The following is a 243,793-nucleotide window of genomic DNA, read 5'->3' on the forward strand; positions in this document are numbered from 1 at the left end:
CCTTCAGTGCCTGCTATCTCCTTCAAGACCTAGTTCTCCCCAGAGTGGCCTTTTGACTCTGATGACTTTCCAGCAACCTCAGCTAACCAAGAGTTTCTTTTTTTTTTTTTAATTTTTTTTTCAACGTTTTTTATTTATTTTTGGGACAGAGAGAGACAGAGCATGAACGGGGGAGGGGCAGAGAGAGAGGGAGACACAGAATCGGAAACAGGCTCCAGGCTCCGAGCCATCAGCCCAGAGCCTGACGCGGGGCTCGAACTCACGGACCGCGAGATCGTGACCTGGCTGAAGTCGGACGCTTAACCGACTGCGCCACCCAGGCGCCCCTAACCAAGAGTTTCTATTAGACAGGGGGACAGAAGCTTTCTGCATCTGCTTTCCTTCTATTGAATTTCTGATGTGTGCCAGGCACTGTGAACAAAACAGACAACAACCCCTGTCCTCAAGGAATTTATATTCTGTTGGGGAAGGCAAATGTAAAAAAGAGAAATACATAAAATTATAGGAGCTTAGTGACAAATGCCAAGAAGAAATAAGGAAAGCAGGAGGTGGATGGGAGTTATTGGGGACTGTATCAGTTCGTTATGGCTGCTGTGATAACTTACTACAAATGTGACAGCTTAAAAGAACCCTTATGTTTTGTTTATTTATTTATTATTTTTAATGCTTATTTATTCTGAGAGAGAGAGAGAGAGGGAGAGAGAGAATCCCAAGCAGGCTCTAAGCTGTCAGCACAGAGCCCCATGCAGGGCTTGATCCCACAAACCCTTGAGATCATGAGCAAAACCCAAGAGTCAGAGGCTTAACTGACTGAACCACCCAGGAGCCCAACAACCCATATCTATTATCTCACAGTTTTGGAGGTCTGAAGTCTGCAGTGGGTCTGCAGGACTGAGTTCCTCCTGGAGGCTCCAGGGGAGAATCCATTTCCTTCCTTGCCCAGCTTCTAAAGGATACTCGCATGCCTTGGTTCTTGGCCGTGCATCACTTCAACCCCTGCTTCCTTGTCATATATCCTTCTCTGACGTTGGCTCTTCTTTTTTTTTTTTTTTTTTTTTTTTTAAATTTTTTTTTTTCAACATTTTTTTTAATTTACTTTTGGGACAGAGAGAGACAGAGCATGAACGGGGGAGGGGCAGAGAGAGAGGGAGACACAGAATCGGAAACAGGCTCCAGGCTCCGAGCCATCAGCCCAGAGCCTGACGCGGGGCTCGAACTCACGGACCGCGAGATCGTGACCTGGCTGAAGTCAGACGCTTAACCGACTGCGCCACCCAGGTGCCCCTGACGTTGGCTCTTCTGCCTGCCTCTTATAAGTACGCTTGTGTTTCTATTTGGCTCACCCAGGCCATCTCCTTATCTCAGAATCCTTATTTAATCACATCTGCAACATTTGCAATCTCTCCTTTTGCTATGGAAGGAAGGTAACATATTCACAGGTTCCTGGGAACAGGATGTGGACATCTTCTAAGGAAGGCATTATTCTGTCTACTACAGGGACTGAAATTTGAGATAAGGTGATCAGGAAAGGACTAATTGAGATGACAGTGGAGTAAAGACCTGAGGGAGTTAGGGAGTACGCAGATACCTGGTGAAAGAGTTTTCTGGGCAGAAGAAAGAGCATGTGCAAAGGTCCTGAGGTGGGAGTATGGCTGGTATGTTTGAAGTTGTCTGGAGCGGAGAGATCTAGGGGCAGAATGGTAGGAACTCAGGTCAGAGAAGTGATAGCAGGGAGGGCAAGGGAAAGGGAGAGGCAGGTCATGAAGGGCCTTGTAGATGATTTTAAGAAATGTATCTTATTCTCTGAGTGAGATGGGAAGACTTAAGAGACTTCCCCTAAGTAGATATTCAATAGTTAACTATGAAAAATGCCTAAAACCAAGTGAAATGAGAAATGCAAACTGAGGTATGAACAGGTAAAAGGAGAGTAAAGAAATGTGAAGGGATATGACAGAGCACAGGGATCAGCAAATGCAAAGAAGTAAGCCTTCAATGTATGAGGGGAAAGGGCTAATATCTTTATTTTTCAGAGAACTCAGGTCCGTGAGACAAGTCCTGAAACCGGGTAGAAAGACAAGCAAAGGGGTGTGGACAGATAACTGGAAAAAGATGAAATGAACTTACCTGAGCACATGGGGGAAGGATCAGCCTAACTAGCAAACAAAGAAATGCAAACCACAAACAGCTATATTTGCCACATAACGGTTTTAGCAATGATAATGCTGGCTTTGGCCAGCATGGAGCAAGGTAGACTCAGGAACACTGGATGCAGGGGGTCTGACCCTTTTAGAAAACAGTTTGGCACTGGCTTTCAAAACCTTAAACATGGGCATTCTCATTGGCCCAATAAAACCATGGCTGGTAATCTAGCCCAAGGGCATAATTCTAAATCTGAAGAAAGCCTCGTTCATTGCAGCCAAACAGTAGAGACAGCTGAACTGTAAGCAATAGGTTAAATAGGCCAGGACGGTCATTCCTCCGATGTTTTTGTCAAGTAGTATTAATTAAATGCCAGTTGTGTGCCAGGCAATGTTCTAGGTGCCAGGAATACAGCCGTGAACAAATATCCCAAGCTCCCTGACCTCGTGGGCCTTATAGTCTAGTGAAGGAGAAAGACATGGACAGACTATATGATGAAGAACAAAGTGTGGTTAAGCAGCAGGGAGTGATGGATATTTGTAGGGTGAATAACTGTCCCAATTTGCTGGGGATGGAGGGAGGTTCCCAGCACATAGGATTTTCAGTTTTAATATTTTTTTTAATGTTTATTTTATTTGAGAGAGAGAGAGAGAGAGTAGGGGAGGGACAGAGAGAGAGGGAGACACAGAATCTGAAGCAGGCTCCAGGCTCTGAGCTGTCAGCACAGAGCCCAACGTGGGGTTCAAATTCATGAAGTTGGGTGCTTAACCAACTGAGCCACCCAGGTGCCCCATATTTTCAGTTTTAAAACTGGGACAGTCCTGGGCCAACTGGGATAAGTTGGTCACCAGATAAATTATCCCAGTTGGTCACCCTAAGACGGGCAGCCTTTTGATGGGCTGGTCTGGGGCTTCCTGAGGAGGTAGCATTTGATTAAGGACTGAATGAAGCAAGGGAGTGAACCATGGGAATGCTAGCAAAGTGGCTTTCTAGGCAGAGAGAATAGTATGTGCAAAGGTCCTGAGCCAGGAGTGTTCTTAGGGACATTTGAAGGACTTAAAGAAGGTCAGGGTGTCTGAAGTATAGCTCCAGGAAAGAGAGTAGTAAGAGATAGGTTTTAGAGAGGGAAGTAGGGGTTAGCCTCTGACCCTTGCAGGAAAAGGAAGAACTTTGGATTTTATTTTAAGCCCAGTGGAAATCTTTGGAGAGTTTAAGCAGGGAAATGAGATGGTATAATTTATGATTTTAGAAAGATCACTTTGGTGGTTGTGCGGAGAAGGGAATGTTGGTGGGTGTGGGGTGGGGGACAGAGTGGACTCAGGTAGACCCAATGGGAGGTGGTTGTAATCTAGGGCAGTGGTCTCGAACTCAAGCCTGCGTTGGAATCACCTACCTGCAGGGCTTGTTAAACATGGCCTCTGGGCCTTGACCCTGGAGCCTGCATTTCTCCCATCCAAGTACTAACCAGGCCTGACCCTACTCAGCTTCCAAGATCAGAAGAGACGGAACGCGTTCAAGGTGGTATGGCCGTAGAGTGGAGCCTGCGTTTCTAACAAGCTCCCAGGTGGTGCCAAGGCTGCTGGTCCTGGATCACTTTGAGTTAGGGGGCAATGGTGGCTTGCACTAAGGCCGTACCAGTGCTCAAGTCAAGTCTCGTCTGGGACGCATCAGCCCCGTTTTGGTTCTCTTGTAACTTGGTTGCACCAAGGAGAATATCTCAATTTGATAGCAGTGTGGCTGTAACACTGTTCTGTCCTTCTCCCTTTTATTTTAGTAAAGAGACAGCAGGCCTCTCAGAGCTCTCAGCAGAGAACTCTGCTTAAAATTTCAGTTTTTGGGGAGGTCTTCACTGTATTTATTTTTTATGGTTGCTTACAACTTATGACAAATGATACTGGTTTTCCTTTTACAAGAGTGTTACAAAGCTTCCATTTTTCAATAAACGTATTTAGTTTTTTAGAAGTGAGAGTTGTTTTTTTATAAATCTGTGAAGCAAATAATGGTGTGGGTAAAACTCAGATATGACACATCTATAGATGGCGGTTCTTGAGTGACCACAGTTGGGGAGATGGGACCCTGAGCCTTAGTTTGCTTGGGTCCTGCAAACCCAACACTTGACGTCATTGGGTACTTCATAAAGGCAGCAATTCCTCACCGTCTCTAGGCCACAGTCTTGTAGCCCACTGTACCCCACTATCTCCCATTTTCTGCTGTTCATGCCTTTATTTATTCAACCGACATTTACTGAGCACCTACTAGCTTCTGGGTCCAAGTCTTAAAGTCAGTTTGCAGCATCCCCTTGGGAAGCATTTTATGGGTGATAATGGTTCTTGGAAAGAACCTTCTCAACAATTTACTAAGTGGAAACATAAAATGAATGTGGACATATGTCCCTGATAATGTTTCTCTCCTGTCCTTCTGTGAAGAGAGAGAAAGAAAGAGATGGGGTTGGTAGGTATGCTGGGAATTACAATCCCACCTCCTCCATTGTACACCCAAAGAGTGTACTGCTCACATGAATGTCACCTGTCATGTGTGTCCTACTGGGGAAAACAAAGGACTGGAACAGGCATAGGTTATGGGGCATCATTGTCAGATTTTAAACAGAAGATTGTAAGCTCAGATTCGGGCGTTAGAATGTTTGTCTTGGCAGTTGAGAGAATGGAGGGAAGACTGTGGATGGCAGATTAAGAGATCTCTTTGGGCAAGTTATATCAACTTTCTGGGCCTAAATATCTGTAGGTTCAAGAAGGTAGATCATGTTTTCTCTTGTAATATGCAAGAGTTCACAAAATAAAGTGACACCAAATCATGGGACCACTGAAGGATGGATTCTTACCAAATGGGAAGCGTGTGTCTGAGAACAGTCTGAGCTAGGACCCAGACCCTGAGGCAGGTGTGGAGGACTGCGAGGGACACTCAAGGCTGGAGGCAGTCGCTCTCCCAAGCTGCTGGTCTGGAGGAGCAAGGAGAGGATGTGTGATTGCTGGGGAAGATTTACTCTGGGCAGAGCAGTCCAAGGATGGTGTTGAAGAGGACCGCACAAGTAAAGCTGTTAAGGACACTCCCACCAGGTGGGTGTAACACCAAGCCGTGTGGGGTGGAGTAGCTGCAGGGGTTTATTTAGTGATGATTAATAACGTGAATTTCACCTCGGTTCGCAAGGGTGCAATTAAACATGCAAATGATTTAACAAAGTGAAAAGATTTTACACATATAATGATGACACCTAAGGATCAAATGTCATAATGGTAGACACGAACATGCTCCATGGGCTCCAGAGCCCTGCGTCACAACTCCCGCCTGCTGCTGACGCATCTCTGTAGGGTAGGCTGGGTGCACTCCCAGAGTCTCAGTCCAGTGCTTCCTCTTGTATTGCGGGACCATGTCTCCCACAGGGCCGTGGGAAAAGAGCAGCGTAGAACTATGTCCCTTTTCCAGTCGCCTGTGCCTCCTTCCTTAAGCTCTGAGTAGCCGACGCTCTTTCCTAGTACTCGACGGCAACCCTGGGGTCTGAAACTCTCCCTCTTGCCCCTGGCCACTTTGGGGTCCGGATTGTGATTTCTGGTTACTTTGAACCAAGAAGTTTGAGAAAATAGGAGCCATGGCCAAGTTGGGTCTGAGATGATGGTTCAGAACTCTGGCTCGTGGCGTTGGGTAGACCTGGTTGAAATCCTGGCTCTGTCGCTTGCTAGTTGTGTGATCTTGGGAGAGCCCCAGTGTCACTCTGGGTCCTCTAAGAGGCTCTGGGAAGCAACGTGCAAGGACTTCATTAGGTGGAACATGTATGTGACAGAAGTCAGACTGCGATGAAAGTCTGACCCTGAGGGAAGGAGAGAGGGTTGGGTGGAAACGTCTGAACGGCATAGTATGACAAAGGTCGAGGTGTCCCAAGTTGGCTGTCAGAGGAGTCCTGTGTTTTCTAGGACTGGGCCTGCCTTAGTTTCCCTGCTATGCTCTATCACTGATGAGGTGGGTAGATTTCAGGTCCAGCGGGTGCCCTCTCATGGTTACCACACCCATAACCTCTCACAAGACTGGTTATGATCAAATGAAGCAAGGCACTTCATATGAGATCTGGCATAGAGTAAGGACTCCACACATTTTAGCTATTATTATTATTACCCAAATACTCTTTTGAAGTCAACAAAAGAGTTTTCTTTTTGTTACCAAGCATTCCCTAGACCAGACGCTGCTAATTCAGATTCCCTCCCTGTAAGCGAGTGGACCAAGTCTAATACCTTAGGCAGTGGTGGGGACTGTGATAAACTCAAGAGTACGTGCTCTATTTAAAACATTTTGAAAAATGGCTGGAGCCAGTGAAAGCAAACACATCTGTGGGCTGAATTTGGTTTACTGCCCTCTAGTTTGAAATCTCTGCCTTATACGCACAAGGTTGTCTGTAACAGTTCCTGATATTCTGGGTTTGCAACAGCCAGGGAGTCAATTTAATTAAAAGAAAACAAAAATAGTTTGGGTGGGTTTTCCCCCTCTTCTTGCTGACAAATTTATGGTGTGTTTGACCAAACTGAGAGATCTGACTGGTTGATTTTGGTTTTGTACAGAGCTTCAATGTTGACTTATCTGAGAGGTTTAGAAGGTGGATGTGGGGTATGAACGGCATGGGTTGGAGTCTTGGCTCCCCCATTTTCCAGCTACGGGATCTTGGGAAAGTTGGGACATCTCTGTAGCTCAGTCTGCCTGTCTGTAAAATGGGGACAGTTCCCCTCATGGGGTTGCTATGAGGATTTAGTATACGGAAGGTGCTTAGAACACTGCCCAGACCAAGTAAGGCTGAATAAGTGTTGGTGTTATTCTGGGGTTGGGCAAAGGAGAGAGAACATGGTTTTTCTTCATCATTTTATTTCACATAAGCCTAAAACTTAATGGTGGGTATAACACCCAAATATGAATGAGTTTCTCCTACCCTGGTGATATAATCACATATAATAATGTCACTTACATAAGCTTTCCTACCTCCCTGTTAAAGCCACCCACACTCTGCTCCACTTCATGCCGTGATAGAATTTTTCTCCCACAGGGAAAGAGACACCCAACTTTATACTGATTATCACTGTAAAGCAGGGACCAACGGGGAATGCTGGAAAAGGTGGATTTTTCAGTAATTTGTTGGTTAGGGAGAAAGTGTTTAGAAGCAGTGAATCAGCCTGGAAACCTTAGAAGAGCCAGTGGGGGTCATGGGCCAGAAGCAAGCCATGGCCTCCTCCAAATTAGGTGGGCTTGGCCTACACCTTAGAGGAAAAGGGTCTGTGAGCGAGCCCTCTGCAGATAAACACTGATGTGCTGTTTCTTTCCTTCCTTCCTTCCTTCCTTCCCTCCTCCTCCTCCTCCTCCTCCTCCTCCTCCTCCTCCTCCTCCTCCTCCCTCCTTCTCCTCCTCCTCCTCTTCTTCTTCTTCTTCTTCAATTCTGAAACATGTTCTACATGTGATGCATGCTCATTGTGGAAATTGTAGAAAATAGAGGGGAACAAAATAGAAGTGTAAAAGTCAGAACATGTTCAGCTTCAAGTGTCAGAAATCAATCCCAACCTGGTGTAGGTGATGCAAGAGAATGTATCAATACAAGGATGTTGTTCCAGGGATGAGTCAGGCAGGGCTACATCCAGGGCTCAATCCTGGCAAGGTGCTGTCTTGCTCACTCTATTCATTTCTCCATTTCTTCTGCCTATTCCAGGCAGAAGAGGTCTAAAAGTAAACACGACTAACTCTAGACTAATTCCCATCATTTGAAGAACCCTACTGGAAAGAAGAGTCTCAGGGAGGGATATGATTGGCTGGGCATGTATCACATGTGCATCCTTGAGCCAATCAGCCAATCCCTGTGGCTACAAATGAAATGTTCTGATTAGACATGTTAGTGAGCCAGAGGCCGGGAAGGTGGAAACAAGTCCCCCTTGAAATACAAGGAATAGGCTTCCCATAAGAAGGAGGGTTTTTGTTCCAGACGAAAGAAGAGAAAGGGATGAGTTGATGAAAACATGAAGAGTCACTTTAAGATGCAAATACAAATTTCTAATACTCCCACCAGAAATAAGGGCTGCTGACTTCTTGATGTAGATCCTCCCAGAATTCCCTACTCACCATCTAATGTGTCTATACTTACAAGTATGTGTTAGACATATAGAACATTGAAATGCCCAAGAAACTTTTGTAAATGATTTTGACTGCCCCCATCAAAAATATCAATTACATATCTCAAAATCCAAATGGTTTATTTCCTTGGTCAGAAAATCAAAGAATATAGACAAGCAAAAACGAAATCTAATTTATGACTGGTTGCAGCTGACAGTAAGACTTTCAAGAAGGCAAGTAAAAATCAAGGTTGAAATAAAGGGATTTGTTATGTCTCCTCTTATGACAGCCTGTTGTCTCTTCATGGTGCTTTCCACATTTATAATTATTTACTAACTACTTGCCGTGGCTTATGTAAAATTATTCCATTATGAGCTATTCCAGGTACACACAAAAAAACTGTGGGCTGATTTAGTGAACAACCATTTATGCTTCACTCAGCTTAAGAAATGTAGCATAACAAATACAATCTCATCCTGCTGGACCCCATCTCAGTCCTGTGACTTTTCTTCTGTCTCTCTCTCCCTTCCCAGTGATGATCTTTATCCTCAGAATGCATTTTTTATTCCATGTACATTAAATTTTTTTTTAAGTTTATTTCTTATTTTTAGTAATCTCCACACCCAACCTAGGGCTCGAACTCATGACCCTAGGATCAAGAGTTATAGGCTCCATTGACTGAACGAACCAGGTGCCCCTCCATGCATATTTTTATACTTTTCATTGTGTATGAATGATCTGTTATCAACATGTAGTATTGTGTTGCATGTTTTAAAACTTTGAGTAGAATCCTGCTGTACATATCATTTCATGATTTAGCTTTTTTCCCAATATTATGATTTTTTCAATTTATCAAAATTATGTTTCACTTATTCCATTTATTCACTTATTTCACTACTGCTGTTACTACTACTGGTTACGATGGCATTCTACTGGACAACCGTATCACGATTTACTTACCCATTCTCCTGTAAGTGGGCATTCAGCTTTCTTCTGTCATAAACAGTGCTGCTATACACACTCCTGGACATCTCTCCTCGTGAGAAGTGATGGAGCTTCTCCCGTCCTACGGTATATACTCAGGAACGGAACTGGTAGGCTGTAGAGTTGGCACATCTCCAGCTCAACTAGGTGTCACCAAACTGCTCTGCAGAGTGGATGTGCCAATGTACACTCTTACCATCCACCCACGAGGCTTCCTGTTTCTCCAGAATTTGGTTTTGTCAGATTTTCCATCTTTGCCGGTGTGATGCGTGTGAGCTTCTGGTCCTTCGCACCCATTGTTTGATCCTGGATAGCTGGAATCATACATCTTGTTCACCATGGTTTTCCTGGCACTTAGCACAGCTCCTGGGGCATAGTAGATGTTCAGGATTGGGGGTTGACTGAGCAAGAGTTTTCTGGTTCTTCCCCTTTGCTACAGAAGACACCTGTTCTCCAGCAAACCTGCTTCTGCCTACTCCTCTCCTTTGAAGATCAGAGACCTCCCACACACTAAATGGAGAGGACAGTTTGGGGCTCCCCTAATTGCCTTTCATTTGGGCAGCAGTTCTGAAAACCTATGCACGGACATCAGGATCACCTGGATGGCTTGTGGAAACACGGATGGCTGGGCGTCACCCTCAGAGCTTCCCATTCAGGATGTCCAGGGTGCTCTAAGAATTCACATTTCTGATGAGTTCCTACCTGGTGTTGATGCTGCTGGTTTGCAAAGCATACGTTGAGAACCAGTATATCAGAGAAACATCCAATCCAAACATTTTGGATATGTTCTGTGTGGCATGCCTGTAAAGAGCCTCACACCGGTCAGAGTGGCTAAAATGAACAAATCAAGAAACTACAGATGCTGGTGAGATGTGGAGAAACGGGAACCCTCTTGCACTGTTGGTGGGAATACAAATGGGTGCAGCTGCTCTGGAAAACAGTGTGGAGGTTCCTCAAAAAATTAAAAATAGACCTACCCTATGACCCAGCAATAGCACTGCTAGGAATTGACCCAAGGGATACAGGAGTACGGATGCATAGGGGCACTTGTGCCCCAATGTTTATAGCAGCACTTTCAACGATAGCCAAATTATGGAAAGAGCCTAAATGTCCATCAACTGACGAATGGATACAGAAGATGTGGTTTATATATACAATGGAATACTGCCTGAATGAGAAAGAATGAAATCCTGCTATTTGCAGCAACATGGATGGAACTGAAGGGTATTATGCTAAGTGAAGTAAGTCAGTCAGAGAAAGACAGAGATCATGTTTTCACTCATATGTGGATCTTGAGAACCCTAACAGAAGACCAAGGGGGAAGGGAAAAACAGTTACAAACCGAGAGGGAAGGAGGCAAACCATAAGAGCCTCTTAAGTACAGAGAACAAACTGAGGATTGATGGGTGGGGGTGGGGAAGAGGGGAAAGTGGGTGATGGGCATTGAGGAGGGCATTTGGTGGGATGAGCACTGGGTGTTGTATGTAAGCCATTTGACAATAAATTACATTAAAAAATAAAATACAAAAAAAAAAAAAGAGAGAGAGAGAGAGAGACCAAATGCAAACTTTCAAAAGTCATTCCCAACGTGGATAGAGGAAGGAATAAATGTTTCATCCAACTCCACTTGGCTGGAATAGGGAAAGGAGGAGCCAGAATTCTGAATTCTGGGTCCCTCGAAAGTTCAAGACAGGTGGCAGCCCTTACAGAGACTGATCTAATTCAAAAAGAATATATTGGGCGGCCGCTGGCAAGTTTTCACATCTTCTACAAGATTTCAAGGCAGGATCTTTTTTTCCACTGATACTTCTGAGACCATCCCTATCTTCTCTTCTTTCCCCTCTCCTCCTCCTCCTCCTCTTTCTTCTTCATCATCATCAAACATTAATTTAATTCAAGTGTAGATTTGATTGTCATGATACCACAATAAAGACAGCTACCATTTATAGAGGGCTTGATTACAAGTACTTTATAACCTCATCTAATCAGCATTATTGCATCTAATCCTGCCTTAGGCCTCTCCAACTCCAATGTTGTGTTCTTTATTTTTCCTATACACTATATTTCCGTAAGTGTTGGTCTATTCATTCATTCGTTTATCCATTCATTCATTCCTTCACCAAATATTTACTGAGCACCTGCTATGCAATGGGCATCCTGCTGCTGATGTGGGCACAAAAGACAGACAAAATCCCTGCTGTTATAGTGCTTACAAACACTTATATTTCCAATCCCCAAAAAGGGGTGATACTATCCCTCACTTAGGGTTGCTATAGGGATTAGGGAAATGTGCCCTGGTACACAGTAAGGGCTCAATAAATGTTAGCTCCTGGCCTCCTTTACCCCCCAGAGCTGGTAGCTTTCTATTCACATATGTCAGGGAGAACTGTTGGAACCATTTCTGAGACTATGTTCTTCTGGAAAGCGACATTTCCCTGTTCTTAAAATTCATGCAACCCACATGTTATTAACCTATCTGAGCAAAAGCCCATTTTCCTGGGCTCTCTGGGCTAGACTCAGGCTCTTGCTCCCCGCTGCCTCCTCTCCTTCTCATCTTCCTCTCAATTCTAGCTAGGATCTCAGACTATACATGAGTTTCGACAGACCAATGCTTTGGGAAAGCTTTGTGCAATTTTGAGTGATGAAAAAAATGGAGAAATAAGGGCTCCAGGCAACTGGTGTGATAGAGAAGAGAGGAAAAAGATAAGAGAAATGTGCAGCTTAGGAGGATGTTTGCACAGGCAACGAGAGAAAAATAAGTAACAAATGTCTACTTAGAGGTATTTTCCTTCAAGCGTCTGGAGCTTTTGAAGAACTGGGATAGGAGAAATCTACATTTTAGGAATCTAGGCTGCTGTTTATGTAATTTCCACCTTTGAGGGCTTCAGCTCCATCCTCGCTGACTGTGTGCTAGTCATTTCTTTGTCAGGCTCAGTTTTAGTGATTTTCATCCTCCCCCCCCCCCCACCCCCAACAAGGGGGTTTAGCTGTGGAACATAGTCAATGCACTGAAGCCCAAATTGGAGATCTCTCTCACTACAGATGATATAGTTCAGAAGGGAAAAGTCACATGAAAACTGTACATTTCTTTCCACAGGCTTAGCAGAAGCTACACCCGGATTCCTGCAGCTGAACGGATGTAACCGGCATTTGGGCTTTTCTATTCAGTTACCTCCTTGTGGTGAGTGAAGAGCTCGGGTGTGTGTGTGGGGGTTTATTCCTCATCAACCTTGTGACCTTGGGCAAGGTCCCTGATCTATTAGAATCTCAGTTTTCTCATCTGTGGAAAGATAACCATGACAAAATATATCCTCAGAGGTAGTTTCAGTGGGAGGGTTAAATGAGATACAATTTAGGAGTTCTTGGCATAGTATCTGGAGCATATTTACATTCTATAAATAAGGGCAGAAATTTCTTACCATCAAGACTTTTCTCGTGAAAAGGTCTGAAGCTTATACAGCAATCAATGTAGGCAAAGTGGAATTCTATGGGCCCTAGCTTCTCGTCCTGCCACCTCTGAGACTTTGGGAAAGTCATTTCCTCCTCTGAGACTGTTTTCTCCCAGTTTGGTGGGGGAGAGAAATTAGGGGGAAGGTTGGAGGCTTTAAAGGCCTAAAGAGATAATAAATAATAACCTATACATAATGTACTATATGTATAATATACTCTGTAATAGCTAGCATATTATATATATATAAAATATACCATAGCATACTGCATATTATATATTACAGTTTATATAATATACACTATAGCATATAAGCACTAGTTTATATGATACGTGCTCTCTTTATCATATATACTATGTAACATGAATAGCACATATATCATACATGCTATATATTATTTATATGCTATAATATATACTATATATGCTATAATATATACTGTATATAATGTAATATATAATATATATGATATATTACACCATACAACACACACTATAATAGAGATACTACATGCTACATTGAGCATAATATATTATTAGTATAATAAATAATACACCATGTGTTACATAGATTTGTATAATATAGATACTATACTATTATAATATTATATACTATGTAATATATGCACTTTATTTAATAAGGTATGGTATGTAATGTATGCTGTATTTAAGCAACTTTTATCTGTATAATATACCATACCCACTATATATGCTATTTACTATGTAATATGTCATGTACAATATAGTAAAAATGAAAGTTTCTTGTGAACTGAAAAGCCCCAATTAATAGGAGATGTTATTAATTAGTTCCCTCGAGGTGTAAATGACTGATATGGGTTATTTTATTTTTTTATTTATAATTTTTTAATGACTGACATGGCTTAAAGTGTGACCCAGACTCAGAACATTTCCCATTTCACCACTGGCCCCCCACCCCCTCCAGCCCAAATATTTCTCTTGTGTCTTTACTGTTCAGTGAATGGCTCTATCCTCCTCCCAGGGTGCTCACCAAAGAGCCAGGAGTCACCTTTGCTCCCTTTCCCTTCCTCCCACTTGCACACCCTGCCACCCAGTCCTCCGACTGCCTCTGCTCGTTCTGTCTGCTCTACCTCCAAAGTGGGGCCCAGATCCACCCACCACTGCCCCAGTTCAGGGCCGCATTGTCACCAGCCTAGACAACTCCAGTAGCCTCTTAGCCATTCTTTCCTGCTCCCTCCCTTGCCTCTTCATGATCTACCCTTCACATGGTAGCCTCACTGGTCCTTCGAGGGAGTAAATCCAATCACGATACTCCTCAGGTGAAAATGCTTGATTGCCTTTTCCATCACGTTTAGGGTAAAACCCAAACTCTTTGCCCTGTAGGCCCTAGCTCCTGACATTTGGCTTTGTCTGGTATTACTCCCTTGACCTACTTTGCTCACTCTACTCCTGCACATCGATGACTGTTCAACTCTCAAATATATTGTGATAGATCCCACCCCAGGGCCTTTGCACTTGCTGCTCCCATTACCTAGAATGCCCTTTGCCCAGATATCCACATGGCCCACTCCGTCACTTCACTCAGGACTCTACTCAAATGTCACTTTAACAGGGAGGACTTTCCTGACCACCCTCTAGCATATCATGCCTGTCCCCTCACTGTATACTATCTGGCTCTCTCTATATAGAATCTGCATCTATATAATCTACATCTATATAGCAGCCACATCTACAAAGTGGATATAAAGTATCCCAAAGTGTGTGTGTGTGTGTGTGTGTGTGTGTGTGTGTGTGTGTCTAGTACATCTTACATCCTCCACATGAGAGAAAGGCTCCATAACACTGCTGTGTGAGTTTTAAATCTTTTCATGGAAAAGTGTTTGGATAGTGAGAAATTCCACAAGCGCACGTTCTGGAGGATTGCTATGTGCCAGGCATGTGCTGAGAAGCTTATTTCTTTATTTATTTTTCATTCTATCTCATGTGGCCCTCACCATCACAACAATGACTTGATGTCCGTATTATTTCAGGAGGGGAAGTCAGCTCAGAATCAATTTTATTGACATCAGCAATAATAGTAATAAGGGTTATTATATGAGTGAATGAAAGTACAACAGGTGGCCTGTTCTGAAGCTATTCTGTGTTGTATGTGAACACAAAGCATTTGGTTTTCAAGAGCGGATTGAATGGACAGTCAGGCAGTCTGGGGAGGTGAGACATCCAGTTGTTCATTCCTAGAAGAATCCTTAAAGAGGGTCAAGCTTGGAGGCACCAGGGTTTATTTTATTAGGGAAGGCGGCCTTTCCTCACCTCCCTATCCACAGATCCACGGCCCGAGGAATCTGAGAAATGGCTCCCCTAGTCCTTAGGCACAATCTGTTTCCATCGGGCGACAAGCATGGCTGGCATACGGGGTCTGTACCTTTCATTGCGTCGGTGATAAACCTTGAGCCAAATCAGAGTTACTGGCCTTGTGTTCTGTCGTCTGGGACCTCCCGACTTCGTGTGGTGCACTCACATCCACATGCCCTTTTATTTATGACTTTTATTGAGTCTTCTGTGAAGTCATAAATTGACCAACCCTCCAGCTGGTTCGAGCCCTCATCAGGAAGCTGTCATCAAAGTGAATCACATTCTCAGTGGCTGTTCCTTCCCCAAAGGTTCATTGCAAAGGCTGGGATGTTTCCTGCAACTTGCTTAGAATATCTGTCAGCTCCTGGCAGCCCAGACTTGCTAAGCCAAGGTTCTTCTTTTTTTTTTTTTTTTCCATTAAACAAAAAAAAAAGTGAAATAAAAGGTAAAGAAGAGGTGTCTATATTTGGTCAGGGGTTCTCTCATGTCAGTATAACATTCTGGAAAAGCTTCAATTTCTGGAGCAGTGTAGTAGGTGAAGTTGACATACTTTTATTTCTGGCCCAGAAATATTCTGAGTAATTCTTGTACCAGGGACTTGGGACAAGGCAGAGATCGACATATTCCTGGGGGGATCTGGGAACCAGCAACTTAAACAGAAAGTGAGATTGGGCCTTGGACTTGGGATGGATCTGAGTGGAAGTGATTTCCCTAAAAGCAAAAGGTGCTAGAAACTCCATGACAGCTCCTCAGACACCTGTCAGGCCCTGTGTTGAGGGTACCACATGCATTATCTCATCGATCTCTCAACAATCCTCGGTTAAGTCCCTATTTTACAGAAATGGAGACTCACAGAGGTTATAGGACTATTCAACTCACTCTCGGTCACATGGATAGTAAGTGGTAGGGCCAGCATTTGAACCCAGGTCTTATTTTAACTTTGTCAAAATTCATCCATTTTAATGTACAGCTCAGTAATTTTTAGTAAATTTTACAATGTGTGCAACCATCACTACAATCCAGTTTTAGAAATTTCCATTTGCCCTCCACAAGATCCCTTTGTGCTCATTTGAATGCAATCTGCATTTTCATCTGTAGCTCCAGGCAACCCACTAATCTTCAGTATGTCTCTGTGAATTGACTTTTTTCTGGACGTCTTATATAAATGGAATCATATAATATGTGGTCTTTTCATCTGGCTTCTTTTATTTATCCAGCGGTACGTCCATGTGGTTGCAAGTATTAGTAGCTCATTCATTTTTAATACCGAATAGTATTCTACTGGATGGATATACTGCATTTGTTTATCTACTTACCAACTGATAGACATTTGGATTATTCCCATTTCCTAGCTGTTATGAATGATTCTGCTATGACCATTCACATGCATGTTTTTGTGTGGCTGTATGCCTTCATTTTAAAAAAAAACATTTTTTTTGATGGTTATTTGTGAGAAAGAGAGACAGAGCACGAGTGGGGGAGGGGCAGAGAGAGAGGGAGACACAGATCTGAAGCAGGCTCCAGGCTCCGAGCTGTCAGCACAAAGGCCAATATGGGGCTGGAACCCATGAACTGCCAGATGGTGACCTGAGCTGAAGTCAGATGCTTAACCGACGGTGCCACCCAGGTGCCCCTGCCTTCATTTTTTTAAAGGTAGATTCCTAAGAGTAGTGTTGCTGGGTTTAATGGTTTATGTTTAACTTTACAGAAAAACTACCAAGTTGGTTGTTTTTTAATGTTTATTTATTTTTGAGACAGAGAGAGAGAGAGAGAGAACTCACACACAAGCAGGGGAGGGGCAGAGAGAGGGAGACACAGAATCCGAAGCAGGCTCCAGGCTCCCAGCTGTCAGCACAGAGCCCGATGTGAGACTCAAACCCACAAACCGTGACATCATGACCTGAGCTGAACTCAAACGCCCAACTGACTGAGCCACCCAGGCACCCCCAAGCTATTTTTATTTAAAGTTATTTTTTTTTAAAAGTTTGGTGTGCCTAGGTGACTCTTGGTTTTGGTTTCGGTTATGATCTTATGGTTTGTGGGATTAAGCCCCACATTGGGCTCTGTGCTGACAGCGTGGAGCCTGCTTTGGATTCTCTCCTCTCTCTTCCTTCTCCCCATTCATGCTCTCTCTCTCTCTCTTAAATAAATAAGCATTAAAAAAAAAAAGGTCCAATAATTTTTTTTTTTTTAAACGTAGGCTCCATGCCCAATGTGGGACTTGAACACACACTGGGTCAAGGGTCACACCCTTGTTCCTGGGTGGCTCAGACATTTAAGGGTCCGACTTCAGCTCAGGTCATGATTTCACGGGTTCGTGAGTTCAAGCCCAGCAGGGGGTTTGCAGCTGTCACTTCAAATCCTCTGTCCACCCACCCCTCAGTCCCTCCCTCCCTCTCAAAAATAAATAAAAGTATTTAAAAAAAAAAAGAGAAAAGAATCACATGCTCCACAGACTGAGCCAGCCAGGTACCCCAAAACTGTTTTTGAAATCACTGTGTGATTTTACACTGAAATCAGGTCCTGTGATGTTGAAGTTCATGTTCCTAATCACTGTGTTATATACACGCCTCACATTACTCCATGCCATTTATAATCTATTAATTTCAACAACCATTGCTTGATGTCTGTTCTATGCTGGACCTTGTACTAGAAGGTAGGAATAGAGGGGTCAAAGACAGGATTTTTTCCTGCCTTCTGTGGTATATTGGATTATTAATCACAATTCTTTTACCATATGACCTTGCGGTACACTAGGTGAGTGGAGTGGATTTCCCTACTCAAGGAATTGAGCTGTTGGGAAAGGCAGTCTCCTGTGTGTGGGCATTTGGTCCCAGCTTGGCCTTATGAGTGGGTTTGAGCCCGGAACATTTCCTTACTGCGAGAGTCAGAGTTCTCACAGTCTATGCTGGGCTTAGGGCCTTGTGAAGAAAGATCTTCCTCTGTTCCCAGATTGATATGTAGTCTTGTTCTCCTTAAGCACATGAGCCAGTGGCTCTCATGCACGCACATGGCTTTCTGTATTTCAGACCCCAGTGGGAAGGTTTGGGTTCCTTCCGCTGCAGCATGAAATGGGGGTAAGTGCTGTGTTGGTGTGGAACGGATCCACTGGCCATGGCGGACTGACACATTGCACAGGCCTGGCGCTTGTGCACTAGATCTCCATTCTTGCTGCAAGTAAATGTTGGACCATGCTGAGCCTTGTATGCATGCAGTCTGTTTTCAGCAAACCATGCACCGGTCTCTCCCTTGGGTGCACTTCTCTGCCTTTGAACTTTAGTTGCACTCATGTTTATATTCTATCCTGCAGCACAGTCTGACTACCCAGTGAAATGGTGAAATACTGGTTTTGGCTATGTGACCTGCTGTGGCCAATGGCACTTTGGCAGATATGATGCAAACAGACACCTCGAATATGCCTGTGTGTTTTGCTCACCTTCTTGCACTCTTATGACCCACCATAGAAAAGCATACCCTGGGTAGCTGCTGTTCCTTCGGCCTGAGGCTCTGAACAAACATATGTGGAGCTGACCTGATTCAGCTCACAGTTTAAAGTTACGTGCAGGTCACCTGTCTCTCCTTTTCCTTGAGAAGGAAAAAGGTATTGGGTCATGTCGATTCCAGGGCTGGCCATTGGGTGGCGCTGTCAACCTAGGACAGCTTGGTTGCTGTGCTGGTTATAAATACTAGCCCTTCCATAATCTACACATAATCTGTACTTCTGGGGCTGGAAATTTGCATGCTATATGTCCTATGCTTCTCTGACAGCTGGCTTCCTTTTGGGGTGCACTGGCTGGAAATCAGAGGGTGGAAAAGGAGGGAAATTTCTGTAGTTGTAGCCACAGGAGAGGTAGATTACTTCCAGACTCCAACATCCAAGGCAGAGACAGCACTTTTTGTGCAGTGTTAGCCCTGGAGGAGGTGCCCCCCCCCTTTGAAAACTCAAAGTATCTCCAATACTACACTGGGTACAGGCTCACAGATCCAACCTGTTTTTATTTTTTCTTCCAAAAAAATTATTTTCTTTTACAGTAGGCTCCACACTCAGCATGGAGACCAATGTGGGGCTTGAATGCATGAACCTGAGATCAAGACCTGAGCTGAGATCAAGGGTCAGACACTTAACCAACTGAGCCACCCGGGCACCCAGCATTAACAGCTTCTGATGTCTGATTATCATCCTTCTTCTTTCTGCTTATCAGACCCTCCCTTTCTAAATGTTTTCCCATCCACCCCCAAACCTTGGTAATCAATTCTTTTGTTTGGAACACCTAGAGTGGTTTCTGCTTTACTGATATTGCTTTCTGAAGCACAAGCATAGGAAACCATTGATCTTGAGTTGGGTGGAAGAAGGGGAATGATGAGAAACTGTCCACTTCTGTGTATGAGAAAAACATTGGCCAACCTTAATTTTACAGGCCAAGGAGGGCTTCCAAATTATATTCGTGAATTCTTTTTCTTCTTACTGTTTTATATCATGATGCATTGAACAAAGATAGTCCATGATTGGATACTGCTAATCGATACTATGCCCTCTCTTGTGACTTTTCTTTCTCGTTTGTCCTGAAGATAGGCTGAAATGAGCCAGTGATACCCTGAGTTAGTTTAATTGAACATCATTCCTGGAACTCTGCTTCTTTCTCTTCTGCCTTGACCTCCCACAGGAATTTAGTGACTCCAAGAGGCAGGCCAGCTAAGTGCGAAGGTACTCTGCTCACAAAATGGTGATCTTTCTACCTTTAGTTCTCCAGCCTGCCCCAGCTTACCTCTTTCTCAGAATCCATGTGGTCCCTTTTGTTGAAGCCCATCAGGGTCCAGTTTTACAGACAATGTCAGGAGGAGTGATTGGGACTGGAGGAAAAGGTACCCAGGCACAGTTGCTAAAACGTCTCCTGAGGTCTGCAACAGCCCCCAAGGTCTCTGTTGATTACTTTAAGCAAAGCTCTTCAGTTTCTCTGTGGGGAACTTCTCTCTAAGTGACTACAATCAGGTTAGGCAGGTGACTGAGGAAACAAGGCTGAACAATGGGTTTTCCGTTCAAGTTACTTCATATCAGCAAGAAGCTCTAAATCTGGGTTTTTTTCAGCCTCACTTGGAGATGAAGGAAAGAGTTTAGTCACCCTGCTGTGGAAAAAATAGGCCATTATTGTCAAAAGAAGGGACCTGTCCTAGATTTGAGAGATGCATGTTGTCCTGGATGGTTTCTAGGTCTCAGTGGGATGGCCTGTTGATATCAGCTCCCCCCTGTACCTAAGAAGGATATGAACGTGAAGGTGAATTCTTTGTGGAGCCAGACACCCGGGATCTGATATCTGAAGCTGTCAGCATCATGTCAGCTTATCTACTTTTCCCAACTCCCCACTAGAGAAATCCTGTTTCCTTTCAAGCATACGTCACGCTGATTTCATTTCAGTCACACAACCAGCCTGGTCCTTATCACACTGGCTCAGAAGCATCTGTAGAAGGACTCCTTCCTGGAACCAGGCAATCAGCGTTCAAGTGCCAGCTGGACCTCACCAGAGTCATGTGCCTTTGGGAAAGTTGTCCTACCTCTGAGAACCTCAGTTACTCCACCTGCAAGATGGGGGTGGTGCGAGAGTCTGTACTACTTACATCGCAGAGTTGTGGTGACTGTCAGAGTGGATGATGTAATGTCAGTGTAGGGAAAAATGTAGTCCTCAGCTGTCTGGGTTTGTGCCTGTTCTCTCACACATCAGAAATTGCGTCAGCACTCAAGATACAGGTGACATTTTATGTACCACTATTCATTTGTAGCTCCTGACCATTTGGTTGATGCTCGGATATCAGCTGGCCTGTTAATGCCCTGACCGAAGTCTCATCCGTTGGTATGACAAAGATCTTCCATGTTCTAAGCTACTGCTTCTCAAACTTTTCATGTACATGAGTCACCAGAGATATTGTTAAAATGCAGATTCTGATTCAGTGGGTCTGAGGGGGAGGGGCAGAGATATTGCATTTCCCACAGACTGCTGGGTGATACCCACACTGCTGGTGTAAAGATCACATTTGGAGTAGCAAGAGTCTGAGAAATGTCTCTCCTTTGCACTTGCTTGATGTGATGCCACACCTGTATTTACCTGGTTCAAGTTCAAATCCACCTTCTACAGTCTTGGATAAGCTAACACCTCAACAGAAATCATACAGAAATTACGGTAACCACAAGTACCCCAGCTGTAGGGAAGAAACAATAATGTCTGCCTAAGGACCGAAACTTGGTAGTGAAGGGTTTGTGGCGCACCATTGGCTGTAAGCTGCCCGGCACTAAGGGAAGCTCTTGTGTTGGTCAGAGCAGAGTTGGCCATTTCCCTTGTCCCTTTATGAGCAAAAGCTTGAGTGCCTGCACATTTTTGCCTTCCTGGATGTTGCCAACCCCCAATACATGTCTGATGAGCTAAAAGGGTTTTGAGTGAGTAGGAAATTAAGCAGTCTTCCCCCTCCGCCAGTTGGAGGTCTGTCTATTGCTCCAAACCTCAGAAAAACCAGTGATACCTTCATCAGAACCTCTTCTCCCCCACACTGTTTCATTTCTTTCCACATATAGCCAAACTGGCCATCCAACAGTGAACATCCACCCCTCTTGTCCTGTAAGTTCAGATTTATAAGGGCAGGGCAGAGAGATGCCTCAGGCTCTGGCAGTTGGTATTTCCTGTAGCCCTGAAATAACCACTTTTATTCTCATGGCCCATATTGAAATACAAATCTCCCGCTATTCATTTAGAGGAAACAAGTGGCACCCATCAATTTTGCACACTTGCACCTGTGCTTCCCCCATCCCCCAGAGCAATGGTCTTCCACAATGACCGAGTCCTTTTGACATGAATAAGTCTAGTGTCAAAGCATGGTGTGGCTCAAAAAACCCATGCACCAAAAGATATAAAATATTTTATTGTGTTTTTACATTATGAAGCACTGGGGAGTGTAAGAATCTTTCTTCCTTTGATCTTTTTTTCGCTTTCCTCTCCTCTTTTCTCCCTCCCTCCTTTCCTTCTTTTCACCTATATCTACCATTCTGTGTAACATCTATGTGTTGGAGATTAGAAGAATAACCAGAAAGAGAGAGGGGGGAAAAAGGATTCAAATAAGGGAAAATGGAAGGTAAATAGATTTCATAATTTTTGAAGGTTATGAGTGTCAAGATTTTAGGCTTTTCTTTTGCTCCCCACAAAACAAGCAAGCAGGCAAATAAAGAAACCCTGCAGGGACTGACACAAGATGAACAAAGTTTTAGAAGCTTTTCCTCAGAAAAAAAAGCTATGCTGATTTACAAGCAGAGTATCTGTTGCGAGGATTTGGAAGGAGATGAAAATGTATCACTAGCCATCTAGACGTTTGTCAAAACAACTGAATTCTATGAAGTGGAAAGGATGCACGAAAGAACCAATATTAGGGAAGGAAGTTTGAAATGGGCTCTGTTGTGTCAGAATTTTTCTACAAAGACAGGGAAGCTTTCAACTGTGTGGGACAAAGGCTCTCACTAAATGAGAAACCAACAGACCTTGTAGAGGGGTATTTAATTTCACCTTGAAGGTCACTTGGCTTTGTCAACTCCGGACGTGTGGTCAAACCTGCTTCTGCTCAAACATGTCAGTATTTTTCTTCAGCATCCTCCCTGGGTCCCAGGGCATATGTCTACCCTAGGGATTTAGTGCCCACCTCTTGGATATGGGGAGAGGTGCACGGCACCTTGATCTACAGTCCTGCCATGACTGTTTACAGATGGGAGAGGTAATTCCCCAAAAAGAGAAAGGGGTACTGTTATCGGAAGAATGAGGAATGGATGCTGCTCATCTGAAAACAACAAATACTTCCTGTACTTGGGAGGTGATACTTGATTCCAATTTTGCATTCAGCCTCTGTTGATGGCACAGGTTCCCAGATGACTCTGGGCCTGACTTCCCATGCTGTGCCTTTGTCCTACTGAAGCATTACATCCCAGTAGCAATGAGCGCTTCTAATGCTCAGATCTTGGTTCCTAAAAAGCATTGTCCACAAAAAGTTACCAGAGCTCCTTGGAGAAATGGATGATCATAGGGTCATGGCAGGAAAGGTGCGAGGTATACCTGAAACATCTTTTGTTCATCAGAAAAGATGGAGTGCTAAAAAAAATGATGGAGGCATGTCACAATAATCCAGGAGCCAGCCCAAAGCCAGATCCCACTGGCCAAATCTGGGATAATCTGAGCATCAAAATCACTAATGGTAGTCATGGAGTGTATATAACACATGGGATTAAAGAAGAATCCATGAGTTCATGTTGATATTAAGAAAGAAAAAGATGAGGGAGGGAGAGGGGAAAGTGCTGAAGGACATCAGGTAATTAATGTAGAAGAAATGACGAGTTTACCAACTCACATTTTGCAACCACCCTGGAAATACTCGATTCAGGCAGGAATCAGCAACCTAGGCAGAAACCATTAGGTGAATTATTCTGGAGAAGAGTGTAATACCAGTCTCAAGATATCTCCCTACGGATTACTGATTAATTCACAGTAAAGGCACCCTGGGAATGGAGAACTGTGCGGGCACCACCTTAGCTGAGTCATCAAACTTATCATCATGTGCCTCCTGATATGAGCACTGAGCATGTCACAGAAATACCTATGCGGTATTCTTGCCCAAATTATCACCATGAGGAGACAATCCAATAAATCCAAGTTGAGGGGCATTGTGCAAAACAACTGGCCTGGACTTCTCAAAAATATTAACGTCCTAAAAATAAGCAAGCAAACAAACAAACACATTTGAGAGCTGTTCTAGATGAAAGGAGAATAAAAGGGAAAGCACAATGAAATGTGATATGTGAACTTTGATTGGGTCCTGGCCTGCCCCCCCACCCCCCAAAAAATCCCACTCTAAAGGACATTACAGGGACAATTGGGAAAATTTGAATATGGACGGATTATTAGATAATAGTATTACATTGATAGTAGATCTCCAGAGTGTGGTAATTAAGCTATAATTTTATAGCTCAACGTCCTTACTCTTAGGAAATACATGACAAGCTCTGTAGGATTGAACTACCTACAGTTTACTCTCAAACGGTTCAGCACTATATATATATATATATATATATATATATATATATATATATATATATGGCAAAATGTTAACAACTCATCACATCTAAATTTTGGGTGCATGTTTTCTTCTTGTTGGACCTTTCTTACAACTCTATCATAGATATGAAGCTTTTTTTTTTAAAAAGGTATTTTTTAAAATATTTATTTTGAGAGAGAGGGAGAGACAGAGCGTGAGCAGGGGAGGGGCAGAGAAAGAGGGAGACAGAGAATCCAAAGAAGGCTCCATGCTCTGAGCTGTTAGCAGAGCCCAAAATGGGGCTCGGACCCACAAACGGTGAGATCATAACCTGAGTCCAAGTCAGACGCTTAAGTGACTGAGCCACCCAGGTGCCCTCATAAATGTGAAGTTTTTAAATGTTAAAAGTTGGGTAAGAGTGCATCTGTGGGGTCCCAGTCTTGGCAAGGATTTTGGGTTCACTCTCAGCCTTCTGGGCCCTCCTCTTTGTCTGCACAGCACAGCACTGGTGACAGTTGCTTTTTCAGATTCACGGTAAAAGGTGTTGGCATCCTCAGCCATTGACCAAACTGTGTTCCAAGGATGTATTTCCAAGTCCAGCTGGAGAGAGAAATGGACATATCGGGAAGATGGGTCTTGAAATGGCTGGCAGTAAATTTATGGGCTTGTGCCCTAAGGGCTGTCTTCAGGGCTTGCCAAGTGAGCTCTCTGAATAGTGAAGATTAGTCCCAGAATTGCAAGTCAATTTATGTCAGTTAAGTGGGGACCCCAGAAACCTCAAAAGAAAAAACTGACAGATTTGACCATATACCAATTAAAATTTCTGAGGCATTAGGCAGGGTGAACTCTAAATAATGAGAACTCATGGCAGAGTTACTATCCCTAATACTCATAGTTACTGCCAGCTGATTTAAAACAAAAACACCCCAATAGGAAATTAGGCAAGAGGAGGTAAACAGGCAAGTCACAATGCAGGATGTGCAAATGACCAATAAAAATCTGAAGCTATATGCAACTTTCCTGTGTTTAAAGATTTTTCATTTGACTTTTAAATGAAATACAATTATATATTCATCAGATTGGAAAAAGTTATTAAAACAGTTGATGTTATCTACAGTGGGAAAGGAAATAATGTTTTATATACTGCTGGTGTGACAGTAAATCACAACATTTTTAGGAAAGGCATTTTCTGTTAAAATTTTAATTTTTTTTAATGTTTATTTATTTTGGAGACAGAGAGAGACAGAGCATGAACAGGGGAGGGTCAGAGAGAGGGACACACAGAATCTGAAACAGGCTCCAGGCTCTGAGCTGTCAGCACAGAGCCCAATGCGGGGCTCGAACTCCTGGACTGCGAGATCATGACCCGAGCCGAAGTCAGATGCTTAACCGACTGAACCACCCAGGCACCCCTCTGTTAAAATTTTAAAAAGAGCACATGCTTTGATACAGAAGTTACACTTTGAGGAATCCATACTATAAGGAACAAAGGCATCGGTAGCTAAGGATATGTGTTAGTAGCTAAGGATATGTTGTATATGAGTTCTCCTAATAGCTCTAGAAGGCAACAATAGGACCAACCTGAATTGGAGACCACCTGAATGTCTATTAACAGAGGAATGGTTGATGAATGAATGGCTCATTCATTTACTTGCTGTATATATTTTAAGCATCTACTATATGCTAGGCATAATTCTAGATACTGGGGATAGGGCAGTGCATAATACAGATTTTGTCCCTTTATCATGAAGCTTAGTGTGTGTGTGTGTGTGTGTGTGTGTGTGTGCATGTGTGTGTGTAGCAAGGGAAAGACAATAAATGAGAGAAAAAATAAGGAAGATAATCTCAAATAGTGATACATGTTACAAACAAAATAAAAGGAGGATAATGAGTTAGAGAGTGGCTGGATGGGGGTCACATTTGAATAAGGTAGTCATGGATGCCTCTCTGAGGAGGTGATATCTGAACAGAGACCTGAATGATGGCAGGGAGCCAGGTCTGGGAACATCTTGATGAAAAGTGTGCCAGGCAGAGGGAATAGTAAATGTAGATGGGCAGGAATAAGTGATCAAGGAGTAAAAAAGACCAGTGTGGCTGGAGCCTCGTGGGAGAGGAGGAGAGTGATATGATGTGAGATAAGAGAAGGTGGGGCGCGATCACATAGGGCTTTGAGGCCATGAAAGGAGTTTCATTTTCGTTTTAGTACATGTAATAGGAGTTCAGATTTTAACACACCACACTCAAAATTATGTACCTGTATCTGTATGACTATTTTACCTTTATCTACCCATCTATATCTCTATGTATCTGTATCCGTCTATACCTGTAGCCATGGCTATAGCTATATCCACTTTACTGTCTAATGCTATTTAAATTCACTTATTGGAAAACTTGTGTTTTTGCAACAACTTGGCTATGTTTACTTATTTTATTTTATTTTTATTTTCTTAAAGTTTATTTATTTGTTTTGAGAGAGAGACAGAGAGAGTGAGTGGGGGAGGCGCAGAGAGAGAGAGGGAGAGAGAAAATTCCAAGCAGGCTCCGCACTCTCAGTGCAGAGCCTGATGCGGGGCTCAAAGTCACAAACTGTGAGATCATGACCTGAGCTGAAACCAAGAGTTGAACGCTTAACCACCTGAGCCACCTAGGTGCCCCTACATTTAATTTTTAACTTGCAAGTTTTATGAAACCTAAAAATGCATCAAGTATTTCCAATGAAAATTTAACATCTGAATTGAGATGTGTTGCCTATGTAAAGTACACACTGGGTTAAGAAAAAAATGAATATAAAATATCTCAATAATAATTATAAAATATTGATTACATGTTAAGATGATAATTAAAATAATTAATAATAATAATTAAAAATATACTTCTTATCTTATGTATCTTTTTAGAATAACAGCTTGATTGATATATAATTCATACATAATTCACCATTTGGAGTGTACAATCTGATTTTTAGTATATTCACAGTTGTGTAACCATCACTACAATCAATTCTAGAACAGTTCCATCCCTAAAATGAAACCCCCAAGCCCATTAATAATCGCTCATCGTTGTCCCCAACCCTCCTGGCCCTAGGAGACCACTAACTCACTTTCTATCTTTATGGATTGGTCTTTTCTGGATATGTCATATAAATGGCATCATATAATATGTAGTCTTTATGTGTGGTTTCTTTCACTTAACATAGTGTTTTCAAGGTTCATCTGCATTGTAGCATGGATCAGTACTCCATTCCTTTTTGTTGTGGAATAATATTCTATTATGTACTACAGTTTGTTGATGGACATTTGGTTTGTTTTCACTTTTTGGCTCTAGTGAATGATGCTGATAGAACATTTGTATACGTGTTTTGTGTGGACCATGATTTGATTTCTCCTGGGTATATATGAAGGAGCGGAATTGCTGAGTTGCTTTTTTTTTTTTTTTTTACTACTGTATTGGTTCCAAGACAATTTAAAATTACAATTGTGGCTTGCATTATTTCTTTTGCACAGTGCTGGTCTAACCACATCAAATTTCCTCAGGAGACCCCATTCTGCTGAGTAAAGGGAAAATATTTAAATTTGCCAATTAGAACTATCTGTCTCTTCCAGTTTCAAAAGGTTTTTTTTTTTTTTTTCCTATGTAAAACAATCTTTTTCAGGTAAATATCCAGCTGGTTTAAAAATCCATTTCCCTTTTGGGACCATTTCTCTTTCTTGTCCTACCTGCTTCCAGAGAGAGCTTGGGGAGAGGCCAGTGTTCCCACTTTCTCCTTGGGGTCTTCATTAGTGCTGGGAAGTATGGTTAATTTGGTCTTGGCCCTGGGGATCTGGCAGGCTTGTCCATGAGGAGTAGTGGAAGAAGCCTCCAGGAGGAGAAGTGTCCGGCCTCTGCTTAACTCAGTGTGTCTCTCGCCATTTACCCTTAGCTCTGGTGCCTCCATGTTGACTCAGGGACAAGTCACAAGGTTTCTGCAGCCAACTCCCTGCCTACATGCCTCCCTTAGACCTTTCCAAACTCATGCAACTCTAGCACCATGCTAAAATGGAAAACTGTTCTAGGGGATGAGAATGTTCTCAAAATAATGTACCTGAGAGGTCAGAAGCAAGTCTTCCAGTGCTGGTGATTCCCCAGAATTATCTGGACATTTCCATCTCTTCTTCCTTTCCATTCCAAGGAAGAAGCCAGGTGATTTCACTGGATTTGGCAAGATTCTTGGAGACCTGGATTTTAAAAATTATAAATAATGTGTTTTTAGTTATCCAGGTATATACATTGTTGCATATGTAATAAGCATAATCAGCAAACTGTACACTTAATATGGGTGCATTTTATTCTATACAAATTGTGTCTCACTAAAATTGAGTTAAGGAGAGAACAAGTCAGATTTATATACGTTACACTAGGAAGATATTTATGATACAGCCTTGAGAGATATTTTATCTATTTATTTTTAATGTTTATTTTTGAGTGAGAAAGAGACAGAGAGTGAGTGGGGGAGGGGCAGAGAGAGAAACACAGAATCCAAAGCAGGCTCCAGGCTCTAAGCCGTCAGCACAGAGCCTGATGCGGGACTCGAACCCATAAACCGTCAGATCATGAACTGAGCTGAAGTCTGATGCTTAACTGACTGAGCCACACAGGCACCCTGATTTTTGCATGAAAAGAGCCAGTTGCAGAGCAGTGAGTAAAGATAACATTTTTGTGAGGTTCCTGGGTGGCTCAGTTGGTTCAGTTGGATCATGGCTCAGGTCATGATCTCATGGTTCGTGGCTTCAAGCCCCGCATCAGGCTCTATGCTGACAGCTCAGAGCCTGGAGCCTGCTTAGGATTGTGTCTCCTTCTCTCTCTGCCCTTCCCCCACTCATGCTCTGTATGTCTCTCTCTCAAAAACAATAAACATTAAAAAATATTTAAAGTAAAAAAAGATAACACTTCTGTAGTTAAAAAAAGGGGGAAAGCCACATATACTTTTTGTATTTCTAATATAAACACAGAAAGATTGTGGAAAATAACACAATCTGCTTCCTCAGGAAGGGATTGGCTGGAGGGCGGAGGTGGGAGAAGGGTATTATGTTTTTCTTTGTGCTTTTCTCTACTGTTTGACTAGTCCTAAGGAGCATACTGGATAAATGTTATTTTTTGATTAAAAAACACAATGGAGAGAAAATAATAACCATGATGATAGCAACAACAAGAAAAGACTCCAGTTAACCTTGATAATTGTTGCTTGGTTCTAGACAAAGTAACCACAGGGTGTTTCATTGAAAAAAATCCTGTCCAGATTTTTATTCTGCTTTGAAATCTTTGTGTTTTGACTAGTTACTTCTGGTGTGTCCTCTCACTGCACCTTGAACACTCATTTTTTAATAGCCTTTATCCAGCTGTCTGTTTTTAAAGGAAACTTCAGACTTTATCTGGATTTCCCGAGTTTTTCCACTAATGTCCAGGATCCCATGCAGGATGCCACATTGCATTTCTTTTATTTTTTTCCCAGATTTATTGAGATAACATTGGTATATAATATTATAAAAGTTTAAGGTGTACAACGAATGACTTGAAATGCATATATATTGTGAAATGTTTACCACAATAATGTTAGTTAATAGCTCCCTCACCTCACGTAATTACCAGGCAAGAACATTAAAACCCTATTCTGAAATTTCAATTACACAATACCACAATACAGTATTGTCAACTGTAGTAAGTTAGATCCCTAGAACTCATGCCTCTTATAACAGAAAGTTTAGGTCCATAGGGGCGCCTGGGTGGCTCAGTTGGTTAAGCGTCCAACTTCAGCCCAGGTCATGATCTCACGGTTTGTGGGATTGAGTCCCACGTTGGGCTCTGTGCTGACAGCTCAGAGCCTGGAGCCTGCTTTGGATTCTGTGTCTCCCTCTCTCTCTGCCCCTCCCTTGCTTGCACTCTGTCTCTCTCTCTCTCAAAAATAAAACATTAAAAAAAATTTTATTTTATTTATTTATTTATTTATTTATTTATTTATTTATTTATTTATTTTTAAATGTTTATCTTTATTTTTGAGACAGAGAGAAATAGAGCATGAGCAGGGGAGGGGCAGAGAGAGAGGGAGACACACTCCAAAGCAGGCTCCAGGCTCTGAGCTGTCAGCACAGAGCCCGATGTGGGGCTCAAACTTGTCAACTTTGAGATCATGACCTGAGCTAAAGTTGGATGCTCAACCGACTGAGCCACCCAGGCGCCCCCAATTTTTTTTTAAAAGAAAGTTTATGTCCTTTGACCAACATCTCCCCCTCTCCCTCCTTCCCCAGCTCCTGGCAACCACCATTCTACTCTCTGTTTTTATTAGTTCAATGTTTTTATATCCCATGTGTGAGATCATACAGTATTTGTCTTTGTCTGACTTATTTTACCTAGCCGCTCATGCTCAAGTTCCATCCATGCTGTCACAAATGGTAGGATTTCCTCCTTTTTAGTGGCTGAATAATATTCCACACTATGTCGGTACCATATTTTCTATGTCCATTCATCCACTGATGGACACTGAGGTTATTCCCACCACATTGCATTTAGTCCTCATACATCCTTAGTTTCCTCCAGATTGTGATGGTTTCTCATTCTTTCCTTGGTTTTTAATGAACTTGATGGTTTTGAGGAGGACTGATTAGGTATTTTGTCAATGTGTCTCACTTTGGGTTTATCTGAACCTTACCTCACACATTTTAGACTAAGTAATGGATTTATGGGAAGAACAGCCGGAGGTAGATGTCACCAATATGATTTATCAAGAGCGATGCTTCTCTTGATCATGTAGTTAAGGTGGAGCCTCCCAGGTTCTGCACTGCATGGTTACCATGCTCTCTGTTCATACTCAAGCTGTTCTCCATGATTGTTAGAAGCCAGTTACTAAGTCCAGCCACACTCCAGGGAGTGAAATTGGAGGTTGGGAGGGTGGGGATCTATAGATATTAGTTGGAATTCTTCTGTACAGAAGATTTGAACCTTTTTCCTCCATGTGTTAATTTATTCAGCCATTTGTTTACACAAGCATGGACTCCTATATATTTATTTGGTACTTTGGGTTATAATCCAATCCTGCATTATTTATTTTGTCGCTCACATTGTTCCAGCTTTGGCCACCGGGGGGCTCTTAAGGATGGGCTTCCCTTGAGCTGCCCCCTCCTTTTTGTGAGTACTTCCTTACTTTTTGTCGCTATTAAGACTCTCCAGGCTCATCTTGTATTTTCCCCCACCCAGCCTCAGAATCAGCCATTTCTCTGAGGAGCCCTGGTTCCTTGTATAGGAAAATAGTATTAAGAAACAAAGACCTGCTGGGCGCCTGGGTGGCTCAGTCAGTTGAGCATCCATCTTTGGCTCAGTTCATGGTCTCATGGTTTGTGGGTTTGAGCCCCTTGTTGGGCTCTGTGCTGACAGCTCAGAGCCTGGAGCTTGCTTCAGATTCTGTCTCTCTCTCTCTCTTTCTCTCTCTCTCTCTCAAAAATAAATAAACATTAAAAAAATTAACAAAGAAAAAAACAGAATAAAGAAAATAATAAGACCAGTAGCTAGATGACAGACTTTATTTTTAGTGCTTTACTTGCCCATCCATTCTCCCCATTAGGCTCTAAGCCTCCCATTGGGTGGCAGTTTTGCTGACTTTCTCACCATATTATCTCCTATATCTAAAGTCTGTTATTTGTTGAATGAATGAAGTTTATCAGAATACATCTTCACTTTCTCTTTCATTCTTTCTCTATTGTCACTAAACTTACTTCCCTGTAATGCTGTCATACAGCTAGATCAAGAAAACATGTAATGTCTTAACTTTCTGTCACCAATTGACTGATATCCCATAGAATAAAGACATGTGTATGTAGTGCATTCATTGAGTATGGACCACCACGCCTGCATTTTGCCAGCAGTCACCCAAAGTCGATGCATATTTGCAATTCAAGGTCACTTCTTTTTATTTCTGGCCAGGGATTTGAAGAGGAAAGATACATTGTTTCTCTCTTTTGCAGCTCTTTTCTTTCCACTCATTTCCATATGTCAAAATTGGACTGGTGCCTCACATTGCCTTTCTGTCTTACTGTCTAAACCAAACTGTCTCTGAGTCCCCAGAGTGCCGCATTTATACTCACGCCGTGCTATTTGCATTTTATTAGTTGTACTTACTCATATATGTCATGATGCTCCTAGAAGACTTTAAGTTGATTGCAGGCAGGGTCCATATCAGATTCAACTTCTTGCCTACAAACAACAACAAGAAATCAGCTATTCAGAGGGTATTGGAAATTTTAAAAATCAATGCAATTTTTAACCTGTGTTATCTATCATACTGTCTAATTGCTAAACTCCAGGAGGAAAAACAAAAGCAAATAAATTAGTTGATTAAAAGGAATGGGAAACTATAAAAATTAAATTCTAGCTATAAAATTACAAGTGATCTCTATGCGGAAGGTAGCTAAAAACAAATCTAACATTACAATGAAATTCCTTTCTCATTCTTAACCCCTCAGATTTTGTCAATAATAGTCAATAGCGTCTGGCACTGAAGAGGGTATGGTAAAAATTTATATATATATATATATATATATATATATATATATGTATATGTGTGTGTGTGTGTGTATACGTACACACACACACACACACACACACACACACACATACAGTCTGACCTAGAGTTAGAAAAGATAGACATGTAAGAAAATTTATGACACTGTTGTTTGTAACAAGGAAAAATAAAAAAAATTGGAAGTAACCTGAATGTCCATCAACAGCAAATGACCGGATAAAGTTTGGTATATCTATACTACGGAATGTTGTACAGCTGTTAAAAACAGATGAGATCTTAGCTGTTTTCCTGGAGAGATGTCCATGGTGTGCTGTAAAGTGAGAAAAGGAAGGCATAGAGTGATGAGGAGCAGAGCTCTTCCATGAACAGCACCCACTGTGGGCCAGGATGGACAAGGAGACAAGTGCAGGAAGGGACCAGCCAGCTGGCTGGGGGCAGAGGTCCAATTGCCCCACGGGGAGGCCAGGTAGCCTCTCATGCAGGAAAGGACACACTCACCTTGTATCTCAGCTTATTCGAGCTGCTAAAAGAGAATGCCATAAACTGGGTAGCTTGTAAACAATAGAAATTTATTTCTCAAAGTTCTGGAGTCTGGGATGTGTAAGATCAAAGTGCCGGCAGATTTGGGGTCTGGTGAGCCTTCTTCCTGATTCATAGGTTGTAGTCCTCTTGTGTGTCCTCCCATGGTAGAATAGGGAAGGGAGCTCTCTGGGGTCTCTTTTATAAGGGCGCTAATCCTGTTTATGAGGGCTCCACCTTCATTTCATCATCACTTTCCAAAGGCCCCACTTCCAAATACCATCACCCTTGGAGGTTATGATTTCAACATATGAATTTGGGTGGGGACGTAATCATTCAGCCTAGTGCACCTTGCAGTGGCCATGATCCGTTAGTCTCATCAGTTCCCATATGAAGGTAACATTTATATCTGGTGTTTCAGAGGTCTTGGGTGTCATTTGGGGATTTCCCGGTGGGTTGCTGATGTCATCACGACATCTGGAATTTAGATGAGGGAGAACCAATTTATGTTGATTAACTTTTTGTTTGTGGTATTTGAAGATTCTGAGTTTTGTCTTTTAGAGAGGGGGGATTAATAGGATGAGCATCAGCCTTCCCCTTTTTACTTAATGAGAAAGTGTTTTTAGAGCATTTAAATGCCATTTATATCCATTCAAATGGACAAGACTTGTCAGAAAAGGTGCTCACACCCACCAGTGTCATTATGTAAATGTAAATGTAAATGTACATTAAAGTAACAATTAAAGTTACTTTAATGTAAATTAAAGTAACAATAAGATGAATCTCTGGGGGGGAGAGGGGGGAGAACCTGGATAAGATTTCTTTTATCTGGGGCGCCTGGGTGGCGCAGTCGGTTAAGCGTCCGACTTCAGCCAGGTCACGATCTCGCGGTCCGTGAGTTCGAGCCCCGCATCAGGCTCTGGGCTGATGGCTCGGAGCCTGGAGCCTGCTTCCGATTCTGTGTCTCCCTCTCTCTCTGCCCCTCCCCCGTTCATGCTCTGTCTCTCTCTGTCCCAAAAATAAATTAAAAACGTTGGAAAAAAAAATTAAAAAAAAAAAAGATTTCTTTTATCTACTACCGATGGGGAAGCAGGGAAAGGATTCCTGTCTTATATCTTTGGCAAAGACAAGAATTCCTTCAGCTGTCTTGGCCACGTTTGTTCCAATTAAAATATGCGATTATTTAAAATCATTATATAACATTTGATACACACAAAATAATATAGGTAATAACGCATGCAAATTATTTAAACAAAAAAGATAAAATAAGCATTTGTGAGCCCAAGAATTGGATCAGTCAGATCATCACCAATACCACCAAAGCTCCCTGCAAGTCCTCCCTCCCCCACATAACCACAATCTTATCCTCTTGCTTTGTTCTATTAAAAGCAGTTAAAAAGAAATATAGATATTCTTTGATCCAGCAGTCTCTCTCTTGGGACTTCATCTCATAGAAATAAAAAGCCCTAGTCCATGAGGACATTTGTAGAGAGGATATTTATTGCAGCATTGTTTGTAGTTGGAAAAGAGGGGACACATGCGAATGCTCATTAATGATTGAATAAATTACAGGACATCCACACCATAGAATTTTGTGCAGCCATTAAAAAACGATGAATTAGAGTAATACCAGATGCCTTGGAGGGATTTCCATGGCACATTGTACAAAGAGAAAACAGGAACCAGGAAAGTGTGTATGAAATAACAAATGCCTGTGGATTATACAGAGTGTGTAAATACACATATTTGTGTGCGACTCTGAATATAGAGACAAATTTGGAAGAATGTGCCAGGTTGTCAAAAGGGATTACCAGAGAGAGGGAGAGTGGACTGGGGAGGTGAACCAAAGGGAAAGAAAAAAGAAAAACTTCTATGGGCCTCAGTTGCTTCATCAGAGAAAAGGGATAAAAATTCTCATCTTCTTTTTGTTCCATGGTTTATGTGAGGGCTTTGTGGGGTGACACAAATATGAGATGAACATTGGAAAATGCTTAAGGCTCTACCTAAATGTGTGATGGTGGGATTTATTATAAGGTGCAGATGAGGCGCGCCTGGGTGGCTCAGTCGGTCGAGCATCTGACTCTTGATTTTGGCTCAGGTCATGATCTCACAGTTTGTGAGATTGAGCCCTTCTTGGGGGTTCTGTGCTGAAAGCATGAAGCCTGCTCAGGAGTCTCTCTCTACCTCTCTCTCTCTGCCCCTTTCCTGTTTCTCTCTTTCTCCAAATAAATAAATAAATAAATAAATAGAAACTTTAAAAAATGCAGATGATATTTACAATGGTGATGTGATTTTGAGCAAATAATTTTCTTGTTTGAGGCCTGATATGGTTTCATCTATCAGTCAGGGGTAATAACAACTAACCTAATTAATTGCTGGTGTCCTTCCAGGTGAACTATTAACATCATGCTGCCTGGATGCCTCTACCTGTGTATATTCGTGAATTCACAGTCATCAACCATGATCAAGTTCAGAGAATGTTTGCTAAATCATTCCCCTCTTTTGCATTTCACTCACACCACCTTTAATTTTTTTTTTTTTACATTTATTTATTTTTGAGAGACAGAGAGACAGAGCACAAGTCGGTGTGTGTGTGGGGGGGGGGGTGGGTGGGCAGAGAGAGAATGAGACACAGAATCCAAAGCAGGCTCCAGGCTCTGAGCTGTCAGTACAGAGCCTGATGTGGGGCTTGAATTCACAAACCGTGAGATCATGACCCAAGCCAAAGTCGGTTGCCCAACCAACTGAGCCATTTAGGCGCCCCACTCACACCATCTTTAAAACAATGCACTGGGGTCTACCAACATTGGAGATGTATACTCTCTCAGGGCCACACCACCTTGGATTCTTTTATTTTTTATGTTTTTATTTATTTTTGAGACACAGAGAGACAGAGCATGAGCAAGGGAGGAGCAGAGAGAGAGAGGGAGACACAGAATCTGAAACAGGCTCCAGGCTCCGAGCTGTCAGCACAGAGCCTGACGCAGGGCTCAAACTTACGGTCTGTGAGATCATGACCTGAGCTGAAGTCGGATGCTTAACCTACTGAGCCACCCAGGTGCCCCGGCTTTTTTTGATCATAATGAAATGGAGGTCCCCAGGCTGCATGGACTATATGCACTGTATTTGTTTTCTGGGGCTGCTATAACAAACTACTACAAACTGGTGGCCTAAAAACAATAGAAACTCATTCTCTCCTAGCTCTGGAGGTCAGAAGTCCAAAGTCAAGGTGTTGGCAGGGCCATGCTCCCTCTGAAGGCTTTAGGTGAGGATCCTTTCTCTTCTGAGCTTGAGGTGGTTGCTGGCAGCCCTTGACTTGGATGCATCACTTCAGTCTCTACCTCCACTGTCACATGGCTTTGTTTTCCCTCTGTGCCTCTGTGTCCAAATCTCCTACAAGGACACCAGCCATTGGATTTAGGTCCCACCATCCTCCATAATGACTTCATCTTAATTTAACCAATTACACGTGCAAAGACCCTAGTTCCAAACAGGGTCATGTTGTCCATTTCTGGGAGGAGATGAATTTGGGGGGACACTATTCAACCCAGTACAGACACAAGATGGGGTTTCACTCTCTCTTTATCCCCTGCTTCCTGTCTTCTGCCTGAAGGTGAGGTTCTCATGGAGTCCTAGAGATGGCATTGCCCCCTCTGAGATAAATCTCAGTGGGTTTTACCGGAGATCTGTAGCTAGGCCCTTGAGCATGACCAATTGTGTGGGGTGGGGTGGAATGTTCTGGAAACTTTTACTCTTGCCTTTGGTCAGAAATTATGGACCTTTGGCAATCTCCAGTCACCCTTTATGTTGACCTTATTTGGTACTCTGATGAGCAAGATTTTCCTTAATGTTTACAGAAATGTGAAAGACAAACAGGCATGAATTCCAAAACTATAAGAGACTTTGGGCGCAAAGAACCTTTAGGCACAGCACAGTTATTAAGCAAATTCAAATTTTCAGCCAGTGACCTGCAGACAGTGCACATTCTTTGCTCACCATTTGTTTCATGGAAGTGGCTTAAATACCACAATGGTCTGGCCCAGAACCAGTGTCTGTTGGTCTTGTTTCCTTCCCACCAGATGGAGGACAGTTACCTGTTAAGACCTTTGGAGATACGCTCAAGGCTCTTCTCTAAGAAAGTGAGGCTTCACAATGAAAAACTCAAGGAAAGTCCTTTAAAATTGTGCCAAACATATCAATTATTATGACAGAACTATTTAAAAAAATTTTTGTGGTAGAATGTACATAACATAAAATTTACCACTTGAACCATTCCAAAGTATATAATCCTATGACATTTAGTACATTCACGATGTCATGCAACAATCACCTCTATCTTGTTCCAGAATGTTCTCATCACCCCAAAGAAAACCTAGTGCCTATTAAGCAGTCCTTCCCTATTTTCCTCTTCCCCAACTCTTGGCAACTACTAATATTCTCTGTGTATCTATGGATTTGTTTATTCTGGACATTTTGTATAAATGGAATTGAACATGTGACGTTTTGTGTCTGGCTTCTTTCTCCTTAGCACGTTTTCAAGGTTCATCCACATTGTAGTATGTAACAGCATATCATTCCTTTTTATGGCTGAAAAACATTCCATTGTATGAGTATACTACATTTTATTTATCCATTTGTCAGTTGGACAAGCCTGTTTTTAAGCTTCTCTTATCCAATGGGTAAGCAGTATTTAACACATTTTTATTTTGGAATAATTTTTGATTTACAGAAATTTATAAAGTTAGTATAGTGAGTTCCCATATACTGTCCACCTCCCTACACTGACATCACCAAAATACATTTGTTAAAACTCAGCAACAGACACTGGCACATTGCTGTTAACTAAATTCCAAATTTGATTTGGATTTTACTAATTTTTTCGTTAAAGCTCTCTTTCTGTCCAGGATCTGATCCAGGGTACCACATTGCATTTAACTGTCATGAATCCTGTCACCTATGGTCTGTGACAGTTTTTCACTCTTTCTTTTTTATGACAGTGACAGTCTTGAGTCTATAGGCCAGGTATCCTGTAGAAAGTTCCCCAGCCTGACTTTACCAGATGATTTTTTTCATGATTACATTGGGGGGTTTGTTTTTTGTGCACATTATGCAGATATCTCCCCTGGGAATAATTTTGCCTATAAAGATGTCATCCCATAGGACTTGAAAGAGGGCATTCACTTGTCTTTTTCTTCTTTATATAAATAATTGCAAGCGCTGTACAATCTACTCCCCATAGGCTCTGCAGGGAATTAGGTCCCCATTTTATAGGTGAGGCAGCAGGAGTCTTGTGAGTGGCAGAGAGGAGATTCCAATCCAGATGTCAATGCCATGCTCTGTCCAGAACTCCATGTTGCACGTTGCTGACGGGCTGCTAACTAATTGGTTTGTCCAAGGGCATGTTCAACTGTGCCCTCAGTTCCCCTTTGGAGGAATTTCAATATCACCTAATTAGGTAACATGGTAACTGGGCAACCATTACTTATAATAGACGTGGGGTTGTAAATTATTCTATTTAATTAAGAACTGCACGTTTCCTATTAAAGAAAAGCTTATCATAGGTTAGTAAATTTATTGGAAACACTTAACTTTAGCTAATTAAGCTGTTTGAACTCAAGGCAAGGGCATTCATTAATAATCAAGCCCAAGCAGTTAAGGGCAATTAGTGAAACAGCTGGTCTTTATCTCACTGATAAAGGACGGTTAATAGAGATCTTTACAGCTGTTATAAACTCCCCCAAAGCAATATCCTCTTCAAAAGTTTGCATTAGTAGAGAATACAGAAGAGGAAACTCAATTTAAAAGAACCGAATTGGTGGCAATCTTAATCTCTAGCCCCAAATTGAGGGCCAAAGGAAAGTGGAAGCCACCAACCTTGGCCTCATTCCCAACCTCTCCATTTTCTGGGCAGAGTCTGACCCTTCAGTCAGCATCATTGTTCTAGTTCCCACTGAAAAATCGTGGCTGCTGAGGAGCAAATAACAAGGATTGGTCATCTAGAGATGCAGGGATTATATTTTCTGACAGAAAATGGAGGAATGTGGTCTGAAGAAGTGTTTTTTTCTGATCTGTGGATGTCTTCATGTGGAAGGTCTCACAGAGTTCTCTCTTTAAAATGATATTGGCTTTTAGAGGCTATATTGTCTGGGTGGCCCAGTTGGTTGAGTGTCCAACTCTTAATTTTGGCTCAAGTCATGATCTCAAGGTTTGTGAGATTGAGCCCCACGTTGGGCTCAGCAGTGCTGGTAGTGCAGAGTTGGCTTGGGATTCTCTCTCTCTTCTCTCTGCCCCTCCCTCAAGTGTGCATTCATGTGGTCGTTCTCTCTCTCTCTCTCTCTCTCAAAATATTTTTAAAAAATGATATTGGCTTAAAATTCTTTTATTTTTATTGTTTTTTAATGTTTATTTTTTTTTTTAATTTTTTTTTTCAACGGTTTTTATTTATTTTTGGGACAGAGAGAGACAGAGCATGAACGGGGAAGGGGCAGAGAGAGAGGGAGACACACAGAATTGGAAACAGGCTCCAGGCTCCGAGCCATCAGCCCAGAGCCTGACGCGGGGCTCGAACTCACAGACCACGAGATCGTGACCTGGCTGAAGTCGGACGCTTAACCGACTGCGCCACCCAGGCGCCCCTAATGTTTATTTTTGAGAGAGAGAGAGAGAGAGAGAGAGAGAGACAGAGCACGAGTAAGGGAGGGACAGAGAAAGAGGGAGACATGGAATCCAAAGCAGGTTCCAGGTGCTGAGCTGTCAGCACAGAGTCCAATGCAAGGCTCGAACCCATGAACTGTGAGATCATGACCTGAGCTGAAGTCAGACACTTAACTGAGCCACCCAGGTGCTTGGCTTAAAATTCTTTTAAAATTGAAGTATAAAGCTTTGACTTTTTGAAAAATCTTGGCCAGGTGTCTTATAGAATGTTCCACATCAGGATTTCTCTGACATTTCTTCTTGGTGTTGTTTGACTTGTTCCTCTGTCCCTTGTATCTCCCTGTACACTGGAAGTTCACTTCAGAGCCTTGATTAGATTGAGGTGAAACATTTTGGCAAGAATCCTTCCAGGTGATGCCATGTGTTTCACATTGCGTTGTGCTAGGAGGTACATAAACATCTTTGTCTCCCTCCTCGTGATGCCAAGCTTGAGCCCTGGGTTAAAGAGTTAACACCAGTTCTTCCATAGTAAAGGCACATTTCCTGCTCTAGAATCGGTACATAATGTGTGGGCTGCTCCATTTATCTGCAGTGCAGCCTTCCTGTGCTTGGCTCTTCCCATCATTCTGGCCCATACTTAAGTGTCATCTTATTTCACTGGACATTAGGCACCTGCTCTAAGGTGGCCTGGAAGGTCCTGTGTGCTCTGGCCTTGACTGACTCCTGAAATCACCTTGAACAATGCCCCCTTCCCCATTGCAGCTCCACCATGCTAGCCATTTCAGTGCCTGAAGTGTACCATGCTCCCTTCTGTCACTACCATGCCTGGAACGCATCACTCTCCTCCTCACCCAGCTACTCCTTCTCAGGCTTCTGGGGTGAACCAGGGTCAGTTCCTGAGGGACATCTTCCTGGATGAAACACCCTACCGCAGTCTGGGTAAAATTTCACTGTTGAATATTCTCAAAGCACCATGGAATTCTCCATTGTAGTGCCCATCCCACTTGGGATTTTCCATTTTATTTATGTAATTATTGTGCTAATTTCTATCTTCTCCCCAGCAGCTAAGCTCCAAAGGGGCAGGGAACCTGCCTAGTTTCATTTATCCTTGTAAACTCAAAACACCTAGCAAAGAGCCTGGCTCACAGTAGGTGCTCAATAAATATTTGTTGAATGAATGAATTAATGGTCACTGGTAGTTGAATGGCTCTAGGGGGACCCTATGTTAATACATCCTGAAGGATCCTGGTTCTGTTTGGTCCTGGGAAATTTCTAGCCTAAGGGTTAGCAAATTCTTTTCTGGAAAGGACAAGATAGTAAATATTTTCAGCTTTGTGGGCCAGTTAACTGGGTTGGAGGCTCGGGGTTTAATTTCCTCATCTGTAAAAAGGAATAATAATAGTTCCTAACTCCTACGATTATCATGAAGGTTCAATAAGCTAATATATGTGAAGTGCTTAACATGGCTGCTACATAATTCTCGCTTGGGTTTTAGGTATTATTGTTGGGCTTGTATATGGTGGGGACACAGGCAACACACGTGTACTTCAGTAAAGAAACACACATTAGCATCAGCTAGAAGGAAGCGTGGCCAATAAAAACCCTACTGGATTTACACGTGCGTGTCAGTGACAGGCAGCCTGGATTAAAGAGCCGAGATATCACAGCAGGGAGAGCTGCCTTGTTCCCAGAGGGAAACAACAACCTGCAGAAAGAAGTAGCACAAAGCTTAGGGAGGGGGAGACAGTGGCTCGAGGAAAGAGAGGAGCAGCAAAGGAGGCTGCGAATCACTGTAATATTTTCCCTTGGAAAGTCTCAGGGGTTCTGGCGGAGGCCTTAATCGCCTATTCTAGGCGTCTGGAAGCCTCGTTCCTTGCTCTTTGAGAGCTGTGCTCCCTCTTGCCTCTCTCTGTCTCCGTTAGAGCCTAATCATATTTGAAAGTAGTTTTTATCTGTGATTATTCATCCGTATGCAAGGAGCTTAAGGGTCTAAGCGCCACTACCACCAGATCCAGGCACGTGGCCCCGTTAATACAGCCCTAGAGCTGGCTAGAAAAGCGAGCCCCACCCCCATCCATCCACGCACGGAGATTTTAGGGAATTAGAAGGGAACTGCTTTGAGGGTGGGGAGGGGGAGAGCAAAACAAACCTGCGACCTAATAGCAGGAAGTCCAGCCGGGCCCGTAAATCGATAAGGTGGGCTCGTCCTAAAGGCACAGCTCCTCAAACTGTATTAAGATGGTGTCTATGAGGATTACTCATTAGCCTAGAGAACAATACTTCATCTTCGCTGGCTCTTTCTAATCTGCAGGAAATGATGTGCGGGGCTAGAGTTAATGCCTACACACTTGGTTCAGGTTAATCCTCTGTTAAACAGTGGTGAGGGTCAGAGGGGGATTTCAACCACTCTTTCTAGGGTGGCGGGGTGCGGACATGAAGGAAGGGAGCCAGCCAGGCCAAGGGCAAAGTCGGAGGGCAGCAGGCAGGCTATAACAAAGACAAAGCCATTGAATTGTCCTTGTTTCTTGTACTGATGTTTCTCTTTTTGTGTCGTTTTATAGTGTTGTGATAGAATTCACATACCACGCGGCTTACCCACTTACAGTGTACAATCCAGGGGTTTAGTCTATTCACAGCATTGTGCAACCCTCACCACAATCAATTTTAGAACCATTTCTTCCCCCAAGAGAAACCCATACCTACTTACTCCCAGTTACTCCCCATTTCTCTAGGACCTCCCAGCCCTAGGCAACCAGTAATCTAATTCCCGTCCCTGTAGATTCAACGGCTCTGCACATTACGTGTAATTGAAATCCTACAATATATGGTCTTTTGTTTCTTTCACTTAGCATAATATTTTCAAGATTCGTACAAGTTGGAGCATGCATCAACACTTGATTCCTTTTTATTGCCAGATGGTATTCCATTGGATGGACATACCACATTTTATTCATCTATTCATCTGTTGATGGACATTTGAATTGTTTCCACCTTTTGGCTATTGTGAACCTTCATGTACACATGTGTAGACATATGTTTTCATTTGTGTGGATGTATGTTTTCATTTCTCTTGGGTATGTGCCTAGGAGTGGAATTGCTGGGTCATATGGTATTCCTCTGTTTAAACTTTTGAAGAACTGACAGACTGTTTTTCAAGGTGAAACTGTATCGCTCTACATTCTTAGCAACATTAGTTATTATCTCTTTTTTTGATTATGACTGTCCTAGTAGGTGCAAAGTGGTATCTCACTGTGGTTTTGACTTGTATTCCCCTAATGGCTAATGATGTTGAGCATCTTTCCATGTGCTTATTGGCCATTTTATATCATCTACAGAGAAATGTTGATTCATATTCTTAGCTCATTTTGTTGTTGGGTTGTCTTTTTTTTTTAATTGAGTTATAAGAATTCTTTACATGTTCTGGACGTACGTCTCTTATAAGGTATATGGTTTGCAAAGATTTTTTCCCATTCTGTGTGTTGTCTTCACTTTCTTCATGGTATCATTTGCAGCACAGAAGTTTTAAATTTTGTTGAAGTCCAATACATCTGTTTTTGTTTTTGTTTTATTGTCACTTGTGTTTTGGGGGTCATATCTAGTAAGACTTTGCCTAATAACAATGTACTTCTATACTTGTTTCTAAGAGTTTTAATAGTTTAGCCCATTTAGATCGATGGTACTTTTGAGTTGATTTTTATGGATAATGTGAGAAAGGGGTCAAAGTTTATTCTGCTGCCTGTAGGGTTTGACTTGTTACCACACCATTTTTCCAAAATGGTGTGTCAGTCTTTTGTGACCATCTCAGTTAACGGTCAGTCCCTTGTCTACTTGTTTAAGACAAATCCATTCTTGATTCTTTCCTCTCCCACTCCAAGATGTTGTTAGAATCTATTTTCAAAAGACATGTCAAATCTGATTGGCTTTCTACCACCTCCACTGCTCTCACCCTGGTTTCAGTAACCATCAACTTTGTCTGGATAATTGCAGAGATTTCCTAACTGGTCTGTCTGCTTCTGCCCTGATATCTCTGCAATCTGTTCTCTACACACATCAGCTATAGAGAGATGTGCTTACATTTTATTTTATTTTGGTTTAGTTTATTTATTTTTAGAGAGTGAAAGAGCAAGAGCACACACACAAGCAGGGATGGGACAGAAACAGGAGAGAGAGAGAGAGAGAGAGAGAGAGAGAGAGAGAGAGAGAGAGAGAGAGATATGCCAAACAGGATCTACTGTCAGTGTGGAGCCTGATGAGGGGCTTGAACTCACGAACCATGAGATCATGACCTGAGCAGAAATCAAGAGTCGGACACTTAACTGACTGAGCCACCCATGCTCCCCAGATATGCCTACATTCTAAGCAGATCATGCCATTACTGTACTCAAACCCTTTGGTGGCTTCCTCCCTCACTCAGAGCAAGTCCAAAGTCCTTTTTATGACCTGTAGACCTTGTGGAATACACCCTGTATCCCTGCCAATTTCCCTCTTTGTTCTCATCACCTACCATTCTTCCCTCATGCACACTGCCACACTGGACTCGTTGGTGGTCCTCAAACATATCAAGCAAGCACACTCATGCCTGAGGGACTTTGCACTTGTTTTTCCCTTTGCCCTGGAATCTCATTCTCCCACGGATATCCTCATGACTCCCTTCCTCATTTCCTTCTAGTCTTTACTCCAAAGTCATCTTATCCATGTGGAAATCTTTGCACATCTTATCTACAATTTCACCTCACCAACTCTTCCTCTACCCTTTCCCTGCTTTATTTTTCTCCTAAGCCTTTTTCATTATCCAACGTAATATGTATTTTCCTTATTTATCTTTGTTTTTCACCTTCTCAACTCAAATGCCTTCCATGAGGGCATTTACGTCGCTGATGTATCCCCAGAATCAAAATCAGTGCCTAGCACATAGTAAATGGTCAATAAATAGATGTCAAACAAAATAAGCAGGTTGGTTCTTGCCTTCCCACTGCTTCCCATAATAGCTTTTTATCATAGTCTTAATAACCATTCCATCAACACTTTACCTAAAAGGAGCACTTTTGGCAAATGTGCCCAGGGATACAACTGGTGCTCTGTCTTTCCCAGATGTAGTACAGATCCAGATAAGTGGGTCCTTACCTCCTATTTTCAGGGACTAGGTTAAGAGTACAAATAGAGGCTCTACATAATGTATGTCTACATATTTAAATATAAATTAATATATGTTCTTTTTTCCTAGCTTGATAAATAAACCTTGATGATGACAAAATTTAAAAATTCAAATAAGACTAAGGTTTTTATATGAGCCAAAGTTGGCAAAATATCAAACTATCAAATGTTGGCAAAATATCAAAACATAATCAAATTCTTGGGTACTTTCTAGATATTCTGTTGGTGCCCTTGCTGGCAATGTTTAGATGGTAAAAAAAAAAGATATATATAATTCATAAAATATGCAATCCATCAATTTTCTTTTTCTTGCCTTAATTTTAGCAAAATCACTTGTTTTTATAAACATGTTTGGATGATAAAAAACATATATACTATTCATAAAATACATAATCCATCACTTTTTTTTTCTTGCCTTAACTTTAGCAAAATCACTTGTTTTTATAACCAAGATTATCACTAATTTATATCTGTTGACAGTCATGATTTAATATTAAAATTAAATATAATTGGACTCAAGATACTCAACATTTGGATACAATTTCAACCACAAAGTATATTATAGTAAAGGTAAAAATTAAAAAATTAAAGTTAATTTTTATATGTTTTCAAAAAAAGTTATTTTTTCCTAAGGTATTCATAATTACTTACTAAAATTAAAAGGTAAAATACAAACTATGAGTAAATGTGAACACTTGAAATATTTAAATATTTAAAAAATTTAGGTAAAGTTGTAATCTAATTTTTGAAAATTTAATTACATTAAAAAATAATTTTTAAATTCATTTTTACAGGTTAGTTTATATCCAGTGCAATATTGGTTTCAGAAATAGAATTCAGTGATTCATCACATCCGTACAACACCCAGTGCTTGTTACAACAAGTGCTCTCCTTAGTATCTATCCCCCATCTAGCCCATCCTTCACCCACCTCTCTCCATCAACCTTCAGTTTGTTCTCTATTGTTAAGAGTGTCTTGTGGTCTGTTTCCCTTTCTTCTCTCCCCCTGCTCCCGTATGTTCATCTGTTTTGTTTCTTAAATTCTACATATGAGTGAAATCATATATTTATCTTTCTCTGATTGACTTATTTTGCTTAGCATATTACATTCTAGCTCCATCCATGTCATTGCAAATGGTAAGATTTCATTTTTGGTGGCTGAATAATATTCCATTGTATTTATATACCACATCTTCTTTATCCATTCATCAGTTGATGGACATTTGGATTTCATTACGTATTTTTATTTAAAAACTATTCATAATTCTGGGGTGCCTGGATGGTTCAGCTGGTTGAGCGTCAGGCTCTTGGTTTTGGCTCAGGTCATGATCTCACAGTTCATGAGTTTGAGTCCTGCATCAGGCTCTGTGCTGACAGTGTGGAGCCTGCTTGGGATTCTCTGTCACCCTCTCTCTGCCTCTCTCCCATTCATGTTCTATCTCTCTCTCAAAATAAATAAACATTTAAAAAATTAAAAAAACACTGTTTATAATTCTAATTTTCTATGCCCAGTCAGTTGTCAATGAAAAGAGTCAGTATTATGGGTCCTGTGTTATGCACAGACTTCTGCGTATACAAAACTGAGAATAATACGAATTGTTTGATACCACATTTTCCTCAGCCACCATATGCTAGTATTGCAAATTCCCTCCTGATTCTCGCAAAGGTCCAGAGCCACAAATTGGAACACAAAGAGAAGCAAAACTGGGCAGTTAGCACTACGGGGAAATGGTACTATGCTATTCAAGAATCTTTTGCATTCACTCCACCTGAGAGGGTGTCTTTGGCAAGTTAATTTGTCCTTTCTCTTACTTAAGTGCTCCTGCCACTCAGATCTTTTGGGCACTCTGCAACTGTGCCCATCCCTGTCTTTGGCCTCCATACCACACACAAGCCTTTAAACCCTTTGGATACAGTTGCCTTCTGTTTTGGGGATAGAGGTCAAGATCTGGGAGAAGTGTCTCTCTGGGGCCTGAATGGTGTTACTCATGAGAGTGGATGTTTTGGGTGATGGGTCATGCTTTGGCAGTGCTAATGCAGAGCCCAAGTGACACGGGTGCCCAGCACAGGGCCCCTTGTTGCTCAGGTCTGAGGGTGGTCCTGCAGATGTGTGTGGGTGAAGGGCTTTGAGGCTTTGAGGAAGGGCTTCAGGGCCTAACCACCAGGATGGCATCTTAGAGTGCAGAAACTGTCTTTTGGTGCTTTTGGAAACTTCCCTCCATATTCCTTATCTGGGAGGTATTTTCTCACTTCTGATGTGACTGTTGTGTGAATAATCCTAAGAGCTGAGACTCTTATGGGTCAAGGAGTCTTAGGCTTTTCTGTTTTACTTAAGGATCCAAGTGTTATTTTCCTAGTAATGGTGGCTTTTGCTTTTGTAGACCAAAAGCATTGCCACAGATACATATTCTCAGATATTCTTAACTACAGATAAAGAACTAGGCAAATGCTGTAGTGTTTGGATAAAAAAAAGTCAACAACCACCCAACCTCACTTGATCAATTTTATTTGAGCTATTAACTTAGAATATTTTGCACTAGAGACTGCTTACATCAAGTAATAACTGAACGTTAAGCAAACAGATCATCAATTATTAACACGTAGCTGCTATTAATGTAATCCTTTACATATCAGTAACACTAACATTTGGAAGAGGATATAAGCTAGTTAAAAGCATCTGGTGTACAAAATAGGACTATAACCACATTCCCTTTGCTAAACATTTTAAATGATCAATCTCTAAATTTTCCACTTGGGAATGGGTGTCGTAATTGGGACAGAGAGATGTACAATCCAGTCTGATGTTGAAATACCTGATCAAGATGCCAGCAAAAGCAGTGTTTGGAAGGCTCAGACCTCTTGCAAATCCAAAATGTACCTTTAATATTGGATCCAGATACTTTATTAGCCAAACTCAGGACATCTTTTTGGGAATACATTTTCTTTTGCATATTTTTTTTGGAATATAGATCATACATTTGCATGGTTAAAAAACAGTAAAATTCTTCTTCCTACATTGCCCTCTACACCAACGAGAAATCAGCTTCTTTCGTATTTATGTATCTGTCATTTGCATATATCCGTAAAAACTAATTTTGAGTCTTACTTTACACAGCTCTGCATCTTGAGTTTTTTTGTTTTTGTTGTTCCTTGTTCACTTAAATATCCTGAAGATCCTTCCATATCAACACATGGAGAGCTTTCTTCTTTTGATTTCCAACCACATAGTACCCTGGTAGAGGTTGCCTATACTTTATATAACCAGTCTATTCCAGATAGACACTGGGTTGTCCCAAACTATTACTTAGGCTAAACACACTGCAGTGGATGACCTTGTACGTGCATGATTTCACATGTATTTGGGATAAATTTCCAGAAGTGGAAATCTGCTGGGTCAGATTGTGCGTGCATTTGTGATTCTGCATAGATATGGCCACCTTGTCTTTCCATGAGGACACTAGCAATGAAGATGAGTGTCTGCCTCCCCAGGGCTCATTCGTGTTTTGAAGAACTGCTTGAGGGGAGACTATCCTGCTCAGCACAAACATCGTAGGAGAGAATAGCACCATTTTACTTATTTCCCTATCATTCTGCAACCTTTCCCTCTTTGCCACTTGCTTGCTGTGGGACCGTAGCCGGGTTATTTAAGTGCTTGTGCCTTAGTTTCTTCATCTGTAAAATGGGACTGTAAGAGTCCCCACAGCCTATGGTAGTTGGGAGAGTTCCATGAGCTAATGCACACAAAGAACTAAGCACAGTGCAGACATGATAAGTGCTTTAAAAAATGCCATCTAGGTCAAATAAATAACGCCACTTGGGGATTGTCCCATCTCTGCCTCTATTTAGCCACAGTGTGTTCACATCTGTGTCATAAAACTAGAAACACACTGACCGTTTTCTTGGAGGAAAAGGAATCTTGGTTCTAGGTAGACAAACGTGAACTCCCTCTTTGAGTGTAAATGGAGAAGAGGACCCTGGAAGTTGCTAGTGGAGAAGGAGGTAATGAGGATTAGAGCAGGAGCAGAAATTCTGCAGTGAGCCTCAGAGAAGGAATGCCAACCGGTCCTTAAGAGTGCTTTGGTACCAAAACCCCTGTCTCCAGGAGGAGGTTCTGAACCATGTGTAGCAGGTACCGATTGGCCCAGGGCTGTCTGGCCTGGGGTTCTGCCAGCACAGGCAAGGTTCTAGAATCCTGAGTACTGGGAAGGGGTTGGAGAAGGAGCTACTCCCTTGAGCCAAGCAGAGTTGGAAGCTCTTGCTTTGGACTCAGACAGCCCTGGGTTCAAATCCTGACTCTGCTACTTGCTAGCAGCATTCCTATTTCTGATTCTCTCTTTCCTCATCTGTCATTTGAGGATAAATGCCACAGGAGAGGTATTCTCAGACTGCTTGTATATCCACAGGGAGGCTGTGAGGATTGCACGATATAATAGTTCTTAGGCATGGAGCACCTTGCGTGGCACATATTAAGCACTTGATAAATGTCAGCAACTATTAGGACATCAGATGAATAGGTCTTTACAAACTCCATGTCTCCGAAACACAAGAGGGACCTTCAGGGTGGGGCGGGGCAAGGTTTACGTTAACAAATTCAAGTCATAAAATCAGAAAAGACCCGTTTGGATGGATGCACAGTTATAGAGGAAATGTGCCTGTTAGCATACATGTTATTTGCAACAAAACAAAACGAATTTGTAAGCATCTTATTGCAGATGCAGGGGAGGGAGATCCTGAAAATTTTCCTGCGGTCTTGAGGCAGCACATGGAAAATGAGTTGTATAGTACTGATTGCTGCTAATTTAAGACATATAAAAACCACTGATAAATCTCTTTGGTGTTCTCGGCTTTTTTTTTTTTTTTTGATGTTATTTACTAAAGGTAAAATAGTCCTACTTTTCAATAGGTTATCTTTATCCCTTTATGTCATTTCAACGTTAAGGACATATGTTCCTAAACACTTCTACTTATTATCTTTTTTCAACCCATCACTCTCTGTAAGATCTGAATCCTTGTGCCTGGGAATCATCAACGGCGCTGCTCTCCTTGCCTGGAATGCCCTGTGACCTGTCCGCTGTGCTTGGCAAGCTCCTGCTCCTGCACCAGCCATCACACTTTTTGTGAAGTATTTCCCAATACCACCATCAGCCATCAATGGCTCTTTCTTCTTTGGTTCCATGGGACTCTGTTTAATGTTTCTTTTCTAACATTTTACATATTGGGCTCTCATTCTTTGTGTACACGTCTATCTCTTCCTTTACACTGGGAAATCTTTGAGTCAAGGATTGCCTCCCTCTCCCTTTCTTTCTTCCAGGTTCATCAAACATGTATTAAGTGTCAGGTCCTGTGATAGGGCTTGTGAATACAGGAATGAATTAGACACACTTCCTGATCTGGAGGGGAGATTTCAACATAATTTGGGAACAATTAAAGAATGAGGCCCTGAACTCATTGTCTTTTTTCATCCTCTCGGTAACCCTGCATGTGGCCATTATTATTCCCATTTTATTGTTGAAAAGCCTGAGCCAGAGAGGAAATAAAACTTGCCAAAGAACATAGATAGGGCTTGCAAGAGGCTGCAAACTGGTGTCAGGGTAGGGTCAGGAGGCCCCCTGGAGGAGGCTATGCCCAGCACCATGGTGACTATGAGAAGGATTTGGCCAGGTGACTAAGTGCAGGAAAGGTGGAGGAGGAAGGATCAGGCTGTGCGAAGGCCTGGAGGTAAGGGAGCATTGCTCTTTGGGAGGTGCAAGAGTCTTAGCCATCTCCATTTGGCCAGTATTTGCACAGAGTGCAGCACCTAGTAGGTGCTTGCTAAATATTTGCTGTAAGAATGAATTCCTACTGCTGAAATCCCCATGATTGGCAGTTTAATTCTGGGTTTGAGTTCATGGCATTCCTAAGGATCTTTTCAGTAATTTTTTTTCCTGAGGTCCTGGGGATCCAACAACCACTGTCCCATCTTGGATGAGTGTGTCGCCAAATTGTTTCCATTCAGCTCCCCAGAAATCTCCGCAGAGGCCTCCCCACTACCTCAACTCTTCGTATGTCCAGGGAGTGTTTCCACATTTAGGTTAGTCAGCTTAAGCAAAGCTTTGGGCGGAGATGGGCAATTGCTGGGTGGACAGCTGGTGCGGTCCCTTGCCTGAGACTGTCTATAGGCCACACAGCTCTGGAGTACTCAAAAACTGCCTCTTACAGGTGGGAGACCACACTCAGGAAACAAGGATCTCCGGGAGGCTGCTTATGTCCTGGCCACTCTGCCTAAGTCTCCGGTCTCTTTCCCATCGTCTCTCCTCCCCATATCTTCTAGTCTGAATGGGGGTGAGATGGATGGGGAATTTCTTCTCTTCCGGTTGCCTTCACTCAAGCCGCTCTATCAAGGAGAGGAGTGTTCTTTCATTTGTTCCTTGGCAATTAATAAGAAAAGGTCTGGAGCCAGACTGCTTGGGGCTTGCATCCTGGGTGTGCTACTTACCAGCTTTGTGACTTTGGGCAAGATGTTAGTGTCTGTACCTCATTTTCCCTACCTGTAAAATGCGCTTAATAATGATACCGATTTCGTAGGATGTTTGGAAGAACTTAAAGGAATTAAAACATTTAAAGCACTTAGGACAGTACTTGGCACATTGTAGGTGCAAGGTATATGCTGCTGCTGCTGCTGCCACTAACAGTGGTGATTAAAATTACTCCACACAAGGGGCGCCTGGGTGGCTCCATCAGTTAAGCATCCAGCTTCGGCTCAGGTAATGATCTCATGGTTTGTGGGTTCGAGGCCCGCATTGGGCTCTGTGCTGTGAGCCTGCAGCCTGCTTTAAATCCTCTGTCCCCCCTCTCTTGCCCCTCTCCCACTCATGCACACATGCTCTCTCTCTCTTTCTCAAAAGTAAATAAACATTAAAAAAATTACTCTACAAAACCTCCTCCTCTATTCTGATTCTTTTGTACTAAATGTTAGTGGCCTAAAGCCATAACCAAATGGAAAATAGTTCTTCTTTTCCTCAGAGACAAGGCAAGCTTAGACTTAAGTTTATTATTTGTTTTGTAATGCAATAAACAAAGGCAAGAACAACAAAACCATTACATTTTACGTTAAAATAGTAGGACTCTTCACATGCATGTTATACCCAAAGTTGTTTGAGTTGATATATTGCTCAAAACTGGAATAAATCTAACCCAGTCTAGTAACTGAAGTTATGCTGGGTAAACTGAGGCTCAGAGAAAGGAGCTGACAAAGGCCTGGTCACACGAATACGAGGCTGGAACCAGAGCACATGTCTCCTGCTTCCTGTTAATGTTTCTTGTGATGCCCTACAGCCAAGTGAAGAAATATAGCCATTCTCTATTCTATGACAGTGGTCAAACATATTGTGTATGTGTGTGTGTGTGTGTGTGTGTGTGTGTGTGTGTGTGTGTAGAGCCTGATAGTAAGTATTTTAGGCTTTTGGGGCCATATGTCTCTGTCACAACAATTTAGCTCTGATATTGTGGTGCAGAAGCCGCTGTAGACAGTATGCAAATGGATGGATGTGGTTGTCTTTCAATAGAACTTTGTTTATAAAAAAGGTGGTGGGCCAGATTTGACCCATGGGCCATGGTTGCAGATCCTTGCTCTGTGGCATCCCCAGCTGAGTGTTAGAGGTGAATACCCGAGCAATAAATGCTTTTCTAACATGAAACAGAAGCTGGCAGTCAAATGCTAAGCATGAAGAAATGGGAAGAGTGTGTGAATAAGGATAATTAGGCAAAAACCAATTTTACTTTTCCAACCCAGCGACCCCTGTTTCTTTCAATTTCTATTTTCTTTTTTCAGAGAGAGAAAAAGGAGATGGCAATTTTTCTACATTAACAAATGAGATTAAGGGAGAGATTTAGCAAAATGGTGTCAGTTACCATGGCATTCCTGGTACAACTTGCCAGAAACTCCAGCTAAAAGGGCAAATTTTATCTTTGTGACTCAGGTAATTTTAATCTATAGCATGAGAATTATCCACTTAGCTCCTAGAGCTTAGCTTGCTTTATTAGGATATCAAAAAAATAAGTAGAAAGAAGAGAGAACGTGTTTAGAGATGATTTGCTTTCGTTTGCGAAATCAGTCCACAGTTAATTAGGGCGAACCTCAGAGGCCACAGGCAGGTTAGCAGAATGAGGTTGAATCAGTATCAGATAAGGGTACAATTAATAAAATACCACGGAGCATTCTTCCTGTGAGGTGCATAGTTATGTGTATCTTTTGAAATTGTTCATAATGGGGGAGTATATTAATTATCTATTGCTACATGGCAATTACACCCAGATTTAGCAGCTTAAAACAACATACTCTTGTCATCTCACCGTTTCCATCATCAGGATCCTGGGGGCCGCTTGGCCGCCTCCCCTGCTTCCCCCCCGGCATGCCACATCCAAAGTGTCAGCCAGGCTGGGGTTTCATCTCAAGGTTCAAGTATGGGAAGGATCCACAGCTCTTGTAGTTGTTGGCAGGATTCAATTCCTCAAGGGTCATTGGACTGAGGGCTTCAGTTCTTTGCTGGCTTTTGACTAGAGGCCCACTTGCCATGTGGGCATCTCCACTGTGGCAACTCACTTCTTCAAAGCACAAAGACCAAGAAGGCAATAGAGTCTGCTAGCAACGTGGCCGACACAGTCTCCTGTAACGAATTACGGAAGTGACATCCCATCACTGTTTTGCCATATTCTGTTGCTTAGAAATAAGTCACAGGTCTTGCCCATACCAAAAGAGAGGGGATTCCACAAGGACATGAAAACCAAGAGGTGGGGATGATTGGGGGACATTTCAGAGTCTGCCTGCTAGAAGGAGGGAGCAATAGTGATGTCAGCCTGCAGCAAGAGCAAGACCTTTCATGTCAGGAAGTTCTCTGAAGCTGTATTTACTGTAACGGATGAGTGATGGTGAGAGTATAGCAACTGGGAATCAGTAAATCTAGCTGGGTGTTCTGGGTGGACTTTGCAGATTGGGTCTCTGAAAGGGGTTTTATTTTATTTATTTATTTATTTATTTATTTATTTATTTATTTATTTTAATATACGAAGTTTATTGTCAAATTGGTTTCCATACAACACCCAGTGCTCATCCCAAAAGGTGCCCTCCTCAATACCCATCACCCACCCTGCCCTCCCTCCCACCCCCCGTCAACCCTCAGTTTGTTCTCAGTTTTTAACAGTCTCTTATGCTTTGGCTCTCTTCCACTCTAACCTCTTTTTTTTTTTCCTTCCCCTCCCCCATGGGTTTCTGTTAAGTTTCTCAGGATCCACATAAGAGTGAAACCATATGGTATCTGTCTTTCTCTGTATGGCTTATTTCACTTAGCATCACACTCTCCAGTTCCATCCATGTTGCTACAAAGGGCCATATTTCGTTCTTTCTCATTGCTATGTAGTACCCCATTGTGTATATAAACCACAATTTCTTTATCCATTCATCACTTGATGGACATTTAGGCTCTGAAAGGGGTTTTAAAAATGGATAAGGAAGATGTGAGGTATATATATATATATATATATATATGATGGAATATTACTCAGCCATAAAAAAGAATGATATCTGGCCATTTGTAATGACATGGATGGAGCTAGAGAATATTATGCTAAGTGGAATAGGTCAGAGAAAGACAAATACCCTATGATTTCACTCGTATGTGGAATATAAAAAACAAAACAAACAAGGAAAGAGGGAAAAAGAGAACGGCAAACCAAGAAACAGACTCTTTCTTAGAAATTTTTAATGTTTATTTATTTTTGAGAGCGAGAGAAAGAGAGATAGAGATAGAGAGAGAGAGAGAAAGAGAGAGAGAGAGAAAGACAGCATGAGCAGGAGAGGGGCAGAGACACACACACACACACACACACAGAATCCAAAGCAGGCTCGAGGCTCTGAGCTGTCAGCACAGAGCCTGACGTGGGGCTTGAACTCACAAGCTGTGAGATTATGACCTGAGAGGGCATCAGATGCTTAACTGACTGAGCCACCCAGGTGTCCTAAGAAATAGACTCTTACCTATAGAGACCAAACTGATAGTTATGAGAGGGGAGGTGGTTGGGGGGATGGGTGAAGTAGGTAATGGGGATTAAAAGTACACTTACCATGATTAATCGCTGAGCAATGTTTGGAAGTGTTGAATCACTGCACTGCACCCCTGAAACTAATATTCCACAGTCTGTTAACTAACTAGAATTTAAATAAACACTTAAAAAAGAAAATCACTAGTCTCCATAAGCAAGTGCAAATAAAATGTTTTTTTATTTAACTTTATTTTTTATTTTTAAAAATTTACATCCAAATAGTTAGTATATAGTGAAGCAATGATTTCAGGAGATTCCTTAGTGCCCCTTACCCATTTAGCCCATCCCCCCTCCCACAACCCCTCCAGCAACCCTCAGTTTGTTCTCCATATTTATGAGTCTCTTTTGTTTTGTCCCCCTCCCTGTTTTTATATTATTTTTATTGCCCTTCCCTTAGGTTCATCTGTTTTGTCTCTTAAAGTCCTCATATGAAATATAACATATTGAAAGAAAAATACACGACCCATAAGTGTTTAGCTCAATATATTTTTACAGTGTGAACACACTTGAATAGCCAACACCCCCAAAGCACTGTTGTGTCCCCTTCTCTCCAAAAGTAATTTCCATATTGAGTTTTAATACCACAGATGAGTTTTTGCCACTTAAAAAAATATAAATGGAATCAAGCAATGTGAGATTCATTTAAGTAATTGCATGGAGCTATAGTTGGTTGATTTTTATTGCTGAATACTATTCCATCATGAGAATATACCACCATTTTATTTATTCATTTTATTATTGTTGGGCATTTGTGGTTATTTCCGGGTTTTGACATTAAAAACAGTGTTGCCATGAACATCTTTGAGCTTGATTTTTGGTTTACATATGTAGCCAGTTCTGTCAGGTATCATAGCTAGCAGGAAAATTGCTGGGTCATAAAATAAACATTGTTCAAATTTAGTAGATTCTGCTAAACAGTTTTCTGAAGTGCTTCTATGAATGTAAACTTCCACTAGCAGTGGATGGGAATTCTAGTTGCTCTGAATTGTCAACAACACTTGATACTGTTTGTCTCTTTTCATGCCCTCATTACTGTCTTATTTTCTACCATTACAATAAGTCTTAATACCTAGTATAGTATGCCCTTTTACCTCATTGCTCTTTAAGATTGTCTTGGCTAGTCTTTTACATATACATTTCAAAATTAGCTGCTCAATTTCCATAAAAACTTCAACTGGAGATTTGATGGAGATTGTGTTAAAGAACTATAGATCAGTTTGCAGAGAATTGACTTTATTACAGTATAGAGCCCTCCAATCCGTGACCATTGTTTATCCCTCCATGTAGCTGTTTTAGGTATTTTAAAATTATTATCAGTGATATTTTAGAGACTTCCATTATCAGTTTTACACATCTTTTGCTAGGTTTATTCCTAGGTTTTTGATATTTTAAAATTTTATTGTAAATAGACTGTTTTATTGTCTAAATGTTTGCTGGTATATAAAAACATATTAGATGATTTTCTATTTATCTTGATGGGCCAGGTTTTTAGAAAACTACTTTCTAAAATGTTTATTTATTTAGGGGCGCCTGGATGGCTTAGTCTGTTAAACATCCGACTTTGGCTCAGATCATGATCTTGCAGTTCGTGAGTTCGAGCCCCGCATCAGGCTCTGTGTTGACAGCTTGGAGCCTGGATCCTGCTTCAGATTCTGTATGTCTCTCTCTCTGCCCCTCCCCAACTCGTGCTCTGTTTCTCTTTCTGTCTCAAAAATAAATAAACATTAAAAAAATTGTAAATGTTTATTTATTTATTTTGAAAGAGAGAGCGAGAGAGCGAGAGAGAGAGATAGAGAGAGAGAGAGGGAGAGAGGAGGGGCAGAGACAGAGGAGAGAGGGAATCCTAAGTAGGCTCCACATATTAGTGCAGAGCCCAGTGTGGGACTCAAACCCACAAACCATGAGATCATGACCTGAGCTGAAGTCAAGAGTCAGATGCTTAACTGACTGAGCTGCCCAGACATCCCTTGATGGACGAGGTTTTGAAAGCTTACTTTTCTCTCGGGAGGCAGGTCAAAGTATGTATGCCAGTGTGCTCCCTGAGCCTCCCAGATGCACTGCACATGGGATGCAGGGTTGCTATATTGTACAACTCCAGGGGGCAGTATCCACACTGCAGTCCAGGGAGGCAACAATTATATAAAGCATAAATAAATACATAAAGAAATCAGTGTGTGATTTCTGCCCTATGCATTGTAGAACCTTGACTACCCTGTCTGAAGTATCTGAAAGGTGGCAGACATTGATAGAATTACCCTTCTCTGGACTGGAAAATGCCTGCCTTTAATGACTAGTCTATTTCTCACTAAAAGGAAAGACTTTCCCTCCTTTGAGAAATGAAACAGCATCACCATATGAGTGAGATCCCCCCTCCCCTTCTCCATAGTCTAACTCTTCACATTAAGTTTTATAGCCAATTACACTTCTCTCACCTCTGGGATCCAAAGCTAACAAGTTGATTCTTGACTTAGCGGGGAAGAATGGGAAACCAATATTATGAAGGATGAGGAAGTGGGACGTGATCTGGATAGGGCTGCTACATGCAGCTGTACAGTTTGTGCACTGCACAAAGGCCACTGGCTATAGGGATGAGTTTGGAGGAAGAGGGCTGAAATGCAGTTCTTCTCTGGTCATCAAGCTGTGTGCCCTGGTGTGGGGCTGAATCCATTCTCAGGGGATATTTTCTCCTGATTTACCTGCCCTCTTGAGGCATCTTTTTCTGTTTGTACAAAACCATCTTCTAGGCTAATGGATACCCTAGTCTAGGCCTTGAAGGTTGGCCCATCTCTAAGTTGACCATCAGTGGCTACATTTATCAGCTTCTCTTGGCACAGATTAGCGGTGTTGGCCAGCATGCTGACAAAATGTTTCTGGAGAACTCCATGCCCTCTTCTACCCTTTCTGTTTGCCTTTTATTGATTCTTCTCTCCTGCCTTTCTAAGTCTGAGCCAGAAACCCTCCTGTTATTAAAAGCAGTCCCAGTTGCCCATACCTTTCATTTCCTTTGAATTACATTAATTGCCTGACAGCTAAAAAGTGAGCTGGTATTTTCAGATTTCAGCTGCTGGTCGGCAAGAAATATTTACCAGCTCCTGCAGATTTATAAAGATGCCACAGAGATGCCTGGAGACTAACAATCAGAAAATACAGCAGCAAAACAACACTATTTTTCAAGGTTAAATGCTCAGAATGCTAAAAAGAAATTGTCCATAAAGCAAAATAGGGATTCAGAAGCAGGCAGCCTGTACCCTGGACAAAAGAAAGGAGCCGGAGGTTTAAAATAAGATTTCACAGCTTCACAATAATTATGAATTTAATAAGGGGAGCTTTATTTTTAATTTAGTTCCAGTCTGGCAGCCCATCTCCTCCCTCCCTCCCCCTCTCCATGGCATTAATGCTCTTTAATGTGGCCCTAAGGCTGAGGTCACAGTGAGAGTGAGGAAAGGCCTCCAGCTGTAAGACTTTCTGACGAAGAAGTATTTAGACAGATGATGTTCCTGCCCCTCTGTAGGCAGATGGGACTAACTCCCACTGGCTTTATTCCCTCCTGGCAGTCAGAAATGTTTCTAGCTATGTAGGAACAGGAGGTTCTGAAAATTCCAACACAGGAAGATTTTTTTCCCCTGATAGGACCCCAGGCTTTGTCTCCTGTTCTCCATGAGCAGAGTAATAAAACTCAGCTCAGGCCACCAAAAATGGTCATGGACCCCCAGGGCAATACTGCTTCAATGCTTACTTACACCCCAAATGGGGTGATTTACATGTGGCTGGTGAAAGGGCCACAGACTTCCAAAAAATGCTTTTTGATAGACTACCTTTTAGTGTTATCTGTTTTCAGGGCCAGACATACTGATTTGTTTCCTGTTCATTCATTCATTCATTCATTCATTCAGCAAATATTTATTGAGGTCCTTTTTTTTGAGCTGCTGTTTTTTATACAGGTTAAATTGAATGAATTTAACACACAATGAATCAATCTAAAGTGAACATATCAGTGGCATTTGGTGCATTCACAGTGTTGTGCAACCATCCCTTCTGTCTATTTCCAAGACATTTCATTATCCCCAATAAAAATCCATATCCATTAAATAATTACTACCTCCAGCCTCTGGTAACTACCAATTTGCTTCCTGTCTCTATGGATATATCTATTCTGGATATTTCATATAAATGAGATCATACGATATGAGACTTTTGTGTCTGGTTTCTCACAGTTAGCATAAAATTTTTGAGGTTCATCTACTGTGTAACATGCATCAATTCTCCATTCTTTTTCATGGCCCAGTAGTATTCCATTTAATGTATTTCCGCAATTTGTTTATTCACTCATCTGTTGATGGACATTTGAGTTGTTTCCACCTTTGGGGCTATTTTGAATAGTGCTGCTATGAACATTCATGTACCATTTGTTCGAGTGTCCATTTTCAGTTCTTTGGGGAATGGAATTGCTGGGTCATTGGGTCATTTTATGTTTAGTTTGTTAAGAAACTGCTAAAGAGCTTTCCACAAGGTCACACCATTTTACATTCTCATTTCAAATGCTCTTTTACATGCTTGGATACATCAATGGATAGAATTGGCCCTTACATTCTAGTGAGGGGAGGTAGACAATAAAGCATAAACATAATAAATAAATATGTACAATGTAGAAGGTAATCTGTTCCAGGCATAAAAGAAAAAGTAAAGCAGGGTAAGGGGGACTGGAAGTGTCATGGAGCAGTGGACAGTGGGTTATAATTTTATTTATTTATTTATTTATTTATTTATTTATTTAATGTTTTGGATAGTGTTTATTTCTTCAAATTTATTTATTAGGAGTGAGTGAAATAAAAAATATAATTGAGTCCCATCATCGTGGAAATAGCTTTAAGAGAAAACTGGTCAGATGAACATTATTGCTTCCCATTTTCAACCAGTCAATAGTTGCCGTTGATAAATAGACAGCCAAGAGTCTGTCAAGAATGCTCAAGATGTGTTATATAATAATACAACATGCCTGTTCACAGGGGAAGAAACTAGGAAATAACTTATGTGAACTTGTTGACTTCATCATACAAGACAAGCACGAAGGCACCACCCATGCCTCTGAGAACATTGGACCACGCCCCCTTGAAAAAAGCTTTGGCCCCTTCGTTACAAGCAATCTTCCTCCTGCAGTCAAGCGTGCGTGTGTACATGATGCCGGTTCCTTTGCGCCCCGACTGCGTCATCATTCGTCGACGAACAGTGTCAAAGGGATAGGAAGTCAACCCGGCAACCGCTGTGACGGACTGTGCGATCATCCAGCTGATGAAGATGTGAGTGTTCTTGGGATCCGGAAGCATGCCCTTTGCAGTATCATAGATACCGAAGTAGGCAACTTGGTAGATGATAATGCCCTGCACAGACACATTAAAGCCTTGGTACAGGCCCTTAATCCCATCAGATTTGTAGATCTTAACCAGGCAGTCACCAAGGCCTCGGAATTCCCTTTCCGCTCCAGCTTTGCCCACATCGGCCGCTAGACGGGTACGGGCAAAATCCAGAGGAAACACAAAACACAAGGATGCGGCCCCAGCGGCGCCACCCGATGGCAGATTCCCTGCAAAGTAGCGCCAAAACTGGGTTCTCTTGTCCACGCCACCCAGGAAGATCTTGTATTTATCTTTGAAGGCGAAGTTGAGGGCTTGGGTGGGGAAGTATCTGATGACATTGGCCAGGTTACCGCGCCAGAAGGACAGGACTCCCTGCTCCCTGGGGATACGAACCACACAGTCTATATGCCCTTGTATTGCTTATCTGCGGTGATTTGCTTGCTGCCATGCTGCACCTGCAGCAGCAGCTTGACCCGCTCGATGGGCGCTACCGCGGTCTTGGAGATGGCTGCCACCACTCCACCCGCCGGGGAGTCCTTGGCGAAGGACACAGCGGCATCTGTCATTTTGAAAGGAAAGAGGAGCCGGGCGACTGCGGGACTGCGGTAGGAACCGGCTGGGACTCAGGGACTGCCTATTTTATTTATTTTTTAAGTAGGCTTCACGCCCAGCATGGAGACCAATGTAGGGTTTGAACTCACAACCTTGAGATCAAGACCTGAGCTGAGATCAAGAGTTGGACACTGAACAGACTGAGACAACCAGGCACCCCATAGGTTATCATTTTAAATAGGATGCTCATGACAGCCTTCCCTGAGAAGGGGAGAATGGAACAAAGACTTGAAGGAAGTGAAAGACCGAGTCAAGTGGATATGTGAGGGAAGAATATCACAGGCAGAGGGAACAGTTAATACAGAGACCCTGGAGTACCTGGCTTGTTTGAGGAGGAACAAGGATGCCAGTGTGGCTGGAACAGAGTAGGCAGGGCCTGAGAAGAGGGGTAAGAGAAGAGGTCAGAAAAGTAATGGGTGACGAGATCGTGTGGAAGCTCACAGGCCATTTTAAGGACTTTGATTTTGAACTGAATGCAATAAGAAGCCATGGGAGGGTTTTAACCAGAGCACTAATGTTTGAAGACGAGGCATTGAAATAGTCCAGGTGAGAGATGTTGGTGGATCATATACCAGAATGAGAACAGTGGGGGTGGAAAGAAGTGGTCCAGTTTGGGATATGGTTTTAAGATGGAGCCAATGACATTTCTTTATGAATTGGATGAAGGTTGTGTGTGGGAGTGACAAGAGTCATGGATAACTGAAATGTTTGGCATCAGCAACTGAAGGAAGGGATTGTTGTCATCTGGAATGGGACAGGCTATGGATGGAATAGGGTTAGGGGGGAGAAGATCAGTTTTGGACATACTGTGTTTGAGATGCTTCATCAACACTAGATGTCTGCTAAATTTTAGGATTTGGAGTTTGTATTGGAAGACAGAGCTGAAAGAGAAGGGTTGGAATGGCCAAAATTTAGCATGGAAGCACCTCTAGATAGAGTAGTAGCTTGCTCCACTGTGATTTCAGGGAGAGCCCTTTATAAGGGGTCCAGAGAAATTTCTGCAACAGCTAGTTATGCCTGATGAAAATAATGAGTGGTAGAGATGGTGACAAAATGAACATAGGTCATATCTAAAGGGGATTCAGTTTCAGCTAATTTTTTCCATGTGAGAATCCAGGCTTAGTGTTTTTAGGGCTTATTTTTCAAGGAAAACTGAAAAGTTTGGATTCTTTTTTTTTTAATTTAAAAAAATTTTTTTTTTCAACGTTTTTTATTTATTTTTGGGACAGAGAGAGACAGAGCATGAACGGGGGAGGGGCAGAGAGAGAGGGAGACACAGAATCGGAAACAGGCTCCAGGCTCCGAGCCATCAGCCCAGAGCCTGACGCGGGGCTCGAACTCACGGACCGCGAGATCGTGACCTGGCTGAAGTCGGACGCTTAACCGACTGCGCCACCCAGGCGCCCCATCTTTTTTTTTTAATTTTTAAAAATATTTATTTATTTTTGAGACAGAGAAAGACAGAGCATGAACAGGGGAGGGTCAGAGAAAAGGCGACGCAGAATCTGAAGCAGGCTCCAGGTTCAGAGCTGTCAGCACAGAGCCCGATGCAGGGCTCAAACTCACGGACTGTGAGGTCATGACCTGAGCCGAAGTCAGATGCTCAACCGACTGAGCCACCCAGGCACCCCTGAAAGTTTGGATTCTTATGTTAAATCGCCAAATTAAAACAACAACAACAACAACAACAACAACAACTAGGCAACAGCTACATAAGACATTGTTTTTGTCTGTTAAAGATACTTGAATATGAACTACATGTTATATGATATTATGGAATTATTATTTATTTTCTTGAGTGTGATAATGGTATCATGGATAAATTGGAGAATGTCCTTATTATTAAGAAATTCATACTGAAGTATTCCTGAATGAAGTATTCTGTTGTCTGCAATTTATTTCCAAGTAGTTCAGAAAAAAAATGTGTATGTATGTGTTAGGTATATCTGAATAGTAATTATACTATTATTTGAACTTTTCTTTAGACTTGAGAATTTTCAAAATAAGAAGTTAGGTGAGGTGGAATGGGGGAAAACATAGCCAAATAAGAATGTCTATAGGCAGGAACTGACCTATAGGTGTTGCCAGTTTTCAACCTATGTCCTAATAAAATATAGTTTTATTGTATTATTTCTGTTATGGAAATAACCTTATTATATATCTGCATTTTATACATCCACAGGACTGTTAGTGTCCCCAAGGTAGGGAAAGTATCTTCTTCCTTGAATAACCTTGGCCTCACTTAGGTAGGAGGTGTTCAAAAGCAAAATGGTTGTTCCTTGCAATATATGTACAAATTATACCCAACCAGAAGAAGAGGAGCTTAGTCACTGTGGATTCCTACAAAATGGTCGGAAAGAGATTCATAATACTGGCTCACAGGAAAGACAGCATCTTGAAAGTTTGCTGGGAAGAATTTGTTAGATGACACAAAACAAATATAAGACACATGCCTTCCTCTGTCTCCTTTACCATCCTCTGTCTGCATAAATGACTCCTGAAGTCACTTGTAGATCTATGATTTAATTATTCTGAGTTTGGGATCCACCTAATGGGTAAATCCTCCTTGAGGTATTTCTTTTCAGGACCTGGGACAGCACTCAGCATATGGCTGTCGCTCTGGAAATAACTTGAAAGAATGGACAACTTCATCTACTTATGTCCATTGCTAGACAAAGGAGTCTGCATTTTACATCCCATCTATTATTTATTGGGGAGGGGCTTGTGTGAGATTTCCTGTATGAGTTTGGGAAATGCTGAGAGATTTTATTTTTGGTGTTCAATCTTAGGCGCTTATTCCCCCATGGCCACAGGACTGGTCCATCGTAAGGAATATAAAAAAGCAGTGTTCAGATTTCAAGTTGCTCATAAATCTGCTTCCTGAATTATCATTTTTTATCTGCCTACTTTTGTTTCCCCTGAGTTCAAAGGAAGTGCTTTACCTTAGAAATGATTCACTACTTCTGGGCCACCGAGGGCTTTGAAAGCCACACAATAGAAGTTCCATTTCAAATCCCCCCATTTATAATCATGGGGGAAAGCTGGGTGTTGTCTTGGGGGTTATCAATGATTTCACAAAACTCAACCTTTGTTCCTCATGTGTCCATTTTTCAAAAACTTACTACTCAAATCTCTGAGAGTTGTTGCCCCTGAGGAAACATTTATCTTTGCTTTGACATCTTTTGCACTGTATCCCTTTTCAGTTCTCCTTTCTAACATGGGATAAATGGCTCTGTGGGTTTTGGAACCCACAAGAGTTACATCTTGCAGTATGTTTGGGAGTGTGTAGAAATCCTGTTTCCCTCCCCCATGCCCTGGATCAGAAGATGGAGGAATAACCAGTTAAGACAGATGGGATTGAATAATATTACAGGTTGAATCGTGTCCCTCTCATTTATATGAACCCCTAACCCCCAGCACTTCAGAAGGTGGTCTTATTTGGAGGTAGGGTCTTTGTATGTGTAGTTAGTTAAGATGAGGTCATACTGGAGTAGAGTGGAATAATCCAGTGTAACTGATGTCCTTATAAAGAGGGGACATTTGGAGACAGATATGCACACAGGGAGAATGCTGTGTAAAGGTGAAGGTGGAGATCCACTATCAAGGAATGCCAAAGATTGCCAGCAAACTATCAGAAGCTAGGAGAGAGTCATAGAACAGATTTCAGTGTCAAAGGGAATCTGGCTTGCCTTGCCGACACCTGGATCTCAGGCTTCCAGCCTCCAGAACTGTGAGACAACATATTTCTGTTGCTTAGGTCACCCAATTTGTGGTTTTGTGTCTCAGCAACCACACAAAACTAAAGTGGGTGATATGCTTATGACATTCGTCTAAGGGTCTGTATTTGCTTGGAAGGTATAGCATAGCAGCTAAATACTTGGGTTTTTAGGACGAAACACCTTATGAATTCTTAGTCGGGTAACGTGGGAGAATTACTTAACATTTCTGCACTTCCACTTTCCCAAAAATAAAATGCCAAATAATTTTAGATTTAGACCTGATAGAACTGTCATGTGGATTAAATGAGATCATGTATTTAGAGCTGTAGGCTAAATATCTGTCACTTAGTAAGCATTTTTATTTTTATGGTTATATTAGTAATAATTGGCAACATACACTCAGTCCAAAAGAGACCTGTACTACCTGGATTTTAAAAAGTCTTCCTTGGACCACACTTCGCCAATGGCTGCACCTTCCCCTCTTTGACCCCTGCCGTAAAGGCTAATGGTCTGGGGCCCTATGCTATCTCCATCCCCTTTCAGGGATGTAATCTCACTCTGTCAAAGAGGGCTTGTTATAACTGACACACAAGACACACCTGCCATTTAAGCAAGTGAAAGTAAGATGGTTCTAGAAACTGGGTGAAAATTTGGAGTGGCTGGTTACCAGCATCATGTATTTATTCACATTCAGGCAAGACATATATATTGAAAGTCAGTGGCCTTGGTGCAGAATCAGACTCACAATGGGTTGTTTTGTTGGTCTCCTGTGAACGGGGGAAGGGATGCAGCATAATAATCATTCCAGAACAACTGCCACTTATTGAAACATATGCCAGGTGCTAGACGTTGCCCTAGAACAATTACCCTTTAAACTTCCTTAAGGTTAGATAAAATTATTATCCCCATTTTACAGATAAGGATACTGAGGCAGAGAGATTAAGTAACTTGCTCAAGGCCACATGTAGTTCATGACAGAATCAGGATATGAACCCATATCTCTCACACTACAAAGCCTGTGTTCTTATCAGCTGCTGCCTCACCAGTACCAGGAATCCAGTGCCCTCAGGTGTATATTTGAAATAGATTGTGAACGAGACATAAAAGAAACTCAATTTTTGAATCAAATGCTGGCACATTAAAAAAGAAAAAAAAGACAAACCAAAACCAAAAACCTGCCATGAATTGATGGCTGGAACAAAATGAGTATTTTCCCAATGTCTAAATTCAGTGACTGAACCTGAGACTTGTTTTAATTTTACAATTGTCTTGAAGCCATTAATCTTACCAGGCATTATGGTGCAAGTGCATTTTGCCAAGTGGTTCTTCAGGAGCATTTTATTATGATAAAAATCGCAAGTGTGACCCTAGTCTTTTTATTTTGTGTACTCTCCATCATTTCCTATGATAAGCGATATTTCTGTAGTTCACCAACCTCCTCAATCTTTGTTTGTTTAGGGAGAGAATATTAATTATTGGTGCTAAGGAGACCATGAGCCACAAGTGAAATTTTGATAATGGAATTCCTTAGACTGTCTTTGCTCCCCAAGGCATCCTCTGCTTAAGTAATCCAATTGAATGTAATTATTAACATAAGAATAATGATATTAGTGTTGTTTCCTACTTCAGTTGTTACTCATGGAAAACTGCAAGTTCCCATAAATTTATTGGCCTCTGTTCAAAGTGGAAAATAGTCTCATTTTATGTTTTATTTCTCTATCATTTTTGCTTTGCTCAACTCATTCTAAACCTGGCAGCTGGGTCCTTATGATGGTCCTTATTGGACTTGGGGGGAAAATTAAGAAGTTTCTTGTTCTTGTTTGAAAGAGAAGCCTGTCCCAAGTGGAAATCCTCAAATAGGCTGTCTTCCATTTTCCACAAGAAGTTGTCTTGAAGTTCTATCTGGGCGCTGTAAACCATTCAAGCCTTTTGCAAAACCTCTCCTGGTTTCCAGTATCTCTCTCCCAGTCCATCATCTGGACACACTGAGCATCATGTTTTCCAAAAAACATATCTGGTTTTTCAACTTCTTTGCTGAAAACCCCTGATAGGCTTCCCCCTGCTCTTAGGATAAAATTCAGATTTCTTCTCATTCCGTAATGTTGTGACTCTTGTCTGCCTGCCCGGCCGTCTCCATCTTCACTCTGTCTCCCTCTTTCATCCAGTCGTGTTAAGTGTCTTTGGTTTACAGAGAGACTAAACCATCTTTGGCCTTAGCATGTGCTGTGAACAGAGCACTCTTTCCTCCCTAATTCAGGACTTGATTTAGGCACGAGGTCCTCCTAGAAGGTTTCTTGTCTTCACAGGTCAAGTGTGGTGCCTGGTGTTAATTTTAAGGAAGTATAAGACTGAACACTTGCAGATAGACCTTGATGGGACATTGTCTAAGCCTCATGGAACCCCATGAGTTTTGTTTTTTTTTTAATTAAAAAAATTTTTTTAATGTTTACTTATTTTTGAGAGAGAGAGAGAGAGAGAGAGAGAGACAGAGCATGACCGGGGAAGGGGCAGAGAGAGAGGGAGACATAGAATCGGAAACAGGCTCCAGGCTCCGAGCTGTCAGCACAGAGCCTGACGTGGGTCTCGAACTCACAAACTGTGAGATCATGACCTGAGCCAAAGTTGGTCACTTAACCGACTGAGCCACCCAAGCACCCCGAACCCCATGAATTTTGTAACATTGCCTAAGATTCTCCACACCAACCATCCTTTTTAGTTTCCATTATCCTAGAATCATACTGTCCACTAATATAAGGGGTGCTGTACCCTTTATAGAGGGCCCAACCCCTCCTGATGCACCCATTATAATGTTTCATGTTGTACTATCATGATTTCACATATGTGGCCCCTTGACTACACACAGCAAGACCAGGGTATGCTTTCTGCAGTGTTACATTCTCAGCCCTAAGCCCAGTGTTTGATGCACTACAGGCACTTAAGATTTGTTTACTTGAGAGGCTCCTGGGTGGCTCAGTCGGTTGGGCATCCAACTTCAGCTCAGGTCATGATCTCGCGGTTCGTGAGTTCAAGCCCCGCGTCGGGCTCTGTGCCGACACTTCAGAGCCTGGAGCCTGCTTCAGATTCTGTGTCTCCTTCTCTCTGCTCCTCCCCCCCCCCTCTCTCTCTCTCTCAAAAATAAATAAACCTTAAAAAATTTTTTTAAAAAGATGTGTTTACTTGAATGAGCCTATTTGTTACAAAATTGGATAGAATGCAGTTTTATTTAATATTTATATAACACACAGTGGATGTCATAGCATATGGGGAAAAAAAATCATGTCAAGTAACTGTGTGGATAGTATACTTGAATTCAGAATCTTGATCTAGAGCTAAGGATTACAAACTACACTCCATGGGCCAAATCCAGGCCGCTGCCTGATTTTATAAATGAAGTGTTATTGGAATAATGCCACGCCCACTTAATTACATATTGTCATTGACTCTTTTGTGCTGCAATGGCAGAATTGAATAGTTGTGACCAAGACCATATGGCCCACTAAGCCTCAAATATTTACTATCTGGATCTTTACAGAAAAAGTTTGCTGACTTTTTGTTGGTGTTGGATGCCACTCTCAACACGTTCATGCCTTTAAAAATACTTACTGAGCACCTACTATGTGTCAGGGACTATTCTAGGGATACACAGTGCAGGCAGAGTTCTTTCCTGCAGGGACTTATGGCCCAGGGGAGGGCAGGGAGAGGAGGAAGTATGCACAGAAACAAGCCAACATAAGTGCAGATTGCCCGGGTGCCCAAGTACTACAGTGGTATTGAAACAGACTGAGGTGATGGGGGGGGGGGGTGTGGGCATTGGGGCTGCTTTAAAAGAGCACACCAGGGACAAGGATCTAGATAAGGAGGAACACGTGCAGGCAGGAGAAGCAAAAGTACTAAGACCCTGGGGGACGACGCATTCCTCCTGTTGTAGGAACACAGACAGGCTGTGTGTGGCTGGAGTGGAGTGACTGAGGAGGAGGATGGCCCAGGACGTGCTGGGGAGAGGATGGATGGGCTTGGACCATGCTGGACCTGGTGCAGCCCTGGGAGAGGAGTTTGGACTTCATTCCTAGCGTGATGGGAACCCAGGGGAGGGTTTTCAGTAGAGGAGTGACAAGATCAGCCGTTGGAAAGACAGTTCTGCTGTATGGCCACTGGCTTTGTAAAGTGGCATTCAAGACCCAGCCACTGCTTGTATTGTTACATTAAAGAAGATTTGATAGCGGCCAACCTGGTAACAGATGTTCTATTTCAGGTGCCATAAACGGCACCATACATCAAACCTGTTGACTTTCCACTTCTGAGACCCCAAACGCAGCACAGCCCTAACCCTCAATGGCCCCACATTAGGTTGTCCAGACACTGTTTATTGGGGTTACAAGCAATGGAGCAGCTGTTGAAATTCTGCTTGAATTCTTGTCTACAAGCAGCAAGCTGCAGGCACTCCTCGCTTCTGTTAGGGTTTCAGAACCAGGAGGGACTTCCTGGGGATGAGGGATGCACAGACTTCTTGGCACCTGCAGTCTGGTTTTTGTTTTGATGGTTAGAATGATGGCTGGTGGAGAAGGGGGAGGAGGCAGGTCTGTTGGCATTCCCCTCTCAGTTCCTCCCCCAGTGCCCCGAGAGGATTTCTGGAGCTCTTCATTTTTCTGGCCTTGGAAGGAAGGAAGGAAACTAATATCCATTGAGCAGCAACTCAGGGCTGGGTAGTTATTGTTGGTAGTGACCATATTCCTTTCTTCCTCCCTTCCTCCCTCCCTCCCTCCTTCCCTCCATCCTTCCCTCCCTCCTTACCTTTCTCCTTCTCTTCTCTTCTCTTCTCTTCTCTTCTCTTCTCTTCTCTTCTCTTCTCTTCTCTTCTCTTCTCTTCTCTTCCTTCCTTCTTTCTTTTCTTTTCTTTTCTTTTCTTTTCTTTTCTTTTCTTTTCTTTTCTTTTCTTTTCTTTTCTTTCTTTCTTTCTTTCTTTCTTTCTTTCTTTCTTTCTTTCTTTCTTTCTTTCTTTCTTTCTTTCTTTCTTTCTTTCTTTTTCACTTATTCATTCTTCCATCCATCCATCCATCCATCCATCTTACAAGAAATGTATTGAGCATTTTGACATACCAGACACTGTTCTTGGCCCAGGGGAGAGGCAGTCAACACAATAGACAAAGTCCCTAACTCCCTTGGTACTGATCTCTTGTAGAGAAGACAGACACTAAACAAATGACTATAAATTGGGTGGATAGCTCCTAGGATGAAAAATAAAACATAATGGGATGGAGAGAGAGTGTGGGCTGTTTTATATAGGAAGAGGACTGGCCGGGGAAGGCTTTTTTGAAAAGGGGATATTTGAACAGGAAATGAAAGGAAATAAAAGAGGGAGGCATCAAACTTTCTGTCGGTTATTGTTACTCCTTCTTAGAGAAGAGGCTCCTGAGGGTCAGAAGAATTCATTGGCCAGAAGACAGTGGCCACTGTAGCAGCAGCAGTAACAGAGAAAATTTCCTAGGTGTTTGTTTCCTGTCAGGCACTGGATTAAACATTTTATTTCTATTATCTTATTTAATCCTCACAACAAAACTGCGAGGAGGTTATAATTATTTTTAATCCCATTTCAGAGATGATACTGAGGGTCAGAGAGGTTATGTAACTCAGCCAAGGCCACAAAATAAATAAGTGAGAAGCTGAGATTCAAATCTAGGTTCACTGGTCTCCAGGATCCTAAATCGCTTCCCAAACCACAGCTGATGAAGCCGGAATTTGGAGTAAAGTCTCCGAAAACCACTCTTTTCCAATAGGTCAGTGCTACTGCAGACTTTCAGTGGAAAGCTCAGTCCTTTGATTAGCCTCTTGGAATGGGGCTGATTGGATGGGTATTGAAATATTCCTAGGTGATGGGGGATCTGTGACCATAGGCATCACATGTCGTATCATCTCTGATTTGCACAGAGACCGCCCTGTGACCAAGTGTTATGAGCCAAGAGCTTGGGTGTCCAATGAAAGTTGACTGGGACCTAAATTTCTCTTTGAAAGGAATGGGCTATGCAGCTCCATTAGTTTGAAAAAAACATTTACTCAGTGCTTCAGTCAATCCTCTGATTTGGTGAGAAAGACTACAGACATGTGATACAGTTGTATGAATGTGTATAACCCCTACACCACAAATGTTTTAAATGCAACCTGTTCAAAACTAAAATATTTGGGGCACCTGGGTGGCTCAGTCTGTTAAGCGTCTGACTTCGGCTCAGGTCATGATCTTGCAGTCTGTGGGTTCGAGCCCTGCATCAGGCTCTGTGCTGACCAGGCAGAGCCTGGAGCCTGCTTCAGATTCTGTGTCTCCCTCTCTCTCTCTGTCCCTCCCCCGCTCATGCTCTGTCTCTCTCTCTCAAATAAATAAACATTAAAATTTTTTTTTATTATAAAAAAATTAAAAAACTAAAATAATTAACTTCATCAAATTATTTCCTCTGCTGCAGTTCTGATCTTTGATAATGACTCCATCTCTCTACCAGTTCACCCAAATGTAAAACTATGTAATGGTTGGTGTATCTTTTAATCTGTAGGTTTCCCCTTCAATTCTTTTATTACTAGAAAAAATGGATTATATATCTTGCAGAGCCTGGAAACTCAAAATATGGTCCATGGGTTGCGAGCATCAGCATCACGTGACAGCTTGTTAGAAATGTAATGTCAGGCCCTACCCTATACCTACTGGCTTAGAATCTGCATTTTACCAAGATCCGCAGGTGTTTCACATGCACTTTAAAGTTTGAGAAGCATTGCTGTAGACTTTCCCAGAGTCTAGATATTGCTGATTATGTCTCTGTGGTGTCATTTGACATGTTCTTCTATCTTCTGTGTTTCCTGTACATTGGTAGTTGAATCCATAAGTTTCATCAGGTTTCTGTCTGATTTCCCCCCCCCCCCCCCATTTTTGGCAAGACTGTTTCATTTGTGGCCATGTGTTTGTCCATCAGGAGGCACCTAATGTCTGTTTATGTCTTGTTTTGTGATGTTAGCTGCTGTATGATTAATGCCTGGATCCATGAGTTCATTATTAGTCCATGATTAAAAATTTTTTTTAATATTTTATTTTAATTGTTGAGAGAGAGAACAAACAGAGGAGAGGCAGAGAGAGAGGGAGACACAGAATCCAAAGCAGACTCCAGGCTCTGAGCTGTCAGCACAGAGCCCAGTGTGGGGCTCAAACTCATGAATCGCGAGATCATGACCTGAGCCAAAGTTGGACTCTCGCCTGACTGAGCCACCCAGGTGCCCATATTAGTTCATGATTTTAAAACAGAGCAAGGGGTTGATTTGAACAGACCTGGTTTGTTTTGGAAGTGATTAATTTCTTTCACTTTTAGTTGTCATTTCGATAACACTAATAATATATAACACCAATTGTGCTTTAGGGACTGTTCTAAGGGCTTTATATAAATTAACTCATTTGTTAATCCTCACAAACCCCTTTGCATAGTATGTTAGTTTCCTATTGATGCTGTAACAATTTGCCACAAGCCTCAAGGCTTAAAACAACACAAATTTATTATCTTACAGTTCTGTAGGCCAGATGTCCAAACTGGGTCTCACTTGGCTAACATCAAGGTGTTGGCAGGGCTGCACTTTTTCTGGAGCCTCTAAAAGAGAATCTTGCCTTTTCCAAATTTTAGAGACCATTTGCCATTCCTCAGCTTGTGGCCCCTTCTTCTATCTTCACATCTGGCAGTGTCACATCTTCAAATCTCTGATTCTCTTCTTCCTCCTGCTTCCACATTTAAGGTTATATTGTGGTTATATTGGGTCCACCTGGATAATCCAGAATAATCTTTCCATTTTAAGGTTAGCTGACCTGAACTCCATCTGTGGCCTTAGTTCCTCTTTGCCATAGAAACTTACAGATTCACAGGGTCCAGGAATTAGAACCTGGACATCTTCAAAGGACCATTTCCTGCCGACCACAATCAGGCTCTGTGGTTCCTTCTTTACAAATGAGCAAAGTGAGATCCATCCAGGTGAAATAACTTACCCAAGCTCACACAGATCCTAACTGTTGGGACTGGGATACAAACATGGGGAGTCTAGCTCCAGAGTCCGTGTTTTGAATCCTACAGGTGTGAGGTCAGTTTGTTTTTGCTCAACACCAAATTTTTCTGAGTCCTTGACCTTGGCAGCCAGGGACATTGAACCTGATGGTTATCAGGGGGTTCCTCTATACAACTGTTAACTGGTGAATTCACTGCCCTCTGGAATGGTGAGTTGGTGTTTGCCTCCCCAAAGGTGGCAGAAATGGGCTGCTTCCGTGTTCAGTTTGTTTCAGCTACTCTGCAACCCAGTGCGTTGTCAGCTACACTGGGAAGATTGAGTCAATCCAACAGCAGGTCTTAATCTTCTGTGTGTGTGTGTGTGTGTGTGTGTGTGTGCACGCGTGCTGCGGACACCTCTGGCATCTAGTGAGGTCTATAGAGTCCTTGAGAGAACAACACAGAAAGTAAACGCAGAAATAAAGGTGTGTAAAATTACAAAAGATTTCTTTTGTAATTATCCTAAAATATGGTTATCAAAATTTCTAAAGAAACCACCAAATTTTTGTGATAGTAATATATGCCTCTTTACTAATGCATTAAATAACAAGATGTAGTGGTGGGTCTAATAACTATTTAATTTCAATTAGTGATGCATGTAGACAATATATTGAGATGTCTACAACAACTGTAATGAGATATGAAAATATCCGTGATTTATATTGGTGACAGATACTATGAATATTACTGTGATTTGTTGCCTACACATATAATGGAAGCAAATACTGACAATCAGTTAGAGGTTACACAAAATGGGGGATTTTCCCATTCAAGTTCATGGACCCTCTGAAGTCCGTCTACAAACCCCAGGTTAGCAACCCTGTCTAGTACCTCACTGATTTCTGCTACTTAGTCGCTGTTTATTGTAATTTAATAGAACCCAACAAGTATTAGTTGAGACTCCACTATGGGCAAGACACGTGCCAGCTACTTGGTATAGAACATTGAACAAAACAGATCTGGTCTTGCACTGAATTTTTTTTTTTTTGCACTGAATCTTTGTTTTTTTTATGTTTATTTATTTTGAGAGAGAGAGAGAGAGCATGAGTGGGGAAGCGGCGTATAGAGAGGGAGAGGGAGAATCCTGAGCTGACAGCACAGAGCCTGATGCAAGGCTCAATCTCACGAACTGTGAGATCATGACCTGAGCCGAAATCAAGAGTTGGACACTCAACCGACTGATCCACACAGGTGCCCTTTGAAATGAATCCTTAGATGGCTTTGGGCAATATGGTCTTGGGCATTCTTTTAAGATTTCTTTTAAGCTCCACTGCCCTCCTTGGGTTATTTTAGCTGTTCAATCTGACCACAAGCTCTTGGAAAGCAGAAGTGGTCCTGAACCTTTCCTCTTGCTCAGCCTCAGATGGTAGGCATTAAAGCAATAGGAGGTTCAAAGATCAGTGTTTCCCAAAGTGTGGTATGTGCTCCATAGGTGGTATGCAAAATGATTTTCATTGGTACATGGAAAACACATTTTTACATTCTGTCAATAATGAATTTATTTTTAAAATACTGTATATAAAAAAAAACATGTAAAACTAGCTACCATGGGGTGCTTGAGTGGCTCAGTCGGTTAAGCATTGGCCTCTTGATTTCGGCTCAGGTTGTGACCTTACGGTTCATGGGATGGAGCCCTGTGGCAGGCTCCGTGGAGCTTGCTTGGGATTCTGTGTCTCCCTCTCTCTCTGCCCCTCCCCTGCCCATGCTTTCTCTCTGTCTCAAAATAAATAAAATTTAAATTTTTTTTAAACGTTTATTTATTTTTGAGACAGAGAGAGACAGAGCATGAACAGGGGAGGGGCAGAGAGAGAGGGAGACACAGAATCTGAAGCAGGCTCCAGGCTCTGAGCTGTCAGCACAGAGCCCGACGCGGGGCTCAAACTCACAAGCTGTGAGATCATGACCTGAGCCGAAGTCGGACGCTTAACCGACCAAGCCACCTAGGCGCCCCAAAATAAATAAACTTTAAAAACAAAACAAAACAAAACAAAAAAACAAGCCATCCCAACACATCATAGGGGTTGCTATTGCTTGGGATGAAGAACTTTTTTTCTTTGCTTTAAAATTGTGGTGAAAAAGCACATAATGTTAAATTTACCATCTTCAATATTTTCAAATGCACAGTTTAGTACTGTTAATTATAGTCACATTGCTGTGCAACAGGTTTCTAGAACTTTTTAATCTTGTAAAGTTGAAACTCTGAAACACCAAACATTAATTTCTCCTTCCCCCAGCCCTTGGAAACCACCTTTATTCTTTTCTATGATTTTCACTACTTTAGGGACTTCAAGTGAGTGGAATTATACAGTATTTGTCCTTTTGTGACTAGCTTATTTCATTTGGCATAAGGTTCTTAAGGCTCATCTACACTGTATCATGTGACAAGATTTCTTTCTTTTTTTAAGGCTGCATAACATTTGATTGCATGTATGTACCAAACTTTATCCATTCATCTGTTGATGGACATTAGGGTTGCTTCTACTTGGCTATTGTGAATAATGCTGCAGTGGACCTGAGGGTGCAAATAGCTTTTTGACATCCTGCTTTGTGTTCTTTGAGTAAATACCTAGAAGGGCGATTGCTGGATTGTATGATAACTCTATTAACTTCTCAAGATAACATTTACACTAAGCAGCTGCAGCATTTTATTTTCCTATGAACAGTGCACCTGGTTTCCAATTTTTGGAAACACTTTTGCCAACACTGTTTTGCTCTTTTGATAGTGGCTGTTCTAATAGGTGGGAGGTAATAAAGGAGAAGGGTATTTAACATGAAGTAAATAATACCGGAGGATTCTATCCAATCATGGCAAAACTGAAGGTGCACGAATGCATGTAGTTTGAGAAAACTTCCATCAAGACAACCTCTACAAAGGTGCTCAAAGCAGGCTCCGTAGACATGTACTGCTATGAGACCCATTTTATTTGTCTTTGGCCAGACAATACATAAATTGAGAGTACATGGTTAGAAACTCTTCTAGCAACTTGACTGTGATGCAACATTTAAATACGTGATCATTATTCTAACAATTCATTTATATTGTATGTTACGAAAATCTCGGCTCACAGTGGATTGGAAAACACGCAAACCAAAACCGAAACCAAACTGGCTCGAAACTACTGACAGTTTGAGAAGCTCTGCTCTAAAGTTTTTTCAACCGTTACATTTTAACTACCTGACTTATTTTGGCCTCAGTTTTTCCATCTGTCAAATGGGGATGAGAAAGGAAGTCACGCTGTGATCGGCTGGTGGCTGGCCCGGTACCAGCAGCCAGGCTGTGGTGTTCCCCACTTGAGGGGTTTCACAGGACCACGTATGGGAAGACTTCGTGCTCAGGGTTATGACACGAGACAAAAATAAAAGTGCTCTGTCATCGCATCTGAGCACGAAAGTGAGGGTGCCGTGCAAACCACGGAAACAGCAAACATTCTGTCCTGAGCAACGGGAGCGGTGCTGCTTCTTTCCCAGCGACAGCTGTAGCCCCAGTCTGTATCTCCTGACTCCAGGCGTGGATCGACTGCTGCTTTCTGATGGCACGCGGCACAGAGCAAACCCGCATCCGGTAACACTCTGAGATGCACCACAGTTCCCCATGGTGTGTGATCTTATTTGTTGCAACCCACGTTTCCAGACGTGTTCCTGATAGCTGGAGTGCATGGACAGGGATAATAATAATAACAATAGTAGGTAGCTGAAGGATTACATGAGTTAATGCATGCAAAGTGCTCAGAAAGGTGCCTGGCTCCAAGTAGGGCTTATGTAAATGTTAGCTGCCATTATTATTATTATTGTTATTATTGTTACCATTACTACCTCTTGTAGTGATTGGTACTGCCTCTTGCCATAGAAGAACCCACACTGTATTAATGGTTTGGTCTGGTTTGAATGGTGTGTGAGCTATCTATTGCTGTGTAACAAATCAACCCCAGTGGAAAAGCTTAAAACAACAAACGTTGATGATCTCACAGCTTCTGGTGTCAGGAATCCAGGAGCAGGTTAGCTGGGTGCTTCTGGCTTATATGGTTGCAGCCAAGCTGCTGTCCCGAGCTGCAACCCAATCAAGGCTCCACTAGGGTAGAATCTGCCTCTAAGCTCATTCACATGGCCGCTGGCAGGCCTTAGTCCCTGTTCATGCGGATCTCCCCATCGGCTACCTTATTGTCCTCAAAACGTTGCGAGTGAGTGATGGCACTGAGGGAGTGACTAAGGAGCGAGAGCAGGTGCCCATATTGTACTTACCCTGTAGACCAACTCTGGTGCCATGGAGAGGGGTGAGACTATCAGGAGGTGGGGCTAACTGGGGGCCATCTTCAAGGCTGACCACCACAGATGGCCTCTCATTATCCCTCCAAATGCCCCCAACTTTCCCCTCTTGGTCTCACATGTAATTCATTACTAGAAGGCATCCGCCTTCCCTCTGAATGGTGCTTGGGAGACAAACAAGAAATGGGCGTAAGTAAGGCTGTGGTGGGGAGGGGCCTACAGGTGTTTGAGAAACAGAGGGTTTCATCCTGTCGGTTGACATTTGTCACAGCCTCTCCAGGGACAGGATTCTGGGAGAGTCAGCAATCAGCCCTACTTCCAGAGAGGGAGGAGGCTCTCTCCTCCAGTCTCCCCTCCCTGCAGTCAGAGCCCTGCATCTCTGACTGACAATGACAGATTATCTTATCAAAACATGGGCCCAGGACCACACTGTGATTGGCTGGGCAGAACCATCTCGGGTTGGAGAATTCTCTGAGAGAACCGATTAGAAGGCATTTTAAGAACAGCGAGCTGATGCTACTCACAGCTGGCAGTTCTTGTTTATGACAAGTAATAATTGCCTCAGGTGCAGAGGAAAGGCGGGGAGGGCTCAGTGAGCTGATTCCGAGAGGACGCTCTGTGCACAGAGTTGGGCTCTGGGCGGAAACGGGTGAGTGTAAGCAACTGGGCTAGGAGGTCTCAGACTGCATTTGGTGCTGGGGGAGCATCATGGGGTGGCCCCGAGCCACAGTCTGTTTACTTCTCTGCCCCGAGAATGCCTTCTGCCACCCATTGGGCAGAAGTGGGGTGACTTGAAATTGTGGGAAGGCCCAGGTGTTCTGAGCAGATTAACCCAAAGCAGCAGGTGTCCTGCATTCGGGCCGGCCCCTGTGAGGGACAAGGGGGCCGCAATACGAGGTGTTCGTGCGACGGCCGGCAACACCCACAGCCTTCACTTCGACTCTTGCTACCCAATGTGTAGTCCTTGAGCTGCAGCATCAGCATGACCTGGTAGCGTGTGAGAAATGCAGAGTCCCAGGCCCTGCCCAGGACCTACTGAACTAGAATCTGCATTTTGACAAGATGACTCATGTGCTCATTAAAGTCCAAGAGCCCTTCTCTGAAGAGGTGAATACCAGCGGGGTGGCCCTCTGGCTCCCTCCTCTCAGATGGAGGTTTTCAACCCTGGCAGCACCTTTGCATCTCCTGGGGAGCTTTTAAAAATCCCTCTTCCGTGGACATCCTCCCAGACTAATGAAGTCAGAATCTCCGAGGCCGGATGCAGGTACCAGAATACCTTAGAGCTGCTTGGATGATTCCAGTGGGTCCCTGGGCTGGACGCACTGCCCAAGACTCAGCATATTCTTCAGGAGCCCAGGCATATGACTGAACCAGTGTGCCTTCTGGTCCAGCAGAGGCTGGAGAGTGTCTCTCCTGTCCTTGTGGGAACCACAGTGTGTCTGGATCTCCCTCCTTTCCTCCTTCTTACTCCTAACATCTGTGGAATCTTGTCTGTCTGGAGAAACCCACCTCCCCCCAGGATCTCATTCTTGCTTAGCTAATCACATTCTCTCTGCTCAAAGGAAAGAGGCAGGGCTATCAATCGGGTGTTTCTGCTTCAGGTAGAAGAAACCTACTCTGGTAAATTTCAAGAGGGAATGAATTGGAAGAAACAAGAGGAATAACACTGACAACCACCCACTTTTATTGAGGGCTTACTATGCCCCTGGCAGTATCCTGAACCCTGTAGGTCTACTAACCTCTTCAAGTCTCAAACAGCTGTATGGAGTCCATATTATTATTATTATTATTATTCCCAGTTTATCAGGGAATAAACTGAGCCCTGGTGAGGTTGTATGATTTGCCCATAGTTACATAAGTAGAGACAAACCCAGGATTGAAACTGTTCCTCTGGTTGCCCAGTGTTTACAGTGCCCTACCTCTGCTTTTATGCTTCTCTCAACAGTACGAAACATGCCTCTTCCAGATTAGGCACATGTGAGATGTCTTTGCAACCCTAAGCCAATAGTCATTCCAACACCAGTTTGATTGTCTGACTCCAGCTGGCATCCAGTAATGCAATTCAATTATCATACTATCTACCCGTAGTTACCAAAGACCCTACAGGTTAATGCCCCCACTTCAATCACAAATGGGAGTCCCCAGGCTACCTTCACTTTTGCCTGGCCAGTTTTAAAATTTTTTTTTTCAACGTTTTTTATTTATTTTTTTTGGGACAGAGAGAGACAGAGCATGAACGGGGGAGGGTCAGAGAGAGAGGGAGACACAGAATCGGAAACAGGCTCCAGGCTCCGAGCCATCAGCCCAGAGCCTGACGCGGGGCTCGAACTCACGGACCGCGAGATCGTGACCTGGCTGAAGTCGGACGCTTAACCGACTGCGCCACCCAGGCGCCCCGCCTGGCCAGTTTTAAATTCAGGAGTTCCCAGGGCACCCATGTGACTCAGTTGGTTAAGCATCTGACTCTTGGTCTTGGCTCAGAGCATGATCTCACTGTTCATGAGTTCAAGCCCCACATCAGACTCTATGCTGAGAGCACAGAACCTGCTTGGGATTCTCTCTCTCTCTGCCCCTCCCCTGGTGTTTGCACTTGCTCTCTCTCTCTCAAAATAAATTTAAAAACTTAGAAAAAATGCAGGGGTTCCCTCCCCCACTTTCAGTTCCAATAATGTGCTAGAAGGACTCAAAGAACTCAGCAAAGTGCTATCCTTACTCTTACAGTTTATCATAAAGGCAGATGAACAGCCAGATGAAGAGAGATAGGGCAAGGTCTGGGGGTCCTGAGTGCAGGGGCCTCTGTTCCCGTGAAAATGGAGTCTGCCACGCTTCTGGCATGTGAATGTGTTCCTCAACTGGGAAGCCCTCCAAACCCTCTTGTTTAGGGTTTTTCCAAATCAAGGTTCCAATACATAGGCATGATTGGCCATTTGTGATTGAACTCCATCTCCAGCCCCCTCCCCTCTCTGAAGGTCAGGGGTGGGGCTGAAAGTTCCAGCTCTCTAATCAGGTGCTATGGTGCTGTACACCCACAGAACGGTATACCACCAAGAATTTTACTGTATGCAAAGTAAAAAAAAAAAATGTTGAAAGCCTCAAAATCGTAAATGAGCATCACTGTAAAAAGAGGATGTTGGAATGGATGCTCAGCAGTCAAAAAGCCAGTGAACATTGGTTACAGAGGGAGCTCCTTTATTTTACATGGGTTTGTGTGTCTTTGATGATTTTCAACAAAGGGTATTAGATTTTGCCTTGCACCCCTTCAATTTTTACTAGGTTGATGCTTGCTCTACTAGAGTATTTTGGCTCGTGAGGGCAGACACATATCCTGGGAAGACTGTTGTCAGTGTGTGTGTGTGTGGGGGGGGGGAGGGCTTCTAGAACATTCTTGTGGCTCATTGGATCAAGGGCTCTGTGCCAGTCCTGGACTGGGCACATCAGAGTGTCATGATGTGATGGAGACTCCATGGACTTTTGAGGCAGACGTAGCTGGGCATAAAACCAGGCTGTCATACTCACCAGCTGTGCAACGCTGGGCAAGACACTCTTCCCCCTGAAAACAGCAGCATCCGCTCAGCCTGCCCTATAGAGCTGTGGCTGTGGGGCAAGAGATTAAGACAGGTTATATGCTCAGCATGATACTTGCCACATTACAGTAAGTGCTGAACAAAGGCTAGCTATATTGTCATTATGTTGACCAATTATTTTATTTTATATGATTTTTAAAGATATGCTATGTAATGTCAGGAGGGAGTGAGAATGGGAAATCCGATGACTTCAGGAGTTCAAGGAAGAAATTCATGGAAGAGATTGGTGATGATGTCAGCAAGATCTGCAGACCCATACAAGGTTTCCATGTGTTTCTTCACTCAGTTTCACTCTTCCCTGGTGGGCAATAAATATGGAAGACAGTAATTCCCAGAGTTAAGATGAGGGTAACACAGGATGTTTGCAGAAGGGTTGAATATTTCAAAGGATAACTGCCAATACTTCCTTAAAAAACCAACCGACCGACCAACCGACCGACCAACCACATGAACTCAGGTAAATATTGTTTCTTCCATGGCTTCAGTTTACCCATGTCTAAAGTGAGGGCATGGGCTCTTTTCCCACACTGAGCCAAGAACTGATTGAAAAATAAGTATAGGCATTTGATAGTCATCAAAATAAGAGCTTTCTTCTGGCACATCTGCTTTAGAGAACACATTAAAAAAAAACTGTAGTAACAAATTATAATGTGCTATGAATAAAAAGTATGGGGACAACCCAGAACAAATCTGGATTAGACATAGGAGCCAGGGAAATACCATTTAAGGTCTGATCTGAAAGAGTACCTCGAGGTGAGACCATTCCAGCTGAGGGATCAGCATATGCAAAGGTCCTGTGGCAAGATGGATAACAGCATGTTTGAGAAGCTGAAAGAATGTCAGTGTGGCTGGAGGGTAGTGAGTGAGGGAAAGCAGGTAAGGCCCACCTTACATCAGGCCTATGGAATCCAGTAAAGATTGCTCATTCTTAAAACCCAAGATCAAAGGGTTTTCAGCAGGAGAGTGACATCAGCAGTTTTGCAGATGCTTGGTCTGGCTGCAGTGTGGAGAGTGAATCAGATCTCTCCTTTTTGGAAAGGACTGCATCATAACCCTCCCTCTGCAAGTCTACTTCCCACTTACAGCCACTTTTTGGGACAAAGAGGAACAGCCTAATGGCAGGAGGAGGCTGGGTAGAAGCTCCAACAAGGAAGACAGGGCATTTGTGAGCTGAGTGGAGAATGGGTGTAATTAAAAGGAAAAGGTACAAAGACCTGGCTCGGCTCCTTCTGCCAGTAATGATTATACCACACATTCTTGCTTTAATATCGACTTCGTATGAAATTATATTGGTCCCCAGCTTGAGTTCTCAGCCCAGGGGCAGTACAAGAATGTGAGAAGCAAATACCGTCTCTGGGAGATAAAAATCCAAGGGAATTTTTATGTTATGTCTCTGGTCCCTTGACATGAATTGGCTTTATCTAGTTGTCAGATAAAACCCCAGTGCAACCATTAATTTGTAGTGGCCTTGGCTGATGGGTGAAGGTATTATTTTGCAGCTTAAAACGTCAACAGCTATGTCCTTCCTCTTCCAAAGTGGTAATTAGACCCAGTTAGATGTGACCCTTGCCAGCTGAGTTGTGCTCAATACTGTTGAATTGTGCTGGGGAAGGCTCCTGAATTAGAGACAATGATTATGAAATTTTTGCAGGATGAAAGTCCTGTCTTGTATAGAAAGGGTATGTATAGGGAAAGCATATGGAGAGACTAGAATTCTGTTCTAGTTATGAGTCATTCATCCAACAAGTATTTACTGAGCACTGTTCTGGACGTTATTGTTTTCCCACCCAGATCCCACTGGAGAGGTCAAGGCACCCACCCCCCAGCTGCTGTGGGTGTAGGGAATTGTGAGTGTAGGAATTCTCTTACAGGGAATTGAGCTCTGCCAATGGTGTTTGGAAATGCCTGGGAGGTTATGCTTGCACCACCCCCCCACCCCCACCCCTCCCACCCCCCCGCCCCGCTCAGGGCAGCCCACTGCCAGTAGAGAGTGTATCCAAAAGGCTGGCCCCATGACTCAAGTTGGATAACTCTGTGATGTCACTTATGTGCCCTGTGGGATCAGAGTGAACCTAGGCTTCTGATGAATCCATATCCACCCACCCTCTTCTGCTCATCTGTCCTGTTTCCGTCACTCCCTTCCTCCATTATTCATGGCATAAGAATCCCCGTTTCAGGCTTTGCTTCTTGGGAGCCTGATCTAGGACGAGTACCCATTGTGTGCCATGCCCTGAGGTAGATATTAAACAAGATGGGCAGAGCCTGTACCCTACTGCAGCTCAGTGTCTTCTAGGGAGTCTGATTTCCCGTCCCTTAATCTTGTAATTTTGAGAAGTCTCTTAAGCTCTGCCAGTTCCAAAGTTCCCGTCTGTTGAATAATGGTAACAGCACTTGCCTTGCCTAAAAGGACCAAGTAACGGCAGTGCAAGGATGGTTTTAGTTCCCTCTGCAGTCCATCAGCTTCCCTTACTCATAACTGCTTCTGGACAAGAGTCCTGTCTTCTACTTCCAGCTAGGCTCCTATATATAGATATTCTGGATTCTCCACTGGGTCTTTAGAGTCCCAGGTAGATGGAATACTGAATTTCATTTTGCTCTATTCCACCTTGGTGCCCGTTGAATGAATGAATGATTGTATGATTAACAGCACTATCATTAAAGCCCCACATATCTAGCCCTTAACTATGGACCAGATATTGAGATAAGCACTTCATTGCCTCCTTTTATAGAGAAGGAAAGAGAGGCAATGAAATGACAGAAATACTGAATATGAGGGCATTTTGAAAACCATGTAAAACACATATACAGAGGTAAAATGTTAAATGAGTAGGCTTTGGGTCACAGTATTGACTTTCCCCAAGAAAATTGCTGGAAGGAATTTTTGTTTAAATATTTTTCAATAACGTGTTCCTTTGTTCATTTCATCTGTAGACAACTCCTTTAACCCATTGTTCAAAGTTGTGGATGTTGTTTTTGAACCTTTAAACCAAACACTTGCAGATGATTCCCCTCAGGATAGAAAAAAGGAAGCAAGAAAGAAAAAAGAAAATCATGACCACCTGCTGTTATAAAAGGAGACTTTTTTTTTTTTTTGAGAGAGAGAACCAGCAGGGGAGGGGCAGAGGATCCAAAGTGGGCTCTGTGCTGACAGCACAGAGCCCCACACGGGGCTCAAATTCATGAACGGTGAGATCACAGCCTGAGCCGAAGTTGGATGCTTAACCGACTGAGCCACCCAGGTGCCCCATAAAAAGAGACTTAATCAGAGTTTTATTGTGGATCTGTCCTACTGCTTGGGTTTGAGTGAAGGGACAATACTGCCAATAGTTGATAATTTGTTTGGTTGTGAAACTTTTATAGAACTTTAGTATAAGGCATTGTATACATATAGATAGATCAGAGTCCCTGATTTTATGATCTACGGTTTTATTTATCATTATTACAAGACAGGAGAATGTTAGTTTGGTTTAGTGATTTTTCTTGCCGGTTCTGGAATCAGACCCTTCGTGGGATTCTTGGCTCTACCATTTACTGTGTGAATTTGGACAAGTTATGAATCTTTTTGAGATCAGCACCCTCGTCTCTAAAATGGAGACGATAACTACCTCTCACAATAGCTGTGAAGATTGAGGTAACACATTTAAAGCACTTATCATGGGGCGCCTGGGTGGCTCAGTCGGTTGAGCATCCGACTTCAGCTCAGGTCATGATCTCGTGGTCCGTGAGTTCAAGCCCCGCATCGGGCTCTGTGCTGACAGCTCAGAGCCTGGAGCCTACTTCAGATTCTGTGTCTCCCTCTCTCTCCCCTCTCTCTCTACCCCTCCCCTGCTCACGCTCTGCTTCTCTCTCACTCTCTCTCTCAAAAATAAATAAACATTAAAAAAAGTAAAAAAAGACTTGTTAAAGCACTTATCACAATAGATCCAATATAGTAAATGCTCAGTAAAATGTAGCTTCTAATATTCATATCATCTTCTTCTGAAAAGGATTTGATGCTTGTCAAAACTGAATAGTTTTGGATGAAACGGGGCGCTACCATGACTCCAACACCTCTTTGTGGCTGGCTTATCAGTTTCTTAAGTAGTCATTTCCATCGCCCTGTCTTTGTTGCATGGTGACAGAGTTCCTCACTGTGAGCGCTTTGAATGGATGTGGAGGAAGGCTCACTTTTGGTGAAAAGATGAGTCTGATTTCTGAAAGAAGTGTAGTCCGGCTGTACTCCCAATCTCAGATGCCACCTGGCGGAGCTGGTAAATCTCATGTAGCTGGAAACCTAGAATAAGATGACATTTGTTTAAGTTAGAATGAGGTCAAAACAAAAGACATGCTTTCACACCTGGGGTAGGACCTGCGTGGGATTTTTACTCACACCAATGGTACAGGTTGTAAAGGTACATATAAGTAAAGCCATCGAGGTAAGCTCAAAAATGATAGATTTTAAAAAAGATTTATTTACAAATTTGGATTTGAGTGGGAACACAATCCCGGTTGATTTGCTTTCCCCAATAAAACCATCCATTCTGTGATGATGGGAGTTTTTTATATATTCAATGTCCAGTTGGTGGCCACATGGCCACGTGTGACTACTGAGCACTTTCGAATGTGGCTCGTGCAACTGGGAATTTTGAGTTTTCTCTCATTTAAACTTCAGAGCTGCATGTGGCCCGTGGCTCTTGTGTTAGCACAGTTCTAGATCTCTGGTCTACTCTTCTATGGCTTTTCCAGCATTTGAAGTTTGGACATTACAAGTACTCAGTGAATCTTGAGATATTTTTAAAAGAGTAGGATTAAGCATAACTAAAGTAATGACAGTAGCTGGGGTTTTGTCGTTTGTTTGTTTGTTTGTTTGTTTGTTTGGATAGTGCTTTACAGTTTATAGGACACTTCCAAATACATGTTCGTATTTGGTCATCATCATGGCAATCCTGATGGGCAGGTGCAAATACATAACTATTCATACCGCTCTTGTGGTTGCAAGGAACCCATCAAAGTAGCTTAAGAACAAAGGTGGATTTGTTGTAAGGAAGTGTGGATGTCTAATGGGACTCCCAGGCAGAAAGTGCCACTGGAGCTCAGATGGGTCGGCAGGGACCAAGGCAGTCTCTCCCCTGCCTTTCTCTTGCTTGGGGTGGCGGGGGGGGGGCACATGTTTACCGCCTGGGTTTCTCTTTTGGCACTTCCACTTGATTCTCTCTCAGCAGTGTTGTGTCTGTGGCTAAAGACGCTCACCTGAGTGGAGGTTCCAGATTGCTCTGATTTAAGGGCCAACAGAGATGCCTAGCATTTCTGAGTTTCAGTTCCCAAATGGGGTGAACTGGCGCAGTTTAGATCAGGTATCTATCTATATGTGGTCTGCCTGGTGGGGTGGCCTCACTTCAGTTCTAGAAAGCTTTCCTGAGAGCAGCGGCAGAGGGAACTGAGGCAGGGTGGCATCCCTTCTCCTCTGGGCTCCAGGCGGGCGCAGCTCACCACGCCTGCTCGGCACCCGCCTGGATGTCTTCAGGCACCTCCCACTAAGGTGTTGGAAGAGAGCTCTTTTCTCTCCTTCAAACGCATTCATCTCTTGTTCCTTTCCGTCTCAGCAAGGGGCAGCCACACTTTCTGGAGGCAGAATTCTGGTGTTCATTACCAGTTCCTCACCATTCAGCTCATCTCTAAGACCTATCATCTTTGGCCTCCAAAATATACTTGAAATTTGCCCATTTCTCTTCATCCTTACCATCCCCATCCTGGTCTAAGTCACTGTATTCGTTTTCTATTACTGTCTAACTACCCCCAGACTTAGCAGCTTCAAACGGCACAGAGTGCCCGTGGGTCGAGAGTCTGGGTGTAGGTCAGCTGGGGCCTCTGGCTCAGGGTCTCTCACGGGCTGCAGTAGAGGTATCTCCTGGGGGTCCAGTCATCTCAGGGAAGGATGTGGGGAGGAACCCCATCCAAGCTCACGTGATTGTTGACAAGATTCAATTCCTTCAGAGTTGTTGGGCCGACAGCCCCTCGGTTCCTACCTGGCTGTTGGCCAGAGGCTGCCCTCAGCTCCTTGCTTTTATGGTCTCTCCACAGGACAGCTTGCTTCATCAGAGCAAGCATGTGAGGGGAGAGAGAGAGAATGAATAATGTTGAACCATATCAGCCCCGTCCACAGATTTAGAAGAGCCAATACTTTCTCAGTCTTGCTTGGGTTGATTTGAGTTGGGTTTATGTGGCTTACAGCCGAGTGCCCCCTGCACCCCCCCCAATGGCTCCCTATTTTTTTAGAGTAAAATCTAGAGTAAAATCACGTTGGCATAGAAAACCTACATGAGCTGGCCTCTTTATTCAGTGACTGCATCGCCTGTCCTTCTCATCATGACTCACTCTGCTCCTCCCATGATGGTCTCCTTGCTGTCTCTCATACACATCAGTCCTTATTCCATACTGATCTTTCAGACTTTTTGCGTGCAGTCCTGGTATTTTTTTTGAAATAGCCATTGATTCTAATGTGCATCCAGGGCTGAGAATCATCCCTTCAGAGTAATAAAGAAGACCAATGAATATTATTAAGACAGGCACTATAAAGAATTTAGTCAAGTTTATATATAATTTTGTCTCCTGTCAGCAAAGAATTCACTTGCTTTCCAATTTTATTTTATTATTATTTTTTTATTTTTGAGAGAGAGAGAGAGAGAGAGAGAGAGAGAGAGAGAGAGAGAGAGAGAGAATCCCAAGCAGGTTCCATGCTCAGCATGGAGCCTGACACAGGGCCCATTCTCACAAAACATGAGATCATGACCTGAGCTGAAAGCAAGAGTTGGACGCTTAACCGAATGAGCCACCCAGGTGCCCCTCTTTCCAGTTTTATCTATAACATAGGAAATCACTTGCCTATACAATTTAAAATTTGTTTTAAGACTCCCTAGGACTCGGTTATTTATTATAATCCTGAGGTTCAAAAAATGTGTTCTAGGAAACTATATTTGTTCAAATGTTTGTTGTAGAAAAGACTATTTGTCCTCCTAAGGTCATAAACTGAATTTGTTACAGGAGGTTGATTTTGTGCTTTACCTTGTGATCATTAAACTACTTTTCAACTCTACCAGCTAGGGTACTATTTGATATTCAAATTAATTCTCCTTTACAAAAATGTCATTTTGCAAATAACGAAGTGACTCTAATGGATTACCTTTAAAATATGATGCAAAATCTTGATTTTCTATGCATCAATAATTTTAAAGAATCCCCCCACCTTGCCGTTCATTACACGTATGCCAGGAAGAATCTGTCTTGATTTTTTTTTTAAAGATTTTATTTTAGAGGTGCCTGGGTGGCTCAACAGTTAAGTGTCTGACTCTTGATCTCAGCTCAGGTCTTGATCTCAGGGTCATGAGTTCAAGTCCTGTGTTGGGCTCCACATTGGATGTGAAGCCCAGTTAAAAAAAAAAAGACTTTCTTTCTTCCTTTGTTTTTTCTTTTCTTTTCTTTTCTGCTCTTTTCTCTTCTTCCTTTCCTTTCCTTTCCTTTTTTTTCTTTCTCCCTTCCTTCCTTTCTTTCTTTTTCTTTCTTTTTCAAATCTTAAGCAGGCTCCATGCTCAGTGTGAAGCCTGATGTGGGGCTTGGTCTCACAACACTGATATCATAACCTGAGCCGAAATCAGGAGTCAGATGCTTAATGGACTGAGCCACCCGGGTGCTCCTAAAGGTTTGCTTTTAAGTAAGGCTTGAAGTCACAACCCCAAGATCAAGAATCACGTGCTCTACCAACCAAGCCAGCCAGGTGCCTTCAATCTTGATTTTTGATGGCTTCCTGGTTCAAGTTTCTTAGGAGACCAAGTTCTTCTTAGTGACCTGTGAGGTTTCCCCAATTCCTTTTATAAAATCCTTAGTTTGGTTTATGCCACTTGAGTGCATTTTGCACGAAGGCAATTATTAATTCTGACAGCAGCCTCCATTGTGAGTATTCCTATTCCCATTTTATAGATGTGTAATCTGAGCCCCAAATCCTCACAATTAGGAGTTGGTAATCTCTGGGTGACCCCCCAGATCTTATGAATTTAAACTCTCACAGAAACAGCTAATATGGCACACTCCTCTTAAAAAAGATATTCACAAGACTTTTCAACTCTTACCACCAATTCCAGTGTATTTTCATCACTCCAAAAAGAAACCCTCTATCAATTAAGCAGTCATTCCTCATTTGCCTCTGCCCCCACCCTCCATCAACCATTAATCTACTTCCTATCTCTTTGGATTTTCCCACTCTGGATGTTTCATATAATTGGAATCATACAATGTGTGGCCTTTTGTGCCCATCTTCTTTCATTCGACGTAATATTTTCCAGGTTCATCTATGTTGTAACATGGGTCTGTCCTTTGTTCCGTTTTATGGCTGAATAATATTCTACTGTATGACTACACCACATTTTGGTTTTCCATTCATCAGTTGATAGACATTTGGATTATTTCCACCTTTTGGCTATTGTGAAGCATGTCCTTTGATTAAAATCCTGTCACAGGAGTCTTGTTCTTCAAATTAGACAGAGGACACATCCTGTTTCACACACTTAAAAAATTACTCTGTGGGGTCTGTTCCAGGTACTATTTCTATGTAACAAATCACACCAATATTTACTGGCATAAACAACAACTTTACTACTCTTATGGCTCTTATGGGTTAAGAATTCAGACTAGGTGCTGAGGCAATGGCTTAGTTCTGTTCCATGATGTCTGGGGACTCAGCTGGAAAAACTCAGGAATTAAGGGTGACTTGATGGCTAGTGGTTGGAGGCATTGGGAGGCACCTTTTGTCACATGTCTATTTCATGTTGACTGTTAGCTGGGACCTCAGCTATCCAGCTGTCTAAAACATCCTCATGTGACCTCTCCCCCTGGTCTCTCCACATGGGCAGGTTGGACTTCTTCACAACATGGTGGCTGGGGTCCAAGAGTGAGCATCCCAAGAAAGCAAGGAGGAAGTGCATATAGTTTTTATGCTCTATCCCTGGAAGTCAAATAGCATTTTTTCTGCTATAGTCTATTGATTGAGCCACTTGCTAAGATCCGAGGGAGTGGGATCATAGACTCCATCACTGAACATGGAGAATATCAAGATCATGTTATAAGAACATGTGGCACGGGAGCTATTGTCATGGCCATCTTTGGAAAAAACAGTCTACAACAGGGACCTTGCACTGGGTTGGGCCCATGCCAGGTGTTGAGTAGATTCTTATTGAATTAAGTAGAATTTATGCTCATCAACAATTATACTTAGGTCTACTCTCTGATCTGTTCTTTAGTCTACTTTCTCCCTCAGAAGTGACTCTTTTCTGGGCACAGTTCTTAAGCTTTGTTTTTTCCTTTTAATTTTTTTTTAAACATTTATTCATTTTTTGGGAGACAGAGAGACAGAGCACGAGCAGGGAAGAGGCAGAGAGAGAGAGACACACACACAGAATCCAAAGCAGGCTCCAGACTCTGAGCTATCAGCACAGAGCCTGATGTGGGGCTCGAACCCACGAACCATGAGATCATGACCTGAGCCAAAGTCTGATGCTCAACCAACTGAGCCACCCAGGTTCCCCTAAAGATTTTTTTTTTAACCCTAGCTTAGAACTGCTTTCTGCAGTTTCCTAGCTGTGTGGTCTTAGACAAGTCACTTTGCTTCTCTGAGCCTCAGTTGTCTTACTTATAAAACAGGGGAATGTGTTTATTCCCACTCCATAAAACTATTTTGGGAATTCAATGGGCTAAGGCATAAAGAGTACTTATCACAGAGACTGGCTGGAGGTAAGGGTTCCATAAATGATAGATATTTTTATTGCTCTTGTGATTATCCAAATATAATCCCCATTTTCTTATGCTTTCCAGGATCCAGTCCGAACCTGAAAGATTAGGGCCAAATCCTGTTTGAGAAGAGATGGCAGAAATCACAACTCCTCTGCTTTTCTTATTTCCCGTTACTTTCTGTTTCTTTTATTAAGATTGTCTGTCCTGCACATAACTTCCTGTTTACCAGCAGAGAGCTCAGGTCGTGGTGGATGCTACCAACCTAAAACGCTGAAAAATAATAAAGCTCCAATCCCAGGGAAGTTTCCATGGTCCTAAAGTCAAAACTTGCAATCTTTCCTGGCACTGGAATTATCCTCAGTTAGAATCCCCAGCCTCCCTGCTGCTGTTGCTTGTTGCTGTAATTATTCTGTCGTCATTAATTCAATGAAGCCTATTAACCCACATCAGATAGTGTATTTATCTACAATGCATGTTACCTGCTCCTCTAGACAAGGCAGCTGTCGTGCTTCAAGCCTGCTGTCTCTTTGTCCTCCAGTTGAGGTCCCACACTGTCAGCCTACAAGTATTCCACACATATTATAGAATCCTCATGAATGTTCTTGTAACTTCCCAAAGACTGGCGGCTTATTGGCCTGGCGGGGCCCCACCCTTAAGGGTAAAGTGCTCCATCCTGCAGTTCTGGGGAAAATTGTCTGCCCCCCCCCCCGCTTTCCCTCTTTTTTCCCCTCTTTTTTCCCATCCTTCCTTCCTTCTAGAGGCTGAGAGCATGGGTTCTGGAAGCCGACCACCTGTGTTGGAATCCTGGCTCTGCCTGCTGACTGTGTGGAGATGGCTTAGTCTCCCTGAGCCTGTGTTTCCTCATCTGTGAAATGCTGGTAATAACGGTAGGACTTTAAATGTGTCAACATGCACGAAGTACATTACGCCACTGCCTGGCTCACAGTCAGTGCGCAGTAACATTGTTGTTGTTGTTATTATTCCTTCCTTTTTTTCTTCCTTCCTGTCTTAACTCAGGCTACTATTAAAAAATACCACAGACTGGGGGACTTAAAAAACAGATCTTTATTTCTCACAGCTCTGGAGGCTGGATGTCCAAGATCAGGGTGCCCACACAGTCATTTTCTTGTGAGAGCCCTCTTTTAGGTTGCAGACTGCTGTTTTCTCCTTGTGTCCTCGCATGGTGGGAAAAGAGCTAGCTAGCTCTCCGGGGTCTCTTGTGTAAGGGCACGGCTCCCACTCCTGAGGGCTCCACCCTCATGACCCAATCACCCCAAAGACTCCCCAGCTCCTAAAACCATCACTTGGGGGTTAGGATTTCAACATAGGAATTAAAAAAAAAATTTAATGTTTATTTATTTTTGAGAGAGACAGAGAGACAGAGAGGCAGAGACAGAGTGTGCGCTGGGGAAGAGGCAGAGAGAGGGAGAACACAGAATCCAAAACAGGCTCCAGGCTCTGAGCTGCCAGCACAGAGGCTGATGCTGGGTTTGAACCCACAAGCCGCAAGATCATGACCTGAGCTGAAGTCAGACGCTTAACCGACTGAGCCACCCAGGTGCCCCTTAATTTTTTAATGTTTATTTATTTTTGAGAGAGAGAGAGAGAGACAGAGCACAAGTAGGGGAGGGGCAGAGAGAGAGGGAGGAGCAGAGAGAGAGGGAGACACAGAATCTGAAGCAGGCTCCAGGCTCTGAGCTGTCAGCCCAGAGCCTGATGCGGGGCTCGAGCCCACTAACCGTGAGATCATGACTTGAGCCGAAGTCAGACACTTAACCGACTGAGCCACCCAGGCGCCCCTCAACATAGGAATTTTGAGGGGGATACAAACATTCAGTTCATAACACCTTCCTTCCAAAGGAAGAAAGCCTTTTGTAAGCATGTCTTATGTGGCAGGTGCTCAGCTCGATTCTGGGCTGAACTAGTCCCTTGTGGCATCTGCATTGAGGGAGACAGGCATTAAATAATTACTAACAGGCACAGCTTGTGATAAATGCCACAGGGTACTAGGAATGGGTATAACAGGCATAGCTCGCTTTCTATGGAGGAGGTGGGGCTGGCCAGGGAAGACTTCCTGGAGGAAGTGACATCTGAACACAGGTCTTAAAGAAAAATAAAATATTTCCAGGAGGAGGATTGTGTGTGTGTGTGTGTGTGTGTGTGTGTGTGTGTGTAAGTTAAAAACAGAGCACCTCTGACTATGGGAACCCCATACAGAAAGCTCTGAAGGAGCCTTCATTAATTTTTTGAATAGGTAATACTTTCACATCGTTTGAACTCCAAAACATGCAAAAGGATCAACACTGAAAGACCTCTAGCTTTTCCATGGACTGTTCCCTGCCCTCAAGGCAACAAATGAACCATTCTAGACAATATGTATACATAAGCGAAATGTGCTTATTCTGTCCTCCTTTTTTCTTTTTGAAACATAAAAGATGCCCACTTTTTCTATTTGCTTTTTCCCCCTTTCTCTGTAATATGTATCTTAGAGATTCTTCCACAGGAGCGCACGGAGAACGTTCTTATTCTTTTTTTCAGAAGCCCGCAGAGCATACTATATAGTAGACTATATATAGTTCATCCCTGCAGTCTCCTATTGGTGGATGTTTTGGGTGCTTCCCACCTTTTATTATTATTATAAACAAGCCATGGCTGATAATCTGACACCTGTGTGCTATGCTCATGTGCAAATAAATCTGTGGGGTAAATCCCTAAAAGTGGAATAGTTAGGCCAAGTGATACATTTTTTAAAAATTGTTTTTCTTTAATGTTTATTTATTTTTAAAAGAGAGACACAGAATCCGCAGCAGGCTCCGGGTTCTGAGCTGTCAGCACAGAGCCTGATGTGGGGCTCAAACTCACAAGCAGTAGGATCATGACCTGAGCCCAAGTCAGACGCTCAACCGACTGACCCACGCAGGTGCCCCACAAATGATACATTTTTAAAATAGATGTTGTTAAAATGTTCTCCATGGAGGCTGTGCCAATTTACACCCCATCTCCAGCAATGTCTCAGAGTGTCTATTTTGCTACATTTCATCGATAGCAGTGGCTTGTCAGGTTCTTTTTAATTTTACCCATCTGATAGGTGAAAATTACTACATCAGTAGAGTTTTAATTTTCATCTGTCATGAATAACGTAGACCACTTTTGCATTTGTTTGAGAATCACTTGTATTTATTTTCTTACAAATTGTCTTTATCTTTTGCCCACTTTTCTATTGGTCTGCTCTCTTTCTTATTGATTTTACATGTTAGAGAAATTAACCCTCTTCTCTGCTAAGCTTCACCAACATCATTTCCTGGTTTGTCATTTATATTTTGAATTTGCTTATGGTGGTTTTGAGTCTGCAGACTTTTTTTTTTTTAAGTTTTATGTAATCAAATGTATACATATTTTTTACGGCTCCTGGATTTGTGACACACTTAAGGATAATCTTCCTCATTCCAGGATCATAAGATGACTCCCTTCTTTAAAAAATATCTTCAGGAAAGATGATTCTAGATGGTATTTTAATTATGTTTCCGAGTTTACCACCCACCATGGTGGAAATGCTTCCCTTATATCTAAATGAAACCCCTGATGCTCTAGCTTGCACACACTGGTAATATTTTTTTCACCTCATCAGCAAATATTTCCTGAGCACTTACTATGTGTCACTATGGATTGATAAAGAAGCCAATAAAAATAGCTGAAATCCTACCACCTGGAAATAATCACTGCAAACGTTTGGTATTTATCATTAAAGATTTTTTTTTTTTTAAGTCTACTGTGTTAGTCAGGGGTCTCCAGAGAAGCGGAACCAATAGGATTATATAAGAAGAGATTTATTATTGCAGTTGGCCCACGCATTTATGGAGGTTAAGGAGTCCTGGGATCTGCTGTCTGTAAGCTGGAGGATGAAGAAAGCCAGGGCTGTGATTCAGTTTGAATCTGAAGGCTTGATGATCAGGGGGCCTGTGGTAGAAATTCTGGTCTGAGTCTGAATGAAGCACTGATGTTCAAAGGCAGGAGAAGATAGGTGTCCCAGATCAAGCAGAGAGAGTGAATTTGTGTCTCCTCCATATTTTCTTTTTTTAAATTCGGATATTCAGGCCTTCAAAAAATGGTGTGATGCCCACCTGTACCAGTGAGGGCATCTTCTCCTCAGTCTGCTGATTCAAATACTAATCTTTCCTGGAAACACCTTCACAGACATGCCCAGAAATGATGTTTTAACAGCTCTCTGGGCAACGCTTAGCCTGGTCAAGCTGATGCCTACAATTAACCATCACATCTAGATACACATATTTTTAAATAAAAATAAGATTATTTTACATATATAAGATTATTACATATATAAGATAATGATATCATATATAATATATATAATATTATAGATTATAATATTATTGTATATATTATGTATATATTGATATTTTATGACCTGATTTTCAAATACATCTTGGATTTCTTTCTTTGTCACTAACTGTAAATCTACATTGTAATGTTTAATGGCCATGGCTATGATTTGCCTGTAGCAGGGTTTGTTGACTTGCTCCTTACTGATGGACAGTTAGACTATCTTCCTTATTTCACCATTATAAACAATGCTGCAGAGAACAACCTGGTATCTACATCTTTGCCCTCTTGTCGTGGACATAGAATTGCTGGGTCGTTATTGCCGAACTGCTTTACGGAAGGATTGTACTGATTTACACCCTCACCAGTGCTGTAAGGGTGTCGGGGCAGGGACGCATAATATGGCTCCAGGTCCAAGTGTGGTCATTGCCCGTCTCTGTAAAGAATATCTTACAGGGGGGCACCTGGGTGGCTCAGTCGGTCAGGCGTCTGACTTCGGCTCAGGTCATGATCTCGTGGTCCGTGGGTTTGAGCCCCGCGTCAGGCTCTGTGCTGATTGCTTAGAGCCTGGAGCCTGTTTCAGATTCTGTGTCTCCCTTTCTCCCTGACCCTCCCCCATTCATGCTCTGTCTCAAAAATAAATAAACGTTAAAAAAATTTTTTTTAAATAAAAAAAAGAATATCTTACTGGAGCACGGCTGCTCCTATTCACTTATGTATCGTTGTGGCTGCTTTTGCCCTCTGAGGGCAGAGTTGAGCAGTTGCAACAGAGACCACGTGGCCCACGGACCCTAAATTATTTACTGATTGACCCTTTGCAGACAAAGTTTGCCGACTCCTGTCTTATTTCAGCAGAGAAGTTATGTTACCTTTTGGGTGTTCTTGTTCACTTTACTAAGGTTTTACAAGCTGATTTTGATGTGGAATGTGGAAGCAACATCAAGCATCTTGTCCCAAAACCTATAGGCTTTAAGCAGTGCAGATCCACATTTCATTCCATCATTTAATGGCTTTGTAACTCCAGTCAAATTTTTAAAAATTGTTTTAATGTTTATTTATTTTTGAGAGAGACAGAGAGAGAGAGAGCAAACGGAGGAGGGGCAGAGACAGAGGGAGACACAGAATCTGAAGGAGGCTCCAGGCTCTGAGATGTCAGCACAGAGCCCAACATGGGGCTTGAACCCACAAACTCTGAGATCATAATCTGAGCCAAAATCAGAGGTTCAACCGACTGAGTCACCCAGGTGCCCCAACTCCAGTCAAATTTTTAGTTTCTCAGAGACTCAGTTTGTTCGTGTTAAAATGGGAACAATGACAGCAACCCAGGAAGGTTATAGTTGTAAGACGCCTGGCCCAGTGCTTGGCTTCTGGTGCATGTAGAACCAACATTAGTTTACTTCCCCTTCCCAAAGACGTCTGCTTCTAGCGAGTAGGAAAAAGAAATTAGCAGGGAAGAGGGTTGGTAATAGCTGCTTTCCGCTGTTGCTTCTCATTTTGGTCCCAAAGTTTGGAGAATTCTTTTTTTTTTTTCCCCAAGTAACTTCCAAACATTTAAAGCCAAAACATATCTAAGTCATAGGAATAGCAAGCATCAAGAGTAAGAAATGACTGGCTTTTTCTGTTGTTTTTAAACTTTTTGGAGAAACAGAACTTCTGCTACATACTTGGGCTGAACAACCTTCGCAACTATTTTAAAATTTAGGGAGTGTCTTAGATTGATGGGATCAAGGAATAGTGTGTCTGCAGCTGTCATTCACATTAAAAAGTGGTTTTAGGTGAAATCATGTGGGGGACCCCACCCACGCTGGTATCAGAGCATGCAGGTTTTATAACTTCCACACATTTAAACCAGATGATTCTTTGCTGTAGGATGTCTGGCAGCATCCCTGGTGTGGGACACAGGCTAATGCTAGACCTATAAAGATGTCCGTGTCCTAATTCCTACCATCTGTGAATATATTACCTTACATGGAAAAAAAAAAAAAAGAACACATAAAACCCTTCATTTAAATGAAAGATCTTGAGATTATCCCAGATGATCGAGGTGGGCCCGATATTATCACAGGGGTCCTGATAAGAGAGAAGGTGATATGATGATAGAAACAGAGAAGGAAGAGAGAAGGTGCTATGGCTGCTGACTTTGAAGAAGGAGGAAGGGGCCATGAGCCAAGGAATGTAGGCGGCCTGTAGAATCTGGAAAACACAAGGAAACCAATTCTTCCCTGGAGGCCTCCAGAAGGAAAGCAGCCTTGCAAAGTCATGTTAGTTTTGTGACCCCTGGGGTTGTCAGAAATTTATTTCTGTTATTTGAAACCACTAAGGTTGTGATCATTTGTTACAGCAGGAACAAGAAACAAATACTTCCGGTATCCACCCACCAGATACCAGTAAAACCCCACCCCAGTTGTGATAGCCAAAAATGTCCACAGACATGACTTCCCCATGTCCCATGGGGAGCACAACTGTTCCCAGTTGAGAACTACTGTGTTGGGGAGATTCTAAAAGCAGCTGAAAGAATTCAGAGGCAAGAAGTCAATGCTGTGGGTATGGCTGGCACATGGTCAGCCAGGTGTGGCTTCAGGTGGGCACACAGATAGGTATGGGAAGCTAGGAGATGTAGACTACTCATAATGTCCATTGTCACTCCTTTCTGTTCCCTCACCCTGGGAGGTTTATGCCTGGATACTCAGAGAGCATGGCTGGACTGGCTGAGAATCCTTATTGAATGTGACAGCTTGCCCTGCTGGGTCCCTACTTCTTAGCACAAAGATGACAGCTGCTCTCTGTGGCAGCCTTTCCCTGTGGATCAGACTCCTTTGCTTGACTGACCAATTCCCTTCATGCTGGGCAGGAAGGACTTCCTTCTGTTGGAGCCACAGTAGCAAAGTCTGGGCTGGTTCTAAGTAACAAGAGGGACTCTGATTAATATAAGGAAAATCAATCATTGGTTTTTCAGGATAGTAGAGTATCATGGAATGAAGGAAGTTTGCTTAGGAAGGAGAATACCAGCGTAGCTCTGGGAAGCTCAGAAACAGATGGAATTCATGGTCTCCCTTTCAAGTTCTGCTGTTAATCTTGTCTCATTTCCCAGTCTTGGTTTCCAAGTTGCAAATTCCTGGAAGAGAGAATCTTATTGTGTGGGTCCAATAGATCAACCAGCTGAGACCACAGGGAAGGACTTGCCCAAGGTCACTGATAGCAGAGCTGGGCCACCTCTCTTGACTTTCAGAACTGTTTCTTTTGCATAACCAAGTACTAGTCTTTGCGGGAGGTCAGATTGTCCAATTAGAGAGCTAACCAAGAGCTGATATACTAAGGAAAGTTCTTTGGAAGCCTGCTGAGATGACACCTGAACTGGAAAATATTGGCCAACACTGGCTGTTTTGTCTACTGCGTATCAGGTGTCTAGGTGTTTGTAGGTATCTACAAGTGACATGTGTTCTATGGACATATTTAAAATTAGTTATAACAGAGTTTTGGGGGAATTATTGTGAATCACAATAGAGTGAAGTTTTTAAAAACCACTCCACCATTTTCTTTTTTTTCTTTTAAAATTTTTATTTAAATTCTACTTAGTTAACATAGACTACAATATTGGTTTCAGGAGTAGCATTCAGTGATTCATCACTTACATACAACACCTAGTGCTCATTATAACAAATGGCCTCCTTAATACCCATCACTTTTCTAGCCCATCCCCCACCCACCTCCCTCCATCAACCTTATTTATTCTCTATCTTTAAGACTGTCTTATGGGGGCGCCTGGGTGGCTTCGTCAGTTAAGTGTCCAACTTCAGCTCAGGTCATGATCTCATGGTTCGTGAGTTCGAGCCCTGTATCGGACCGTCTGCTGTCACACAAAGCCCCCTTCAGATCCTCTGTCTCTCCCCCTCCCCTGCACTCTCTCTCTCTCTCTCTCTCTCTGTCTCTCAAAAATAAATAAACATTTCAAAAAGTCCCATGGCTTGTTTCCTTCTCTATCTTCCCCCCCTTGCCTTATGTTCATCTGTTTTGTTTCTTGTATTCCACATATGAGTGAAATCCTATGGTATTTGTCTTTCTTTGACTGACTTACTTCGCTTAGCATAACACACCCTAGTTCCATTGCAAATGGCAAGATTTCACTCTTTTTGATGGTCAAGTAGTATTCCACTATATATGTATGTATATATATATATATGTATATATATATATGTATATATATATGTATATACATATATATATATATATATATATATATATATATATACACACACATACACACACACACACACACACACACACACCCCACATCTTCTTTATCCATCCATCAGTTGATGGGTATTTGAGTTCTCTCCATAGTTTGGCTACTGTTTTTAATGCTGCTGTAAACATCAGTGTGTGTGTATGTCTTCAAATCTGTATTTGTTTAATCTTTGGGTAAATACCTAGTAGTGCAATTGCTGGATCATAGGGTAGTCCTATTTTTAACTTTTTGAGGAACTTCTATATTGTTCTCCAGAGTGGCTGCACCAGTTTGCATTCCCACCAACAGTGTTAACAGGGTTCCCCTTTCTCTGCATCCTCGCCAACACCTGTAGTTTCTTGTGTTCTTTTTTTTTTTTTAATTTTTTAATGTTTATTTATTTTTGAGAGAGAGACAGAGTGTAAGTGGGTAAGGGGCAGAGAGAGGGAGACACAGAATCCAAAGCAGGCTCCAGGCTCTGAGCTGTCAGCACAGAGCCTGATGCAGGGCTCGAACTCACAAACCGTGAGACCATGACTTGAACTGAAGTTGGACACTTAACCGACTGAGCCACCCGGGTGCCCCTCTTGTGTTCTTAATTTTAGCTATTCTGACAGGTGTGAGGTGGTATCTCATTGTGGTTTTGATTTGCATTTCCCTGATGATGAGCGATGTTGAGCATCTTTTCAGGTGTCTGTTAGCCATCTGGTTGTCTTCTTTGGAAAAGTCTCTATTTACATTTTCTGTCCATTTCTTAACTGGATTATTTGTGTTTGGGGTGTTGAGTTTGATAAGTTCTTTATAGATTTTGGATACTAACCCTTTATCAGATAACGTCATTTGCAAATATCTTCTCCCATTCTGTCAGTTGCCTTTTAGTTTTGCTGATTGTTTCCTTCGCTGTGCAGAAGCTTTTTATCTTGATGAAGTCCCAGTTGTTCATGTTTGCCTTTGTCTCTCTTGCTTCTGGTGATGTGTCTAATAAGAAGTTGCTCCGGCTGAGGTCAAAGAGGTTGCTGCCTGTGTTCTCCTCTGGGATTTTGATGCTTTCCTTTCTCACATTTAGGTCTTTCATCCACTTTGAATTTATTTTTGTGTCTGGTGTAAGAAAGTGGTCCAGGTTCTTTCTTCTGCATGTTGCCATCCAGTATTTCCAACACCATTTGCTGAAGAGACTGTCTTTATTCCATTGGATATTCTTTCCTGCTTTGTCAAAGATAGTTGGCCATACATTTGTGGGTCCATTTCTGGGTTCTCTATTCTGGGTTCCATTGATCTGAGTGTCTGGTTTTGTGTCAGTACCATACTGTCTTGATGATCACAACTTTGTAATACAGCTTGAAGTCTGGAATCATGAGGTCTCCAGCTTGGTTTTCTTTTTCAGGATTGTTTTGGGGTCCTTTGTGGTTCCACACAAATTTTAGGATTGTTTCTTCTGGTTCTATGAAAAATGCTGGTGGTATTTTGATGGGGATTGCATTAAATGCATAGATTACTCTGGGTAGTGTAGACATTTTAACAATGATTGTTCTTCCTATTGTGAGCGTGGAATGCATTTCCATTTCTTTGTGCCCTCTTCAACTTCTTTCATAAGTGTTCTATAGTTTTCAGAGTACAGATCTTTTACCTCCTTGGTTAGGTTTATTCATAGATATCTCATTGTTTTAGGTTCCTCCAGCATTTTCAGCAATTTCTGGTCCCCAGTGAAGTTCTCTCAGATCCTTTGGCAATTCCACAGCCTAATTGAATATTCCGTTTCAGATGCCCTTTCTTGGTCTGCTTTGGGCTATGACTGAATTCTTCTCTCTAGGTCTCTATTTAAATAAACACCAGCACCGCAACAGGTTTAATTTTTTTAAGCCTTTATTTAAATTCCAGTTAGTTAATATACAGTGTAATATTAGTTTCAGGTTTACGAAATAGTGATTCAACACTTCCATACAACACTCTGGGGGTCATCACCACAAATGCCATCTTTAATCCCCATCACCTGTTTCACCCTTCTCCCACCTGCCTCCCCTCTGGTAACCATCATTTCGTTCTCTAAAGTTAAGAGTCTGTTTCTTGGTTTGCCTCTCTCTCTCTCTCTCTCTTTCAAGCAGGCTTCACTCCCGGCACGGAGCCTGACATGGGACTCGAACTCACAAGCCTGAGATCAAGACCTGAGGTGAGAATGAGACAGATGCTCAACCAACTGAGCCACCCAGGTGCCCCTTGGTCTCTTTTTTCCCCCTTTGCTCCTTTGTTTTGTTCTTAAATTCCACATATGAGTGAAATCATGTGGTATTTGTCTTTCTCTGACTGACTTATTTTGCTTAGCATGATACTCTCTAGCTCCATCCGTGTTGTTGCCAATGGCAAGATTTCATTCTTTTTTTATGGCTGAGTAATATTCCATTGTATATATACCACATGTTCTTTATACATTCATCTATCCATGGACACTTGGGCTGCTTCCATATAATTTGGCTTTAATTCAACAACCAGTACATACTTATTAGAGAAAAAAATTAAAAAACACAGATATGTGAGGTAAAACTTATAAAATTACCCATAAGCTTATTGTGCATAAAAACCTCTTCATAATCTGCTCTATTTGGTGTCCTTCCAGGCTTTTTTTTTTTTTATTTGATATTTTGTGAAAAAAATGGGGTTATACTGCATTCACGTGACAAATTTTATTGAGTACCTACTGTGTGGTAAACAGTATGCTTGATCATCGGAACATACACATAGTCTTAGGGCATCTCAGTAGTGAAGTCTTTATATATCATTTTGTCCTCCTGGTGGTCAGGTCAATTGCATCTTACTCTAAGGCTGGGGCTTTGGAGCAGACGGTCCCTTGCACACCCATGCTACCTTCATGACATTGGGCACCTACTTTACGTTCTTTGTGCCTGCTTCCATATTATATTAATACAATTCAATGGAATCATCTGTGTAAAATATACAACGTAGAGTAAATGGTTGAATATGAGATGACCATTATTATTAGCATCATATTCTACAGAAAAGCTTACAATCAAGTAGAAGAAGATGTATTGTCTGGTCATTTATTTATCCTTAGCAGCTGATGAAGAAAGAACTAATTAGTCTAAACATTGAGCAAGATGAAAGGAGCAGGCCACTGGCTGCCTCTGTGGGGTTAATTTAGCCATCACTTCTGCATGGAGCTGGTACATTTAGAGTGTGAAAGGAACCTGCTGCTTGTTGATAATTAGTCTGGTTTCGATGAGTATCATCAGGTGTTAATAACAGCTCAAATGCACTGTATCTTTTCACAACTTTTAGAAGATGTTTAGGTTGTTTGCTGGGTTCTCACTTCTTGGGCTTCTGTGTGGATGTTGGGGGTTGATCTGGGGAGGGCCAGATAGGATGCTTCTACCTCCATGGATCCTGGCCATCTCCATGATGGCTACAATATGGCCCTGCCCAGAATGGGTAATATCCTGGATATTACATGAATTGGGTCAGATGCTGGCCTTTCCTGATGGTAAGTGGCATTTCTTTGCCAGTGGGGGACATTTCTTCTTGTCCCAAATAATCCTGACAATACAATAGTTTAAAAGAAAAAAAAAACCCAACTGGAAGGAATGTAAATTTTTACCAATAGAGTACTAGCTAAATGCATATTAGGATATCATACAACAGAACACAATGTAGCCATTAAAAAGAATAAGGTGTACCTGTATAGGTGTCCAAGAGGCACAAATTGGGAGAAAAGCTGCAGAACAGTAACTAGGGTCTGATTTGATGTAAGAGAAGAGGGGGGGGATAAATAAAGGGAGAAAAACTGACAGAGAAAGAAAAAAAAGGAAGAGAAAAAGAAAAGGAAAGAAGAAAAGTATTTCTTTATAAAACCAGGCTTTCCTTTGCACATCATAGATTACTCCAGAATTTAAGGACTGGGGTAGATTTCTACTGCAGGTAAAAGGGGTGTGTGTGTATAGGGGTTTTACACAGTACCACATTGAAAGACTACTCCAAATTTTCTTCATACTTTATTTGGAGAGTGAGTGCCCACAACTAGATTAATTCTATTCTGTGGATTGACACACACTATCCTCACTGATCTATCCCAAGGCCTTTTATTTATTTATAATAGCATAGACACATATCCTTGTTGTGATCAGAGCAGTTCTCCTGAGATGTAATTTATGATCATTAAAATGCACCCATTTTAAGTGTATAGTTCATTGAGATTCAACAATCAGGATATAGAACATTTCTGTCACCCCAAAGATTCTCTTGCTTCTCTTCCCAGTTAATCATTAATTCCCAGCCCTGGTCCCAGGCAAATGCTGATCTACTTCTATTACAATATATTTTCTTTCCTAGAGTTTCCTATAAATGCAGTCATACAGGATGTACTTCTGTGGTAGGATTCTTCTCAGAATAACAAACTGAGGGTTGAAGGGGGGTGGGAGGGAGGGGAGGGTGGGAGATGGGTATTGAGGAGGGCACCTTTTGGGATGAGCACTGAGTGTTGTATGGAAACCAATTTGACAATAAATTTCATATATTGAAAAAAAAAAGGATTCTTCTCAGAATAATGGTTTGGCCATTCATGTGTGTTGTGTGTATCAGTAGTTCTTTTCTGTTTTAAAATTTGGACTGAGTAGTATTCCGTTTTATATAAACAGCATGTTATAATATACCATATACATTATAATATTAGACAGTATGTTTATCCATCCACATATTGAGAAAGATTTTATTTGGGGAAAGGTTTATGTCACCAAAAAGGTTGAAAACCACTTTTCCACCTTAATTGCATATTCTTGGGAACGATGGAGAACTCAATCTACACCATGATTTTCAGTGAGAAAGCAGGTCTCATGTTGGGAGATTAGGTGATAGGATGACTGAAGGTTTCTGTGGTCTTATTGAATACACATGTGGCAGGCATCCCAGGCAGTGGCCCCCAGTTATCCTCACCTCCTGGTATTCATGTTTTTGTATAATATCCTCTCTTTTGGGGTGGGCTAGACTTCTAATGAATTGAATATGGCAGAAGTAATGGGCTATCACTTCTGCGATTAGGTTATAAAAAAAACCTACTTCTGTCTTAGGTGTTAGTTCTAGGATGGCTTTCTAGGGAAGCCAGCTATCATATCATGAATCAGTCCTGTGGTGAGGTCCATGTGGTAAGGGGTCAAGGCCTGCCAGTAACCACAGAAATAAGCTTGGGAAGGAGATTGCCCCAGTTGAATCCTCAAATGAGACTGTGATGTTTGATGGCTTAATTGCAATCTCAGGAGAAATCTTGAGTCAGAGACACCCAGATAAGCTAAACTGAGCAATATAAACTGTGAGATAATTACTAAGTTACTAAGTTTGGGGTCATTTGTTACACAGCGGAGATAACTAATACTGACAAAATTAAGTTACTGTTGTTAATTATTCCTATTGCTACCATAGACTTCACCCTTCCTGGTTTCAATCACAGGTTTAGCAGAGCCCTGGAGATACGTTACAGTAGTAATCACCAGGTAGTAGATATGGGGTCAGGTACTTGTCAGGCACTTACTTACTTACTTTAGGGGAGAAAGGACTGTAAGATAACTAGAGCTAGTACAGAAAGGAGCTGGGTTTGAATCCAGGCAGTGACTCTAGTGACACTGACTGTGACCATGACACATCCTGCTGCCTTGGAGACCAGCATCTCCCAGCCATCCACAAACGATCCTTACCTTACCTTACCCCAACCTTCTCCTTACTCCATTCTTGCCCCTTCTTCCCTGGATTCTCCCCGACCAACCCTGTCCCAGCTCCCACCTCAACCACTGCCGGGTCAGCCATCCTCCAGCTGCTTTTCCTGATCAAGGATGTCAGGGCGGACTACGTATGTTGGGATCTCAGGAACTTTTCATCTTCCCCCTCCAGAGAACTGTCTGCCTTCCTTACTCCTTCTTCATCTCAGCGATTGTTCTTTTTTAGTCAGATGGAAACAGGAAGGTTTTCTTTCTAGGCTCCTTTCCCATATCAGGAATTAAAACAGTGTCTAAATGCAGGGAATATTAATGTATATTTGAAGGATAAAATGAAGCAGCAAATGACTGAATCGCCCACTTGCTTGGGGAGACACCTTGGGGCTGGAAATGAGCTTGCTCTTTGGCCTCAGACTTGCCTTTGAATTCTAGCTCTGCTGGTCCTTGGGTGTGAGATCCTGGCCATGTGACTTCTCTGTGCCTCTGTTTTCTCATCCCTAAAATGGGAGCATCAATTTTTTTATGGCTAAAGATGAAGTGATACTGTCCATAAAATAGCACAGTGCCTGGTACAATATAATTAGTCCATTTATTACCACTGTTGTTGTTGCCTAATTCTTATTTGTGCATTTTCAGATGTCTTTTCTCAAAGTTGAGGACTTCTTCAATGAAAAAGACTGTCTCTACCAGCATTTTCCTCCCCTGGGTCATCTTGGAGGTAGATAATTCTCTGTTAGTATCTGGCACATCCTCTTTCACTCCGTCACGGTATAAAAGGGCAGGATGGTGCAGAGGTCCAAGAGTACGGCCTGTGCAGTCAGAGAAACTGGTATCGAACCGTGGCTCTTCCACTCCTTAAACAAATGACCTTGGGCAAATTATGAGCGTCACCAGGCCTGTGGATAAAACGGCAAGAATAGGAGCTCCAGCATGGTGGCATTGTGGCGAAGGTTGGTGGAGATAATTAATGCACGTAAGATACTCATTGCGGTGCCGGCACGCAATGATAACCCAACAAATGCAGGTTCTTATTATCATTATTGTAGGAGTTGCTGGAGGATGCTGAGGCATGAGGCCACCCCTCCTCCAGCTTCTAAAGCCTAAGTATTTTACTCTAAGACATTCTGCAGGCACCTGCAGGGATTTCTGCTGTGCTTTGGACAGTGGTGGCCCATTTGGATCGGTAGAAGGCTCTTTTCCTCTTGTCTGTCTTGCCTGGTGGGGGGGGGGGGATGGTGGTTCTCTTTGTGTGTTAGACTTCTATTCATGGATCATCTGCCAGAGACTTGGACCAAGATTTCTTACTCTGCTTTTCAGACTTTCTTCCCCTAATGGTCCTGTTCTGTGCTGTCACCCTGGTGCCCTCCCCTCCTCTCCAGCCCTCAGCAGCTGGCAGGAAATGTTTATAGAAGAAGCTTTTCTTTCTCTTTTTAATAGCCTCCTAGGCTGCAACCTCCCAAATGAGAACCTTGTTAACCAGAAGGACTCTAGGCTACTGATTTATATTCCAGTCATCAAGAGAGGAAAAAGAATTAGAGAGGGAGAAAGAAAATGCTAACGTATCCATGGACTAGTTCCAACACCCTTTCTGATGAGGAGTGTGTATATCTATTTATGTTCTGGGTGCTAAGGGATTCCTTCTAGATTTTAGTATTTGACCTGTTATCGTTGGGTCATGTGGATTCTTTGTTCCTCTTGTGGGTGTGCTGAAAACAAGAGTAACAAATTTATTCTCCTGCCATTTAAACAAAAGATTTGTTACTTTCAAATAATAAAGGTACTTGTTTCAACAGAAATGTTAGGATCTCAGCAAAGATGGTGTCCAAGCTCATGGTGGCTTCAGAGGACAGGTAAGGGCTTACCTCCTATCACTCTCCACAGATACTCACGGGCCAACATCTCTCCATGAGTAGTTATGAGAGAGTCATAAAACTTACAGGTGATAGTCTTTTGTGGCCAGAATTCTAGCTCAGTGGTTCAAGGAAGGCTTCCAGGAGGAGGAAGTGCATTTAGAACTGGGCTTTGAAAGTTGGTGTCATAGAGAATGCAGGCTGTTCCCCAATATCCATTCCTCTCTACTTCCGTAACAGAATACCTAATTTTTAGCCGGCTCATCCCCCTCACCCCCAAGAAAGATAATACTTCTTTGGAATCTTGCTTGCAACACTTGCCACGATTATTTCCCTTCCTGTACGCACATCCTTTCGCAGGGTGACTTGGTAGCACCTCCTGTTTAGTGATGGAGTCTTTCCCCATTCTTGAATCCAAGCCAGACTTGTGATTTGCTTTGTTCAGTACAATGCAATGGAAGTGACATTGGGCTAATCCCAAGCCTAGGCCTCCAGAGGCCTTGCATACCTCCACTCACCCTTGTGGAATCCTGCCTGACCATCATGTGACCAAGCCAGAGTTAGCCTTCTGGACGATAGGAGCCTGTTTGGAGCAGGGACAAACTTTCCTAGCTGAGGTCATTCATCCTAGACCAGCCAACCAGACAGCTAACTACAGGCACATGAGTACTCACCCAAGGCCACAAAAACCGCCTAGCTGAACTGAGCCCAAATTACCAACGCATAGAATCATGTGGTGGGTAAATGCTTATTGTTTTAAGCTACTGTGTTAGGACTTGGTGGTTTGTGATGTATCAAACTAGTTAATACAATTTCCCATGCAGCTAGGTGTGTCTGCATAACTAGGTTTTGTTGGGCGACATGTAAGTGACTGTGTTGTGTATGATTCCTGGGCTGGGGAGCAGATTTCTTTATAGGGAGGAAGCATGCTTTTCTTCCATATTTCTTGCTCCCTAATGATGAGAATGAGAATGTAATAGCTGGAGCTCCAGCAGCCATTCTGGGTCAGGAAGGGAGTTTAGGAATGGAAGGAACCCAGTGCAGAACAATAACTTAGGAGGATCCTGTTCCTCTGAAGCCATAGATTGCCTTTCTAATCCTATTCTGACTACTTCTAAATTTATTAAGCAAAAGGGATAAACTTTTGCCTTTTTTAGGCCACTGGTGTTTTGAGTTTTACGGTGAAATCATAGCTGAACCTAATCCCAAATAATACCAATGGTCGGGATTTAGATAAGCAGGAATGGTAGGAAAGCATACTCATACCAGAGGGAATTTGTAGAGGGAATATCTTGGATAATGTTTCAGAAGAAGAAAAAGTGTGGGTGGTGAAAAGGCTGCATGGTATTTCTTTTTTTTTTTTTTTTAATTTTTTTTTTCAACGTTTTTAATTTATTTTTGGGACAGAGAGAGACAGAGCATGAACGGGGGAGGGGCAGACAGAGAGGGAGACACAGAATCGGAAACAGCCTCCAGGCTCCGAGCTATCAGCCCAGAGCCTGACGCGGGGCTCGAACTCACGGACCGCGAGATCGTGACCTGGCTGAAGTCGGACGCTTAACCGACTGCGCCACCCAGGTGCCCCGGTATTTCTTAAGGGAAACACTGGGTGATAGGGCTGGGAACAGTTTGGGGCCAGCTTTTGCAAGGCCTTGAAGGGTAGGCTAAGAAATTTGGAGAATGTGGCACAACAGATGTCTGAAGCCTTATAAAAATCACAGTAAGGAATTCACTGATTCATTTCCTCCGGGGAGTTAATGTTCCAGTGAGAGAGACAAGATAACAAAATAATAGGATGATTACAGATTGTGATTAATGGTCTGTGTGATATGATGCTGACTAACTGTTGGATGCAGGCAAGTACTTTAGAGAGGTTGGTCAGAGAAAGATTTTTTTTTTTTTTTAAGTTTTAGAATCCTGTGCCAGGCATTGTGCAGACATCTAGGGACACAGGGAGTGATAACACACAGTTTCTGTCGTGAAGGATCTGTCTGTGGCTGTGAAGAGATCACAGTCTTGTGTGGTGGTAGGGTTAATCGGGAACAATTTCCTAGAGGAGGTGGGAGAGCGCCAAAGCAAGTAATTTAGTCTTCCCATCTGTATCAGTCAGATGTGGCTGTGATAAAACTGTGTAACATACACCCCCCCCCCCCCCCACACACACACATCTTTGCTTACCACGAAAATGATTTTTCTCACAGGTCTGCATCTAGGCTGTGATTCTGCGGGGCTCTGCTGGATCAGCTGGCTTGATTCCAGGCCCAGGTCTGTTGTATGTATCTCCTCATCCTGGGACCATTGGCTACGCAAGGTTTGATCTTCTCACGGTCGATGGCAGAAGTTCAAGAGATCAAGCAGAGTCACAGAGGCACATTTAAAGCCTCTGCTTCCATTGCATCTACTCACACTACTGGCCATAGCAGGTCACATGACCAAGACTGACAACCACGGGTCAGAAAGAATACTCTACCCACAGTGAGAAAATGTCAAAGGTACAAGGATGTTTAATTCTGTAATGCAAGGAGTAAAAGGTTGGAAACAGTAAGTCAGTCTTTCATAGTATTCAAGGAAGTGAGGTACTTCTCCATTTTTTCAGAAATCTCATGTATGTCTGAGTATTTTGCTAATTTTTTTCAAGAAATCTTTTCTATTTCCTGTTAGATTTATTGCAAAGCACCATTATCCTTTTTGTCTAAATTTAAAAATAATTTTTTTAAAGTTTATTTATATTTGAGAGAGAAAGAGAGACAGACAGACAGACCTTGAGCAGGGGAGGGCAGAGAGACAGAGACAGAATCTGAAGCAGACTCCAGGCTCGAGCTGCAAGCTGTCAGCAAGAACCCGATGCGGGCCTTGAACCCACGAGCAATGAGATCATGACCTGAGTCAAAGTCAGATGCTTAACCAACTGAACGCCCCTTGTCTAAATTCTTACTTAAAAAATTACATATGCATACATGGTAAAAACTTCAAAAAGGAGTACTGAAAGATATAACAGTGAACATAAGGGTGGCCCTTCTCAAGAGGCAAATCCTAGGTTTCTTTTCAGAGATATTCTGTGTGTGCACAAACAAATATTTTGGTTTTTTTAGTGTTAAGTTTTTATTTTAATTCTGGTTGAGTTAACATACAGAACCAAATATTTTCTTACATTAAAAAAAAATACAAAATGTGGGCGCCTGGGTGGCTCAGTTGGTTAAACGTCCAACTTCGGCCCAAGTCATGATATCACCGTTCATGGGTTCGAGCCCCGCGTCGGGCTCTGTGCTGACAGCTCAGAGCCTGGAGCCTGCTTCCGATTCTGTGTCTGCCTGTCTCTCTCTGCCTGTCTCTCGTGCATGCTCTGTCTCTCTCCATCTCTCAAAAATGAATAAACGTTAAAAAAAATGTTTTTAATACAAAATGGCATTCCACTACACTTGTTCCTCTGTATCTCCCTTCTTCTCTTCTGTTTAACAATGTATCTTAGAGGTGGTGCCATTTCAGTTCAGCGAGGCCCATTTCATTGTGTTTAATGGCTACATTGTTTTCCGCTGTGAGGCTGTGCTGTAATTTATTTAATCAGAGCCATATTGAAAGACATTTGGATTATGTCCAATCTTTTGCTACCATAACCAAAGCTGCATTAAGTACCCTGGAACATCTATCTTTATGCACATGTGTGAGTACATCAGTAGGTTAAATCTCTAAGCAGAAATTGCTAGATCAAGGGATATGCAACTTAACATTTGATGGATATTGACTCTCTATTTCTAAAAAGAAAGAATGATTTCTTCCAGCATGTCTACAGATCTCTGTCTGTCCCCCCTGTCTTCCTCTGATTCTTGTCCCGTGGTATTGTTCAGTGCTGAGCCAATGGAATAAAGTAGTTCAAAACTTATTCCTCTAGGATCTCTGGGGAGAGTTTGAGTAGTATCCTTTGAATCTTGACAAAAAAAAAAAAAAAAATGAAGATGGGGAAGAACCTGGTACTGCTGTTGTTACCCAGATCATCCATTTATTTATTTATTTATTTAAAAAAATCTTTTTAATGTTTTATTTTTGAGACAGAGAAAGACAGAGCGGGAGCAGGGGAAGGGCAGAGAGAGAGGGAGACCCAGAAACCGAAGCAGGCTCCAGGCTCTGAGCTGTCAGCCCAGAGCCCTATGCGGGGCTCGAACTCACGGACCGTGAGATCATGACCTGAGCCAAAGGTGACGCTTAACCGACTGAGCCACCCAGATGCCCCATTTATTTTTTATTTTTTATTGTTTTAATGTCCAGATCATCCTTTTATTTTTATTTAAAAAAAATTTTTTTTTTCAACGTTTTCTATTTATTTTTGGGACAGAGAGAGACAGAGCATGAACGGGGGAGGGGCAGAGAGAGAGGGAGACACAGAATCGGAAACAGGCTCCAGGCTCTGAGCCATCAGCCCAGAGCCTGACGCGGGGCTCGAACTCACGGACCGCGAGATCGTGACCTGGCTGAAGTCGGACGCTTAACCGACTGCGCCACCCAGGCGCCCCTAGATCATCCTTTTAATGAGAGCACTGGAGGAGCATCGAATGTTGTTCTCACCAACATGTTTACCCAGGAACTCCAGACTGCAAGTGGAATGATTTATATTCCTGGGAGATCCCAGTAAAAAATGTGCACAATACCCTTTAATTTGATCTGCTTTCCCTGTTGCACCTAAATATTTAGGGCAAATAGAAAATAGTTCTGATTTACAGTCTCTATAAAAATTTTAAACAACCTAATAGGACATTTGATCATGAAATTGCCTGAAATAATGTTGGTGGTAGTCAGCCGTATTTCTTTGAAATGGCCTGTAACTTCAGTGCAAACCCCCAAACATGGATTTTTTTCCCTTGCTAATAACAGCCTTATTAATAAAAGAATGATTTTCTTTACAGATCTTCACCAGCTGGGTTCCGATGCCTTTGTTCAATAAAGGTAGAGATAATAACTGTCTCTAAAAAGAAAATGTGCTGAGGTTCCCAGGAGAAGTGGTGGAAACAAATCTTTTATTAAATCATATCAAATTGTGTTTCTTGTTTACTTTTCTCATTTTGTAAGTCACAGTCATATCTGCTAGTTTTGGTAAACCTTGCCTCACAGTCGTAAAAACAAAACAAAACAAAAAAAAAAACCCCAGCAATTTGGAGGCTTGGTGTTCTTAAAGCTAAATGCTGTGTGATCAATCGGGGTGATAAATTTCACACAATTAACTGCCGTGATGACATTTCTGAGTCTGTTCCTCTATTTTCCCCCGCTGACATCTTAGGAGATTGGTTAACTTCTGCCTATATTTGCAGATGTTCTATGGATGCCTAGAAAAAGAACAGCAGGAAAATGTAGTCAATATCTGGAGTTTTTACCTGTTCACAAATTTGTGACCCTTAGAGTAATAACATCTCAATTTTCCTTTGAGGGCAGGTGGTTCACATAGGCTAGCTCTATTCCTACTGCGAGGAGAGGCGTATGACCCAGACCTGGCCAATCAAAACATCCTTGCTCAAGGTGGACCAATCAGAGCCAGTGAGAATCCTGGGACTTGTACTACGACTACCGGAAATGAGAACTTTCTTGATTGGAATTCGTTAAAGAACGAGATATAAACCTGCTTATGGTTATCTTCCCTCTCCATGGGAAGAGTACTCTCGAAGGAAGACAGGACAGAGAAAGACAGCCAAGAAGTGGAGGAAGACAGATTCCTGATGAGATCACTTGAATTCTTGAGTCTAATTATGCCTGAAGTTTTACTCATCAATTAGGCAAGCTAATCAATTTTAATTTTTTGCTTAAGTCCGTTTTGTTGGCCACTTGCCTCCAAAAGAGTCTTAAACCCTTGTGTTTTATAACTTTCAGTAAAGTCTCATCTGTAGGAGAGCATGTGCAACAGCAGCATTACCCGTGTCTACAATAATAGATCAGCCCTATTTTCTCTCGTGTTCTCAGTGGTCACCATTGTATAATGGACTGTCTTCAGGTAGGTACACCTGCTCCAGGCCACAGCTCATCAGATATCTCCTTGGCCCAGCATATCTCCTGTCTTTCCAAGAATTGTCATTGCTAGAATTACTCATAGTTGTCCCATATTCATACTCTGTGGATATGGGATTTGTGCTATGCCCTGTCCTCCCCCTGCTCTACCCCAGGGGCTCAGTAGTTCCTTGTGAATGCAGTTGTGCTTATCTGTGCCCTAGAGAATTCAGAATGAGATTTCCTGGCAGCTGGCCACTTGTATCTTCTCCCAGCCTTGCATCTCTAAGATCTTGGGTCCATTTCTAGTTCTTTCTTTGTCTTGCTCAAATTAAGCAATCACCTTATTTGAATGGGGGAGTTGATGTAGACAGCGATACAGGCTAACGTTTGTAATGTGCTTTTTGCATATCAGACACCGTGCTTGGCACATTCATGTGTGCTCAGTCCATCTTGTGAGTTTCCCATAACACTTAATGTATTCTTCTATTTAATACTTTTTATGGTCTTGACACTATGCTAGGTGTTTTACCAGTATAGCTAATTTAATCCTTACAGAATCAGGACAGAGGTATCATTATCTCCATTGATAAGATGAGGTTGGGAAAGTTTAAGTAGTTTCCCAGTGTCATGCAATGAGGAAGTGGTGGAAACAGGATTTCAACCCAGGACAGAATGACTCCAAATCCAGTTTTCTTACTTCCTACACTAGCACTTACTACGTTGTAGTTATTGGCTTGTGTCTCTCTCTCACCTGTGAACTCCCTGACCTCTCAACACTCATGTGTTATCTTTGGACCCCAGTACTCCCTCACTCTAGAGTCTTGCTTAGAGGAGTAGGTTCTCAAAAACTATAGACTGGCTGAAGAAATCTTCACAACAACTCTGGAAGGCGAGTATTTTTCTTTCCATTTTACACATGAGCAAATTTAGGCTTCGGATGGTTAAGGGACTTACCCAACGCCAGGAACTAGCATTCACAAAATATAATCCTATAATCCTGAAATGTCCTGCTTCAACTGAGAATTGAGAAAGATATTCTATAAGCTGAAGAGAGGGGTCTTTGGGATGTTCATTCATCCAATATAGATAGGTTAATGAAGGCTCCATTGGGGTGGATTACCATGCAGAAAGCGGTGCAGACATTTTATGAAAGGGAGCTGCATGCATATTACTGAATCTGCTCTTGAGCTCCTTATAACTTGTGAGCAGGCAGAACACTGCTTAATGGTGCTGGACAAAGCTCAAGTGAAAATGGCTCCAGTGGGGAAATCTTTTATGGAAACTGAAATGATTGTTTTAGGAATCCGAATTGTAATTTTTCACTTCTTTGTCTCTGGTCTCTTGAGTCCCGGTCTATATCATGGGTGTATTTCATAATGGAATTCTGGTGACTTTGCCCAGTGTAAGGGGCACTGCAGTGGCAGGCAGGCAAGCTCAATGTGTGGAGGGAGGCAGCAAGTTAGATATTTAGAGGCAGAGACTAGGACTTTGTTAGATGGAACCGACAGCTCTAAAGGGCACCTCAAGGAAACACATTTCTCAGGGCATCTAAGAACATGAGAGCTGAGCCCAGGGTCTGATGTAGCTCTCTCTGTTTGAAAGCACTGACATTCTGTTAAGCTAATGATGAGTTTTCTTCTCTTTTCTCCCAACACCAAGACTAGGCAAAAAAAAAAAAAAAAAAAAATGCAGGGGAAGAAAGAACAAGGAACAATTTCCAAAGTCTTCAGGGTCCGTAGGCTGGCTTTTGAACTAAGTCACACTGCTGTCATCCTCCAGGCTGCTTGTACTTTTGCAGTAGTCATTGGCAGATTAATGAGTTTCATGAAAGTTAAGAGAAAATAGCAGCTGGAAATAGCACTAAAAGTTTCAAGGACATTTTGGGGGAGGGGGTGAAATATGTCGTCACCCTCATGTACTCATGGAAACATGTAGGTTATGTCATTAGCTAAAAATCCCAGCCATGAAGTCAAGAATGCATATAATTTACCTACTCACTTACCCACCAGCCATCCATCCATCCACCCACCCATCCATCCATCTATCCACTGATCCATCCATCCACCCACCAACCACCCATCCATCTAGCCATTCATCCATCCATCCATCCACCCACCCACACATCCATCCATCCATCCATCCACCCACCCACCCACACATCCATCTATCCATTCATCCTCCACCCACCCAGCCACCCACACATCCATCCATCCACCCACCGACCACCCATCCATCTAGCCATTCATCCATCTACCCATCCATCCATCCATCCATCCACCCACCACCCCCCCCCCCCCACACACACATCCATCTACCCATTCATCCTCCACCCACCTTTACCCATCCACTTAACATTTAACAAACACAGACAATGTGCCAGGCATTATCTAAGGCTACCAGTATTTGGTTCTCTGGAACTTTCAAGACTGCGTTTTTTTTGCTATAATATAATTTCAGAAAGCAAATTTGCTGTTGGGAGCTTTTGTTACGGCGAAGCAAAATGGCATATTGAGTTTCTATAGATTTTGACTCTTATATAACTGTACACTTGGCACTGAAAATCTTATGCAACTTATTTGGGAAAAGATGGTCTACAGTACAAGTTGCTGCATCATGCAGAAAGACGGGCCGCAAGAAACAGTTTTTGTTTAGGGTTTGTTTTTCAGGAGAAGCTGTGAAATTGTTGAGCTGAAGTTGTTTTGCTTGGTCAGGTGTTACTAGTCCACTAAAAATAAGCCTGTATTAGTGGACATCTTAGAAACTAAGAAAGCTCAGCTGCAAGGGAATTAATAGACTCGTACTTTGTTACGCACTACTACATGGAACTTCACTGAAGTTCTCTGAACACGAGTGGTAGACAGTGATGCTAAGTGTGAGGAACTGGAGGCACGCGGCCTGTTTCAGATCTCTGACCTTCCACTGATTTGCTCCACGGCCTGGGAAAAGCTGCCTACCTTCTCTGTTTTTAAAACAAAAATAGGACCTTGGGGCGCCTGGGTGGCGCAGTCGGTTAAGTGTCCGACTTCAGCCAGGTCACGATCTCGCGGTCCATGAGTTCGAGCCCCGCGTCAGGCTCTGGGCTGATGGCTCGGAGCCTGGAGCCTGTTTCCGATTCTGTGTCTCCCTCTCTCTCTGCCCCTCCCCCGTTCATGCTCTGTCTCTCTCTGTCCCAAAAATAAATAAAAAAGCGTTGAAAAAAAAATTAAAAAAAACAAAAACAAAAACAAAACAAAAATAGGACCGACATCAATTCTGAGCATTAAATGTGACAGTGCTCATTTTTGGTGAGCAAGGTAGGTACTTCAGGGACACAGAGTAGATATATTCAGATTTGCTGGTCAGAGTGAGTTCGCCACGATTTTCTTTCCTTTTGTTATGTTCTCCTCCTTCTCCCATTCTTTCTTTTGCTCCTCCCACACCACAAGTGTTTCTTCTAGCATATGGAATGGAGATTTCTCTAGTTCTCCTTTCATATGTTAATTTACAATTATGTATATAATTGATAAAATATATAGAGTTGGCTTTGACTAATTTACATAAATGGTAAAACCCACTTATGGGTTTAAAGGTTACCTCAAACCTCACTTTTTCCCACTCAACACTGTATTTTTGACATCTCCTCATGTTGTATGTAAATCTAATTCAGTACCTTCTGACTGTGGCCTGGGGGGCCAACATATGCATAGACTATGATTTGCTTATCCATTCCCTTAGTGATGAAAGAACACCTTCAAAGTCTTTACTGTCACAAGGAAAACTATGGTGAACAGTCTCACGCATGCATCCTTGTGGTTTTGTGTAAGAGTTTCTCTGAGGCACATACCCACCCATGGGGATTGTTGGATAGATGAACAGTTAATTAACCTGAGTACTGAGAGATTGCTGCTTGGAATGGCTGCTTAGTTTACACTTCTCCCTAGCCCTTGATGTTCTCTGACTTTGTAATTTTTGCCAATACGATGGATGTAAAGTGGTATCATTGTTGGTTTAATTTGCTTTTCTCTGATTACTAATGAAGTTGAGTATCTCTTCATATACTTGTTAGCCATTAGTGTTTCCTCTTCTATTAATTTTCTTTTCATAGACTTTACCCTTTTTTCTATTGGGTTTCCTGATTTTTTCCTGCTGTGTTGTAGAGGTTTCTGTAGATTTCAACACCAGCCAAGTTTTAGACATTGCACACATCTCATGGTCCACAGAAGTGTTCAGTGTGTAGATTATGTCCTTTTCTGGGCAGAAATCGCAGTGTTAATGCAGTTGAACACTTCACGTTTTCCCCTTATAGCTGGCTCTTTTTAGATCTTGCTTTAAAATCTGTACAATTGTAAAGTCACAAAGGTATTTCCTCCATTTTCTTCTTTTTTTATATGAAATTTATTGTCAAATTGGTTTCCATACCACACCCAGTGCTCATCCCAAAAGGTGCCCTCTTCAATACCCATCACCACCCACCCCTCCCTCCCACCCCCATCAACCCTCAGTTTGTTCTCAGTTTTTAAGAGTCTCTTATGCTCTCCCACTCTAACCTCTTTTTTTTTTCCTTCCCCTCCCCCATGGGTTTCTGTTAAGTTTCTCAGGATCCACATAAGAGTGAAAACTATCTTTTGCATTCAGGTGTGAAGGAAGGAATCCAATTTTATTTTTCCCATACAGGGAATCAATTTTCCCAACAAAATCTACCACACAATTCAATCTTTCCCAATTGGGTATAATGCCAAGTCTCCTATACATGTAGGACTGTTTCTGGAATCTCTGTGATGCTTCATTGATTTATTTATCTGTTCCTAAGACTACACCACACTTAAAAAAGAATTACTGTGACTTAGTAATAGGTTTTAGTATTCAGTAAAATGAATCCTACTACTATTCCTGTTTTTTTTTTCAAAATTACTTTACATATTCATGCCTTTTATATTTCTGTATATGTTTTAGAATCAGTTTTTCAAATTCCTCAAAAAACTCTGCTGGACATTTGAATAGAACTGCATTAAGTCCACGGTTTAATGATGGGGGGAAATTAATATGCTTACAATGTTAAGTTATCCTATTTGTGAACTTAGTGTTTGTCTTAATCTATTCAGGTCTTTTAAAATGGTCTTTATAAGAGCTTTTCTCCATGAAGCTTCAGTGCATTCACTTTTGTGGGGAGGTGTATTTAAGTCCTACATACATTTTTGTTGTTGTCGCTATAATGTTTTAATATCCTGTACAATCCCTGGCACGTAGTGAGTGCTCAGTAAATGGTACTTATTACTGTTGTTGTAGCTATTATAAAAGGGAGAAAATCAGGAAAGTCTTCACCTGTCTTTAAGAGTCTGTCATGATGTTCTGCAAATAATATGGATGTGGAGCCAGACACACCTGGGTTCTGCTTCTGATTCCACCATTAGCTGTGTGACCTTAAACACTTTTTTGAAGTTCTGAGCCTCTGCTTTGGCTTTAGGGGGAGTAATGTTCATCCTACCAGTGTTCTCGGTATGGTATGAGCATAAAAGGAGATCATGAACTAGTAACACACACAATGACTGGCATATAGGTGATCAGAAAGGAGTTTCTTTCTCCCCCTAGTGAAGAGGTGAAAAGTTTGTCATGTAGCTGCCTCATTTCCCCATGAAGCCATCTCTTCATTTGAAATCCACTTCCAAACTTTGTCTTTTTTGGCCAGATGGACACAGAGTGGGCATACATGTTAAGAAGAATTGAAAAGAAAAATCTACCTTCCTAGAATCCCCTTTTAGATGACACTTTAGCCTTTCTTTCTTTAGAATATAAACTTGAGGAAAGGAAGCACAGTTAACTCCACATAATCCATCTGACTTCAGGTGGTTTTATCCAAGCCAGTTGTGGTTAGTCCATTTGCCTCCTTAGTGACTGGCTCAGGGATGGGCTGGCCCATGCCAATCTGGGCCAATGAAACGCTAGGAGGGCCTTGATGAGGGCTTCTGGGAAAAGAAATCCAGTTTTTCTCCTTCACTGTGCTGGGTTTAAAGAGGCTCACTGCCCTGGTTTCTGGTGGCAGGCACCTCAGTGAGACGATGTGGGATGGGGATGAAGGATGGGGATGAAGCCCACCCTGTGGGATAGGGCAGGGCTGTGGTGTGCAGAGAAATACTGAGTTCTGATGTCAATGTTGAGCTGCTGCCTTGGCAAAGTTGAAGGTCCCTTCCCCCTCAACCCCCTGTTCTGACATAATACTTAATTTAGTCAATTTAAGTAGTGTCAAGAACTGAATTGTGTCCCCTCAAAATTCATAGGTTGAAACCCTAACCCCAAAGTAGTTGGAGATAAGGCCTTTGAAGAGGTAAAATTGAAGGAGGTCTTTAAGGGTGGAGCCCTAATCCAACAGACTGCTGTCCTTGTAATAAGAGAAAGAGACACCAAGAGTTTGTGTGCACAGAGAAAAGACCATGTGAGGGCACAGAAAGAAGGTGCCATCTGCAAGCCAAGGCGAGAGGTTCCACCAGAAACCAACCACGCCAGCACCTGGACTTCCAGCCCCCTGAGCTGTGGGAAAGCCAGCCAGTGTGTAGTGTGTTTTGTTATACAGCCCTACCTAACTAACAAAATTACAAATAGATTTATTTGAAGGCTAAAGCACTACAGTGGATTCAAATCCCAAGTCTTTGGCATGAGTCTGCAAATAATTGATGCTCAAGAAATGTGTGACAATGAACGTGAATGTGAGAATCATTCTGAATTTATAGAGTGCAGAGAATCACACGATTTTGTGTGCTCTCCATTGTTGGAGCTTCTGAATGGCCTTTTGGTACAAGTATAGACTTACTATTAGTGGTATCTTTTAGATGAGGAAAGTGGGGATTAACAAAGGTAAGTGAGGGGCACCTGGGTGGCTCAGTTGGATAAGCATCCAGCTCTTTTTTTATATATATAATTTATTGTCCAATTGGCTTACGTACAACACCCAGTGCTCATCCCAACAAGTGCCCTCCTCAATGCCCATCACCCGCTTTCCCCCACCCCCATCAACCCTTACTTTGTTCTCTGTATTTAAGAGCCTCTTATGTTTGCCTCCCTCCCTCTCTGTTCGTAACTATTTTATTCCCCCTACCCTTCCCTCATTCATGGTCTTCTGTTAAGTTTCTCAAGATCCACATATGAGTGAAAACATATGATATCTGTCTTTCTCTGACTGACTTATTTAAGCATCCAACCCCTATCGCTTCTCGGCCTTTTGGCTAAGATCAAGTGTAAGCATCCAACCCCTGATTAGATGATCTCATGATCTGTGTCATGTCATGATCTCATGATCCGTGAGTTCAAGCCCCGTGTTAAGGTTCTGTGCTGACAGCGCAGAGCCTGCTTGGGATTCTCTCTCTCTCCCTCTCTCTCCATCCCTCTCTCATTTGCTCGCTCTCTCTCATTCTCTCTCTCTTAAATTAAGTGAATAAACATTAAAAAAAAAACCAAGGGGGGCGCCTGGGTGGCGCAGTCAGTTAAGCGTCCGACTTCAGCCAGGTCACGATCTCGCGGTCCGTGAGTTCGAGCCCCGCGTCGGGCTCTGGGCTGATGGCTCGGAGCCAGGAGCCTATTTCCCATTCTGTGTCTCCCTCTCTCTCCGCCCCTCCCCCGTTCATGCTATGTCTCTCTCTGTCCCAAAAATAAATAAAAAAAAAACGAAAAAAAAAACACAAAAAACCAAGGGTAAATGATATGCTTGAGTCTGAGTAGATAGATAAGTGGTGTGAATGGGATAAGAACCAAGGATTTTTCACTCCTATTTTGGTACATTTTGTAATAAGCTGGATCTCCACTAGGCTATGAGAAACTTGAAGGTGCGAACTACATCTTACACATTTTTTGTAGTCATAACTCTCTAGCAAATGATCTGTTTGTTAATGGGTATTAATATGTATTAGAAGGATAAACATGAATAAATGTTATATACTTGTATCATCAAAGCAGCTCTCACGAAATGGCAGGGGAAATGATACCTCCGTCCAGAGTGTTTTAATAATGTCCAACAGTGGCTGTGTCCCATCTCAAAGGCAATAGTCATGGGTGTGGTTTATTTGTACATCTCTAAGTCCAGTTCCAGGCACAGATGTAACAGGCAATGATGACATTGTAAAGGTCATGCTGCCTACTGAATCCTTTCAGACATGGAGGAAGGAGTCAAGAAGCAAAGGCAGAAGAGGCAGTTTAGACCTGTCATATTGGGTACCCCTGGGAGCAGTTTGCACTCAACATGTAAATCACGCTCAGGGTCTGTCTGGTTAATACAAAGCCTTTAGTGCCATTTGCTTCTCCATCGGCATACTGATTATGACACATGGTCATTGGGTTTATCAATAACGTGCCCCATAAATCCAGTTAGCATTTTCTTCTGGGTGCCGCACCTTGGGAAGCTGCTTAAGTACCTTGAAGGTCCTTCGCCAGCTCTGGCCTTGAATCTCAAGGAGGGTCTGAGGCACTTCGGACTCTTGACGGAGTATAACAGGGCTGTGATTTGAGCCCTTTCTGACTGTCTGGAAGCTCTTCCAATGATCTGAAATTTAGATGGGAACCTCTCCTCCCATGAAGTCCTGTCATTCTTAGAAGGAGTCTTGGTGTTACAGGAGTAGTTGTATTTTTGTCATTGGCTATTTTGTTTGCTCTGTGTCACTTCCTTTGGGGAACTACCCTTTCCCTGTGTTGCATGGGCTCTGAACTCTGCCCCCTGGCTACAGGGCTGAGTCAGTGGCCCATGCTTTGCAATCTGAGCTCTCTCATGGCAATCTGAATCTTGAGCCAAGACACGGGGTGGGAGGTGATTGAAGCAAAGTCATTTATGTTTGAGACTGTTGATGAGTTTCTGCTTCTGTCCCTCTGATGAAATTATAAGATCTTTAAAGCATACATCATGAATATGGTAAATACATTGATAATATATATACATTATGAAAGGAGTTACCCCATCTTAATCCCATTTTTGATTAATATATCCATCCATGTCTATATATTAGCATATAGATATTTAGCTCTCCCGTTCATTTCTATGACCTTTCAAATATCCTTTCAATAACTAATTCATTCTTTCTTGAATGTGTTAGGATAGGTTTCTGTTGCTTGCTTTAAAATCCTCCAAGTATTACCGATGTAGATAGCACATGATAGTTTGTTCTCTTATTTTTATTTTCCAAATTAAATACCTTTGGAATACCTTTGAATATAGCTTTGTTGAAACTTCTAATAATGATAATGTTGATGAAAAAAATTTTCCTCTATTATTAACCCCTAAATAGCCTAGAGAAATAGCACTAACAGTTTATGTTCCTGAGCATCCACTGTTTGATAAGTTCAGTGTTAGGAGGCAATATAGAAACCAAGAGCTTGGCCTTTATCTATGTTCAAATCTGGGCTCTCACTTACTAGCCATGTGACCTTGGGCAAATTACTTAACCTCTCTGAACCTCAGTAGTCTCATTTTTAAAATAGAAATAATACTACTTATAGGGATATTATAAAGCTTAAATTAGTTAATACATGTAAAAACATGCCCAGTATATAGTAAATACGTGTTAGCCCATTATCGTTGGGTATTTCAGCTGAAAAAAAGAAATGGCATCTCCTTGAGCTGCTGTAACTTGCCCAAGGCCACACAGGTAGGGCACAGGGGGAGCTGGGATTAAATAAAATCACACTCCTGAGTGCCTTGTCTAGAGTCTGGCACATAGGGTCTCTCTTCACTGAAGCTGCCATCATTCTTCTAAGTGTCTCACGAGCCCAGATTTGACAGGGAAATGTATGAAAACTGCCCCAGGAAAAATTAAAAGCAGAAATTAGGCACCCTTTTCTCTCTCTGCTATCACCTTATGTGCCTTCCTTTCCTTTCTCCCTCCAAAGTGTCTGTCAAGTCCTATTTCAAAGAATCCCTGCTGAGGGTGCTGAGTGATAACTGGTCTATCAGCTGGCATTTAAGATGAAGCCTTTCCTGTGTCCGTTTACATTTCAGTGGGAAATTCCTGAGACCCTGGTGGCTTCCTCATCCAAAGCATTTAGGGGGCATTGGTCTCTCCCTCTTGAGAGACTCTGGAGGTGTCCCTTTTGGAAGAGTTACTCATCTTTGCTGAGGTCTCATTAATTTGAACATCTTGCCTCAGGAAGGCCAGTATGCCTGAGTAATGCTTTCTACTGTGCATTACAGAAGACATACATTTGCTATGCTATGCTAAGGGGAAGCAAGTATGTCCAGGGCAGGTCCTTACGGAATGAGAACGTTGGAACACACGCACGTGTGTGCATGTGTGTGCACAATTAACAATCTATTTAGTCCCAGGTGGTGCTGTTGGTGCCATGTAGTATTTCATTAACAGCATTATTTAATTGCATTCTCATAGCGGTCTTCAAAGTTTGTTACCATTTTCTAATTTTATAGACTAAGAAATTGGGGCTCTGTAGTGGGCCTCTGCTGTCTCATTCAACATTTCCCCCCTTGTCATTAGCATGCAGTTCAAGTAGATTTGACTTGGGGCTTTTTGTGCCTGAGAACTGGCCAGTCTGAATATCCTATGCTTCTGCCTCTTTTATTGGTTCAGAGATGGGCATAGGAGGCCAATAAGAACCAGGTATGGAACTTTTGTTGGAGATTTAGGGAATATGCTGTCTTTTTTTCTTGGCTCGGGTGGCTCAGGCTATAGAATGAGAGCCTATAGGAGACGGGGACATCTTAGCCTATCTGAGAATAAAACCTACAGCAAGGAAGGAAGTGAAAGACGAGAGAATGGTTCCAGGTGTTACCATTTGAGCCCCTGAATCCAGACGTGCCGCATGCTAGAATATCTCCGGACTTTCCAGGTGAATCAACAAAGTCATTTCTGCACTTAATCCAGTTTTGATCTGGGCTTTCTGTCACTTGCCGTGAAAAGAATCCTGATAAATATAGGCTTAGAGGGTGTTATGGACTGAGTGTTTGTGTCTCCCCCACAAAGTTCATACATATAATGAAGCCTTAACCCCCACGTGATAGTATTTGGAAGTGGGACCTTTGGCAGGTGATCAGGTTTGGATGAAATCTTGCGAATGGTGTGCCCGTGATGGGATTAGTGTCTTTACAAGAGCAGGAAGAAGCCATAGGTCCTCCACCATCTGAGGATAGAGAGACGACGGCTCTCTGCAAGCCAGGAGAGAGTTCTCACCAAGGAACCAAATTTTACTGCACCTTGATCTTGGACTTCCTGCCTCCAGGAATAAAAAGGAATTTCTTTTGTTGAAGCCACACAGGTGGTTAGGGCCACTGGAACTGGCTAATACAGAACCCAAGACTGCCTGGGTCCAAATCTTGTCTTTTTAACCCCCACGCCAACTGTCTGTGCCATTATACTTCCTACCCACCAAAGCACACAAATTTAACATATGGAAAAAGAACCTTTACAGAAAGTGGCCTGAGGGTGGGGCTGCCCCCTCAGTAGGGCTAGAATGAGTCTGGAGACATAGAGCTGAAAGGGTAGTGTGAGGTCATGGCTACTTGGCAGATGGGTCCAAACACTTCCAGCAGGTGCAAGCTAATGTTTTCAACCCTGCCATCCTTTTTGTCCCACGGGCTAGAATCCAGCGTAGCTCAGGCTCATCAAGAGAATATAATAAAACACTTTTCTGAGAAAAGGACAGCTTTATTTCTGTCTAAAAGGCCACATTGAGAACCTCACTGGCAACTCTCCTTGCGGGAAAAGAGAAAAAGAATGGAGTGATGAATTAGTTCCTTACAACCCAATGACAGACTGATGGATAAACGCAGTGACAGACCCCAAATTGTATCTTCTGCAAGTCTCCCCCGAAGAAAAAGTCTTTGTCCTTTTAGACATTCCCTGAAAATGGCATGGAAATATGGCTGAAAGCCCCACTGTCTGGGGGACATACATTATTATTACTATAGCTATTTTATCAGACCCAGGATTCAGGTGTTAAAACCCAAACATGGAGTGATTTGGTGCCACCAAGGCTCAGATAATATTCTTCCTGTGTCTCTCCTGTTTTGATAGCTGGCTGTACTGGCAAAAGCTGTGCATCACTGGGGGCTTAATACAATTTAGGGTTACTGTTCTGACTACCTTTCTTTATGACCCAAATAAATAATACTTTAATATATATATAATATACATAATATAATATATATACAGCACAGAAGTCCTATTTTTCTGCCTGCAAAATGTTTTTAACTGAAACCCCAGTTTAATTCTGGAAATTCCAATTTAATCCTGGATTCCAATTTAATTTGGTGGAGGATCAAGCACATCTCTACTCTCTGTTATACAGCAAGGAGGGGGACACAGCGTTTTCCGTGATAAAGATAAATCCTAAACCTTAGAGGAGGGGGTTCTTGACCAGGGCCACACATGGGGAATCACCAGGGAGCTTGGGGGAAAAAAAAATACCAACACTTGGGACCCTAACCAGAAGACTTGCATTTGCTTGATCACGGGGTGTGGCCCGACTGATGGGATTGCTTTTAAAGTGTCACAGGTGGTTCTCTTGTGCAGCCACAGCCCAGAAGCTCTGCCGTAAGCCGATTTCAAAGTTCCTAATTTTCCCCTTAAACAGCTTAAAGTATAGAAAATAAGCGGTGTCTATGCCACATGGATACTGGCTCCACCAAGGGTGCACATTGTGAAACCTTGACAAAGTGCTGGACCTCTGTGAGGTTCCGAAGTTCTCTCCTTTCTATCATTTGCGTAAAAGGAGTGCCTAACCCACAGGGTTGTGTGGTGAAGGTTGACTGAGGTAAGTGCGTAAAATGTGCCTGGCGGAGAGTAACATTTCGTAACTGTTGGCTTTTACGTTCACTATTAATGTTAGGACTGGTTTTTGCAATCTTAGCAGGTGATAGAAACTGGTTTTATTTAAAGGGGGGGGGGGGAAACTAGCTGACTCAGGTAACCCCACCTAGGAAAGTACAGGGGTGGGTGTGGCCCCGGGACAACTGGGTCCAAGGGGTCAACCCCGTAGATTCTTTTCCTCTTCTCTCTTATTTCTGCTTCTCCTCTTCTCTGCAGCCTCAGGCCACGGGCCCACTTCTCTGCCAGGAGGAGACGACCATTCAGGCTGACCCGGCACACATTCTGCGACCAGAAGGGAAAAAGGTACCTGTATCACTCATTTCGGGTGGGAAAAATCCTGAGGAAAGACGAAGGTGCATGGTGTTCTCGTGACGGCTGGATTATCACTGTTACCAGAAGGAGCGTGGGGTGTGAGAAGCTGAGCAGACAAAAACAGTCGCGTCTAGGATGATGAGAAGTCAGTTCTTATAATAATGACTATGTCCATTGAACAAATATTTGTTAAGTATCTATTATGGGCCAGACGTGGTTCTAGATGCTACTTTGTACAATGAGAAATGGACATCACATTAAAAAAAAATACTGAGATAGAGTTTATACATGGTAAAGTTCAGTCTTTTTTTCTTTTGAGATAAAATTCATATACTGTAAAATTCAAACCTTTTTTTTTTTTTTTTTTTTTTTTAGAGAGAGAGAGAGCATGAGCAGGGGAGGCGCAGAGGGGGAGAGACAGACAGAGACTCTTAAGCAGGCTCCACCGTGCTAAGCTCGATCAGGTCTTGATCTCATGACCTGGGATCATGACCTGAGCTGAAATCTAGAGTGAGATACTCAACTAAGCCACCTAAGTGCCTCTCAACCTTTATAAGATATGTCATATTTTATGTGTTTTGGTAGTCTTTTTATGTCTTTTGAAGTCATACCTTATTTTATGTCTTTTGAAGTCAAGAAGTGTTGGTCCTCTGACGTTGTTTTTTTGGGTGAGTTTTGGCAACACATCCAGTGGCGATCAAGTAAGATATGGAACATTTCAGACATCCCTCCAGATTGTCTCTTGTGTCTTTGTAGTCAGTCCCTCTCTACCCCCTGCTTCTGGCAAACACTGATCTGCCTTCCGTCTGGGTAGTATTTCCTTTTCCAGACTATCACTTAAGTGGAATTATACAGCACATGGCATTCTTTCACTTAGTATTTGAGATTCGGAAAGTTGTTGCTTGTATAAATAGTTCTTTCCTTTCATTGCTGAGACTTAGTGCATTGTATGGGCATAGCAATTTGTTCACCCATTCATCAGCCTAAAGATATTTAGGTTGTTTCCAAGTTCGGGTCTCTATGAAAAAGTTGCCAGAATGTTCTCAGACAGCATTTTGTGTAAACATGCACTTTTACTTCATTTGGTAAATGTCTAAGAGCACAGTTGCTGAATCATATGATAAGTGTCTACTGGACTTTATAAGAAACTTCCAAAATGCTTTCCAAAGTGGCTGTCCATATTGCATTCCACTTGAAATGTATAAGTGTTCCGGCTGCTTTACATCCTTGCCAACATCTAGTATTGTCAGTTAAAAAGAAGAAAAGCCTTTCTAATGGGTGGGTAACGGTGTCTTGTGGTTTTAGTTCGTGGCTAATGGCACTGAGCTTCTTCTTGGGTGCTAATTTGCCGTTCCCCCCCCCCCCCCTTTTTTTTTTTTTTTTTGGTGAAGTGCCTGTTCAAATCTTAGGCCCATTTTTACTGAGTTGTTTCTTATTGAGTTATAAGTGTTCTCTATGTATTCTTGGTGTATGTTTAGATATCAGATATGGATCTTACATGTATTTTCTCCCATTCTGTGGCCTGCCTTTTTATTCTCTTAGCAATGTCTGTTGAAGAGAATCTTAAAATATTGGTCAAGTTAGGTCTGTTAATGTTTGTTACTCATGGATTATGCTTTTGGTATCATACCTAAAATATCTTTGCTTGGGGCACCGGAATGGCTCAGCCCTTTAAGTGTCTGACTCTTGATTTCAGCCCAGGTCCTGATCTCCCAGTTTGTGAGTTCAAGCCCCATGTCCGGCTCTGCGCTGATGGGTTCCATATTGACAGGTGGTACGGAGCCTGCTTGAGATTCTCTCTCTCTCCCTCTCTGTCTGCCTCTTTCCTGCACGTGCTCTCTCTCTTTCTCAAAATTAATTAATTTTAAAAAAAGGTCATTTAAAAATATCTTTGCTTAACCCAAGATTACAGAGATTTTTCTGCCATGTTTTCTTCTAGAAGTTTTATAATTTTAGGTTTTATATTTAGGTCTATGATCCCTTTTGAGATAATTATTGCACATGACATAGCATATAGGTCGAGATTCATTATTTTGCATATGGGTGTCCAATAATTATTCTAGTACCATTGAATTGCTTTTGTGCCTTTGTGAAAAAGGAGTTGACCATATTTGTGTGGGTCTATTTCTGGATTCCCTATCCTGTTCTATGTGTTTATCTCTTCACCAATACCATTCTAGTTTTAATTACTGTGGCTTTATAGTAAGTCTTGAAATCAGGTACCTTGAGTTCTCCAACTTTGTTCATCTTTGTAAAAATTGCTTTTGCTATGCTAGTTCCTATGCCTTTCGATATAAATTTTAGAACTAGGTTGTTGATTTCTGCAAAAAAAAAAAAAATCCTATTGGGAGTTTGATTGAAGTTGCATTAAATTTACACTTGAGAAGAATCGGCAACTTAACAATGTTGAGTCTTTCAGTCTGTGAGCAGAGTAGATATGTTTCTGTTTACTCAGGTTATCTTTGATTTCTGTCCTCAACATTTCTAATTTTCAGCATACAGCTCTTGCACTTATTCTGTGTTGTTTTGTTTTGTTTTGTTTTGTTTTTGCTAGGTGTTTCATGTCTTCTGGTGCTATCTCATAAATGCTCATAAGTTTTGAAATTGGGAAGTTCAAGTCTTTCATCTTTGTTCTTTTTTTTCACAAAGTTGTTTCGGCTCCACTGGACTTTTTGCTTTTTCATTTAAATTTTAGTATCAGCTTTCTGAAAAAAATAAAAGTCTCCTGGGATTTGATAGGAATGATGTTGAATCTATAGACCAATTTGGAGAAAATCACCATCATAATATTGGGTCTTTCAATTCATGAACATGGAATTCCTTTCCATTTATTTAGATACTTATAAATGTTTGTCATCAATGTATGGGGCCCCACTCAGTCAGCTGGGTGTCCGACTTCGGCTCTGGTCATTATCTCACTGTTGGTGAGTTTGAGTCCCACGTCGGGCTCTGTGCTGACAGCTCAGAGCCTGGAGCCTGCTTAGGATTCTGTGTCTCCCCCTCTCTCTGCCCTTCCCATGCTCATGCTCTGTTTCTCTCTGTCTCTCAATAATAAATAAATGTTAAAAAAATTTTAAAAATAAATAAATGTCAGCAATGTATTATAGTTCTCAGTGTATAAGTATTATACTTGGTGACATTTATTCCCAAGTATTTTATTCTTTCTGATGCTACTGTGAATGGAACTATCTTAATTTCACTTTCAGATTGTTCATTACTGGCACATAGAATACAATTGATTTTTGTATAGTGAGCTTTGGAGCTTGTGTTGTTGAAGGAATTTGTCCAATTCATCTAAGTGGTTGAATATTTTGGCGTAAAGTTGTTTATAATATTCCCTTATAATCACCTTACTGTCTATAGTGTCTGTAGTGCTGTCACCTCTTTGATTCCTGTTATTGAGAAGTTATGTCTTTTCTGTCATTTTTTTCCTCATTAAGTCCGTCTAGGGTTTATTAGATTTATTGATCTTTTTAGAGAACTACATTTGGGTTTTATTGATTTTTTTTTCCCCTCTTGCTTTTCTGTTTTCAATTTTATTGATCTGCATTTATCTTTAGTATTTCCCTCCTTCTGATTGTCTTGGACCTAATTTCTTCTTTTTTTTTCTAGTTTCTTAAGGTTTAAGCTTAGACCATGATTTGAGACCTTTCTTATTTTCTAACATAAATATTTAATGATGTAGGTTTCCCTCTAAACACTGTTTTATCTATGTCCCACAAATTTTGATGAGCCACCTTTTATTTTATTTTTGTATTTTTAAAATATTTTTATTTATTTTTGAGAGAGAGAGAGAGAGAGAGAGAGAGAGAGTGAGCGAGCAAGCCAGGGAGGGGCAGAGAGAGAGAGGGAGACACAGAATCTGAAGCAGGCTCCAGGCTCTGAGCTGTCAGCACAGAGCCCGACACAGGGCTTGAACTCATGAACTGCGATATCATGACTTGAGCCAAAGTCAGATGCTTAACCAACTGAGCCATCCAATAATCTTTATTTATTATTATTACTTATTTATTATTATTTATCTTTTTATTATTTTTTAATTCCAGTATAATAATTAATATACAGTGCTATATTAGTTTCAAGTATACAGTACAGTGATTCAGCAATTCTATGCATTGTTCAGTGCTCATCACAGTAAGTGTACTCTTAATCCCCTACACCAGTTTCACCCATTCGCCCATCCCCCCTGGCAAACACCAGTTTGTTTTCTATATTTAAGAGACTGTGTTGGTTGTCTCTTTTTTTCTTTGTTCATTTCTTTTGTTTCTTAAATTCTATATTTGATCCATTCTACATGTAGATCCATCCATGTTGTTGCAAATGGCAAGACTCATTCTGTTCTATGAATGAGTAATATTCCATTACACATATATATTTACCACATCGTCTTTATCCATTCATCTATGTATAGACACTTGGATTGCTTCCATAGCTATCTGGCTATTGTGAATAATGCTGCAATAAACACAGGGGTGCATGTATCTGTTCAAATTAATGTTTTTAGTTTCTTTGGGTAAATAATAGTGGAATTTACTGGGTCATATGGTAATTCTATCTTTAATTTTTTGAGGAAACTCCTTACTGTTTTCACAGTGGATACACCAGTTTGCATTCCCACCAACAGTGCATGAGCGTTCCTTTTTCTCCACGTCTTTGCCAAACACTTGTTCTTTCTTGTTGATTCTAGCCATTATGAGAGATATAAGGTGATATCTCACTGTGGTTTTGATTTGCATTTCCCTGGTGATTGGTGATGTTGAGTATATCTCTCCATGTGTCTGTTAGCCATCTGTATGTCTTCTTTGGAAAAATGTCCTGCTCATGGCTTCTGTCCATTTTTTAATTGTATTTTTTTTTGGTGTTGTTTGTGTAAATTTGTTACATATTTTGGATATTAACCCCTTAACATAGGTATCATTTACAAATACCTTTTCTCATTTCGTGGGCTGTCTTTTTGTTTTGTTGATGGTTTCTTTAACTGTGAAAAAGCTTTTTATTTTGATGTAATCCCAATAGCAAAAATAAGCAATTAGAGTATTACAATTTATTTGAAAAAAGAGAGACCAAGAGTGTATCTTTGAATATTCAGCCCCTCTAAAAAATTTTAAATAACTTGATATATTAAGAAACAACAGATTACTAGAGTAATCAAATTACTAGAGTAATCAGATTACTTAAGAAAGAACAGATTACCACGGTAACAAATGATAATAACAAGTAAAAACTTGGCAAAATTACTAGCTAGAAATCAAACTGTCCATATTATTTCTTTTTTTAATTTTATTTTTAATTTTTTAAAATTTATATCCAAATTAGTTAGCATCTAGTGCAACAGTGATTTCAGGAGTAGATTCCTTAATGCCCCCTTTCCATTTAGCCCATCCCCCCCTCCCTCAACCCTTCTAGTAACCCTCAGTTTGTTCTCCATATTTATGAGTCTCTTCTGTTTTGTCCCCCTCCCTGTTTTTATATTATTTTTATTTCCCTTCCCTTAGGTTCATCTGTTTTGTCTCTTAAAGTCCTCATATGAGTGAAGTCATATGATATTTGTCTTTCTCTGACTGACTAATTTCGCTTAGCATGATACCCTCTAGTTCCATCCACGTGGTTGCAAATGGCAAGATTTTATTCTTTAAAAAATTGTTTTAAAATTTTTATTTATTTTTGAGACAGAGGGAGACAGAGCACAAGTGGGGGAGGGGCAGAGAGAGAGGGAGACACAGAATCTGAAATATGCTTCAGGCTCTGAGCTGTCAGCACAGAGCCTGATGTGGGGCTTGAACCCACGAACCATGAGATTGTGACCTGAGCCAAAGTCAGACGCTTAACCGACTGAGCCACCCAGGTGCCCCAGCAAGATTCTTTTTGATTGCTGAATAATACTTCATTGTATATATATACCACATTTTCTTTATCCATTCATCCATAAATGGACATTTGGGCTCTTTCCATACTTTGGATATTGTTGATAGTGCTGCTATAAACATGGGGGTGCAGCACACCTGTGTCCCTTGGATAAATACCTAGTAGTGCAATTGCTGGGTCGTAGGGTAGTTCTATTTTTAGTTTTTTGAGAAACCTCCATACTGTTTTCCAGAGTGGTTGCACCAGCTTGCATTCCCACAAAATAATTCCTGAGTTTTATGTATACCTTCCTTTTTGATTCAAAGACTATTTAGAATGATGTTTAATTTCCAAGTATTTGGAAATTTTTCAGATGTCTTTATGTTATTGATTTCTAGTTCAATCCTGTCATTCTCACAGAACATAATTTGTATCATTTCAATTTGATAAAGTTTGTTGTATAGCCCAGAATATCAGAATATCTTGTTGAATGGCCCATATGAACATGAAAAGAATGCATATTCTGTTGCGGAATGGAATATTCTATGTTAGTTACATTAACTTTGTTGATAGTTTTGTATATTCATACTGATTGTCTTTCTACTTGTATCAACTGCGGAGAGAGAAACTGCAAAGTTTCCAAGTGCACTTGTGGATTTCTCTATTTCTCTTTTCAGTTCCTTCAGTTTTTGCCTCATGTGTTTTGAAGCTTTTCTGTTAAGTACACACACATGACTGACATACAGTTTTGAACAGTTCTGGCATTGTATATATATTTTTAAAATTCTTTTACTTTTAACCTTTCTATGTCTTTATAGGTTCCTTATGGACAACATATATTTGTGTCTTCCTTTTTAAAATCCAATCCGTCAATCCCTGTCTATTCGTGTGTATATTTTGACCATTTACATTTAATGCCATTATTGATGTGGTTGAATTACAATACAGCCTCTGACTAGTTGGGAGTTAGTCTTGGTGTTCTGCTTTCTTTTCATTACACCAAAGTTTGTAAAGTCTCAAAGTGGTCTCTGCTGAGCTGTGGCAAACAAAAGAAGAAGGGCTTATCCCATTTTTGGAGAGTAATAGTGCTAGTGGGATTTTCAGCGGAGGCCAGCAGTAACCATCAGCAGAAACAGCAATATGGCAGCATGACAAAGTGGCCAGTTAATCAACAAAATCCCTGAGGAGTGTTATCTCATTAATGCAGTGAATATACTTACCACACTTCCAGTGTACAAATGAGAATATTGAAGCTCAGAATGACTTACGAGTGACCTGACCAAGATGATGCAGTGGCAGAGAGAAGATTTGAGCCCAGGTTTGTCAGAATCCAGTGTTTAAAATCTTAAACACAACCAATTTGACAGTAAATTTCATATATTAAAAAATAAAAAAAAATAAAAAAAATAAATAAAAATAAATAAATAAATCAAAAAAAAATAAATAAAATCTTAAACACTATGCGGGGCGCCTGAGTGTCTCAGTCGGTTGAGCATCCGACTTTGGCTCAGGTCATGATCTCGCAGTTTGTGAGTTCAAGCCCCGCATCAGGCTCTGTGCTGACAGCTCAGAGCCTGGGACCTGCTTCGGATTCTGTGTCTCCTTCTCTCTGCCCCTTCCCTGCTCATGCTCTGTCTCTCTCTGTCTCTCAAAAAATGAATAGACGTTAAAAAAAAATTTTTAATCTTAAACACTATGTGAAATGGTTATAAATAAATAATTTGAAGGCATCTGCTATTGATCTCAATCCAAATCATTATCAACATGTCGGATGAAGGATGTAATGAAAATTTCAACCTTGGGAGAGTCTTTCCCCTCAAGGGAAGACAGCAAGAATTTGATATTATTTGTTTGCCTTCATTAGAAATCCAGTCATTGACAGGAGATGAGGAAACGCAACAGAGTTGAGACTGTCAACTTGTACTGACACTGAACTGGTCAAGGGACACACCTGCTAATTTGCCCATTTCTTGGGTTTGTAGAGAAGCAGGGTACAGATGAGTGCTTCGGCAGAGAAGGGAGTCCTTTAAATGAAGAAGCAGAGTGATTCTGACATCTGCTAAGTGGATAAGTACACTGGCTCCACCAGCTCATTGCTCCCCTTTTAGCCAACCCTTGATCAAATCATTAACCCCTTGCAGAAATAAATTATGGGGAAGCACGTCCAGTGCTACCTCCCAAACTCAGAAAAATCAGGCTTTTTTTCTGTTCTATGCTGTTTCCTGTCATGCATAATATAGCAAATTAATTAGTGAATCTGGCGGCATTTTGCTAATCCAATTTCTCTCCCTTGCTTGAGGTGAATTATGTTCATGCTTCAGTCACTTGAATATTACTCTTCCATGTTTGACGGAATTATGTTATCAGGTGATGATTATATTGCACACTATCTGATTCTAATTAAACCAGAAAATAGCGACATTGTAAAAGAGGAGAATGTTCCATAGTCTACACTCCCCACCCCCTGGCAGCTACATCCCATTTTTAAAGCTTTCCCAGCTGTGCTTGGGCTGTTTTCTGACGCTTACATCGCCTTAGTCTTCTCCAGACACAATGCCTTCTTGGGCCTGCTTCATCTAATATGTAACTTGTGTAAATTGAGTCTTGGAAAGACATAATGTTTACACTTGCCTTTTTTTTTCTTATCAGAAGCATGATACACAGTAGTGACTGTGATTATTTCAGATGATATCAAAGAAGAAAATGTGTTACTTTGTCAAAACCGTCCATATAACTTGGGGGGGGGAAAGTCTGTCGTCTGAGAGAAGAGAAACTCAAATTTTAGAGAGGAAGGGAGAACCAGCTTGCCAAGATGAACACAGGAAGAGATGTAACGTAGGGGTTGAGATCACAGGATTTGGGGCCTCAAGAGCTGGGTTTGAATTCTGGCTCTGTCTTCAGCTGATACCATTTCTCTCTTGTTACTGCAATAATACACGTTTAGTTAAACCAGGGTCCAGAGAGGTTAGTTGACTTGCAAAGGTCTAATGATGAGATAAAAAGGCCAGGGCTGGGAGGAATTCTTGCACATCATATTAAATGCCATGCCCTGATTCCACCAGGGCAGAGACTGAAGGAGAGTCTGTAGAAATTCCAATTAGAGTAGGTCATATAGAGTAGGGATATAAGAGTCCCTTTTCTCATGAGGGTAAAGATGTCTTTTTGTGGTAGACTACACTCAATATCCATGAACCCTTGGGATACTGATGGCAGAGAGAGGTTTCTAAAGCTTCAAGAGAACTGTGAGGTGAAATTTGCATCATGCTGCAAATGAAAGACACTTTGATGGTTGGCTGAAAAAAAAAATACAGCACACAACTTTTCAACTTTGAAAGCCCACGTGCAATGCACATCCAGTGTGGTCTGCAGGCTTTGGTCTTTTGTCCTGTCCAACAGGTGGTTCAAAAGCTGGGAGAGCTCATTGCTGAATGAATGGTATTTGCCCCTGTTGGGATAATACTCCTCAGTCCACGGGTCTGCTCATTTTCCAGACTGTTTTCCTTTTGGAGAAACAGACTCCCACTTTGCAATAACAAATTGTGTAATTCAGGATGAGCCCCGCTGGCTGTCCCACTGATTTTTATCTCATTCATTGAAGGCCAGTTGGCCTCAACTGCCTTGTTAGACGTCATTCCTGGCCTGTCTGCACAGTTGTAAGCCTGACTCTGCCTGCTGGGGAAGATGATCGTCTCAGTACTTTTTGGGCCCTGCTGGAACAAAAGGGCTTTTTTTTTGTGCTGCTTGTAGGACCCAGAAAGTGGAATAGAAAATTGTGTTTTTCTTTGCAGAATTTCTGCTGTGGGAGGAGACAAGGCCAAGCAGGAGACACAGATACTTACCATATGTTTATTGAACACCTATTGTATTCTAGGTCATATTCTGGGTGCAAGGGAGAGAGCAGTCAACAAAATGGGCAAAGTCTCTGCCCTGGGAGAATCAGGAATAGGCATGGAACGTGGTGTGGTGGGAAAAGCACCGGAACTGGGTGGCTGTTTGACTCATTTGTATTCTAGTGGGGAGATTTAGACATTAAGCAAAGTAAAAAAGGAAGGTATGTTGGAAGGTGATAAGTTCAAGGGAGATAATTAAGCAAGGGAGGGAGATAAGGAAAGCAGAGAGGGAGTGGAGGTGTTACGCTTTAATTTCTAAATTAAAAAAAATTATTTGTTTTTGGGGGAGGGAAAGAGCGAGAGCATGAGCAGAGAAGGGACAGAGAGAGGGGGAGAGAGAGAAGACTGTCAGTGCTCAGCCTGATGCAGGGCTCAAACTCAGGAACCGTGCGATCATGACCTGTGCTGAAACCAAAAGTCAGAAGCTTTAACTGACGAGGCCACCCAACAGCCCCTGAATTTCTAAATTTTTTAATTGAAGTGTAATTGACAAATAAAAGCGTAAAATATTTAAAGAGTACATTGTAATGATTTTATATTTGTATACATCATGAAGAGAGTTGTATCAATTATATACTACCCTCTTGCCAACTATAGTCACCATGTTTTACATAAATACTCAGACCGTATTCAGGTTGTAGCTTATAGCTGCAACTTTTACCCTCTTCTCTCTGTTTCCCCCATATCTCAGCCCCCGGCAACCACTTTTTTTTTTTTTTTTTTTTTTAGTTTCCATATAGAAGTGATACTGTGTAGTTAGTTCTTGTCCTTGTCTGCATATTTCGCTTAGCATAATGCCCTCCAGATACTTCCATGTTGTTTCAATGGCAGGATTTCCTGATTTTTTTTAAAGGCTGAATAATATTCTGTGGTATGTATATACCACATTTTCTTTATCCATTCTTCCATCAGCTGACGCGTAGGTATTCAGGGAGGGTTCTGTTCGCACAGATGTGTTCCCTTTTTGACAGTTCATTGGGCTGTACTCTTGAGATTCATGTACTTTTCTGAATGCATGTTACATACTTCAGTAAAAGTCCAAGATGTACATATGTGCAATGGAATATTATTCAGCTGTGAGAAAGAAAATCTTGACATTTGCAACCAACGTGGCTGAAACTTGAGGGCTTTATGGTGAGATAAGTCAGATAGAGAAAGACAAGTGCTGTACGTGGAATGTGAAAAAGCCTAAAGAGAATAGAACGGTGGTTATCAGGGACTGGGGGTTACAGGAATTGGGGATGTGTTTAAGGGTACAAACTTGCAACCAGTGAGTAAATAAGTGCTGGAAATCTAATGCATCACATAGCAATTAGAGTCAACAATACTGTATTATAGGGGCGCCTGGGTGGTTATGTCATTGAAGCGTCTGACTTCGGCTCAGGTCATGATCTCACGGTTCGTGGGTTCGAGCCCCGCATGGGGCTCTGTGCTGACAGCTCAGAGCCTGGAGCCTGCTTTGGTTTCTGTGTCTCCCTCTCTCTCTGCCCCTCCCCTGCTCTCTGACTGTCTCTCTCAAAAACAAATAAACATTTAAAAAAAAAATACTGCATTACAGACTTCAAAGTTGCTAACAGACTAGCTCTTAATAGTTCTCACCACAAAAAAGAAATAAGTATGTGAGACGGTGTAACAATATATATGTATCAGATTAACATGGTGTAAGCCTCAAACCTACATAGTATTATATGTCAATTACATCTTGATTTATTATTATTTTTTTTAATGCTGGAAGGAATAAAAGTTGGAAAGAAACAAGTTAACTCGTTGAGTTTAGGATAAAGCAGGGACACAAGACCTCTTTGTCTTTAAAAGAGTGGTTCTCAACCAACAGAGATTTTGTCCTCCTTCTTACCTCTTCCCTTCCCATTCTCCATCGGAACGTTGGGCAATGCTTGGAGACACTGTGGCTTGCCACATCTTGGGGGATGCTGCTGGCCTCAAGTGGGTGAAGGCCAGGGGTGCTCCCAAGCATCCTACAGTGATCAGACACCTCGCACAATAAAATTATCCAGCCCCGAAGGCCAGTAGTTCTGAGGTTGAGAAACCCTGCTTTAAAAGAACCCATCTGAGAAACTTCAGGATCATTTGAACATTAATTTCATCCACCACAGCCTTTGCTGACACAGAGGGCATTATTTACTGGATTCGGACAATGTTTCCCCTCCCAGGAGGGGCATCTGAGAGCAGGAGCGAATTTCATTTGCTCCCTTGTAAATCTCTGAAATGAAAAACAGGTCTCAATATTCCTCTCTCTCTCTCCCAGTCTTTGAAGCTCTCTGAAGAGGGCCATGGCAGTTAGCGCACAACAAATTCCCCAGACGTATTTAAATGTCATTTCAGAGCTGGGACTAGGGCATGAATATTAAAGATGTAAATTGTTTGGGTCGTGCCTAAATCTTTTATGGATTTTACTGGATGCGAAAAATGAGTCACTACTTTTTGATAAAGTTCGCTTTCCCTCCATATTATTAACAAACCCAGCCAAGTGAACCAGACTGCGTCTGCCAGAGAGAATAGGGATGCTTGTTTGGGGGACAATATTAGATTCTGTTCTGTTCCCAGCATGCCATATTTATGGTTCAAAAACCAAAGAACAGGTAGGAAATTTGTCCTAGGATAATGTGTCCTTGCTCGCAAAAGCATTGTTGCGTTACTGAATGCATCCAGGATGGGGGTGGTGGTGGGGGATAAGGTGGGAAGTGGGCTGGTGGGGGTGTTGGTGGATGTGTGGTTGGGAGTGGAAGTGAAATTGAATAATCTAATCCTGGGTGGAGAATTAGTTGTTTATATAGCGATATTGAAATTATCAGACCCTAACTCGAGAGATTGATCCTTTCCCATTCACCAGGTTGAATTCCAAGGGCTGGGTATATATCACAGGCGAAGGAAAAGGTATAAATGAGGGGGTGGGAAGACAGAGAGAGAGAGACAGAGACAGAGACAGAGAGAGGCAGGGAGAGAGAAAGGGAGGCATCAGGTGGAGGAGGGTGAGGAGAGAGAGAAATATTGAGTAATTTTAAATTCTATAGACTCCAGAAAGAATATCTATTTTAATCTTTTTTGGAAGAAATTATGCCTCCTACATCTCACTCCCAACCCCTACCCAGAAATTAATTTTGAATGTTAATATGAAAGCAACCTCTCTCTTCTTTGAATGCCGCTTTTGATTTTGACAGGGTATCTAAAAGGCTGTTATTAGACAAATTTTCATTAACTAATAAGCTAGTTCTTGGGCAAAACATGAATTTTTTGTCATCTCATGTGAAAATTGAAAAAAGCCATAATTAGGAAGAAAATCACTAATTGTAAGGCACAAAATTTGTTTGCTAAGAATAGTCATTAAGGGGCAATGAAAGCATTAGCAACTTCAGTATCAGAAAACAACTATTAAAATGCAAGTACGATTGAGGTATTTGCCCAGAGACATAATAATGGCTTTGCATTTACAGGTCTATAATTGTGGTTGATTTGAGGTGTTGTTGATGCTTTGTGAGGAATAATATACAGGGGGCCTACGTACTTAAAAGTACCATAGCTTTGGGCTTCCAAATTACAGACTCAAGTTTTAATTTCTAGAGAACATTACCATCCGGAGAGTTACTCAACTATACTGTCAATGCTGTTATTGCTTTAGGATTGTGATGAATTGGGAAAAACCAGGACAAAGAGTAATGTTTCTGTGGCTCAGACAGTTCATGAAACCAGTTTTGCATGCAAAGTGCCCAGGGTCTGATATCAATGTGAAGTTGACGCATCGCTGTGTGATATATTTGCCTTCTTAAGAATAACTTATTATTTTTGCTTTCTGACAAATACACTTTTGGGGGGCAAGTTTAGAAAATGCAGAAACTTGTGATGAAGGGGTTTTAATTTCTTCTTAATTCTATCAGCCAAAGAGCCAGTGTGAACATTTTGGTGTATTTGCTTTCTCTCCTTTTTCTGGCATTTTATTTATGTATTTATTATTTGAGGGGTGGGGGAGAGACAATCCTAAGCAGGCTCCATGCTCACTGTGGAGCCCGTCACAGGGCTCGATCCTGCAACTCTGGATCGTGACCTAAGCCAAAATAAAAAATCAGACACTAGGGGTGCCTGGGTGGCTCAGTAGGTTAAGCATCCGACTTCTGCTCAGGTCAAGATCTCATGGTTCGTGAGTTTGGGCCCACATCGGACTCTGTGCCGATAGCTTAGAACCTGGGGCCTGCTTCAGATTCTCTGTCTCCCTCTCTCTCTCTGCCCCTCCCTGGCTCACACTCGGTCTGTCAAAAATGAATAAACATTAAAGAAAAATTTTTAAAGAAAAGAGTTGGGCACTCAACAGACTGAACCACCTAGACACCCTCTTTTCTTGCATTTTAAACTCTATTGAAGCATAACACTCATATGATAAAGTACATAAATATTTTTTTTAATTTACATCCAAGTTAGTTAGCTTATAGTGCAATAATGATTTCAGAAGTAGTTACCAGTGATTCATCCCCTATATATGACACCCAGTGCTCATCCCAACAGGTGTCTTCCTTAATACCCCTTAGCCATTCGGCCCATCCCCCCTCCCACAACCCCTCCAGCAACCCTCAGTTTGTTCTCTGTATTTAAGGGTCTCTTATGTTTTGTCCCCTTCCTTGTTTTTACCTTATTTTTACTTCCTTTCCCTTATGTTCATCTGTTTTGTGTCTTAAATTCCTTATATGAGTGAAGTCATAGATTATTTGTCTTTCTCTAATTGCGCTTAACATAATACCCTCAGTTCCATCCACATAGCTGCAAAAAGCAAGATTTCATTCGTTTTGATTGTCAAGTAATACTCCATTGTGTATATATACCACTACTTCTTTATCCATTCATCCATCGATGGACATTTGGGCTCTTTCCATACTTTGGCTATTGTTGATAGTGCTGCTATAAACATGGGGATGCATGTGCCCCTTTGAAACAGCATCCCTGTATCCCTTGGATAAATACCTAGTAGTGCAATTGCTGGGTCATAGGGTAGTTCTATTTTTAAAGTTTTGAGGAACCTCCATACTGTTTTCCAGAGTGGCTGCACCAGTTTGCATTCCCACCAGCAGTGCCAAAGAGATCCTCTTTCTCTGCATCCTCACCAACATCTGTTGTTCCCTGAGTTGTTAATGTTAGCCATTCTGACAGGTGTGAGGTGGTATCTCACTGTGGTTTTGATTTGTATTTCCCAGATGATGAGTGATGTTGTGCATTTTTCATTTGTCAGTTGGCCATCTGGATGTCTTCTTTGGAGAAATGTCTGTTCATGTCTTTTGCCCATTTCTTCACTGGATAATTCATTTTTTTGGGGGTGTTGAGTTTGATAAGTTCTTTGTAGATTTTGGATACTAACCCTTTATCTGATATGTCACTTGCAAATATCTTCTCCCGTTTCATTGGTTGCCTTTTAGTTTTGCTGATTGTTTCCTTTGCTGTGCAGAAGCTTTTTATTTTGATGAGGTCCCAATAGCTCATTTTTGCTTTTGTTTCCCTTGCCTCCAGAGATGTGTTGAGTAAGAAATTGCTGTGGCCAAGATCAAAGAGGTTTTTGCCTGCTTCCTCCTCGAGGATTTTGATGGCTTCCTGTCTTACATTTAGGTCTTTCATCCATGTTGAGATTATTTTTGTGTATGGTGTAAGAAAGTGTTCCAAGTTCATTTTTCTGCATGTTGCTGTCCAGTTTTCCCAGCACCACTTGCTGAAGAGACTGTCTTTTTTCCATTGGATATTCTTTCCTCCTTTGTCAGAGATTAGTCGGCAATACATTGTGGGTCCATTTCTGGGTTCTCCATTCTGTTCCAATGAACTGAGGGTCTGTTTTTGTGCCAGTACCATACTGTCTTGATGATGACAGCTTTGTAATACATCTTGAGGTCCAGGATTGTGATGCCTCCAGCTTTGGTTTTCTTTTTCAAGATTGCTTTGGCTATTCGGGGTCTTTTCTAGTTCCATACAAATTTGAGGATTGTTTGTTCTAGCTCTGTGAAGAATGCTCATGTTATTTTGACAGGGATTGCATTGAATATGTAGATTGCTTTGGGTAGTATTGATATTTTAACAGTATTTGTTTTTCCAATCCAGGAGAATGGAATATTTTTCCTTTTTTTTGTGTGTCTTCTTCAATTTCTTTCATAAGCTTTCTATAGTTTTCAATATATAGATTTTTCACCTCTTTGGTTAAGTTCATTCCTAGGTATTTTATAGTTTTTGGTGCAGTTGTAAATGGGGTTGATGCCTCGATTTCTCTTTCTGTTGCTTCATTATTGGTGTATAGGAATGCAACCTATATCTGTGCATTGATTTTATATCCTGTGACTTTGCTGAATTCACGGATCAGTTCTAGCAGTTTTTTGGTGGAGTATTTTGGGTTTTCCATATAGAGTATCATGTTTTTTGCAAAGAATGAAAGTTTGACTTCCTCCTTGCCAGTTTGGATGCCTTTATACCTTTGTGTTGTCTGATTGCTTAGGCTAGGACTTCTAGTACTATGTTGAATAATAGTGGCAAGAGTGGACATCCCTGTTGTGTTCCTGATGTTAGGGGGAGAGCTGTCAGTTTTTCCCCACTGAGGATAATATTAGTGGTGAGTCTTTCATATATGGCTTTTATGATCTTGAGATATGATCTTTCTATCCCTCCTTTCTTGAAGGTTCTTATCAAGAAGGGATGCTGTATTTTGTCTAATGCTTTCTCTGCATCTATTGAGAGGATCATGTGGTTCTTGTCCTTTCTTTTATTGATGTGATGAATCACATTGATTATTTTGCTGATATTGAACCAGCCCTGCATCCCTGGTATAAATCCCACTTGGTCATGGTGATTAATTCTTTTAATGTATTATTGGATCCAGTTGGCTAATATCTTGTCGAGGATTTTTGCATCCATGTTAATCAGGGAAATTGGTCTATAGTTCTCCTTTTTAATGGGGTCTTTGTCTGGTTTTGGAATCAAGGGAATGCTGGCTTCATAGAAAGAGTTTGGAAGTTTTCCTTCCATTTCCATTTTTTTGGAAGAGCTTCAAAAGAATAGGTGTTAACTTTTCTTTAAATAAAATGTTTGGTAGAATTCCCCTGGAAAGCTATCTGGCCCTGGACTCTTGTTTTTTGGGAGGTTTTTTATTACTAATTCAATTTCTTTACTGGTTATGGGTCTGCTCAAATTTTCTATTTGTTCTTGTTTCAGTTTTGGTAGTTTATATGTTTTTAGGAAGTTGGCCATTTCTTCCAAATTGCCCACTTTATTGGCATATATTGCTCATAATATTCTCTTATTATTGTTTGTATTTCTGCAGTGCTGTGATCTCTCCTCTTTCATTCTTGATTTTTTTATTGGGTCCTTTTTTCTTTTTGATCAAACTGGCTAGAGGTTTATCAATGTTGTTAATTCTTTCAAAGAACCAGCTTCTGGTTTCATTGATCTGTTCTATTTTTTTGGTTTCAATGGCATTGATTTCTGCCCTAATCTTTATTATTTTCTGTCTTCTGCTGGTTTTGGGTTTTAGTTGCTGTTCTTTTTCCAGCTCTTTAAGGTGTAAGGTTAGGTTGTGTATCTGAGACCTTTCTTCCTTCTTTACGAAAGTCTGGATTCCTATATGCCTGCGTCTTATGACTGCCTTCGTTGCGTCCCAGAGGTTTTGGGCTGTGGTGTTACCATTTTCATTGTCTTCCATGTACTTTTTAATTTTCTCTTTAACTTCTAGGTTAGCCCATTCATTCTTGAGTAGGACGTTCTTTAGTTTCCAAGTGTTTGCTGTCTTTCCAGATTTTTTCTTGTGGTTGATTTCAAATTTCATAGCATTGCGGTCTGAAAATATGCATGGTATGATCTTGATCTTTTTGTACTCATGAAGGGATGATTTGTGACCCAGTATGTGATCTATTCTAGAGAATGTTCCATGTGCACTGGAGAAGAATGTATATTCTGCTGCTGTAGGATGAAATGTTCTGAATATATCTGTTAAGTCCATCTGGTCCAGTGTGTCATTCAAAGCCGTTGTTTCCTTGTTGATTTTCTATTTAGATGATCTGTCCATTGCTGTAAGTGGGGAAGTACATAAATTTTAAGCATCCAACATATAGTGAATTTTTACTTATTTCTCTGTGTAGCCACCCCCTAGATCAAGATAAACCACATTTCCAGAAACTCCCTGCCCTTCTTGACCTTTTCCAGGCAATGCTTACCTCCCTGCCTCCTTGGCCCCATGGTTCCATTATTCTGGGTCCTCTCACCATAGATTCCATGATTTTGAACTTAATATAAATGACTCCTATGGAAAATCCCTAAAGGTCTAGCTTCTTTTATTCAGAAAGAATAAATGTGAGATCCATTTATGTGAGATCCATCTATGGACCTGTAACTATATGTTATACTGTATAGCTAGCTATATTCTTTGTTACTGCTGTGTAATATTCCATTTTAAGTGATACCACAATTTATTTATCCACTGATGAACTTCTGAGTTGTTTCCAGCTGTTAGCTATCATGAATGAATAAAGAACAAACATTCTTGAAGATGTCTTTTGGTGGATAGGTGCTCATTTCTCTTGGATTTCTGTCCTTTGTGTGTGTCTGTACATATTAAGTGTGGAATGTACTTTCTAGGAAATTGAGCTCACATCATACCTATTTCTCTATCTCCCTGTCTAGCACTACTCATTTCTATATCCTTATTGATCGTAGGAATCCAAGGTCTTCTAGGAAATAAGCCTGATTTGTCAACCCTGACAAGCTCAGGCACTGGCTGGGGGCAGCCTGTGGGAAGCAACATGGCCACATGTTCTGGATAATTCTTTAAATTCTTTAGGTATATAGTCTCTTTCCTCCTTCATCAAGCCCAGCATATATCCTGGGATTTAGCCCTAGTTATTACTGTCCTGGCATCCAGGACAGGAAGTGGGAGCATCTCCTGAGCAGGAGTACATGTTGCCTCTTCAGGGAGAAGCTTCTGCAGTGTTCTCCAGCGTAGCGGAGCTCTTCCTAGGGAAGGGCGGGCCACCCTGCAAACCCACAGAGTCCAGGGGTGCTTGTAGAATCCATATCCTCCATAACCTCATGGGAATCTATCCAGCTGTCTCTGTCCCATCTTTCATGATCCTAGCTTTTCCCAACCAGGTCCCTAACTTCCACATGACAGACCTACCCTGGACCCAGCACTCAAACATCTCTGGAGGTCTGCAACTCTGTAACAGTCAGGTCATATGTCCGCTGCTCAGCTGTGTCTTCTCTTCCCTTGTAGAAGACAAAATCCCCTTTCATCAGCTACCACAGAAGCTCCCTGGGTCTCACACTTTGCCATGAACTATTTGTTAACAGCCTCAGTCTCTCATTATTCTTCTGCAGGACATCAGTACAACTTCTTAGTAACCAGCCAACTCTGCTGACTTGTAAACATTGCTGGCCCCATTTATCAGCACTTCCTTCCCCTGGGACATTTTCCCAGGTCACCATCAGTGAAATGCTCAGCAGTTCAGCCACCACTTTGTGGCTCATCTACCAACAAGGAGGGCATCTTTATCACCTGCCAGGCAGCAGGTGAGACAGTCTCAAATCCCCATCTTACTGCTCAGGCTACTTCTGGCCTCTCTTGTGTTCATTCAAGTCCTCCAAGGAGCAGGCGCCTAGACAGGATGAAAGATTTCATTAGCAGACTTGCACATAGAAGAAACAAGAGGAGTCAGAGAGAGGGGAGCCTTCAGGCCACAGCGCAAGTCTGACCCCCAGAGAAGGAGAGAGAGACGGAAGGTTGGATGGAAGCATCCTAGACTGTCATGCAGTCCAAGGAAGATTCCCAAGGCCGTCAGGGAATTCTTGAGCCAATGTTGGCTCCCAGAGAAGCCTCATGTGCCCCAGGATGGGCCTGTCTCGGTATCCTGCTGCTCCAGTCTTTGGTTAAATGCAGCCCTTGGGACCGGTGGCCTCCACACAACATAGTGCTAGCTTTCCCATGGCAGCACTCCGGCTCTTGGTCAATTAAGCTCCCTTTGGCTGGAGGTTTGTAAGGTGCATTTGCCTGGTCACCAAAAACGGATCAGCAATCATATTCAGAATAAAGCATCCATAAGACTTAGCTACAGTTACTAACCATTTCCTTATATCTCTCTAACATTTAGGCTGTTTTAAATTTTTAGTCTCATAAACAACTCTGTTCTGAACATTGAGTGATTCATGGTTTCCTGAGAATAGATTCCTGGAATGGTGGGGTGAGAGAGGGAGAGAGGCTAACACTCTCCACACAGGCTTGCCACTGCCCTCTTGAAAGGCAGGGTCCATTCACACTCCCCAGTCTTAAGTGCCTGCTCCCCTCTAACCCATTCAAGATGCTTCTGTGCTCTGGCACATAAAACGTCATGCTGCACCGGTGGGAGAGGACTTCCTAGGATTTGTGACGTGAGCCGGTGGGAAAAGGAGAAAGGCAGAATGATTAGTTTAGCACAGGATGGTTTGGATGTGGGCTTCCTGGAGGCCCAACGTTTAGGTTGAGGGAGGCGTGGATTGTCCTACTCTCCTCACGCCAACCTTACATTAGGTTCTTCGTCCACCAAACCATTGTCCTGTATTTACACTTGATTTTTGGAGAAAGAGATCAACAGATCAAGAGCTACTGAGGGGCACATTGTGTGAATGTCAGTGTGGGACAGTGGGAAGAGCCCGGATTTAGAACCCAGTGGACATGGGGTTGGATTCTGGTCTGCAGGTAGATTGCTGAACTGCCCTGAGCCCCCATCTGTAAAAGTAGCGGCAACTGAAAGTAGGGCCTTTTTTCTTTCTTTTCTTTCCTTTCCTTTCCTTTCCTTTCCTTTCCTTTCTTTCCTTTCCTTTCCTTTCCTTTTCCTTTCCTTTCCTTTCCTTTCCTTTCCTTCCTTCCTTCCTTCCTTCCTTCCTTCTCTTCCTCTTTCTTTTTCTTTGTTTCTCTTGCTCCCTTTCACTCTCCCTTTTTCCTCTTTCTCCCTTTTTCTTTCTCTCTCCCTTTCTTTCCCCTCCCTTTATCTCCCTTTCTCTCTTTGTTTTTCTCTCTCTCTCTTTCCTTCTTCCTTCTGTTTTCTATTACCCTTCCTTAACAAAACCCCATCTCCCTTTTGGGGAACTCTCATGTCTCTATTTGATGCAGTCACTGTGGGGAAATAACCACAAGCCCCGCCCTCCTACTTCAGAAGCTGAAAGGGTTCCTTTGGAACCCCTTCTGCAGATGCTTTCTTTCAATATTAGGGAACAGACAAGGAGAGGGCATGTGACCTAGGAGCAGAAAGACACAGTCACAAGATTCCATGGGTGCAGTTCAGTCTAGTTGGGGAAGGGCACTTAGGAAATAACAATGAATGATTTCTTCTACCAGGAACACTTCTTCTAGTAAATTCCTTGTCTGCTTATGTCATTTCGGTTACTTGTAACTAAAGACTGCCACCTCCCCCCCCAAACTGGAAAATGGCTATGCTCTCAGTTTTTGATTTTTGTGGGATATTGCCTCCTCCTACTCCCTCTCATCCCCCTCTTTCTCCTCCTCCCCCCTCTTTCTCCTCCTCCCCCCTCTTTCTCCTCTCCCCCCTCTTTCTCCTCCTCCCCCCTCTTTCTCCTCCTCCCCCCTCTTTCTCCTCCTCCCCCCTCTTTCTCCTCCTCCCCCCTCTTTCTCCTCCTCCCCCCTCTTTCTCCTCCTCCCCCCTCTTTTCTCCTCCCCCCTCTTTCTCCTCCCCCCCTTTCTCCTCCCTCCCTCTCTTCATCCTCCTCCCCCTCTTCCTCCTCTTCCCCCTCCCTCTTCCTCCCCCTCCTCCTCTTCTTCCTTTTCCTCTCCCTCCCCCTCCCCTTCCCCCTCCTGTTTCCTTCACCCCTCCTCCCCTTCTCCTCCTCCTTCTCCTCCCCCTTCTCCTCCCCCTCCCCCTACACCCCTCCCCCTCCTCCCTCTCCCCCTCCTCCCTCTCCCCCTCCTCCCTCTCCCCCTCCCTTTTTCCCTCCTCCCTCTCCCCTCCTCCTCCCCTCTCCCCCTCCCCCTTCCCCCTCTCCCCTCCGCCTCCTCCCCTCCCCCTCTCCCCTTCACCTCCTCCCCTCCCCCTCCTCCCTCCCCCTCCTCCCCCTCCTGCTCCTCCCCCTCCTCCCCTCCCCCTCCTCCCCCTCCCCCCTCCCCCTCCTCCCCTCCCCCTCCCCCTCCCCCTCCTCCCCTCCCCCCTCCCCCTCCTCCTCCTCCCCCTCCTCCCCTCCCCCCTCCTCCCCTCCCCCCTCCCCCTCCTCCTCCTCCCTCTCCCCCTCCTCCTCCCTCTCCTCTTCCCTCCTCCTCCTCCCCCTCTTCTTCCCCCCTCTCCTCCTCCCTTTCCTCCTTCCCTCCCACTCCTCCCTCTCCTCCTCCCCTTCCCACTCCTCCCTCTCCTCCTCCTCTTCCCCTCCAACTCCTCCCTCTCCTCTTCCCTCTCTTCTTCTTCCTCCCTCTCCTCCTCCTCCCTCTCCTCCTCCTCCCTCTCCTCCTCCTCCCTCCTCTCCTCCTCCTTCTCCTCCTCTTCCTCCTTCTCCTCCTCTTCCTCCTTCTCCTCCTCTTCCTCCTTCTCCTCCTCTTCCTCCTTCTCCTCCTCTTCCTCCTTCTCCTCTTCCTCTTCCTCCTTTTCCTTCACATTTTTAAGTTAAAAAAATAATTTTAGAGAGTGTGAGTAGAGGAGAGGGACAGAGAGAGGGGGGAAAGGGAGGGAGGGAGAGAGAGAAAGAGAGAGAGAGGGAGAGAGAATGAATGAATGAATGAATCCCAAGCAGGCTCCACTCTCAATGTGGAGTCTGACACAGGGTTCAATTCCACACACTGGGATCATGACCTGAGCCAGAATCAAGAGTTGGACACTCAACTGACTGAGCTGCCCAGGCCCTCCTCTCCTTTCCATTCTTTAATGAGAGTGCACATTACCTCAATCAGAGTCCAGAAAGCCTGAGGTTAGCGAGGCATGTGTGTTGGGGAGGAATCTTGATTTTCAGTTTTCTTCCTTTTCTTCCATCCTACAATTTCTGCCTCCTTATTTTTGCTAGCAACTGTCCTATTCCTCCAACAGCATTTTTTTTTATGTACAAAATGCTTTATAAGCATGGTATAATTATCCATACTGATATGCTGTGCTGTAGAACTTTGGAGAATAGACAATATAAATTGAAAAGAGCTGGGAATTAACTTATCTGTTTTGAAGAGATGTGGAGGGTGTGTGTGTGTGTGTGTGGGGTGTTGATTGTGGCTCAAAAATGGGTTCTAACTGCTATTTTTATTGTTGGCTTAACTGATTGTACCTTGAGTTCTTTACCCTTCATTTCCTTTCTAAGTGACTTGGCAAATGGTGCATTTGACTCCACCCCAAATATATTTACTCAAACATTTAAAATACATCTACATACTCACGTAGCTGGGTGATTTGGGAAACACCAAAAACCCAAAAGAATTCCAGTTTTACTGAAAATATTGAGACTTATGTACCCTCTGGCAAGGAAGGTGGTTGAAAATCTGAGTAATTCTTTTATATACTGAACTACTCCTGTTAGACTGAATACGAAGTTACATCTATAGTATGGTGATTAAGGGAATTGGGAATTGGCTTTGGAGTTAGAACTTTTTTTTTAAAGTTGATTTATTTTTGAGAGAGAGTGTGAATGGGGTAGGGGCAGAGATGGGGGTGGGGGTAGGATCTGAAGTGGGCTCCACACTGATAGCAGCAAGCCCCATGCAGGGCTTGAACTCAGGAGCATTCAAATCATGACCTGAGCTGAAGCTGGACACTCAACTGGCTGAGCCACCTGGGCGCCCCTAGAGCTTGGTTTAATATTGGTCCTGCCACTTACAAGCTATCACTGTAAGAAAATTAGTTTTCTCAACAGTAAAATGGAGCAGTAATGCTGTTAGCCTACACTTAGCTTACATAATTCTTCGGACTTCAGAAAATGTCTTGGGGAAGCTTTCCCCAACATGATGCTCCCACCCTGAGTTTGGGTTAGAGACCCTTGTGACCTAGGAGCAGAAAGACACATTCGGAGAAGGGTTTTCCTTTTCCCAGAGGTCCAATTGTGATTTACATGGGTACTTGTTTATTATTATTTGGTTAAACCCACCCCATTGCCCTACCCCGCAATAGATTAAGTTTCATGAGGTAAGAGCCATCTATGTCTCTGTCCTTCACCACTGGATTCTCCATGCTTGGCTTCTGGTTGGCACTCAATACGTATTTAATGAAGGAGAGAAGGAAGGAAGGGAGGAAGGAACGAAGGAACGAAGGGAGGAATGAAGGGAGGAAGGGAGGAAGCAAGGGAGAGAGGGAAGGAGGAAGGATTTCCCATAGAAGATTCACTGAGATCATGTATAGAAACCACAGCATCTGTTACATAGTAAGAACTGAATAAATGTAACCTCACACAAAGAAGAATGCCAAAAAAAAAATACCACCCAAACCATACCAAACTTCTGAACAACCAGAGTACATATCATGAAAGAAATAAAATGTTTATATGTTGTTGTCACCATTAAATGCTGATTTTTCAGGATGAGTCATGCTCCTGGAATAAGCAACCATCGATGTCAGTTATTCAAAACAACAAAGGCTGAATTCTTGTTCATGTGACATTGTCAGTGAAAGTCAAGCTCACGGCTGCTCCCCACTCCCACGACTGCCTTGAAGCAATTAAGTACATAAACATAAACATGCTATACACATCGTTTCTACTCAGAGCCTATGGGGTCAGAGTTAGACCGCTCTGTCTCAGCCAGCTCTGGCTGCTACAACAAACTACCGAGTATAGACTCCGCGCCTTAAGCTGCAGATTGTTTTTTTCTAACAACCTGGAAAGCACAGACAGCACCGGATCCGCATGAAAAGTGGGGAAGACCCCTGGCTGGGCCACATAGGAATACTTTGGCTTCTAATTTGGAGGGATTGGAAAGAGGAGGAGCAAGAGTGAAAGGGGGTGGTCTTGGGAGCTCGGGAGAGCCCCTTCACCCGCTAAGGTACTTCTCTCAATGCGCTAACAGTGCCCATGGCCGTACAGAGGCATCCTGGTTCATTATCAGCTGTTGGTAGAGCTGGGCCTCGGCTGGCCGTGATTCTCCCACAGCCGTGTTTCAGACATTTGCTGCGGAGCCTCAGCTTACAGATAAGAGTTCAAGAGAGGTCAGTGGACTTGCACCAGGTCACAGAGTGGAACAGCGAGAGAACTCCAGACCCCTGACTCCTAGGTCTGCGTGTAAATCAAATTCTCTCTTTCCGTAGCTCTTAGTGCCTTTGGAGAAATGGCAGCCTAGGTCAGGGACAGAAGCCAGCTGGGAAGCCCCAGCAGGATCCCAAGGGGGCAGGGCTCTGCCTCTACCTTTGCCGTCCTGGCCGGGCGGACAGACCCAAGGCATTCAAGCATCAGAGGCCTCCGCGGACTATTCGATTCTCGCATTGCCATCCTGACAGTGAAGGCAGAGGGAAGGTGGCCCTTTCTAGAACAGACTGGCCTGGGGGGGTTGAGCCCCTCAGAAGACCAGATCCGGAAGTGGCCTTTGCCTTGCTCTGCACTTTCTAGCCCAGAAACCAGGTGGCCGAGTCGGCCCTGCATGTGATGCAAGGCCCTCAAGCACGAGGATTTGCCAGACCCCAGCACATACCTGTCGTCTTTCCTGATCTAAGAGAGACAGAGACAGGTAAATAGAAAGAGCACGAAATAAAGAGAAGGAGACAGAGCTACAGAGAGAACCGAGCCACTGAGCTAGAGGTGCAAGACAGAGAGGTACACAGCAAGGGGGTGGGAGACTGGTGGACATAGAGACAGGGAGTGACAGGCGGGGAGAGGGAGAAACAGAAAAAGAGGAAGAGAGGAGAGAGAGTGGTGGATATGGACAGACTGGCTGGTTGGTGTTGTGCCATCGCACGTGGTGACGTGGGATGGCAGGGGTGATACGCTGGTGACGTGATCATCCGTGTTTATGTATGAAGCCGTGAAGGGCCAGGGAGGCAGAAAGATGAGAAGCCAGGTGAGGCAGCAGGTGTTGGAGGGCGAAAGACTGGACACGCAGGGCGTCTTCTGGCACATTTGATTCTGTTGGTTACAACAGGAAGCAGAGATGCGGGCTTGGACCCCCACTGCGCCCCCTCCTGCTCTCCCCACTCTGCCAGACAGCTGCCCCTACCAGGTCCTTGCCTCTGAGCCTTATTTATTGCTCCAAAATCTGGGGTTGGGAGGAATCCCTGCCAGGACGCTTGGGAGGAAGCTTCCGTGTAAATCCTGGACTTGGCCTCCAGCCATGGCCGCCGAACAGGATGATCAGTGGGAGAGCAGACCTTGATTTGTGCCACGGCAGCTTTTTAACACGTGGAGGGCGGTGTTTTATCTGAAATTCTTTCCTGCTACCTAGAGCTTTAAGTGTTGGCTTTATTCCTTCCCACTGGAGAAATGCTTTTAAAAACCCACACAAATTTCCTAATTCACCTCTGGCTATTTTAACCAGAGTTAAAAGGGCTCAGTAATAAAGCGGTTCCCGATTATTAAGAATTGCAGGGTTGGGAATGCAAGGATTACATCATCCGATCCTCACGCAATGTTACAAGGAAGCACTGTAGTTTCCCCCTTTTACAGTTGGGGGAACCAAGGCTCAGGAAGGGGAAGAAATTTGCTGGGTCCCATGCCTGTATGCGCCAGAGCCTGACCTGTGTGGCCAAGTCTCCCAGTCACCGTGTCATCGTGCAAACCCCAACCCCCCTGTACAGACGAAGCATGGAGACTCATCGGGTCTGATTAAGTTGCCCAAAGTCCCACTGACAGAAAGTTGCAGAATAAGGATGTGTCCTTAGTCCTCTTTGTCTTCTGCTCTTACCTCTTGTGCATTGGGTTGGAGCCTTTCAGAGGCAGAGATTCCCTCCAGATGTTGTGCTTCATGGAGTCAGGAAACTCAAAACTCCATAGAATGGTCTGTACACTTAAAAATCGGCAAGGTGGGGGGAGGGGCGCCTGGCTGGCTTACTCTGTAGAGCATGCAACTCTTGATCTCGGGGTAGTGAGTTCAAACCCCATGTTGGGTGTAGAGCTTACTTTTAAAAATCGGTAAGATAGGGCGCCTGGGTGGCTCAGTCAGTTAAGTGTCCAACTTTGGCTCAGGTCATGATCTCACGCCCTGTGGGTTTGAGCCTCATGTCAGGCTCTGTGCTGACAGCTCAGAGCCTGGAACCTGCTTTGGATTCTGTCTCTCTCTCTCTCTCTCTCTCTGCCCCTCCCCCCACATGCTCTGTATCTCTCTCTTTCTCTCTCTCTCTCTCTCTCTCTCTCTCTCTCAAAAATAAAAAAGCATTAAAACATTTTAAAAGGGCAATATGGTAAATTTTATGTTATGTGTGCCTTACTCCATTTAAAAAAATTTTTTAAAGGAAAGAAAAGCTCCAGTAGTCACCCTTTTAGGAATGGATAATGCACCCTCATGGAGTTGTGCTATTTTTATGATGGAGTTTCTCCTAATACCTCCACTAACCTTTCTTTTCCTCCCTCTTGTGGCTTCTGCATGTTCCCGGCTTTTATTACTTTGTGTCTTCTATGGCCATGTGGCCTTGTGTTTTCTGCCTTCTCTGTGTGCCTCGTTCCTTCTACCTCATCCCCGCTCTTTATCTATCTATCTATCTATCTATCTATCTATCTATCTATCTATCATGTATCTATAATCTATATCCCTATCTATCCATCTATCATCTATCTATCTATGTATCTATCTACCCTCTATCTAATTTGAAGTCAACCTTCCTAAGACAGAAAATAATATTGGGCAGCATCTAAAATCTGGTTCCCTGGAAACAGGTCTCAGATGAAGGCTTGCCTTGCAGAGATTTTTTTCAGGAGAGTGTTTAGGGTTAGCACCATGGAGGAATGAGGACAATAGGACTAGACAGAGAAGTTGAGCCATCATGCAGTCTCAACAAAGGCCTCAGCTGATCTGATGGCACACTCTGGAGCTGGGATAAGTGTTCACAGTTGTTCCCTTCAGGCAAGCAAGTTGAGTCTTTATACCTGAACACTGACCCATTGCTGGCTGTGGGGTAACCTTGGGGTGGGCGTGGCAGGGCATGACTTTGGGCGAGGTGGCTCCCTTCCACTGAGGGATATTCCCAGAGAGTGAGTCAGCTGGGATCCATTAGCTAGCATCCCTCCCAGCAGCTGAGGGAATGAGAGACTCCATCTTGAAGGAGAGATCTGGACAGTGCCCCACAGCAGCCTCTACCAATTAGCCACTCTCCAGAATACAGCAGAAGGGCCACCTTGGCTGCTCCTTGTCTCCCTTGTTCCATTTTACAAAGGGCTATATTTGCCCAGGTGCTAATTCCTGGTCCCATCAGATGTGACTGAGGCTTCGTGTCATATGACATGGAGTGGCAATCACGTGCAGGACCAGCCTGAGGCTTTGCTCAGAAGGGGCACAGCAAGGTCTTGAGGGACCCTGGCTGTTCAGCATAGCCATAAGACATCTCCAGTTTCTTAGAGTCCAGGAGAATTCCTGTAGTCCAACTTATTCCCACTATTTAAGGCGTGTTGACTCAGCTGTTACAAACAAAGATCTAAAGAGACTCTGAAGGTGATGTCCAAATAGCATGATCATTCCCTCTCCGCTCCACAGTCAATGCCCCTTGGTGTCATCTGACCCTAAAGTCTGGCAATTGGACACTGAGGAAATGTCATAAGAGTGCAGGTCAGTCCGTACAGAGCCACAGCCCTGCCTGAACAAGGACATGCCATTTGTTGCTGGCCAGACTGCCATTTAGAATTCCCTAATTCCTCTGAAGTTTTCTTATGGACAGTTATTTTTCCTTCTGCTTTGTCAAGGTCTCTCTTTCTTCTCTAGCACTTTCTCTCCATGAAGTTAAAACAGAGGTGGAGACACACATATGCTACATAGTACCAATATAGCACCGTCAGTCAAACCGCCCTCTCTCCCTGCTGCAGCTAAGATGTGGCAGGTCTCCATTCCTCTCCTTCCCCCCTAATTGATTTCCCAATTCAGCCTCCTGGGATGGTGCTTTGGCTGGCTTTCCAAGTTCAGCCTCTCAACCTTAATTTAATGCTTCTCGGGTGGTGAGAACTTATGCTTCCCACCTACTAGTTGGCATCTGGCTGATTTTCTCAGCCTGAGGAATTTAGTTTCCTTAATGTCGAACCTTTGTACATTGCCTTTGGGTTGTCAAAAGTGATGCCATCCCCAGTCCTGAAGAGAGACCTTTCGGACAGTGTTGGCATTTGGAGGGGTCCAGTCATGCATGGCTCGTACCATGATTATCAGCCACAAGATTTGCTCTGTCGAACCCAGGAGTCAAAGGGCCCTGGCTGGTAGTAGCTGGTGAATGCTAAAAGCAGGCTGGGTGATTCAGAGTCTGCTTAGCTCTGCCAGTCAGCCTGGTGTGAGGTCTTGGAGTAAAATTTTCCCACCTTCTTTTTCCAAGATTGAGCCAGAGTCTATTCTTGGAGCAGATAGCTTTTCAGCAGTGAGTTGGCAAATGTTTATGATTGATTTTTCACACATCCTTCCTGGACAGGAGACAATTTTTGTTATAATTAAAATTTAAATACAGGGTTATGATAACCCAAAGCACCTTAGGAGGGCTGCCCTGGCAGAAAAGGGACTGAGCAACATGGTGGAACAAGTCTCCTGTGTATTATTTCTTAAGCTCTACTCTCTTTAACTGACATGGTTGGTCACTATGAATAACCCACATTACCTTCAGTAAGCCACATGTCTCAGTCCTCGCCAGCTTATTGGCACAGATAAGGTGATTTCAAGATAAACATCCAGGTGATACAGGCATGCTGCCTTTGCTTCCTCCTGCTGGGCCTCCCCCGAGTCCCCCAGGGATGTCTCATGTGTATGAGAAACAGTCCCATTCAGGTTCTTTCATCCAAGTCTCTTCTTGAAATGTACCTCCAGCAGGCCCACTGAGGGCACCAACTTTCTGCTGGGGCCTTCTGTGACAAGTCTGGGCCCTCACCATGCTGCTGGGTGCTGGGCCCCTGGGGTTCTTGTACAAATGTGCCATTGTCCCTGCAGTGTGCTGGAGTTGGGCCCCTCTGCTGCAATAAGGAGAACATCCCTCTGCCCAGACTTACACTGAACTTGGCCATCAGGCCCCCACAGCAGTTCTACTTATACTCAGAGCCTCTGAGACCAGCATCAGTTAATCTTCTCCTATCAAGGCTCAAGCCATCGAGATATAAACCAGGGTCACTTCTCATGTCTCCAAGCTCATGAGAACTTAACTAAAAGGATCATGGGACCTCTAGACTTTTCTTCCCTATGCTCAAGGCTTAGGGAAGGCCCTGCATTACTCTTGGAAAGGGGACAGCAACACAAGGAAAAGATGAACCAGCTGCTAAAAATCAGATTTCATGATTCATACTCAGGAACATCCATCAGTCAAGCTCTCCAAGCTGTTTTTCCAGTGATGTTGTATAAGCCACACGTGGTAGAGCGAATGGAGTTAGTTCATGCCAAATGAACCACAGCAAAAACGATGGCATCATGGACAATAATAAAATAATCAAGCAGCAACAGATGGAAAGGAAGAATTACAGTTATACTGGGGAACTGTTAGCTACATAAATTGTTACGGGTCTTAGCTGGTCAAAACCAAACCCCATTCCGCTAGCTGAAGAGTAACGAGTACTATTCTTTTTTTTTAAGCCAGAAACACTAGCCATTCAATCCTGCTGTCCAGCAAAATGGTCCTTCTGGGAGCATGGGGGGGCAGGGCAGCAATTTCAATAGTATCACCCTGCCCCCCACAGGCATCCAAGAGCCCTGTTGGTTCACTGACACCTAATAAATCAGAACCAGGGGGGATCAGATGAATTTTTCTTTTGCGTTTTAGTTTCTTTTATTAATGGAACCTTTTAGAAATCTGTTTATATTTTTTCCTTGCACAAAATCACAATTTTTCACACAAAGGGAGCAGATGGTACTGAAAGCTGGAGATTGGGCCGGAATGCATCTCCCATAACTGGCACTAACAGAGCCTTGTCTTGGATGTAAAAGAGCTCAAATCTAATTGCGGGGTTGGCTTCTCCAATTCTGTATAACTATGTGTTTGTCTGTGTTTCCCCCCCCCCCCTCAAACTTAATGCTTCTCCTTGAGCTCCTGTCAAATAGAAATATGGGTAGAGTTACAGAGACTGAGTTTTAAGACGGTAGTTTTTTTCTGGAATGGTGTCTCTAAGGCCCTAAATGTCTCTGTATCTGTAGCCCCCACTGAGTCCCTTGTTGAGGTGCCATATTTGGTGTCATAACCACAGGTGACTGGGCAGAAGCTGGCACCTGAGTTAAAGGCAGCCAACAAGGTGGCCTCATGTGAGCCTCCTGCCTCTATATAGGATTATGATTAATTAGCCCGATGAGAATCTCTTTCTGAAAGATTTGAATATGACACATGCTCAAAGGGAGTGGAATATAAGTTCATGTAACTTCTGTACTGATTTATGACCACTGCCTATCACAGTACATGGTATGGCTACCCAATGAATATTTGATAACTAAATCAAATGCATGGATCCCTAACACAGAAGTGTTTTTTAAAAAATCAATCTGCACCCATCTCCCTATATTCTACTTTTTTCTCCTGCCTCCAAGGAGCTTGGTCCCCACCTCGCACTCCCAGCCTTTAATGATTAGCAGAGACAAAGTGTGAGCAGGGCAGGGGCAGAGAGAAAAGGAGACACAGAATCTGAAGCAGGCTCCAGGCTCTGAGCTGTCAGCACAGAGCCCCACAGGGGGTTTGAACTCATGAACCGTGAGATCATGGCCTGAGCCAAAGTCGGACACTTAACTGACAGCCATCTCCAGGCGCCCCAATGATTATTTGAAATAGATTTTTTTAGGGCAGTTTTAGGTTTGCAGAAGATACAGAGTTTCCCCACATACACCCTGCCCCAAACATGCACAGAATTCTCTACTATCAAAATTCCGCACTGGAGTGGGACGTTTATTATAATTGATAAACCTATATCAACACCTCATTATCACCCAAAGTCCATAGTTTGCATCAGAGTTCACTCTCAGGTCTGTAAATTCTATGCGTTTTGACAAACGTGCAGGGACATGTATTGCCATTAGAGTATCCTACACAATAGTTTCACCACCCTAAAAATCCTCTGTGCTTTACCGATTCATCCTTTCCTCCCCCAACTTCTGGCAACCACTTTTACCGTTTTTTACTTGCCTTTTACTGTCTCCATAATTTTGCCTTTTCCAGAATGTCATATAGTTGGAATCCTAAAGAAGGTTGCCTTTTCAGATTGGCTTTTTTCATTTAGTAAAAGTGCATTTAAGATCCCTCCTTGTGTTTTCATGACTTGATAGCTCATTTCCTTTTAACATTGAATAATACTCCATTGTCTGGATGTACCACAGTTTATTTATCCATTCACCTACTAAAGGTCATGTTGGTTATTTCCAAGATTTGGCAATTATTTATAAAGCTACTGTAAACATTTATTGCAGGTTCTTGTGTGGACATAAGTTTTCAACTTCTTTGAGTAAATACCAAAGAGTACGATTGCTGGATCATATGGTAAGAGTGTGTTTGGTTTTGTAAGAAAATGCCAGTCTGTCTTGCAAAGTGCTGTACCATTGTGCGTTCTTGCCAGCGAAGAGTGGGAGTTACTATTGCATGATATCCTCGCCAGCATTTAGTGTTGGCATTGTTTTGAATTTTGGCCGTGTTAATAGGTTTGAAGTGGTATCTCATTATTTTTTTTTCATTTACAACATGATGTGGAATGGATTTTCCTGTGTTTATTTACTATCTATATGTTTTCTTTGGTGAGATGTCTGTTCAGGTCTTCAGCCCATTTTTAAATCATTTTGTCTGATTCTTGTTGAGTCTTAGGAGTTCTTTGTATATTTTGGACACTACCTTTTTATGAGATATGTGTGTTACAAATATTTTCCCCCAACCTGTGGCTTGTCTTCTTATTCTCTTGACTTTTCTTCCTTTTTATGACGTTTTGCTTTGACAGGCAGTAGGGTGTAGTGTTTAATATCCTAGAGGCCCCTGCCTGAGTTTCAGTGGTTTTGCCACTTGGTTGGGCAATTAATCATTCTGTTCTGACTCACTTTCCTTACCTGTGAAGTGGAGTTAATAATGCCACTCTGTAGAGATCTTCTGAGAAGTTAGAACTGCCCCAGTGTGTAGTTGGTTAGCACTGCATAAATGGTAGTCATTATTAGTGAGAATTTTTTGGTTTTGCATAATCTGGACTCAGTCACTAATTGGGTCTTGCCTTCCACTGTTCTCTCCTTCACTCACTCCATTAGAGTCACATGGTCTCCACACCCACCTCAGGGTCTTTTTCTTTCTGTTTCCTCCCCCTCAGTGTTGCTTTCCCCAATATACTCTGTCATCTCATTATTCAGGGTTTTTGTCCATCATAATAAGCAGAAGCAGTCTAAAAGCACTGGGGTTTCTTCTTTTTATAGAAGTTGAGTCCATTGCTGCTGCGTGTCCCAGAATGAGAGGGGTATGTGGAGAAGCAGTGGGGTGGGAAGGAGAGACTCCTAGAGACTGGGAGGGGAGGGATCTCCAGGTTTAGTGAACAGCAGGCCCTGAACCCTGCCCTTCTAGAGTATTCCTGGGAGGTGACAAGACCTCAGGGAGACTGAGTGCCCTTAGACTTCTAAGAATCCTCACTCCCTGCATGGAATCTGTGAACCACAGAACCCTTAGAACCGAAGGTGCTGCGGAGACTGAAGCAGATGGGACCTGGGCAGCAGGCAAGTGGGTTATTGTTTGGGGAGACACTTTAGTACCCCCTGCAACCTGAAATTAGTTTCTCAGTATCAGCCTTGAGTAGCAGAGGCTAACCTTCTTGCCAGCTGACAGGGATAGGGGCTCAGAACCTGAGGGACATCGACTAGTGTCAATGCATAGCTATAGAATATAGAAAGTGACTTTTTTTTCCACTTCTGAGTCTGGATTTACCAACTATATGTAAAGTAAATCTATTCCCAAGTCCATCCCTGCCCATTGTAGTTTGAGAGAATCCAGTTACTGGTAAAGTTGCCTTTCAGACACCTTTTAGCCCTCCTTTTTCCTGTGTCTTCCCTCTTTTCCTGCCTCGCCTATTCCTGTAATTCTTCAGGTGTCGGATATAAGTTCCTTTCTCAGACTACTTTCTTTTTTCCCCCTAAATGCAGCCTTAAAAATATGCAATATCAAGATGCAAATTTAAAAAATTCTATATTTTTCATCTTTCCCTAAAAATTGTTTTGCAAAAACAAGTTACGTGGGGTTTTTCCTTGTTAGGAAAAAGTGAAGAACAATACTATGCAATCTATTCTTGCACACGACCTGATTGTATAAAGTAGAATAGAATATGTAATGTAAGTTGCAAATTATACCTCAAAGTACAGTGAAGTTACAAAATATGCTTTGGAAACAGCGTGGCTTGGGTTTTGTTTTGTCTTGCTTGTTTGTCTCAGACCACCCTTTTGAATTGTTCGCCTGCCTCGGACAAGGCTTGGTTGCTCTGGCGTTCAGGTCACATTGGTTCAGAAAGTGGTAGTCATTACTACCGGTCAACAGAAATTTCTGTTTCTCTCCACTGTCGCACACATAGCTGGAATACTTTTCCTGGCCTCTTGTGGCCGGGTGACACCTGCTACGTCATCCTGACCAATGAGTGATGTGTGGAAGTAATGTTTGCCACTTCCAGCAGAAGTATTTGGTCCAAGACCCTCCGGGGATCTTACCTCTTCCCTGGCATGGCAACTTGACAATGTTGAAGATGGTGGCCGCTCTGTCAGCCTACTCCAAATTTATTAAGATAGCAGAGCCTCCCCAACCAAACCATGGGGTGGATTTTGAGCAAGAAATTAAACTTTGGTTGTTTTAAGTGAGTGAGATCTGGGCATGTTTGTTATCATAGCCTCAACTAGCTTATCCTGACTGATATCCCCATCAGGCTCTCTAAAGACACTGTTGCCAAATTGTTGAAACCAAAAGAAACATTCAGAACATTGGAACTGGCATAGCTTCACAGACAAAATATTTTGCCTTGGCAAACATGTCCAGAAGGAAGTGGATGCTGCTATTTTTAGAGCATGAAGCAAATGTACTGTTTTGGAGTGTTCAGACAGATAAACATGCTCTCAAAATCATGTTCAAAATGTTCCACACATTGCCTGATTGGAAACATTAACAAAATATAAAAGTTGACAATGTTTCCTCTTGTGTGTTGTGTGTGCACACACATGAGAACACACTCACACACACAAGTATACAATATAGCTAAGAATTGCTTTGCTGCAGGAAACAGGGCATTTGATCAAATTCAGAAAGGTTAGAGTGACTGTTCAAGATCAAACTCTGGCATCATGGAGGCCACAAAAAGACCCAGATCTTTGGGTTTTGTATCACCTGTTGTTGATCTGAGCCTTACCGAGTTTTGTAAAACCATGAAGAGCGTTTGCAGATTCTCTCTCATTATCACAGTTGATAGAATTTCCACAGAATTCGCTCTTCATTTCCTGTTGAATTTACATTATCTTACCATCATCTGTTTTATCCCCTCATTTTTTTTTTATTATATATTTTACCCTGCTGGGAAATGTTTGTCCAGTGTTAGGATATGCTTTTTAGCACTTGTATTTCTGCTATCTAATTTCAGGGTTTCTATAAAGGATGATCTTAAGAGTTGAGTTAGAGGGAAGATTTGAACTAGAGTTACATTTCTACAAAGTAAGAAAATGCCAATTGTCCATATCAACGGGCGTCTGGGTGGCTCATTTGGTTGTGTCTGACTTTGGCTCAGGTCACGATCTCATAGTTGGTGAGTTCAAGCCCCACGTCGGGTTCTGTGCTGACAGTTCAGAGCCTGGAGCCTGCTTTGGATTCTGTGTCTCCCTCTCTGTCTGTCCCTCCTCCACTCACACTCTTTCTCTTACTGTCTCTTGAAAATAAATAAACATTAAAAAAAATTTTTTTAAAGGGATGGGAGTTGCAGATGGAGATTATGGGGACCAAAGTTCTCTCTGCTCCACAACCATGCCTGGGCACCATGACTTCATCCTGGAGAATCTTTATTCCAAAGACAGCGATTCCCCAGCTTTATTCTGTCTGTTCCTTTGAACAAGACTGTCACAAGCTCGTTTTTATATTGTCACAATGAATGGAGAGAATAACAGATTTGGTATCAGATCAGTTAACTGTGAGACTTTGGATAAGTTACTTAGTTCCTTTGATGGAGAATAATGATAGATCTTTACTGAGTTATGATAAAAAATTATGCAAGATCACATCTAGGAATGGCTCTTTTATGGTGAGGGCTCAAGAAACGCTTAATTCCATTCTTACAGTTAATGGGGGGAGGTTAAATGGGCAAGTTCTGAAGTCACACAGCTGGGTTCAAATCCCCATTTCTTCTTTTTTCCAGTAGTGTTGAAACTTTTGGCAAGTCCGTTCTCTGAGTCTCCCTTACCATGTATACAAATGAAAGATAAGATGGGACCTGATATATTGTGGAGATTAAATGTGATAGTGCATATCCAGCCTTTGGTATGTTGCAAACACTCAAGAAATGGTAGTTTTCATCAGCTTCGTTATCAGATACAAGTTTCTTTTTTCACATCCAGTCTTGTATTTTCCAGTATAAGCCCACAAACCCCGATCTGAAACCTTTGAGGCTGTGTGTGTTTTGGAATTTGGAATGCTATGGAAATTAGACTCATAATGTGATGTATATACCATACACCCCCCCCCCCACATAAAGCGCACACACACACACGCCAACAGTGTCTGCGATAACACTTCATGATCAGCTCATTACTGCAGTGAAATATTTGAATGTTCATGCTAAGTGGGATGTGGGATAAATAAAGGATATAAATAACCCTATGTCAGCTCAAGTCCACTTTTGCTGCCAAATGAATTTGTGCCAAAGTGAATGCAAAAAATTTCTGGAACCTGAAACTTTTTTGGAATTCAGATACCTGTGTAGTCACTCTTGGTTTTTTTCCTCCCATTCTGTGTTGTAAAGCTATTTCTATCACCTGTTTCTAGTCTAAGCTGTGCTTCTCTTACATTTCTGTGTTTTTATTTAATCCTTCAAGGCTTCCTTTGAACTCTCAGCCCTCCTGCCTTGACATCCTGTGTTTTCTTTCTCCCTCTTATCGCTGTCTCTATTCTTTCCCTCTTCTTGGATCACTCCTCCTTTTTCTGGGGTTTGCACACTACTGGCGTAAAGCCCGTTTTCACTTTCTTTGTTTCTTTTTTCTTTCTGGTACATTCTCTCTCATTCCTGCTTCCTCCCCTCTGCTGGGGATTTCAGTCTTGCTTCTGCGATGCCAGCTCTTTGCCTCTTTTCTTGTGTATCCTCTTGTGTCTACCGTTTCCTCTCTGCCCCTTTCTTTGTTCATTGGTTGTTGCCCTTGGTTCCCACCCCAACTACCATACCATAATCCTTCTCCTTTAATTCCTTCGTCTCCTCTAGATATCATTCTTTGTCCACTCATTACTGTACAATGCCAATAATATCATTATGATAATTTATTGAGTTCTTACTGTGTACTAAGCACTTTACATGGATCGTTAAATTTCATCCTTATTGCAAACCATTAGGTGGGGACTCTCTTAATCCTCATATTTCAGATGAGAAAATTCGGGCTAAGAGATAAAGCGACTTGTTCAAGTAGTCAAGGAACAGAAATGGAATTCAAACCCCACTGCATTAAATCTTGGCATTTAATTCTTGTTGCTAATTCCAAAGCTCATGATTTCAATCACTATGCCTATATTTTCTCTATTACGGTGGATATTACCATCCAAGTTACTTCATTTATCTTTTCTTTCTAGGTGCTTATAGTTTTTTAATGTGACTTACCTCTGCCTGCCTACTTCAGTATGCCATTTAACTTGGATGGTGTGTCCAGATTGGCCCCTTCCTATGGTTGATATCTTGGCCCTTATCTTTCCCTGGTGACACATTGGGATTTCATAACCCCAATACTTACTGGGACTTTAGGAACAGTCCCAATTTCAAATATTCCCATTCCCACAAGCCACTGAAATGTTTGGGAAATAGATGTTGGGCAACAGCAATAGCATTTGCTTTTGCTGTTACCTTCTATGTGCCTCAGAAGACACCATTCAAAGTCACATCTTGGCAAAACGGTTTCATATCATAGGCTTTGCAGCTATGTGTGAATCACTGAATCGATGATTACTATGTTAGTCAGGCTAGGCTCCACTGTGCTGCAGTAAAATAAACCCCACATTTCTGGTTTAATACAACAAAGATGGGTGTCTCTTTCACATCACAGTCAGATGTGGTTCTGGTGGCTCTTCGTTACTTCTTGAACAGTGACTCAGAGGTCTGGGGAACTTGGGTCTTGCAACTCCACCATCTATCTCAACGTTCTTTACTTCCAGCCGCTTGGGTGGGGGAGCGGGTATGGCATATTCATGGACTATTACGCCCAAGACCGGTCATCGTCAACCTCATTTTTCAGATGAGGAGACATGTTCATTGCCAAGGTTTTCTACCCTAGTAAGTGGTAGATTCCAGACTAACGTCACAGCTCTGACTATTGATTCCACTACGTTTTTTTCTAACTAGAAATATTTCATCTATGCTTATGTTTCCTGTCTAGATTCACTTAGTCTCAGTAAGCTATCAGAATTGCCTTTCTTTTTTCTTGGTAATTTCAGCAGAGGTTCCAGGGAGATACCCCTCCCCACCCCCCCACCCCCTCCCACCCCCCCGCCCATTGGTTGTGCTTGGGCCACATGTCCATCTTCAAACCAATTGCCGTAAGCCAGACAATGTGATCTTCTGATGGGTCAGATCTGTGTTCTGTATCTAACTCTAGCGTGGAAAAATAGAAAAAGAGGGCGTCTTCACCTCTACAGTATGTAGTGGGAACCATGGGGAACTATTTCCCTAAATAAATCCAGAATGCTATTACTGAAAGAAAAGGCAATAGATATCAGGCAGGCAAATCAAGGTAAGATCCAGCTAGCTGAACAACTGAATGGAGAAGGAAATATAAGACAGAATTAGTGACCAGAGAAATGAGTTAATGGACACATGACACAGACCTGACCAGTCAGAACTCTGCATTGTCTGGGCCATCGTTACTGGTCTGAGGATTAGCAGGTGGTCCAGGCCCAACCAATGAGAGCCCTCGCTGCAGTAAATGAACAAATGATGCCTCTTTGGTGAAGGATGAGGGAATCGTTCCAAATGATGAAAAGTGAATTTAGGACAAGTTGACAGTCCAATGAAGATAAATTTTGCACATTGCATAGTTTTGCAACAGGGTTCATCTTGCTTGGGGTGTATTTTCAAGGACCCAGAACCTTTCTGGTGCAGAAATGATCCCTGTCTCCCTCTCCGCATTTGATTTCTGTCAATCCCATTGGAGTGGAACAGGCTTAGGCTGTAGCCTGCTTACCCCCACTCAAGGAATTCCATGAAGAGAAGGTGGTCCCTTCTTCCCCCTTCCCCCTCAATGTTTACCCCTTTCCTTCAATTTCCATGGACCTCATTCTCCTCCTTAGAAAATGCCTTCCCATCAATGAGGCTGAAAAACAGCCAGGAGGCCCATCAGTACTCACTTCCGTGGGCAAAGTGACTTGTGCAGTGCTAGGCCTGAAGTTCGTTTATCTCTCCCTGAGTCAACGAGATTTTGACTATAGGCCTTTCTGCTATGTTCCTCCAGAGAGAGGTAAACTGCCTTTAAGTAATTGCTGAAGAAGGCATAAACCAGGGAAATTTGATTTGAGTATGCAATTTGAATCGGGAAATGCTCGTATAAATAACCGAAGCAGCTGAATGCGGCAGGTTTGTGCTCTATAGATTTTTTTTTTTTTTTAACTCAGGGTCTTCAGAATAGAAGTTTTGCTGCAGCAGCTTAAACTATCCCAGGCCTTTTTGGTCTGATCTTGTGCTAATTTGGCATCATTAACTGCCAGTCTGGAGTTTGGTAAGTTGATGTTGCCTAATTAACCTACATGATTGGAAGGAGGGAGTGGAAATTCTTGAACCCACAAACAGTGCTATAATCGGGAGCAGTGACACAGTCTTAAAAACCAAAACAAAACAATTTTGAACTAGGAAAGAGTTTGGATTTATCTAGCACAACTTCACCAGTGAGAGAATTAGGAGCCAGAAACGGTAAATCACTTGCTAGTGGTCACTGAGACTTTGGAAATTTCATGGTCACCTTTTCCTGCAGCAACAAACAACCCCACATCCCAGAGGTGTGAGTGTTCAGCTTATATTACATCAGAGCTGCAGGTTACCCAGGATTCTCCTGAGCTGTCCTGACCTGGCCTTATTCCACATGTCTTCTCAGGGAACAGCCACCTCTGGGGCATGTGATTCTCATGGTGGGCAAAGCTCAAGACCAAACCACAGGAGCGTGTTTATACCTCCCTTTGGAGATAGCTACTCCCTTTGGAGTGTCACATCTGCTCACATTCTATTGATCAAAACACAGGCCACCAAGCCTAAGGACAACAGGGTGGCGATGATACTCTACCTTGTGGGAAGCATGGCAAGAGAGAGCAGGATACAAATAATTGTGGATAGGGGCACCTGAATGACTCAGTCAGTTGCGCATCCAACTTCGGCTCAGGTCATGGTCTCGCAGTTCGTGGGTTCAAGCCCCATGTCAGGCTTTGCACTGATGGTGCAGAGGCTGCTTTGAATTCTCTCTCTCCCTCGCTCTGCTGTTCCCCCACTTCCACTCTTTCTCTCTCTCAAAAACAAATATTAAAAAAATAATGATAAAATACCAGCAGATCATTGTGGATAAATAATGCAATCCACCACCAGAAATCCTTGTAGTGTAGAAAGTCCTTGCAGTGATGAAAGTCCAAGAAGAAATGTGAAAACTGAGGGGCACTTGGGTGTCTCAGTTGGTTAAGCGTCTGACTTTTGATCTCGGCTGGGGTCATGATCTCATGGTTTGTGGGACCAAACCCCACACGAGGCTCTGCACTGACAGCACAGAACCTATGTCAGATTCTCTTGCTCCCTCTCTCTCTGCCCCTCCCCTGCTCACACTCTGTCTGTCTCAAAATTAAACATTTTTAAAAATGTGAAAACGAGAAAGTCTACTGAAAGTTTGCTGAATCCACATATTCTTTTGATGATGCTACCTATTTTGATTAATCGCTAGATTTGCCCTGTGACATAAACTTACTGAGTGTTACCCCCAGATTCCTTCTTCGTGTCTACTCATCTCATCTAATGATCACCCAAATCCTTATTTCTACTTCCTAAATATGCCTCAAAAGTCTAGTCTTTCTTCCCATGCTTCATTTCTCAGGTCACCTGCTTTTGTATTTCTTTGTTTGTTTGTTTTTCCAATCCGAGTTCTGCACTGTGGCCAGAGGAACCCTATTCGTATCATATCTAGGTCACCCCCTTGCCTAACGTCCTCCCACAGATATAAGGATAGAATGTTATATACTTCTTCTGGCATACCAAATGTGCCAGAATGGTGCAGCCTCTGCACCATTGAGTTCTTGCCACTCCCCAGCCTTGTGTCCAACATTTATTTATCTAAGATTGACCAGCCAGTTTGCAGATTAACCAGATTAACAAGGAGGCAGGACTCAAGACCTGCTCATGCCTCCACTGGGACTTGCTATGTAGGCAAGAGCTAAGTAAGGACTAACGGCTGGTTCCCAGGGGGCAGGGGGGCAGAACCCAGCCTGGATCACAGATGCTCTGTTTACAGAACATCCTTCCATAAGGCTTATCCTTCCATAAGGCTCAGCAACATAATGGACTCCTTGCTTCCCAACACCATGGGACCAGTAAATATGGCTCATCACTTGCCACTACGTAAGCCCCATTGGGCAGTCCCGGGACTCTGTCATGTTTTAAGTAAGGATCACCTACTCTCAGATATTGGAGAGTTGACTCTCCTTTTGTTTTGATTGTGATTTGGGGTTATTCCGACCATCTTGCCTCCATCACCCTATGAATGAGGTGGTGATTGTGCTTGGAATTAGCTGGAAATTTCACTCTCTGGAAGTGACTGTGCATTTGCTCCTGTTCAGTAGTTCTTTGTGGCTGTGATGCATTTTACCTCCCAATTTTTCAGTCCTCTACCCTTCAGCCTGCTCATGCTTTTCTGCCTTTGTTGATCTAGAAAACTCCTGTCAATGTTTTGAACCTAGTTCACAACACATCTCCGTTGAAAGCTCCATCCTCCCCGGAGAATTATTTGTGTCCTCCCCTAAGCTCTTATACTGCCCTGCACATGGCCACCTTCATTCATTGAGCCAATTAATAGTTGTTAAGAGTTTGGGGTGCCTGGGTGGCTTAGTCATTTGAGCCTCCCACTCGTAATTTTGGCTCAGGTCATGACCTCACAGTCATGAGATTGAGTCCTGTGTCAGGCTCCGCACTGGACATGGAACCTATTTGAGATTCTCTCTCTCCATATCTCTATCTCGCTGCCCTTCCACTGCGCTCTCTCGCGCTCTCTCTCTCTCTCTCTCTCTCTCTCTCTCTCTCTCCAAAACCCAAATATATAGTTGTGAAGGGTGTACTATGTGCCAAGCACTGTGCCAGGCACTGGGAGTACAATTGCGCATGAGTAGACAAAGTCCCTGCTGTCAGGATACCCACTGACTAGTGGGAATACGATGTCCAACGAACCAGTAAATGCGCCAGATGGTTGTCAATGGAGAGAGTGCTGAGCAGCAAATAAATATGGTGATGAGCTAAAAAGAACCGGGGGAAGCCACTCAGTGAAGCCAGGAAAAACCTTTTTGAGGAAGTAATATTTCAACAGAGGCCTGAAAGGTGAGAAAGAACAAGGCTAGGAAATGGATGGAGGAAGAGCAGGTGCAGAAGGCAGTAGCAAGGACAAAAGGCCAGAGGCAAGAGAGGGCTTGATGGGCCTTGAGTGTTGACAGCAATCAGGAGATTGGGTGGGACAGACCACGTGGGAGCTTGTCAGCCCTAACAGGGATTCTGGGTTCCAGTCTAAAAGCAACAGGAAGACTTGGAAGGGTTTTAAACAGAGAAATTGCATGATGTGATTCACCACTTTAAAGTGTTTTTTAAATTAATTAATCAATTATTTAATTACATCCAAGTTAGTTAGCATATAGTGCAATAATGATTTCAGGAGTAGATTCCTTTGCCCCTTACCCATTTAGCCCATCCCCCCTCCCACAGTCTCTCCAGCAACCTTCTGTTTGTTCTCCATATTTAAGAGTCTTTTATGTTTCGTCCTGCTCCTTGTTTTTATATTGTTGTTGCTTCCCTTCCCTTATGTTCATCTGTTTTGTCTCTTAAATTCCTCATATGAGTGAAGTCATACGATATTTGTCTTTTTCTGACTAATTTCACTTAGCATAATACCCTCTAGTTCCATCCCCGTAGTTGCAAATGGCAAGATTTCATTCTTTTTGATTGCTGAGTAATACTCCATTGTGTGTGTGTGTGTGTGTGTGTGTGTGTGTATGTATATATATACGTATGCATATATACGTATATATATATATACATGTACATATACATACACATATATATATACATGCACATATATATGTACATATATACATATGTATATATACGTATACATATATATATGTATATATATACGTATATATATACACATACATATACATATATATGTAGCACATTTGAATCTCAACTCAGTCCCCTGGTAACTGTGAGATTTTAACTCTCTAGGAGATTTGTTTGGGTTACTCAAATGGAACACAGAATTTTTTTTAATTGCTTTTCAGGATCATTATGTAACACATAATGAATCTGCCTGCCATGTACATATATATATATATACACACACACACCACATCTTCTTTATCCATATTCATCCATCAATGGACATTTAGGCTCTTTCCATACTTTGGCTATAAAGGTTTTTTTTTAATGTTTATTTTTGAGAGAGAGAGACAGACAGACAGAGTGAGTGGGGGAGGACAGAAAGAGAGGGAGACACAGTATCTGAAGCAGGCTCCAGGCTCTGAGCTGTCAGCACAGAACCCGATGTGGGGCTCGAACTCATGGACTGAAAGATACTGACCTGAGCCAAAGTCGGAGGCTTAACTGACTGAGCCACTCAGGTGCCCTCTGATTCACCATTTTAAAACATTACCTGGGTTGCAATGGGAAGCAGGCATAGACAAAAAATAAACACACACACACACACACACACACACACACACACACACACACACACACACAAACTCTTTTTTTTTCTTAAGAGTTGCTCTTACAGAGCTGGTGCCTTGCCCCAGGATAGTGACCATGTGCCTACCAAGGCGTGGAGAGCATCAAGAGCTATTCTGGTGACAGAACCAACAGAATGGGTCTAATAGAAGGAGATGACTCACAGATGACTCCCTAGTGTTTGTCATGAGCAATCAGACAGATGGAGAGGCTTTACTGAGATATGGAAGATAGGAGAGAAGTATGGCATTGGATAAGATTAGAACTCCGTTGGAGACCTAATAAGTTGGAGACTCCTATTACTGGGCCAAGCTGTCTGTCTTCTGCCAGACCGTGGTGTCTCTCCAGTGTTGAGCACAGTGCTTGACATGTAGCGGGTGCTCAAAAAGTATTTGTTGAATGGGGAGTCTAAATGATATGCTTAAAAGCTACAGATGACTAATGGCTTCTAGAACAACAGACGATCCAAAGTCTGTAGCAGTGGCTAATTAAACCATTCCCATCTGATGTCCAAAATATTGTATGCTAGAGACCCCCCCCCCTTCTCTCCCCATTAATTGAACAGGCCCTGTCTTTTTTGCTCTTGTAGTCCATTGTTCTTCAAATGTAATTAGCCCTTGTGTTTTGACAGTAAACGAGACTCCCCGTACTTTGATAAATGGCTTGTTTCTGGGAAAAGAGTATTTGTGAATACAAAACCCGGTCTCCCCGCCCAACCCCCTTTTCTCCCACCTCTTTCTCTTCCTCCTACGTCAGGCTGCCCTTGGGCTACACCATCACCTTCAGGAAGGCCATGTTTCTTAGGAAAAGATAACACAGGAATAACAGTTATTTCTGAACACCGATTACATGGCAGGCAGATTCATTATGTGTTGTATAATTATCCTGAAAAGCAATTAAAAAAAATTCTGTGTTCCATTTGAGTAAACCAAACAAATCTCCTAGAGAGTTAAAATCTCACAGTTATCAGGGAACTGAGTTGAGATTCAAATGTGCTCAGGTTTTCTCTGATCTCAAAGCCCGTGTCCTTTCTGTGATTCTGTGTCTCCTTTAGACCATAAGTAGCTGGACCTTTATTGAAGAGTTTCTTTATAGTTCACTTGGTTTTGTTTTGTTTTTTTAAACAGTTTAGGTAGATATAATTCATGGGCTATCCACTTAGCCCATTTGAAGTATATGCTTCAATGTACCTCACTTATTAATGGAACAAATAGTATCAGCTCTCACTCTTAGCAAGGAATAACACTCTTGAGATTGCTTCAAGTGTGTTATCTCCTATGATTTATTCTGGTCTTCTCATCAACCCTCTGGTGCAGGGTGGGGGGAGGGGCAGGAATTATCAGCTGTATCTTACAGGTGAAGAAACTAAAAATGCCACACACAGTATGTGGTCAGCAGATCTGATTGATGAATCTGACCACAAATTGTACTCCCTTCGACTTTACACAATATGTTGTTGAACAGCTCCGTGGCCCTTCTCAATTGATAAAGATTATTTTTTCATGTCCATGATCTCATTTGGTCCCTACACCAAGACTGGCTAACTGAGATGTTTTAGAACAATCTGAAAGATCTTCTAAACCAATTCAAATGGTTTCCCTCATCCAGACCCAGGGAGGGGTACTGAATGTCTCAAAACTGTCTGTAGTGACCTCACATACATTAGGATTGTCACTATCAAAAGAAAAGAGAATAACAAGTGTTGAGGATACAGAAAAATTGGAACCCTTGAGCACTGTTGGTGGGAATGTAAAATAGTGCATCCATTATCGAAAACAGTATGGAATATCCTCAGAAAATTAAAAATAGAATCACCACATGATCAAGCAATTCCATTTCTGAGTATATACCCAAAAGAATTCAAAGCAAAATCTTGACTTTTTTAGATTCCGCATGTAAGTGAGATCATACAGTATTTTCTTTTCTGTGTTTGGTTTATTTTTACTTAGCATAATATCCAGGAGGTTCATCTCTGTTGTTGCAAATGGCAAGATTTTCTTCTTTTTTCTTCCAGTATATACATTTACCACATTTTCTTGGATCCTAAAAGAGTCAAACTCATAGCACCAGAGAGTAGAATGGTGGTTTCCAGGGATTGAGGGTTAGGGAGATATTGCTCAAAGGGTACAGACTTTCAGTCAGAAGATGAATACGTTTTGGAGATATGATTTACAGCATGGTGATTATAATTATTAATATTGTATTGTATACTTTTAATTTGTTAAGAGGGTAGGTCTTAAATGTTCTCACCACACACACAAAAGCTAACTGTGTGAGGTGATGGATGTGTTAATTAATTTGATTGTGATTGTAATTTTACAATGTATATTACATGATCACATTGTATGCCCTAAACATACAATTTTGTTATTATTTTTTTTATTTAATTTAATTAAAAAATTTTTACATCCAAAATAGTTAGCATATAGTGCAACAATAATTTCAGGAATAGATTCCTTAGTGCCCCTTACCCATTTAGCCCATCCCCCCTCCCACAACCCCTCCAGTAACCCTCAGTTTGTTCTCCATATTTGAGTCTCTTCTGTTTTGTCCCCCTCCCTGTTTTTATACTATTTTTGCTTCCCTTCCCTTATGTTCATCTGTTTTGTCTCTTAAAGTCCCCTATGAGTGAAGTCATATGTTTTTTGTCTTTCTCTGACTAATTTCACTTAGCATAATACCCTCTAGTTCCATCCCCGTAGTTGCAAATGGCAAGATTTCATTCTTTTTGATTGCCAAGTAATACTCCACTGTATATATATACCACATTTTCTTTATTCATTCATCCATCGAGGGACATTTGGGCTCTTTCCATACTTTGGCTATTGTTGATAGTGCTGCTATAAACATGGGGGTGCACGTGCCCCTTAGAAACAGCATGCCTGTATCCCTTGGATAAATGCCTAGTAGTGCAATTGCTGGGTCATAGGGTAGTTCTATTGTTAGTTTTTTGAGGAGCCTCCATACTGTTTTCCAGAGTGGCTGCACCAGCTTGCATTCCCAGAAACATATACAATTTTTATTTGTCAATTTTGCCTTAATAAAGAATAATATAGCATGAAAAAAAACCAAACTCATAAAAAAGCACCAAGATGCAAAAAAAAAAAGTGCATCATCTTGAAGAGTTATTTGCACATCCATGTTCATTTCACTAATACTGACAATAGTAAAGAAGTGGAACCAAGACAAATGTCCATCAATAAATGATGGATAAAGAAAATGTGGTAGGGGCACCTCGGTGGCTCAGTTGGTTAAGCCTCCGTCTTCAGCTCAGGTGATGATCTCATGGTTTGTGGATTCGAGCCCCATGTCAGGCTCTGTACTGACAGCTCATAGCCTGGAGACTTCTTCAGATTCTGTCTCCGTCTCTCTCTGCCCCTCCCCTATTCATGTTCTCTCTCTCTCTCTCTCTCTCTCTCTCTCTCTCTCTCTCTCTCTCTCTCAAAAATTAAATGTTTAAAAAAATTTAAAGAAAATGTGTGTGTGTGTGTGTGTGTGTGTGTGTGTGTGTGTGGGTATGTGTAGAATGGAATATTGTTCTGCCATAAAAAAGAATCACATGCTATAACATGGATGAAGCTGGAGAACATTATGCCAAGTGAAATAAGCCATCCACAAAAAGGCAAACACAGCATCATTCCACTCATATGAAGTATCTAAAGTAGTCAGAATCATAGAAACAGGAAATAGAAAGGTGGTTGGCAAGACCTGGGGAGAAGAGGAATTAGTGTGAGTGGGTATAGCATTTCAATTTTGCAAGATGAAAAGGTTTGAGAGATCTGTTGTGCAACAACATGAATACATAGGGCACTACTGAACTGTACACTTAAAAATGGTTAAAAAGGTAAATTTAATATTATGTGTCTTTTACCAGGGTGAAAAAAAAATACTGGCTAAGGTGGACTTAGAACTTGAACCTGTGTCTCTAGGATCCAACAAGGTCAAGTCTGAGAGAGAGTGTGTCTGCCTTCTTTTGGCCAGGGCTGTATCTTTGTCTCAGGCTGGGCATATTCTCTTTGCTGTAGCAACCTTAAGAAGTAAATGGATGCTTCTGACAGATCTCAGGGAGAATCAGATGAGCTGGGTGGACCCAGCAGAGAGTTGTCTATTCCAAATGCTTTAATCTCCCTTAGGATGGAGGTTCCAAATGGCACTATGGGGTAACCAGGGTGGCAATATTAGTCCTATACAGAGAAACCAAGACTCAACATAATGAATGGAGAGTTGAAGATCACTTAGGCTATCAGTGATGGAGAGGAGACTAGATCCCAGGAATTCCACTGCTGGGTCCCATGTTAGTAAAGTGGGTGCTATAGCACATTTTTAAGTTTAGAACCCAAGAAAGAGGTGGAAAACTTGGATGTTTTCTTATTTTTATTATTTACTCTAAAGAACTTTGTAGAACACTGAAGAGCATAGTTCCACTGAGTTGTCCAGCCCTGACCCCTGATTCCAGTGTTGATTAGTGACCTCAAACTTAGCCTCCCTTGCAGGCTGCTAAACCACCGGATGTATAAGACACACACTTCTTCTGGGCCTCAGGGCCCTTTGAGCCCACTCGTTCCAGCAGTAGATTTTCCCTTTTCATGCTTGAACTCCAGAGGCCCCCAAGGGCTTCTGCCTTAATTAAAATTTAAATTCACAAATCATTTCTTAAACCGTCTCGCAGGCAGCCAAATAATCACGATCATTAGCGGGTGGTCGGAGTTGCTTTTGCTTTAATGCTTTTTGAAACACTGGCTTAGTCCCGTTACTGATATTTTCTACCACCTCTCTTGCCACAAACCCGGCCCAGAGAACACTGCTCTACTACCTGTGCTTTCTGTTGTAATACAGAGGTCCATGTTCCCAGTTTTGAGTGCACCTGTTCATCCCTGGCCCATCCTACTTCCTGTCCCTATTCCTGTATCCCACAGCTTGCTTGTGCCCTGGAGGCATGACTTGGGGACATTCTTCATTTGGGAACCAGTGAATGAACAGGGAAGGTCTTGAAGCACAGGCAGAGTGAAGACCCATCACAAGGTTGGGCAGGTTTCCACTGAGCCATCTCTGGGCCTTCCCATTGGGGTGGGTTCTTGAGCTGGGGCCACTGCTCCTGGAAACTCACAGGTGCCCTTCCCCACAGTCCTTCCCCTAGCCCATGGTTTCTCAACCTCGGTGTTACTGACATTTTGTACTGGATAGTTCTTTGTTGTGGGGGCCATCCTGTGCATTGTAGGATGTCTGGCAACATCTTTGTCTTCTACCTAGTAGAGGCCAGTAGCAAGCCCCAGTTTTGACGACACAAAGTATCTTGACACGTGGTCAAATGTCCCTTGGGGGCAAAGTTGTCCAGATGAGAACCACTGCCTATACATTGGCCTTCCTAGGGCCAATCCCCTAGATTGAGATTTCCTTTCTCCTTTTCTTTTCTCTGTAGTTCTTCCTCTGTATCTCTAGACATTGTTTAAGGCTATTCAATGAAAAAAAGCTCATTCTACTGCTTCCCCCCTGCAACAGGGATTTAGATCCTAAAAGGAAGGGCTCAGACCTTGGAAACCCCAAAGAACCTGTTTATTCTTCATGTAGGGTGGGGCTGATGGTATATGAAATGTCAGATCCCTGTCTTCCCTTCTGGAAAATGCCACTACTACACAGCAATGAGGATGGCCAGCTGGGAGGTCTGCCCAGGATTATCGGTCTCTAGAGTCTATAACCACCCTGCTTCCCTGCCTCCTACTTGGGTTCACTGCACCTTGGTGGTGATGTGGTGGAGGCTGTGGGCCTAGTTCATTAACCAGCTATGTCTCTTTGGGTTTTCCACTTCTCCTCGTGGCCTGGTAAAGCTAAAGGGATGAGTTAGATAATCTCTACCATTATTTTCAGCTCTAATGATTAGTATGCCTTGTCTTCCAGGCCCCAAAGCAGAGAGTCATTGCTGTGTGGAGGCAGTCATCCATCCAACAAACATGTCTTGAGCTGTTCATGGGCTCCAGGCCCAGTACTGGGTAATGGGCTCTAAAGATGAAGAGAGAGGTCTCTGTAGCTGAGGATCTCCTAGTCTGGAGATAGAAATAGGTCCATAGGTACAATGAGTTACTGTTCCTAAAGTAAAGGGTACAAGCAAGGTTTGAAAAGCTAGCAATGATTCCAGTGGGTGAGACCTGGAGGCTTCTTTCCTCGTAGGTACCATTCAGGCTCAGCTGGGACTGTTTACTACAATGCCTACATGTAGTCTCTCCCAATGGCTTGGGCTTCCTTTAAACATGGCAGCCTCAGGGTGGTCAGACTTCTTTCATGGTGGCTTATGGCTCCAAGAGTGAGTGGAAGCTTCATGGCTCTTGATGACATAGCTTTGGAAGTCACATAGTGTCCCTTCTGCCATAATTTATAAGTTGAGACAGTTATGAGCCCATTCAGATTCAAGGAGAGGGCTCACAGACCCTACCTCATGATGGCAGGGTGTCAAAATTTTCTCAGCCATATTTTAAAACCACCATACAATCCTTATTCCAATGTTCAGAGATCTGAATTCCTCCGACTGTTTAGCAGAGAATCCCACCTTGAAAAATCTCTCCAGGTGTATTTACACCAAAAGCCTACTTCAATTAATCAATTCTAATGCTCCAATTACTCAGCTTGTATTTTCAGACACTCTAATAAGCACCACAAATGAATAGGAATTAAACTGACAGTACATCACCCTCCACTATTAGAAAGACCATACTTGATTTCCCAAGCAGCCTTCACCTTTGTGAAACAAACTTCCTTGCCTCACTTCTGTTTAGCAAAGGGAAATGTTTCCCTGGGGCTGAGGTGAGGTCAGAGCAGGTGGGAGCACTCTTAAGAACACTGTAGCAATCATAATAAAGGCAAGTTTTCCGTGAAGACTGGAGCCTTTCTGATATGTGTGTGCCCTTTTCATGTTGGGAAAGACCTGGGTTCTTATTTAAGGTTTGGTGGTTAACAACCAGGCCTCAGTTGACTCATCTGTAGAGTAAGGGCTTGACACTTTCTAAGGACTCTTCCAGCTCTAAAAATGTCTGCAATTATAGGAATATTTGCCAGGGGCAATTTTCTACCATCAATACTCAGAGGGGGCACCCATGTAATAATCACATTCATATGAATAAGTTGCCTTGAAGAAATACTGCCTCACCCTTGGTAATCAGAACTTTTCCTCTGCGTTTACATAAATACCCACATACATTTTTATATAAGTGGTATATTACTATAAATTTTCTTCTACAATTTCCTTCCCCCCAACCAGTATTATATACACTGAAAAACTTCCACATTAGTACATAAAATTAAGCTTAATTCTTTTCTACTACTCCATAATAGTCCACTGTATGGATATGCCATCAGTCACTTATGTATGCTCTCTTTAATGTAAATGTAGATTCCTTCTATTATTTTGTCTTTATTAACAATGCTACAATGAATAACCATGGATATTACTTTCTCATTTGCAGGTATATCTATAGAATAATTTTCTCGAAGCAAATTTACTGGATCCAAGGTTATACGCTTTTGTAAATTTGATCAATATTGACATATTTCTTGTCATAGAGATTATACCAATTAATTCTTCCATCAATAATATATGAAAGAGCTTTTCTCCTTCACATAGAATATGATCAAACATTATAATTCTTGCCAATTCTGGTAAGGTGGAAATGGCATCAGATTGTCATTTAAAGTGGGTGTTCGTCTTTGGTGAGGAAGCGAACACCTTTTATAGGTAAGAGTCCTTCGTATTTCTTTTTCTCAGAAATGCTCCTTATAGACTTTGGAAGGAGATTCACTTAAAACATATTTAACAGATATCATTAAATTTGTCTAATGGACCCACTAAATGGCATTGCTTTGGCCTGCTCTTTATACCAGGGTCCAAAGCCATCTATAAGCCCTTAGGCAGATGGTGACATCCCCACTCTAGCAATCCATTCCTTTATGGTTTTTGGGTTTTGATTTTTTTTTTTAGCTTTGCTGTTAGATGGGGTAGAGTGGAACAGCTGCCAGAGTGACCTCCACCAGCCACAGACTTGGTTCATATTTTCTAGAAAAACACCGAGTAGATAATATGAACCACCAAAGCTTCTGACTTCCCATGCAATCTTGTCCATGAGTCTCATGAAATGAGTACACTTTATTTTTGCTGAAGCCTGTTCCTTTGCAGAACATTTTGTTATCATTATGAATTTTGCCATTGAAAAAAAAAAAACCCAGGGGCGCCTGGGTGGCTCAGTTGATTAAGCGCCCAACTTCAGCTCAGGTCACGATTTCACGGTCCGTGAGTTCGAGCCCCGCATCGGCTCGGGGCTGATGGCTCAGAGCCTGGAACCTGCTTCCGATTCTGTGTCTCCCTCTCTGTCCCTCCCCTGTTCATGCTCCGTCTCTGTCTCAAAAAAAAAATAGATAAATGTTAAAAAAAAAAAAAACCAAATTCGTGGTTTTTCTATAAAAAGTCAAACATTAGCCAGCTTTATCATTTATCAGCATCAGCTCTTTCTACTGATGATGGCGGTGACAAAACCTCTTTCTTCTCAGCACCTCCTTAATCCTCGCTTTTTCAGGGCTGGATGCAGAGACAGGAGGAAGGCCAGGTTTGGCTCCAAGCCTAGGTAAGCCATGCCTGCCAACACAGTTAGCCAGAAACCTTGTGTTGTGAGGTTAATGGTCCTTGCCCAGCCAGGGATAAAGATGATAGTCTACTTAGATTGTCATGTGGCCTTAGTGTCTGGTACCAACTGGTTAAAATCCCAGAGGGAGGAAGTTTGGGCAATTAGCCAGATTCCAACATTTGTCAGGCACCAGGTTCTGTGTTAGGGATGCAAAAATGAAAGAATAAGATGTAGCCCTTGGGCTCAAGTAACAAACATCAGAGCAGGTCAACCCACAAACAGCTATTTGTAATACAATGTGCTAAGTTCCATGATAGGAGGAAGCTTTCCAATCTAACCCGAAGGAAGATTCCTGGAGGAGGTGCACCTTGGCAATAATATTCGTATCAGTTGGGTGTGCTGGGTCAATTTTTGTAGCTATACAGGGAGGCAAGACTGTCATTAACTAAGTGGAGAAGAGAAATAAAAAGGTGCGTGCATGTGTGTAATGAAAAGGGATTTGGTGTTTCCGGAGCAGAAAGTATATTGTAGGTAATGGTTGAAGAGGTAGAGCATGATGAGGTCAGTTTGTGATTTATCCTGTAGGTTAACTTGTGTTTCCCCCATAGCTGGACAATACAAATAGCATTCTACTGCGTAATGTATTCTCTTGGGTATGTCTAGACTTATGCATAATTACCATCTCACTGGCGGTATCTGCACCCCTTTCTTTACCCAGCAAGTATGTTAAAAAGATGAAGTTTTTCACTGTCCTTGTAAAGCCTGAACCCATCAGGTTTGGAACTTGAAGAGGAGTGGAGGTCAAAGAAATAAAGTCCAGCAGCAGATATAATGTCCAAATAGCTCAACCCTTTTACAGTGGATTCGAATCATCCGTATATTTTGACTTAAACTAATTAATCTCTTCATACTCAGCAAAGAACACACAAAAGCAGGAGCTGGGGACATGCACAGGAAGGCGAACAAGATAAACTTCTTGAGCCACCGTCCTCTGTGTGGTGCACACACACACACAAAGAGCATGAGATGGGAGGACGGATGTTCATGTTCTGTCATCAGGGTCGGTTTTCCATGTAATTTCCATAACATGAGCTCCTCTCTGTGCTGAGTGGGATTCTAGTACTTAAAGATATGTGTTCCATACAACCTGGGTGCTAAACACAAGATGAAGGACTCACTGGAAAACCAGTCCTTCATGGGCAGGGTTGATCATACACAAAATGCAGCATATATTGTTTTTAATGGGCTCCTTAGGAGACTCAGTGATTTTCATTATATCTCCTCTATTTCCCTTGCTGATTTTTTTAAATTTTTTTTTCAACATTTTTTATTTATTTTTGGGACAGAGAGAGACAGAGCATGAACGGGGGAGGGGCAGAGAGAGAGGGAGACACAGAATCGGAAACAGGCTCCAGGCTCCGAGCCATCAGCCCAGAGCCTGACGCGGGGCTCGAACTCACGGACCGCGAGATCGTGACCTGGCTGAAGTCGGACGCCTAACCGACTGCGCCACCCAGGCGCCCCTCCCTTGCTGATTTTTTAATATGGCACCCACAAGGGAAGCAAAATGGTAATTTTCTCATTTCTCAAAAATATAAAGGAGATTCAAAAGCCTAGTTCACAGCAACCTCATGCTTTTACCATTCATGTATTACACTCCATAGCCTCCCTCTGCCAACACAGCTGTGTACACCTTTTCTCTCTCTTCCCCCCACTGTGTCTTCTTGATGGAACCATCCCCATTTCTAAGGGACTAGGAGATGGGCAGACAGCAATTGCATATGTCATTATCATACCCTTCGTGTTAGGGGATGGATTGTGTCTGCCCTGCCTCCAATTCCTACGTTGAAGTCCGAATGCCTACTACTTCAGAGTGTGACAATTTTTGCAGATAGTGTCTTTAAGAAGGTAATGAAGTTAAAATGAGATCATTAAGGTAGACCCTAATCTAATACAACTGGTGTCCTTATCAGAAGTGGAAATTTGGACACAGACACGCACAGAGGAAAGACAACCACATACAAGGCAAAGAGAGGCCTCGGGAGAAACCAACCCTATCAACACCTCAATCTTAGACTTCTGGCCTCTAAAATGGCATGAAAGGGGTGCCTGGGTGGCGCAGTCGGTTAAACGTCCGACTTCAGCCAGGTCACGATCTCGTGGTCCGTGAGTTCGAGCCCTGCGTCAGGCTCTGGGCTGATGGCTCGGAGCCTGGAGCCTGTTTCTGATTCTGTGTCTCCCTCTCTCTCTGCCCCTCCCCCGTTCATGCTCTGTCTCTCTCTGTCCCAAAAATAAATAAAAAACGTTGAAAAAAAAATTTTAAATGGCATGAAAATAAATTTCTCTTGTTTAAGCCATCCAGTCTCTTGCTGTAACAAGGTGCAGCAATCCTAAGAAACCAGTACATTTGGGGGGTGTGAGGGAGACTGTGAACATTCACATGAATGATGCCTGTCCTGTCCCTCTCCAATCTGTTCAAATTTATACCCCAAAAAAGGAAACTACTTACAAACATTGGTATTTGAGTTGCTTTTGTTCACAAGTTACTTGTGATGCCCCTCACAGCCTTTTGGAAGAATGTGAAAACATTGTTTGGGAGTGGTAGGGGCCATGGGAGAGTTGAGAGCAGAGAAGAAAATTGTGGATCTGAATCTGGGGTAGACCTCACCAGCATCAATATTGAAGACAGATTGAAAGAGGACAGGACTGGAAATAGAGAACCATTAAAAAGCTGTTTCATACATAGCAGCAGAGATGGAGACTTCAGGATGGTTCTGATAAATTTCTGGGTATAAGAATAGTAATCATGGAGAACAGGATGGGGGATGAAGTGTGGTAGGAGAGATGGATGGCTGCTATCTTTCTAGCTCGGGCATCTGAGTATGTGTCGGCACCATGAATGGAAAAGGACTACGGGAGAATGTATTTGTTTATTTGCATGCCCATCTTCTTCTCGAAAGAGCTCAAGTTGGCTTGCACAATTATTGACTGTGCCATAATAAAGATAAGGAGATGAGGAAAGTGAAGCAAGGAACAACTGAAAGTGGAAAAGAGAAGTTGAAGCCAAGAGTGAGGTTGGCATGCAAGTCAAATCCTCATCCAAAGATTCTAAACACTTGCCAGATGGACTGTACATTTTGCTTTAGGCCAACAAATGACATTATTCACATTTGACAGTTTGGTCACTGTTGTTCACCTCTTCTGAGAACCCAGAGTCTGAAAATCTCAGTTTGGTGAAAACCTAGCTTTTGGGTTTTGGGTGTCAGAGGCACCAGGGAGCTGGGGAGAAGCATCGGCTGAATATGCGGAGAGTTCCTACACAGAGGGAGAGGTGCGGAGGAGGTTCAAAAAATGGGAGGCATCCCCTGACTCATCCTAAAGCAGAGTGGCATTTGGGCTGAGTTCAGAGACTGTCTGAGGAGTTGGAGTGTCTGTTCTTTGATGCAGCCAGGTAGAATCCTTTTATTTGGGGAAATGACATGGTTATGTCTGTCATACACCTTCTGTGATGCCACTTGACTGATTTACATAGCATCTCTGTTTCTGCTATGTGAATGTATGAGTTATATAAGCAATCTGGCAGCTTAAGTCTTGTTACTGTCATTTCCAAGGTGGCAGATGGTTCAGAACAAGGCTACCTTTTCTGCCACACAATCAAGCATGAATGCATCCCCATCCAGGCACATTTCTATTATCCCTTCACGACTGCATCTTTGGAATATGCCCAAACCACCAGTTTGATAGCTTTTGGGCGGGCAAGAGAATGGTTGTCCCCATGCTCTATTTCCTAGAGAGTCTGTCTTTTGCCAAATGTTAAGGGGGAAGTGAGCAAGGTGTTCAAGAGGTTTATCTCCCTGCTGCCTACGAGGGACCTTTCTCTACTGAGGAAAGGCAATAAGGAGGACTGTTGAGAGTGAGTTCTATCAAGTGGCTCTTGGCATTTATTCTACTTCACCTCACTAGGTCCAGAACTGTTTGGAGCCTGATTAGCTGATTTTTGGGATTCGCGAGTAGGTGAGTGTATGTACGAGTATGTGCGCACATGTGTGCACATGTACATTAGGGCTTACTTTGTCCTCTGCAGGGAGTATCTGTTGCTGCTGCCCACCCACATTCATTCCTGTTCTGCAGTAAAATCATCCCGATTTACCCTTGGAGAGTCACTTTCAGAGGTGGTGAAATGATTCAGATCGTTGTCTTCCATCTCCTTGCCTTCTGTGATTGGCTCACACCTGGGCACATGACCGCCTCCAGGCCTGAGAACAATCTGGGCACTTAGCATGGAGCCCACTGGAGACAAGATGTTCTCATTTCTTCTGGGGCCACTGATCTAGTCCAAGATAAACCTGGCCTTGCTGGCTACCATCTTTTAATCACATGCAGATGGGACACCTATGAATGGAAGCCATCTGTGGGAAGGAGACCTGGGATTTGGGAAGAGACAGCCTGGATCTAGCCATAAATGAAGCCAGATGCACTGCAGACTTCTGAGATTTGTCAACCAACAAAGTCATTGTCGTCAGTGTTATTTTGCTTGCACCGGCTTTATTTATGTCACTTGGAACTGCAGCTCTTGTCCAGGATAGTCATGCTACCTTTATGCTTGACTGTCTCTAGACAGGATCCGGGCTGAATACTGCCAGTATGGTGGAGTTGGTAACTTTTGCTTTTACAAGTTTCTTTCCTTTTTTTTTTTTAAATGTTTATTTATTTTTGAGACAGAGATACAGAGCATGAATGGGGGGAGTGGTGGAGAGAGAGGGAGACACAGAATCTGAGGCAGGCTCCAGGCTCCGAGCTGTCAGCACAGAGCCTGACGTGGGGCTTGAACTCATCATCCGCGAGATCATGACCTGAGCCGAAGTCAGACACTTAACTGACTGAGCCACCCAGGCACCCCTTATCTTTCCTTTGCCTTCAGTATGTGCCACATCATTGGTATGGGCTTTGGAGTCAGAGATCTGGGTATGAGTCATGGCCCTGGCAAACCATTTTTTTTTGTGTGTGTATATAAATGATACACCTTCTCAGAACCTCAGTTTCCTCATCTGTGATGCAGGGAGCACAACACCGACCTAATATGATTGTTGCAACTGTGATGACAGTGTAAATGAGCAGCTATGAATTTGCTCTGCAGTATTTCATGCAACAAATGCCAAAATATTTTGCTTTACATCAAATTAAATCTGGTTTCCACTAGCTAGAATGTTGAAACCTTCAATCACAGGCATGTTCAGGGGCATTCCCTGCCAATCCCCAGAGATAGACACAATTGAGGGATCTTATGTTGTGACTTAAAAATTAGGAGGGGCTTGGACCTCATTCCTTGGGGGCCACCAGAGTTCCTGATGCGTCCTGTGTTTCATGATGTCACTGAACTTACCCTACTTTGTCTCCCAGTCTTTGTCCTCTCTGAGGACAGAGGGATGCTTTTCATTACTACTGTATTTTCTTCTAGTCAGAGGTTTGACCACAGATCTTTTTGCCAGTGCTGTCAAAGTCTTGGCATCTTGTCCAACCTCCCTTGTATCCCACAGAGCTCTGTGTTCAGACAGTATACAGGTTCTATCACTTGTGAAAACCTCACACCTCCATACCCCTTGCGTTATATGGAGAAGCCAATGCTTAATGCACCTCCTCACTACAGATCCCACCCCTTACCAGCCTATTTTCCCTTGCTGTCAATGAGGTTCTTACCTCCCAAGCAAAACTAGAGGGCTGCCTTTTGGATGTCTCATAATTTATGTTTTAGGCCCCTTTGGTTGAGATTCTAGTTGTCTGCACCATCAAGTCTCTCTATTTTTTAATGCAATGGCATTTTTAGCTGTATAACTAGATGCCCAGAGTAAGGCTGACATATATCAGGCTGATTTTCAGCTGGGGGTAGCTATGTAGCTGAGTTCCGGCCAAAGGAATCAAAGTGGAAAGGGTGGATAGAAACTTTAGGGGACTTCGAAGAGACATTTCAGGCCTGCTGTTTGTCCCTTCTTCTTCTTCTCCTGCTTTTCCATCCTGCTGCCTAGAATGTAGATGGAGCCATCTTGGACCAAGAGCATGGTGATCAGAGCTGTGAGTTGGGACGGGACTGAGTCTTCAACTATAGAAAAGACACAGAGGAGGAAGCCCCCCTTCTTTGGCCCAGAGTCATGATGATTAAAATGGCAGCTGCCATCTTGTGACCCTTAAGGGACAAGTTCAAGGATCAGGGCAACCACTGAGCATGACAGAGCTGAAGGAGGGGAAACCTGGGACCCTAATGACATCACTCACCCTGGAGACTCCCACATCCAGACTTCCTGTTATGTGAGATGAGATAGTTTGTCCATTGTTTGAGCCACTTGTATTTGGATATTTTATTACATAAATGTCCCCTGACTGATTGGACATGAAGGAGCACAGTCCCAGAACACCAAGGCTTGGTTGCTTGTTCATAAGATGAGGCAAGGAAAATCCCTCTTGATCTTGTGAACATTCTTTAGCAATGAGAACAAAACACAAACAGATATCACAGTAAATTATCCCCCCATATGTAAAAAGCACAGCATGGAACCTGACACATTTAAGCAGTCAGTAAAAGGTAGCTATTTTTCTTTTTCTCATTAGCATAATGCCTCAATAAATGTTAGTTTCTGATCCTATCTCCTTGAGTGTCTCTCCCTTTGCTGCTAAGTTCCTCCATACCTGTATATTTATCTCCCTTCTCCCCTATTAAAACTGGCTCTTGAAAACACTGTCAACTCACTCTCATTGAGGTGTCAGTGATAGATAAGGCTTAATGTATGACCTCATTCCCCAAACACTATCGGCTTGCCAGTGAGATTTACATTTAATAGAGGATTAAAGCCTTAAGCCAAAGGAATGAATCTTTAATGGTGAAATCTGAGGCACCAGAAAGCTTATGAAAAACTGATATTGAAGGGGAGGGGTCTTCCTGATGATGCCCAGTTTCTAAAGGGGTTCACATGACATTCTCCAAAGTCCCCCAGATTTGAAAACATGCCATACAGCAATTCACAATCAGTGGTTGGCAAACAGCAGATTCTTGATGGAGCTTTGTGGAACTGAACTGGGGTGTGTGTGTGTGTGGGGGGGGGGGGTATTGTGAAATCAAAGTCATGAGAAGAGGGTGCCTCAGCTCTATAAGGGGCTGTCTGTGAGGCATACCAACTGTGTGGATGGAACTTTCCTGGAGACTGGTGCCATGTTGAGGCACATTTGTTTTCTGACATTGCACTTTGTTGTTTTCTCTTGACATCAGTGCTTCAGGGGCTCTATCAAGTTTTCTTTCTCCCCCACCCGCCCATACCCACCCTGCCCCATTTCTGCACTTGAGTCTTGTCTCCCAGCCTCATCCCCATCTTGATTCTTCTCTCTGCTTGTCCTGACCTCCCCAAGTGCCTCTTTGGACAGGCCTCCTGAGTTCTGTGAGCATGACTTGGGGTCTCTCCAAACTTGGATCTACCCCTGGACCTCTGGGCATCTCCGTTGGGCCCCAGCAGGCTGCTTTGTGGTCTTCGGGATTTCCTGTCTGAGCCTCAGCCTGCACTCAGTTCCTTGCTCCACATCTCCTCTTGGATGTCTCACTGATACTTTAAACTCAACACGTGTCCCAAGTGTCTTCCCTGAGTTCCTCTAGATCCACACTCTACCTGTCTCCATCTTGTGCTCTCTCTGGGAGCCTGAGCCATTTGAACCTCATGAGTTCTGGCTGGGTTGGGCCAGTTAGATGGAGAGAAGATGGAGGAGGGAGGAAGTAGTGGGAAGATGCAGTGTTTAGTGCCCAGTCCCCTTTCTGAAAGGTATTCTTAGCCTCCACCATAAAGCTTGCTCCTTTCAACGTAGCCTTCTCTCCATGACTGCCTCCTTCTAAGTTCTGGCAACTTCCTGAACTTTCTGTCTCCTTGTCCCTGCTGGCTTGGGACAGTATCTGCTGCTGGTGCCAGGTTATTGCTCTCACCATCTTGATGGTTCCCCTGCACCAGCTGTGTCAGCATCACCTGGAAGCTTGCCAGAAATGCAAATTTGGGGGCCATACCCATCTTTATGAACTGGAAATTGGGGACAGGATCCAGCAGTCGGCATCTTAAACAACCCTCTAGGTGATTCTGATGCATGCTGGTTTGAGAATCACCGGACTTTACCTTTCTACACTTTTGAAATTAGTAGCAAGCTCTTTTCAAATTATGCTACACTGAGTGTTTCCTATTGAGGTTCTAACTGATTAATAACAATAACAAAAGGGGCGCCTGGGGGACTTAGTCATTTAAGCATCCAACTCTTTTTTTTTTTTCAAGTTTTTATTTATTTTTGAAGGATAGAGAAAGAGCATGAGTGGGAGAGGGGCAGAGAGAGAGGGAGACACAGAATTCAAAGCAGGCTCCAGGCTCTGAGCTATCAGCACAGAGCCTGATGCGGGGCTCGAACTCACGAACTGTGAGATCATGACCTGAGCCGAAGTCGGATGCTTAACCGACTGAGCCACCCAGGCGCCCCAAGCATCCAACTCTTTATCTCATCTCAGGTCATGATCTCACATTCCTGAGATCAAGCCACATGTCCTGCTCTACACTGACAGTGCAGAGCCCGCTAGGGATTCACCCTCTCTCTCTCTCTCTCTCTCTCTCTCTCTCTCTCTCTCTCTCCCCCTTTCTCTCCCCCTTTCTCTCTCTCTCTCTCTCTCTCTCTCTCTCTCTCTCTCCCTCTCTCCCTCTCCCCCTCTCCCCCTCTCCCCCTCTCTCCCTCTCCCCCTCTCCCTCTCCTCCCTTCCTCTGCCCCTCCCTTGCCTGTGATGTCTCTCGCAAAATAAATACATAAGCTTAAAAAGGATAACGATGATGATGATGATAATAATAATAATGGAATTCTGATCCTCCTGACTCTCTTCTAGGATCACTATTCCAATGAACGGAATGACATGGAATTTGGTCTTACACATTGTTATACTCTCAAGAATTACAAGTCCATCAGATAAGCTGTAGGTGCTCATTAAAGGTTCATTTCAGTGCAATTTTTTCTTCCTAATTTGGTACTTTTCCTAACATGCCATCCATCTATCCATCCATTCACCCACCCAGGCACCGCCATACAGGTACTGAGGATATGAAGCCATATAGTGTCTGGTGTCCAGGATCTCATGAGTTAGTGGGTGAGATGTCCATATTCAATGAGGATCATCATACTATCTATATACCCCATGGGGTTGTCGTGAAGATTGAATCTGGTAACGCATATAGAGTTCTTGGCACAGTGGCTGGCATCAACACGATGTTCAGTCAGTTTTAGTGTTATTTATTATGATCTCAGTAGATAAATTATAGTATAGCTTAGACAGGGCTCAAACAGAGATAAAAACAGAGCTTTGTGGAGCTACTCCATGCTACGAAGCTGAGTGAGCATTTTGTGAGTTTAAGGATCATTAAAAGTACTTTGTAAATTGCTTGGAGTTACATAAGCATAAAGTGTTTATTTACTGGTGCGGCTATTATTCTTGCCCTTGTGTGATATCTCCTCCCTGCTTTCCCTCATCAAAGCTACCCTTTAGTTTCATTTTGGCCTGGTTTTATTCCCATTAAAGGTTAGCACACAGGAACAACTCAATGCTTTATTCTGGGCTGAGATACCCTCAGCCTCTCCACTGATTTTTTTCCCTCTAAAATGAATATAATTTTTATCATTTTCAGTGGTTAAAAAAAATACCTATGTTCATTGTTTTTAAAAAAAATCAAGATAAGTACATAAAATAAAATACGTATCAGTCAAAACAAATCACTCAGAGATAATACTTTTAACGTTGTGGTGAACCTCCTTCTGAACGTATCACTTACACATTTATCTGAAGCCCTATCTAGCTTTTTGATTTTATATAAATGGGGTCATTTTATTCAGGCAACCCACTTTTTAAACAGAAATCATCAGCAGAAACTCGGAAATTTTTGAGATGCTCTCGGTCTCTCTCGAATATGACCACCAGATGGCGCTAGTTCTGAATTTATCAGAATTTCGGGTCCCTGGTGCAGGCTGTGGAAATAAATGGTCAATGTCCCAGGTTCTGAGCCCTGGTCCTTTCCCATCACTGTGGCCTAGGTTTGAAGATGGATTGATTTTATCTTCAGCGACAACTGCAGAGGGCAAAATCCATGCCTTCATTCTGACATAGAGCAAGTCTCTCTCCTCTGTGCCCCCACCACACCTCAGCCACTTTCTCGGACCAAAAAAGTTCTGACTAGTATGTTAATTATCTTTGTGCCTATCTTCTCCTCCTCCACCACCCCCTTGTCCATAGTTAGATTGTGAGATTCCTGCAGGAAGGGACCGAGTCCCCGAAACCAGTTCTCTGTGCATATAAGGCATTCAGTAATTGTTGAATTTAAATGAAGTATAAGGTGGTTTGGCAAATAGAGGTTAGAAAGGCAAAACAGTATGTGGTTCAAAGCATAAAAAGAACATTGGACTAGGTATCAGAAAATCTGACTTAGGCTTGGATTTGGTATTAACTGGTTGGCTGACCTTGGACAACCCAGTTGACCTCTCTGTGGTCAAGTTGACTTGTGTATATGAGGAGGTCGGACAGAATGATCCCTAGGTCCCCTTCAGCCCTGACATGTTTGGATACACAAGTCCCTCTGGGTTTTTCTTTTGTCCTTGGGTCAAACGGCGCTAGAAATGAATCACTGCAGGTGCTGTCAGGAACCCCAGAGATTCAGGTCCGGCAGCGTCTGGGACAGGACGTGGCAGGGACTCCACTCTACAGTCCACCCTTCTTGCAGAGCCACCAGCGTCAGCCGCACCAGCACAGCCCATACATCATTATTAGATTCCCTTCATCGTGCTAATTGACACAGGATGAAAAATACCCAGCGAAGGAAACAGCAAATGCTTTCGCATTCAGCTGGAGTGGCCGGCAAATGGGAGAAACTGCTGTAAAAGTTAACTGAGATTGAAAACGGGCATCCTCGCATCTTGTAGGGTGAATGTTTCCTCTTAGGAAACCGGGTCCAATTGGCAGTGTGAGTGGTGGCGCTGACGGGAAGGGTGGCCCAGTGGTTTCACGTCTGAAGCCTCTCAGGCACCTGGGGTCTGGGTCCATGGAGAACCAGCAAAGAACAAATAAAGATCAAGAGGCTAGGGGTGCCTGGGTGGCTCAGTCGGTTAAGCACCCGACTCTTGATCTCAGCTCAGGTCTTGATCTCAGGGTCGTGAGTTCAGTCCCCACGCTGGGCTCCTCAGTGGGTGCAAAGCCTACTTAAAAAAGAAAGGAAAGAAGGAAGGAAGGTCAAGAGGAAAGAGAAGGATGCTGCTTTTTTCATCCCAAACTGCAGTGACAATCACAGCCCCTTCTGGGTTTGAAGGTTGTTGGGTATTATTTTCTCATAAGAGTCTAGTGCTGAGCAGAGGTAGTGTGCAAGTCCTAGTCTTGGCTCTAAGGCGGTGCTTCCCTACTGGGAGAATGGGGATTTCAGCCCAGGAGACTCTGGCCAAGGCCTGGAGACATTTTGTTTGTCACTAGCATCTCGTGAGTAGAGGCCAGGGGTTTTGCTAACCTCCAAACAATGCACCGTACAGCGGCTCTCAACAGAGAATGAGCCTGTTGAAAATGTCAGTAGTGCCAAGGGTGAGAATACCTGTCATAAAATCATCTGTGACTTTGGACGAGCCACTGAACCTCTCCGGGCCACTCTCCCGTCAGGCTATCTTACTAAATTTACATGGTGTGGTAGACGGCCGGCAAAGATGGTCCCAATTCTCCCTCCCCCTGCCCACTGCAACATGACTCAGCTTCGGCTCCCAAGACGAGAGCCTTTGTCTGCGTCCCTTGCATCAGGGCTGGCCTGGGGACTTGATTGCCGTATTCAAATGCTGCAGAAGCGATAGCCCCAAGCTTAGGCCTCAGAGGTTTTGTGTAATTCTCTTTCCTTTGGAACCTGCCCCTGCTGTGTGAACAAGCCCAGGCTAGTCAGCTGGAGGACAAGAGACCTGGTGGAAAACAGCCCAGGTGCCCTATCTTACGGCCGGCAATCCCCCAAAATGTGAGAAAGAACCCAGCCGACAGCAAAACCATCCACCAGACCTACCGCCGACCACAGACCACAGCTGACCCAGAGTCTCATGGACAACAGTAGATTCTTACTGTTTTAACCCACTGAGTTTCGGGGTGATTCGCTGTGTAGCAATGGGCAGCTGGTACAGGGGCAGCTGAAATTCAGATTCAACTCATGGTCAACTCTGAGCTGCACATAGAACTCCTCAAAATTTGCTTTGTTTCCTAATAGCTGACATTTTCTTAAGTCATAATTTTGCATGGCTCAAGATGTGCATAACTGCATCTTTGATGCCCTATTAATGGAGCTGAGCAAGCCCTATCTGGAGACAGGTTTGCTTCGGGTCAGTTTTATTCACTTATGTCACAGCAAGCCAGAGAAACCAACTCTGACATAAACAATAGCCAAAGGGCGTTTATGAGAAGGACATTGGGAAGCTGATGAATAAACAGTCCTCAGGGACATTAGGACTCAGGGCCCCTCCAGGGATCTTGGCAGCAGGAATTTGTGATTCTCCTTCTAGAATGCTGTCAAGGGTGACCACGTGTGCTAGCCACCTCCTCTCCTTCTGTGTAAGTGCTCAGGATTCAAATGACAGGACGGGAGAATCTGACTTCCTTGTATCACCTGCCCTGTTGCTAGAGGCTGTGCCATTTGATCGGCAGCTCTTCCAACCCCCACGTGGAGTGGGAAAGGGGCATCAGAAGCAAAAGATGCACTCTGCCTTGGTGCTGCCCTCCCCTGTCCCTGTGTCCTCAGTGTTACAGATCCAGACAGGTGCAGGCAGTGTGTTTAGGATGTTTGGTGTATGTTCTGGAAACTCCGGGTGTCTCATCATGACTGTTTCATCAAGACATATTTCATGCCTAAGTTGGAAAATGGAAAAGCTTAGTCAGAAGTTAAAAATCAAACGTAGCACTGCTGTTGATGCCCATGTAACCTTCCAGGTCACTCTGGCCTTGACATACAGATGTCAGAATTCGGGGTGATGTGTTGGGAGTGGATGAGGAGTGAGGAGAGAGATGGTCTCCCTTTGAAGCACTTCAGTGAAGACCTCATTCTTTTTTTGTTGTTTTTTGTTTTTTAATGTTTATTTATTTTTGAGACAGTGTGAGAGAGTGCAAGCAGCAGAGGGGCAGACAGAGGGAGACACAGAATCTGAAGCAGGCTCCAGGCTCCGAGCTGTCAGCCCAGAGCCCAACGCAGGGCTTGAACTCACGAACTGTGAGATCATGACCTGAGTCGAAGTCGGACACTCAACCAACTGAGCCACTCAGGTGCCCCGAAGACTTCATTCTTTGAGTTACATTTGGACAAGGATATGTTCTGTCACTTGGACCATCGTAAATGCCACATTACCAAGAGGACCACCCAAGATTCTCTTGGTCAGATATTACATTCTGCTGTCTGTAAGCACCCCAAGATCCCAAAGTGTCCCAACTATAGAAGCAAATGAGTTCCCTACTTCTCATCTGAAAATGAAGAAAGCTGGACAAAACCAGTGGTTTCTAATTTTTCTTTTGACCTTCTGGAACTTCTATACTGAAGCTAAGCATGCCCAACAGAGAAATATGGAGACTTTCTTGTAGAAGCAGTTGTGGGTGTGTTGGGGGTGGAGAAGAAGAACAAGAAGGGAGCAGACGGGAGCCCTTCCCACACGTGGCTTCCCCTTTGCTCCCTTGTGGCTCCAGAAACGTCTCTATGGACCCTCTTGGGTCTGGGGACCACTGACCATGGAGGCCTCTGCAAGGTTTGAGTACAACACTCCGCGAGCAGATGTGAGGGACTGGCCTTCTCCAGTGCTGAAGGGCAAAAGACAAATCTGACAAAAAAGCCACAGAGATGACAGATGTGGGACCAAATCCCCCAGGCACTGAAACTGGAGGTAATTCAGCATTTTCACCAAAGACGAGAGTGTGTTTGGGGGACAGCCTTCCGAGTCTGGGATGTGAAAGAGGAACAGTCTTGGGACTGAGTGCTCTCAGTTCTGCACCATGGTGGCTGACAAGTCACGTCACGGCTCTGTGTCTCTATGTCCTCCTCTGTGAGCATCTCCTTCCCAGAGTAGGAAGTAGATTCGAATGGAACACCGAGGTGCTCGGCAGAGCGTTCCAGAGCGTTCGCTCTTAGCACTATTAATATTGTTGTCGGTGAGGCATTTGATAGCCATGATCAGAGCGGTGAAGCCTCTGCTCTTTTCTTCTCACCACACTGCCTTGTGCAAACGAGGAAATGAAGAAGGGGGCTTGCCTTCTGAGCACACTAGGAATTTGCCCTCTTGAGCGCTCTCGCTGCCGAGGCTGGGAACCCAGTCCCCTTTCTCTCTCTTCCAGAGGGCCATTTTCTTTGCCTTTTGTCCCCTGGCAAGAACACCAGGAGAGAAATTAAAGCCAAAAGGGCTAAACTGTCTGCGATAGGAGAACAGAGCATGTGATAATGATATATAAAGCTAAAAGCACTAAGTGGGCAAAACTGGTGCTCCAGAGTGAGTAAAACCAAGATAAATCTGTCCCTTGAGAGCTATAACACGTAACTCAAATAACAGGAGCAGCAGGGGTCCACAGTCCCCTGGAAGACCAGTTTATAGTCGTGTGGAGCAGAGCCTCCGCTCAGCATAGGTAATTCCCTTGTGCTCAGGGCTGGCAGTGGTGGCCAGCCCCTGGGGTTACAGCTGTCAGGAGCAAGGCTTTTGCTGGAAACTGGTCACATACAGCCCACCCTGTCTGCAGCAGAAACCTGAGGTCCCACCCCAGCCCCACTGTGGAATGGTGGGGTAGGGGGAGAACTAGAGAGATGCCCAGGAGACCTGAAGTTTAGTGTTGGGCTGTGTGACCTTGACCAAGTTACCTTGCCTCTCTGAACGCCAGTTTTCTTACGCAGAAGTTGGAGATAGAAACATCCACTGTTGTGAGGATGTGCAGAAACCCATTCAGCAGCATGGCTTCACAGGTGTGTTTTTTGACATTCTTTTAAAGGAGTGGTTCCCAAAGTGGAATCCCTTGAAGGAACAGTAGCAGCATCCCTTGGGATCGTGTTAGAAATTCACATTCTTGGGCCACATCCTAGACCTACTGAGTCAGCAATGCCCCACAATCTGTGTTTCTCCAAGCCTTCCGATGCATGCTAACACTTAATAGCCATTTTTTTTTGAAAAGTGGCTCCAACTTGTATTCTTGTCCCTTCATTTCTTAGTTTGCTAACTAAACTCATTAGTAAGGATGGCAGAGGCTCAGTGTCCAGGGGGTCAGCTGGGCTTCGGGGCAGTTCCTGGGATTGGCCATGACAGTCCTTGTTCCAGGAGGCATTTGATGAGGGATTCTAGCGGTGGGCTTGGCACCTCTCACAGGGCTCTCTGCAGGTGTCTGTGGTCCCTTCATTCCAGAGTCAACTGCCTTTGCTCCTTTCGCTGCCTTTGCTCTTCTTCTCCCCTCCCCCCACAGACTCAAGAAATGCATTCAGTCAGGGAGGTGAGAACTTATGCCCCATTTCCTTTAAAGGGATGGGGGGGGGTGCTTTTGTAGCTTAAGAGCCCAAATTTTACAACTTAACAACATGAGACGTTTGAAGTGGAAAGTCTTCTCTCTGCTGTTCGGCAACCTCTTCCTTAAATAAATCATTGTCTTGGAACCTAGTTGCTGCTAGCGTGGGGGAAGAAAGAATAAGGAGTAACAAGAGCCACGTGAAAGGAAGAGCATAGGCAGGGATTTCAAAGGCAATGTCTTGCCACATGTACTTGTAACACACAGGGGCCATCCATTCCACTGAGCCTCACAAGGGCTTAGGAAACTATTCACATCACTTTCTTGGGAGGCCGGGCACCCATATTCACAATGCCGCTTGTGTACAGTTTCCTATCCCACTGCCAATTGCCCTTATAATAACTTTCCATCCTCTAGATAACTTGGGTCTCTCTCCCTTCTGACGCCAGAGAACTTAGCTAGCTGGAGTGATCTGCTTCCATGTTTCATCATGCCCATCTGGGTACGCCATTGGAAAGAGCTGGATGGAGAAACTGCTCTGTGTGTGTTTCAAAACCTCATTATGCTGGTTTCAATGTGACTTTTAGTAGTTAACATTCTGAGCAATGTGGATTTTGTGGTTCCACACTTTTAACTGTGATCTCACTGTTGTGTATCTAGTGGGGTGAGGATTTAAAGGCATCGCAAGGAGACAGCTTCCATCTGGTTAGAGATGCAAAGAAGATTTGTGGCCGTTCTTGGAAGTGTAAAACTCCACATTCAGCTGGACTGAGAGAGTGGTCGGGTGGGCATTTCAATTTGATGTTTACATGATGCATTAGCATTTCTAAAATGTACTAATATACATTAAACATTAAAATGTAGTTTGGGCAGGTAACTACTATGAGCTGGGTCATAATAAGAGGGATTAAGATATAAGGACCAGTCAGAAAGTTACCAAGGAGTGATAGAACATATTTCTTTGAATCATGACTTCAGTTGCACAGGAAAGGCTGTGTCAGGGTAGAGCATTCTTTGTAATGGGAAGCCTAATTGTTACCACTTTGTAACTGCTCTTCAAGAAGAATATTCTAGAGGGTTTCCTTGTAAAGATGCAGTAATCCTACTGGCTAAAGCCAGAGTAATTGCATGAAGTATGAAGAGGTCACCAAGCTGGTTCTGAAGATGATCTTGGTTTCAGTTTTCCCATGGCCATTTGCCCAGTCTTGACCAATGAACAGATAGAGTAATTCTAGTTCTAGGTCTGGGCCCAAGTCTAGGTCTAATGTAGCTCCAGCTCTAGGTCCAGGTCTAGATCCAGGTCCAGGTCTAGATATAGTTTTAGGTCCAGGTCTACTTATAGGTCTAGCTCTAGGTATTGGGTGTAGGTGTAGATCTAGCCCTAGTTATATATCTAGTTCTGGGTCTAGCTCTGGTCTAGGTCCAGCTTTAGTTCCAGGTCCTTTCCTTGTCCAGATCTAGCTCTAGGTCTAATTCTAGGTCCAGATCTAGCTCCAGTTCTAGGTCTAGCTCTGGTCTATGTCCATGTTCTAGGTCCAGACCTAACTCTAGGTCTAGATCTAGGTCTAGTCACCACACTGACTTGCCTTTCTTGCTCAGCAGAGAAATGGTAGTTACTCCCTCACCTGGGAGGTTGTGTTCTATCTAGAGGATCAGATGATAAAGACACAGAAGAGCTGACAACCTTGAGCCAACATGGCGTTGGCTGACCATCAGAATTGCCAAGGCAGGCCCATATGATTTCAGTTCTTCAGACCTGCATCCCCACAGAGGCACATGTTCCTGAGTCCAGTGGACACCCAACTGACTTGTTCCAGAAAGGGAAAGTAGACCTGGGTTTTGGCTGTCCTTTCTGAGAATGAAGTTTCACCCCTTGTCCTTCTTGCCTTGTTGTAACGCACCAGCCACAATGACCACTTGGAAGTTTGCAGCTGAATTCGGACATCAGACAGTCAGTTACATCCCTCCCGTCAGATAACGAAGAGCTCAGATGCCACTGTGGAGGGCGATTGGGATTCAGCTATCATGGAACTATAACTGCTGCACAGGATGGCAGCAAGGAGGCCCACAGAGCTGGGTGCATCCCTGAATTCATCCTGTCCTGGCTTGGCAGGCATGTGGTTGGTTCTGGGTTCCGTCAGCCCCTCTCCCAGCACTTGCCAGGAAATCCAGATCAATACAGATTGATGAAGGTGAGGAAGATTATTGACTGGAAGAAGAGGTTTAGTAATGGTGAAAATGGAGAAAGATATGCAGTGTGACTGCCTTGGAAACTTCCATGAGGAAAGTTTTCCCACCTTGGATCACTCCCCACTTTTATAGTGGGGAGTGGGGAAAAAATAATGGACTAGGAGCCAGGAGGTCTCTGTTCTGCCATCTATCTCCATCTAATTCTCTCTCTCTTTTTTTTACATTTATTTATTTATTTATTTAGAGAGAGAGAGAGAGGGAGAAAGAGAGAGAGGGAGCACACATACACACAAGCAGGGAAGGGGCAGAGAGAGAGAGGGAGAGAGAGAATCCCAAGCAGGTTCCATGCTGTCATGTCAGAGCCCAACATGGGGCTTGATCTCATGAACCACAAGATCATGACCTTAACCAAAATCAAGAGTCTGATGCTTAATGACTAAGCCACCCAGGTGCCCCTACATCCATCTCATTGTTGGACCCCAAACACATCCCCTAAAACTATAATGCCCTAGTAAAGCACCACTATGTTGCCAGCACTAATTAGTAGATTAGTAGATTAGTAAAGTGCTAATCTATGTTGCCAGAGCATGTTCAAACTACCCCCTTTGGTTGCTGGTTAACACCTTCTTTGCCCTTCTAACTCATGGATGTCAGAACTCATTAGTAGCAAGAAATGGAAAATCTAGCTCAAACAGACTCAAGTAACAGAAGATACCAGTTGGCTATGTAACTGACTTAGTTTTAGGCACTGCTGGACCTAGGAATCCCAATGGTTTCATCACGACTCAGGTTCTTGCCATCTTAGTTCTGCTTTCCTCTATGTTAACCCTGTTTTCATCAGGCTCCCTCCTCCTGATGGCAAAATGGCTGCCAGAAATGCTCAGCTTATGTTCTCAAAGCTTCGAGTTCAGAGCAGCAGAGAGCCTGCCTCAGTCCCAGCATTCTTAGCAAAAGTTTCCTTGTGTATCGCTGGCTTTGGAAGGGTCATATGATATTCTTGATTTGAGATGAGGCCAAGTGTTCTCCCATTCCCATCTCTGCATGAGGTGAAGCCCAGTTGAATGGCTTGGGCTAAAAGTAGGGAGAGGGTTGATGCCAAATGAAAAGTGGGGAGTGTTACAAGAAGAGGGACTGGATGAATGCAATTGTATCCACACTATCTCACCTCCCAGAATGTGGCCTGAAGGTTGACAAAGACACTGCCCTTGACCAAATATTAGGCTCCTCTGAACCATTTTCTCAACTGGGCCCTGATCTTTGGACTTCTGTGTTTATTTGTATTGCAAAAGTCCTGCTAAGTTGGTTTAGCCAGAAATCCCCCTTTACCTCTGATGTTTCCTCCTTGTAACTTTCTCTCTCTTTTTTTAAATTTTTTAAAAATGTTTTTATTTAGTTTTGAGAGAGAGACAGAGACAGAGCACGAGCTGGGGAGGGGCAGAGAGAGAGAGACACACACACAGAATCTGAAGCAGGCTCCAGGCTCCTAGCTGTCAGCACAGAGCCTGACCTGGGGCTCCAAGTAGCAAACCGTGAGATCATGACCTGAGCTGAAGTCAGACGCTTAACCGCTTAACCGACTGAGCCACCCAGGTGCCCCTCCTCCTTGTCACTTTCTATCTACTCACATCCCTGCCTACTCCTTGGCCATAAATCCTCACTTGTTAATGCTGGATTCCAAGATGAGCCCAGTTTCACACGGAGGTTTCTCTTCCTCCTCTTGCAGTAGTCCTGAATGAAATCTGTTTTTACTATTTTCATGACTGCCCAGCTCTGATTTTTCTTTGACAATGTTCTTCAGCAGCAGGGAAGGTGAGTTCTGGTATTAGTTCTAGCAAGTGGCATGTTACAAATTCCTAAAATTAGCTAGAATTTGTAAGAGGTTTTTGTTTTGTTTGCTTGTTTGTTTTTAATTTTTAAAATAAGTTAGAGTTGGGGCACCTGGGTGGCTCAGTTAGTTAAGCATCTGACTTGATTTCAGCTCATGACCTCACAATCATGAGATCGAGCCCTCAAGTGGGCTTCCTGCTGGATGTGGAGAATACTTAATATTCTCTCTCTCTCTCTCTCTCTCTCTCTCTCTCTTCCCTCCCTCCCCCTCAAAAAATTAATTAATTAAAAAATTTAAGTAAGCTAGAATCCTTAGAGAGCTTCTCAGTGATGGATCTGTAGACATTTCTTATACTACTGTTTCTTTTTCTGTAAAAATGTGAAACTTTTTATAACAAAATGCATACCCCAAATAATGTGGATTTCACTCACTTGTTTTCCAAAACACTTTCTTGTATGTTGGTGACAGGGGTGATGTGCCAGGTGAGGAGCCTGAGAGGTCAGCGAAGGTGTCCTGGACAAGTGACAGCTAAATTGAGTCAAAAGATGAGGGAGGAGAGAACAGCTGTGTGAGTGTGCGTTTTGAATACAAGGTGGGAAGTCGTCTGCGTACCATACAGTGCCATGAAATCATTGGAATCATGTGGTAAAAGCATAGCTTTTAAATGTTAACCTATTTTTCCCCTCACTCACTTTTCATCCTCATTGCCTTGGTTTCTCTCCAAGCCGTTCTATGTTCGCTCTGGCACATGACAGCAAAGAGAAAAAGGGAGTCTTTTCCGGGCTTTTTAATGCCAAAGCCAAGGCTGAAGGGGAACAGAAAAGAAACAGAGTTACCTACTCCTCTCCACCTCCAGACTAGCTGGAGGAAGGGAGAGATCCAGAAGTTCTGTGCCTGGCGCTTTCCAGTGGGAAAAAGCTGGGGAGAAAAGAGTACAGGCTGGTGCCCCATGCTGTGGACCATTATGCAGCCCTTAAAATAAACACATCAAGCCTATATCAGTTCATTTGGAGGGGGTTCCACATGAGCTTTCTAGTTCATGACACAAGCAAGATGTAGAAAATGTATGTCATAAGACCCCTTTTCATAAAACACAGAATGACCCCGCCCCATTGTTAACAGACAAAATTACATATTTCCCTCTATTTATATAAACATGAACAAGAGGAAGATATACCTTGCCTCCTAACATTGTTGACTTGGGAAGAGAAAAAAGATGGAAAGGAAGTAAAAAAAAAAAAAAAAAAAAAGTTCCTTCGTTCCTTGTAACCTTATAACCTTCACCGCTGGATGGCTAATTTGTCCTAATCATGGCGGTAAATCTATCCCGAAGCCAGGAACTCTCATCAAACTGGTGATGGTTGCTTGGAGAGGTGGGGAGGGTTGCAGAACTTTGCTGTCCTGCTTACACATTTCTCTATTGCTCAGTGCTCTACAGACATTCAGGTAAACATTGTGTCTCTGATTATAAAAAGCAATCCATATTATATATAGAAAAGAGAGAGGTGTGTACATATACAGGTTTTACAGTAACAGTGCACAATAAAAAAGCATTTATGATAGTTCCATTTATGTGGTGGGAGGACATGGGAAAATATAACCACCAACTCAAACAGAACAGATACATATAAGGAAATTTAAGACAAATAACAGTAACATTTTGGGTTCAGATTGTTTTTACAAGGTTCATGGGCTTCCCCACCTTTAAGCAGGCAAAAACACGTATCTGAAAGATAACACAAGTATAAATTTACTGACACACAGTAGACACCTGATAAAGGGTTTAAAGGGAAGTGATAGGATTCTCAAAATCCTTTAAAGCTGTTGTCATTGTGGAGAGAAAAAAGAACTTTGCTTGGAGAAGCCAAGGGTAGCCAAGGAAGAAGCTCACACTATCCTCTCATTAGAAAGAAAAGCAAGTGTGGATTTGATTCAGGAGGTCCAAAAATGATGGCGAGGAGAAGGGAGCTTTCCAACCTGCCACCTTACAGCCAGAACTTTGCAGCAAGGGCTGTGGATCAGATGTGACATGCATCAGATGTGACAAGACTTCACCTTCTGACCATGAGCAAAGGCAGGGACACGAGAGGCACCTTCAATTTCCTGTTACTGTTCTTTGAGTTTGCAGGGCTTGAAAACGGCACAAGTGAAGAGCCACTGGTGCTGCTTTCCTGACGCCCTGGCTAAGCTGGCAGCCGCTCTTCTGTCATTCCTCTGTCCATCTGAATGAGCAGAGATGGGCTTGCACGCACCATTTTATACCCCAGGGCCAAGCAGAGCATCTGGCAAAGGGTGGCTGGTCAGTAACTCTTGGGCAAATGCACGAATAGGTGAGGAAATGAGTGAATGAAATAAATTTGCACCTGAGAGGAAACCTTGCCACAGCTTTGAATTATTCCTGCAGGCGAGGGTGGCTTCGTGGAAAGCCATCCCTCATCCTCCCCAGCCCTTTCCTATACAAGGACCCACTCGAGGATAATGGCCCCTTGGCTCTCAGCTCGCAGATGGCAGCCATGGAATGAAGCAAAATTAACTGCCCTTCATCAGCCTCCTCATGAAACACTGCCAGACCCCTCTCACATGCAAGACACTAACCAGGAATGTCAAGTGGGAGAGAGGAGGAATACTGGGAACTCTTGGCTCTCAAGGAATTTTCAGACTTGCGGGGAAGCTATTAGACAAAGACATAAAAATGTCCCCTCCTAAAATAGAAGAGTATACCCAGACAGACACTGTAGGTAGTCAACCCTGTCAGAACTCTGGGGAGAATGGTGCTGGAGGAGTGACATCAGATGCCACAAGTGGTTCCTTAAAGGAAAGAGAAGACAGTAAATCACAGTAGCTCAGAACACGGGCTCTGAAGCCAGACCACTTGGCTTGGATTCCAACTCTCACCACTGTCGGACCTCGGACACAACATTCAACTTTCCCCATCTGCAAAATGTGGAGAGTGCTGGTAATGATCTCCCAATGGTGAGGATTAAGTGTGCAGATACATACGAAAGCTTACAACAGTGACTGGCACATCATAGATGGGCTATGTGTGAGCTCTTAACTTCATGCTCCTTCTAACCTGAAGAGATTAACTGGCTAGATAACAGGGGGGCGGGGTTTGCTCACCCAGAGGAGACTGTGGGAGCAGTGGGGCAGCCTAGAGAGATGGGAGGTACTTGGCTGGTAAATTAAGCTAACCTGCTTCTAAGCCTGATTCTACCACTTCCTACCTGTGTGACCTTGACTTAAACTCTCTAAAGCTCAGATGCATCACTTATAAAATGATAATAGCAACCGCACTTTCACTGAAAACAAATGTTAACCATGCCATGATAAATGGTAGTTATTATTAAAGAGAAGCACAGTAAAGAGGATCCCAGAGGGAGATGAATAAATTAAGCATGATGACACATTTTGCTTTTTACCCATCTTTCCCTTCTTCCCCCAGATTTGTTCAAGGCCTCATCATTACCGGTTTGCATTTCTATTTTAATCATGTTATAGGTTTACAGTATTTTTCCCTCTGCATCTTTATATGCTATAATTTGGGTACTATTTTTACACAACGAGGCCATTTTTAACCAAGAACAGATTCAATTGTCTTTCAGCATATATCATTGTTTATCTTAATTAATGCTAAAATATTCTTAGGGGGAAAAACACATCCCACAGAGTATTATGCAAGGAAACTTAGCATTCATTTTTGCCTCCCTCTTGTCTGGCATATCAATTTAAAAAGGTTTTAGCATCCTGTTATTTCAATGACAACACATGCTCTTAAACGCAGACACCCATCTGTGGGAATTAAGTCACAAGGTGTCAGCAGCAGGTTGGGAGATTAGCACCAGCAAGGTGTGCGTTGGGAGGTGGAACACTGACAGCTGAAAGAAGAGGGTGACTCTGCTGGTGAGGAGAATAATACTAAGTGATGTCTGAAGTCATAGACTTTGTCTCCAATTGATCCACGGGAGCATTCCTGGAGTAGAGCTGAACCAATCTACAGTCTGGGCTTGAAGTGCCCTAGTGAAGTTGTTCTAGCTCTCCACCAGTGATAGGCATCCTCAGCATCCATTCTCCTTCCTTCTTTTCTTTTTTAATGTTTATTTATTTTTGAGACAGAGCATGAATGGGGGAAGGTCAGAGAGAGAAGGAGACACAGAATCTAAAGCAGGCTCCAGGCTCTGAGCTGTCAGCACAGAGCCTGACGTGGGGCTTGAACTCACAGAGCTTGAGATCATGACCTGAGCCAAAGTCGGATGCTTAACCTACTGAGCCACCCAGGTCCCTCCCGTTCTCCTTCCTTCTAATCAGATACCCTGTTTATCCCTTGGGAATAAGGGATTCCACAGTCACCACACTCAGCCCAGGTGTTTTGAGAGAAGCTGTTTACCCCATCTCCCCCCAGCTCCAGGTGTGGATGTGTGATGGAGATGTAATCAATGGTTACGTACCATTTCCCTGACCACAGTGATTGGTTACAGGATGACCATGTGACCCAGTCAGAGCCAATGGGATTCCATTTGGGGATTTGAGATGGAACCATTGGGAAAATGGGGTTCTCGGTCCATGGGGATGCCAACCTAGTAGTAGTATTACCCGGAACTGCCATCTTTACTCTGAAAAAGGGAGAGGTTGCCTAAGATTGTAGTCAACATGAAAGACAGCTGAGTTGAGAGATAGAAGCAGATTCTTGGTGCCATTTCCTCAAGTCTTCCTTAAAGCCAGGCCACCATTTGGACCTTTCATGGAAGCCACTTAAAGTCCTTGTTTTGCTTAAGCTACAGTGGGCTGAGTTTCTGTCACTTGCAACCCAACGAATTCTGAGGATTCAGTCTCTCTGGAGAACCGTGAGAAGCCACTTTACTCTGCTGATGGAAGGGGAACCTGGTCTGAGGACATCTTTCACCCCAGACCTATTGGTCTTCCTAATAATGGGCAACAGTTTTGTATGTGGACAGTTCCATGCAGTCCCTAAATCATACAGTTAGCCTAGATGTATTCCGAGAGGCTGGGTGACACTGAGATGTAAAATGTGGAACTTTACCAGGCGTGATGCTCTGGGGGTGGTTGAAAGAAAGCAAGTATGTCAGGAGTATGAAGGGCTTGGGCCAGGAAACTAGCCTGGTATGAAAGGGATATGCTGCAGATGACGTTCTAGGAGCCTGACCTAAATGCAGATGTGAGAGTGGAGTTATGACAAGTGTCCACAGAACGTCACTAACTTTTACTGACAGTTTACCATGAACCAGGCAGTGTCCTAAATGCTTTACATGCAATGTATTTAATCCCCTCCACAATGCCATCATTTATGTGGTTTATTCTCTCCATTTTACAGGTAAGGAAACTGAGGCATAGAGAGGTAAAGTGATTTGGTCAACCAGAGCCAGGATTTAAATTCCTGTCTGTCTGACTAGTGGGTGGTGACGTTGGGTTCTGGACTTCATATAGGGCTTTGGTTAATGGCTAGGGGACATGGAAGAGGAGACAGTGTCTAGCCTCCCAAGGTCCCAGGGCTGCTAAAACTAAGCTTTTGGTCAGAGACTCAACTCTATAGGGGAAGACCCTGATCCAGTGGGGAAGTGAGGATAATAGGGAAACTGAGCCAGGAGCCTGAGACTGAAGCCAACTCAGTAGGGGTTGGTTGAGAGGACTGGCCTGGCGGGTCAACAGACATCTAGGAGCTCGTGGCCAAAGATAGACACAAGGCACCAAAATGAACTCCTGGCCTCCTACCAGACATTGTTTAGGTTTGGCTCAGGGCTGGGAGTCTGATGACAGAGATTGACAGAAAAAGGGAAAGAAAGTCTTCCAGAGTTCTGAGGTTTTAAAAAAATGCCTTTTACTCATTGAATATTGCTTACAAATTAATCATTATTAATCCTGGCCACTACTGGACGAGGCTCTTCTTCACACACCATGATCTGAGATTCAGATAGTCTGAGTTGTCTAGGATCACACAGGAGCTGAGCTGGCATTAGCTTGATCTGCTTTAACATAAAGATCTTTCTATGGCGCCAGACTAAGTCTACATCTCCTCAAATTAAAAGCTCTGAATGGGTCATCAGCTCCAAAAATATGAATCATACAGATGGTGCACATGGTGATCCATGCAAGGCAGGTTTCTAAACTCAGATTATTTCATTTCATGCCTAGAACAATGCTAGGATGTTTCCTTCACTAAGTATCATCACCACCACAGTGATCATTGCTATCTCTGTTTTACTATTGAGGAAACAGACTCAGAAAGATAACTTGGCCTTGATTTGGCCAAGATCACAAAGCTTGCAAATGCAGAATCAGAATCTGAACCCAGGCAGCCTGTATTTCAGACGTGCCCCAGCTTTTAACCAGGACACCTGCACCTACACACTGTGCCTCAGTTTCTCCAGCTGTAAAAGTAAGTGGAGAGTTAAGAATGCCCCCCCCTTCTAAAGTTATCGGGAGAACAACACAAACTAAAACGTACAAAGGGCTCACAAGAGTGCTTTTACTATGGTTATTTCCATTTTTGCGTTACCCTGTCCAAAAGGACACTTCACCCTTTCCCACGGCTAATCCTCGATGCTCAAGTATGCCTCGAGAAAGGCCTGATGGTTGCATACACTGGGGCCTCTGAGGGTAATCCTGAGGCAAGAGATAAAAAAGCTCACTTGACATAACTTCATAAACCCGTTTTAATCCAGACATTGATTTTCCTTTGGAATAATCCCCTTCCCGTTCACATGTGTGGTCCCTGCACATCTCTAATACAGACGTGAGTATCGATAACATTATTGAGATAAAACAGTTGCTTCTTTCTTGTTCCTTTTATTCATCGGTCACCCCGGGCCTGTCTTTGCCTTTTCATTCTGTTACCCAGCACCACTCAACAGAGAGCCTTCCTATTCCCTCACCAGCCTTAACTCAAGGTGAAGATTTCACATAACGACACCTGGTAAAATATGAGAGATTTAAGCAAATTCAACTGGAAATAATGTGAAAAAATATTATTTGCCCCAGACACGTGCCTCTCTTTTGATCTGCCTTGTCCAGGATACATTTTTTTAAAAATGCTCCTTTGATAGCAAGAAGCAAGCAGATGTTGAAAGGAAACCTCACGTCTTTGTTGGGAAATAATTAGTCTGATCGAGTTGCTTGCTTTCTGATGGACAAAGGAGTCTTTAAAGAAAATCATTTGTGTTTTCTGAGCCCCTTTTGACAACACAGCTTTCTTAGGTTTGGGCTTCTCATTGAGAGTTTGGGGAATGGAAAATTTTCCTGAATAAGAAATCAGAAAGCTTGACCTACACAGTTACCTCTCTCTTAACATGACAACAATTGGCAATTACTTTTTGATCCAAAGTAAGAGGATGAATATGGAGAGGTAGGGGGAGTCATTCTCCTTACCAGACTCAGGCTCGCATCAGCCTGGCACCTGAAGCCAATTTTCTTTTTTTCAGTCCCCAAGATCAACATAATCTATAGTTGGAAATACCTACATTAGCTGCAGCTGGGGGTGGGGGTGGGGGACCTGTTGGCAGATTCATGAATCAGGCTTTCTTTTATTCTCTTGTGGAAGGTATCTCTTCTGTTGGATCAAGGATGATTTGAAATCTTGGGTAAGCATGCTGTGGAAGTTGCTTCAGCCAGCCCATCTGTGATGAAGTGTGGGCATCTGCACATGGTTCCAGGGTCTCAGAGACACCGATGGCTCTCATGATGACAGAACATTATGTTTGATGCATGATCATGGTGGTCTGCTGGTCTGGGTTGGAGAGACAGCTCTGAAATCCATCAGACCTGTGTTCAGACCCTGCTTGCTCTGCGCCTTGGAACTGATTGCTTATGTTCTCTGATATTTAGTGTTCTTGCCTGTAAAACAGGAAAATAGGAATACCTATCTTGCAGAGCAGACTTTCTCAACCTTGGCACTATTGATAGTTTGGGCCAGGTAATTATTTCCCCTAGGGTGGGGGTGGGGGTAGGGGGGCTGTCCCATCCCTGGCCTCTACCCACTAGATGCCAGTATCACAATCTCTTTACTCCCAACTCCAGTTTTGACAACCAAAAATGTCTCCAGACATTGTCAAATGTCTCCAGGGAGGACAGGCTCTTCTCCCTCTCCTCACTGAGAACTTATGCAGTGGAGCCATTCTCAAAGTGGAATGAAATGACCCCTATAAAGCTCCCACACACTGCTTAGTAGATACCACAAAGTAAGTTCTCAACAAACATTAGTTACTAATATATTAATAAAACTGCAAATAGAAACCTAACACAATGTTCTTTTTCCCCTTGAGGATTCTTAGGGAATCCCTGGCTCTCTAGGGTCCCCAAATTCTCCAGTATTAGATAGGAATTCCCCAGCTGCCTCACCCACCACTGGAAACATATTTTGGTTCCTGGCAAAGTCACCAGCTCCTGGGAGCAGAGAAATAGATTCTCAGGTAGTTCTGTGAATGAGTGTTGTCCTCTCAACTTGGTCCAAAGGAAGTAAAAAGAACTCTAGAAAAGGGTAGTGAAAGGGGAAAATAGATTCTCCATGAGTGGTGACAGCATCACTGAAGATCTGAGTTACTGGAAGCATCCATGCATTGGTGACAGAGCTACCCCTCAGTGGTTGGAGGGGAAATGGAGGCAGTGGTTTGGATTGCAGAGGACGAAACAGGTAATCAGCTTTCCACTTCTGTATGTTAGTTTCGGCTTCCTCCCTCAGTTGGTGGACTGCTCAAAATAGTTAGCATTGTTTGACTGCAGCTACGGGACTGAACTGTGTCCCGCTAAAATCCACGTGTAGAAGCTCTAACCCCCAGTAAGACAGTATTTGGAGATAGGGCCTTCAGATAGGTAATCAAGGTTAAATGAGATCATAAGAATAGGACCATAATCTGATTAATAGGACTTTCGTCTTATGAGAAGAGGAAGAGACACCCAGCTCCCACTCTGTGCGTGCAGGGAAGGCCAGGTGCACACATCGTGAGAAGGTGGTGGTCTGCAGGCCAGGAAGAGAGGTCTCACCAGAAACCGAATTCTCCAGCACTTTGATAAACTCCTAGGCTCTAAAACTGTGAGGAAATTAATGTCTGTTGATCTGCCACCCAGTCTGTGTGGTATCTTGTTAGGGAGCCTGAGCTATAGTACAAATACTTACCACGTGCCTGGCATAATTGCTCATTTCATTCCCAGAACAAACTTTAGAGGTGGGTACTCCTTTCTCCGTGCCCCCCTCACCCCTCCCCCCTTTTTATAGAAGAGGAAATAAATTCAGAGGGGTCAAAAACTTGCCTAGTGTCACACAGCTAGAAAATGAACTGCTAGGACTTGAATCCAGGCCCGTCCATCTTCAGAGTCCAGGTCCTTAACCACCAAGCTATCTGAACATGGGTTGTACAAGCCCCACACTACCACTTAGAAAATGTTTACATTGCACCAGCCTTGGTGTAAAGGCTTTAAACGCATTAGCTCTTTTAATCCGCAGCACAATCCTATGAGGAGGCCCCTTTACTATGCCCGTTTTACATATGAGGAAACCAAGGGAGGCTTGCAGGGCCACAGCTTAACCTAATGGCTCCCCAGCCTGGTTTGTGGTTGCTACAGGGAACTCTAGCTACATCCCTGCTTTGGAATTTCTGGGCAGGGAGAAATGGGCTGATTCTTGGTTTTTAGATGTCATAGCAACAGTTGGATTTTACTGTCTCTATAGGTGTAATCCTATCAAGGATTCTGAGGATGAGTGGCAGGGAGAACATTGAGGGTGAAGGACTCAGGAAGCCTTGAGCAGGGGTGAGTTCACTCCAGGGCAAGAGTCAGCAAATGCTATTAGTAGCTACAGGGTGGCTTCTCAGGAATCTGCATATATGCAAATTAAAGCAGAGGCCTTAGCCAAAGGAAGGGGAGTGAACTCCGTCACCCCCACCTCATTCCAAGTTATGTCTTTTTCCAGCTGGGGGCTTAGCAAAAAATTGCCTCTCCCTCCTTCACATCTCTCCAAGGACAATGGATAATAATAATTCAAAGCAGAGCAAAAGAGCCTATATTTGCATGGTGCAAATCTCCATGTGTTCTGAAGTTGCTGGATTTTACCTTCAAATCACCATGGGTGGCAGATGCTTTCTGACAGATAAAGTCAAGACATAGAAGTCAGGACACTGGACCTCAGACTCACTGTATTTTCCCCAGGTGCTACCATTTGGCTGGTGGTAGTGCTGTGGCATTGTGGCATCTCATCATGGTTAAGGGCAGGAGTTTGGAGACAGGCAGACCTAGCCTTGAATCCTAAATTCATCTGTCTGACTTTGGATACATTACCTGACCTCTTTGAAGGTGCTTTTTTTTTTTTTTAAGAGGAAATGAAGATGGAGATAATAATGATCTCCCAGGGTCAATCACATACAATTTGAGGTTATATAGTTATCTACGGAAAGCGTAGTACTTGGCACATGGTAGATGTTTAATGGTTGTTTTCTTTGTTCTCGGTGGTTGAGAACTTTCCAGAAGGTATGAAATTAGTGCTTTTTTTCAATACTTTTGATCTTTGGGAATTTCCAGGTTATAGGGTTTTCTGAGGGATCTTGGGAATCACTCTTAATTTGTCTGGGACTTCCCTTGGGTAGGGAAGATGACATAGTTCCCAACTAGGCAGTATTTGATGTTGGCCAACAATTTTGATGGCCCAGAGTCAACATAGCATATTGTTTATGAACCCTAGGCTTGAAGGAGACTCCAGTCCCCACTCAGTACCTGTTAGTTGTACAACTATGGACATATTTTTTTTGGGTTGTTGTGAGAAGTCAATGGGCTGAGGCATATGATACACTTAGCATGACTGGCACACAGTAACTGGGTGGGGTTGGCTCAGTCTTCCCACCAACCCCTCCATCCATTCTAATTTCCTCCCAGTGGAGGTGGTTATAAGTAGCCCCACACATGGGTTGGATTTCCTTTCTCTTCCTCGTTCTCTTCCCTATTGGGGAAGGACTAAAAACATCCATTGGTTTTCCTGAAATGACCCACCATGGTTGCTGTGCTCACCTGGGTTGTATCAATATTCATTCTTCCTTTCATTCACCTTCCTCCTTTCCTTGGAAAGGAATTTTACATCAAACAGTAAGGATTTCTCCTCCAAAGCCACAGCTCTGATGCATGGGAAAAATTTAGGATTTTTTTTTTTTTTTTTTTTTTTTTTTTTTTTTTTTTTTTGCTTTTGAGCCACTTTATGATGGCTAAGACACTTAGACTTCCCCCAAGTTAAGTTATGCTCATGATATCAGCATGGGATCTGGTGTCAAGAAATTGGAGATTCTAGGGCTACATTTGCCTCTTGCAGTGGGTAAGTTGAGGAGGGCATCCCTTTCCACGCTGAGCCTCAGTTTTGACATTCCCATGGAGCTGAAAGACAAGACAATGTCTAAAATCCATGCTCCCTTGGGTATTCTGTGTTTCTGCCATTCCCTTGATAACCGGGGATAAAATTGATCATTCTCTAGACCCAGGATGATGAAGCACTCACACCATATCCTGTGTATCATCCACTTCCCTGCCCTGCTTCTGATTAGAAAGATTTATGACAAATGATGGTATGTTCTTCCCAAAACTCACTTTATTTACATCCGACCACATCCCTCACAGTGGATGATGGTGGTTAAGAGGAGGGGGTTTAGTGTTCAAATTCCATTCCTGCCACTTACTAGCTATGAGACTAAGACCTGTTACTTCTTCACTATTCATGCATTCATCCACTCATTCCATAAGCAAATACTGAGAGATGCTGTTAGTGCTGTGGATACAATGACAAGAAGGGCAGACCCCATCCCTGTCTTCAAAGGGTACAACCCAGTGCCAAAGACAGCATTAACAAAGAGTGACCTGTGCCAGGATATGGGAAGACTTGATGCCAGAAGGTCACATAGCAGAAACCCCTAATGTAGTCTGAGCAGTGTGGAAGGTCTGGGAAAGCTTCCCAGTGGAAGGAAACAGAAGAGAGCCATATGCCAGGTAAAGAAACTTGCATATATGGCAGCCAGGGGCTAGAGAGAGTGGGGTGCCTTAGACTCCAAATTAAACTGAGGAAAGTTCATATGGAAGAAAGTGGATATGGAGTGTGTGGCAGAGAGGAGAACAGCGAGAGCTGGGTCTAAAGAGATCATGAGGGTCAGGTCATGAAAGAGATTTGTAAACCATTTTAGGGAGGATAACCCTTAATCCTTAGAGCAACAGGAACCACGCAGACAATTGTAAGAAGGGGGTGACATGATCATATTTTTATTTTGAAAAAGTCAGCTGCACTGTGGAGAATGGTTTCTGTGGAAGGAGAGAAAAGCAAGAATGAACTGGAGGATGTACCAATAATCTAGGCAAGACACTGCTGGAACGAAGGCTCTCTTGGACGTCCAGACTTGACAAGTTTTGTTTCTCTATGTATCCCAGGTGCTCAGGGCACAGCCTAGTGCACACTGGGCAATCAGACATCATTTGCTAGACCAGAGCGTTGGCAGTGGGGATGGAGAGAGGTGTGTGGATTTGAGACCCAGTTTGTGGGCCAAAGGAGCAGAATTATTAATTGATTGTATGAGAGTTAAAAATGATTCCCGTTCTTCTGGCTTGGACAGCAGAGGAGGGGGGAGGAGAGAAGAGGCTAACATTCTTTGAGATGGAGAATCCTTAACCTCTCCAAGCCTCAGTTTTTCACCTGTGAAATGGGACCAATATCGCACGTTTCGCGAGTGTGTGCAGGGGGTGGCCTGGTGCCTGGTGCGTGCAAGGTGATCAGTGTGGCGGTCACGCGTCCTCCATGCTTAGACCTCACCTCTCCAGAATGCAGGTCTCTTGAGGCTAAGAACGAAGAACCCACACATGTCCCAGGGTCTCCAGGTTTGAAGTCCCCACAGAGATGGTGGCTGCAACGGCAGCAGCTGCAGCAGCAGTGGCAGCACACGTGAAATTTGAACAGCCAGGAAATGAAACAAGCAACTGAGATTGCTAATTGGAGTTTATTTTCTAAAAATGAGCTGTGATTCCCAGTACGGCTCAGTCACCTGCAAACCTGGTCCTTGATGAGCTATTCTGCTCTTTGCCGACTTGAAGGATTTCAGTGGACGCAGGAGTAGGTTTGTGGTGAGGCATTCTGCAGTGAAGGGGTATTTGGGGAGTGGGACACAGGGGGGAGCCTCAGAAAGGAAGTGAATTTGTTTTTCCTTCCAGGGAGGAGGAATCCTACCTGCTCTTGGGCAGGGTGGTGCCCTTGAGCTGGTTTCCTATGGAAAAGATGTAACTGCTGATGCCCGCAGAGGCTCAGAGGGTCCCACAGAGCCACCACCACCCTCTTTTCCTCCTGGCCACTCAGTGAATGGAGACCAAGCAACAACACCCCACCATGTAGCACACAGTCCTAGTACTGGGGTGACTGAGGTGAACAACACGCAGCCCCTGCCTTTCGCAGGGGAAACAGCCCAGTAGACAGGTTGTAATTACAACCTCATTTGATGGGTGTACGTATTAGCTTCCTGGGGCTGCTTTAGCAGATGACCACACACCTGGATGGCTTAAAACAACAGAAATTTCTTCTCTCACAATCCTGGAGGCTAGACACTCAAAAGCAAAGGCGTCAGCCAGGCCATGCTCTCTCTTAACGCTCTAGAGGAAGGTCCTTCCTTGCCTCCTCCTAGCTTCTGATGTTACTAACAATTCTCAGCTCTTCTTGGATTGTAGACGTATCCCTCCACTCGCTGCCTCTTTCCTCACATGGTCTTCTCCCCCTGCATGCCTGTGTCTCTTCCCCTCTTCTTATGAGGACACCAGTCATTGGATTTAGAGTTCATCCTCCTTCAAGACGACCTCACCTTAACTCAGTTGCATCTGCAAAGACCCTATTTCCAAATAAGGTCATACTGACAGGTACCAGGGTTTAGGATTTGAGTGTATCTTTCTGTGGAGGCACAGCTCAAACCATGACAGTGTAAGTAAAGACCTGCTTGATATTGTCTATCAGAGTTCACCTTGTTACAAGTGCTATGGGGAAGAACTCCCACAATGTAATCTGCCCTTCCTTCCTTCCTTCCTTCCTTCCTTCCTTCCTTCCTTCCTTCCTTCCCTTGTTCCTTTCCTCCTCCCTCCTTCCCATCTGTTTTGTTTTCACTTCTTTCTTCCTCTTCTGTGTTTTGGGCAACACATACCCGTTGGTCGTCCTCTGTGTATTAGGTAGTGTGCTGAACACTGACGATGGAGAGGGGGCCAGAACAGACCAGGCTCTGACCTCTGAAGTTTGCAAGGCTGTGGGGGAAGAGACAGTAACAAAACAGTCACACAAATACATGAAAATGACAACAGGGATGACTGGGATAAGAGCCCTTCTGAATACTCAAGCTGACATCTTGAACAGACTTCCTGGGGGAGGCTAAGGTCATGATGATCAGTCTAAGCCATAGACTGTTGCTGTAGTTCTGCCCCATAAACTTTATTGTCTCCTCTTCAAGGTACAGGAAAGGTCACATATGTACTAGGGACCATCTGCATGGAACATTCTGGCTAGAGAATGGGTATGAGGAAGGGACCTTCCATTAGCAGACTAAACCCCGTTGTTACCCAAATCAAATCCCAAAAGCCGGGATTTGGAATGTGGATACAACCACGAGAGTGCCTCTGGAAGGAACTACTAGAACGTAATGATAAACTGACCATCACATTACAACCTGAGGCCAGGACATTATAAATGGTGTAGCATCATCCTGGGTAGTGGAAACACCCACAAACCTCAGATTTCCCAGGGCCTGGGATTTTTCCAGATTTCTGGATTTCCCAGATTTCTCCCTGACCCTTGGGCAGCTATGGAGAAACCAAAAGGTTTGTGGCAAGGAATACGGTGCTAGGGTACATGGGATGTGGGAAGAAATGACAGGTTTGGCTTAGTCAGGGGAGGTGGAGGGCTTCCTAGGAAGTGATGATTGCTCTCCATTTCTCAGGCCCATGAAAACAGAGCTGGTAATAAAAGGGGAGACTTTACCCACGCACATCACAACATGGGTGGATCTCTAGGAATTACACATAAAGGAGTTCATGTTGAATTATTTCAGCATATGAAATTCTAGAAAAGACAAATACAATCTATAGTGATAGAAAACACTGAGGAGGGATTGTCTAGGAAGGAGCATGGGGAACTTTGGGGGGATATTGAAATGTTCTTTGTCTTGATTATTGCAGTAACAACAAAGGTTGTATGTGTCAAAACTCACCAACATGTACTCTTAAAATGGGTGCATTTTATCAGAGGTAAAATATACCTCAATCAAATGGATCTTGAAATATACAGGTCATATCCTTTCTTGTTTTAATCCTGGGGGTCAAAACCATAGTAGAAACCATCCCAATATTTCCCAAAGGTCATTTGATCTTGTATGACATGATGTCAGAGGGGGGAAAGAATCCCTAGACAATCAGGATCAAACCCATCATTTTATACATGAAGAGATTGAACTCAGAGAAGGGTAGTGATGAGGCCAAAGGCACAGAGGTCAGAAGGATGTACTGTAGGGGCGCCTGGGTGGCGCAGTCGGTTAAGCGTCCGACTTCAGCCAGGTCACGATCTCGCGGTCCGTGAGTTCGAGCCCCGCGTCGGGCTCTGGGCTGATGGCTCGGAGCCTGGAGCCTGTTTCGGGTTGTGTGTCTCCCTCTCTCTCTGCCCCTCCCCCGTTCATGCTCTGTCTCTCTCTGTCCCAAAAAAAAATAAAAAAAAAAAAAATTAAAAAGAAGGATGTACTGTAGGTTGGGAAGATCTGGATGGCTAGAAGGGGACAGAATGGCATGTTCTTAGGTGACCCAACCCACCACTGAGATTAGAGGAGTTAAATCTGAGGTCATCCAGCTCATCAGATTTGGGACTGACATCCTACATGTGGCTAGTTGCACGTCTGGAACACAAGCTAGCCATCCCCTTCTTTCTGTCCTTAGCCTTTCTGTGAAGCCTTCCATTGGCCCATTCAGACTGTCTGCCTCTCACACCTCACCTACAATAGTCACACACCTAGTTTGCATTTATTTTTATTTCTCTTTACAGAGATTCTTCCACATCAGGTATGTCTTGATGTAAATCTGTGGTCTCAGCAGTCTGGGTCTATTTGGGATCAGTTTGCACTCAGAAATCGGTTGGGGCTCAGCATCATGCAATGGAGGGTTACAAGCCAAGAATCATTGTGTAGAGCACAGTCCTTCAACTTTGGTACATATCAGAATTAAAGTCTAGATCTCTGGGATGCATGTCCCATGATTTTGATTCACTGGGCTTGGATGGTGCCTGGGAATCTGCATTTGTATCCTGCACTCCAGGTGATTCTGATGGAGGCAGTTTGAAGACAAGGTCCTCCAGGTAACCTCTGGATTAAACCAGGGAAAGAGAAAACTAGATTTGGGTTGTTGACTGGCCAACGGACTCTCAATGTAACCCAAATTCAAAAGCAGATTTTTTTTGTCCCTATGTCCAAAGTGAGGTTATGAGAAAGTAACAATTACAACAAGGGGCATCTGGGTGGCTCCGTCGGTCGAGCATCTGACTTCAGCTCAGGTCATGATCTTGCAGTTCATAGGTTCAAGCCCTGCGTCAGGCTCTGTGCTCACAGCTCAGACCCTGGAGCCTGCTTTGGATTCTTTGTCTCCCTCTCTCTCTGCCACTCCCCTGCTCATGCTCTCTGTCTCTCTCTCTCTCAAAAATAAATAAATATTAAAAAAATTAAAAAGCTTTATTGAGACATAATTCACATACCATATAAGTCATTCATTTAAAGTGTACAATTCAATGTTTTTAGTATATTCACAGAATGTGCAACCATCACGACAATCAATACTAAAACATTTCCTTTATCTCCTCCCCCCCAAACCGCCATATGCCCCAGAGTCACTTTCCATTTCCTCTCAACACCCACTACCCCTAGGCAACCGTGAATCTACTTTGTCTCAATAGACTTGCCTATTCTGGGCATTTTGTATAAATGGAATCAAACAGTATATGGCCTTTTCTGACTGGCTTCTTACACCTGGCATAATGTTTTCAAGATTCATCCATGTTGTAGCACGTGTTGGTAATACTTTATGTCTTCTTATTGTCACATATTCCTAATAATGGATTTTAAAATGTTGGCATATTATTTACTTACTTATCCATAAGTTTTCATTTTAATTCCAGTGTAGTTAACATACAGTGTTATATTAGTTTCAGTAGCTAACATGTCTACAAGTGGAACATCTATCTTCCTTCTAGAAGAAGAGGCCTTATAGCAGCTTGAAAGGTCAGGTGCAGTCAAATAGGAATGTTATTCAAGGCTGGAGTGACTTTCCCACTGCCTTCCATGGTGTCCTAACCACACAAGAGGCCTCTACCTTCTCTCCTACTGGCCTCTGCTTGGGATGACGCACCCCCTGGTCGTGTGTAGTCTGTGCATCCTCTTATTCTAAACTCAAGTGTCTCTTTCCCTGGCTTTCTCCTCATTTTGACCTTCATTTTGACACGTTACACGTCTTTCCTTTTTGTGTTGTGACGGGGAATGGGCTTCCTGTCTATGCTAATGATTTCTCCAAGAGAGAGCCTGAATCTTACTAATTTTTGTATTCCAGGTGCCTAAGATGTTCTTGGTGAGTGTGAGGTGCTTGGTTGGTGTTTATTGAATGGATAAATGAGTGACTGAACACATGAATGGAAGAAACATACCCATTGAAGCCAGCGAGTGTGGTGTGTAAGCCATTTCTCCTGGCAGGTTTGAACCTGGCAGTTTTAGCTCCTCCTGTTTGAAACGACTTGTTTGAAAGCGAGTGGAAATGACAATGGAAAGACTATTAAACTGCATAGGCATGAAGAACAGGGTTCTAAGAGTGGTTCCCTACGGGGGAGGGATCGGCAAGCCTGGCGGTGGCTCTCACTTACTTCTTCATTATAGACTTCGAGAGGAGAGACTTGTGTGATAACAGGTGATTTGTACTTATCATTTTGAGGGAATTTTTTTTTTATAAAGAAGTACAAGAAGGAGCAGATGAATAAATACAAAATGCTGTTTTAGAGTTGAATCTGAGTACCAAGCTGGCTCTGGGTGACTTGGGGCAAATCGCTTTCCCCTCTGAGCCGTCTCCTCACTTGTGAAAGGAGACTGAGAAAGCCTGCCTCCTGAGTCCACCGTGAGGATCGAAAAGCACAGGGTCTGGCACACGGGGGACCCTTGACAAATGACAGCTATCGCTGCTATTATTAGCAATATTAGCAACACGCAGAAAAATGATAAACCAGGGAGTACAGAGGTCTCTGCCAATCTGGGACAGTCTTTGACATCTAATTTTATTTATAGCCTGTCTGCTTATGCTGGGTAGCTTAACATATTGATTCTTTGAAAACCATGTGGCTTAACCCTGGCACAGAGGCTTTTTTAATAAACTCTGCTTATTGGGTGATTATGTGGAAGGCAGCTGCAGTGACCTCAGTGACCAAGTGAATCATTATGATAACAGTAGCTGCCATTTATTGAGCTCTTACTATGAGCCGCTTAGTCCTTAACACAGTTCCCATGAGATCTTATAATCCCCATTTTACAGATGGGAAAATGAGGTACAGACAGGTTAAATATTTAAGGCCATATATCTTGTAAGTGGCTTATCCAACATTCAAACCCTGGTCTGCTGGGTCAAAGTTAGTGACCTTTTTGTTAGACCTGATGTCTCTCAAGTTGCAGATAATGTGGTATAAGAGAAAGAGAGTAGGGAAGAGGTGCCTCAGTGGCTCAGTAGGATAAGCAATAGACTCTGGGTTTCAGCTCAGGTATCGACCTTACAGTGGTGAGATGGAACCCCTTGTCGGGCTCTGCACAGAGCGTGGAGCCTGCTTGGGGTTCCTTTCCCTCTGTCTCTGCCCACTCAAAATAAATAAATAAACTTTCAAAAAAGGAGAGAAAGGAAGGGGGGGGAGAGATGATGCAAAGGGTCAGTGGGCTCTGAAGAAAGATACATGGCTTCCCAGTTTTCCCATTGGATGGCTCGTGTCACATGTAGTGGGTCCTGGAAGACTTGGAATGAAGTGAAGTGTGGTGGCTTTTTGCTGCTGTCACTCATGCCAGACGGTTCTGTGAACTCTGACCCAGAGTGCAGGCTGTGTGGGTAGGAGAGGTTGCCATGGAGACCTGAGGATGCTGAGCAAAGGACTACCAGCTGTCCCTCCATATCCAGCCTTCCTTTCTTCCAGCATAAGATGATTGTTCATAGAGCATACGGTCACCTAGGAATAAAGACTGCATTTCCCAGTCTTCCTGGCAGCAATGTGTGGCCACATGTCTAAGTTTTGGATGATGGGATATGAGTGGTAAATAAGGAAGGGGAAATAATTATTCACTGGACCCAGAATTCTAGTTTCCCTGCTTGAAAGTTGGTTTAAGGTCAAACTCTGCTGGACTCAAAATCAAAGCATATTTTTTTTTTAACATTTCTCTTTCTGAGTCATACCCATGGAAATGCCCAAACATAAGAACGAGGATGTTTCCTTTTTCTCCTGCCCCAGATGTCCATATACCTAACTTCCATTCAAAATTCATTTAAACCAATATACAGTGAGCATTTCCTGTGTGCCACATGCTGTACTTAGCCCTGGGGATATATCAGAGAACAAGACACAGACATTATTACCAAGCTGATACTCCAGAGGGAAGACTGACAAGCCAACAGTATAATACAGTACAAGGAACAGGAAAGCTGGAATGCAGGGGAGGTCCACAGAGGGACACTGAAGCTAGTTTATGGGATTGGGGAGGGCTTCCTGGAAGATGTTTTACCTAAGATGAGACTGACCTATGGGAAAGAGTTGGCCAGGTGAATTGTGGAGAAAGGAGGTTTCCAGAGGAAAGGCCAGGGAGGAGAGGGAGGGAAGCTTGGCACCTTTGGAGGGATATGGAGCCTGAGTGGGGGGCCAGGGTCAGATATTTCAGAGGTTTCTTGGTTATGCTTGGCACTTTAAACTCGTCCTGAGAGCAATGGGGAGTCACTGGAAGGTTCTAATATGGAAGTGATGATATCAGACATAATCTATAGAAACCTTCATTAGATTCAACGTGGAAGGGAGATTGGAGGTGGCCAAGCCTGGAAATGCAGACACCAGTTAGGTGGCTATTTCAACATATGCATTGCATGCACACATGCACACCCACACCCACACCCCCCCCCCACACACACACACATAAACCCTTTACACCAAAAGTTTATGCGAGCACCAGACTATGCCTACCATCAGGGGCTGGAAAACAATGTCTTAAGCTATTCTATTGTCTGTGACTTTGCTTTCTCATCTGTAGGATGGGAACAACCACAAGTGGCCCCTCAGTGTCTCTTGGGATTTCCAAGAGAATGAAAATGTCACATGGTTGATGCCTTTCCAGCTCTGTGTGGATAAGTACAAAGAGCTGCTTCCAACCATCTCTTCATTTCCTCCAGTCCTTCGGTCCCCATCAGGTGAGGCATCTCTGGGACTTGCACGTGGGGAAGGCATTCAGGTGGGGATGCAGATCTGAAGAACAGACAAGTTTTAATTGGATTCCCATTTAGTGTCAAAGTTGAAATGAGGGGTGGGGAGCTATGACAGTAAAATTTAGAAATTACAGAATTGGCTGGAGACTTGCGGGGAAGAGTAGGAATCCATCTTGCCTGGGACTCCTTTGAATGGATAATGAGGATGAATGAGGATGTGCTCATGTTCTTTTTTGTGGGGTCCCTGTGTGAGTTTGCCAGGGCTCCCATAGCACAGTACCACAGACTGAGTGGCTTAAACATTGGGAATTTATTCTCTCACAATTCTGGAGGATAGAAGTCCAAGATCAAAGTGTCAGCTGCATTGGTTTCTCCTGAGACGTCTCTCCTTGGCTAATAGATGGCCGTCTTCTCCCTGTGTGTGTGTCTGTGTCTTAATCTCCTCCTCCTAGAAGGACGCTAGTCATACTGGATGAGGGCTCCGCCTAATGATCTCATTTTACCTTCATCACCTCTTTAAAAACCCTGTCTCCAAATATATCACCTTCTGAGGTCTTGGGGCTTAAGACTCCAATACATGAATTTGGGGGTGGGGGGACACAATGCAACCCATAACAGTGCCCCAATGGCTTATTTATATAAGTGAGTATGAACAAACTGCCAGGAAACCCGAAGACTGAGAAATATCCTGCTGAAGTTTATCCCCAGACTGAGAGATCTTGACTGAAACAGATTTGCTGCCACCTGGATTGTGGCAACAGCCACATTTTCCTGTTCTTTATCTTGGCTCTAACGCACTGCTGTACGAAAGGATCTGCACCCAGTTTTCTCTTTCTTTACCCCTTTGCTGAACGAGTTTTACTATGGCGACCACTGGCCGGAAAGCACGAGCCCAGGGAGTGGCAGGGCCAGCCCGTGTTCTTCTCTGCTCACTTCTTGGACAGGCCCTGCTGTATGCCAGCTGCTGCATTAATCTCCAGAGTGCAGTTCATTGCTAATATTTTCCTCTGTGTGGGGGGAGGGGGGAAGGGGTGTGGCTGGGCAAAGTGGCACCTTCAAGAAAGCAGTCACATGGAAAATAGGATCCCCCCAAAGAGGGAAGCCACTCCTTCATCACTGATGAGGTCACATTTGGATTTTCCGTCCCACGCCGACCTGCACTCTGGTTATCTTGCAGCTGCTGGCTTCAGTGACACTTCCTGAGAGTTTTCAGTGGGGCTCCTCCTGCCGTCCCTGAAGTTGCAAACAGCGATCTGCAGACTTCATAGCCTTTTTACTCTCCTCAAGTCCTTTGAAGGAAGTTTCGTCCTCTGCCTCTTGGGGTTTGGAGTCTGGATCATTCACAGCCAACCCCTCTGATGTGTCCGGTGCAGGAGTTTAACAGTAGGCAGGGGGGAGGCAGCAATGAGACAGGATTCACCCTTCAAAGGGGCGTGTGACCCAATGAGTCATCTGCCTGAGAGCCATCCTCCGTGTCCCTCAGGGCCCTGAGGATCTTTGGGAGGCAGCACCTGTGTGGAAGAGAGACGGGGCATGTAGAGCAGGGGGAATTTGTTGAAGTCTCCTGGTGTAAGCCAGATCCTTGTTGTTTGGTCCCCAGCATCCTGATGTTGAGGGTCTTATGTTTGCCCATTGGTATGTTGGCAGCCAGCATTGTGCAAAGGTTGCCCAGCCAGCAGTCCCTCCGCCGAGGTTTAGTTAGCATGCATGGCCGTAAGCAGTCCTGTGGCTTCCAGGGAGTCAATCAGAAGCAAACTGTGTGCTCAGAAGCGAACTGAAGCCTTGTTCCTTCTCCCTCTTATCCTTGGGAAACCAGGTATGGAGGTTCCTTCTACCCCATGGAAGACAGTTTAGGTCCTGGGCTGCTTTTCCACTTCCCAGCTGGCCCCATTTGGATATTTCTACCACACCTTTTTGTTCATTCATTCATTCATTCCACAAATATTTATGTGAGCATCAGTGGTGTTCTAAGCACAGCTTACTCGTACTGTGATGTGAGGCTTAACTTTATGCATCAACTTGACTGGGCCATGGGCTGCCCAGATATTCAGCCAAACATTGTTCTCGTTATGTGTGTGAGAGTGTTTCCAGATGAGAATAACGTTTGACTCCATGGACAGAGTAAAACAGATTGCTCTCCTCAGTGTGGGTGGGCCTCCTCTAATCGGTTGAAAACCTAAACAGAGCAAAGAGGCTTGAGCTTCCTGTAAGTGAGAGAGAAATCCTCCTGCTTGGCTGCCTTCAAGCTGGGACATTAGCCTTCTGCCTTTGGTCTCAGACTCACCCTGGAACTCACTCCACAGGCTCTCCTGGGTGTACAGCTTGCCAACTGCAGATCCTGGGACTTCTACTGGTTCTGCTTCTCTGAAGAACCCAGACTAATACATCTGGGAACCCAGAAGTGAAATAAACCAAGCCTCCACCTTTGGGTGTGGGGACGGAGTAGGGGAAGTCTCTGCACCTGGTTTGTCGTGTATCAGGACAAATTTGCACAGCACTTTTAGTCACATAATAGTCTCTAACTGGAAAAACAATTCCCTGAACACACTACCTCCCTGCCCTGTCCTCCACCTCCCAGAACTCTGGGATGGGAAGGGGGGGTCTGAGGTGTGGAGACATATCTTTATACTGTTTCTCTTCTTCTTAAAGAAGGGATTCTTGGGGCATCTGGGTGGCTCAGTTGGTTGAGCATCCAACTTCGGCTCAGGTCATGATCAGGTTCATGAGTTAGAACCCCGCATCAGGCTGGCCGCTGTCAACCTGTCAGCACAGAGATTGCTTCAGATTCTCTATCCCCCTCTCTCTGCCCTTCCCCACTTGTGCTATCCAAAAAAATAAATATAAAAACAGAAGGGATTCTTTTTTTTAAATTATTTATTTTGAGAGACAGAGAGAGAAAGAGAGAGAGAGAGAAAGAGAGAGAGAGAGAGAGAGAGAGAGAGAGACCCAAGCAGGCTCCAAGCTCAGCACATGGAGCTTGACACAGGTCTAGATCCCACACTTGTGAGATCATGACCTGAGCCAAAGACAAGAGTCAGATGATTAACCAACTGAGCCATCCAGGTGCCCCAAAGAAGGAATTCTTAATCTGTTTTGTGCCAGGGACCCCTTTGGCAATCTTATAAGCCCTTCTCAGAATAATGTATTAAAATACATAACATAGGGGCGCCTGGGTGGCGCAGTCGGTTAAGCGTCCGACTTCAGCCAGGTCACGATCTCACGGTCCGTGAGTTCGAGCCCCGCGTCAGGCTCTGGGCTGATGGCTCGGAGCCTGGAGCCTGTTTCTGATTCTGTGTCTCCCTCTCTCTCTGCCCCTCCCCCGTTCATGCTCTGTCTCTCTCTGTCCCAAAAATAAATAAAAAAAAAATAAATAAAAAAATAAAAAAATAAAAAAAATACATAACATAAAATACATAGGGATATGAAGAAAACCAATAAATAGTTCTCAAAGAATTTTACAAATTGTGACATAATAACACATGCACTTCCTTTGCTAATGTGTTACATAACACGATTTAGCAGTGGGTTTAATAACAACTGTGATTTTATTTTATTTATTTTTTAAATTGAGTTTATTTATTTTGAGAGAGAGAGAGAGAGAGCAGGGGAAGGGCAGAGAGGAAAGGAGACAGAGGATCCCAAGCAGGCTCCATGCTGTCAGCACAGAGCCAGATGTGGGGCTTCAACTCACAAACAGTGAAATCATGACCTGAGCTGAAATCCAGAGTCAGGGGCTTAAATGACTGAGCCACCCAGGCACTCCAATAACAACTGTGATTTTAAAGTACTGATGAGCATAAGTTATATTTTGAAGTAACTGTAACACCTGGGATGTGATAGGAAAATAGCCATGATCTGTTGATCACCAAGGTCCAAATACTACAAATAGTATAGCAGTTTATCGCCCACTGTCTTGGTTTGCCAGGGCTGCCTTAATAAAGTACCGTAAATTGGACAACTGGGACAACAGAAATTTACTTTCTTTTTGTCCTGGAGGTTGGAAGTCTAAGACCAAGGTGTTGGCAAAGGCATGCTACCATTGAGGATGCTAGAAAGTGTCCAAGATGGTGTGATAATCTACAGATACACCTTGCATACAGGAAAGAGAAGTGGAGTTGTACTTGTGAAAAGAAAGTAGACAAGAAATAAACTCTTTAACTAACCCATACTCTCTTACTTGGGTCTTACTTTTTCCTCGCTGGCCTATGGAGCATCTCTCCAACTCCTGCTTCTCCGACAAGCAGTAAGCAACTTCAATGACCCAATTTTCTAGCCCTGAAACCACCCTTCTTAGGAATATATGGTGAATAGGAACTACTTTTTTTTTTAATGTGAAAGTCAAATGTTATCATGTCACCCCCGCCCCCCCCCCTCCACAACTACTTCTTCGATGACCTTTGCTTTGCTTTCAAAATGCTTAAAGTGGCATCTGAGGCCCCACACAACTGGCCCTGCCCACCTCCCTGGCAACATCTCACTCTCCGCTCACCCCCGCAACAGTCGGGCCACCCACTTTCTCTCAGGTCATTGAACACACCTATCTCCCTTCTGCCCCCAGCTTTAGCTCATGCTATTGTTCCACTGTTGATTCAGAAATGCCAAGGATTTTTGTTAAGATGTGGGGGGAATGTGCCTTTCTTGCTTCTGTGAATTCACAAGAAGCAAGATAGTGTGAAAACTCGGGTGTTTAGAGACCCATGGAAGACACATTTTCCGGGGGTAAGAATTCAGTTAAACTAAAACATTGTGTTTTTGAATGAAGATACCAGTTTCCTTTCTTTGCACCTTCAACTGGATTTAAAACTTACATTATAGTGTGTGTGTATGTGTTGCATGTACTACTTGGTAAAAACTCTTTCTTACAGACTTGGAATAATTAACTTCCCACATGTGCAAACTGCTAGAATAATAATCTAACTGTGCTCTGTAAACCAGGGTCCAAAATGTTACCTGAGACATGAACATTCCCATGAGGTGGAATTTGACTTATTCTGTGTAAGCGGAGTGTGTGTACCAGGGACAGAGACAGAGACACTTTAACCTAAAGGAGCATTTCCTGTATTTTGTTCATGTGTTTACTGCCACTAAGATTTCTGCTACATTCTGGGCCCCTGGGTGGTTCAGTTGGTTAAGCATCCGACTTTGGCTGAGGTCATGATCTCACGAGCCCCATGTCAGATTCTGTGCTGACAGCTCAGAGCCTGGAGCCTGCTTCAAATTCTGTGTCTCCTTCTCTCTCCGCCCCTCCCCCACTCGTGCTCTGTCTCTTTCTCTTTCAAAAATAAACGTTAAAAATTTTTTTTAAAAAAAGATTTCTTCCACATTCAATTACCATCTGTACTTAGTTCCTTATAGGGATTCACTATATTTTCATAACATTTTTTCTTTAAATTAACCCACTTTTTATAAACTTAGCTTCTACCTAAAAGAATATCAAACAAGCCACAGACAAGGAGAAAATAATTTCAAAACATGTATTTCATAACAGTCTAGCATCCAAACTATACAATGAACTCTTAAAGCTCAACAGTAAGAAAACAACCCAATTTTAAAAAAGGGCAAAAGTCCTGAACAGGCACCTCAGATTACAAATTGAAAATAAACATTTGAAAAGATGCTCATTATCATCTGTCATCAGGGAAATCAAAATTAAAAATAGCAATGAGACAATATCATATAGACTTGCTTGCTATAGACTGAATGTTTGTGTCCCCTCCCCCCACAACTTCATAGCAAGGCTCCCACAGTATTGTGAGATTTACCTCCAGGAACTTGACCAGTTTCTCACAATAAACATTGGAGAAAAATCCCCCGTGCTTTTAATGGGGGAGGGGGGCAAGGGCGGGGTGCAGGGCATGGAAGGGAACCATTTCAAAATATGCCAGAACACTCTATTCTTACAAAATTTGCCCTCTCAGGAGAAACTAGTTAGCCAGAATCTAACCCCTGGGTTTTTTTCAGAACATAACTAACCCCAGGAAAGGGAAATACCCAACTCCAAATACCCACTCTAATAAACTCCCATGGGAGAAAGGGCAATACCCCTTAGGTGGCAGGATTGTGGTAGAACCCCACCCTAATGAATGTGGTGAAAATCTCAAGACAAATGAAGACAACCTGGCTGTGCGCACATGTGCGACGTTCCTTCCAACTCTGTAACCTAGACTGCCCATTCAGACTGTATGTTACCATATATGGGAGACAAAGGAGCAAAAAATGTACAAAAGGCAACCTCCCACTGCACTCAGGGCTCGGCCTTTTGGGTCTTAGCTCACTGAGCCCGTGCTGGCACGAATAAAGCTGCTTCATGGAAAGAAAAGCCTTGGTGTCCTGACTCTCTCTCTGTGTGACTCACTGCTACAGGATTTCTGGATTGCTGTGGCTTTATAGTAAGTTTTGAAATAGGTCACTGTCAGTTCAATGTTGTTTTCCTTCAGTGTTGTGTTGGCTATCTTGGGTCTTTCATCTCTTCATAAAAACTTTAAAAATAGTTTGTCAATATCCACCAAATAACTTGCCAGAACTTTGGCATTGCATTGGATCTCTAGATCAAATTGGGAAGAACTGACACCTTGGCAATGTTGAGTCTATCCATGAACAGGGAACCTCTCTATTTAGTTCATTGATTTCTTTCATTGGAGTTTTATCATTTTCCTCAAAGATCATGCGCATATTCTATTTGATTTATACCATAGTATTTCATTTGGGGGAGTGCTACTTGTAAATGGTGTGGTGTGGTGTGTGTGTGGTGTGGTGTGTGTGTGTTTAAGTAGACTTCACACCCAGTACAGAGCCCAACATGGGGCTTGAACTTATGACCCTGAGAGCAAGACCTGAGCTGAGATCAAGAGTCTGATGCTTAACTGACTGATCCACTCAGGGGCCCCTCTTTTCCTTTTTTTTTTAAATGGTGTTGTGTTTTTTATTTCAAATTCCACTTGTTCCTTGTTGGTATGTAAGAAAATGATTAATTGTTGTATATTAATCTTGTATCCTGAAACACTGCCATAATCACTTATTGCAGGAGTTTTTGTTGTCTTGTTTTGTTATAGATTGTTTCACATTTTCTATATACATGATCCTGTCATCTGAGGACAAAAACAGCTTTATTTCTTCCTTTTGAAGCTGTATACATTTTATTTCCTTTTCTTGCCTTATTACATTATCTAGACCTTCCAGTATAATATTGAAAAGCAATGGTAGGAGAAGATAAACTTGCCTAATTCCTTATCTTAGTGGGAAAGATTCAAGTTTCTCACCATTAAGTATGATGTTAGCAGTAGGGCTTTTTTGTGGGGGGGGGGGGTGTTTAAATCAACCTGAAGGAATCCCTCTCTAAAACTAATTTAGTAAGAGTTTTTATCACGAATGGGTATTGGATTTTGCCAAATACTTTTTCTGTATCAATATGATCACACGATTGTTCTTGGTTGATGTAATGGATTACATTAATTGTATTGTATTACATAGTTGATTTTTGTCTGTTGAGCCAGTCTTACCTACCTGGGATAAATGGCACTTGGTCATGCTATATAATTTTTATGCATTTTTGGATTTAATTTGCTAATATTTTGTTAAGGATTTTTGTGTAAGAGATATTGATATACGTTCATGACAGACATTGGTCTGTAGTTTCCTTATAATGTCTTTATCTGGTTTTGGTTTTAGGGTAATGCCTACCTCATAGAATGAGTTAGAATGTACCTCTCAGATTCTATCTTCTGAAAAAGATTGCGGAGAGTTGGTATAATTTCTTTTTTAAGTAGTTGGTGCTTTCTGTTTTGGAAGATTATTAATTATTGATTCACATTCTTTAATAAATGTAGGCTTCCCCTTCCCTCTCTTTTTAAGCAGTGGACTCTTCTTTTTTCCCCAAATAAAGTCTTTCTAAGCAGGCAGACAGGCTAGGGCAGAACTACCTGGGCTGAGATTGGGGGAGGGCACCTAAAATTTTTTCTGGTCATCTTCCCTTTCCACCTTCTTTTTCATGACCCCCTCCCCTTAACTCGGATGACACCATAGAATCCTGTTGCTCTAAGGAACACAGCTGAGATACCACTGGTCTAAAGGTCAGCATAACTGAAAGGAGTGCACGATGCTCTGATTCCCACTCAAAGACCCTGACAGCTGTGGACGAGCCTGGAGACTCCCCTGCACCTCAGTTCTGTCCTCTGGCACTCTCAAGCCCTGTCTCACGAGATGTGGTAAGGATAGGAGACTAAGATGGATGCAAAGGTCCATATATCTTTGGGAGAATTTTGGGACACAGTTATTTCAGGCTGAAAAGATCCAGGTTTTGTTTTGTTTTGTTTAGTTTTTAGTGTAGTGACTGTAGTAATCAGTTTATTACACAGATTAATCATTCTTTTTAAAAATTTGTTAATATTTATTTTCAAAAGAGCGAGAGAGACAGAGCATGAGCAGAGGAGGGGCAGAGAGAGAGAGAGGGAGATACAGAATCTGCAGCAGGCTCCAGGCTCCAAGCTGTCAGCACATAGCCCCACGGAGGGCTCAAACCCATGAACCGGGAGATCATGACCTGAGCTGAAGTCAGACGCTTAACTGACTGAGCCACCCAGCCGCCCCAAGATTAATTATCCTTTGAACATACAAGCTCCAGGGGAGCAATTGGGTCTTTAAATACATGCAAGTATTTCTATCAAATGAATTTTCACTCTTACATCCACATAGACTTAAGCAGTTAAAAACACAAGAAAAGTAAGAGCTATTAGCTATGTATTAACTGAGAAACCACATACAAACTAAAGAATGTGGAAGAAGACAGGAAGGGGATAAAAGGACAAAGGTTTAAGGGTGGGGAAGTGCAAAAGATGTGGGAACAAAGGCCATGACACTTTAGATGCTAATAGCTCCAATCCATCTGAATGTTGGCCAGTTAAATTTAGACCATAAAATGCAGGATGTGAATGGATTTTAATCTGTTTGGTCATTACTTTCACCTAAGGTGGGGGTCCTTCGAAATAAAATGAATACAGAAACAGCTTCATGTTCTTCACCTTGGTTGAGAAGATCCAGGTTTAATGCTTTAATGCACACTGCTGGTGGGAGTGGAAACTTGTGCAACACTGTGGAGAGCACTTTGGCAGTATGGGGTCAAGCTGAATCTGCAACTGACCCTCTGAACTGACGATGACACTTTATTTTATATATTTATTTACTTTAAGAGAGAGAGACAGAGAGTGGGAAAGCACGAGTGGGGGAGGGGCAAAGAGGGAAGCAATGAGTGAGTGAGAGAGAGAGAAAGAGAGAGAGAGAGAGAGAGAGAGAGAGAGAGAGAGAGAGAGAGAGAATCCCAAGCAGGCTCCATGCTGTCAGCACAGAGCCCAATGCGGGGCTTGAACCTCTGAATAGGGAGATAGTGACCTGAGCCAAAGTTGGATGCTTAACCGACAGAGCCACCCAGGCACCTGAGTTTATAAGTACATATAGGTGATAAATCATAAAAACATGGACTAGAAGGGACACGTACATACCAAGTTCATAATAATGGGCAAGGGAGGTGTCCTAGGTAAGAGAACACAGGGATTAGGGTTGCTACACACACACACACACACACACACACACACACACACACACACACACTTATACGAATCTGATAACTTTTCTCAACTTTGGTGACTACATAGTTATATTTATATAGTTCTTTATACTTTCTACATGTAAAGTTTTTTTAAAAAAGTAAAATGCATTTATTTCCATCTTGCTAAAATCCACTTATCAAACAATTCTATAGCCCTTACTATGTATGGCTTTGCAAATATTAATACTTCAAACCTCATAATAATCTGAAGAGGTACTATTTTAAAAGGGAGGAAAGGGATGCACAGAGGGCAAGCCACTCACCTGGGATAAAACAGGGAGTGACAGAGCTGGGCTTCAGATCCAGGTAGCTGGGCACCACTGTGCATGCTCTCAAGGACACTCCACCTGTTAATCTGTGACCCACAGTCCCTCATTAGGGTCCCTTGTGTCCTCCCCATACTGCCCACTGACTTGCCTTTCCTTACTTTGTTTTAAGCTGTGTATGAGATCTGGATTCACACCTCTCTCATTACTCCAGCCCAGTCCCTGGCCCATCACAAATAAACAGCAAATGTTGTTGAACAAATGAATGGATGAATGAGTTACCTGAGGTTCCTGGAAGCATCTCCATGCAAATGCCATGCGCAGGGCCATTGTCTTTGAGTCCTCCACTGTGTTTGATGCCATCCAGGGTGCTGGCACTGGGCATTATAGGAAATGAGCCCATTAGTAGAAAAATTGAAAAAAAGAAATTAAAACAATATGGGCTTTTTATTCTTAGGGGTCACCTTACTCTCTCTGCCTGTGGGTGTTTTGTTCAGAGAAAATTGTAGAATTTTAGGAAACAGCTGAGTCTCCTCACAAATCCATCTTTTTTCTCCAAATATTCCCACTCACTTCTGGTTTCAGTTTAAATGTCTTTTCTTCTGAGAAGCCTTCTCTGGCTACCCTGTTCCCTCTTTGCGGGTGTTCTGTCTCATATTACCCTTCTCTGTATCAAACTTACGGCAACTTATAATTAAATATATTTTTTGTGAATTCATTCTTTCCAGTGTCTCTGTCCCCCGGGAGACTGAAAACTCCGAGAGGTCAAAGATCACACTTGTTTTGTGCACACCTTGTCTCCAGTACCCGGCACAATGCTTTCTACACAGTAAGTGCTCATTTATCATCATTGAATGAACGCTGTTGCCAATTGCAGTGGCTTAACTGAAAGATGTGCTATAGGGGTTTCAAATTTTTTTTTCAGAATGCTTTATACTAAGCGAAATTGTTCAGAATTTCTTCTATAAACCAACTCATTACCCTGATTAAATTGAGGGGTGATGGGGAACATCGGCTTGTCCCACCTTCTCCTTGACGCCCCCAACAGGATCCTTCAGGGACCTCACAGACTGCCCCTTGGCCAGGTTTTCTGAGCTCCCCACTCCTTGCAAGTGCCAGAAGGGTCTTGTCACCAAGGGAGCCCCTCTTTGAAGATTGAAACACAGATGATCCAGCCTCTTCTCCCAGCTCCTTCCTCAGCGTCGTGGGGTACTTTGCTAATAGAGACATAAATTCCCCCTCTAAATGAGCATCCTGATTTGATTTGCTCTTCAGATGACCCCTTCCTGGGGAAAATATTATGCTTTCCCTGAGTTATGGCAGAGACTCCAGTGGGTAGCTGTGTTGTGTCCTGCCTCTGCCATCTGATAGTCTGATTCCTCTCCAATTTATGAGCTTGTTAGTTCCCCAGCCAGCTCCTACCTCATTGCGGCTGACCCAGTAATGCTGTCTGCCTGTGTCATCTTGCTCAGACAAACGCAGGCGTCCCCACTGAGGAGACAGCCGCCCTAGCCCAGTCACCTCATTGACTGATGCTGGCTGACTCCATCGACCTGGAGCAGGAAGGACAGAGTATCAGATTGTAGGACAGGCACAACTCCTACAGGCACTGAAGCTCTCGTTGTTGGCTTGAGCATGGCAGGGGTGCCCAATTTCCTTGTTTCTAAATGCTTCCTTGCAGGGAATCCTTGTGGTAGCTTCTATTTTTCAAAGGCATGGGCCACTGCCTGCCCTTAGCTCCTTCTTCCTGCTGGGGTTCATGACTCCCTAAGTTCTCCTTCTGGAATGTGTGCTCATACATTCCATCGCAGGTCTGGGGCAATTCCCGTGTTTTGACTCTGACTCTAGGAGTGGCAAGAAATAGAACTGGGCATCCTTTTTATGCGCCTCCATTTCCTGGCCTCTGCAATGGGAACAATAGTAGATCTCAGACCATTTTTCATCTTGTTACCTTGGGCAGAAAAAGAAACACACACACACCCATACCACCCACATATAGATTTTGCGTGTCATGTCAAGGAGTTGATGGTAGCTATGGAGTCTCCCCACTAGCCCAAGTTAACATTTCACGGGCTAGACAAAAACTGGAAACCTAAATGTCCGTTGGTTGGTAACTGGAAAGGCAAAATGTGATGTATCCATATGGTGGAATCCTAGTCAACAATAAAAAGAGACAATCTACAGATACATGGATGAACCGCAAAAATACTATGCTCAGGGGGTGCCTGGGTGGCTCAGCTGGTTACGCGCCAGACTCTTGATTTCAGATCAGGTCAAGAGCTGAGTTTATGAGTTCTATCCCTGCGTTGGGCTCTGTGCTAACAGTGTGGAGACTGCTTGGGATTCTCTCTCCCTCTCTGACCCTCCCCCACTTGCACACACATGCATATGTTCTCTCTCTCTCTCTAAATAAACATTAAAAAAACACATGCTCAGGGAAAGAGGCTGGATACAAGAGACCACACATTGTATGGTCCATTTATATGAAATATTCAGAAAAGGCAAAGCTATATGAACAGAAGATAGATTAGAGGTTGCCTGGGGATGGGGATGCGGGATGGGGACGGGAAGTAACAACAAATGTACACGAGGGATCGTGTTAAGGTGATGAAATGTTTTAAAACAGATTTATGGTGATGGCTGCATAAGTTGGTTTAAAAAAAACGTGTATATGTCTCTCACGGGGCTCTGGGGGGGGCTACACAAGATGCAGGCAGGGAAGGATTTAGCAGTGAAGGGTCCTGAGGTCTGTAAGTTCTTTCAAGTGGTTCAGCCTTTGTCCACGACATTGTCAGTATCTATGCCTGTATTTAAATCTGTATCCATTTCCCAGGGCTGCTACAGCAAATGGCCACCAACTGGGTGGCTTGAAACAACAGAAATCTATTCTCTCAGTTATGGAGGCCAGAAGTCCCAAATCAAGATGTGGGCAGGGCCACTCCTGGTCTGAGGCTCTCTGGGAGAGTCCTTCCTTGCCTCTTCCACTTCCCATATTCCCGGCTTTCCTCGGCTCGTGGTCTTATCATCCAGATCTCTGCTTCCATTTTCACGCTGTCTCTCCTCTTCTGTCTGCGTGTGTCTTATGAGGACACTTGTCATTGGGCTTAGGGTCTGAATTACCCAGGTTGATCACCTTAGCTTGCGTTCCTGAATTAAGGGGCACCGGGGTGGCTCAGTCACTTAGGCATCCGACTTCAGATCAGGTCATGATCTCTCTGTGGGTTCGAGCCCGCATTGGGGTCTCTACTGTCAGGGCGGAGCCTGCTTGGGATCTTCTGTCCTCCACCTCTCTCTACCCCTCCCCTCCTTGTGAGCCCTCTCTCTTTCTCTCTCAAAAATAAATATTAAAAAATAAAGATCCTGAATTTAATCTGCAAAGACTTCTTTTTTTCTTTTCTTTTTTATTTATGTACTTATTTTTAATTTAATTTATTTTTAAATGCACATCCACGTTAGTTAGCATATAGTGCAACAGTGACTTCAGGAGTTGATTCCTTAATGCCCCTTACCCATTTAGCCCATCCCACCTCCCACACCCCCTCCAGTAACCCTCGTTTGTTCTCCATATTTATGAGTCTCTTCTGTTTTGTCCCCCTCCCTGTTTTTATGTTGTTTTTGCTTCCCTTCCCTTATGTTCATCTGTTTTGTATCTTAAATTTGTCATATGAAGTCATAAGATATTTGTCTTTCTCTGACTAATTTCACTAGCATGATACCCTCCAGTTCTATCCACGTAGTTGTAAATGGCAAAATTTCGTTCTTTTTGATTGCCGAGTAATACTCCATTGCATATATATACCACATCTTCTTTATCCATTCATCCATCGAGGGACATTTGGGCTCTTTCCATACTTTGGCTATTGTTGATAGTGCCACTGTAAACATTGGGGTGCATGTCCCCCTTCGATACACCACACCTGTGTCCCTTGGATAAATACCTAGTAGTGCCATTGCTGAGGTAGAGTAGTTCTAGTTTTAATTTTTCAAGGAACCTCCACACTGCTTTCCAGAGTGGCTGCACCAGTTTGCATTCCCACCAGCAGTGCCAAAGAGACACTCTTTCTCTGCATCCTTGCCAACATCTGTTGTTGCCTGAGATGTTAATGTTAGCCATTCTGACGGGTGTGAGGTGGTATCTCATTGTGGTTTTGATTTGTATTTCCCTGATGATGAGTGATGTTGAGCATTCTTTCATGTTTCTGTTAGCCATCTGGATGTCTTCTTTGGAGAAGTGTCTATTCATGTCTTTTGCCCATTTCTTCACTGGATAATTCATTTTTGGGGGTGTTGAATTTGATAAGTTCTTTATAGATTTTGGATACTAACCCTTTATCTGATATGTCATTTGCAAATATCTTTTCCCTTTCTGTCGGTTGCCTTTTAGTTTTGCTGATTGTTTCCTTTGCTGTGCAGAAGCTTTTTACTTTGACGAGGTCCCAGTAGTTCACTTTTGCTTTTATTTCCCTTGCCTCCAGAGACATGTTGAGTAAGAAGTTGCTGTGGCCAAGGTCAAAGAGGTTTTTGTCTGCTTTCTCCTTGAGGATTTTGATGGCTTCCTGTCTTACATTTAGCTCTTTCATCCATGTTGAGTTTATTTTTGTGTCTGGTGTAAGAAGGTGGTCCAGGTTCATTCTTGTGCATGTCGCTGTCCAGGTTTCCCAGCACCACTTGCTGAAGAGACTGTCTTTATTCCAGTGGATATTCTTTCCTGCTTTGTCAAAAATTAGTTGGCCAAGACTTCTTTTCTAGATGAGGTAACATTCACAGGTTGAAGGGATTTGATATGGATATATTTTTAGGAGGAGACCACCATCGTATCTATCTGCATCATCTATATCTGTACATGTATCATCGATATATCTGTATCATTAGATCTTTATACATCTCTATCTATATACAATCTATAAATTGACAAAAAAACAAGTATGTCAAAATGTGAGGAGTTGCTGATCTCTGTTGCAGGTACATAGGTGCTCCTTGTACAGGCATACAGTTCTAAAAATGCTGTGTTTTTTATTTCAAATGTTTCTAGATTTTGGAAAGGCATTCAAGTGCAACTGTATGTTGTATCACACCTTTAACGAAAGTCTGGAGAGTACTCCATAATATAACATACTAATATGCCTGCAACAATATGTTTGAATATTCACACTAAGTGGGTTAAATCGAGACACCATTTCATGCTTACTCAGGTCAGCTTTTCTACCAAATGAGTTTTAGCACCAGATGCATGATAAACTTCTGGACTTTAGAGATCTTTGAATTTGAAAATTACGGAGAAGAGAGTGGGCACCTGTGTTATTCTTTCTCCTTTTTTGTATGTTTGAACATTTTTGTAATGAAACATTTTGAAAAATAAGCCCGTGCATGTAATGTGCTTCGCCGAGCGCCTGGCACATAGTAAGAACTCCAAAAAATATGACAGTTACAATTAATTTCACAAAGATTATTCTATCAACAGTGTTACAAGTCAGGTGGTTAGGAACTATTCAAGGTTTTGATGTGAGGGAATGACATGGCCAGGGGACAGAGAATCTAGAAAGATCCCTGTGGCATGACATGACAGGGATGGGGCAGGGACCAGGGGGAGGCTGGTTAGGAGGCTGTTATACACATCCAGGAAAGAGATGATGAGGTCCTGAAGCAGAAGAGAAGAAGAAAGCTGGAATTAACCTGACAGAGCCTGGTGAGCATTCTGGGAGAGCAGGATGGATTCTTGTCAGCCTCCCTGATATGCTGAGTGACAGCAGAAGAGAGACATACAGGGTGCTGGTCTGTGCATTTAGGAGAGAAAATACACGTCAGTCAATCCTGGAATGAGCCAAGTGGGAATTTCTCGGCTGACTCAAGCCTCCCGATCTGGACAAGAGCCTTAGCAGCAAGAGCAACATTTTTGATTGTCGGGGTTAATTTGAGGCAGAGGTCTTGCTGGTCGGATCCATTTGGGCACAGAGCACAGACCAGTGGGAGTCCCTGTGCAGAAGTAGGTTCCCTGGAGACTTTTCTCCTTTTAGACCTGCAGATGCCTAAGGGCAAAGGCAGGGCTTCTCACCATAGGCCATGAGTTAGAATCGCTTGGGGGAAGACTTTAAAACAACTCCCATCCTAGATCAAGTATATCAGAATCTCTGAGGGAGGGCCCTGGCATTGTATTTTTAAGAAGCTCTTCCATGTGATTCTAAGATGCAGCAAGGATGGAGACCACTGGGTTAAGTGATGCGGGAGCCCAACCCAGAAAATGCCACCAGCCTGAGTTGTCTCAGTCAGTGTGCAATGGGTGGCAGGTTGGGCAAATATTTGAAAAGTGGCAGGGAGGGAGGGAGGGAGAGAAGAGTAACACAGACTGGGTGGTTAAAAAAAAAAACAAGCAGGAAAGCAACACCATAAACGGTCTACATGGTAGGCATGACGAGAGCCATCCCCAAGCTGTTGTCAGAACCTCAGGCGCGATGGAGGACAGAGGACCAGGAAAAGGACACACCAAGAGTAAGGCAGTCCGCAGTGGGATCACAAGACTTCCTTAACACACGCCAAGTGTATTCCAGATGTGGGATTAAGACGATGGCGATATGACAAGGGGAGAAAAGTGCCAAGAATGACTCTCTGGGGAATCACGGCCTTCACAAAACCTCACGCATCCCCAGGGGCTCCCAGTGTAGACAGCTGTCAAAGAGCAGGGTCCGAGTCTTCGCAGTTCCCATGAGGCCCTGGCAGCTTTGTATTATTTCCTTTAAGCTGGTTTGATTGTTTAGAAAGGCCATCTTTATTTTAGAAGAGCTTGAAAAATACAGAGAAGCAGGTACAGAACAAGACCAAAGCTACATTCAGTGATCCCTCATAAGCCCATCGCAGAATCCGTGTCTATGAATTTCTTCCCCATTGTCTGTCTTCTGCTTGGAACGTGTACTTTTTCTTCTTAGACACAAAGAGGAGCGTATTAGATCCAGTTTTATAATTTTATTCATTTAACAATGGATGTGGAACGTTTTTCCTCTGTCAAAAAAAAAAAAAATCCCATACAAACCTTTTTGATGGCTCCCTAACATTTCATTGTATGCATGTTTCAACACTACTCAATTTGCCATTTAAGAAGCAATATAGGGGATTTCTGGGGTTCTACTTCTAATCGTCACTGCAGTAACATCGTGGGACACGCATCTTCCTGCAGTTAGCTGGTTTTTGCTTTGGGATAAATTGGTCCAAGTGGAATTGCTGTGATAGAGGGCAGGTGCACCCGCAGGTCTTCTAGTATCCAGCACCAAATGACCGTGTGGTTGGCCCTCCCCTGAACTGACCAGTTCAAACTACTTCAAGCACTTTAAACACTTCCTGCCCTCAAGGCACATACTCCAAGCAGCAAATTCACAAAGGCGGCTGGCTCTTGCGTCAGCTCAAAGCATGCAATTCTTTTGATGTGAATGTTCCGCTCTGCACTGTGCGGTCTAAATCATCACAGACAATTTGTTTTGTAATCAGCAGACCTAGTAAAGGGAACTTCCTAGAAATTAATCAACTGAGGAAGGACTGCAGAGGTCTGGTTTGGCTTAGGTTTCATTTGGTTTGGGGAGGTTGTTTTGGCTATGGACTACCTGGCCGAAAGTGAAATTTTAGGGGCACCTGAGTGGGCTCAGTCGGTTAAGTGTCCGACTCTTGATCTCTGCTCAGGTCACGAGCTCGCAGTTCATGGGTTCGGGTCCTGCATCAAGCTCTCTGCTTTCAGCGCTGAGCCTACTTTAGATCCTCTGTCCCCACCTCTGTGCCCTTCTCCCTCCTACCCACCATCTCTCTCTTTCTCTCTCTCTCAAAAATAGATTAAAACATTTATTTAAAAAATAGTAAAATAAAAAGTGAAATTTCTAGAACTTTTTCCCAAGCCCCTCACTCCCCTGAACTTCACATCTTTTGGCCTCCGGTTTTTGCCATTTGAGGTCCAGTTCAGGGTCATAATCTTCCTAACAAAACTTTATTCTCCTGCCCTCGGAGAGAAACATTTGTGCACTACGTGTTTTTCCCCACCTGGAGTTTCCTTCAGGTAGGATTGCCAGGCTTAGTAAATAAAAATACAGGATGCCCAGTTGGACTTGAGTTTCAGGGAGCCCATTCCTGAACATGTCTATTCCAATTGTGCATTCTAGCCGTGGAGAAATGAAACCACTGGCTGGCTCCAGGGACCCGCAGGATTCACTGTGAAAAGGAGGTGAGCTCCTGACTGATTGCCTGACCTCCATAAGCCCCTACTCTGACTAGTGAATCATAGTGAGGTCTTGTGTCCCCTGGAATTAGTGTCAGTCACAGCCAGTCCCCAAAAGGTCTGATGCTTGCCTTTTCCCCCATGCACAGTCAGCCTGGTATAAGGTCATAGGTCCCTCTGGGGAAGACCGAGAGAAAGATCAACAGTACAAATTGGGGGCAGGGCAGTGTGCAAGCTTCCCTTGCATTCAAAGGTTCCCGGGTTCTGTCAGCTGGCTCAAGTCTGGGAATTGACTGAGGGGCCATCACACTCTGTTTTGGTGATTCAACTTAGACTTCTTTTCACTTGACCTAAACTCTTCTGTTTCTACAGATCAAGTAAGAATTTAGTAGACTGTGCCTGTATTTATTTTCCAGCGGCACTGTGATCAGCTGGCCAGCCCTGTAAGTCTGCGTGTCTGACTGTTCTGAGGACCGTTTTGACTCCACTGTCCCTTACTGTAACCATGCCCACCTTGCCTTTGCTGATGAAGAGCCGCCACTGGGCCCCAACACCCCAGGATCCCGTTGTCCCCGCTGCACTTAGAAATCCCCCACTTAGCTGCATTTCCCACCGTAATTTCTGACGTACAGAGAAGGACGACCACAGATCTCTGTAAGGATGCTGGGGCTCCCCTCACTGATTTATTTCTCACAGTTGTGGTGACCCTCCCGAGGCAGATGAGCAAGTCTTCCACGGTAAATCCACGCTGGCGTTCCAGTCTCCCTAAGCCCTGGGCCTTGGACACCTCCCTCTGCCTTCCTCTGCAGCACACCATCAGTGCGCTGGTGTCCCAGCTTTGTCTGCCGTGGGCCGCCTCCTGCTCCAGCCAGCCGACCAAGCAAACCATTAAAGCTCGCTCTTTCCCTTCCTTCCTTCCTTCCTTCCTTCCTTCCTTCCTTCCTTCCTTCCTTCCATTCTTTCTCTCTCTCTCTCTCTCTCTCTTTCTTTCTCTTTCTTTCTTTCGAAGACTTGTATTTATTTTTTTTAGTGCTTATTTATTTTGAGAGAGAGAGAGAGAGAGCAAGGGAGGGACAGAGAGAGAGGGACAGAGCGAGAATCCCAGGCAGGCTCCGCGCTGCCAGCTCAGAGCGCAATGCAGGTCTCGAACCCATGAACGCTGAGATTGTGACCCGAACGGAAAACCAAGAGTTGGATGCTCAACCAACCGAGCCACCTAGGTGCCCCTAGAGCTCTTTCTAACCCTCTAAGCTGCAGAATCTCTACTCAGTGGGCTCAAATCAATACATTTGGGGAAAAGAAAAGAAAATTTGGGGAATTTATATTCCTTCCACTATTATCCCACACCCTTAATATCTGTTCCCATGAAATCTTGCCAGGTTTCTATGTATAAATTTTTAAAAGTCCTGTAGTTCTCTTGGAGTGTAGGCCTCCCTCATCCCCACCCCATGGGTCACAGTTTATACCTCCCCCCGTTTGGGACCTGCTCTGACCTGAGTGGTCATAGATCTAGAAGCCAACGGGGATGGTGAGGTCAGGTCTCGAAGAGAATCAGAAGTATATTGTAAAACAGCTACCTCGAGGGAGACTGTCACAGGTTCTTTAAGCAAAGCAGGGTTGACCTCCTCAGACTAGTAGAGGTGGACAGGAAGGGGAGAATGGACTGCTTGTCTGGCAAAGATTCTGCTCAATTTAGGGGCCCCTGTCCCAAGATTCACTGGGATCTGCTCATGTGCCCCCTTGCAAGTCTCAGGATTCCAGTCCTTCCTAATCAGTGCCCTCACTTGAGCAGCAGTCGCCCTGTGAGGTTATGAATTCAATTTGTATTAGAATTCATTGACTCTCGAGATGATTTCAGCAATCTCAGCCCTACAAGAGATGCAGGAGGTAAGAGTTTCTTTCAAGTCATTTATGCAGAGTTTGAGCTGACTCTGAAGTCTCAAGCTCTTCTTTTCTTTTGCCACTTTGTCCAGCTCAGTTAGGAGCAAGCAGCCGATCTCACTTACACTCATCCGTGTGACTAAAGTATTCTAAGGTATCAAATATGTGGGATCCCAGAAACTTGCCTTTTGTCAGCATTTGATGAGGAGTACCCAGTAGTTGCGACTTCTAAGAAACGGTTAGTTGTTTATTTGAAATTCAAATTGAACTAGATGTCCTGTATTTGATCTGGCTACCCTACCTTAAGGAAATCTTGCCTTTCAAAAACCTACCTAAGTGCTATATTCTCTACAGATTGCCCCAGACAGAAATTACTTTGTATTATCAGTTGATTGATTTACATCATTTCTGACCACTTATAATGTGCCAGGCACTGCTCTAAGTGCTTTACATGGACTGACTCATTTAGGCCTGATCAGAACTCAGAGGTGGATATTATCCAGATTTTACAGATGGAAAAATTGAGCCCCAGAGAGAAGTGACTTGCCCTGTAGCTCATAGCTAAAAGGCAGTGGAGTTGGGATTTTACTCCGGACAGTCAGGGAGGGACCTGAGCTCCTATGGATGACCATGGATAACGTGATGCAACTCTGTGGAAGAGTTACTGGAAACTTCTACTGGAAGCTTCCATGGAGCTCTGTGTGTGCATTTTCTAGGACCTTAATGCATTGCTGTCTGTCATACTACCAGGCTGTGAGATCGTTGACTGATACCAGAAAGTATGTTTCATTGATCACCACAATGTCAGTGTCAGGAAATGTTTATTTAAAAAGTTATACTTATTATTGGGGCGCCTGGGTGGCTCGTCGGTTAAGCGTCAGACTTCGGCTCAGGTCATGATCTCACAGTCTGTGGGTTCGAGCCCCGCATCTGGCTCTGTGCTGACAGCTCAGAGCCTGGAGCCTGCTTCCGATTCTGTGTCTCCCTCTCTCTCTGGCCCTCCCCTGCTCATGTTCTGTCTCTCTCTGTCGCAAAAATAAATAAAAACATTTAAAAAAATTTAAAAAAAAAGTTATACTTATTATTCAGCCTTAAAAAAGGAATGAATTTCTGACAAGTGCTACAACATTGATGAACCCTAAAGGTGATAGATCTTAACAGACAGTAAGGCACAAAATAAGGTACAAAAGGACAAATAATACTCCATTTCTAGAATAACCAAATTCATAGAGACAGAAAGTACAATGGTGGTTGCCAGGGCCTGGGGGGAAGCACGAATGGGGAGTTGATATTCAATGGATAACACTTTTAACTTGGGGTGATAAAAAGTCCTGGAGATGATTGGTGGTGAGGGTTGCACAACATTGCGGATGTATTTAGTGCAACAGAATGGTACTCTGGAAAATGGTTGAAATGGTAAAATTTATGCTATGTATATTTAACCACAAAAAAGTTACAGCCATTATGAAAAACAGTATGGAATTTCCTCAAAAAACTGAAAATAGAACTGCCCTATGTTCCAGCAATCCCACTTCTGAGTACAGTTCCAAAGGAGTTGAAATCAGGATCTTCAAGAGATACCTGCCCTCCCATGTCCACTGTAGCATTATTCACAGTAGCCAAAATATGGAAACAATTCAGGTGTTGGTGGGTGGATGGATGGATGGATGGGTGGGTGGGTGGATGGTTAAAGGAAATGTGGTATTATACATACAACAATATTCTTCTGCCTAAAAAAGAAGGAAATCCTGCCATTTGCAACAATGTGGGTGAACCTAGTGGACCTTACGCTAAGTGAAATAAGCCAGACACAGATAGACAAATACTGCGTGATCTCACTTACATATGGAATCTAAAAAAAGTCAAAAGGATGGATGCAGAGAGAAAAACAGTGGTTACCAGGGGCTGGGAGATGGGGAATGTGGGGAGATGTTGGTCAAAGGGTGCAAAGTTTCAGTTACGCAGGGTGAGTAAGCCATAGACATCTAACGTACAGCATGGGGACTGTCATTAATAATACTGTATTGTTAGCTTAAAATATGCCCTCAAGTAGATCTTAACTATTCTCATAAAAAAATTGTAACTATGTGAGGTGATAGATGTGTTCATTACTTTGGTTGTGGTAATTATTTCAGTGTATGTATGTATCAAAACATCACGTTGTACACCTTAAATGTGTACAGTTTTTGTCAATTATACTTCAATAAAGCTGAAAAAAAATTAGACCGAATCTACATTTCTTTTTTGATAGACATAGAGACACAAAGCTCAAGTTGGGGAGGGGCAGAGAGAGAAGGAGACACAGAATCTGAAGCAGGCTCCATACTCCGAGCTGTCAGCACAGAGCCCGACGTAGGGCTCAAACCCACAAACCGTGAGATCATGACCTGAGCCGAAGTCAGATGTCCAACCTACTGAGCCACCTAGGCACCCCAAAATTAGACTGAATCTAGCACAGGAGGTTAGGGACCCAAGCTCAGAGCTCAGGTTGATCTGGGTTGAATTATGGCTCAGCCACTCGGCAGCTGTGCGACTGTGGGCTGACCATTTCACACCAGGGTCATCAAAACAATAACCTGTGGGACGTTTTTTAGGCTACTTGATGCCCAGATTCTCACAGACCAATGAAATCAGAATATCTGGCATCATGTGTTTAAAACTTCCTATTGTGAAACATTTCAAACGTACACAAGGGTAATATAATACAGTTCCCATCCACCCATCACCCAAATTCAACATTTGTCAAGGTTTTAGCATTGGAATGTATCTTTTTTAAAGGTTAAAGGATTATCGAGCAGGCACGATGCCTGGCAAGTAGAACCTGTTCGCCAAATTGAGCTACGATGATTACTTTTATTTTCCTTCTCATTATGAAGTTGGTCGAATAAGCATCTTGATTTTGAAATCGGAGGCCCTGAGTGGGAGGTGGTCCATCGATCTCGCTGGCAATGAATGGCCTCTACTTCATTACTGAGAGGGTTTTCTTCTTCTGTGAATCATCCTTGAAGCTTTCTTTTCTTCAAATCAAAAGAAATCAATTTGAACTAATAGTAACTTGATTTTTGAACTGCCATACTGCAGTGGAATCAGACAGTAAGGTAAAATGGAGAGAAATAAGAAGCCTGGGGAATATGGAGAGGAGATGGACTCGTCTATCTGGAAAAAGTGCTTTTCAGCTAGAGATGTTCAGTTCTGGCACTGTACCTGCCCCCCCCCCCGCCCCCGCCTCCATTCCCCACCCAGGGCAGACATGACTAATCAATCAATGTGCTCTTTCCCACAGAAACCTAAAGCTGCATCAGAGTGCTTTTTAAGATGATACTTCAGACACCCACCAACAATCAATAAGAGACAGCATGAGAGGCAAGACCTATTTATTATTCTTTTTGTGCCCTTTTTTTGTGCCTTCCATAAGCAATACTGTATACCAGGAAAGAAGAACCTTCTCAGAGAGAGAGAGAGACAACAAACTTTTTAACTTCTTCAAAATCTGCCACAGAAGACAAAGTCATCCCCATGGGATTATCACAGGGCCATGAGCCACCGGCCATACTAAGACACGGATTCTTAGAATCCTTCCAAAAACAGCAAAAGGAAAATTGCAAAACCCCAAGTCTGGCCTGCCTTGTGGCACCGTGTTGGCAACTAGCATGATATTAAAAGTGTCCTGATGCTCTTCTGGGTACAAAAGCTCAGCTTTGCTTCATGGTACCAAGTAGTTCTGAGGCTCAGATGTGTATTTTTCTGTCTCTAAGTTGAAGCAGTAAGAAAAAGAAAGCAAGCTGGTAGCAGAGATTAGGGCGGAAGCTAGGGTACGTGGACCGAGTCCAGGGAGGGGCTGAGGGTGGCAGTAATACTAACAATAAAAACGTACCCCTGTTTTCTATCTGCCACACCTTCTGGTTAGGTGAGCGTTGTGGGTTTTCTCATTGCCTCCACACAAGCAACCCTCTGTCACAGGCACTATTTTTCTGCCTCCTCCAGATGAAAAGCCTTGGGGCTCAGGGAAACGGGACATGACTTGCTTCTGGTCCCACAATTCACAAGCCAGGAAGCTATGGGATGTGAACCCAGATACGTCTGCCTCAAGATACCGTATTCTTGAAACTGTGCGATCTGGACCAGCAGAGCCACTCTTTCAGCGCGGAGAGATGGTGACCTGGAGTTTGAAGCACCTCTTAGGGCAAAGATTTCTTCATCTTTGTGTTTTCCTATTGCAGAGCACAATGGCCGGCACACAATCCATTCACATTTGGTTGAACTGATATTTGGTACAACTGAGGCTTTCAAATTTAGCAGTAAATTCTGTTAGCAGAACGTTGTTGCTTCTTCTAAATCTTCTGTTGCTTGCGTCCTGGAGCTGTGATGGGTATTGTCGCAGTGGCCCTGTCGTTTGTACGATTGGCTCATGTGTTCCACATGTATTTATTTGCACTTACTGTGTGTTAGGCACTATATAGCTGGACAGCAGTGAACAAGACAGACCCAATCTCTCTGTTACCGTGATAATGGTAACAGAAGACGGAATTAAGAACAGGTGCTCCAGAAGTACTTAAGGAGGGGTTTCTCAGCCAGATCTGGGGCTCACTCTGTTGAAGGGGGCATAGTGATGTCTGACACATCAAGTGCTAGCCACGTACCAGGTACAGATCTTAGAATGTTACATGGGTCGCCTTTTAAAAGCCTCTCATCCCTTGTCAATTCATGGAGCGAACCTTTCGCCACCAGTGTATGGGCAAGAGAATTCAAACCCAGAACGTTAAGTAGCTTGCCCAAGGTCATTGCAGTTAAGTGGCAGAGCTGGAGGCAAAGCCAGGCTGTGACTTTATTTCAACCCGTCCTAATCTGCTGCTCCGATACGTGTCCCAGTGACACCTGGAAAATGAGTTGGGGGTAGCTTGGAAAAAATAGGCAGAGAAGTTGTTTCAGGTGACAGGAGGCGGCAGCTGTGAAGCCCAGACTGGACAATGCATCAGGTTCCGGGAGCTGGGAGCCGTCAGAACTGTGGGCGGTAGGGGGGATGTGAGACCCGAGGGGCGTGCTGGGCAGGAGTCCCATCTGAAAGGCTCTGTAAAACACCTCATGGGTGTTTATCTTCTAACCCGCAGGCACTGGGGAGCCATCAGAGGGTTTCATCAGGGGAGTGATGTGATCAGATTTATCCTCTAAAACATTCGCTCTGGCTAGAGCACTTGGATGGCTCAGGCAGTTAAGCAGCCACATCCTAATCTCGGCTCAGGTCATGATCTCCTGGTTGGTGAGATCAAGCCCCACGTTGGGCTCTATGCTGATGGTGCTGAGCCTGCTGGGGATTCTCTTTCATTTTCTCAGAATAAATAAATAAACTTTAAATGTTCACTCTGGCTGTTGAGGAGGCTATTGAACAGAGAAGTAGGGTGGGAGTGATGTGGGAAACAAAGGCAGAAGGAAATGGCAGCTGGAACTCAATTTCCTTACAGCCTGCAGCCCATTGACAGATACTTGAGGCCTACAGAGTAAAACTTTTCTCAGGCATCTCCCTGCTGTCTTAATGTTCACGTTTTGCTGGAGGGGCAACAACCCTAGCTTGACAAGAGCTAAGCCTCCAGTATCCTGGGAGGCTTCTTTAGCATATGAAAATCTCACTGGAAACTTCCCCTGGACTTTACTGCCCCCCAGCTCCAGAGTATACAACCAGTCTCTCCTCATGGTCAGGGCAGCACTTCCTGCCCACGGGGTCCTGTCCCCATGCTTTAACAAAATCACCTTTTTGCACAATAGACGTCTTCAAGAATACTTTCTTGGCCAACAGCTCTGGACCCTGTGAACCTCACTGTCAC

At 43.1% G+C, this 243,793-nt stretch overlaps 1 protein-coding gene and 1 long non-coding RNA gene across 3 annotated transcripts; one reads left to right on the plus strand and one right to left on the minus strand.

The window, feature by feature from the left end:
• Positions 1 to 12,183: 12,183 nt before the first annotated feature.
• Positions 12,184 to 243,332, plus strand: LOC131501559 (uncharacterized). Of its 2 annotated transcripts, XR_009256832.1 has the most exons (9): positions 105,071 to 105,349; positions 108,683 to 108,973; positions 111,380 to 111,419; positions 111,903 to 112,455; positions 125,441 to 125,527; positions 165,102 to 165,205; positions 217,864 to 218,020; positions 228,631 to 228,731; positions 241,258 to 243,332. It is a non-coding gene; the product is annotated as an uncharacterized LOC131501559 (long non-coding RNA). The 2 variants fall into 2 exon arrangements; XR_009256831.1 differs by lacking the exons at positions 105,071 to 105,349; positions 111,380 to 111,419; positions 111,903 to 112,455 and adding an exon at positions 12,184 to 12,397.
• Positions 59,788 to 60,981, minus strand: LOC131501557 (ADP/ATP translocase 2-like). Its single transcript, XM_058711876.1, is given in 2 exon segments — positions 59,788 to 60,764; positions 60,767 to 60,981. Coding segments are annotated over 2 exon segments (891 nt in total). The 5' UTR covers positions 60,924 to 60,981; the 3' UTR covers positions 59,788 to 60,030.
• Positions 243,333 to 243,793: the final 461 nt, after the last annotated feature.

The sequence above is a fragment of the Neofelis nebulosa genome, chromosome 18 (genome assembly GCF_028018385.1).
Source record: "Neofelis nebulosa isolate mNeoNeb1 chromosome 18, mNeoNeb1.pri, whole genome shotgun sequence".
In the NCBI taxonomy this organism is placed as follows: Eukaryota; Metazoa; Chordata; class Mammalia; order Carnivora; family Felidae; genus Neofelis; species Neofelis nebulosa.